At 36.4% G+C, this 282,500-nt stretch overlaps 2 protein-coding genes and 1 long non-coding RNA gene across 3 annotated transcripts in view; 1 reads left to right on the top strand and 2 right to left on the bottom strand.

The window, feature by feature from the left end:
• The window catches only part of rnf212 (ring finger protein 212), a 10,312-nt gene extending 4,587 nt beyond the window's left edge, over window positions 1-5,725 (top strand). The window contains exons 8-12 of the mRNA XM_030146117.1: window positions 1,562-1,622; window positions 2,704-2,751; window positions 2,909-2,979; window positions 3,747-3,816; window positions 5,587-5,725. Of these exons, the coding sequence (XP_030001977.1) occupies window positions 1,562-1,622; window positions 2,704-2,751; window positions 2,909-2,979; window positions 3,747-3,816; window positions 5,587-5,725 (389 nt within the window). The remainder of the gene's footprint in view (window positions 1-1,561; window positions 1,623-2,703; window positions 2,752-2,908; window positions 2,980-3,746; window positions 3,817-5,586) is intronic.
• Window positions 5,726-45,468: 39,743 nt separating this feature from the next.
• fgfrl1a (fibroblast growth factor receptor like 1a) lies at window positions 45,469-274,788 on the bottom strand. The gene is made up of 8 exons (XM_030146016.1): window positions 274,274-274,788; window positions 264,782-264,885; window positions 176,459-176,731; window positions 79,940-80,017; window positions 68,038-68,349; window positions 50,996-51,168; window positions 50,735-50,915; window positions 45,469-48,524 (listed from the first exon to the last, which is right to left on the bottom strand). Exons 1-8 carry the CDS (start codon window positions 274,306-274,308, stop codon window positions 48,097-48,099), a joined length of 1,584 nt encoding a protein of 527 aa, XP_030001876.1. The 5' UTR covers window positions 274,309-274,788; the 3' UTR covers window positions 45,469-48,096.
• Window positions 200,904-215,474, bottom strand: LOC115427458 (uncharacterized). Its single transcript, XR_003936495.1, has 3 exons — window positions 214,829-215,474; window positions 210,471-210,475; window positions 200,904-200,914 (listed from the first exon to the last, which is right to left on the bottom strand). It is a non-coding gene; the product is annotated as an uncharacterized LOC115427458 (long non-coding RNA).
• Window positions 274,789-282,500: the final 7,712 nt, after the last annotated feature.

Raw genomic sequence — 282,500 nt, 5'->3', positions numbered from 1 at the left:
CACGAATCTGTAAGTCTTTCTGTGATTACTCACCTGAATCTCTTGCATTATGGTGAACAATTTCAAAGTGCCATCCACCATAAACAGTCCATGTGTTTACAAACGAGCCGGGAGGTAACTCGGGCATCTTCGGAATTTTGTCGTGACATGGGCTCGTGCAGCCACCTTACAGCGGAAGCTGGAACAGACACGATCGGAAACGGCAGGAACTCCCTTCCTTCTATGCATATTCCTCCAGCCGTTTCCGTGTGTTTGTTTCATCCATATGATACCATATGGTCGCGCTGCCGCTGTCAGGTGGGTGTGCGAAACTCCGTTTCCCACAATGCACGTCGCGACAAAATTCCGAAGATACTCGAGTGACCTCCCAGGTCGGTTTGTAAATACACGGTTTGTTTATAGTGGATGGCACTTTGAAATTGTTCACCGTAATGCAAGAGATTCAGGTGAGTAATCACAGAAAGACGTACAGATTCGTGATACTGAGGATACAACTGAGGTTTTACAGATTTGATGAAAAATTGGTCATGAAAGTCTCCAGCACCTTTAAGGGATTTATCACCATTTATTACACTATTCGTCTTATTTTTGCGTTTTTCAGTGAAAATCAGGTATTTGCCTACATTTCATTTACTGATCATGTAGATGTTCATTAAAGCTCAGTTTAAAGTTGATTGTTATAATATCAGAATCAGTGAAAGCTGCAGAAAAAGACACTTTTTAAGCAAAATATTTCATTAACCAAGCACAAAACCTAGTGTTTCAATCTACTATCATTGATCCAACTCCATGGGTTTTACTGGTGAATCAATGTTGTAGAAGATGACAGTGTTTCTATGTTCATTACAGAGCCTCTGAATGTCCAAATGGGTCATATCTGATGACCATGAAAAGATGACGAACTGTATTTTACACCAATTATTTATATGTATTGGTAGGATTAATGGATCAACAGGTATTAAATCATTTACATCAGTAGATGCCTTTGGTTGCCAGTGGCTGTTTGGGTCTTTATGGGTTAAATATGATGCATGTTGTAGTTATTTTATTTAGCATAAATACCTGTCTAATATGTACTGCTACTAGATGTCTGTGGTGGTCCAAGTTATAAATTAGCCTCAATAACATTAATACAGAATTATTCCGTACTCTTCACTGCTGAAAGTCGGCCTGAGGTCAAGAGCGGATCCAGATGTCCACCAGACCACTGCAGGCAGATTACCTTAAGTCCAATAAACACCGACTACAGCTCTGCATTTGTATATATAATGATTCAACATCAGTTCTGTTGGATTTTAAAGTCTGGTCAATGTGTCTCCTAGTTGTTACATAACGTTTGTTCTACAAAATATTTAGTAATACCAACAGCAAAAAACCTAGTCAAGCAGGATAAACGAGTCTCAGAAAAGTAAAGAGGTTTATGTAGCAACTGATGTTTTTAGTGATCACATCTTGAAATCTGTATTTAATTACAGAATTACCTGAATGATCACTAGTGTGTCTTTATTACGGTATTATTGGTACACTGTGGTTGCTAATGTTTCTGTTTGATTCCTGTCAGTCCTGCAGATCGCCTATAACTCCCCCATGTCGCACTCTCGACACCCCTCATCTGCTAATGTGTGAGTATCTCTAATGTCATTAGCTCTGTTTTCTTCTCGGTTAATCTTTGATTTGCACTTTCACCCCGTCCCCATGCTTTGTTTCTTTACTCTGCCCTTCTTTACCCCTCATCATGCCTCAGACCTCATAAGGGGAGAGAGCATGTTGAAGGTATTGCACTGTGCAAACAAGCTTTATCCAGGGTTCAGCCTCGACGCCTTATGTTAGCTTTAGCTGCTGTATAGCTTTGCCCTGCCCTGCAGCTATCTGTACACACACCTGAAAAAGCTCAGCTTTGCTTGGGTTTAGTTAAGAATCCCTATTGGGTTTCCGAGACACCGTTGACACAGGATTGATTGGGTGACTGAGTTTAATACTGCAAATGTTGTTTTATCCTCAGTGACTTTAGATTCTTCCACAGAGTGAAGCAGGTTAGGCGGCGGGGAGCAGACATTAAGCACTTTTTCAGCATCGCCTGCAGGGTGAAGTTAAAAAAATAAAAAGATGATAATTCGATTACTCAATTTCCCAGAATACAAGTAATTAGTTTTATTGTATTACAGACAAATCCTACTTGTTGTTTATCAGAAATAAAAGAGTGGGAATTATTAAATGTTATTGTTACTGACGTGCTTTAAATTTGATTAATTCAATGCAAAATACAAACCTGCAGTAAAAGAACATTATTTTACAATTATAGTCCTAAAAGAAAACCTGAAAGTCTTTTCAAACTTAAACTCAATACAATACCTTCATTACTCTGTGTAGATTGACTGAAAACCACATGAAATATCTCATTATTGACTTGTTTCCTTGTACAGAATAAAGCACAGTTATGTCCAAGTCTTACTGAACTCACTAAGTAGTAAAATATTACAAACATGTCCTTCTTTAAACTTACTGTAGACTGTGTAGGAAAATGGCTTCAGCGTCTCCTTAAAAGGAAGTTTAGAGTCTTTTTACATTCTGGATATCTGGCTTTGGAATGAAGTAAATGTTTTTTGGCCTGTTTTTAAAAAAAAAACCCCAAAAACTTGCCATCGTGTTGCTCAGCCAACTAAACTCAACAAGACTAATGAAGTGTGCACTCCTGTCTGGCAGCACCAAGGACCTGGAGGTGGATGAAAGAAGTTTATTCAAGAAAGTAAGGGTCATTATTTCACCTACATTAAAAACCCATTTGTGTAATATGTTTAATGTAATGTATGAACCATCTTTCTGTTTATTTTATGACATAAGTACATGAAGACTAAGAGTAAGGACAGCACGGGCAAATAAACAGACATGACTTCTTCTGCTTTTCTTTTTCTGTGCCTGTCTTTCAGCCAAGTGTCCCCAGATTGTTATTAACCAGTCCTCCACAGGACGGACGAATGGGTATGTACTGTTCTTCGCCTGCCACAAAACACTTAACCAATTAGAGAACAGTATGTTTTGATTAGAGGAAAAGCTTCAGTTTGTGTAAAAAAAATTCCCCATAATCTGTTTCTGTTGCACACCCAAGAACACTCCCCCTGCTGAGCGTCTAGAATTGCACATTTATAAATTATGTTCCGCACTGACACAAACATAACTGCACTATATTTAAGCAACAAATCATCTTGCATCCCAGCTCTGTTTGGATGGTGCTTCAGTCGACCACCCATAGTGATTGAACCAGTTCAAATGAGTGTCTTACTGAGTTCCTCCACTTTAATTTGTTTTCTCAAGAAATTTCGCCTCTTCTGTGGGAGATGAACACCGTGACTGAATGTGTGAAGGCTCAATATTTCTGCGTGAGAAAGTCATTAGAGAAAATCATAATATTTAAACAGCAGCAGATTAATTGGGCTGTAAATGCTTCAATATGAGTAATGGTTCGTAGACGATACAGATAACAGGTGTCATTTATTATGGAGGAGCACAGAGTGAGTCACAGGTGTTAGTTAGCGAGCATTAAGTTTGAGATGAAAACTGTGAGTAGTAAATTACCCCAGATGATGAAGCATCCATCTGCTTTCCAAATGCAGAAACCTCATTAGATTCAAGAAGAAACACTTAAGTTCGTAATGGCTCTGAAATGTCTGCTGCGTTTTTAAAGTTGTTATGAACCATTGTGTTTATGTGATTTAGGATGATCACGGATTTATGTGGTGTTTGTTTAGGAACAGTTCCTCACAGACGGACCAATCAGAACCTGCTGGCCAGCCATTCAGCCTGCTCAGCCACAGTCAGGTGATTTTTTTTTTAAATTTATTTTACCACATTTCACTTAATTGTTAATGGTTTTCTGTCTGATTTTGTGTTGAGAAGCTTCAACAGCATCTGGAAAGTTTCAAGTACACCAAAGGAGATCGATAAGCATCAGGGTCAAAACAGAATAATGTCCCGTCAGAGACTGAACTTTAATTAATTTCCATTCCAACATTTATTTCAATATAAGTAGCTTCTTGTTTTGGATAATCCCTTATGGACCAACTAAAGCAAAACTGAATTTAAAAGTAAAAATGTGGGTCATTTAGCAACACTAATATGTCAAATTGTCTCCAAAATGTCCCGTCAGAGGGATTTCGAATACCATGTTTTGAGCCATCAGCATCATCTGAAATGTTTTTACTGTTTGAAGTAAAGGCTTCAGAAAAAGAATAAACATTTGTAGGCTTAAAGGCAAAACTGAAATATGGTCCATAATGTGAACTGACACTTACTTTTGTTGTTACTCACCAACAACATTATGATAAATAAAAACCAGTATGTGAATGTACTGACATTTTCATTAACAAATAACAGTAAAACAAAAATGTCAGGGAGGGATAATATGGAAGAAGATCCAATCAGAACGCATCTCTGAGTGGTAGGAGGTTAAATGCACACAATTCAACTAACATTCACAATAACAGGTTATTACCTCCGCCAAGGAGGTTATGTTTTTGTCAGCGTTGGTTTGTTTGTCTGTTTGTGTGCATAACTCAAAAAGTTCTGGACGGATTTGGATGAAAATTTCAGGAAATGTTGATACTGGCACAAGGAATAAATGATTAAATTTTGCTGGTGATCAGGGGTTAGGGGCACGGGGGCCCACTGATCAGCCTTGGCGGAGGTCTGCGCTCTACAAGTGCTTTTTTAGAAAAGACGGTGCAGGCCTTCGCCAAGGCCAATCGGTGGGCCCGCATGCCCCCCCACCCCCACCCCACCCCTGATCACCACCAAAATGTAATCATGTATTTGTTCCTTGTGCCGGTATCAACATTTCCTGAAATTTTCATCCAAATCAGGGGCACTGATCTGCCTTGGCGGAGGTCTGCGCTCTCCGAGTGCTTCGAGTTACCTCCGCCAAGGAGGTTATGTTTTTGCCAGGGTTTGTTTGTCTGTTTGTCTGTCTGTTAGTGTGCAACATAACTCAAAAAGTTATGGACAGATTTTGATGAAATTTTCAGGGTTTGTTGGAAATGGGATAAGGAAGAAATGATTAAATTTTGGTGGTGATCGGGGGTGGGGGGGCCCACGGGGGGGCCCACTGATCAGCCTTGGCGGAGGTCTGCGCTCTCCGAGTGCTTCTAGTTAATAGATGTTTTCCTCATGAGTGTACAGAGAGTTTGGAGTGAAATTCTTATTATTCTTTTAATAATGACGAGTACTTTAAAGGGGTTCTACAGTCGTGGGAAAAATTATTAGACCATCGAAAGTCATCAAAAACAATGGTTATGCAATCAAGTACTAACTCCTGTGTGACAGTGATTTAAGTTTAACACTTATTAAGTGTTCTACGGTGGTTTGAAAAGTGAGTGTAGTCCAACTACATGAAAACCCTCAGCCTTCAGTCCACGCCAAAGTTTTTGCACATACAGACGGACGGACGACAAACTGATGACAATACCCTGCGGAGAGGGTAATGACTAAAACAGTGGCTGACTCTAAGCTTCTACTTTGTCTGAACCGCTGCAGAAATTGGCTGAAATTTCATTAAATACTTGCGCGTTGTGATCTCTTCTCTACTTGTTTCAGTCGTTTCCAGGCAACACCAGCGACCCCTGACCTTTCATTCGGCCACAGTTCAGGATGGAAGTCTCCCATCTTCAAACCTCCGTCCTCCTTCAGGCACTCCTCTTCTATGTCCTCCCTGATCTGTCCGCCTCCTTCATAACTATGACTCAACCCTGTGCAGAATCAAATACATCAGCCTGTTTACACCACACTCCTGTAGTGGGTTAGTGGTGCTGACAATCAATAAAACTCAAACTAATCACACAGTGCTTGTTGTAATTGAATGATGTTGTACAAGATCTTTAAATAGTTGTTGCTGTTTCTTTTGGCAGTAGTTTGTAGTTTGATACGTAATGACATAACTATTTTATACAGGCAGTTGTCAGACATTATTATCATTCCAAATGGGATTACTGCTCTCTTTTACACTCCTCCTTCTAACACACAGATGTCAAACATGCGGCCCGGGGGCCAAATCCGGCCCGCCAAAGGATCCAGTCTGGCCCTTGGGATGAATTTGTGAAATGCAAAAATTACACTGAAGATATTAATCATTTTAGTTCAGGTTCCACATGCAGACCAATTCAATCTCCAGTGGGTCAGACCAGTAAAATTCTATCATAATAATCTATAAATACTCACAACTCCACATTTTTCTCTTTGTAAATGTAAATATTTTTTATGTATTTACACTTAAAGTATAATTTCACAAAAAAATGTGAATAACCTGTAATGTCTTAAGAAAAATAAGTGCAATTTTAACAACATTCTGCCTGATATTAAATGTGTGCATTTGTAGATTCCACTGTGATCTGTACGTTATAATGAACAAATGATAAACTGAGGCAGAATATTGTTAAAATTACACTTATTCTTTCAGTTTGTTCAAGTAATTCACATTGTTTGAAAGGACAGTTTGTAGATGTAAACATTTTCATTGTTTAATTTTACTTTTTTCACTGTCAAATATAGATAAAAGTTTGGAGTTGGTATTATTTATATATTATGTTACTATTTTACTGGTTCGGTCCACTTCAGATCAGATGTAGCTGAATGTGGCCCCTGAACTAAAATTAATTTGACACTCCTGTTCTAACACATTAACCCTTTAACAGACACATGAAGAAATACATTTGTAAAGAATTGCTGACAGCAGAATTGTGGGCCTTTCAGCTTTTTTTTTTTTTTTAGATTTTTATATCAAGTCAACCCAGAAGTTGATTTGCTCATTTAGGATAAATCAAGGCAAGACCTAGTTAACTGGTAAGATGAAAAGTATTTATATTAATGTAAACCAGTGTTCTTTAACTATGGGGTCACCTGTAATTTAAATGGGGTCGCCTGAAATTTCTAGTAATTGATAAAAAAAACAATATTAATAATTTTTTTCGTGATTCAATATATATTTCATTATGATTAACATACCACACACTTTTCCGAATAAAAATCGAGTTCAAATAAAATGAGAACCACTGGTGCAGCGTTATTTAACAAGCACTTTGTGTGAGGTATTCTTCAACTTTGGGGATGTTTAGTAAAAGTGTTTTGAGAGTACTTGGAGTAATCCACTTGTCTCAACCCATGTAGCCTTAGCAGTTCGTAGCCAAAGGCAAAACCTGACGTGACGCTCATTCTGCCGCAGCAGCAGTTGAGTTTAGGTGGATTATGCTTACAGAAAAATATGTCAGTTTTAACCCATAAAGACCCAGTGCTACTTTTGTGGCTGTTCCCAAATGAATTTTTCTTTATATCTAATGATTTTTAAGTAATTTATCACCGTTTATGATAATATAATCCTCTGTATTTTGCGTTTTTTAGTGTAAATCATATATTTTCCTATATTCAATTCACTGATCTCGTAGATGTTCGTAAAAGCTTTTGAGTAAATTCATAGGTTATTATATCAGAGACAGAAAAACTGAAGAATAAGTGACTTTTTCAGCGAAGACATCAATAACAATGTAAAACCAAGTGTTTCCATCCACTGTCATTTATCAGACTTTATGGGTTTTACTGGTGAATCAATGTTGTAGAAGATGACGGTGTTTCCATAGTAACTACGGAGCCTCTGACCGTCCAAATGGGTCATATCTGATGACGAGGAAAAGATGATAAACTGTATTTTTACACTAATTATTTACATGTATTGATAGGATTAGAGGATGTTGAGCCGCGTTATGTAATAAATTCCCATTATGTAATAAAAGTTCAAAATGTAATAAGAATGTCACGTCATCTTGTAATAAAATCGCATTATGTAATAAACTGACGCATTTTGTAATAAACTACCTCAATGCATTATGTAGTAAATTTTTTCGCATTATGTAGTAAGTTATTACAATTTGAGAAATTTATTACAAAATGCACTTGACACATTTTAATTTTCAGGAAAATGTAATAACATGGTTCATTTCCAAGATCATAAGATACTGTATCAGACACGACAATATAATAACAATGTGTTAAATTAATCTTTAAAGTGTGTGGTTAAAGTTCTGATTACATTACCTGTAGCTCCTGTGACTAATTTCTTCTAAACTGCTCTGAAATTATATTAATTAAAATTATTACATAATGAACCATGTTATTACTTTTTTTGTTTTTTATTTATAAAAATGTGTCAAGTGCATTTTGTAATAAATTTCTCAAATTGTAATAACTTCACACATAATGTGAAAAAATTTACTATATAATTGTTGATGTAGTTTATTACAAAATGCGTCAGTTTATTACATAATGCGGCTTTATTACAAGATGACAGTGACGTTCTTATTACATTTTGAACTTTTATTACATAATGGGAATTTATTACATAATGCGGCTCAACAAGGATCAACAGGTATTAACCCTTTATTGGGCAAGTGACTATTTTTGGTAATTTTCGCATGCATTGCAAGACAGTGGCAGCAATAGTAAGTGAGGACATAATTTTTTTGGTTGTTTGTCTGCCTGTTCGCAAGATAACTCAAAAAGTTATGGAAGGATTTTGATGAAATTTTCAGGAAATGTTGATACTGGCACAAGGAACAAATGATCATATTTTGGTGGCGATTGATGGGGGGGGGGGGAGTGATGACACTGATCTGCCTTGGCAGAGGTCTGTGCTCTCTGTAATTTCATTGACCTTCATTTTGTACAAAATAAGAATGTTGAAAAATTTCACAAAAGTCATAAAGTCTTGTTAGTTCCTTCAATAACACACTAAGGTTGAAATGTTGAATTTCAGAGTATTTCTATGAGTGAACTATGAAGGGTTAAACAGTGTAGCTCAGTAAATGCTTTTGGTTGCCGGTGGCTGTTCGGGTCTTTATGAGTTAAGGTTAGGGATACACCGATACCAGTATCAGGTATCGGGTCTGATACTCAGTGTGTGTTCTTGTACTCGTAAAAGTACTCCGATACAACCAGACCGATACCACTTACGGCACCGTGACATTCGAGTGTAGTGCAGCAGGTACGCAGCAGAGGAGTAATGTCAGCAGTGTGGAGATTTAACGAAATAAATGACGGTGACAAAAGTAACGCTGACTGGAAGTAACATTAAAGACACAGACGGATACAGAAGGAGCGTTCTGTCCATCTTCTGCATGTATTCCATCCATTTTCCAGGTGCTCACAGATGCGTACCCAGACGGAGAATACCACCGGGAACTGTGGAGGTAGAGGATCTGTTCAAAGAACGACTGTGTGAGTTGGAGAAAAACTACTGACAGATTTAGAACAACTACCCTCATCAATATTAACATTAGTATCCACATTAGTATCACCTCTGTCGTTTCCATGTTTATTATTAATGACTTTCTTCTACTCAAAAAACTTCACTTTTATTCACGGTATTTCTCCAGTATCCTCGTAAGAACCTTTTTTTTATTAAATAACCGCCTATATTGGAAACATCATGATGCAACAGTTCTTTCAGATGCAGTTTTTAGCTTACCGCCTGACAGGCCATAAGCTATTGTCGTCATGCGGCGTCCGTCATCTGTTGTCCGTTACAAAAATTTCAATCGTCTTCTTCTCCGAAACAACAATTCTGATTGACTTAAAACTTGGTATACAGCTTCTTTATGATGACGTCAACAAAAGTTAGTGAAATTATTTGGATCCAGATCTGATTCTGGATTTGGTGCGACTTTGAAAAATGTCCCCTTTATAAGAGATAGGAAGTGGAAGGATGCAATAACTCAGTAAATAATAAATGATATCAAGTTCAAATTTCTACAGTCCAGCCCTGATGGGGAAATGACCAAAACATAATGTCCACATGCTGATCAGGATCTTCTTCTGGATTCGGGAACTTACAGAAAATTTAACATGGGCTCTTAGGGGGAAAAAATTTCAATCGTCGTCTTCTCCGAAACTCCAGTTCTGATTGACTTCAAACTTGGTATACAGCTTCTGTATGATGATGTCAACACAAGGGATTGAAATTATTTGGATCCGGATCTGATTCTGGATTCGGTGCAACTTTAAAAAATATCCCCATTATAAGAGATAGGAAGTGGATTGATCCAATAAATCAGTATCAATGATATCAAGTTGGAATTTGAATTTTTTACAGATCTGATTGGAATATGACCAAAACATGGACTATTTCTGTAATAGAATAAACACACAGAACTGGGTGATAATAAATGGCATCTGGATACATTTCCCAAAGCTTTTAATTTGGCCGGTAAGCTACAGGGCCATTGGTCCTATTTTTAAAATTTTTATGGAATGTCTTTTGTGGTGGATAGTTTTCTTTTCTTTTCTTTTTTTTTTATATAAAGTTGTGAAACTCTTGTCCACAAATGTGGACAGTGGGTCTTAGGAGGGTATGGTTAATTAAGAGCAGCGTCCCCTGGTGGATTGATTGAGAAATGCTCATTCCAACACATTAAATGTCAGTAGCAGCCCTTTGTTCCAGTCAGACTAATGATAACGACAATAAAGCCCATTTTCAAAAGTAACTAAGAACTGTAATGGTATTATGAAGTACTCATATCGGTACTCGGTATCGGCAAATACTAAATGTATGTACTTGTACTCTGTCTGGAAAAAAGTGGTATCGGTGCATCCCTAGTTAATGTTGGCTTTTAGGTGATGCAGCAGTAACATAGAAAACGCCTTGAAAGTAGGGATATAGTCAACTAGCCTGAACAAAAGTCATACCCGCCTCACACTGGATGTAATGTGACATGAGATTTCACCTTCAGTCTTGTTACAAAACAGCTGCAAGTGAAGGCAAAGAAAAGTGTAACCATATAGAAACAAGATATCGCCTGAAGTCATCACAGTGAGGAGAGGCTGAGGCGGGTGGCGAGGACGGCCCGATGTGTTCAGACAGGTAGATTCTGCCTTTGTCGACTTGCGTTTTGCCTCTATTGTCCCTGGTTGTCAGCGTGGAGAATTGTGTCTATTGAAAAGGGCTCAGGTGTGACTGTGTGTGTGTGTGTGTGTGCACTTTACATTGAGGTGCTTCCGTGTGTGTGTGAAGGTCGGGGTATTGTACAGAGTCAGTAGGCCTGATCCTTCTCTGCGCTCCACTGGGATTTAAAGTCGTTTCCTGTTTTTTAAAGGTCCACTTAAACAGAAATGGCTCCCTGAGGCGGGCTGAGCTGTCATGGTGTCACCGCTGACAGAGAGACGACTAAATCAGAATAATCTCTCCCCTGTGCACATGCAGACAGATGCACATGTGCACACAGCGGTTGCATTTTTTTTTTTTTTTTAACCCTTTCATGCATGAATTATTAGAACCTTAATCAAGATTTTTTTCCTGAGTGTTTTTATTCCTCTTTAGGCATGAAAAAACATGCCTAAAGAAAATGTTCTTATGAACCTTTTTTTCATGGAGTTGCAAAAATGTCCACTCAGCTGGACACCATGCATTTAATTTTTGAAGCAAAGAAACATGTATTTACTGATATACTGTGTGAGAACTATGAAATAAAAACATTTTTAATGCATATTATAGGTCATTCATTTCTCAGACAGGGGTAGTTGTTTGTTTACCTGCTTTACTAGTTTGTCTGATAAATGAATTATCAACAAAAATTATATGTGGAAGACAGTGTGAACCTTTAGCAGACATTTTTAATGCTACTAATCTGAAGTTTTCTCACATTTGAACATGCTAATACCAGTTACTACTCACTTCGTGGAGATAATGTGCAAAAATAAGGTGGTTTTTGACTAATTTTTGGGTAATTTTTAGGTGGTTTTTAGGTAATTTTTAGGTGGTTTTGGGGTAATTTTTGGGTGATTTTAGGTGGTTTTTTACATGGTTTTTGGGTGGTTTTTTTGGGTGATTTTTAGGTGGTTTTTGGGTAACTTTTGGGTGGTTTTTAGGTGGTTTTTGGGTAATTTTTGGGTGATTTTTTTGGTGGTTTTTTTGCATGATTTTTAGGTGGTATTTATGTGGTTTTTAGGTGTTTTTTGGGTGATTTTTAGGTGGTTTTTGGGTAATTTTTGGGTGATTTTTTGGTGGTTTTTTGCATGATTTTTTGGTGGTGTTTATGTGGTTTTTAGGTCATTTTTGGGTAATTTCTGGGAGATTTTTAGGTGGTTTTTTGTATGATTTTTAGGTGGTATTTACGTGGTTTTTAGGTGTTTTTTTGGGTGATTTTTAGGTGGTTTTTGGGTAATTTTTGGGTGATTTTTTTGGTGGTTTTTTGCATGATTTTTTGGTGGTGTTTATGTGGTTTTTAGGTCATTTTTGGGTAATTTCTGGGAGATTTTTAGGTGGTTTTTTGTATGATTTTTAGGTGGTATTTACGTGGTTTTTAGGTGTTTTTTTGGGTGATTTTTAGGTGTTTTTTAAATCCTTTTTAGTCGGTTTGAAGGTAATTTTTGGGTGAATTTGGTGATTTTTGAGTAGTAACTTATTATTTCTACATGAAAACAAAAAAACCACAACTTTAAAAAAAAACAAACAAACTGTTAATTACAGACTTATAACAATAACAAGCACTTGATTTACACTTAAACATGTTACTCTTGATCAGGTTTATCTAGAACAGCGTAGTTACAGTAATAGTATGAATGTCAGTGTATTATGAGATGGTGCATAAGTGTCCACTGTGTTGGCTGATATGGAACTAAAATAACTAAACCCATGAATATACAAGAGAACAGCTGGAGAAGAACTGTCCACTGGAGTGACCACTATGCATGAAAGGGTTAATATCACACTAAAAACGCATGAACTCCAGTTCTTTTTAACGTCACATATCTGCTTCTTTCCTCCCAGTCAGACCTCCAGGAGCCTCTTTACCTCTCACTTTCTCTTGTGCACTTTCGAACACACCCATACATGCACCTCTGCATGGCTCCAGGCTGTACAAATGAGCCCTGCCACTTCAGAGAGCTAAAGAAAACTATTCTGATGTCAATGGTAATTATTCAGCAGCGTGTTCCCACAGCTTGTCCGACCCCTCCCCCTCTCTCTCAGCTTTTTCCTCTCCATCTTCATCTTCATCTCTCTCTCTCTCTATGTGTGAGAGAGAAGCTTCTTACTTAATCTGATCCAGATTTCACACTTTGTCACTCACTATTTTCTTTCTTGTACCTTTGGTGCTGTAAGTGTAATCCCCTTTGGGCAAGACACGACACGAACTAAATGATTTCACACTGGAGTTATTTGTCTTTCTGAAGTGTGTGGAGTTTCAGTGCAGGTCTACAGGGTATAATCCATGATCTCATCACCTTTAGTGTTTATTATTTACATTGAAATAACAAGAAGACTCATGATGATGTGCAGATAATGTGCTCGTATCTATTTTAAGAGTTTTTACCGGAAAAAAATCAAAATCTTACCAAGTGTGTTTTTCTCATTTCTAGTCTAGAGTCCTATCTCCTATCTCCTGTTTCTGGTTCTACGTACCATTCTGGTCTGCACTTATATTTTTAATATTTAGCCAACTTAGTTTGTGCAGTGCTATTCACCCGATGTCCCCTTTCCCCACTCCCCTCCGGGGGAGTGGCTACTTTTTCAGTTGTAACCACTTGGGAGCCAATGATGGCAGGATCTGCGCTGACCCATCTGTGTCCTGCCCTGTCCTGTGTCCTGACCCCCTCCCCCACCTGTCTGGATGGACGTCCTCGGCCTCACCACTGTGGATGGGCCTCCTCGCCCCTGCCTGTCTCATCCAGCGGGATGGACCCCCCATGTGTCCACCCTACTGCATCCTTGTAGACTAGAACTACATCTGCAAATGGACGTCCATCAGTCCTGGTGCATCTATAGCCTGTCCGTCCATGGGAGTGGATCTCTCCTTCACTGTGGTTCTCCCCGAGGTTTCTCCCTTTTCCCACTGGGTTTTGAGTTTTTCCTTGCCGAGAAGGAGGGTCTAAGGACGGGGGATGCCCTGGACACTACTCATTTTCTTGCTGTTCATTTGACTGTTGTTTACTCTAACTGACTCTGTAAAGCCCTTTGAGATAACCTTGTTGTGATATTGGGCTATACAAATAAAGTTGAATTGAATTGAATTGAATTGAATTGAATTGAATAGTCTAAATATCACACTTAAAATAAGACAGAATCACCCAAAGAGTAACTTTTCAGTGAGATATAAGAACTTATTTTTAGACAATAGATCTTGAAAATCTTACCAAGATAATTTTCACTTGTTCCATTGGCAGATTTTTTTGCTTAATTCAACTTTTTTTTTTTTTTTTTTTTTTTTAACTTAATTCATGCTTAATTCAACTTTTTTTTTTTTTTTTTTTTTTTTTTACTTAATTCAAGCTAAAAAATCTGCTAAAGTAACAAGCAAAAATTATCAAAAGATTTAGATTTCTGCAGTGTTTATTTTTGTATCTGGCACTTTGTCAGCTGTATAGACCCAATTATAAAAGAGAAATTTAGACATATTTCCCCCAGGATGTACCAAATAATGACCTCAGATAAATGCAAATAAATTATTTTACATAATTTTGCATGTAACCCATCGTGTCCACTGGCGTTACATACAGAACCTGCCCAGTTAAACACATAAATCACAAATTAATTTGCAACAGCGGCCATTTTTGTGAAACACTCTGTCTTGCATAATTAGTTTAATTCCCAAAATGTACCTGTGAGAGAATAAAGAGATTTTTTTTTTTTTTTTTTTTTTAAATAGTAGTGCATCATTTTTGTGTCCTTTTGACTGTGTTACATGCAGATTTTTGTATAAAACATAATGCAAAATAATATAAAAATGTGTTTTATCTGAAAAATAGTTCCTCTTTTATCTCAGTAAGTATTTATTTTTAAAATAGACCCAAAGTCCTTCCAAACTTGCTTCATAACATTCGTCTACATCTGGTCTGAATTTTTAGCCCCCATGTCCTGTTTTTAGGACCAGTTTCATAGAAGCATTCAAATATTTTAGGAGTTTTACCATCAGGATTCTCCTTTTGTAAAACCTACTGTAGATTATTAAACTTACTAGATTGATGCATTTGTTCTGGACTCTGTGTTCTGGTCATTTGTTGATGTTATGCACATTCATCATCAGCTGTAGTCCTGTAGAGGAGCAGAAGAGAAGCATTACAGGATGTACAGTCTGTTACAATCCGCTCACATATTGGAAATAAACAAGCAATTAGTACCTGCATACTCCATCACACATCATTAACTCAGCACACAGTTCAGATCCTTCCACTGAATAATTACTGCAGTCATTAATATGTTTCAGTTCTTTAACCTTTTAAGTGATGCAGTGAGGAGCTTCTCGTTTCTTAAACAACCATCAGTTTACAGAGAGAATAAAGATAAAACAATGGAAAAAGAGGCAACATGATGTATTTTAATTGGTGAATGTGTGTGTATGTGTGTTTTCCTTATGTATGTGTTTTTACGTGTTTGTTTTTAGATATTTTCACTAATTTTTATCCCATTTTTTATCTTACTGCTGGGACCTGAGTACACTATGGCACTGCATCGCTTACAGTATTAAACGGTACATGGAATAGCATAAACACACAAATAACACACAAGACAACCTACATTTACAACAAATAAGACTTTAAGAGAAGATATTTAACACTCTTGCCACTATGCAGGAGCAATACTGCAGAATTATAGAGCAAAGATGTGGATGTTTACTTGTAATAGTGGGGCAGCTTAACCAAAATATCCATAACAATTGTGCATTTTGTGATAAAAGCATGAAATTTGGCACACATGTAGACATTAACCCTTTCATGTATACTGGTCACTACAGTGGACAGTTATTCTACAGCTGTTCTCTTATATATTCATGGATTTGTTTGTTTGTTTGTTTTTGCACATATCTTTATTCAAGTTTTAAGAGACTACATATCTTTTCTGACATGAATTGGTAATATTGTGTAGGTCTCCCCTGAGCATATTCTCACCCCCAGAACTACAAGCCCCCCCCCCCGAGTTTTCACACAATTTATCTGTAAATACATGTTTCTTCGTTTTAAAAATTAAATGCAAGGTGTCCAGCTGAATGGACATTTTTGCACCTTCATGTAAAATAGGTTCATAAGATCATTTTTATTATTAGTAGTAGTAGTTGTATGTCTTTTTTTAACTTTATTTTTTGGTTTTTATATAGTTTTTGTTTAATTATTACCTCCGCCAAGGAGGTTATGTTTTTGCCAGGGTTTGTTTGTTTGTCTGTCCGTTAGTGTGCAACATAACTCAAAAAGTTATGGACAGATTTGGATGAAATTTTCAGGGTTTGTTGGAAATGGGATAAGGAAGAAATGATTAAATTTTGGTGGTGATCGGGGGTGGGGGGGCCCACGGGGGGGGCGCAGACCACAAAATTTCATCAAAATCTGTCCATAACTTTTTGAGTTATGTTGCACACTAACGGACAGACAAACAGACAGACAGACAGACAGACAAACAAACAAACCCTGGCAAAAACATAACCTCCTTGGCGTGGGGGGGCCCACGGGGGGGGCCACTGATCAGCCTTGGCAGAGGTGTGCGCTCTCCGAGTGCTTCTAGTTTATTTATTTTTCATAAGAAAATTTTCAATTGTGTTGTTTTTTTTCATGCCTAAAGAGAAATAAAAACACTCAGGAAAAAAATCTTGATTAAGGTTCTCATAATTCGTGCATGAAAGGGTTAATATTCTGAAGAGATCTGGATATTGAGCCATCTCAGATTTGACCCCTGATAGCCATGACGGCCATTTTCTTCAATGGCTGACTGCAGTTGTTGGTATTTGACTGACTTGCTCATCTACAGAGTACTGTAGGTTGACTTTGGGACTTGGTTCATCTGTAAATGGTCAGACCAGGGAAGAACCAGTACTTGAAATTGTGCACAACATGACATTCTTATTAGACTAATTTGCATAATTAGTCTAACCTGACCTTAAATGCACAGGTCTGTGTGTGTGAGGGAGACAGCTCACAGGAATGACTTCTGATCACTGGACAGAACCATGAGCCGCTGACAATTTCTTGATCATAAACTGTCAGAGAACAGTTACTGCTGCCATATTGGAAAACAACTGCCATGTAAAATTTTGTAATGGCCAAAAGTTTTCAATAAATACATAAATGTGACAGTAAGCATGCTAATGTTAATATCCTGTTCCACAGTCTGAACAGAAAAGTACTACATTATTGCAAAATGTCAATTTTTAGCAGATTTTGAGCGCCACCTTGAATCAAATCAAAATTTTGACCTCTGAGCAGACTGGAACCACAACAAATGACTTCAGCACATCCCAAACTATAGAAATAGACACCAAGAATATGAATATTTACCTCCGCCAAGGAGGTTATGTTTTTGCCAGGGTTTGTTTGTCTGTTTGTCTGTCCGTTAGTGTGCAACATAACTCAAAAAGTTATGGACAGATTTGGATGAAATTTTCAGGGTTTGTTGGAAATGGGATAAGGAAGAAATGATTAAATTTTGGTGGTGATTGGGGGTGGGGGGGCCCATTTCCAACAAACCCTGAAAATTTCATCCAAATCTGTCCATAACTTTTGAGTTATGTTGCACACTAACGGACAGACAAACAGACAGACAGACAAACAAACAAACCCTGGCAAAAACATAACCTCCTTGGCGTGGGGGTGCCCACGGGGGGGGGCCACTGATCAGCCTTGGCGGAGGTCTGCGCTCTCCGAGTACTTCTAGTTATCAACTGTGTCTAATTCTATGCTTAAATCAATTTTCACACAACGCGATTGGCAGCTATCTTGAAAAATGGTAGTTCAAGACAATTGTTTTTTTTTTTTAACAACTTTATTTATCATTTTTCCATTACAATTACATCTTTAAGCATATCTTATGCAATTCTTAAACTTGCCCCCCCCCATCCAGGTCGCATCCCCACAAATACATCCATATAAATACAGAGACAAACAAAACACCAAAAAAAAAAAAAAAGACTCAAACCAATTTATGTTGATCATTTTGGTCATATCACCAACATTCTGGACCTCTTGCATGAGGAAAAAAAAAAAAAAAAAAAGTCCCAGCAGTCAGACTGTGGGCACTGAGAAGACTAAGATGGCAGTAAAAGAGTGAAGAAGAAAGAAAAATGCATTAAGTAAAAACAAGGAATCAGGAAAAAGGCAAGTTCTTGATATGAATTATAAACTGTGACCAGGTTCTATCATATTTATCCTCCAACCCGCAGACTATGTAACTAATTTTTTCCAGGTCCAGTCCCAACATCACCTCTCTAATCCAGTGAACATAGGCAGGAGGGTTCTTCCCCTTCCAGTTCAGTAATATCAGACGGCAGGCATGTAACGATGCAAAAGCAATTGCATTTTTGTGGAGATGAGACAAGTTTAGATCATCCCTAACTACACTGAAAATGCCTATCACAGGGTCAGGCTGCAGTGTTTTGCCAGGTATCGCTGAAAGTGATTGGAAGATTGAGAACCAGAAACTATACAAAGATGGACATGACCAAAACATGTGTCCCAAAGAAACAGGAGAATATTGACATCTAGGACAGTTTGGTGCTACATTAGGATATAATTTAGACAGTCTGTCATTAGAATAGTGCAACCTGTAGACAACCTTAAACTGAATCAAACCATGTCTGATACAGAGAGAAGATATATGTATATGCTGTATGATATTTTCAAGACAAAATTTGAGGTGGCTCAGTATCTATATCTGCTCACAATCTATCAGTCTACATCTGTGCCAATTTTGGTGCTTTTAATAATAATAATAATAATAATAATAATAATAATAAACTTTATTTGTATAGCACCTTTCATACAGAAATTGTAGCCCAAAGTGCTTCACATTGATTGAAAAAAATACAATATTAAAATACATTAAGATTTGATTAGAAATACAATAAAATAAAAATAAATATAAAAACAGCGCACATTAAAATATTTGATTATGCATAGAATTTTTGAAGTGCAAGAAATAAGATGAAATTTGAGAGAAATACAATAAAATAAAAATAAAAGCAGCGCACATTATGCATAGAATTTTTGAAGTGCAAGAAATAAGATGAAATTTGAAATACAATAAAATAAAAAATAAAAACAGAAATACAATAAAATAAAATAAAAATAAAAAAACGCACATTCCTGGTTCCTGAATTGTGACCCCATTTTTATCTCCTTTCAAAGGCTAATGAGAATAAAAATGTTTTTAATTTGGTTTTAAATATATTCAGTGAACTGGCTTCTCTAATGTCTTTTGGAATTGTATTCCATAACTTTGGTGCATAGTTAGTAAAGGCTGCGTCCCCCATTTTCTTTGTAATATTTCTGGGAGTCGCTAGTAACCCTGCGTTTGATGACCTCAGTGTTCTAGTTTGTACATAATCGATCAGTGAGTTTGCAATGTAACTTGGTCCGGTTCCATTTAGAGCTTTATACGTGAGGAGTAGTATCTTAAAATCAATTCTGTAGGTTACCGGTAGCCAGTGCAGGGAAACCAACACTGGAGTAACGTGCTCTCTCTTCTTGGTTTTGGTTAATAACCTAGCTGCAGAGTTCTGAATCAGCTGAAGTCTGTCTGTGGTGCTTTTTGGGAGACCTGTAAGGAGTGCATTACAGTAGTCCAGTCTGCTGGAGATAAAAGCATGGACCAGTTTTTCAGCATCCTTTCGATTTATAACCGGCATTACTTTGGCTATGTTTCTGATGTTTCTTTTATCACAAAATGCACAATAGATTAGCTATGCTGCCCCACTATAAAGTGACCCAAGTCCTCTTCGTGGAAATCAGTGTATTCTGGATGCATGGTTGTAACCAACTGAGACAATACTGATAACATATAAACTCCCAACTAAAACTTCACATAAACTCACATGACTCTTCCACACTCAACATTTAAGAAAGTTTTCTGGTGAAATAGCAAAGATACTGACCTTTCAACAGTCTTTAAAATGACACAATGTCATGCATGATATAGTGGTGGGTCAAAGACAGAAGACAAATTTCAGTGTGTGGTGCATGTTTACGGGTGTGACAAAAACTACTACTGACAAAATAAAGAGTCTATTCTATTCAAAGAATGAGCAGGAATCTCCTATACCTGTCATGCAATCTGTGAAGAAACTAAAGAGTCTCCAGCTGGAACCAATTTGTCTCCTCCCACCTGCAACAAATGTGGATTAAGGTGCAGATAAGGAGCAGAATTACACTGGAAAAAATCTAAATCTTACCAAGTGTGTTTTTCTCATTTCTAGTCCAAATATCTCATCACACTTAAAATAAAACATAATCACCTCGAGAGGAACTTTCAGTGAGATATAAGAACTGATTTTTAGACAATAGATCTTGAAAATCTTATTTCAAGAAATCTTACCAAGATAATTTTCACTTGTTCCATTGGCAGATTTTTTTGCTTAATTCAACTTTTTTTTTTTTTTTTTTACTTAATTCAAGCTAAAAAAAAAAATCTGCCAAAGTAACAAGCAAAAATTATCAAAAGATTTAGATTTCTGCAGTGTTTATTTTTGTATCTGGCACTTTGCCAGCTTTATAGACCCAATTATAAAAGAGAAATTTAGACATATTTCCCCAGGATGTACCTAATAATGACCTCAGATAAATGCAAATAAATTATTTTATATCATTTTGTATGTAACTCATCGTGTCCACTGGCGTTACATACAGAACCTGCCCAGTTGACACTTCACATATAGAGTTGGTCAAAACCAGACTCTAAGCCAATTTACAGAAACCAAACAGAATCCTCCTGGAGCAAACACGTGTGACTGGTGACAGGGGCGAGGAAAAACTTCCCTTTAACAGGCAGAAATCCTGAATTCAGTGAAAATTATCTCGGTAAGATTTCTTGAAATAAGATTTTCAAGATCTAAAAGTTACTCTGTAGGTGATTATGTCTTATTTTAAGTGTGATGAGATATTTGGACTTGAAATGAGAAAAATACACTTGGTAAGATTTTTGATTTTTTTCCAGTGTACAAAAAAATGCTTTTCAAACTCCAGTAGAAACCAAATAGAACTAAGTTACAATAACACTGGTCAACAACAAATTTATTGTTTTGGGTTTTTTTTTTTTTTACCTGATTTAGGATAATTTTGGTGTGCTGAATCCAAAAATCACATTAATTTTGCTCAATCAGGTCAACTTTCTCAACTATGCTACATATTGGCTTTTTAACATTTTTGCTTACATTTATGGGCATTTTCACATCATATGATACAAAATTCTTTCATATTTCTTGCAATAAACGAGTTCTGAAGATTTTACTTTTGCCAATTTATGATTAATGTTTTTTTTTTAATATTACAGGTGAATGAAATGGCTTCGACTAGAAGATCTTGCAAAAATAAGCCTGACGTATTCTGCTACATCTGCGGTGAATACACCATTGTACCTAACAGGTACAATGGTGAAATGATTTTTTTTCTCTTAAAACCTATTTTGGGTGACAACTTTATAAAAAATCAACTGATAAAGTCACTAAAATGTAATCAATTTCGTGAGAAGATCAAATTTTTCAAAATTTAACCCAGTGTAATCATTACATGTTAACTTTAGATCTACAGTTTTTACAGAAAAAATGAAGAATTCTTGTTACACACCCTATTACTTTTACCAGGAATCAAGTCACAAGTTTCATAAAGTGTGCTTACTAATCTTATTTTGGTATTAATTATTATATTTTGTGAGAAGATCAAATTTTTCCAAATCAAATTCTCAAAAAAAACTGACCAGATTGAGAAAAACAGATGTCATTTTTGGATTTAGCGGTGCAAAATGGTCCTAATTCAGTTGAAAAAGCCTAGACAACTTGCAAAAAACATTTTTTTGTAACCCAGTGTAATCATTACAGGTTAACGTTACAGGGGTTGGACAAAATAATGGAAACACCTTCACCTCAAGATGATAATGCCCCAATCCATACAGCTAGAATTGTTAAAGAATGGCATGAGGAACATTCTAATGAAGTTGAGCATCTCGTATGGCCGCCACAGTCCCCAGACCTCAACATTATTGAGCATTTATGGTCAGTTTTAGAGATTCAAGTAAGAATTTCCACCGCCATCGTCTCTAAAAGAGTTGGAGGGTATTCTAACTGAAGAATGGCTTAAAATTCCTTTGGAAACAATTCACAAGTTGTATGAATCAATACCTCGGAGAATTGAGGCTGTAATTGCTGCAAAAGGCGGACCTACACCATATTAAATTATATTTTGTTGATTTTTTAAGGTGTTTCCATTATTTTGTCCAACCCCTGTAGATCTACAGTTTTTACAGAAAAAATGAAGAATTCTTGTTACACACCCTATTACTTACTGAACCATGTCAGTTTTAACCATCATTATCAACAACAGTGGAATATGATGGAAGTTTAAGAAATGCTGCTTTGAACTTGAATAATTCCTAAAATGTGCTGTTGAATACCATGTCCTGTAGATGTCCCTGTAGTCTGTCCAGGCCCGGTGTTCCTCCTGACAGCTCCGGTATGCATTCCTCTACTGTGTGTGAAGGCCTTTGCACCACAGCTGCCACTGATAGGAATCTACAGGATGAGGAAGGGACACTGAGGAGGTCATCCACACACACACACACACACATAGACAAACACACGCACACATATCACACTATTCACATCTGCTGCGTTTGAAGAGGCTGAAAAGGATGAGCTGGAGGATTTGTTGCACACACAAAAACACATGAACGCATGCAGGCGGCGTTAATGCATTTCAGAGGAAAAGAGATGAATAGGGGCGGCTTATGAGTCAAAGAGGAACAGGTGAGGATGTGTGACAGGAACCAGTGCTTGTGTTCGGTTAAATACACACAGCAACGCACACACACACACAAAAGCATCCCACATGTGAAGGCAGGCAGGCTGCGGCCTTTGAAGGGGCCCGGCCTCCTCCAACTGTCCCATGCATGCATGAGTGATGTCAGCCTGGCTGTGGAAAGATTCCTCCGCCGACACAAACACACACACACATGCACACACACACACACACACACACACACACACAGCTTCCTTAGTTATCACATACTACAGTTTATTCACACAAACACACGCTGGCGTTTTACCACCTCCCAAAAACAAACACACAAAGACTCACACTTGCACCGACTCTGACTTTCTTCCTCTCCTTTTCTTTTTGTCCACACACCAGACACAAAAGCGCACACACACACACACACACACACACACACACACACACACACACACACTTGGCAGGATGTGCAGGGAGAAAAAGAGGCCGAAAGACAACACCGAGATTAGGAGGCTTTTGTCACGGCTCTGTGGTAGACTTTAAAGGCCTTGGCTGCTTTCCCCTCTGCCAGATTTCTTTCTTTCTCACCCTGTCTGTCCACATCCCTCTCTTTTCACAGGGGGGAAGGTAAACATTTGGTACAGAGCGATGGAGAAAGGGAGGAAGGGAGGGCTCCTCGGCAGAAGGATGGAAGCCTCCTGTTGCCCCCTTTTAGCCTCTTTTTTGTGTTTTTGTTTTCCTAGTTTTAATGGCGGCTTTTGTGGCTGTGCGGAGGATGAGTGGAGAGGGAGAGGTATGCAAACACGACCGAGACTCAGTGCCAACCAGGTGTCTCTCTCAGTCTCTGCATCTTAGGTTTTGTGCCTATGCATGCGAGTGCAAACTTCTATGTGCACGTTGCATACGCACTGTACCAATTCAGCTTTATTTATACAGCACCTTTCATGCAGATTAGTGCAACTGAAAGTGTTTCACAGGTGACTGACAGGTGACAATAAAGAACAAACCTAGAATAAAACTTTGCCAACATGTTCTGCAAAAACAGCCCAAACAGAAAGAAACTAAATCCATTTAATAATAATGAAGATGTCTGTGGGCAAAACAATTTTTTTGATTTCTTAAAACTAGAATAAAAATCTAGCAATCGAACAAAAATATACCTAATTATGATAATGTATTAGATTTCTATAGTGCTTTTCAAGGCACCCGCTGGAAAAAAATCCAAATCTTACCAAGTGTTTTTTTCTCATTTCTAGTCAAAATATCTCATCACACTTAAAATAAGACATAATCACCCAAAGAGTAACTTTTCAGTGAAATATAAGAACTGATTTTTAGACAACAGATCTTGAAAATCTTATTTCAAGAAATCTTACCAAGAAAATTTCCACTTGTTCCATTGTTCAATCTTGAATTAAGCAAATAAAAAATCTTGAATTAAGCAAAAAAAAAAATCTTGAATTAAGCAAAAAAAAAAAATCTTGAATTGAGAAAAAAAAAAACCAACAACCTTGAATTAAGCAAAAAAAAATCTTGAATTAAGCAAAAAAAAAAATAAAAAAAAAAATCTTGAATTAAGCAAAAAAAAAGTCTTGAATTAAGCAAAAAAAAATAAAACAAAACAAAAAAACTTGAATTAAGCAAAAAAAAAAAAAAAATCTTGAATTAAGCAAAAAAATCTTGAATTAAGCAAGAAACATCTTGAATTAAGCAAAAAAAACAAAAACAAAACTTGAATTAAGCAAAAATAAAAAAAAATCTTGAATTAAGCAAAACTAAATAAATCTGCCAATGGAACAAGTAAAAATTATCTTGGTAAGATTTCTTGAAATAAGATTTTCCAGATCTATTGTCTAAAAATCAGTTCTTATATCTCACTGAAAAGTTACTCTTTAGGTGATTATGTCTTATTTTAAGTCTGATGAGATATTTGGACTAGAAATGAGGAAAAATACACTTGGTATGATTTTAATTTCTTCCAGTGCACCCAAAGCACTTTACCTTATTGATCCATTCCCTCTCTGGTGGTGGTAAACTCCATGTGTAGCCAGGCTGATGGAAGCATGGCTGCCAATTCGCGCCAAACGGCCAACCACCGAACATTCACACAGGCAAGGTGGGTGAAGTGCCTTGCCCAAGGACACGCATGACTAGGACAGAGCAGGATTTCAACCGCCAACCTTTCAGTTATTGGACGACCCGCTCTGCCTCCTGAGCCATGGCCGCCCCCATTTAATTATAATAAACAATAGAATAATATCAGCATAAAAGCAAGTTGTGCTGCATAAATCAGATTTGTTTGCTGATATAAAATGTTTGCATTTGTTCTTCAGTGTACGTCAGAAACACATGGGAACAAAACTGAAGCGCCAAAGTTTGCAAAAACAATATATCACTGCGGAAACTTTTGGCCACAGCTATACTATTTGTGAGCTTAGAAGCTGTGCAAGTCGTCTCAGTCATGCAATAAGAATATCACTCTTGTTCTTCTGCAGGGACATTTTGCAAATCAGTGTTTTGATTTCTTACTGTTAGAATTTAATCAAGTTTGATGCATTTTGTTAACACGAGAAGTCAAAAACATTTGCAATATTCTTATTTTTATGATATGAAACGTTACAATTTACTTTATTGTCCCCTCAGGGATATTTGTCTTGGATTCAACAGTTATTTTTCTTTAAAAGCAGGAAGAAAATTAGACCCATTCCCCAAAACATCTTTGCGACTTTCTATTTTTTATTTTTTTTTTAATTATTATTTTATTTTATTTTATTTTGTATTTTATTTCGAACATGCAAAGAAAATAAGACAAAACAAAGCAAATTAAGACATAAACAAAATAACATTTAAATGGACAGAATCCATCTTCGAGCACATACAAGTCTGAATTTTGCGTGGTCGAAAAGGAGTAGGAAGAAGTATAAACTTATTTAATCCTACCCCTCAGTGCTTTTACACCTTTATTATTAACTTTATACAACAATCAGCCTATACTATTTCCCTAATTTTAGCATCGAACCACAACAATCCATAATGCAGTTACTGAATTATCCACAACAGCATGTTCATGTCAGTACAGTCACACAAACAGACTCAAATCAAACATTCTCTTCGATAATTACAGCATTCCTTTCTGCAGGTAAAAACTAAAAAACACAAGATGAAATGGATAAAATGGTTCTTCAAATGTAACGTCTTTTGCAGGTATCCATCAGTCTGTGTCTCTTTTGCGTGGCAGTGTCTGTGTTTTTGTGTGTACTTGTGTGTACTTGTGTGGGTGTGAGCCCTTCATGGTCACTGACTCCATTCACCTGAGCAGCCTTTTTACACTGAGAAGCCAGTTCCCGGTAAAAAGCTCTTTGGACAGATTCTGTTCATTGCCAACCACAGCTGCTGTTGACTCACACACACAGGAATCTCCTCTTTGGGTTCACACCCTTTTAACCAGCCAACCGCACACAGCACAGGCACAAAGTCCTGCAACAATAATACACCATCCTCTGCGCTAAATATTTGCTCAGACAGACACTTTTACAAATTCAGCCTCTTCTGCAACGGAAAAGAGTCACCGGAAAAAAGTGTTTCACAGGAAGAACAATATGACAAAACGTGAAAATACTGCAGGTAAATATCCTGCTTTCAAAAATATGCAAGTATGACCTGAAAAATATACCATAAAACTGTTTATTTTACAGTAAAATGGCTGCATATTTAGTTTTTAATACAGTGTTATCCAGTTTAGTCTACTGCATTGCATCATATGTTTGGAGCATTATTATGTGATGATCGAGTATTATCAAGGTAATTTTTTCCGTGACTGTATACTGTTGTATAATTGGCTCCAGAAGAAACACCAACTCAAAATGTGGGTCCTCAGCTGAAAAAGTTTGGGCATCACTGTAAAGGTGCAAAACTGGCTAAAAATAGTACGAAACTATGAAGTTGTTTGAAATGTAGAAGTGTAACTTGACCTGAATACACTGTTGTCTGTAAAGTTGGAATCAAATATTTCTACTTTTCTCATGAAATGATTGCGACACAGTGATTCATTCTTGATAAAGTGTAACTAGGACTCAGTTAGACCTGGTCAGAGGTGATACTGATGCGTTTAAGTAGTAATAAAAAAGAGGAATGTGTCTCAAAACAAGATTATTCCAACTTTTTGGGCAACAGCGTAATTATTAAGCTAAATGTATAGATAATCAGCTGAATTTTTTTTTTTTGCTATTTTTTGTTGTTTTCATTATATTTGTCCAAAATAAATGTACCTTTAGTTGTATCAGGCATTAAAATGAACAACAAATTGAAGAAAACAAGGGTGGTCTAATATTTTTTTCCGTGACTGTATACTGTTGTATAATTGGCTCCAGAAGAAACATCAACTCAAAATGTGGGTCCTCAGCTGAAAAAGTTTGGGCATCACTGTAAAGGTGCAAAACTGGCTAAAAATAGTATGAAACTATGAAGTTGTTTGAAATGTAGAAGTGTAACGTGACCTGAATACACTGTTGTCTGTAAAGTTGGAATCAAATATTTCTACTTTTCTCATGAAATAACAACAACAATAACAACAATAATAATAATAATAATAATAATAATAATAATAATAATAATAATAATAATAACAATAATAATAATAATAGTACATTTTATTTATAAGTGCCTTTCAAGACACCTAAGGACACTGTACAACAAGATAAAACAAACAATCCATAAAATACAAAGAAATAAACAGATTAAAACAAATAATTACTATATATAGAAATAAAGTTGTAGAATGGAGAGTAGAGCTTATGGGGGGCAGGCAGTTCTGAAAAGGTGAGTTTTGAGTCTGGATTTGAATGTGGGGAGAGAACCACAGTTACGACACAGTGATTCATTCTTGATAAAGTGTAACTAGGACTCAGTATGTAATCATTAGACCTGGTCAGAGGTGATACTGATGTGTTTAAGTAGTCATAAAAAAGAGGAATGTGTCTCAAAACAAGATTATTCCAACTTTTTGGGCAACAGCGTAATTATTAAGCTAAATGTATAGATAATCAGCTGAATTTTTTTTTTTTTTTTTTGCTATTTTTTGTTGTTTTCATTATATTTGTCCAAAACAAATGTACCTTTAGTTGTATCAGGCATTAAAATGAACAACAAATTGAAGAAAACAAGGGTGGTCTAGTAATTTTTTCTGCGACTGTATGTTGTTACTTGCTATTCTTTCTAAAACTAGATCAGTTTGTCCTTAACCCTTTCATGCACAGTGGTCACTCCAGTGGACAGTTCTTCTCCAGCTGTTCTCTTGTATATTCATGGGTTTTGTTGTTTCAGTTCCATATCAACCAACACAGTGGACACTCATGCATCATCTCATAAACTGCAATTCATACCATTATTGTAACTTTGCTGTTCTTGATTGGTTCTTGAGTGGAAATCAATTGTTGATATTTATTTTTGCATATTATCTCCATGAAGTGAGTAATAACTAGAATTAGACTATGTTAAAATGTGAGAAAACATCAGATTAGCTGCATTAAACATGGTTTCATTTCACTGTTTTCATATCACTTTATGATATTGGGTTTTAACCCTTTCATGCATACTGGTCACTACAGTGGACAACTATTCTACAGCTGTTCTCTTATATAGTCATGGATTTTTTTGTTTGTTTGTTTGTTTTTGCACATATCTTTATTAAAGTTTTAAGACACTACATATCTTTTCTGACATGAATTGGTAACATTGTGTAGATCTCCCCTGAGCATACTCTCACCCCCAGAACTACAATCCCCCCTCAGTTTTCACACAATTTATCTGTAAATACATGTTTCTTCGTTTCAAAAATTAAATGCAAGGTGTCCAGCTGAATGGACATTTTTGCAACTTCATGTAAAATAGGTTCATAAGATCATTTTTATTATTATTATTATTATTATTATTATTATTATTATTATTATTATTATTATTATTATTATTATTATTATTATTTGTAGTTGTAGTATGTCTTTTTTAACTTTATTTTTTGTTTTTTACATATTTATTTATTTATTTTTCATAAGAAAATTTTCAATTGCATTGTTTTTTTCCATGTCTAAAGAGGAATAAAAACAGTCAGGAAAAAAATCTTGATTAAAGTTCTCATAATTCATGCATGAAAGGGTTAAATACATGTTTCTTTGCTTCAAGAATAAAATTCATGGTGTAGCTGAGTGGACATTTTTGTAACTCCATGAAAAACAGGTTGATTTTTAAAAAAATCAATCACATTGTTTTGTTTTTTTTCATGCCTAAAGAGGGATAAAAACACTCAGGGAAAAAAAAAATCTTGATTAAGGTTCTCATAACACTGGGTTACAAAAAAAATGTTTTTTGCAAGTTGTCTAGGTTTTTTCAACTGAATTAGGACCATTTTGCACCGCTAAATCCAAAAATGACATCTGTTTTTCTCAATCTGGTCAGTTTTTTTTGCGAATTTGATTTGGAAAAATTTGATCTTCTCACAAAATATAATAATTAATACCAAAATAAGATTAGTAAGCACACTTTATGAAACTTGTGACTTGATTCCTGGTAAAAGTAATAGGGTGTGTAACAAGAATTCTTCATTTTTTCTGTAAAAACTGTAGATCTAAAGTTAACATGTAATGATAACACTGGGTTACAAAAAAATCTTTTTTGCAAGTTGTCTAGGTTTTTTCAACTGAATTAGGACCATTTTGCACCGCTAAATCCAAAAATGACATCTGTTTTTCTCAATCAGGTCAGGTTTTTTTGCTCATTTGATTTTGAAAAATTTGATCTTCTCACAAAATTGATTACATTTTGTGGCTTTATCAGTTGATTTTTTATATAGTTCTCACCCAAAATAGGTTTTAAGAGAAAAAAAATCCTTTCACCATTGTACTGTGTATTCACCGCAGATGTAGCAGAATACGTCAGGCTTATTTTTGCAAGATCTTCTAGTCGAAGCCATTTCATTCACCTGTAATGTTAAATTAAAACATTAATCATAAATTGGCAAAAGTAAAATCTTCAGAACTCGTTTATTGCAAGAAATAGGAAAGAATTTTGTATCATATGATGTGAAAATGCCCATAAATGTAAGCAAAAATGTTAAAAAGCCAATATGTAGCATAGTTGAGAAAGTTGACCTGATTTAGCAAAATGAATGTGATTTTTGGATTCAGCACACCAAAATGATCCTAAATCAGCTCAAAAAACTTAAACAATAAATTTGCTGTTGACCAGTGTAATTCATGCATGGAAGAGTTAATCTGCTTGTTCATGTTGTTAAAGAAGAGGTTTTAATTCATTCTCCGTCAGTATTCGTCACTAAGTTGACCTTCGCTGATGTTTTCTCCTCCTTTCCTGTTCCACACATTTCTTTCCCTTCTCATTCGACACTTCACCCTTTTCGCTGATCTCCTCCGTTTGCTCATCTTGTCTCATCGGTGCAGAGCGACAGTGAGTTCAACGCATCCATCATCGGCTCGGCTCGGCTCTGTGTCATCCTCCTCCTCCTCCTCCTCCTTAGGTCAATCAAATTCACACAAGATAACACGTAACCCACAAACTAGAACCAGCCTTAATCTCTGAGATAAGACAAGAATGAGAGATGAATGTCAAGGATGAAACCCACACCAGGAAAGTTACATATTTGTCTTGTATCGTTTACCAGGTCAGGGTTTATTCCTTCTCTTATCTCACATTTGCAAAAAAATGTGAACCTTTCAAAGCTTTCCTTTAAAATATAATTAACTTTCTATTTGTTTATCACACGTGAAGCTGAACAGATGTGTGGAAATCCCAGCGATGAAGGGATTTGTAAATGCCTGACTTAGGTCACCTGGTCAAATGTTGACTTTGCAAGAATTTATAAACCACATTTCCAGGAAGGAATCCGCTCTGGTTTTTCCACCTTTGTTCCTGCTCAATGCCAAAATCCTGTCTCAATTTCCTATTTTATTACTTTTTTTTCTTTTTACTAATCTGTATTTAAGGGTGTATTTGTCATTTTTGGTCTTTATGCCTGTTTTTACACTATCCTAAAGAGCTCCCTGCATTAACCCTTTCATGCACAGTGGTCACTCCAGTGGACAGTTCTTCTCCAGCTGTTCTCTTGTATATTCATGGGTTTTGTTGTTTTAGTTCAATATCAACCAACACAGTGGACACTAATGCACCATCCTAAGCACTGACATTCCTGTAACTTTCCTGTTCTTTTATCTAAATCAATTACTAACTGTTATTAGACTGTAATTAACAGAGTTTTGTTTTTGTTTTTTTGCATATTATCTGAGGGAGTAATAACTAGTATTATAGTATGTACCACAAGGATCCATCCTTGGACCTTTGTTATTTTCTCTTTATATGCTCCCTTTAGGGTCCATCCTGAGGAAACATGGCATTGCGTTCCATTTTTATGCAGACGACAGTCAGATCTATTTACCTTTTAAGAAGGATGACCCGCAAGCTATAAAACACCTCTTGGACTGTATTGATGATATTAAATCCTGGATGTCATTGAATTTTCTGAATCTGAACCAGGACAAATCAGAAGTGATGGTTTTTGGCCCCAGTGTTTCAAATCACACAGCTCTTGTTGACCTGGGTTCCTTATCTCATTTGGTTAAACCGGTCATGTCAAACTTGGGTGTTAAAATGGACCCCAATCTTAAACTCGACCAACAAGTTAGTGGTGTGGTCAAGTCTAGTTTCTTTCATTTAAGACAGCTTGCAAAAGTAAAATCTGTTCTGCCCAAGGATCTGTTTGAAACCGTGATCCATGCTTTTGTAACCACTAGACTTGACTGTTGTAATGCACTTTATGCCGGGTTGAGTGAAAATGCTCTTTCCCGACTGCAGCTGGTCCAAAATGCTGCAGCTCGGCTTTTAACAGGGACACGCAAACATCAACATATTTCACCGGTTTTAGCTTCACTCCATTGGTTGCCAGTGCGTTTTAGAGTTGATTTTAAAATTCTTCTATTTGTTTTTAAATGTTTGAATGGCCTTGCCCCCTCCTACCTGTCTGACCTGATCCACCCCTACGCCCCCCCTCGTGCTCTCAGGTCAGCAGATCAGCTGCAGCTTGTGGTTCCAAAAACTAAAAAGAAGCTTCGTGGGGACCGTGCCTTTTCTGTTGTCGCCCCAAAGTTGTGGAACCAGTTGCCCTTAGATGTTAGACAGGCTCAGTCTGTACCTGTCTTTAAATCACATCTAAAAACACACTTTTTCTCATTAGCTTTTAATCAGTGAGTGACATGTCTGTTTTTTTGTTGTTTTTTTGTTGTTGTTTTTTTATGCTGTTTTTAACAGATTTTAACTTGTCTTTGTTTTTTATGATGTTTGTTTTGTGTTGTTCTTAGCCCACTTAACACCCTGTGTTATCACTAGTTTTATTTACTTATTTAATCCCTTGTTTTATGTTTGGTGTACGGCACTTTGGCCAGCTGTAAAGTTCTTAAAGTGCTTTATAAATAAAGTTGGTATGGTATGGTATGGTATGGTATGGTATGGTATGGTATGTTAAAATATGAGAAAACATCAGATTAGCAGCATTAACCTCCTGAGACCCAGGAAAATGAAAATTTTAGCTTTTTTCCTTTAAACAGTTGTCTTGATTGGAAACTGCAAAATGGAACAGGTTTTTTTGTTTGTTTGTTTTTCAGATACATTTTTTTTAAATTATTATTTTTATTTTTTTAATGGAATGTTCTTTGCAATTAAAAGCAAGTAAAACTGTCAAACTTTTGTCCCCTACAGAGGACAAAAATGCATTGCTGGGTCTCAGGAGGATAAAAAATGCTTTTATTTCATAGTTTTCACACAGTTTGTCAGTAAATGCATGTTTCTGAGCTTCAAAAATTAAAACATGGTTTCCAGCTGAGTGGACATTTTTGTAACTCCATGAAAAATAGGTTCATTAAAAAAAAATTAAAAAAAATTCATCGCATTGTTTTTTTCATGCCTCAAGAATAATAAAAACACTCAGGAAAAAAATCTTGATTATGGTCCTCATAATTCATGCATGAAAGGGTTAATATGTTTCAGCTAAACCTTATCAGTCTGTTTCACCAGTAATTTAGAGCTTTGTTGTTAAATGTGATTTCTATTTACTATGGAAAATTTTCAGTTGAAACTAAACTAAACTGAAGTGAACTAAAATGCTATTAGTGTTATTCCTGAAGAGCTTTACCAGAGATGCAAAGTGCAAATAAGCTACAAGTCCCACATACATTGCACTGGTGACATTTATTTTAACCCTCTGATATCCAGGTGCGCCTTTTACGCACACTTTGCACTTCTTTTTAAAAAACGTCATATTATTTTTCACAATTTAAATAAGGTCAGAATTCAAAAGTTGTTCATTTTTGCATGATCTTTAAAATTCTGGCCACCAACTAAAATTTGCACATTGTAAACAAAAGAAAATTACAAGACTAACATCTGTCTCCAGAGTGTGCCTAAAACGCACTATTTCTTCCATTTGATATGTATGATTAGGGCTGACCTTGATTTACAAAAATAAAATCAAATTAGAGCAGAAAAATAAATCAATACATAATATTTAATAGTTTGATTTATAGGTGTGCATTTTTTGCACACTTGGTGACAGATGCTACTAATTTTGAACATTTGACCTTGCACCAAAAATAATAATGCAAATCAACCAGTGTTGGAGTTAATCATTGACATCTGCCAGGATGAAAAAATCAAATAATATGTGATCCACTTTTTATGTAGTATATTGGAAAAAAAAAAAAAAAAAATTGTGTTTTTTCCATCCAAAAAAAAAGGTTTGTTTACATTACAAACACGGCATTTAAAGGGTTAAAAAATGTGACAATTATTGAGTATTTGATATTTTTATTTACGGCTCAAGTTGATGAAATAGAAAAAAGTGTAAAGAATTAAAAACAGACTGTATGAAAATTTTTTGACATTATTCCACAAGTGTTCCAAAAAGGGACACTTTGTGTTTAGTAAGGGCCTTGCTGGACGGGGTACCAGAGGGTTAATATAATGCTTTCTATATGTATGGACGCTGTCAAATAAATGAAAACATATACAGAACTCAAAAGCACCAACACTATGTGAACAATGTCAGATGACTGTTTTGGGATATAAAATCAAAAATTTTCAATGCAAATTCCAACGGTGATAAGAAGCTGCTAAAAAGTCCAATGTAAAACATGAAAAAACAAAAAAACAGAAAACAAAACACTAAAAACAAACAAACTAGTCACAAAATAAAATGTCTGAACATGTCTGAATCAAGAGTGTTTTAATGACTTTTACCATTACCAAACAGTTTAGTTTGTTTCCACATTATACTGAAATAAATGAGAAAAAGTTAGAATATGCAGTTGAAGTTGCAGACCCACATACACAAAAGTAAATATGCCAAGTCTTGATGATAGAATTTGACAAATATATTCAACTGGAATATATACTAGATACTAGAGGGTTTAAAAAAAAAAAAAAGAAAAATAATAATAATAAAACACTAACACTGACAATTTATACACAATTCTTTAAAATGGAATTAATTTACATTAACATTTATGCATTTGTCAGATGCTTTTTTCCAAAGCGACTTACAGGGGAAAACCAATCAAATGTTTTAGCACACAGGGTGACAGGTCTTTTAAAGCTGTAGCACCGTGTCTTTGGAATGACCTGTCTCTACACTTACGCTCCATGGACTCTGTAGAGAGTTTTAAAAAAACACCTCAAAACACTCCTGTTCAAGCAGGCTTTTGAATTTCCCAACTGACTCAGAGCTACTACAAACTGATTGCACTTTATGTATTTATCATATTTCAACTGTTTTTTTTAAATTGTATTTTATTGTGTTTTACTGGTATTTTAATTGTATTTTATTTGTACTGTTTATTTGTATTTTGCACTGTAAAACGCTTTGTGACTGTCTGTGAAAAGTGCTCTATAAATAAAATTTGCTTACTTACTTACTTACTTCAGTCAATCAGATTTTATTTATATAGAGCCAAATCATAACAAAAGTTATCTCATGATACTTTACATATAGAGTTGGTCAAAACCAGACTCTAAGCCAATTTACAGAAATCCAACAGAATCCTCCAGGAATTTACTCTAATTTTTATTTTTTATTTTTTTATCTTTATATTTGAAGTTATTATCATTATTTGTCTTTTCTTCTTTGTGTCTGTAAGCCTTTGTATTATCTTAATTTATTTGTTTGGATGATTTTTCTTCTTGACATCGTGATGTTTGTTCAAAATTTCCCTATGTTTTTTATACATATATATTTTCAATAGGGTTGGAAATAATAATTAAAAAGAAAAAAACATTTAGACTGATGTCACATTACAAGACATCAGATATTTATGCAATTTAGTACCAGATATTTAAGTGGCCTGAGTGTCATTTGTGCTGTTCAGACAGTCAAAAATAAAGAGATAAATAAATAATACAAATCAGACATGAGTCACATATCATCAGCCTCATAGCATAATTGCCTTAGACTTATTTTTGGCCAAATTGTGATATCTGCATAAAATGAAGCAGCAGTGGTAAAAGACTGAGGTTATGTAGATGTGCAACTATGCTATGAAGCGAACAATATATGCAAGAAGTAGGATTTGGGCCACTTTTACCAGCAGTGTGTAATAGTTGCTGTTCTAAGTTGTGAACCACAGAGTACAGTAGTAGTCATTATTCTGTTCTTCTCCCCTTGTGCCACCTCCGCCCTTCTGCTGTGCCCCGTCCTTTCAGCAGTGTTTTCTGTCATCGTCTTCCTCTTCTAAATGAGTCAGAGAACGAGACGCTGGGCCTTCACACCCTCCATCTGCACGCAACGCATGTCCATCTGTCAGCCCTCCAGACAGACACGTTGACAGATGAAATGCCGACTGCAGTTCTCACAATCTAAGGGCTACGACTATTTAGAGAAGGACGTTCACCTAAAGCAGTGGTTCCCAACCTTTTTTGGCTCGCGACCCCATTTTAACATCACAAATTTCTGGCGACCCCAGACATTCAAGACATTTTTTTCTGCTAAAATGAATTTGTTTTTGATCATGTAATAGTCTGCTATACTGTTGCAAATAAACATTTATTTTAGATTACATTTAGTCTATATAATGTATATTATTATGGACGGAGGCAGAAAAGCCAGGTGTAGATTACTGCACAAAGGGAGAATTTTATTTTCCTTGGTCAGGATATGTACAGTCAGTCCAGCTGTGATTTACAAGGCTGACAATTAATAGTGAACAAACAAGAACTCAGACTATGAATTATGAAAGAGCTGCAGCATCTGAAACCGACCACAATAAACATTTGACAGATAAACAGAACCACAGTCCTTCAGTTTCAGCTTCACAGTTTGTCGTGTCTGTTATGGATTGGGATTGTCTCTGTCAACTCACCATAGATTTTTTATTAGTAAGTTTATATTTTCATTTTTATTAGAAATGCACTGATACCGATACCAGTATCAGGTACACTGTATTGCCAAAAGTATTTGCTCACCCATCCAAATAGTCAGAATCAGGTGTTCCAATCACTTCCATGGCCACAGGTGTATAAAATCCAGCACCTAGGCATGCAGACTGCTTTTACAAACATTTGTGACAGAATGGGTCGCTCTCAGGAGCTCAGTGAATTCCAGCGTGGAACTGTGATAGGATGCCGCCTGTGCAACAAATCTAGTGGTGAAATTTCCTGACTCCTAAATATTCCACAGTCAACTGTCAACTGGATTATAAGAAAGTGGAAGTGTTTGGGAACGACAGCAACTCAGCCACGCAGTGGTAGGCCACGTAAACTGACGGAGCGGGGTCAGCGGATGCTGAGGCGCAGAGTGCGAAGAGGTCGCCAACTTTCTGCAGAGTCAATCGCTACAGACCTCCAAACTTCATGTGTCCTTCAGATTAGCTCCAGAACAGTGCGCAGAGAACTTCATGGAATGGGTTTCCGTGGCCGAGCAGCTGCATCCAAACCGTACATCACCGAGTGCAATGCAAAGCGGTGGATGCAGTGGTGTAAAGCACGCCGCCACTGGACTGTAGAGCAGTGGAGGCACCTTCTCTGGAGTGACCAATTGCGCTTCTCCATCTGGTGATCTGATGGACGGGTCTGGGTTTGGCGGTCGCCAGGAGAACGATACTTGTCGGACCGCATTGTGCCAAGTGTAAAGTTTGGTGGAGGGGGGATTATGGTGTGGGGTTGTTTTTCAGGAGCTGGGCTTGGCCCCTTAGTTCCAGTGAAAGGAACTGGGAATGCTTCAGCAGACCAAGATGTTTTGGACAATTCCATGCTCCCAACTTTGTGGGAACAGTTTGGAGCTGGCCCCTTCCTCTTCCAACATGACTGTGCACCAGTGCACAAAGCAAGATCCATGAAGACATGGATGACAGAGTCTGGTGTGGAAGAACTGGACTGGCCTGCACAGAGTCCTGACCTCAACCCCATAGAACACCTTTGGGATGAATTAGAGCGGAGACTGAGAGCCAGGCCTTCTGTCCAACATCAGTGTGTGACCTCACAAATGCACTTCTGGAAGAATGGTCCAAAATTCCCATGAACACACTCCTAAACCTTGTGGACAGCCTTCCCAGAAGAGTTGAAGCTGTTATAGCTGCAAAGGGTGGAGCCACGTCATATTGAACCCCATAGACTAGGAATGGGATGGCACTGAAATTCATATGTGAGTCAAGGCAGGTGAGTAAATACTTTTGGCAGTATAGTGTATCAGTCCGATACTGAGTGTGTGTAGAAATACTCACACTTGTAAAAGTGCTCCGATACAAACACACCAATACCACTTGACAGCAGTGTGATGTTTACCTCATAGTGCAGCAGGAACGCAGCGGAGGAGTAATGTCAGCAGTGTGGAGATTTTTTAAAAATAAACGACGATGACAAAAGTAACGATGACTGAAAGTTACGTTACAGACACAGACGAATACGGAAGGAGCGTATTGTCGGTCCTCTACACATTCCACATGTAATTCTGTCCGTTTTCCAGGAGCTAGCGGATGCATACCTAGAGCCATATAAAGATCATCAGATTATCTTATATATAAGGCTCTATGTGAACCTGGATGGAGAAGCAATACCACCAGGAACCGAGGAGGTCGAGGATCTGTTCAAAGAACAACTGTGTGAGTTAGTGAAAAACTACTGACAGATTTATGACAACTACCCTCATCAGTACCAACGTTAGTATCCACATTAGTATTATCCTCAGTGCCAATGAAAATGCAACACTTGAATGTGTTTTATTGTTCCTGAGCTACATCAGTATGTTTCAGTTTCACCTGTATAAGTGTCACACTTCGACCTGAAGTGAGGGTAGGTTGCCAAAAGGCTATCTAGAAAACAGTCTAATTTGGTCTGAAACTAAATCAAAAACAACAAGAGAAAGTCCATTTGATTTGAAAAAAAAGGTGAAGAGCTTTATTGCCCTTAAATGTATCACAAGAATTAAGCACAAAATGATAATAACAACAAAAAATAACACAGGTCTGCACAGCACCACAGCCCTTCTCTAACTGCCCAAGCAATGTCAGACCCCCTCCATTTAAAGGCTAGGCCCCTCCCACTGGACCATACCATTTGTAATTGGTACCAATTTAAACATTTCATCAAACTACATACGTTATTTCCCATAGTTAAATCACAGAACAGTTTATGTCTTTTAAACTCACATCAAAAGAGTCATCTTATAAGTTTAGCACTTACATACTCTCTTTAACACTCAGAAAACCTGGTATGGTGCAGTGTGACAAGCTGAGCCTAGTTTCCTCATTAAACTCAGGCATTATAAAAGGCAGCCTGATGCTCCCCTCGGGTCCTTTTCCACTGCCCAGAACCAGGAAGCACTATGTAAGTAAAGAAGAACATATAATTATGAACAAAATTTCACAATCTAGAACATAACATAATTAAAGACCTAATTCAAAACTTATTTGTGTTTGTGTGTGTTTTTGGATGATTTCATGGAAAAACCAGCACAGGAGACTAACTTAGGTGTTTAAATGTAACCCAGTGTGTGCACCCACCAAGCTATCAGTAATAATGCTACCTGGCTATTGTTTGCCATGTGGACATAGTGAGTGTGTGGTGTATGGTGTATAATTAGTGGCAGGGGTGACTGCCACAATAAGATAATCCCAGACAATTTCTTAACAACCTGAGACGGGTTGAGCTATTGTCACGCTTGAATGAACTTGTCTGCGTTCATAAGACTTGTTTTTCTCATTGCTCAGCAATGAACTGCTCAACTTAAGGAACTGTGGTCAGTTAAGGAGTGCTCATGTTCTGTATATAAAGACAAGCTGAAAAGCACCAAAACCATTTGCAATAACTCAGCGATGCCCAGACTGACACGTGACCACAGATGCCATGCTACGGGGCTCCTGGAGGCCAGAATCTCTGCTCGGCAGGTGGCGCGCCGTTTTGGATGCAATGTGTCCACCATAGTCAGGATGCAACAGAGGCATGAAGAAACTGGCTCAACTGCAGACAGACCTCGGCCTGGACGAGCACGTGTGACCACGCCACAGCAGGATCGCTACATTGAGCTGCAGCACCTCCAGGGACCGCTGTGTGACTTTTGGTTTTGGGGGTCCTTGAGTTTCTTTCTTTATCCTTATTTTTTGTCAACAAATTTGGATGTGATTTTTTATTTTTACTGTATAGAAATGGCCTATGATTAATTCCAAAGAGTTTATGGAATAAAAATCCTCATCGATTTAAAAAAAATATAACAATCTTCAAGTGTTGCGTTGTCATTGACACTGAGTATATAAGGCTCTGTGCAAACCTAGATGGAGAAGCAATACCACCAGGAACCGTGGAGGTCGAGGATCTGTTCAAAGAACAACTGTGTGAGTTAGTGAAAAACTACTGACAGATTTATGACAACTACCCTCATCAGTATCAACGTTAGTATCCACATTAGTATTACCTCCTCTGTCGTCACCATGTTTGTTATTACTGTCTTCTTCTTCTTCTCAAAAATCTTTACTTTTCTTTGTGGTATTCGGCAAGTATAGTTAATTAAGAGTGACGCCCCCTGGTGGATTGATTGAGAAACACTCATTCCAACACATTAAATGTCAGTAGCAGCACTTTGCTACAGTCAAACTAATGACAACGACAATAAAAAACATTTTCAAAAGTAACTAAGAACTGTAATGGTATTATTAAGTACTCATATCGGTACTTGGTATCGGCAAATACTCAAATGTAAGTGCTTGTACTCGGTCTTGAAAAAAGTGGTATCGGTGCATCCCTAATTTTCATCAATTACTAGAAATTCCAGGCAACCCCACGTGGGACCCCAACGTTGAACACCACTGACCTAAAGACGGCGCTGTGGCACTCTGAAGTATGTCAATGTAAAAGAAGTGGAGGATTCAAGAAGTGATGGAAAACAGCAACGAAATCACACACATTTAACTTTTTTTTTTAATGGCACCAATAACGTGATTACACTGGAAGAAAACCAAATTTTAACCTAAATGACGATAGACTGTACAAGATTGTCAATACAAAGATTAAATCGATAAAATTTTGTGTATTTGTATATTCAGCATGTATAAATACAGTATCTTACAAGGACATGAACATGGTATTTGCTACATAGCTTACATTACGACTATAACACAAAATTCCACACATGCAGTATAATGCCCAATTATTTGAAAAACAAACAAAATAAAATAAATTAGAAACACTTTTTTTTTTTTCAATTTCGAGGCGATTTAGGATTTGCGTAGAGGGCCGATGTATTGTTAGAGCTACAGTATGGTCGGAAGCGTTGGCACTAAATTCTTGAACAACAACTAAACACTAATTTCACTCCATGTACATACTAGTGGTTCTGTCGGTGCACATACCTGGGTGCACAGTCCGGCTAATGGCAGTCCTTCAGCTTTTACACCAGTGGGTTTTTTACACGAGAAATAAGAGAACATGGCTGAAAAACATGGCAACGGGCGGCTGTTTGGCGACATTTCAACACTAGAAGGAAACATAAATGTTAAAATAAAGCAACACACTCCAGCTGTTGTAGCTCTGTCAACAGATCTTCCCAAACAAAAATGATAGAGGAGGACAAGTAAAACAAAGGGAGTTCTGCTAATGCAATGTTTTGACTGCTATTTTCAGTGGATTCTGTTGCCATAAAAGCATAAAAATGTCTGTTTTAGTTCCTCTGGATCTGCACGACACGACGCCAGCATGTATGTGAGTGTTAAATGTGAAGATGGAGAATCCTGAATGTATGGAAACGTCTACAGCTGCACAGATGTGGCTTTGGTATCGACAGCACCGCTCAGCCTCGGGACCAAAATGTACAAAAATATAGTCACGGAAAAAATTATTAGACCATAAACAATGATATCTAGATATGAACATTCAAGATATTAACCCTTTCATGCATGAATTATGAGAATTTTTCCAGGGTGTTTTTATTTCTCTTTAGGCATTAAAAAAAAACAAAAAAACGTGTTGGATAAAAAATGTATGAACCTGTTTTTTATCAGCTGGACACCATGTGTTTAATATTTCAAGCAAAGAAACATACATTTACTGATATACTGTGTGAAATCTATGAAATAAAAACATTTTTAATGCTGCTAATGCTGATGTTTTCTCACATTTTATCATACTCTAATACTAGTCATTACTCACTTCATGAAGATAACATTAAAAAAAACAAATTTTGTTAAAAAAAAAAATTACATTAATTACAGTCTAATAACAAGCTTTTGATTTCCAATCAAATACGTTACTGCAGATCAGGTTTATCAAGAACGGCAAAGTTACAGTAATGATATGAATTGCAGTGTACAGGATGATGCAAGAGTGTCCAATATGTTGACTGATATGGAACTAACACAACAAAATCCATGAATAAACAAGAGAACTTCTGTAGAATAGCTGTCCACTGTAGTGACCAGTATGCATGAAAGGGTTAATATCGAAAAAGCAACGATATAAACGATATAGATTTCTGCAGTAAAAAAACATTTTCTGCAGTAAAATGTTTGATTTGTAATTTATTTATTCGTACTTTATGTTAATGTTGATGACTGGCAGTGAGTTCTTATAAATAAAACTGCACTTTCCACATTCTTTTGTATTATGATGTTTGTATTTTTCTGATAGATGCTTGGTTTTCATCGAACCCGTGGTCATATCGTTTCGTATCGATATCGAGATATCTGGCATGAATATAGAGATATGAAATTTTGTCCATATGGTTCAGCCCTAATCCAGTCCTAACTCCTGTGTGTGTCATGTGACTAAAACAGACAGAAAAGAAAACATGGAATGCCTGAAAGCACTGTTTTTGTCAGTACAATGCCATAGATATTGATGTAAGAACTGAAGTGATTTTGGTTATTATCATGAAAACATGGAAAATGGATAGATATCAGCTCTGAAATTATTTTTGTTGTTATCATTATATTTGTCCAAACAAATGTACCTTTAGTTGTACCAGGCATTAAAATGAACAAGAAACTGAAGAAAACAAAGGTGGTCTAATCAATTTTTCCATGACTGAGTGTTTTTTTTTATGTCGCAGACTGATCTCATCAAATCACGGTGTATGTCACGCCAATTCTTACGGCATTTGGTGTGCTACACGTACGCATTTTCATCCTTTTCGTGAGTTATTCAACGCCATTTGATCGCGTGTCAATGTACGCCAAGATTACATATCCATATCTGCTAACCCTAACCCTAACCCAGTGGTTCCCACCCTTTTTTGGCTCGTGATCCCATTTTAACATCACAAATTTCTGGCAACCCCAGATATTCAAAACTGAGACATTTTTCTCTTGGAGATGTCTTAGTGGGGCCAGGCGGGTGAAAAAATCTTTCCATTCTCTGTTCGGTCCGGTTTCGACTGTGTCCGGGCAAGTTGAAGCGTAGTAACGCATGCGGTCACATGATCAGGTCAATCAACATATGCCCTCTCAGATATTATATCCTGCATTTTATTTGAATGTGATTTTTATTAGGAAAAGTGTGTGGTGTTTTAATTATAATGAAATATATATTGAATCATTAAAAAATATTTTTTATTAGTAATTAATTTACATTTTTTTATAGTCAATTACTAGAAATTTCAAAATACTGCCCTAACCGCTAATTGCTTGGTATTTTACATGGCATGAACATACACGTGGAAAGCTTATAATGCATATAGGTAACACGTCGATTAAAAGTGGCGTCTTATCCGTACGCAATTCATGATATCATATTAAATGTCGACACACTGCTCACAACATCTGACGTGATTCGACTAAAGCAGCATCAGGAAATACCACAGGGTACAAATACTGTGAAATCCTGAAATGTTAAGAAGTATAGTTAAAGTAGAAGTATTACACTGGTCAACAACAAATTTATTGTTTAATTTTTTTGAGCTGATTTAGGATAATTTTGGTGTGCTGAATCCAAAAATCACATTCATTTCGCTCAATCAGGTCAACTTTCTCAACTATGTATTACTACATATTGGCTTTTTAACATTTTTGCTTACATTTATGGGCATTTTCACATCATATGATACAAAATTCTTTCCTATTTCTTGCAATAAATGAGTTCTGAAGATTTTACTTTTGCCAATTTATGATTAATGTTTTTATTTAATATTACAGGTGAATGAAATGGCTTCGACTAGAAGATCTTGCAAAAATAAGCCTGACGTATTCTGCTACATCTGCAGTGAACACATAATAAATAATAAATACATCCTGTTAGAAAATGATTTTTTTTCTCTTAAAACCTATTTTGGGTGAGAACTATATAAAAAATCAACTGATAAAGTCACAAAAATGTAATCAATTTTGTGAGAAGATGAAATTTGTCAAAATCAAATTAGCAAAAAAACCTGACCTGATTGAGAAAACATGTCATTTTTGGATTTAGCGGTGCAAAATGGTCCGAATTCAGTTGAAAAAACCTAGACAACTGGCAAAAAACATTTTTTTTTGTAACCCAGTGTTATCAGACAAATGTAAGCACTTGAAAGTATCAATCATCTGCAGAAGGGCTGTTTTCAACATGTGCCCAAAGGTATTATATATTATATTATAGCCTATACATAAACTTTGCATCGGCTACTGGAGGAAAATCATCTGATCTTGACTTAATCAGGCTGATTCTAAATCTAAAAACAGATTTTCTCCAGTACATCAAAATTTTGACTGATATGAACAAATAAAAATCCCCACAAATTATCCACTCCCTTATTAATTATATATTCCCCATATGGAGATACAGTGAGCCAAGTTGGTAAAATGTACTTATAATGAAATGAGGGATAAAATTAAGTATCAGAGTCCATCATCTTGGATCAGAACTGTTATTAAATATTGCTCTTGTTTTTGTAATTGTTAAATTTCCTGCTATAGGAATCAATAGTAATGTCCATCATATTTGGGTTGAAGCCTATTGGTATCTGCTTTCTATTTCAGAAATATCTGGATGAAATCATCACTTAAATCACCCAAATTCGGTGGAAAAAAAGGTGTGAGTGGAGGAAATTCATTGAGAGCAACATTCTGCAGCATGTGTTTGTATGTTTTTATCATCTAGTTGGTCATATTTTGTTTCTCTTTGGTTAAAAATGCTGCATAAATGAATCCCAGTCTGTTAATTCAAGAGCTGAGCTTTAAGAGGAATACAGGTTCCCCATGATTTCTCCAATTCAGCTTCAGTTTTGCATCAGTTAGGCCTGAACCAAACTGTTCTTTCAGGTGTTGAAAGCATCTGAATTTTGATTATTTAGGATTTACTGAACAAAAACACTGCTGTGATAATGTTAATGGATTGTGCTTAACCCAAAATCGTGATGTACTGGAGAAAAGTACCTGATTTTATGTAACCAGATTAAAAATATCAATGTTGTATTTTCTTTTCACCAAATCCTGATGGGGTATTTAGAAACATTAATTTAGTATTATAAAAGAAGGTTCTATAATGAGTTTTGTTAATGATTATACCTGTACTGTTCATACCTGTACTGTCACTTTAAATCTGAACTGCCGACGCAAGTTAATGATGTCATCGCGCGGTCTTTTTCCTCAGTTTGCGCTAGATGCGCTGAGGAAAGGTAGGCTCGTTTACTCTCTGCTGCAATTTCAGTAACTGTTTTGGTTTTATTGAATACTGTGTAGCAGTGTGCATTTATATGTGACGGTTTTATGTTGCAGACGTGTTGTGTGTCTAAATGTAAAGTGTTAAGTCTATTTTTTAAAACTTAAGACAGACACATGTTCCAATGCTGCAGGGGTCTGTGTATGGCTGTACCAGGAGGACAATGTTTAATAATTCACTCTATTGTACAGGTATGTCATTCGTTTTGTTTATTTTACATTTTATTCATATTTAAGGTTGGTTGTGTTATGCCGAAACTATTATATGTGCGTACACATGGTTAATTTAAAATTACGCAGTTCGCGCTAGATGCGCTGAGGAAAGGGGTCTGTGTATGGCTGTACCAGAAGGAAAAGCCGCGGACAATGTTTAATAATTCACTCTATTGTACAGATGTGATGTACCGACTGAAAGTAAACTGCTGAGTCTACAACTACTGTGGTCTGAGTCGTCCTTCATCTCTATGAACTACAACGCAGAGTACTAACGGGTTAACGGATGTGTCGCTGATTCAAAGCAAGCTGAAGCTAAGAGACTAACACACCCGTTACATTTACATAAATCAAGAATTGTTTGCAAAATTATGGTGGACCAGTATATTTTTTTTAGCACTAACAAATCCATGTAGGAGCATTTTAATGTTGTAGTTTGTTAATACTGAATCAATTGTACATCATTTTTGTACAGGGTTGATAAGTTTTATAATATTACATCCAATCGCCTAATTATATCATTTTACAACTAAAAAGGTTAAATAAATATACTGGTATAAAAATTGTTTCCTCTGAAATTTAAGAACAGAACGTTCTTGGTGCAGATGGCATTTAAATCTTAATACGAAGGGACTTAATCCATTTAAAAAGACAGAGGCTGGAGGTTTGATCAGTGGTTTTCCACGTTCTTAACACACCAAAATCTAAAATCGAAAAAGAGGAGCTAAAATTACTTGGACATTCTTCGTTTTTTCCCATTCATGTGCAAAATAAATGTCCACATCTGCAGCTGAATTTCACAGGTGATTCCAATATATCACTTTCTGTCACACGCTTGTTTAAACAGAACCTCGTAAAGTTCTCGCTGTGGTATATTGTATATGTTGAACCAGGTCTGCGACAGGAAACACGGACTAAACACAAATACAATGTACGAGTCTCAAACTTTCTTTTTTTTTTTCATGTTTATACATTTCTGGCCCGACCGCGTTTGTTTTACTGCTGACTTAACGCAAAACAGCTGAAAAGTAAATGTTATCACGGTAAAATCTTTTCACACACTTATTATATAGTGGTCGAAGATGGACACCTGAGGGGAAAACCGAAATGTCTCATAAACTGAAGCCACGTTGGCGCGATGGAAGCGACAGAGAGAAGAAACAAACATTAAAACACATCAACAATCAAACCAAATAAGAAGGAAAGACGGGAATCTGGCGAACATAATCCGACAAGCTACTGTATTATATAAAAATAACGCTTTACTGCTAATACTTCTATATTGGTTTTTTTTATTTTGAAGCTGTTGTAGCAGCATTTTAAAAGCAATTTTCATTTTAGTTCATTTGAATCCCTGTTGTGTAATGAGATGGAGCTGAAATTAGCAGATAAAACATACAGAATAAAATATCCAAGATATATCCTTGAAAATATGAGGACATTATTATGTTTAATTGCCACTGTACAGCATTATGAGCGGTTTATATACTGGATATTGCCAAAGTAACCAGAATATATGGCTCTAAATTGAATTATAACAATACTGATACTCAGTTTGGTTACGAGCTACAGTACATACAGCTGTTATTTTACCTTTTAAGCATCCGGAAGGTGTTGATTGCTTTTCTATGTGAGTGATAAACAGCGTTGCAGCTTGAGCATGCAGCCCTTTTTCTAAAACCGTTCGACTTTAGGTCAGAACTAACAAACAAATAAACAAACAGTACTGTGCGGGACAGAGCACATGCAAACCCTTTTACACTTATAGTTCCGACAGTTTTGTGCAGCGTGGAGGGCTTTAAGTGTCATCTTTAGGTTACAGAGTTTAAGATGAAGTCTCCCTTTTCTAGCCCTTTAAATCTCATAAGAGACGAACAAGAATCTGTGACATATCCAATGATCCGAAAACAATCCACGAAATCTGGAAGCAATTGTTTCGTTCTTTTTTTTTTTTTTTTTTTTTTTTAAACTGCTGCACTGTTGACAGTCCCTTTACGCCAAAGGCTAAAAAGGTTGAACGTCTGACGCGAGATGAGAGCTGATATTCTTCATCCTTTCCAGCTTCCTCTCTTCTTAAGCCAGCAAGTTCCAGAACGATGATGTGAAAGAGGAAATGCCACCTTTAAGTGCCGCTCAGCACCTTTACAAATCAGAGCGGCGAGGAGTTCTCGTCGAAGCTTTTCTGGACTCTCGTTCGGAGCACAAATTACAGTGTAGCTGCTGCTGACATGAATCTGCAGAGGGAGATCCAGACCTTCTCGATGCAGTAACTCAGTCTGACAGGAAGTCTCTTTTCACCACAGCATCCAGATACGAAGCTGGACGTTTATCAGAACGGCTCTGGTCTGTGCACGGATTGTGGATCTACTGAAGTTTGTCTTGATTTGTGGTTTTTATGGCTCAGTTGGGCCGACGCCTGAGATGCACTCTGAAATTAAGCTATTGCATTACACGTGTTATATTGTTCTTTATAAATGACCCCGGATGAAACCTTGTGCTAAATGCCATATAATCATATTCCACTATATACACGAGTAGCTATATTTGGAACATTGTAGTGTAAGTGAGCTGTTTTTCTACTGTTACGGTAGGAGCTGTGGTTGTGTCCAGTGTATGAAAAGAGCAGAGGCAGATAAACTGTTGGGTTGTTGAAAAGTTACCTTGAAGAGTTCATTGTTACTTCAACTGGAGCCTTTAAGCAAAACAGAAAAAGGCATGTGATGAGCTTTCGGGTAGTAAAAGGCTTGAATAAAACATCTTTTGTGATTCGTCTCTCATATATTTTAAAGGATCGACTCCGAAATCGGTTAAAAATAAGGATCTTTTTTACATTCTTCATTGCTGGGTCTTGATTAAGTCCATGTAGAGACAACAATGTGGCTGAGGAAGAGCTGTGTGATCCCATATTCCTCTATATACTGTAAATCCTCGTGTGGTTTTCCTTTTTATGTACGCACAGGAACATGTTCATGTAAATTCAAGAGCCTCGCTGCTAACACTGGTAGTGAATGTGCTGGTGCTGGTGCACTTTGCCGTCCACGTGCGAATGCGTGTGCGTATGTATATCCGTGTAGATCTTCGGGTAGACTTTGGGAGCCAATCCTGCGCCTCCCTGCGCCAAGAGCAGCTGCTGATGGGCGATGTAGTCCTCGTAAGACAGACATTCTTTATCCCCGTTGGCCTGTTGAGGAGCGGGAAGAGTCGGACACGCTCTGTCGTGACCAGCCACGGGCAGACGCTGAGCCGGAGGAAGAGGAGACGAGGGAGACGACGAAGACGAGCAGGTGCGTTTTGATTGGCAAAACCACAAAAGGGCGGTGCCTAAGATGAAGGCGACGCCTGCTGGAATCCCGATGATGACGGGCCAGGGGAGGCTCGGGGAGGTGGCGGTGGGGACGGGGTTGATGTGCGGTTTCAGATCTGACAAAGAGAGAGAATATTCAGAAAATGAATAAATACACTGGGGTATAAATGATAATAATAATGATAAAGTTGATTTTGAACAAATGTAGGAATAAAATATAAAGATGAACAAAAGGCAAAAAGATAAAAATAAATACACTGGGCTTTGTATGCACCTTATTTAACTGTAAAAGAGAAAACCCACAACAAAAGACCAATGGATCACAATTATTGAAGGAATATACAGGGGTTGGACAAAATAATGGAAACACCTTAAAAAATCAACAAAATATAATTTAATATGGTGTAGGTCCGCCTTTTGCGGCAATTACAGCCTCAATTCTCCGAGGTATTGATTCATACAACTTGTGAATTGTTTCCAAAGGAATTTTAAGCCATTCTTCAGTTAGAATACCCTCCAACTCTTTTAGAGACGATGGCGGTGGAAATTGACGTCTTACTTGAATCTCTAAAACTGACCATAAATGCTCAATAATGTTGAGGTCTGGGGACTGTGCCGGCCATACGAGATGCTCAACTTCATTAGAATGTTCCTCATGCCATTCTTTAACAATTCTAGCTGCATGGATTGGGGCATTATCATCTTGAGGTGAAGGTGTTTCCATTATTTTGTCCAACCCCTGTATACACATACAGCACTGTGTAAAAAAATATTTTCCACCTTTGTTGTTTTTCAGGGTCAAAATGAGCATATGTATGTATTTCTCATTCTCTTTTTCTTCAGATACAACAAGAAAATACAGGAAATATGTGCATAGCCTTAAAAGACAAAAAAACCCTGAACTAAATGTGTTGTAAAGGTTAAAGTCATTATATATTGTGACCTCTGACCCCATGACAAGAAGCAGCACAATTAAAAACATCTGACGTGTTGAATGAAACCTGGAATAAAACATCAGAAAATTAATGCAATAAATCTCAAATTGTCTGAACAAAAGGGTTAAAAATATGTTAAATCCAAAGGGAGGTCACGCTGAATTTGACCACTTTGGTTTATAGAAGCTGTTTTTACCCTAAAACTTTAGTTTTCCTGCTGAACATACTTCACATATATCAGATTGGATCTACACTGGAAGAAATCCAAATCTTAACAAGTGTATTTTTCTCATTTCTAGTCCAAATATTTCATCGCACTTAAAATAAGACAGAATCACCTAAAGAGTAAATAAAGAACTTATTTTTAGACAATAGATCTGGAAAATTTTATTGCAAGAAATCTTACCAAGATAATTTTCACTTGTTCCATTGGCAGATTTTTTTGAATTAAGCAAAAAAAGCAAAAAAAATCTTGAATTAAGCAAAAAAAAATCGGCCAATGAAGTGAAAATTATCTTGGTATGATTTCTTGATATAAGATTTTCCAGATCTATTGTCTAAAAATCAGTTCTTATATCTCACTGAAAAGTTACTCTTTAGATGATTATGTTTTATTTTAAGTGTGATGAGATATTTGGACTAGAAATGAGAAAAATTGACTTAGTAAGATTTGGATTGTTTCCAATGTAAATACAGGGAGTGAGAAATTCATGTGTGCGGTCATTAGAACTTTACTAAACCAACAAATATAATGTTGGACTAGGACGTTTGCACAGTGCTGTATATACAGGGTGGGGAAGCAAAATTTACAATATTTTGAGGCAGGGATTGAAAGACAGTGTATGACCAATTAGTTTATTGAAAGTCATGAGAATTTATTTGCCACAAGAAAATGTCCATAATAGAAAATGTTTTTATTCTATGTGTCCTCCTTCTTTCTCAATAACTGCCTTCACACGCTTCCTGAAACTTGCGCAAGTGTTCCTCAAATATTGGGGTGACAACTTCTCCCATTCTTCTTTAATAGTATCTTCCAGACTTTCTCATAATAGTTTTGCTCATAGTCATTCTCTTCTTTCCATTATAAACAGTCTTTATGGACACTCCAACTATTTTTGAAATCTCCTTTGGTGTGACGAGTGCATTCAGCAAATCACACACTCTTTGACGTTTGCTTTCCTGATTACTCATATGGGCAAAAGTTTCTGAAAAGGTATGGATAATAGTGTTAGGTATGATTATGACATCAGTATATGTTTGGTTTCAAAACAATTGACGTAGTGCCTGCTGAGAAAAAACAACTAAATGTTCATTGTAAATTTTGCTTCCCCACCCTGTATGTTTCTTTGTGTTTTTGTGCATTTTCAAACTTTTGTTCTTGTTCGTCTGACCTGGTAGAACTGTCAGGTAGGCGCTCCTGAAGCTGTAACCCATGGTGTTGGCTCCCAGACAGATGTACATCCCAGCATCCTCTTCTTTGGCTCTGGTTATGAGCAGTTTGTTCAAGTAGGAACCGTCCGGACGTGACCACACCTCCCCCGTGGGCAGAACCACAAAGCGGTGGTCTCCAACCTGGAAACACAACCCAGAGGTCACAGGTTAGAGGTGGATGGTTTCATGAGCTGGTGGTTGGAACAGTGTGTGGTTCGTACCTCTATAGTGGAGTTGAATTTGTTCTCGTCGCCGGGTTCGACTCTCTTCAGCCACTGGATGACCGGTTTGACGTCACTACGCACTTTACACTGGAAAGACGTGGTTCCGCCGTAGTCCACAGTGGTGTTGACGGGATGAGTACCGGTGAGGATAGGTTTACAGTTGGTACGCTCTGCAGACGGCAACACACGACAACAGACACATGTTTAACTCAAATATATTTCTAAAGCACTTTAACCCTTTGTTAAACCCTCGGTACTGCCGTGATTCAGCTCTCCGTCTAGATAGGGTCCTGACCTCTCGTAGCTGAACTGGGGTCTTACCCTCCCGCACTAACCCGAAGAGGTACTACTTAGCTGAATAAACTTTGAAACACTCGCCTGTCTTCTAACTACCTTTAATTCCAACCTCTGTCCCACTAACTCTGGTACCAGAACTGCCAGGAGAAACCCACTCAATGGTCAGTAATAATACCAGCCCAGTTGGTTGTGGCAGCTGTTTCACATGGATTTAGTGCACTTGTTACATGACAGGTAATAATTTGAAGGTCAGGAATAGAAGACCCTCAGGACACATAAATGATAATAGGTGGATTTAGGGCTAAGATATCTTCAAGACTTTTGATGTTATACACACAATAGCCTAACCTTTTACATTCACCAACATAATGCACCGCATTGGGAATAAATCAAGGAGAATTTAGAACGTACTTTTTATAAATTTATTGTAGGCAATCTTAGCAAAGCAAAGCATATACATAAATCGTCAATCGGTTAATCAATAATAGAATCATTAAACTGAACCTCTAAAAATATAGTCTATAATTGTAATCATTAAACTTAGTCGACTTCTACTTTCCTTACTTCAACTCAATCCCTGTTGTAATCCCTCAACCCACAGTTCAGTCCTTTGAGTCCTTTTTGAAGTTGTCCCAAGCGGTTGCCTTGTACAAAAATGTCCACTTAGCAGGACACCATTTAATTATTTTAATTTTTGAAGCAAAGAAAAATGTATTTACTGATATTCTGTGTGAAAACTATGAAATAAAAAACATTTTTAATGTCGCTGATCTGATGTTTTCTCACATTTATGCTAACTATTATTCACTCAAATAATATAAAAAAAAAAACAAACTTTTTGTTTAAAAAAAAAACCAAACAAACAGTTAATTACAGTCTAATAACAATTAGCAATTGAGTTACATTCCAAATATGATCAGGTTTAGTCAAGATTTTTTTCCCCTGAGTGTTTTGAGTCAACTTTAAGCATGAAAAAAACAATGTGACTGAAATTTTTTTAATGAACCTATTTTTCAGGGAGTTACAAAAATGTCCACTTAGCAGGACACCATTTAATTATTTCATTTTTGAAGCAAAGAAAAATGTATTTACTGATATTCTGTGTGAAAACTATGAAATAAAAAACATTTTTAATGTCGCTGATCTGATGTTTTCTCACATTTATGCTAACTATTATTCAGTCAAATAATATGAAAAAAAAAAAACCTTTTTGTTTAAAAAAAAACCAAAACTGTTAATTACAGTCTAATAACAATTAGCAATTGAGTTACACCCAAATATGATCAGGTTTATCAAGGTTTTTTTTCCCCTGAGTAGTTTTTAGTCAACTTTAGGCATAAAAAAAAACCAATGTGACTGAAATTTTTTTAATGAACCTATTTTTCAGGGAGTTACAAAAATGTCCACTTAGCAGGACACCATTTAATTATTCTAATTTTTGAAGCAAAGAAAAATGTATTTACTGATATTCTGTGTGAAAACTATGAAATAAAAAACATTTTTAATGTCGCTGATCTGATGTTTTCTCACATTTATGCTAACTATTATTCACTCAAATAATATAAAAAAAAACAAAAAAACCTTTTTGTTTAAAAAAAACCCAACAAACTGTTAATTACAGTCTAATAACAATTAGCAATTGAGTTACATCCAAATATGATCAGGTTTTAGTCAAGATTTTTTTCCCCTGAGTGTTTTGAGTCAACTTTAAGCATGAAAAAAACAATGTGACTGAAATTTTTTTATGAACCTATTTTTCAGGGAGTTACAAAAATGTCCACTTAGCAGGACACCATTTAATTATTTCATTTTTGAAGCAAAGAAAAATGTATTTACTGATATTCTGTGTGAAAACTATGAAATAAAAAACATTTTTAATGTCGCTGATCTGATGTTTTCTCACATTTTATGCTAACTATTATTCACTCAAATAATATAAAAAAAAAAACAAACTTTTTGTTTAAAAAAAAAACCAAACAAACAGTTAATTACAGTCTAATAACAATTAGCAATTGATTTACATTCAAATATGATCAGGTTTGTCAAGATTTTTTTCCCCTGAGTGTTTTGAGTCAACTTTAAGCATGAAAAAAACAATGTGACTGAAATTTTTTTAATGAACCTATTTTTCAGGGAGTTACAAAAATGTCCACTTAGCAGGACACCATTTAATTATTTTCATTTTTGAAGCAAAGAAAAATGTATTTACTGATATTCTGTGTGAAAACTATGAAATAAAAAACATTTTTAATGTCGCTGATCTGATGTTTTCTCACATTTTATGCTAACTATTATTCACTCAAATAATATAAAAAAAAAAAAAAACTTTTTGTTTAAAAAAAAACCAAACAAACAGTTAATTACAGTCTAATAACAATTAGCAATTGATTTACATTCAAATATGATCAGGTTTGTCAAGTTATTGATCAGGTTTATCAAGGTTTTTTTTCCCTGAGTATTTTTAGTCAACTTTAGGCATAAAAAAACAATGTGACTGAAATTTTTTTAATGAACCTATTTTTCAGGGAGTTACAAAAATGTCCACTTAGCAGGACACCATTTAATTATTCTCATTTTTGAAGCAAAGAAAAATGTATTTACTGATATTCTGTGTGAAAACTATGAAATAAAAAACATTTTTAATGTCGCTGATCTGATGTTTTCTCACATTTATGCTAACTATTATTCACTCAAATAATATGAAAAAAAAAAACCTTTTTGTTTAAAAAAAACCCAAAACTGTTAATTACAGTCTAATAACAATTAGCAATTGAGTTACACCCAAATATGATCAGGTTTATCAAGATTTTTTTTCCCCTGAGTGTTTTTAGTCAACTTTAAGCATGAAAAAAACAATGTGACTGAAATTTTTTTAATGAACCTATTTTTCAGGGAGTTACAAAAATGTCCACTTAGCAGGACACCATTTAATTATTTTCATTTTTGAAGCAAAGAAAAATGTATTTACTGATATTCTGTGTGAAAACTATGAAATAAAAAAACATTTTTAATGTCGCTGATCTGATGTTTTCTCACATTTATGCTAGCTATTATTCACTCAAATAATATGGAAAAAAAACCTTTTTGTTTAAAAAAAAAACCCCAAAACTGTTAATTACAGTCTAATAACAATTAGCAATTGAGTTACACCCAAATATGATCAGGTTTATCAAGGTTTTTTTTTCCCTGAGTATTTTTAGTCAACTTTAGGCATAAAAAAACAATGTGACTGAAATTTTTTTAATGAACCTATTTTTCAGGGAGTTACAAAAATGTCCACTTAGCAGGACACCATTTAATTATTCTCATTTTTGAAGCAAAGAAACATGTATTTACTGATATTCTGTGTGAAAACTATGAAATAAAAAACATTTTTAATGTCGCTGATCTGATGTTTTCTCACATTTTATGCTAACTATTATTCACTCAAATAATATAAAAAAAAAAACAAAAAAAAACTTTTTGTTTAAAAAAACCCCCAAACAAACAGTTAATTACAGTCTAATAACAACTAGCAATTGATTTACATTCAAATATGATCAGGTTTTTGTCAAGATTTTTTTCCCCTGAGTGTTTTTAGTCAACTTTAAGCATGAAAAAAACAATGTGACTGAAATTTTTTTATGAACCTATTTTTCAGGGAGTTACAAAAATGTCCACTTAGCAGGACACCATTTAATTATTCTCATTTTTGAAGCAAAGAAAAATGTATTTACTGATATTCTGTGTGAAAACTATGAAATAAAAAACATTTTTAATGTCGCTGATCTGATGTTTTCTCACATTTTATGCTAACTATTATTCACTCAAATAATATAAAAAAAAAACAAAAAAAAACTTTTTGTTTAAAAAAAACCCCAAACAAACAGTTAATTACAGTCTAATAACAATTAGCAATTGATTTACATTCAAATATGATCAGGTTTTTGTCAAGATTTTTTTCCCCTGAGTGTTTTGAGTCAACTTTAAGCATGAAAAAAACAATGTGACTGAAATTTTTTTATGAACCTATTTTTCAGGGAGTTACAAAAATGTCCACTTAGCAGGACACCATTTAATTATTTTCATTTTTGAAGCAAAGAAAAATGTATTTACTGATATTCTGTGTGAAAACTATGAAATAAAAAACATTTTTAATGTCGCTGATCTGATGTTTTCTCACATTTATGCTAGCTATTATTCACTCAAATAATATGGAAAAAAAACCTTTTTGTTTAAAAAAAAACCCCAAAACTGTTAATTACAGTCTAATAACAATTAGCAATTGAGTTACACCCAAATATGATCAGGTTTATCAAGATTTTTTTTCCCCTGAGTGTTTTTAGTCAACTTTAAGCATGAAAAAAACAATGTGACTGAAATTTTTTTAATGAACCTATTTTTCAGGGAGTTACAAAAATGTCCACTTAGCAGGACACCATTTAATTATTTTAATTTTTGAAGCAAAGAAAAATGTATTTACTGATATTCTGTGTGAAAACTATGAAATAAAAAAACATTTTTAATGTCGCTGATCTGATGTTTTCTCACATTTTATGCTAACTATTATTCACTCAAATAATATAAAAAAAAAAACAAAAAAAAACTTTTTGTTTAAAAAAAACCCCAAACAAACAGTTAATTACAGTCTAATAACAATTAGCAATTGATTTACATTCAAATATGATCAGGTTTTTGTCAAGATTTTTTTCCCCTGAGTGTTTTGAGTCAACTTTAAGCATGAAAAAAACAATGTGACTGAAATTTTTTTATGAACCTATTTTTCAGGGAGTTACAAAAATGTCCACTTAGCAGGACACCATTTAATTATTTTCATTTTTGAAGCAAAGAAACATGTATTTACTGATATTCTGTGTGAAAACTATGAAATAAAAAACATTTTTAATGTCGCTGATCTGATGTTTTCTCACATTTATGCTAGCTATTATTCACTCAAATAATATGGAAAAAAAAACCTTTTTGTTTAAAAAAAAAACCCCAAAACTGTTAATTACAGTCTAATAACAATTAGCAATTGAGTTACACCCAAATATGATCAGGTTTATCAAGATTTTTTTTCCCTGAGTGTTTTTAGTCAACTTTAGGCATAAAAAAAACAATGTGACTGAAATTTTTTTATGAACCTATTTTTCAGGGAGTTACAAAAATGTTCACTTAGCAGGACACCATTTAATTATTTTCATTTTTGAAGCAAAGAAACATGTATTTACTGATATTCTATGTGAAAACTATGAAATAATAAACATTTTTAATGTCACTGATCTGATGCTTTCTCACATTTTATGCTAGCTCACAGCAACATTGCATGGATAATCAGTGGAACAGTTCAATTAAATACTTCAAAGGAGTGAAATCTCAAAACATGATGAGACAGATGACATGAACTGAAGCGTATTGTAACGTTTTTCTGTCTTTTAACAGCTGTAAATAGTGAATAGGAACTCTTGACATCAGAACAGGGGAATAATGTCAGGAAATCTGAGTAAAAAAACAGACTTTCCATATCACACAGACATGGGGGGTTAATTTCCAAACCACTGGTGGTCCATGAGTTACAGTTGTGTGTAATAAGGTTTAATAATAACTATCGGAGCTTACTTCAACTTCAACCCCTGGAACAGAACACAGTTATGGGGGTTAATTTCCATATCACCACAGGATGATGGGGGGGTAGTGCTACTTCTGTGCAAATAGGGCTTTTGACTCAGTATGCAGGTAAAAAGTCATGCTGCTTTTACTAAAGTGGAAGTCAATTTCAGACATACATAATGCATTTTTAATGTGCAAATTTTGGGGCATGCAATGGCTGATTATTCTGTATTTTCTGGTGAAAACTTTCTTCCTTTAAAAACCTGTATATCGACTTGCAGTAGTGATGCTTTAGAATACAGGTGTCAAACATGTGGCCCGGGGGCCAAATCCGGCCCGCCAAAGGGTCCAATCCGGCCTGCGGGACAAATTTGTGAAAAATTGCAAAAATTACACTGAAGCCATTTACAATCAGTGGTGTCAAAATCATTTTAATTCAGGTTCCACATACAGACACATACAGTCCAATTAGATTTCAAGTGGGTCAGAACCAGTAAAATATTATCATAATAACCTATAAATAATGACAACCCCAAATTTTCTCTTTGTTTTTTGGTGTAAAAAAAGTAAAATTACATGAAAATGTTGACATTACCAAACTATACATTTACAAAAAAATGTGAATAACCTGAACAAATATGAACAAACGGAAATGTCTTAAGAAAAGTAAATGCAATTTTACCAATATTCTGCCTGTCACTAATGTTTTGTGCGATTGTAATGCACATGTGAAAATGATAAACTGATAAACTGAGGCAGAATATTGTTAAAATTGCACTTGTTTTTCTAAAGACAATTCAAGTTGTTCATGTTATTCAGATTTTTAAGGAAACTTTGTAGACTTAAACCTGATCATAATCGAATTTTACTTTTTTTTACTGTGATTATTTTACTGGTCCGGCCCACTTGAGATCAAATCGGGCTGAATGTGGCCCCCAGCTAAAATGAGTTTGACACCCCTGCTTTAGAAGGTGAGTTCACTGTTCATTTTAATGTACATACTAGGAATGCATATTATCAATTAATCCATTAATCATTAGTTGATTGACCTTATCGACAGATTAACTGATAAGCGGCGATTTTCCTGTGAACCTGAATTTCTCTCTCGATACACTCTATAAAAAAAAAAAGTTAAATATTGTTTATATACTTCATGAAAAAAAAAAAAACATGTCATATTCCTTAATGATTGATTTATAGTACAATTAGGGATACAGTACAGGCAATGACATTTATAGAGCAGAACTAAAGAAATTCTGGAGAAAAATTCAATAAAATAAATGGATCTGAAGAGGGGCAGTTTAGAGGAAATGGGCATTTCTGACTTTGCATCACTGACATGACGGAGCGAGATTTCAGCGGAGATGCCTGGTTGGAGCAGTGGCGCCCCCTACTGTTGACACCGCAAATCCTGCCGTGGAAAAGGGCAATTAACCGACAATCAATAATTTAATCGAGCAAATTCTTGTCAACAATTAACTGACAGTCGATTAATTGTTTACATCCTTAGTAAATACATATTTAAAGGAGTGATATTTAGCTTTTTTAAATGGAATTTAAATTTTCAAACATTTCCCTGTGGTCTACATAAACTGTAAATGCTCTGCTTGGGTCTGAATTCTTCATTAATTCAACTCCACACGTCCATCTTTAACCCTATTTCTGAGTAATGACAAAAGAAAGATTGTTTTGAGCGCTGGCCCTTTAACCCTTTCATGCACAAATTATGAGAACCTAAATCAAAATTTTTTCCTGAGTGTTTTTATTCCTCTTCAGGCATGAAAACAACAATGCAATTGAAAATTTTCTTCTGAAAAATAAATGAAAAACTAAAGTAAAATAAAAAATAATTAAAAAAAAATTAAAATACATTAAAAAAAATGGAAAAAAAAAAAAAAAAAAATTCTTGTGAACCTATTTTTCATGAAGTTGCAAAAATGTCCACTCAGCTGGACAACACACATTTAATTTTTGACGGACAGAAACATGTATTTACTGATAAATTGTGTCAAAACTATGGAGAGGGCTTGTGATTCTGGGGGTTTATGCTCAGGAGAGATCTACATAATTTTACCAATTCATGTCAGAAAAGATATGTAGTGTCTTAAAACTTTAATAAAAGATATGTGTAAAAAAAAACAAAACAGAAAAGAACAACAAAATCCATGACAATACAAGAGAACAGCTGTAGAATAGCTGTCCACTGTAGTGACCAGTATACATGAAAGGGTTAAATGCACATGACCCCGCCCCCTCCAGGTTGTTGACTGTGCTTTCTGTCCTGTTCAGCCACTCGAGTTCATTAATGCAACCAACAACTGAACATTTTAGGTAATCAGCTCCAAGGTTGGACATATTTTCAGTTTTTACTACAACCGCTGCTGCTGATAAACAATTATGTCGTACTCGGAGAAATGTTCGTCGGAAGTCTTGACCTTATATGTGCAAATGTTGTGACGTAACTAGTTATAAAATGTAACAAATTAAGAAGAAATTGAAACAGGTTGTAGAAATCCACTCGACTTTTGCCGGAATTAATATAAAGATAGCTTTGCAGCACCTGGAGGGTTCAAATTCAAACTATATGAACTATTAGGGTCCAAATATACAAATAAATGAACCAAAGACTAATAAAAGTGGGTTTAGCAGGATGTGACCCCTTTAAATGCACATATTGAACATGATTTTAATCCAAGGTCTACTAGTAAGTGTAGTTATCAGACAAACATTCCTGTCGTCCTGTATTACGGATTCATTATTCATTAATAAAACCGTTTTGGAAGAGCTTTGGTGGATTTGTGCGCTGGTTTTGTCCAGTTTCCGACCGATGAATGACTGACAGCCGAGTGAATGTCTACTGATAGAGACTCGCTTCCTTTCTGTCTTTGTTAGTGAGGGAACGCAAGCGTCTTTCAGGAAAATCTACAGCTGTAGTTGAATGTAGAACAGATGTCAGCGCGTAAAGTAAAAGGAGCTGAGTCCGAGCCTCTCAACACGGCGATCACGCTCTGACAGCCGAAGTTCAAGAAACGCACACTTTGAGCGCCAACGCTCTACCAGCAGCTCAGCAATAAATCACACTACGTCAAAACAGATTTTGCAGCCTTCCAATACGACCTAGTAAATCAGAAAGACACTCACAACTCATCATGACGCACGTTCTGCTGCGAACGGTGAAACTACACCTTTTCTAAAGTAAAACCACAACGGGTTCGACAACAAAAGGCTCAAACATTCCTCTGTCGTTTGACTGATGTTCTACTGGCAGACTGGTGGTGATCAATAAATGCCCAGGACTTTAACAGCTATATTTAGACTAACAGTTCATCTTTAGTGGATCTCTTTATCCAGAGAACTTCAACACAGAGGTCGACTACAGTGGATTGTAACAGACTGATGTAATGAAAACGCAGATTAATCAGCAGATGTTAAAGACTCCTGGACCACATACAAACAATTACAAAGTCAGCGTACTATCACCTCAAGAACATTTCTAGGATTAAAGGAGTGATGTCGCAGCAGTCGAGTTGACTACTATAGCAGTATCTTCTCTGGTCTGCCTAAAAAGTCCATCAGATGACTGCAGATGATCCAGAATGCTGCAGCTCCAGTCCTCACTAAGACCAAGAGAGTGGACCACATCAGTCCAGTTCTGAGGTCTCTACACTGGCTCCCTGTCTCTCAGAGAATAGACTTTAAAATTCTCTTGCTAGCATATAAAGCACTGAATGGTTTAGGCCCAAAATACAGGGTGTCCCATAAGTCTCCATACATAGGAGACATAATACATTCCATACATATATGGTTCTAACATGTATTTCTTTATATTTCTTCTTTATAGTTCTTCACAGTGGAAGACATGCATTGAAATGTGTTCCCGACAAAATGGCAGTCATATAGAGCATATTATATAAATAAAAATGGCTTATGTCAAGAAACGTTTATTTTTCCTATGTATGGAGACTTATGGGACACCCTGTACATCAGAGACCTTCTAGTCCAGTATGAACCATCCAGACCACTCAGGTCGTCTGGTGCAGGTCTGCTCTGTGTTCCCAAAGTCAGAACTAAACATGGAGAATCAGCGTTCAGTTTCTATGCACCGTATATCTGGAACAAACTACCAGAAAATATCAGGTCTGCTGAGAGTCTGAGTTCTTTTAAGTCCAGGTTAAAGACTCACCTGTTCACTGCTGCCGCTGACCAAAAGGATTTGGACTTTTTACATTTTATATTCTCTTTCGAAACTCTGCACTGCAACACTTACTTTAATATGTGTGTTTTTATTTTTTTTGGAATTTATGTGTTGTTTTCTTACTTGCTGTTTTTAATCACCTTTTACAAGTTTCTTTTATAATGTTTTAAATGTGTTTCTTTCTCCCTGTCGTTGTATTTCAATGTCCTGTGTGAAGCACCTTGAATTGCCTTGTTGCTGAAATGTGCTATACAAATAAACTTGCCTTGCCTTGGACAAAACCCTGACTCTACTGTCAAACTGGAACTGTTTCAAGTATAGCTATACTGGCCATGCATGTCACTAAAGTAATGCATTACAGTAAGGGATTACTTTTTGCTGTAAGGCAGTAGCCGAACTTCAGTCTGTCAGTATTCTCTGAAATATCGTGGACCAAATCTGTGGAATAATCTAAGACCTGAACTTCAATCAACATCTGCTTTATCATTGTTTAAAAAGCATCTGAAAAGGACTTTAATTCATGAAAAAATGTAAGGTTGTGTATCACTTGATTTCTATTTGATGATTTGTAATGTGGATTACATTTTATTGCTTTTACTTTAGTTTATTATTTCAGTTATATTGTATTTTTTAATTCTTTTTTTTTTTTGTTTTTGTTTTTGTGTATTGTTCATTTCGGGGGAGGTATTCATATAAGCCTTCTTTTTGGCTTCTAACCTCTCCTGCACAATTTTGTTACTTGTTTGAATGTTGTTGTTTTTTCTATTGCTGTTTTTATTTTGTGCAAATAAATTAAAAAATTAAAAAAAAAAAATTAGTGTAAGGCATTAGTAATCAATTTCCAGTAATATTTTACTCGGTACATGTTCAATAGTGCTTGCGTTACAACACACTTTTCACCCATAATTTAATTGCTCAAAAAAAAAACAAAAAAAACAGCAAGACCGCGTGACATTAAGGAATCAAAAACGCAACAAGAAAGTTCTATTTCCTGTTGGTGTTCAGCCAGTGGGTGAAGACAGCAGAAGACAGTCCATTGTCCACATGGACGTATGCTCGTTACTAACCCTAACCCTGCTTTATAGAAGCTAGTTAGCATGATCCCTGTGATCAGCAATGACAAGGTAAGCTAACATTTCTGTGACTAGTTAGAACTTTTTATCGATGGCGGATTTATCTTCTGGCATCCTCAGTGCCACGCCCCCTGTTTGAACATGTAAAATGTTGAAAAAAATGCACACGTTCCTGCTGGGATTCGAACATCGTAGACTGTAGCATTACTTATTGAGCTGTCCGTCCACATGTACTTTAAGGTGCAGAATTCTAGTGTCCCAAGGCTCTCCTACCTCTTGTAAAGGGGGGGGGGGGGGGTGTTCAACTGCACACGTGCCAATTATGACAAGAGTCTTTATGTAACTCCAAAGTAATACAGGACTCATGTACATTACAATTCTGAGACAGTAATATTGTAAGGTAAGGTGTTACCTCCTGTAATGCATTACAGTTTGGAAGTAACTTGCACAAAACTGCTTATAAGCAAGAGAGGTGCAAATTCAGTTAAAAAAAAACAAAAAAACCCCCCAAAACATCACCATAAATGCACCACACTGGACCTTTTAATTACATGAATTACAGGCGGCGGCAGAACTTATGGTGAGCAGCCATTGCCAACAGCAAGTGATGGACTATTGTTTCGGGATGATTGACTGTGAGTAAACGAGCAGCCAGCAGTGAGACAGATTGAGTGGAAAGCACATGTTGGTGCTTGTTTTTTGTGCAGCCAAAAGCTTTGTACTCCTAGATACGTGACCCAGCACTAGCTGATAATGTGTCGTCTTAGATGAGGTCAGTGACCGGTCTATCACAGCCCAGGTTATCAGACAATACCATATTACTGCATCACTACCAGTGCTGGAACAGCCATGAAGGAGGCAGCATGTCTCTGACCATGACTGACTGACGGAACAGCGACTTAGTACTCGCACATACTTGACAACAAAAGTTACCAGATGGAACTGCTACTATTATACGAAATTATACAAAATAGCTAGCAATGAAAATTCACTCCAGGTACCCTTTAAGTCAAAATAATAAACATTAATAAGGAATAAATCAATAACTAGAAAAGCATTTTTGTTCCTTGTGCCAGCATCAGCATTTCCTGAAAATTTCATGAAAATCCATCCATAACTTTTTGAGTTATCTTGCTAACAAACAAACACGCAAACACACAAATCAAAGCGATCATAATACCTCCAGGCAGAGGTAATGAATTTAGAACTAAACATCTAACTAACCGTGAAAAAATTCAGGCAATTCTAGGTGTGATTTTTGTTTTTTTGGGCTTTTATTTTTCGGTAATGCCTCACAGCAAGAAGGTTGTGGGTTTGATTCCGACACCGACCAGAGCAGGCCTTTCTGTGTGCAGTTTGAATGTTCTCCGTGTGTGTAGAGATGCAATAATACAGTATGTATCAGAATATAAGATGTCATTTCACTGATGGCAGTGGCAGATATTTATCTATTGTGCTATATTAAGTTTTTTCTTTGTTTTTTTTTTCATAAATTTGTATGGTTGAATTTGCGCTCATTCATAGATATATAATGATGGGCTGTAGGTCATACAGAATGTACCTTCATGCTGCATTTATCAGCATCTATTTATCAACATTTTCTTCATAATAATAAAAAACTGAAATAAAACTCAAAAACCAAACTGTAAAAACTCTATTAAGTATTTACAAATGAACATTTTTTAAGCAATGGATGAATATAGTTAAAGGTATATTTGAGGTGAAAAAGACTTAAATATAAAGAGGCAGAATTGATCAAAAAAGGAGTTGCGCACATTTCAGAGACAGATGACTCCACCTTCATGAGACTTTCTTAAAAGGACATGTGACGTATTTTACTGTTGCTTTCTAAGTTTATGTGGCACCCTACTATTTTTGGTTGTAAAAATGTTAAAGTCTAAATAAAAAGGGTTAAAAACAGTAAATCTGTGTGACAAATAAATAAATGTCATGTTCAATTTACTGGATATTTAACTGTGATGTAAACTAAAGGAAACAAACCTCATGTATACCTGCTAATGAAAGCTGACAATTTCTGAGTAATATTATTATAGGAGAGAAGGCTTTCACTGTTATTACCTCCGCCAAGGAGGTTATGTTTTTGCCAGGGTTTGTTTGTTTGTTTGTTTGTTTGTCTGTTTGTTTGTCTGTCCGTTAGTGTGCAACATAACTCAAAAAGTTATGGACAGATTTGGATGAAATTTTCAGGGTTTGTTGGAAATGGGATAAGGAAGAAATGATTAAATTTTGGTGGTGATCGGGGGTGGGGGGGCCCACGGGGGGGGCCACTGATCAGCCTTGGCGGAGGTCTGCGCTCTCCGAGTGCTTCTAGTTGTATTTGGGATTATTGATTTTGCTGTTTATTTTAAAAATTTTTTTATTTATTTATTTATTTTGAATTAATTAATTAATTAATATTTTTTTTGTATGTATGTATGTATGTATGTATTTATTTTCTTTTCCCCCTAAGCTTCTTTCTATACTATTATTTAAAACCCTTTTCTGATTTCTCGCCTCTGTATACTCATATCCTTTAATCCTTTTACTTGTTCTCATTCTCCCTTCTGTTTCCACCTGGATATGCAAAACCCGCACAAAAGACAAAAATAAATAAATAACCACACACACACATATATACAGGGTGTCCAATAAGTCTCCATACATAGGAGACATAATACATTCCATACATATATGGTTCTAACATGTATTTCTTTATATTTCTTCTTTCTAGTTCTTCAGCAGTGGAGGACACGCATTGAAATGTGTTCCCGACAAAATGGCAGTCATATAGAGCATATTATATAAATAAAAATGGTTTATGTCAAGAAACATTTATTTTTCCTATGTATGGAGACTTATGGGACACCCTGTATACACACACACACACACACACACACACACACACACACACACACACACACACACACACACACACCTGTAAACAGCCCTTTGTTTGCACCCGTCTTTGTTTTGCTTAATGTCTATGTCTTATGAATTCTCTTTTGTTTGTTTGTTTATTTGTCCTTGTTACCCTGGTCACAATATTTTGTCGAGCACTAAATGAAATTTAAAAAAAAATAAAAAATTACAGGAGATTCATACTTCACAAAAGAAACCTCCGGCAGACAAAACATCATCTTTATATTCAGGAAAACTCCTTTCTGGACTGAAATCAAAGACTGATTGCTGGCAGCTGACCGTAACAGCAAATCATTAAAATGGATGAAAAGCAAAGTGTGGTGTTTTTGGTCATATGATCTTAAAGGATCTGAATAATCACGCTATTGTGAGTCACAATGGAATAAAAAAAACACATGCAAACCTACTATTTAGTCCGATGGGCCTTTGAGTGGAACACTACAGAACACAGTGTAACGTATGTTATTGTTTGGCTCCAAGGCATTTTTATTGGGATATGATATACCACTAGGAATGCTCTGAAATTCACACACGGCAATTAAAAGAATGTGAATTCACATGTGTCATGACGTGAACTGACCACATGCATCCATATTTTACATACATTAAAGTCTTTATGACAATGGTTTTACGATACCACTTAAAAGTCGAGCGGAAAAGAGCAGAAAACATTTAATACACAGCTATTCTTTCATTTATAAAATAGTTTTTGTTTGAGCTCACACAGAATTTTCTTGGTGTGTGGAAAAACGGAAAAGACGTGTTTTAATTCTGACATTTAAAACGGTATAGGAACCATTCATTAAGTGTAAAATAACTTAAGAGGGGCAGCTATTGCAAGGATCTACCTTCAACGTGTGCATCGGATAACTTAAGGTGTTTCTATTTAACATGTTCCAACTTTCTGTCTGTAAAATTATCTTTTAAACTCTCAAACATATGAGTAAATGAAGGATGAGATCAAAAAAAGGACTTGTCTCTTTCCATTAACATGTGCAATGTTTTTTTGTGAAATAAGGTCCTTAGGGGCAGGACTTGAACTCTCTATAGTTCGTTCTTGCCACACCTGCAATGCATTATGGGATATTCATACTGTCAAAGTGTCCAGAGCTTTTACACTGTAGTAGAGACAGTCTGCAATTCACATGCAGTTAAGTTCATAAGATTTAAAGGGGTCAAATTTTGCTCAGCCCACTTTTATTAGTCTTTGATACATTTATTTGTGTATTTGGACCCTAGTAGTACAAAAAGTTTGAATTTGAACCCTCCAGGTGCTGCAAAGCTATCTTTATATTCATTTAGGCAAAAATCTAGTGGATTTCTACAACCCGTTTCAGTTCCTTCTTAATTTATGTTTTATAACTAGTTACGTCACGACATTTGCACATATAAGGTCAAGAGCTCCGAGGAACACTTCTCAGAGTACGACATAATGTAATGACATAACTGGAAAAGGTAGGTACTTGCCGTGACCAGGATCTGGATGCTGATTGGATGGTCTTTTTGACAGGAAGAGGGAAAGTGCTTCTGTCAAATCAGCATCCAGATCCTAGTCACGGCAGGTACCTACCTTTTCCGGTAGGTAAGTGACCATTTTTGGTAATTTCCACACACAGTACAAGACAGTGACGGCAGCAGCTTATTGTTTGTTAGTTTGTTACCATGACAACTCAAAAAGTTATGGAAGGATTTTGATGAAATTTTCAGGAAATGTTGATACTTGTACAAGGAACAAATGATTACATTTTGGTGGTGATTCGGGGGGGGGGGGCTGATCTGCCTTGGCGAAGGTCTGCGCTCTTGGGGTGCTTTTTACTTTCATCAAAAACAGTGGTGTCAAACTCATTTTCTTCCGGGGGCCACATTCAGCCCAATTTAATCTGGAGTGGGCCGGACCAGTACAATAATAGCATGATAACCAATAAATAATGACAACTCCAAATTGTTTTAGTGCAAAAAATAACATTCAGTTATGCCAATATTTACGTTTAAAAACTATCCAAACAAAAAGGATGTGAAAGACCTGAAAAAATGGAATTTGTTAAGAAATATAAGTACAAATTTTATCAATATTATGCCTCGACTTATCATTTATACATACGCATTATAGATCAGATCTACAAAGGCACAAAACATTTAGTAACAGGCAGAAAATTGTTAAAATTGCACTTAATTTTCTTCAGAAATTTCAGGTTGTTCATATTTGTTCAGGTTATTCACATTTTATTGTTAAAGGATAGTTTCTTAATGTAAACATTTTCATAATTTAATGTTTTTTGCACTAAATCAAGAGAAAAAATTGGTTTTGTCATTATTTATAGGTTATTATGATATTTTTAAGTTTGATGCCCTAACTTGCACTTTGCAAATTAATCCAGCGGGCCGGATTGGAACCTTTGGCGGGCCGGTTTTGGCCCCCGGGCCGCATGTTTGACACCTGTGATCAAAAACAATGGTTATGCAATGTATTATGCAAAGTACTAACTCCTGTGTGTATCATGTGACTGAAACAGACAGAAAAGAAAACATGGAATGCCTAAAAGCACTGTTTTTGTCAGTACAATGCCACAGATATTGATGTAAGAACTGAAGTGATTTTATTTGTTATTATCAAGAAAACCATGAAAAATGGCTAAATATCAGCTCTGAAATTAAACTACTATGAGCTATTTTTGTTGTTATCATTGTATTTGTCCAAACAAATGTACCTTGAGTTGTACCAGGCATTAAAATGAACAAGAAATAAAAGAAAACAAGGGTGGTCTAATAATTTTTTCCGCGACTGTATACTTCTTGGATTATAGGTAAGGTACCAAATATGGTAACTTTATTGACCTTGATTTTTTACACAAGAAAATTTTTTGAAAAATTTCACAAAAGTATTATGAGTGCCCTATAAAGGGTTAAACGGTGGATTAAGTCAGGTAGAACACCACTGAAGGCCTGGACAGGACACGTTAACTCACGTATGACTTCGACTTTGTAGGTGGCGTTGATCTCTCCTGCTCGGTTGGAGACATGACAGGTGTACTTCCCGCTGTGTTCTGGCGTCAGGTTCTTCAGACTCAGAGTCCACTTCTTCTTCTTGGCCCCTCCATCTCCTCCTCCTCCTCCTGCTGCTCCTCCGTCCTCGTCCACCAACGGTCTGCTGTCTTTCAACCAGACGATGTCGGGTTGAGGGTTACCGCTCGCCGTGCACTTCAGGCGGACGGAGCTGCCCTCGGGCCGAGCGATGACACGCTTCCTCATCTTCGCCGGTTGAGTAAAACGTGGACGCACTGAGAGAAGAAACAGAACATAAAACATTGTCAAGACAGGATCTGTACTGGGATGTGATTCATGTATGGAAGCAGGATCCATTTTGGTACATTTTACATGGTGACTGAGAAAATTCAACAAAAGACTCAAAGGAACCAATAACATCATCTTTGTCTCTTTCCCCTTTGCTGTAGATGGAAATAAAAGGCCAGAAAAAAAGAGAACAGAAGAAGTTATTGGTGGAGATAAACGGTTTGCAGGGCAGTTTTATATTTACAAGCAGTGTTCTGTGCTTCGGAGCTGCCGAGGGAGAACAGACTGCAAAAGATGGAGGAATTCATCACAAATTCTTATGTGACACTTTTATTAGACGTAAAGAGCGATCAAAGCCATGTTATCTGAAAAGCCTGTGACACAGAAGGAGGCTTCAGAAATATCTCAAGCCTCCTGGGTTTCATGTTTTATTATTTATTTATTTCCAGAAAAGTAAGCATTCAGAAGACGTGAACACAGCTGGCATTTGTACAAACAGTCCGCTTTAATTCTGAAAGTTTGTGTTTTGTGTTTCACTTGGATGCAGTTCTTAAACCCTGTGGTTGACCTCACATATAGAAAATAAACTAATACAGTATAAACCATTTTATTTTACAGCTAAACTTGTTGAAACAGAAACTTATGTGATAGATGCAATCAATTCATTTCCTGTTTCCTAACTTCGTAAAAAAAAAAAACAAAAAACAAGTCCTACAAAAAGTACCACTGACTTTATAGCCTGAAGTTGTCTTTGTACATGCAGACATGTGAAGCGTCTAATGTGGTTATAAATTAATTTTCTGCCCCACAGAGTTTCAGCGCAGGCATGAAACCCTCCATTACACACCATGAAATCGATTCTTTTGAAGTTAATTATAATCTTCGTGTACAGTAGTTTCATGCCTCACGTAGAAAAGGCTCCTGTTTTCCAGCCTGGCACGTGTCTGCATGGATCTTTGGGAAACAAGTGAATAAACAGTCATATTTTACTGATTTTAAAGCATAATATGTTAAAAGCAGAAGCAGTGATTTTAGGTCTGTTTCTGTGTTTTTAACTCATACATTCACATTACTGCACCTCAGTGGCGGCTGCTCGTCTTTCAGACGGGGAAGCTCATTGTCGGCTTACATAAAAAAAAAAAAAAAAATTGTCAAGTTATTTAAACATACATTTGGCCTTCTGTTCCTTTTTAAGAAAATGGTCAATGACCTTATCGTACCAAGTAGGCGTCTTTTCCAGGGACTGGACCAGTGTCCTCTGAATGTCCAGCAGAGCTGGGCTGCTTAGATTGCCTTTGCCCAGTGTGTTGTGGGTGGAAGACTTCAGCCTTTTTAAACAAGAGATGCTCCTTTCACTCTGACCTAGCCGACAGTTTGATTGATTTAACTATCTACAAAACGATATTCAACTCGAACAACAAATGATTAAATTATGGAACTGAAACAAGAAAACGCTGAAATTATGTTAAATTGAAACAAGGAAGTCCAATGAGTGGGTTTTATTTACAGTGCAAGAAATGAACGAGTAATTTCGTAGTGGTTTCTTTCTTGATTTCACAGCAGAATGTGCGACGGTATTAAACTGAACTGTGTCAGTGAAGGAGGAGATCTGAAAACAGCTGTCAATCAAACGGGATTCAGCCTTTTGACTGATCCTCCAATCAGCACGTGGGATTCTGGCGTCCAGCCCGGCTGAGCTCCGCCCACAGCTCCATTCACCCCTAGAGACGCCCGGCGTCCGGGGGCGGGACAACATCGTGGCATTTATCCAATTACCGTCCAGTTTTGAGGCAATGAATAAAACTGTTCCACTCAGTCCCATTGAAGCCCAGAGACGGACACAGTCTACGGACAAATGCACTGAGCAGAGATGGAGGAGAAAACACAGACACGGGAATGGAGGAGAAGTGAACAACATGGAGTCTGTTGATTTGTGATGAAGCTGATTCTGAACAAACTCATCTGTGAGATGAACGTGTTCTAACACATTTGTAGTCAATAAAATGTCAACACAACCGAACATATTTAACCATTTAATTTTCGTAATTTTAGGGGAAGCCGGGCTTCCACTGCAGTCTGTGAGAAATCACCTTAGTTTTTATATAGTGTATTTTTACTTCCATTTCCTGTAGATTTGTACATACGCATGTATTTTTTTTTGCTTTATTAGTGTATTCTGTTTATATTATTTATTGCTTTTATCTCTTCACACTTTGCTTTTTTTTCGCTTTTTTACTAGTGTTTTTTCAAGAGTGTTTTTGTATGCAGCTGAGCCATTGTGACTAAGTAATTTCCCTTAAGGATCAATAAAGTTTGTCTAAGTTGAAGCCTTTTTGTGCAAAATTACTGATCTCCTGGTCTCGGGCTCTTATTTATTACCCCACCCCCCAAAAGGGAGGCAAGGGGTATTTGGTTCAGTTTGTTTGTTTGTTAACACTAGCAGCAAAACTACTGGTTGAATTCATACCAAATTTGGTTTGTAGCTTGCCAGTGACCCACAACAGATCTGATTACATTTTGGGAAAAACAGGTCAAAGATTCAACTTTTTATGAATTTTATGAAACACCTTTAGTCACAGATCAAGTCTCCATATATTGTCTCTTTCATGTTACAATGTTGCTATGTTGGTCATAGGACTCTTTTCTTTGTCTTATTATCCCATCACTGTGAGATGAAATCAGTCTTGATGCTAATAATACATGCAACGATGCAAAATAAAAAAATATATATATCATGATAGTCCTCTTTGAATGGATTAAAGCTGCAGCGTCTCTCAATTTTTTTAGCATTACTGGGCAGAAATCCCATAATAAGTCCTCAGTATATTGTAACTGAAAGCTGAAAACTGAAATTTTGATGGAAATGTGGTTGATTATGTGTGTTTCTGTTGCATATGTTTGGGGTTCCTATATTTACATTTAAAGGCATTTCTATTTACATTTATTTTACTTTTATAGCCATTTTTTCTTATCTATCTTATCTTACTCATGTGGTGTGAAATGACACAAGACTTTGACGTCTACCTCTTTTACTCCATAATGCAGATTTTGTCCAATCACAGGTGTTTTCGGACAGGTAGGAGGGTTAACTACATGATTAACAGCAATAATGACCATTCATTTTACTGCTCTAGTTTGTGGCTTGACATCATAGCTGGCAAAAGTGTCAGTTCATCTATATTTATATTTAGTTTTTTATTTGGACTGAGAGGAGAGCTGCAGAAATAATATTTTTTTCAAAAGTAAAGCGACAAGCCTTTTTTGTTTTGACAATATAGGGGGTAGAAAGTGCACATATTTTTGTTAAAATTTCATTTCATTTCATTTATTTTTCATTTTATTCATTCATTCCAATCTAAATGATTGGAAAGGAGCAGGATGAAGAAAACTTATAATAATGAAACATCTGCTTCCATCAGATAGGTTGCCGTTACAGCTATTACAGTAAAAATAGGACCAATGGCCCTGTAGCTTAGCGGCCAAATTAAAAGCTTTGGGAAATGTATCCAGATGCCATTTATTATCACCCAGTTATGTGTATTTATTATATGACAGAAATAGCCCATGTTTTGGTCATGTTCCAATCAGGTCTGTAAAAAATTCTAATTCCAACTTGATATCATTGACACTGATTTATTGGATCAATCCACTTCCTATCAGTTATAAAGGGAAAATTTGTCAAAGTCGCACCAAATCCAGAATCAGATCCAGATCGAAATAATTCCAATACCTTGTGTTGACATCATCATACAGAAGCTGTATACCAAGTTTGAAGTCAATCAGAACTGGAGTTTGGGAGAAAAAGACGATTGAATTTTTTTCCACATAAGAGCCCATGTTAAATTTTCCGTAAGTGCCAGATCCAGAAGAAGATCCTGATCAGCATGTGGACATTATATTTTGGTCATCTCCCCATCAGGGCTGGACTGTAGAAATTTACCCTGGATATCCTTTATATTTACTGAGTTATTGCATCGATCCACTTCCTATCGCTTATAATGGGGACATTTTTCAAAGTGGCACCAAATCCAGAATCAGATCCAGATGGAAATAATTTCACTAACTTTTGTTGACATCATCATAAAGAAGCTGTATACCAAGTTTGAAGTCAATCGGAATTGTAGTTTCGGAGAAGAAGACGATTGAAAGTTTTGTAACAGACGACAGACGCTGCCAGACGCCGCATGACGACAATAGCTTACGGCCTATCAGCTAGTAAGCTAAAAAAAACAGTTTACATGATAGTCAATGCAAATAATACAAATCCAACATCCATAAGTTAAATTATTTCATGAAAATGAAGGAAATAAAGGACTAAATATGAAGTAAAGTACAGATACCTGACATTATTAGACTAGATTACATATTTTATTCATCCCAGTAAGAAATTCACAGATAAATCTACTTAAGTAGATATTTAACCATTCAATACTATGGACACTGCAGGTGTGTGTAATGTAACATTTTGCCACTCTGTTTTACTTTCCACCACACAGTGACGGTGTGACTGAACAAACCACCTGTTCAATGACTGTTTTCCAGTTGACTGCAGACTAATCCGTTATCCAGGTATATGATTATGTGTTTATAAAGCAGGGAGGGGGCACATGATGGGTCTGTGCATGTGATCAGACTTATATTTTATGTGCTACTGATGCGCTTGAAGGGAAATGTCAGTCTGTCGAGTAATTGTCGTCTTATTATCTAATGCCGGTACATATTGCTGTTGTTTTATGACTCTGATATTAAGATGAAGTGACTTGTCCGGACATCTTTTGCAGTGTTTAACTGTCAGATGGGCTGAGATCATCGCTGCAGGCAGAGCCAATAATTTCATGTTTCTGTGTAACATATGGCAGAGTGCCTCTTAGTGTACACAACATAATTTGCAGCAATAAAACTAATTCTTTTGTTTGGGGGGAAAAAAAAAAAAAAAATGCATGAATCACTTCCTCTTCCCACTGACACAAAAGACTCTCATGCATATCAATACAGACGGCTAACCAGATTATTTTCCACTGATCCAGCCCTTTTTAGCCCCAGGTTTGCAAAGCGCCGGGTCTTAAAAACACGCTATGTTTGATTTTCACTTGCGCATCAATTTATTGACAGAGATCCCACAGTGAAACCTGTTACACAGCAATACGACTTCAAGGTAAACATCCTGCCATGAATGCATCTCTGCACAAGTCATAAAAAGCCAGATGGTGACAACGCACCACACAACTATTCACAAACTGAAATCCTTTCTTACAAAACATAAAATAGCCCGTTAACCCCGTACACCTATTCAAACATCCACATCCCTTCGTGCCGTTACATTTTCCTCTGAATAAATAAATAAACCAAGTGATCCCAACCCCATGCATCTATTCACACACATATAAGCCTCCTTAAAAGAATACAACAATCAGGGAGCAGTAAAACACATCAAAGAGGCAAGAAAAAAAAAAAAAAAAAAAGGCCAGTAGGGAGGGAGGAGAGGAAATCATTCACAGGAGCGCTTGATTTTACAGCCCTCATGTTCTCGCCATCAACCGAGGCGATAAATCAGACTCAAACTACTGCAGTTGCATCTCTGTCTCTGGACATGGTTATTATTCTAAGTTTGAGTAAACAAACAGGGAGGAGAGTTATGGGACGGGTCTGCACGCTCAAATCCGGAGATTTCACTACGGTCGCATTATTCAGCGTAATATAGCTCTCCTCCAACTGACCCGAGGCCGGGCAGGATGACAAAACAAACACACCCCGAAGGCTTTTAAGTCTCGCCTTTGTCCACTCAGTCTGAGGAAAACTGTTGGACTGTAGCTGAACTGTGACCAGGCTGATCCACGAGAGCGAGGAGGGAACATTGGGGTGACTTGGATTTCTTATGTATAGATGTACAGCTGTGGAAAAAATTACACTGGTCAACAACAAATTTATTGTTTAAGTTTTTTGAGCTGATTTAGGATCATTTTGGTGTGCTGAATCCAAAAATCACATTAATTTTGCTCAATCAGGTCACCTTTCTGAACTATGCTACATATTGGCTTTTTAACATTTTTGCTTACGTTTATGGGCATTTTCACATCATATGATACAAAATTCTTTCCTATTTCTTGCAACAAACAAGTTCTGAAGATTTTACTTTTGCCAATTTATGATTAATGTTTTTTTTAATATTACAGGTGAATGAAATGACTTCGACTAGAAGATCTTGCAAAAATAAGCCTGACGTATTCTGCTACATCTGCGGTGAATACACCATTGTACCTAACAGGAATCCTGTTAGAAAATGATTTTTTTTCTCTTAAAACCTATTTTGGGTGAGAACTATATAAAAAATCAACTGATAAAGTCACAAAAATGTAATCAATTTTGTGAGAAGATCAAATTTTTCCAAATCAAATTAGCAAAAAAAACTGACCTGATTGAAAAAAACAGATGTCATTTTTGGATTTAGCGGTGCAAAATGGTCCTAATTCAGTTGAAAAAACCTAGACAACTTGCAAAAAACATTTTTTTGTAACCCAGTGTTATTAGACCACCCTCGTTTTCTTCAGTTTCTTGTTCATTTTAACGCCTGGTACAACTAAAGGTCACCTGCAATTATTTGACAATGAAGCCTATTCTATTCTAGTCTAGTCTAGTCTAGTCTAGTCTATTCTACGATGAAAATTACTATATCTAGTAATTGTTTGCAAATATGTACAAATTACTGCCGTTTATTGGTGATACGATATCATCATGATACAGGGATTGGGATTTTTTTTTTTTTTGTATTCTTATACAGTCGTGGAAAAAATTATTAGACCACCCTTGTTTTCTTGAATTTCTTGTTCATTTTAATGCCTGTTACAACTAAAGGTCACCTGCAATTATCTGACAATGAAGCCTATTCTATTCTATTCTATTCTATTCTATTCTATTCTATTCTATTCTATTCTATTCTATTCTACGATGAAAATTACTATATCTAGTAATTGTTTGCAAATACGTACAAATTACTGCCTTCTATTGCTGATACGGTATCATCATAATACTGGGATTGTGATTTTTTTATACTCTTATACAGTCTCAGAAAAAATGATTAGGCCATCCTTGTTTTCTTCAATTTCTTGTTCATTTTAACGCCTGGTACAACTAAAGGTCACCTGCAATTATTTGACAATGAAGCCTATTCTATTCTATTCTATTCTATTCTATTCTATTCTATTCTATTCTATTCTATGATGAAAATTACTATATCTAGTAATTGTTTAAAAATATGTACAAATTACAGACGTTTATTGGTGACATGATATCATCATGATACAGGGATTGTGATTTTTTTTTTATACTCTTACACAGCCATGGAAAAAATTATTAGACCACCCTTGTTTTCTTGAATTTCTTGTTCATTTTAATGCCTGGTACAACTAAAGGTACATTTGTTTGGACAAATATAATGATAACAACAAAAATAGCTCATAGTACTTTAATTTCAGAGCTGATATCTATCCATTTTCCATGTTTTCTTGATAATAACCAGAATCACTTTAGTTCTTCCATCAATATCTATGGCACTGTACTGACAAAAACAGTGCTTTTCTTTTGTCTGTTTTAGTCACATGATAAACACAGGGGTTAGTACTTGATTGCATTACCATTGTTTTTGATGACTTTTGATGGTCTAATAATTTTTTACGTGACTGTGTATATATTTTATTATTTAATCTCACCTTATTTTGCACATTGTCTGGTTGTAGAATTTGTTTGTATAGTACATTTTTGCATTTTTTTTATTTCTTAAGTTCCAATGAACAGATTTTGGAGAAAAAAAGTCACTGACAACAAATCACCTGCAACAAACTCAGAGGATTGGTTTCACTAAAGGGAAGATAAAATTAATTAATATTATATGTTTAATTTCACCATATTTTACTTACTCTTCTTGTTTTAGCTGATTCAGTATATTTCATTTTTTATTTAAAGATTTTATCTATATTTTACACATTTAAAAAAAAAAAATTTTGCTGAACTTTACTCTGTTGATATTGATCATTATGATTAGAAATAAACTTTTACTTTTTGAAGTAATTAAAGGAAACGATTATTTTAAAGCTGCATTTGGGGGTAAAAATTATAACTTTCCAGCACAACAAATATAATCATTGCAATAAACATGGCGTTTGTGTTTATATTATAATTATTATTACAAATTTTGCTGTTCCATATTTTAAAGTCAAACACATATTATTACTACTATTTTTTTTTTTTTTTTTTACAGATTTAAGTGTACTTTTATAACATTTTTTGCTGTTGAAGCATTTGTCATGTTTCAACTTTTAAAAAAACCTTAAACCCACAAAATAACCATGCAATTTATTTAATTTTGAGGTCTAGTAAGAAAAAATCTCTAGTTTGATTGTTTAAATTCACTCTTATCATCAGTGTTTTCAGTTTTATTGCAATATATTCTGAGATTAAATAAAGGACAAATGAAAAGCTGAACTCACTTGGGCACAGATAAATAAAACAAGGTGCAACAAAAGTGAGCTGAATGGATTTATAGCGTCTCGTCTGAACAAAAATCAAACAAAATTTAAGATACTAAAGAGCGAGAACAGATGGAAGGAGAAAGAGACAGGTTCATATTAAGGTTAGAACGTACATAAGACTGACAGGCAGCTTGAAACAGATGAATAAAAAAACAAAGAACAAAGAAAGAGAGGGATGGAGTCAAAACAATAAAAAAGCAAAGGTAACGGAGAGGGCATGCGAAGAGGTAGAAAGAAAGAAAAACAGAGAGGAGAGGGTGAAGGGAGAAAGCAGTGAAGGAAAAGGGAGAAGGTGAGTGTTGGAGTGGGCAGAGGCCAGGCTTGTTCAGGGTCTCAGGGGCCACTTCAACGCCACACTTCACGGTGTAAAAATACCACCGAGCCCCCGACCGACCGGCTTTGATCAGCCAACACACACACACACACACACACACGGATCTCCAACATGGTTTCTAGGTTCTCAGAGGGAGGAGATCTTTACAAAGTGAGGTCATCTTGGCGGATTTTTGCTTTCGCTGTTAAAGGAATAGTTTGACATTTTGGGGAATATGCTTATTCCTTTTCTTGACAAGAGTGAAATGAAAACCACCAGAAGCTTAGATATCCGCTTTCTGTAGACTGGAGGCAGCTGGTTCATATTTTATGTACAGATAAACTGTGAAATCTTCTCGTCTAACGCTCAGCAGGAAAACGTTAGGAAAACAAAAAATGTCTTACGGTTGGAGTTAAAATCAGAGCTGAAACTGTAGTTTTGTCAATCAAATAGATGGACGGTGTTATTTTAAAGTGGTTCTGTGTAGTACTGATGTTCAAAACTCTCCACAGTAGGGCAAAATCATGTACTACAACACACTTCAAAACCACCAATGAATCCGTTTTATACATCAACAGACTGTATCGCTCACGGAAACTTATAAATAATCTTCACCTGCTGCATCAGCTGATAGTTGACATTATAGCTCTGTTAGCTTAGCTCTGTTAGCTTAGCTCTGGTTTTACAAAGAAAACAGCCACAGTAAAACCACAAATCACGTCTGTTTTCTGTTCGGTTTGTGTTGTCAATAGGGTTGTGTATTGGCAAGAATCTGGCGATACGATACAAATCACAATACCAGGATCATGATACGATATATCATGATATATCATGATACCGTTAAAAAAAAGAGCAATTTTTTGTTTGTTTCTTTTTTTTAAATCAAGATTATTTCCTGGAAAAACTTTAAAGGAGGTATAATGGAACTGATTTGGCCATCAGATGAAATCAGTTCAACTTTGAACTTATTGCCCTTTAGAATTTTTGCGCATTTTAATACATATATTTTTTTTTATAATATTGTTATTTATTCTATTTTTGCTGACTTAGTATACAGTGCTAGTCCTGGGTACATTTTTCAATTCATGTGTAACATGCAAAAGACAATAAAGTGAACTTTGAGCCTTGAAATCAACCACAAAATTTAACAAAATTATAGGTTTCTTTAAATGTGAGCATCACTAAAAACATTACATAACAGTGTAAAAAACTGAAAAAAAATATGTAACATGAATGCATGAATGGTTTATTTTTGGTTTGCACAGTAATTACTACACACAGTACAACTACCACAATAAACACAAAAAACAAAAAAAGGAAAATGCTAGAGGCAAAAGCTTATTTTTTGCCTATCCTTTTCAACTGACACACCGCTTACATTAAATTAAAAGTGCACATCATTGAGGATTCACATTATAACAAAACATATTTGCTTTCAGTGTAGAAATCTTACACATTTTACCTTTAAAAGGGGTCATATTTCCCCACTTTTATTAGTCTTTGGTTCATTTATTTGTGTATTTGGGGATGCTAATAATTGAAAAAGTTTGAATTTGAACCCTCCAGGTGCTATAAAACTATGTTTATATTCATTCCGGCAAAAATTGAGTGGATTTCTACAACCCGTTTTAATTCCATCTTAATTGGTTACGTTTTATAACTAGTTACGTCACAAAATTTGCACATATAAGGTCAAGACTTCTGACGAACATTTCTCCGAGTACAACATAATTGTTTATCAGCAGCAGCAGTTGTAGTAAAAACAGAAAATACGTCCAAACTTCAAGCTGATTACCTAAAATGTTCAGTTGTTGGTTGTATTAATGAACACAAGTGGCTGAACGGGACAGAAAGCACAGTCAACAACCTGGAGGGGGCGGGGTCATGTGCATTTAAAGGGCCAGCGCTCCAAACCACCTTTCTAGTGTCATTACTCAGAAATAGGGTTGAAGATGGAGCTGTGGAGTTGAATTAATGAAGAATTCAGACCCAAGAATTGCATTTACATTTTATGCAGACCACAGGGAAATGTTTGAAAATGCCTAATTCCATTTTAAAAAGCAAAAAATCACTTCTTTCAGTCATTATTTAGCTCTAACTTTGCACCAGGCATGTTCATTATTCACTCCAACACTGATCACGAACAATATTCTGCACATGAATCTATATCTTTAGCTGCAGCTGGAGTTGAGACTAAAAGCAGTGATAACACATGGAGTGGGTTAAGATGACATTTATCAGTACGAGTTAAAAAGGACGTCCATATAAGGAGCGAGCGGTGAATGTGTCCAATATGTGTGTGAAACATAAAGTGTGTGCATTGATGTCCAGAAAAAGAGTGAGTAAAATAAGAGATAACAACAGGCAAAGACTGAAAGGTTAAGTTACATGATGAAGGGAGTGGTGGGGGTGGGGGTGGGGGTGGGGGGGCCGCAGAGACTGGGACGGGGAAAGGACGGAATGTGTCCCACCAAATCACACCTCACACAAATAGACTGCACTCCACTCTGTCAGAGCCAATTATCTAAGCAAACAACCAGCCTGACGTGTGTCTGTGTGACACCCCCTCCCACCCCACCCCCCCTCCCGGTGACTGTGGAGGTGTTTACTGTTACTACTGCTACTGTGTATTTTAAAATGTTACACAATCTCAGGTATCTAAAGGACGGCAGCTTGGATTCTCTCTCATTTCGTGCGTTGGGAGGTTGTGAGATCAGAGACGTTGTTGAAGGATCTTACCCAGTTTTCCAGCCAGTTCTGGGGTGTTTTCAGAGCCTCCGTTGGCAGCTCCTGCTCCGCCTCTTGAACTGGAGTCATCTGACGGGGGAAAGACAAAAATATATCATCACATATTCAGTCAAAAATACTGTATAATAGGCCTGTAACGGTACACCAAATTTTCGGTTCGGTACGTTTTCAGTTTTCAAAGCCACGGTTTGTTTTTTTTTTCGGTTCGGTACAGGAAGAAAGAAAACCCCTCAAAATGTCTTTAATACATTTATGAATTTTTAAAAACATTTTTCCCCCAATTTTTGGACACAATAAAATATAGAAAAATAGGAATATAATTCTGCTGCTATAAATCAAATAGAAAATAAAATAAATTATTCATTCATTCATTTTCTGAACCCATTTTATCCTCACTAGGGTCACGGGGGTCGCTTGGAGCCTATCCCAGCTACATAGGGGCAAACACTGTGGACAAGTCACCAGTTCACCATTCATCTCAGGGCTGAACATATAGAGACAAACAATCACTCTCACATTCACACCTATGGGCAATTTAGATTAACCAATTAACCTATTAGTGCATGTGTTTGGATGGTGGGAGGAAGCCGGAGTACCCGGAGAGAACCCACGCAGACACGGGGAGAACATGCAAACTCCACACAGAAAGGTCCCACCCCCCGTCGACTGGTGTTGGAATCGAACCCAGGACCTTCTTGTTGTGAGGCACAAGTGCTAACCACTGCACCACCATGTCGCCGAAAATAAAATAAAATAAATTATTAATATTACTAAATGTATTTTAAACATTAGTATTGCACTTTTCTCTGACAGGTTGTTCTGAACAAACAACAGAAATCCAATCACAGTTCTGTCAGTTCACATTCTGCATTAAAAATACCAAAAAAATTCCACATGAAGTGCAACATTAACAAGAGGATAAACTGGTATTCTGTTTAAACAAACTGAAGAGCAACAATGACGACAAAAAATTAACCCAATTACTTATTTTAGGACAGAGAACAAACCGTTTAGGACACTTTGTGTACGTGCGCGCCTGTGTGCAGGGTGTGATTTGTCTTTTTTTTTTTTTTTTTGGTCGGAGCCAGGGTGGGGTGGGGTCCATAACTAACGTAACTAACGCTGGCGTGAAACGAAAGTGAAATTTTATATACTTTCAACGTCCTACTCCTGGGTTCTATTCCTCTGTTACACAGCGTACGGGAGAGAGAGACAGACAAAGCTAGAGTAAGTGTTTTAGAACTACCGTAGTTCATAGGCAGTAAACAACGTCCGTCTTATCTCCGTCTCTTTCCTCGTTGTTGTCTTTCACCTGAACCTGAACTGATCCCAAACTGGACTGTAATAATGGCGGAGGGTCTTCAGTCTCTTCCTTCCAGGTTCACATCATATTTGTTTTTTTTTGTTGTTTTTTTTTACCTCATATCAGCTGCTATTTTGTATTTTGGGTCAATGTGCGCGTCCTTCAATATGTCCGTGTGGAACTTGCGCGGATCTAAAGTTCCGCATCAAACAACATCTTTTCGTTCCTTTTTCTTTTTCTCTACATACTGTGCCGTTTCGGTACAGCTGTGTACCGAACCGAACAGGTGTGTACCGAAACGGTTCGGTTCGGTACGTGTACCGTTACAGGCCTACTGTATAATATACACAAGTACAGACTTTATCACAAAGATCTGAACAGGAGACAGAAGTAACTTTAATGATGTTATCTACCTCTAATTTGCACATATTTCTATTGCACACTTTTGTAATTTTATTTATTTTTGTCTGTATTTTATTGTGTTGTATTTAGTTGTACAGTGCACTGTCACTAGCAGAGACCACCTACAATTATTTGACAATGAAGCTTGTTCTATTCTATTCTATTCTATTCTATTCTGTTCTGTTCTGTTCTGTTCTATTCTATTCTATTCTATTCTATGATGAAATGAAAATTACTGTATCGAGTAGTTGTTTGCATATACGTACAAATTACTGCTGTCTATTGGTGATATGGTATCATGATACAGGGATTGTGATTTTTTTATACTCTTACAGTCACAGACAAAATTATTAGACCGTCAAAAGTCATCAGTAACAATGGTTATGTAGTCAATATATGTTTAATCTTATGAAAACCGTCATCGAATCAAGGGTATAACGTCACATGCATTTATTAGTTTTAAACACCGTGTGTTTGGAATATGACATAAATAAGATTTAGTCAGAGATCAATGTATTTGGAATAAATTTAGTTTGTTTATGAGAGTTTATAAAATGAACCCAGAATGACAGCACAAAATGTTGTCACTTTCCAAACACTCACACTCATAAAACTCCTCACAAATTTCTTCTCATTTCAAAACACACTTTCCTCAAAATCCAAGCAATTATCTACCCAAAAATATAAGTTTGGTGTAGACTTTTGTAATTAAATTTTTTTGACTTCACCCCATACTCTTCCTGTGTGCTTCCATCTGAAAAGTCTCAAATAGGATTGGCATTTTCTGACGACTGAATCAGATGACGCAGCCACTTCAACATCACTTTAACTTCAAAAAACGTTCAATAAATGTCTCCGAAGCCACAAATCAGAGTCAGATTGTTGCAGGTTACGTGAAGGTGAACAGCAGGGGACGCTGATAGGACTCGACACTTACAGTTTTTTGGATATAAATGCTTCGGCGATTGTAGAAAGCCGTACACAGACGGTGGGTTTAGAAGCGTGTATTTTTCTTCTGCTTTACCACTCTACAGTATCATATTTCCTTGTGCTCTCACAGTGGTGTATCAGATTCCACAGCTCAGCATGTCCTCTCACACCGATTATCAAAAAGATACAAACATCTGTGTGGATATTCACGCTAGGGACCCCTGTAAGATGGAACTGATGTATCTGAGGGGCCCTTAAATGGGGAGATGGGGGGGGCTGATCAAGCGTAGTATCAGGTCTGCAAAAAAAATACACTGGGGAGTCGAGGACGGGGTGTGGGGGGGGGTTAACTTGGACTGAACCTGAAACTTCAACCAAAACCTGATGGTAGTTAAAGAAGGAACGAAAAAAGGAACCAAACAGCCTTCGACCACCTGCAAGAAATCCATGCGAGTGTGTGCATTTAATTGTGAATGGATATGATTACAGATGCATGTTGGTACATATGAGTGTGTGTGTGTGTGTGTGTGTGTGTGTAGTTTCAAAGACCACCTGAAAGCTTAGAGTGTTTAATGCAGTGCCAAATGTCTTTAAAGCATCACTATTTGGATGATGGAATAAAAGACACATTTGAAATGCAAATACAAGGCATGACCTGCATCCTCGGGGCTGGTATTAATAGCGTACTGGCAGGACCCGTGTGCGTTACGTGTGCGCACCTATGTGTGTGTGTGCATGATCGACATTCCTGCATGGGTGTGTCAGCGCATGTATGTTCTGGAGTTACTTAATTAACTGGTAACTTGAGGTGGCGGTACTCCTGTTGCACCTCCGTCCTCCGTCCCTCCCTCTCGCCACATGGACGGCCTTTTCTAAGAAACGGCGCAGCGTTTGAAGCCGAGCGGCGTGGGGGTCTGATGTGAAGTGGTGGGGGCTCGGTTTTGCGGTCTCACAGCTACAAACCCTCCCTCAGGCCTGACGTGAGCCAGTAAATGTTGCTTGGCAGACCTCCTATAGTCACTAACAGAGGGGGGTTGGCCAGCGTCCACTGTACATACAGAGCAATATGTACACTATTCCCCAAATTCAACAAATACGTATCCCCAAAAATATACAGCGCACAAGCCCCCAAGAAGATATTTTCTAGTAGTAGTAGTAGTAGTTTATTTCGAGCACATAGAATCATCAGATAACAAAGAATCATACAACATGGTCAAAACAAATAAATAAATACAATTTTTTTTTTGTGCTCGAAAAGGAGTGGGAAGAAGTACAACTTATTGACTCCCACCCCCTTTTTACAAACTAATTATCAAACCAGATCCGCCTCCTTTGCTTTGTTAACACACATTTTCCTATGTATATTTTTAACAATAACACAAAACATCCATAAAAACCCTTCATATGCACTTTTTTTTAGTCACCTCATACACAATCAATTTTGCAATAATCAACTGTTTTCAATATAAACTATAATATACAGGGTGGGGAAGCAACATTTACAATATTTTGAGGCAGGGATTGAAAGACAGTGTATGACCAATTAGTTTAGTGAAAGTCATGAGAATTTATTTGCCACAAGAAAATGTACATAATAGAAAATGTTTTTATTCTATGTGTCCTCCTTCTTTCTCAATAACTGCCTTCACACGCTTCCTGAAACTTGCGCAAGTGTTCCTCAAATATTCGGGTGACAACTTCTCCCATTCTTCTTTAATAGTATCTTCCAGACTTTCTGGTAATAGTTTTGCTCATAGTCATTCTCTTCTTTCCATTATAAACAGTCTTTATGGACACTCCAACTATTTTTGAAATCTCCTTTGGTGTGACGAGTGCATTCAGCAAATCACACACTCTTTAACATTTGCTTTCCTGATTACTCATATGGGCAAAAATTTCTGAAAAGGTATGGATAATAGTGTTAGGTATGATTATGACATCAATATATGTTTGGTTTCAAAACAATTGACGTAGTGCCTGCTGAGAAAAAAACTAAATGTTCATTGTAAATTTTGCTTCCCCACCCTGTACATATCCACCCCAAATATTTACTCCAAATACAATGATCAATAAATATGATAGTATCTTCCGATCATGATAACCAATTAACTATAATATCTTATTTTATGCGTACTTCTAATGTTCTCTATTTTGTTATTATAGTGGATTTATACATCCTTTTAAATGCACTGGACGATACTCTCAATATGAGTTATCGTCCAGAGGGAAATGTTTCAGAGCAAGCACATGTAAAACTAACCACTACAAGCGCTCTTTCCTCCTAACATCCACAGCAACATTAACCCATAAAGACCCACTGCTACTTTGGTGTCAGCTCCCAAATTATTTTCACTTATCAACATTTATTACAATATTATCTCCCGTAATTTGCATTGTTTCAGTAAACATCAGGTACTTCCCTAATTTTAATTTACTGATCGTGTAGATGTTCACGAAAGCTCCGATTAAAGTTGAGGGTATTTATATTTTTGTATGTATGTGTGTTGTATGTGTATGGTATGACCATTTTGAATGATGTATACTAGAGCCCAACCAATATGGGAGTTTTGGGGCCGATGCCGATACTGATATTGGGGGATAAAAAAAGCCGATATCCAATATATTGGCCGATATCCGACATTGGCCAATAACCGATAAATTGGCTGATATATGCAATAAGAACACTGATCTACATAAGATATAATAATCTTATATTAGATAATTGTGGACAGGTGGATAAACAGTTGCATAAATCTTTGTTTATCTCACAAATATAATTGGCACAACTTTCAAATGCAAACTATGCAATCACAAAAATAATTAGAGCAAAAAATATGACTGACCACACAATTATGTTTTCACTCACAAATTTGGATGTGTCTGCCTCATGGCACTACAACTTCTTATGTGGGCTAAGGACTAAACTGAGCATGTGCAGAGTGAATTAGGTGAGTCCTAAGTTGTTCCTGATTGGAGCAACTGCAAGAGTTACAACTGACCTGTGTTACAACTGTCCCCAGTCTCCCCTACACTATAAACACCCAGGCCTGCTGGCAGAATGAAACTGTGAGGTAGACAGGAAGTGCATGGACATGGGTGTGGGTGAGGGGGTCCGTGATTTTCGGAGTTGGGGGGGGGGGGTTAGCGGTCTATCCTCGTCAGAGCGCGTGGTAGCGGTCCGTGATTTTCGCCGGGGGGGGTTAGCTCCGTGATTGTGTGTTGGGGGGTGATAGCGTCATTGTCCGAGCAGGAGTGAAAGTGAAACTAACTCGCTTTAAAGTTCCTCTTATTCTCCGGGCAGCACACACACACACACACACACACACACACACACACACACACAGGAGCAGCGAGCGACAGAATCTCCACACAGCAAAAAAAGTTAATATATCGGCTACATCGGCTACATATTGGCCGATGTTGATTAATTGGTGAAACGCTATAATCGGCCCTAGGGCTCTAATGTATACGTTATTTATATTACATTTTTATGTATGGTACGATCATTTTAAATGGTGTATATTTTATATTGTACTGTAATGTTGTGGAAGAGCCAAACCGGGGACTGGAGTAGAGAATTAGCACTAGCTATAAACTCTATATGCATCACATCAGCTGCAAACTTGTAACTATGTTTGACTGCATTGTCCCTGTCAAATAAATAAATAAGTATCAGAAACAGAGAAAACTCAAGAAAAAATGACTTTTTCAGTAAAAATCTATCATTAACTGAACATAAACCCAGTGTGTCCATCCACTGTCATTGATCCAACTCCATGGGTTTTACTGGTGAATCAATGTTATAGAAGATGACGGTGTTTCCATGGTAACTATGGAGCCTCTGAATGTCCAAATGACCATGAAAAGATGATAGAAACTGCATTTTACACTAATTATTTACACATATTGATATGATTAGTGGCTCAACAGGTATTAAACAGTTTAAATCAGTAGATGGTTCTGGTCACCAGTGGCTGTTTCTTTATTGGTTAAAATAAGATACAAGCTTTCTTTAACCCCATTCTTGAGGTGGAAATATTTAAACTTTTTATTAATTTTTTTATAGTAATTTTTATCTCTGTTTACTTCTTGTATTTATTACCTGTGTTTTCATTATTAATGCACTAAAACAATGGACTGTGATGGTGTGTTTATGTGTGTATTTGTCATTGTTGATTGTGTGCAGCAAAGTGTAGCAATGTCATCTAAGACAAACTTCCAGTTTTGTTTTGAATGACAGAAATTTCCTATTCTATTCTATTCTATTCTATTCTATTCTATTCTATTCTATTCTATTCTATTCTATTCTATTCTATTCTATTCTATTCAGCAACAATGGGCATACTGTATGTGAATTTGGCTGTAAATTATTTGTATTTTAAGTATTTGTTATTAATTTGACTTAAAGGGACCATATTTTGCTAAATCCACTTTTGGTCCATTTATTTCCATTTTAAAAAGTAAAATATCACCCCTTTAAACTACTTCATTTATCAATTTAAAGCCATTTTCATGTGGATTAGAGGCTTATATGTAAAGAATATTCTGTATTATTGCAGACCAGACGTAAGTGTCAAACAGTTTGCGCATCAAATTCAATGAAATGAGAAGTTCGTCACACTACTATGTTAATAATGAGGAGTTTCATCAAGATTTTTGGGTAAACCTGCTTTGACGGGAAATCTAACATAAGTAGAACACAGCAAGAGTTTCAATATTCCAGCACCGTATTTACTTTTGGCCTCATTTCTTTGCCGTCAAAGAGGGCAAATCCCTAAATCTGACATAAAAATTCACCCAACAGTAGAGAATAGGCCAACGATGTCAAGACCGATTTAATATTAGACTATAAAAGCATAATGCTGCACAGCTGACTGCGACATTATCACTTCATTTATGACTCGAAGCTTTAAGGCCAGAAAGTGCAAACTGTGTGTGGTCCGACTAATTATTCGTACACGTCTGAATCTCCTAAAAGTCCTACTGTAAAAGTCAGAATGTACAGTATGTTTGACTTTATGTCACGTATGATGTCACATTCTTAAACTTTATAGTCTCCTAATAAGTGGAGCCTGAAACCTGCAGATCAAAAGGTCTCACATGCTTTAAATCCAGTCTTCAGAAACTGCAGAGTCTGTTTTGCACCTTTCTTTCGCTCTGCTTCACTAAAAGTGCGAGGTTGGGGGTAGAGTTAATGTCTCAGTGTTTGTTTCAAGTTGAACACACACGGAGGAGAAAACATATTCCCTGCCTGCTTCAGCTGTTTTTAATAAACAACATGTTTTCGTCTGATCCTGTTCCACCTTCTAATGTTGTTCCAGATACTTTGGCTGGTGCCTCCTACGACTAACACACACCAACACACACACACATACAGGTTAATACAGATCCATACAGTCCTATGTAATCATTTCCATTGGACTTAAAGGTTCTGGTCGCTGTCAGTGCTGATCTCAGAAGCTATTTGTGTACTTTTTTACTCCGCTACATTTGTCTGAACTTTAGCTTTAGTTACTTTACAGGTTAATTTTGACAGTCTATGATAAACTAGGGTGTCAAACATATGGCCCGTGGGCTAAAACCGGCCTGCCAAAGGGTCCAATCTGGCCCATAGGACGAATCTGTGAAATGCAAAAATTTCACTGAAGATATTAACAATCAAGAATGTTGGTGTGAATTTATCCGAAATCTTAAAAAAACAACTTAAACCAGATCCAGTTTTTGCTTTGTTTGGTGTGAAGCCGGCTGCTGTAGAACTTTCCAACAACCAAAACAATATGATATGTTTTGTGGTGTTGCTAGCGCGAAGATTAATCCTATTAAATTGGAAACAAACCCGCCCCTCCCCCCCCACCGCCCATTCAGCCTTAATGAGGGAAGTAATGAAACACTTACAATTGGAAAAAATTAGATTTTCATTAAAAGGGAAATTAAATGCATTCCACTCAACATGGCAACCTTTCACTGATTATTTTAATTATGCAAATGTGTAAACAACTTAGGATGGACGAAATATGATGTCCTCAGTTTGGTTTTTTTGATGTTCAGTGTTTGCTGTTGTTTGTGTGCTTTTTGTTTTACTGCGTGTTCTCATTTTTGTTGCATTGAGCACAATGAGGGTACATGAACACATTTTTGTTACTATGTGAAAAAACTCAATAAAGAGAATTAAAAAAAAAAAAAGAATGTCGGTGCGGTGGTGCAGTGGTTAGCTCACAGCAAGGTTCTGAGTTCGATTCCATCACTGATAGGTTAATTGGTTAATCTAAATTGCCCATAGGTGTGAAAGTCTATCCTTGGCATGTATAGCATTTTTGTGTTTTGTGCATAGTCAGAATATAGTCTGATATGTGTAGGATTTTGAGTTACTTACGGAATCTGACAGAGGAATTTAGGGTAGGTAGAAGGATGGAGTAAGGGGGCGGGAGATTATAAATTAAACTTCATCCCACTCATTTTCGAATGTTTTCCTTTCTTTTTACGTAAATCTTTTTGTGGTTTGGTTTCAATGTTAAACAAACAAACAATGTGAGAGTAATTTGTTGTTCATCTCTGTATGTCCAGGTCTTTATTGGAAAAAAAAACAAAAAAAAAACAACAACAATCAAGAATGCCAAAATTATTTTAGTTCACTTTCCATATTCAGACCAATATGATCTCAAGTGGGTCAGACGAGTAAAATACCATCAGAAAAACCTATAAATGATGACAACTACACATCCACCCTCACCTACCGTCTCTCGTGTGTTTTCTTTTTCCGTATTCGTCTCTGTATTTGTTCTTTGATTGCCATTTAGTATTAACTCCATACCTGTTTGATGTGTGTTTGTCCCTTGGCTGCTTATTGTAAAGAGTCTTTGAGTACAGGAGGTCCCTGGGTTACGCGGTACTCGACCTACGCTGTTTCGACTTTATGACGCCTGAGTCTTGTCCGCCGTTTTATCCCCAGCCCCATAGTGTAGAGTGTCTGTGTTTGTGCTCCGTAATTTTCTCGGTATCCTCGCCTTTTTCACCCTCCTTTTTCACATCATGGCCCCAAAAAAGAAAGCAGGATCTTCTAGCGATGCTGGTCCAGCCAAGAGGAAAGCCATTACGATGGAAACAAAGCTGGATATCATCAAAACGTCGGAGAAAGGCGAGACGCCGATGAACATCGGTAAAGCCTTAGGCCTCAGTCGGTCAACCTTGGCGACCATTATTAAGGACAGGGGGTATTAAAGGGTTAATTCCGACTTCAAAATTCCGAAATTTGGGTTACGTCGCCAGCGTAGGAACGGAACTCGTTTGTAACCTGAGGACCTCCTGTACTTAGAAAAGCGCCATATAAAACCGATGTATTATTTATTATTATTTATTATCTTTCTCTTTTTTTAGTGTAAAAAAAGTAAAATTACATGGAAATGTTCACATTTACACGCTATAATTTCACAAAAAATGTGAATAATCTGAAATATCTTAAGTGAGGTGCAATATTAATCAATATTCTGCCTTTTACTAAATATTTTGTGTATTTGTAGATCCACTGTGGACTGTAAGTTGTAGTTGCACACATGTAAATGAGAAACTGAGGTATAATATTGGTAAAATTGCATTTATTTTCCTTAAGAAATTTAAGGTTGTTCATGTTATTTACATGTTTTAATAGATACTTTGGAGATGTTAACATTTTCGTAATGTAATTTTACTTTTTTCACAGTTATCATTTTACTGGTCCGACCACTTGGGATCATATTGGACTGAATGTGGCCCCTGAACTAAAACGAGTTTGACATCTTAGAACCTGATGTTGTGTTCTAATGAATTCTCATCCGTCTTAAGCCAAATAACCTCTTTAAAATCCCTCTTGGATTAGACGGAAGTTGTATCATCACAGGACTGTTTTTTGAACTCATGAAAAGTTGCCTGTTCTCCAAGGACAGCGATGCCACAAACACATGATGATGCATCGCAGCCTCAAACATCTACAGGAATCCAACAAACACACGACTGCAGCAGTGATGTGAAACCAAAAAGCATCACAGATCAATGACAGAAACTGCTTCACTGCATAGAAACTATGTCTGTTTCTCAGCCTTCGAGGAAAGTTCCCTCAAGGATTCATTTACATAAAGTTACATCATCAGATTTCAGATCCCAATGTCCAGGATCCTTCCACGCAAATTACTTCTTTTGGAGAGCGTTCAAGGATACATCTGTGGATCCTCGGCGCTGTTTCACTACCCACAATCCTAATCCTCTAAATGAAAAAAAGCTGACCACAACTGCAAAGAAATCCTCAAAGAAGAATAAAGAGCCGGTCGCTTTGCTGATGCAAAATGCATTTAAGTCTAATTATCAGATCAACTTATTAGAAAAGATGAGTCAGTTTTATTCACTTTATATAGAGAAAATTACACAAATGCTCAATATTCTAATGCAGAAATGGAATATCCACAAGAAAATAAAATCATAAAAAGTTTGAAATATTGGGAAAAGCAAGCACAGAAGAGATCAAATCCAACTGAAGAGTGTAATATAATTAAAGGAGTGATACTCAGCTTTTTAAAATGGAATTATACATTTTCACACATTTCCCTGTGGTCTACAGAAACTGTAAATGCTCTGCTTGGGTCTGAATTCTTCATTCATTCAACTCCACAGGTCCATCTTCAACCCTATTGCTGAGTAATGACACCAGAAAGGTGGTTTTGAGCGCTGGCCCTTTAAATGCACATGAGCCACTTCACACCCCACCCTCTCCGTGCTTCTCTGTTCTGTTCAGCCAAGACCATCAGCTCGAACTTTGGACATATTTTCAGTTTTTACTACAACCACTGCTGCTGACAAACAATTATGTCGTACTTGGAGAAATGTTCGTCAGAAGTCTTGACCTTATAAATTTCATGACGCAACTAGTTATAAAACGTAACAAATTAAGAAGGAATTAAAACAGGTTGTAGAAATCCACTAGATTTTTGCCAAAATGAATCTAAAGATAGCTTTGCAGCACCTGGAGGGTTCAAATTCAAACTTTATAAACTATTAGGGTCCAAATACACAAATAAATGAACCAAAGACTAATAAAAGTAGGTTTAGATAAATATGACCCCCTTAACCTGTTTAACCCTGACCATATTTTCAGGGGAAAAACACCTAAAAAGACATACCCAAAGTAAATGAAGAATTACTTCACAATAATAAGGTTCATATGGATGTTCTTGGTGTCTGTGGACATTTACAGACCTCACAGAATCTATTCCCGTTGTCTAAAATATTGTCTATATTACTATGCCTGAGTAAACTGTAACAAACTAAAAGAGAAATTTGAGTTTTTTTATCCTCGCCTGTTTTTTTTCGGCTGGATTGACGATGATATGCATAAATTAATTGTTCATGTTGGAGATTTTTAATAGCGTATATTTCACCCCACAAAGATTAAAAATCATGTTTGAACATTAAAGTTTGCACTAAAATACACTTTTGATGTACTTTTATTAACATTAGGGTCTAAACTTTGAGCAAAAGTTGAAAAAAACATCCATTGTCCTGATTTATTATATTTTTATAGTCGATGAATATTAACCCTTTCATGCACAAATTATGAGAACCTTAATCAAAATTTTTTCCTGAGTGTTTTTATTCCTCTTTAGGCATGAAAAAAACAATGCGATTGAAAATTTTCTTCTGAAAATAAATAAATAAATAAATAAATAAATAAAATATTTCAAATAAAAAAAAAAATACATACAAAAAATAATCATGAAAAAAAAAAAATTCTTATGAACCTATTTTTCATGAAGTTCCAAAAATGTCCACTCAGCTGGACACCACACGTTTAATTTTTGACGCACAGAAACATGTATTTACTGATAAATTGTGTGAAAACTATGGAGAGGGCCTGTGATTCTGGGGGTTTATGCTCGGGAGAGATCTACATAATGTTACCAATTCATGTCAGAAAAGATATGTAGTGTCTTAAAACTTTAATAAAGATATGTGTAAAAAAACAAACAAACAAACAAAAAAAACAATGAAAAGAACAACCAAACCCATGAATATACAAGAGAACAGCTGTAGAAGAGCTGTCCACTGGAGTGACCACTGTGCATGAAAGGGTTAATATAATTTTTTCGGCCAGCGGGCAGGCTGATAGGGCTGAAGAAGAATGTATAAAGTAATGAATAGAAGGAATAGTTGTCCCGAATTTATTACCAGAAAATCATTCAGTGAAATAAGAATGAAGAGTTCAATCAGAGACACATGTGAAGAGAAATGTTTTTCTAAATTCTATATTCCAGTTTCTTATTTTACTTTTAAGGGTTTTTTTTTGTAATTTTATATTCACTCCATTCTTATTTTCTGACATATTGTTTCGTTTTATTCATATTATTTGCACTGACTGGAGTAACGCTCCTAATTTTATTGCACACACGAAGACAATAAAGGCTATTCTGGTTCTGATTCTGATTATTTCCTTTGAAATAAACAATATTACGACGTGATATCATGAAATCGCGTAAATATACACACCACTTTTAATAGGCATGTTATCTGTATTATAAGTTTTCTGGATGAATGTTCATGCCGCGTCAGTTACCACGCACTGAGGGTTAGGGTTAGGGTTATGTGAACCGGAGATCTTGGCGTGAATTAACCCGCGATCAAATGGCGTTGAATATCACGTGAAAGGATTATAGCACACCAAATGCCATAAGAACTGACGTGACATACAACGCGATTTCATGAGATCAGTCTCCAATATTAAAACTTCTACTACTGTTGCATGACTCCACAGTACTGACAGAGAAAAAATAGGACCAATGGCCCTGTAGCTTACCGGCCAAATTAAAAGCTTTGGGAAATGTATCCAGGTGTCATTTATTATCACCCAGTTCTGTGTATTTATTATATAACAGAAATAACTCATGTTTTGGTCATATTCCAATCAGATCTGTCAAAAATTCTAATTCCAACTTGATATCATTGATATTTACTGATTTATTGGATCAATCCACTTCCTATCTGTTACAATGGGAAAATTTTTCAAAGTGGCACCAAATCCAGAATCAGATCCGGATTAAAATAATTTCAATACCTTGTGTTGACATCATCATACAGAAGCTGTATACCAAGTTTGAAGCTAATCAGAATTATAGTTTTGGAGGAAAAGATGATTGAAATTTTTTTCCCCATAAGGGCCCATGTTAAATTTTCCATAAGTTCCCAGATCCAGAAGAAGATCCTGATCAGCATGTGGACATTATGTTTTGGTCGTCTCTTCATCAGGGCTGGACTGTAGAAATTTACTCTGGATATCATTTATATTTACTGAGTTATTGCATCGATCCACCTCCTATCTCTTATAATGGGGAAATTTTTCAAAGTGGCACCAAATCCAGAATCAGATCCGGATCCAAATAATTTCACTAACTTTTGTTGACATCATCATAAAGAAGCTGTATACCAAGTTTGAAGTCAATCGGCATTTCTCGTGTTTGAAGAGTGTTTTAATATTTTGGTGCATTGGAGTGTATTCAGCCTCCATTCTGCTGGATTTGGGGTCTGAATAATAATCCTGTTTTGTATGATTTTTTTTTTCTATTGTTTTTAAAATTGTACAGCTTTTTATGTTTTTTAATCTATTCTTGTATTTTATTCTTTTATTTGGGTTTTAATTATTCTTTTGTACAGCACTGTTTTCTTTTTTGTACAGCTCTGTGTTTTTTAATCTATTCTTGTATTTTATTCTTTTATTTGGGTTTTAATTATTCTTTTGTATGGCACTGTTTTCTTTTTTGTACAGCTCTGTGTTTTTTAATCTATTCTTGTATTTTATTCTTTTATTTGGGTTTTATTTTTCTGTACAGCACTGTTATGTTTTGGTCATCTCCCCATCAGGGCTGGACTGTAGAAATTTACACTGGATATCATTTATATTTACTGAGTTATTGCATCCATCCACTTCCTATCTCTTATAATGGGGACATTTTTCAAAGTGGCACCAAATCCAGAATCAGATCCAGATCCAAATAATTTCACTAACTTGTGTTGATATCATCATAAAGAAGCTATCAAGTTAGAAGTCAATTGAAATTGTAGTTTCGGAGAGGAAGATGATTGAAATTTTTGTAACGGACGACAGATGACGACGACGGACGCTGCATGACGACAATAGCTTACAGCCTGTTAGCCGGTAAGCTAAAAAATCACGTCCTTGTGCAGTGCAGTCGAACTAAAACTGACATGACATCTTTTGCAACACGGCGCTGTCTCTGGTGCATATGTTTCTGATAGATTTTAACACCATACTCCTTCTCGTCTCAGCTGTATCATTTTAACATAATGCACTTCTTGCACAAGATGGTAGGGGGATATTTTTATGTGACCAAACAGACACTGGCTATAAAAACGCCAAACGCTGCCTCACACAGATACTCTACACTCTACAACTTGTACATCTGCCATGCGGTGTGTAACGTCATTACAGTGAACACACATTTTTCTGCAGGGTTTTGTGTTTTAACGTTGCCCAACTTCTTCCATTTTTCGAAGTTACATAGAACATAAATAAAATGTAATGACTTTTCAGTTTTCTTTTAATCTACAGGAGGGAAACGGCTCAATAGTGTGTTATATTTCACACATTCGCTGGTTTTGTGCCCCTGTGTGAAAAGGGGAGAGTGTATTTGTATAACCCTCTTATATTTACCTTCAGGTCTGTTAAAAAAAACAGTAACTGGACATAATCCCACTCAGAAATATGGGTCCCGACAGTCCCGTGTGTGTGTGTCCAGGGGCCGGTGTTTTCCTAAAAGGTCATGTCCTTCTAGGTTTTAATATAGAGACACTGGATATGTGGACAGAACCTCGGTGTGTTCATGTGGGACGGAGACAGGCATGTTTCTGAGTCAGCTCCTACCGGCTGCTGCTTGTTGCAGCGTCGAGGCCAAAACCAGCAAACCCGAAGTGAGTTTGTGTATCCGACGAAACCAGTAAACCACTGTTAGTCCTCGAAAATTCACCAAAGTCACAGCCGTCGGCTTCACACAGACACGACCGGCCACACTCATCATCTACACGTCATGTTCCACATCATAAATCACACAGAAGCTACCACAAGCGAACATGTTTTACGCAACGCTCAAAGAAGAGGCATTGTTCGGTTCAACCAGGTTCTCCGGAGGTTTATTGTAGCTTTAACAATAACAGATTGCTTTGCAGGGGGGCGGCAGTTATGAAGATATGTAAACCGACTCCACGCTGTGATGATGAACCGAAATCCAGAAACCAGACCTTTACATGAAAAGTGTGTCACAACTATGGCTGTGAACAGAACTATTCAGACTTGGCCTCCGGAACGGGGGGGGGGGGGGGGGGACATGGCCTAGCAAGACAAAAAGCACTGAAATATAAGAAATAAAACTTTATATCCTAATACTGTCACAGCTGTTAGGTTCTAAAAACATAAATACATCAACATGTTGGAAAAAGTCTACAGGAGCATTCAAGAGCCAAATCCCAAACTTCACCAACAGGTTTGATACAGTTTTTTTTTTTTTTTTTTTTTAATATTTTATTGGTGATAGTTAACAAGACAATGTGGACAGAAAAACAACAACACATAAACAAAAGGAAACTCAAACAAATAAACAAACAAAAAACAACAACAATGACAGTATTGACAAACAACGTCATATTACAATGAAAAACATCAGAAATGTAAATAGCAATATGATAATAATAATGATAACATGATGATAATGATAACAATAAAAATATTACTTTCTAATCCAAAAAAAAGAAAAGGAAAAAAAAAAAAAAGCAAGGGGGGGGGGGGCTTGGTTGAAGAGAGAAAGAGGGGAGGGGAGAGAAAGAAGTGTAGGTGGGAATGAAGGGGAGCAGGGATCCTGGTTTGTCTCTATGTGGAGGTAGAGAGAATGAATGAAGTTAATGTGGATGATGTAAATTAAAAAATGTTTGTTATGGGTTGGATGTGGTCTGATATGTGATCCTGTACGTGGCTGTGGTTTTGGTTACTGCTTTGGTACGAGTTCTGGGTGGACTTTAGATAGTTTGTGAAAGGGTTCCATGTTTCCTCAAAGGCTGATATATTGTTTGTTTTGTAGGCTGTTGTTTTTTCTATTGATATGTGTTCTGAGAGTAAATTTGTCCAGTGGGTGATATGGCAGGAGTGTTTGGATTTCCAGTTTTGAAAAATGATTTTCTTGGCGATGGTCAGAGAAATTAGTAATGAGTTATTGTGTTTAGTTGGAATTGTAATGTGTGTCAAGTCCCCCAGCAAACAGAGCGTTGGGGATGCTGGGATTCTGCAGCCCCGGATACACGAGAGTGTTTCTGTGACTGTTATCCAAAATGAAAGAACTGGCTTGATACAGTTGATAGGTGTAAATGTCTACGTCAGGGGTGGGCAATTAATTTTCCTGTGGGGCCACATGAGAAACTTTAACAGTTATTAAGGGCCGGATCAGTTCACTTGCAGCTCTGCTCAATATATATCTCTATAAAAACAGTAAATGAAACAGTACAATGATACAATGAAAATGTGGAGCACAAAATACAACTATCTAATGAATATTCACAAAAACATTTTCAAAAATGTGCAAAACCAGCTCCATGTTAATTTTACAGGGTGGGGAAGCAAAATTTACAATGAACATTTAGTTGTTTTTTCTCAGCAGGCACTACGTCAATTGTTTTGAAACCAAACATATATTGATGTCATAATCATACCTAACACTATTATTCATACCTTTTCAGAAACTTTTGCCCATATGAGTAATCAGGAAAGCAAACGTCAAAGAGTGTGTGATTTGCTGAATGCACTCGTCACACCAAAGGAGATTTCAAAAATAGTTGGAGTGTCCATAAAGACTGTTTATAATGGAAAGAAGAGAATGACTATGAGCAAAACTATTACCAGAAAGTCTGGAAGATACTATTAAAGAAGAATGGGAGAAGTTGTCACCCCAATATTTGAGGAACACTTGCGCAAGTTTCAGGAAGCGTGTGAAGGCAGTTATTGAGAAAGAAGGAGGACACATAGAATAAAAACATTTTCTATTATGTCAATTTTCTTGTGGCAAATAAATTCTCATGACTTTCAATAAACTATTTGGTCATACACTGTCTTTCAACCCCTGCCTCAAAATATTGTAAATTTTGCTTCCCCACCCTGTAAATAAAGTAAAAAAAACAAACAAACAAACAAAAAAACCCCCCAGTAAATTCAATGTTATTATATCAAAACAGAGAAAACTGAAGACAAAGTGACTTTTTCATTGAAGACATCTATTACTGAGCATAAAACAAGCATCTCCATCCACTGTCAATGATCAAACTCCATGGGTTTTACTGCTGAATCAATATTGTAGAAGATGACGGTGTTTCCATGGTAACAACAGAGCCTCTGAACGTCCAAATGGGTCATATCTGATGACCACAACAAAATAGCAAACTGTATTTTACACCAGTTATTTACATGGATTGATAGGATAAGTGGATGAACAGGTATTAGATAGTTCAGATTAGTAGATGGTTTTGGTAGCCAGTGGCTCTTTGGGTCTTTATGGGTTAAAATTTCTGTTATTTTTTTCTTCTCTTATGTTATTCTGCTCTGTACTGTCCAATGCAAATTGATAATCAACAAATGCTTAGTAATTTTTAAATGCAATAATGACTAATTGTCCTTACATCAAGCATCATAAAGGCAGATTTAATGCCTTTCTATCATTATTTATAGTAACTTTAAGCCTCTAAATATTTGGATGACTCTGGTAACAGATCATTAAATAATTGGTGGAATAATATATAATGCAAATTGGAGCTGGGTGATATAGATAAAATATGTTGTGATTATATGCATTTTCAGTCGATGTGATAATTACTGTAATAAATGCAGAGGGTTTATACCTTTCAAATTAAAAAGACGATGTTTGATATAAAAGAAAGTTGAAGAAATCAAGTAAAGCTGCAAATATATAACATTGTTAGAAACATAGAGCTTGAAAGTTCAAAACAATTACGGAATATGAGAAAATTAAGCAAAAAATATTGAGTTGATTTTGATTGCTGCAGCTTTTAACCCTTTCATGCACAGTGGTCACTCCAGTGGACAGTTCTGCTCCAGCTGTTCTCTTATATATTCATGGGTTTTGTTGTTTTAGTTCCATATCAGCCGACACAGTGGACGCTTATGCATATGTCACTTTGCTGTTCTTAATAAACCTGATCTGCAGTAACATGTGTGAGTGTAAATCAGTTGTTATTAGACTGTAATTATCATTGTTTCTTTAACAAAATGGGTTTTTTTGTATATTATCTCCATGAAGTGAGCAATAACTAGTATTAGAGTACATATAAATATGAGAAAACATCAGATTAGCAGCATTAAAAGTGTTTATATTTCATAGTTTTCACTGTATATCAGTAAATACAAGTTTCTTTGCTTCAAAAATTAAACACATCGTATCCATTTGAGTGGACATTTTTGCAGCTCCATGAAAAATAGGTTTATAAAAAGCTGTCAACTGCATTTTTTTTTTTTTTTTTTATGCCTAAGGAGGGATAAAAACAGGGGGGAAAAAAATCATGATTAAGGTTCTCATAATTAATGCATGAAAGGGTTAAACAAAAACATAAAAAAGAACAAAAAACACATATTAAACAAGAAGTTAGAGTTGCATAATGATAAAACGACAATAATATGGATCATATTATGTGTCTGACAGGATGTTGTAAATATTTTTGCATCATCGTCCATTGGATCCGATGAGTCTTTGTTGCTAAAAATGCTCAAACCAAACAGAAAAGACAGACTATATATCTCCAAACCCAGAGAGGATAAAATTTACAACATCTCTAAATGTCTTTAATAAGCGGTGTCTAATGGGGAATCACAGGAATTTGTAGATTATCATTATAGAACAGTTTGGATCGGACATTAAGGGGCTATTAAAGTTCCATTTGGGTGTCAGACAGATGAACTTTAAAACCCATTCTTCAACATGACTCCCTTGGAATCATTCGTCCAAAGCCCTGGACTGTAAGAGCCAGCAGAATAAACACCATCCGTCGGTCGACCCGTCAGTGCACCAACCCCCTACCAAAACACACACTGTCATTATAACTCCATCAGCTCAATGATACTCTGGAAACAATGAAACCGCACGCTGCGTAGTTCGCTCCGGTTTAGGCCCATTATCGCTGGTGATGGAATAATAGAAGAGCCTTTACTGTTCTGACAAAGACAGACCTCCAACATATGCATCTCTCCCCATGTTTGCAACTTTCTTTTTGTTTCGTCTTCACATTCCAGACATATTTGTCTCTCCGGCCAAAGTCATTTTAGGGAATTTATCGGATTCTGTTGCACAAAGTTGCAACATTAAACGCAGCACTAATACATTTAAGCGGTTAGTTTTATATGTTTTCAAGGCTGTCAAGGTCAGAAAACGAAACAGCAGACACTGGGTTTTATGCATGAACGGTTCTGAACTTTTCTTGCGTTTTTTTTTTTTTTGTTTGAAGAGATTGAATGACCCACTTCAGATTCAGCAAATACACAGAAAACGATGCCAATTATCCAATTAAAGACGTGGGTCAGTGGATCTTTTGGTGGGTTTGTACGAAATCTGGACATCATAGACATGCTCCCTCCACGAATGTCTACAAACTCCAGATCTGGTACAAACTAGAAGGTTCATACAAACCCATCGTAAGAATCTTTAGCGCTCTTTCCTTGAAAATGACAACATTCGGTCTGAGAAAATGAAAAAAAAAAAAAAAGGTGTTTTTGGTCCATTTATCCATTTCTGTCAGGTAGTAACTTTCTTTTTTGTTATTAGAAAGAGAAAATGAAAATGAATCCGATTTTTAAATTTGTTTTTTCTGTTTTGACACTGAAAAAGAAAAACACCTTGAAATTCAATTTTAATTCTTCTATTTTAAAACAAAAATCAAATTAACCACTAGTTTTTCTTTTGTTTCGGAAAAGAAAATCCAATTACCAAAAGATACACTGACTGATGTTGAATGGCCGCTCAAACACAATGCAAATACATTATAAAGATTACTAAAAAGTAATGAAACAATCGCATACACTACAAAAAGTGATTTTCAAGAAAGGGAAATTTACTTATTTTGGGGATATTAATCTATTTTTTTTCCTAGTTTAAAGTACTGATAGAAAAAATATCTTGGCAGTGCAAGAATGTCAACCTTTTCTAGGTCAGGATTTGCAGCTTTTTTTTTTTAATCAATTTTTTAAATTTATTTTCATTGTGCATCTCCAAAAGCACAATACAAAAAAAAAAAAAAAAAAAGAATGAAATTCACATTTTACAACACAAGATTTTGTGACACACAAAGTATATATTTTTACTAACTCACACAGTTGCTCTTTGAAAAGTTCCGCTATTTATGGAAATAATTCTCTTCAAATCTTAACACTGCCTCCATGGTTCCCAGTGGTACTGCTTCATGTTCTCCATCTGGGTACACATCCCGGAAAATGGACAGAATGATGTACAGAATGTACGCAGAGGACGGACAGAAGGCTCCGTCTGCGTCTTTAACGTAGAGCATAAATGAGCCTTTATACCAGTGTTTTTCAACCTTGGGGTCAGGACCCCACACGGGGTCACCTGGAATTCAAATGGGGTCGCCTGAAATTTCTAGTAATTGATAAAAAAAAAAAAAAAAATCCGTCAATAATAAGCAATAGATGGTGAGTTGAGAGAGACAATAAATCCATAACAGACATGACAAACTGTGAAGCTGAAACTGCAACACTGTGGTTCTGTTTATCTGTCAAATGTTCATTGTGGTCAGTTTCAGATGCTGCAGCTCTTTCATAATTCATAGTTTGAGTTCTTTGTTCAGTATTAATTGTCAGCCTTGTAAATCACAGCTGGACTGACTGTACATATCCTGACCAAGGAAAATAAGATTCTCCCTTTGTGCAGTAATCTACACCTGGATTTACTGCCTCCGTCCACAATAATATACATTATATAGACTAAATGTCATCAGAAATTAACATTTATTTGCAACATAGTATAGCAAACTATTACATGATCAAAAACAAATTCATTTTAGCTAGCAAAAATTTTTTGAATGTCTGGGGTTTCCAGAAATTTGTGACGTTAAAATGGGGTCACGAGCCGAAAAGGCTTGGGAACCACTGCCTTTGACTGATTTGAATACTTTTTCCACAACTTTGAGGTGGAAACGCAAACCACACTGATTACCAGGTATTCTTTTACCTAGGTAAATAAATTCCTGGAAATAACAGCACCTGGAAATGCAAAAATACTCCCACTTTTCCTGCTAGACTGAAAACTTTGCTAATTGCCAGATCAGAGCATCATGCAATGAATTTTTCTGACAGCAGAATCATAAAAAATACATCTTTAACATGGTCGAGATTAGAAAAAAATCTACAGTTCAGAATGTTAAGTTGTCATATTCTCTGGAGAAAACAGCGAAAAGCGTGAGACTGTGCATATTTGACATCCGTGGACTGCAAACCTCTTGTCCAAACACAAACTCGCGTACATGAACACACACACACATGCACACACACACGTCACTGTGATTTACGCTCTCTCCCGTGGCGAGACCGTGTAGCCTTATGGAAATCATTATATCTGGTGTTGCTACACAGTCCTCCATTAACAGCATGAGAGAGAGACACTGAAAGTATTTGAGACGGAGAAGGAGAGGGAACACGACGCGATGTGACTGACTTTTAGAGAGGTCAAGAGGCAGCAGGAGAGAGATGAAAGGCCGAGTTCAAGACGGAGAGACAGATGCTAAGAGGGAAAAAGGCGACAAAGCGGAGATTTATTAAGTGTAGCTGCAGAACAGACAACTATACACTACACTTAACGGCTACACAGTCTGAATGACAACACCGGCTTAGAACACAGATTAACAGCTTGTATGTGTGTGTGTCTGTAAATTCTCCAGTGTTCAGTGGGCAGTAGTGTAGTAAAATTAATTAACCCATAAAAACCCAAACATCCACCGTCGACCACAAGCATCTACTGATCTAAACTGTTGATCCACTAATCCTATCAATCATGTAAATAACACTGGTCAACAACAAATTTATTGTTGAAGTTTTTTGAGCTGATTTAGGATCATTTTGGTGTGCTGAATCCAAAAATCACATTAATTTTGCTCAATCGGGTCAACTTTCTGAACTATGCTACATATTGGCTTTTTAACATTTTTGCTTACATTTATGGGCATTTTCACATCATATGATACAAAATTCTTTCATATTTCTTGCAATAAACGAGTTCTGAAGATTTGACGTTTGCCAATTTATGATTAATGTTTTTTTTAATATTACAGGTGAATGAAATGGCTTCGACTAGAAGATCTTGCAAAAATAAGCCTGACGTATTCTGCTACATCTGCGGTGAATACACCATTGTACCTAACAGGAATCAAGTCACAAGTTTCATAAAGTGTGCTTACCAGTCTTATTTTGGTATTAATTATTATATTTTGTGACAAGATCAAATTTTTCAAAATCAAATTAGCAAAAAAAAACCCTGACCTGATTGAGAAAAACAGATGTCATTTTTGGATTTAGCGGTGCAAAATGGTCCTAATTCAGTTGAAAAAAACTAGACAACTTGCAAAAAACACTTTTTTGTAACCCAGTGTAATTGGTGTAAAATGCAGTTGTGTATGTGCATATGTATATGTGTGTATATGCATATATATAATTTTATCTATTTAATTTCTGACCACTCCCAGCCTGTTTTGTTTTATTATTTTGTTTTACATCTATTTAAAAAAGAAAAAAATAATAAACACTTTTTTTTTTTTAAATAAAGTGTTGTGTTAACCCATAAAAACCCAAACATCCACCACTGACCAAAAGCATCTACTGATCTAAACTGCTGATCCATTAATTCTATCAGTACATGTAAATAATTGGTGTAAAATGTAGTTTGTCATCTTTTCATGGTCATCAGATATGACCCATTTGGACGTTCAGAGGCTCCGTAGTGAACGTGAAAACATTGTCATCTTCTACAACATTGATTCACCAGTAAAACCCATGGAGGTGGATCAATGACAGTGGATGGAGACACTGGGTTTATGTCCAGTTAACCCTGTAAAGCCTGGACCATTAAATCATTGACAGAAAATTCCAGTTCTTTGAAACTGGAGCCTTTATTGGTCCTTCTGAACAACCCAAAAATATTTTTTTCAAATATCATTTTCCATGGATGAGTTTCAATTTTGTATCATAATTGATACATTGGGTCTCAATGCTCAAATATTATTTTTGAACAAACAAAAACATAATATAACAGAAACATGTCTAACAAATTGGTAATTCCTTTTCAAAACTGGCAAAGTTCTTCCTCCTTCCTCATTAATGACAGTCTTATAGTGTCACTGGAAAGGCCTCTGGTGGATGAATTCCTCCCCCTGGTGGATTATCTGTGTATTGCAAGTATCTAATTGTATACATCAGGTTTTTCATGAAAAAAAAATCACACTGATCATGTAGAGGGCTTCAAAACTCATGAATCAAATATAATACATTTGGTATTATAGGGTTAATGCTATATTTTACAGAAAAAGTCACCTTTTCTTCAGTTTTTTTCTGTTTTGATATAATAACCTTTGAATTTACCCCAAGCTTTAATGAACGTCTTCATAATCAGTCAATTAAACATAGGAAAATAGAGGATGTTCACTGGAAAAAAGTGCAAAATTTAGAGGATAACATTATAACAAATGGTCATAAATCACTTAGGAAAGGTTAAACAGAGGGAGAAATTCATTTGGGAACAGTTACTAAAGTCACACTGGGTCCTTAAGGGTTAAAAACAGGCAAAACGCTAAATGAAAAACTTGGTAAAGTCAGCTAATGATGCTCAGTGCTGACTAGAGCTGCGATTAAAAGTCACTGTGCAAAGACTCCCCCAGTTGCCTTTCACTATGTTGTATTCCACAGGTCTGAGAAGACTGATTTTGTCCAATCAGGTGTTTTCAGACGGGTATGTGATGTGTGTCAGATGCGACCTGGATGTGACTCTGCTGCTCTGCTTTGTTTCTCAGTATAGAAGCTCGGAGAAGTGCCTTCAGTATGAAATTATGTCTGATTCATCCATATTTAGTCTGTTAATTTGGACTGGTTCTGGTTTCTAGTAATTCTACTAACACCAGCTGATCTACTTTTGACAGTTCTAGTTCAGTTATCTGTGCATCAACTGCATCCACGTGTCTCCTCCTACTTCCCCCTTCTCGCCCAGTCTCTCTCGATCGCTTTCTCTTTTGTCTCTCTCTTTAACCCCAACCGCTCCTGTCAGTCGTCCATCCTCCTCAGTCTGGGTCTGCTCCAGGTTTCTGCTGTTAAAGGGAAGTTTTTCCTTCCACTGTCACTAGTGTTTGCTCCTGGAGGATTCTGTTTGGTTTCTGTAAATTGGCTTCAGTCTGGTCTCGACCAACTAGATATGTAAAGTGTCATGAGAAAACTTTTGTTATGATTTAGCGCTATATATACAGGGTGGGGAAGCAAAATTTACAATATTTCGAGGCAGGGATTGAAAGACAGTATATGACCAATTAGTTTATTGAAAGTCATGAGAATTTATTTGCCACAAGAAAATTTCTATAATAGAAAATGTTTTTATTCTGTGTGTCCTCCTTCTTTCTCAATAACTGCCTTCACACGCTTCCTGAATCTTGCGCAAGTGTTCCTCAAATATTCGGGTGACAACTTCTCCCATTCTTCTTTAATAGTATCTTCCAGACTTTCTGGTAATAGTTTTGCTCATAGTCATTCTCTTCTTTCCATTATAAACAGTCTTTATGGACACTCCAACTATTTTTGAAATCTCCTTTGGTGTGACGAGTGCATTCAGCAAATCACACACTCTTTGACGTTTGCTTTCCTGATTACTCATATGGGCAAAAGTTTCTGAAAAGGTATGGATAATAGTGTTAGGTATGATTATGACATCAATATATGTTTGGTTTCAAAACAATTGACGTAGTGCCTGCTGAGAAAAAACAACTAAATGCTCATTGTAAATTTTGCTTCCCCACCCTGTATATATAATAAAATTTGATTGATTGATTTGATTGATTGACTGAGAGGAGAGAGCTGCAGAAGAAAAGTGTGTTTTTCTCATTTTGACATTTCCCCTCTGAATTTGGCATTTTAATTGTCGTTTAATTGGAGTTAAGTTTTTCTCAAAACCCAAGATTAAGCCCCCAAATGTCCTGTTTCATCACAACCCAAATAACTGAAGTTTACTGACACAGAGGAGGAAACAAACCACAGCTTATTTCAATTTTAAAAAGCTGGAATTTAATCTGATGTGACGTTTCTGTAAAACTCATGTCTGAGTCCAAACAGTAAATAAATAACAGCAGAGCCTGTATGATCACTTCCTATAACGTCTATCTTCAATATGGCACCAATAAGAGTTCAGAGAAGACTTTATTAATCTAAAACTGCAGTTATTTGAGCAATTTTCCAAAGTCAGTATCTTACCTGCAGAATTATATGACTATAACTGTCTTAAATATTGTTTTATTTCTGTGTCTTTTTAGCGCAAAAGTGCAGTGCAGTGCATTGCTGTGCAGTGCATGTGTGTTTGCATTACTTGTTGCTTTATGTACCTTAAGTATGAGGATGTAAAACACCACAGAAAGGCCATATTCTATTTCAGGGGGATCCGTAAAGACCTGGTTTGACAGATGCGGCGGAAGTTAGCAAAAAACTGCAATTGCACATTGGAAAGTTATTGTAAAAACACGTAGCAAAGAAGTAAAAAATGTAATAAAAAGTAGCTTATTGTGTTAAAATATTATCCAATATGTTTGAAGAACCCAGAAGTATTGTAATGCTATGATTGTATTTTTTTTTTTTTATATATGAGAAATACTGAAACCGTAAGCCCCCATTTATATTTTTGGGGGTTTTTTGTTTATTTGTTTTGGGGGTCTTTTTTGTTTCTGTTTTTTTTTTTTTTTTGTACTTTTGTATGTATTACGAAAAAAAAATTGCATGGCAGCTAAATGTCCACATAGTGGAGAACTACACATTGCTTCTTAAATGTTTTGATAAACTGCTTTGCTGCTGATGTATACAATAAAAAAAAGTTAAAAAAAAAAAAATATATATATATATATATATTATCCAGTATTATTATAGTATGCACAATATGTAATAATCGCAGTATAATAATCACAGTTCTTCAGTTATTTCACATTTTCTACATGTTGATACAGTATCCACAGGGCTGTTATCAAACATCGTTAGGACTTGTTGTGTGCCTCACTTTTGTCTGTCATCAACTGTTAAATTCTCAATGAAGCCAAATTCTGTGCACTGCTGCCATCATTAACATGTGTGTATGTTTATTTTGTCAGACAACATCACGCTTATGAAATAAAGATTTTAATCACACAGCTGCTGCGCTTTATTCACACGGCAGCTTGAGGAACAGCTGGATAACATGCAGCTTATAAACACGTCGTCTATGTTCCATGATTGAGTTACCAGCTCATACTGGTTCCATTGTGTGACGACAGAAACAGAGAACTGTGGAAATGAGAACGCCTTCATGTGAAATCATCTGTATGAATAATCCTGACTAGTCCCACTCCTATCAGGTTGTTGATTCAATAGGTAAGTGATCTTAAGTTTAATATTTGTCCAGTTACGTCTCTTTTCCTGTCACTGGATTGGTCAGGAAAAATTCTAATGGTTTCCATAAAAGAACAAATGCAACAGCGTAGCCAGCTGTCTGGAGCTCATGTAGTACTGATGATGGAGAATAACACTGGTCAACAACAAATTTATTGCTGAAGTTTTTTGAGCTGATTTAGGATCATTTTGGTGTGCTGAATCCAAAAATCACATTAATTTTGCTCAATCAGGTCAACTTTCTGAACTATGCTACATATTGGCTTTTTAACATTTTTGCTTACATTTATGGGCATTTTCACATCATATGATACAAAATTCTTTCATATTTCTTGCAATAAACGAGTTCTGAAGATTTAACTTTTGCCAATTTATGATGAATGTTTTTTTTAATATTACAGGTGAATGAAATGGCTTCGACTAGAAGATCTTGCAAAAATAAGCCTGACGTATTCTGCTACATCTGCGGTGAATACACCATTGTACCTAACAGGAATCAAGTCACAAGTTTCATAAAGTGTGCTTGTGAAAATGATTTTTTCTCTCTTAAAACCTATTTTGGGTGAGAACTATATAAAAAAATCAACTGATAAAGTCACAAAAATGTCATCAATTTTGTGAGAAGATCAAATTAGCAAAAAAACCTGACCTGATTGAGAAAAACAGATGTCATTTTTGGATTTAGTGGTGCAAAATGGTCCTAATTCAGTTGAAAAAACCTAGACAACTTGCAAAAAACATTTTTTTGGAACCTAGTGTAATAGTTCTGATTAAACAGTTTCATTGTCATTTGTCATATACAGTTGCAGAAAAAATGATTCCACCACCCTTGTTTTCTTCAATTTCTTGTTCATTTTAATGCCTTGTGCAACTAAAGGTCCACTTATTTGGACAAATATAATGATAACAACTGAAATTTGGCCCCTGAATGAAAATGAGTTTGAGACCCCTGCTTTAGATTCATTTTCTGGAAACCAAACCCTAATGTTTTTGCTTTTTAACTTTATTTTTAGCTTACTGGCCGACAGACCGTAAGCTACTGTCGTCATGCAGCGTCTGTCGTCGTTGTCTGTCATCCGTTACAAAAATTTCAATCGTCTTCTTCTCCAAAACTACAATTCCGATAGACTTCAAACTTGGTATACAGCTTCTTTATGATGATGTCAACACAAGTTAGTGAAATTATTTGGATCCGGATCTGATTCTGGATTTGGTGCCACTTTGAAAAATTTCCCCATTATAACAGATAGGAAGTGGATCGATGCAATAACTCAGTAAATATAAATGATATCCAGTGTAAATTTCTACAGTCCAGCCCTGATGGGGAGATGACCAAAACATAATGTCCACATGCTGATCAGGATCTTCTTCTGGATCCGGGAACTTACGCAAAATTTCACATGGGCTCTTATGGGGAAAAAATTTCAATCGTCTTCTTCTCCCGAACTCCAGTTCTGATTGACTTCAAACTTGGTATACAGCTTCTGTATGATGATGTCAACACAAGGTATTGAAATTATTTCGATCTGGATCTGATTCTGGATTTGGTGCGACTTTGACAAATTTTCCCATTATAACAGATAGGAAGTGGATTGATCTAATAAATCAGTATCAATGATATCAAGTTGGAATTTGAATTTTTGACAGATCTGATTGGAATATGACCAAAACATGGGCTATTTCTGTAATAGAATAAATACACAGAACTGGGTGATAATAAATGGCATCTGGATACATTTCCCAAAGCTTTTAATTTGGCCGGTAAGCTACAGGGCCATTGGTCCTATTTTTCTTATTTAACAACAAGCATGGTTAAACATACATAACAAACAGCAGGGTCAGAGAGTCACAACTTACATCAGAAAAATAATAAATGACTACATAGATAAATATGCATTCTCACACAGTGTAAATGTGTAAGTTACACCCACTTAGGCAGGTTGAAGCAGGTAGCATTTTTGAAGTTACTGAGCTAAGAAGAGGGTCCTTATTATTGTGCCTTTTGACAGGCTTTGAAGAAAAGCATGGAGAAAATTTTCAAAGTCCAATTTCCATTCACATTTGAATCTATATACTTGGAAAAAGAGAACCAGGGGATAACACATTCACAGGATAAATATCTATTGGGAATATTGTCGGTAGCCAGGAAATAAGCCATCACTAGGAAGTGGCTAAAAAAGGATGCACCAAAAATGAAGGACTGGATAGAGGTTATACATGACATCTATAGGGTGGAGAAGTTGACTTTCTCTGTCAGACTAGATTCAGACAAATTCACCAAATATTGGACAAACTGGGTTGATTTTATAACACTATTAAGAGCGGATTTTACTTGATGAGAGTAATGTGCATATAGATCCACGTAAATTTTACTTTTTTCACTCAAAAGTTCTTATCCTATTATTTAGATTATTTTACTGGTCCGGCCCACTTTAGATCATATTAGGCTGTATGTGGCCCCTGAACTAAAATGAGAACCCCTGTCCTGAACCCTAATGCTTTGAACAATTCATCACCCTCATTTACATTACATGATCCCTGCACTGTGTCCCTAAAAACAATAAAAGCAGATTTATGTTACATTTTCAACACATAAAACCAATTTTCTCACTTCTCTCATCATTAAACCCCTAAAAGACACGACAAACACCTAGACCTGACAACATTTTTATTTTATCGTCCAAATACTCATCCCCTGATCCAACCATCACAACAAACGAGTTTACAAGTACAACTTTACGATGTTATTGTAGATTGCAATCATGCCAAACTGGGCTCAGGCTGAAATATGATGAGCACACGTCAACGATCGACTGGGAATTACTTCCAGCTTTTCTGTTGCAGTCAGAGACACAGCAGTTTAGACTCACAAATGCAGACACTCATGTACACACTAAAACTACTAAAGAAGTTCTGGAGATTCCAAGAGCTGAGACATCAGTAGGACGTATAATAGTTACCACTGTTGATTTGTTGCTTTTGACATTTTAAACCTTCAAGTTATTTTATCAGAGGTTACGTAAAGTATAAGAAAATCCTCTGAATGGGTCTATTTTGTAGAAAAACGACTGAACGTGCTCTCATTTTGATCTGGACTGAAGCTGACATCAAGTTTTGGAAACTCAGAGTCACTCCTTCTCAGTTTTTCCAAACCTGACTCGATCCAAAAAACTTCTCTTCATTGATTCATATCAGTTCTAAAACATTTCAAGTGGAACAAAATATGAAATGTTTAACACACTGTAATAGAGTCTGAGCTGAAGTAGAGCTGAATAAGGGTTTGACATCATAGTTTAACAGCAAAAATGTTCTGGATTTTTACATCAAAACGCATCAGCAGATTAAATCATATTCAGACTGAGTAGTGTTACTCACTTCAAGGAGCTAAATGTAGTATTTGTACTTTCAACTACTAAAAAAAAAAAGACAAAAAATTGCCATTACAGCATTTAAAATAAAGAGCTGCAAAGTTCTGCCAAAGTTGACACTATCTTTGACTGTAGAGGTAAAAACTAGGGCTGCATGATACTGGATAAAAACTGACATTGCATTTTTTTTTTTTAACCCTGCGATATATATTGCTAACCCTAACCCTAATGATTGTAATTGGTGGATCGCTGTGCGTAGGGTTGAAATTAGATGAGAACACGTTCAGTTCATTTGCTCCCTACATTGCAGGACCAGTTGTGACAGTTTGAGTTTGAAGCTTTAATTTATTTTATATTATTTTATTATATTGATTTTTTTTTAGGGGTGCCAGCCAGGTCTCTCTCCTGACATTTAAGATGTTACGTCAGTCGTTTAATTTCAGTCAGTTATTTAGTTTTTTGTCTGTACACTCAAACACCACAAAGGAAGTGAGTCTTAATTAAATTCACACCCTACACATTAAATGACAAAAAAAGAAAGCACACCTTTAAACCATTTAAAATTCAAAATCATGTATTAAACAATGATTATATAGAAAAAACACAAATCCAAGCCCACAGTTGCCCCCCACCCCCCAAAGTCCAAACTCAACAAAATCCACCAACCAAGCAAAAATTCCACAGTTCATTTAAACAAAAAATTCCATTCCGGGTTTTCAGTTTTTCCAAAAGAGAAAAAAAAAAAATCAGTTCATTCAGTTCATTAGTAAAAAAAAAAAAAAAACAAGAGCACAGTTCCATTCAAGGCCTTAAAAAAAGACAAGACAGCAGGAAAAAAAATTTAATTACACCGCTCCAATGTCCTATCGCAGTCTGTCAGTCTGTCATTCAGTCCAGTCCAGTCAGTCGGTCCAGGTTATTGCCGCTGGTTTGCTGGGATGAGTGGGTGACTGTCTTTTGCTGCAGTGGGATGGATGGTTGTGATGAGCCAGAGGGAGAAACGGACGGAGATGAATAGAGCTGGTAACGGGATTAACTGCCGTACTTTTTCTCTGTTCTAATGAGCTGTTGCTCCGACGCTTCCGTGCCGTGCCGACTTGAACACGAATGCACCACCGAATGCGGATATGGGGGGGTATTTAAAAACTGCCGCCAACTCCGAGCGGATGTGATGACGACATCGTGGCGACGATTTCCGGGGTGGATCCGGAGGCTAACAGGCATGTTATGGGGGGGGGGGGTGTTTGGGGCAACTTCCAGGTTGTCACACTGTGATGTGACTAGTGCACACACGTACATTACGATGACGATGCTCAAACGATATACTGTGCAGCTCTAATAAGAACTGGATTTATTTCCACCGATGGGCCGAGGGATTTCTGTGACCACTAGAGGGAGTAGTGAGTCACTCTGCTGGTCTCCCATGGTGACAAAAACTAACACCACAGAGCCTTTGACCAAGGCATTAGAAAGTGACCAGATGGGATGAGAACCATTAAGAAACAACTTTTAGAGTCAAAGAAAAGAAATGATAAAAATAGAAGCTGTTGTTTTCTCCTCTGGACTCAGCTGGAAATGAAAAGAATGGAGTTTGATGATAAAATGGCAGCATTTCTTCTAAAGGGGTAAGTTTGATTATGAGACTTATGAAGGTATAAAATTATTATGGGATGTTTTAGGATAATTAGCAGAAGGTTGGGCATTCAAATTGTCAGTCTGCCCAAATGTTTTCAAACATTTTAGCTGCACTAGCAAGCATCTTAAAGAAAACACAGATCGATTCATTTCTTCTTCTTTTTTTTTTTTTTTAAGATATTAATAATTTTATGTTTTAGAAAATCAACACTTGTAACAGTCTTGGACACATGAATATTTTTCCATACATTTGTCTCAATTTTCCATACTTCACTGGAAATTTATAAAATCAAATTCCATACTTTCCATACTTACATAAGAACCCTGTAAAAAAAAAAAACAAAAAAAAAAGCACAACTTACAGGCAAAGAAAGTGACAAAGTCATAAAAAGTAGAAGCGCTGTTGTTGTTTTCACCCCTGGACACAGCTCTAAATGAAAAGAATGGATTATGTGATGTTATTATCTTTGCTAAGTTGCTGTTGGTTGATCCACAGTTCAGACTAAACTGTGACAGATCTTTAGTTCAGCTACTGATAACACAAACCGTACAGAAAACGGAGGTGATTTGCGGTTTTACTGTGGCTGTTTTCCATCTAAAGACAGAGCGAAGCTAACAGAGCTATAATCTAAGACAAGTGTAATTTTGACTGAAGTCTAGGAATTTTAGTTTGAAGAAGAAAACTTGACAATGCTATAATACAGATGTGTAGAAACTAGGGATGTAACGATATGAAAATGTCATATCACGGTTACTATGACCAAAATTATCACAGTTACCATTATTATTGCGGTATTATTGAAATTGCGCTCAAAATGTTCAAAAAGTACTAATACACACACTGAAAGAATTTAACTAAGCTGTATTTTAAAAAATAAACTAAAATAAAATAATTGGCACAATGTACCTTCTGTTGCAGAAACATTCAAATATTAACCCTTAGTGGTCTGAGCCTGTTTTGTCCATTTTTCAGTACTTTTGATTTTGCCTTTATATACTATATAAACAAATGTTTACTATACCCATGTTTGGTATCTGTTTTTTCAGCACAACTTCATCTATATCATCTGTCTATTATTTTTTTCACTTTAACCTACTATAAAAACATAAAAGGACAAAAAACACAAAAAATATATAAAATCCAATTTGCAAAATGTAGATAATTTATTGCATAAATAACACACAGATGCTTAATGAACCTTTTCAAAGACTTTAAAAGTGAATATTGGTTCCAAATATTAGGTATATACAATTAAAATTGTAATACATTATAATAAAATAAAATATACAGGGTGGGGAAGCAAAATTTACAATATTTTGAGGCAGGGATTGAAAGACAGTGTATGACCAATTAGTTTATTGAAAGTCATGAGAATGTATTTGCCACAAGAAAATTGACATAATAGAAAATGTTTTTATTCTATGTGTCCTCCTTCTTTCTCAATAACTGCCTTCACACGCTTCCTGAAACTTGCGTAAGTGTTCCTCAAATATTGGGGTGACAACTTCTCCCATTCTTCTTTAATAGTATCTTCCAGACTTTCTGGTAATAGTTTTGCTCATAGTCATTCTCTTCTTTCCATTCTAAACAGTCTTTATGGACACTCCAACTATTTTTGAAATCTCCTTTGGTGTGACGAGTGCATTCAGCAAATCACACACTCTGACGTTTGCTTTCCTGATTACTCATATGGGCAAAAGTTTCTGAAAAGGTATGGATAATAGTGTTAGGTATGATTATGACATCAATATATGTTTGGTTTCAAAACAACTGACGTTGTGCCTGCTGAGAAAAAACAACTAAATGTTCATTGTAAATTTTGCTTCCTCACCCTGTACTCAAATATTTGACATAAAAGCAGATCTTTACATAGGCATTTTTTCCAGAAAAATGCGATAATCAAACACGGTTATCATGATAATTAGAATTTAAACGGTAATACTAAACGTCTGCAATTTTATTGTTGTACCGGTAGTCATTACATCCCTAGCAGAAACAATGAGGTTCACACTTTATTCCAGTGACGTATACAGTCTGTGGATACATAGCATTGATTCATTGGCGGTTCAGATTTTTTTAGTGTGTTCTGGTACCAGATTGCCGACTACTATTGGGGCTTTAGAACGTCAATACTACTTAGATCCCTTTAAACATTTTATAACAATCTTCTGAGTTTGCAGTTATATCCAAAGTGACGTGAAAAAGGAAAACACGCCTGATCATCAATATGAGGAACTGACTGCTCAGAGCTGCAGGTTTTCATCCAGCAGCTTTATTTTTTGCTTATATAACCTTGTGTCCGGCTGGTCGGGCAGAGCGGTTCTGCTTACAGCTGCAGCATGAACCCACTATGTGTATTCCCAAGTAAAACTGGAGCTGTTGAACGTTTCAGTCGTATCTAACCCATAATCCCAGCTCTCCACCTTCTGCTGCCCTGGACAAGTTAAACACATCGGTGAAATCAAACAGAGCTGCTTCACTCCCAGACTAAACACAAACAATTTGAGAGGAAACCCTTTGTATGTCAGCATCACGTATAAGAAAGAGCAAGAGAAATAAAGGGAGTTAAGGTGTATGCATCTACGAGCATATGTGTGTTTCTAACTTTAAACAGAGCTCTGTATTTCCTGAATCGGAGCCGACCGCAGTTTGATCTGTTGCCATGAATGGGCTCAACACACTAATTACAGCCACCTGTGTGTGTGTGTGTTTTTGTGTATATGTGACTGTACGAAGGGGGAAGAATGACTGTATAGTAACGCACATACTTACACTGATACTCATTTTAAGAAAGAACTAATGTAATGTCATACTTTGAGGAGGCAGAGTGGTGTTTTCCACTCATACATTAACCTTCGGTGTGAGTCTGCATGTGTGTTTTTGTGGGTCTGGTATGTGTCAGGACTATTATACGAACTCCGTCCTTGGCCGTGTCTCGCAACCAAGCGGTGGCATGTCCACGTCTGTCTATTCAGCTGTCAGTCAATCAGTCAGACCATGAACACATTATGACACGTTCAGTCCAAATAGGCATGAAAACTTAGAATTATTAATAAAAAAAAATCATTTATTTGCAATACTGGAAGTAATACCTGAAGGTCTGGATAGAAGGGCAGATAAGTACCTCCTAAATATATTGTTCACCGCTGCTTTAACCCTTTCATGCACAAATTATGAGAACCTTAATCAAGATTTTTTCCTGAGTGTTTTTATTCCCCTTTAGGCATGAAAAAAAAATGCGATTGAAATTTTTCTTATGGGAAAAAAAAAAAAAAAAAAGGAAAAAAAAATACATAAAAAAAATAGTAATAATAATAAAAAAAATTCTTATGAACCTATTTTTCATGAAGTTGCAAAAATGTCCACTCAGCTGGACACCATGTGTTTAATTTTTGAAGCAAAGAAACATGTATTTACTGAAAAAAATTGCGTGAAAACTATAACTATTACACTCAGGAGAGATCTACACAATGTTACCAATTCATGTCAGAAAACATATCTAATGTGTTAAAACAAAATGTGCGAAAAAACAAAGCAACAAAATCCATGAATTTACAAGAGAACAGCTGTAGAGTAGTTGTCTACTATAGTGACCACTGTGCATGAAAGGGTTAATCAAGATTTTTTTCCTGAGTGTTTTTATTCCTCTTTAGGCATGAAAAAAACAATGTGATTGAATTTATTTATTTATTTATTTTTTTTATGAACCTATTTTTCATGGAGTTACAAAAATGTCCACTCAGCTGGACACCGTGCGTTTAATTTTTTGAAGCAAAGAAACATGTATTTACTGTCATACTGTGTGAAAACGATGAAATACATGTTTTTTTAATGTTGCTAATCTGATGTTTTCTCACATTTTAACATACTATAATAGTAGTTATTACTCACTCAAATAATATGTAAAAAACAACAAAACACAACAACTTAAAAAAAAAACAACAAACTGTTAATCACAGTCTAATAACTAACAATTGATTTACACTCAAATATGTTTCTGTGGATCAGGTTTATCAAGAACAGGAATGTTACAGTAACGGTATGAATTGCAGTGTATTGTGGGATGGTGCATAAATATCCACTGTGTTGGTTGATATGCAAGTAAAACAACAAAATCCATGAATATACAAGAGAACAGCTGCAGAATAACTGTCCACTGGAGTGACCACTGTGCATGAAAGGGTTAAAGTCCATAACCATCAGCTGGATGAAGCCAGAGTCTCCCTCATATAATATATGGATTCCAAAAGTTTGGGATATTTACCAAATGGAGCAGATCACATTGTTACTAAGGCTTCAGAAAGACACCTTTACTAAAAGATGGGAACCTATGTTATGTTTGTTGCCGCAATAATATTTATTGGTGATGTAAAACCCCATGTTGTCAATCAAGGTGATGTCATCCTGCTTCTGAGATTTATATTAACAGCCTTATTTTTGGAAGTGGACATTATTTGTTTGCTGTGATTGTTATTGTTTTCTTTAATTTCCATCCTATATTGCTTATGGAGGTTTGTAGGAATACACATACAGCTGAAAAGAAAGGAAAAGAAACAAATTGAGCAGTATTTAAATGTATATATTGTATTGTACTGATAAAAAAAAGAGAAAATCTAATAAAAACCAAGTAAAAAAAAAAAATCATTTGTTGATCAAACCATTGACATTCCATCCATCAGAAATCCTCTCCAACAGCCATTTTTATGCAATTAATTCATACATAATTAATTCAAAATTTTTTGCTGTTTATATCTCCTCCCTCCGTTCAAAGACTTGCACCTTAATTGGTCAATCACAGGTATGAATGTGAGACTGAATGGTTATTTGTCTGTATGTGTCAGCTGTTGACTGTTGGTTTCTGGGATACAAAGGGGCTCAGAAGAAGAATAAATGAAAAACCAGCATACAAGGGGGATTTTTACAAGTTCTGGCACTGAACAGACATCATGTGACAACAACAAATGATGGATCTGTTCATTTGTAGTCGCACTGTTTTGTATGAAACACAAAAATGATAATAAATAAATGTAAGTCAAATGACTGAGAACTTTGTCAACAGCAGCAGCCATCAAATAACCCAGAGGAATAAAAGCTCTTATATTTTACCCATAGTATTAGCATTAGCATTAGCACATTAGAAGCAGTGAGCTGTCATTGGAGGGGCTTAACCCTTTCACGCACAGTGGTCACTCCAGTGGACAGTTATTCTACAGCTGTTCTCTTGTATTTTCATGGGTTTTGTTGTTTTAGTTGCATATCAGCCAACACAGTGGACACTAAATGCATCATCCCATACAGTGCAATTCATACTGTTACTGTAACTATGTTGTTCTTGATAAACCTGATCTGCAGTAACATGTTTTAGTGCAAATCAACAAACAAAACAGTTTTGTTTTGGTTTTTTTTGTGCATATTATCTCCATGAAGTGAATAATAACTAGTGTTAGGAGTATCGTAAAATGTGGGAAATTATCTGATAAGCAGCATAAAAATGTGTTTATTGCATAGTTTTCCATATCACTTTCTGATATTAACTTTTAAATACATGTTTCTTTGCTTAAAAAATTACAAGCATGGTGTCTGACTGAGTGGACATTTTTGTAACTCCTTCAGAAAAAAAAAACAAAAACAAAAAAAAACTGCATCGTAATTTCTTTTTCATGCCTAATAATAAAAGGCATAAAAACACTCAGGAAAAATATCTTGAGTAAGGTTCTCATAATTCGTGCATGAAGGGGTTAAGGAATCCATTGTTATGTCTGTCCCACATCATCTCCCAAATATATTCAAACCTTTCATTGAAGTGCTGCAGTTGGTGCAAACTTGCACCGCTGCTGGTGGACATACAGTCAGAGAAAAAAATTATTAGACCATCAAAAGTCATCAAAAACAACGGTTATGCAATCAAGTACTAACTCCTGAGTGCATCATGTGACTAAAACAGGCAGAAAAGAAAACATGGAATGCCTAAAAGCGCTGTTTTTGTCAGTACAATGCCGTAGATATTGATGTAAGAGCTGAAGTGATTTTGGATATTATCAAGAAAACATGGAAAATGGATAGATATCAGCTCTGAAATTAACCCTTTCATGTATGAATTATGAGAACCTTGATCAAGATTTTTTTCCTGAGATTTTTTTTCACTCCTCTTTAGGTATGAAAAAAACAATGCCATTGAAAATTTTTTACGAACCTATTTTTCATGGAGTTGCAAAAATGTCCACTCAGCTGGGCACAATGAGGTTAATTTTTAAAGCAAAGAAAAATTTGTATTTTATTTTATTTTTCCTTTAACATGTATTTACTGATATATTGGATGAAAACTATGAAATAACATTTTTAATGCTGCTAATCTGATGTTTTCTCACATTTTAACATACTCTAATACTAGTCACTACTCACTTCATGGAGATAATAGGCAAAAAAAAAAAAAAAAAAAAAACTTCTTGTCTAAGAAAAACTGTAAATTACAGTCTAAGAACAATAACAACCAATAATTTACACTCAAACATGTTAGTGCAGATCAGGTTTATGAAGAACAGCATAGTTACAGTACTGGTATAAATTGCAGTCTATGGGGATGATACATAAGGGTCCACAGTGTTGGCTGATATGGAACTAAAACAACAAAATTCATGAATATATAAGAGAACAGCTGTAGAATAACTGTCCACTGTAGTGACCACTATGCATGAAAGGGTTAAACTACTATGAACTATTTTTGTTGTCATCATTATATTAGTCCAAACAAATGTACCTTTAGTTGTAGCAGGCATTAAAATGAACAAGAAACTGAAGAAAACAAGGGTGGTGTAATATTTTTTTTCCGTGACTGTAGTTATGATGTGAAATTGTTTGCTTCACTTTGGTTCATCCATCACATCCCCTCTGTGTAAAGACCTTTACTGTTGAAGGACATTTCTCTGGAGCCACGTTTGGACAAGTAACAGTAATGTGAGTTTTTAAAAGCAATTGCGTGATAATATAAAGGTACAACTTACTAATGTATTACCTTCCTGAAGGCATATGATTTTACTAAAGACTATTGTACCATCTAACTCAGACCTGGGCATTGTAAGGCCCGGGGGCCACATGCCTGGCCCACATGATAGCTGACCCTGACTGGCCCACATGAGGTCAATGGCAAATTAAAAGTCAATGCAAATACAGGGTGAGTCAGAAAAAAACGCTCTTTCCATTTAAAGAAATTGTACTGCTAAAACGGAAACACTGATTTTTCTTTTGACCATACAGTCATATTGATGTGGTTATTGAGCATGTCTGGTGATGTAGTCATAGATTTATTGCATTGCACAAGAGAGAGAAGGTCCATTGTTTATTGGGCACTGAAATACCTGCCAACACAATGTATGCCACAGTGAACAAACTTGAAATTGACAACAATTACAGGAGTCGGGGCTTTGCTTTCACACTCAGGACATAGACCTACATGACAGTGCCCAGGGAGTTTTCATCATGGCAAGACCACAGTTTACGGATGTGCAGAGAGCTTTCATGGTGACAAAATTCTGCGAAACTGGTAGCGTCCAAGAAACCATCCGGCAGTTTCAAGACCGCTTCCCTGATGTCCGTGCCCCAGCTGCCTCATCAATGAGGAGAAATGTGATCAAGTATCGCCTAACTGGTACCAGCAGAAACCTTAATAAAGAAAGGTCAGGGACGACGAACACGAATGGTGAGAAGAGCTGTGTTAGAGATGCGACAACGAGCACAGATTTGCATCAATCTGAATGGTAGCCAGGTTGAAGGTCGTGCCGGACGACTTCGTTGAGACAAAACATTTTGATGGCGAGTAAACATGCTGTAATGGTTGACAATTTCAATTTCATTCACGGTGGCATAAACTGTGTTGGCAGATATTTTGGTGCACAATAAACAATGGACATTCCCTCTGTTATGCTATGCCATAAATCAATGATTCAATCGCCAGACATGCTCAATAACCACATCAATATGACTGTATGATCAAAAGAAAAATAAGCATTTCCATTTCAGTGGTACAATTTCTTTAAATGAAAAGAGCGTTTTTTCTGACTCACCCTGTATATATCATCATAATAGATGTAACCAATACAACACCACTGCTTTTATTTTGAAGGATCTACTAATTTACCGTTTTTTTCACACATACTTCCTGTACTTGCATAAGGTTTATGCACTGATTGGTTCGTTGGTCAGTTTCAGCCCATGAGGATGTCAGCTAACACCAAAAAAAGAAAGACTGAATCTGAATGCAGAGTTTTTAAACAAGACAGGGACTTGTAAGTATTTCTTTACTGAAGTCAGAGGTAAAAAAAAAAAGAAAAGGAACTGTGATATGCAAACAAACAAAGCTGGATGCATTTATAGTTTTTCATGTAAAGTTAATGTGGAGCTGGTTTTGCACATTTTCAAAAGTCTTTTTGTGAATATTCATTAAATAGTTGTATTCTGTGCTCCACATTTTCATTTTATTATTGTATTGTTGCATTTACTGTTTTTGTATTATAATAAAGTATATACAGGGGTTGGACAAAATAATGGAAACACCTTAAAAAATCAACAAAATATAATTTAATATGGTGTAGGTCCGCCTTTTGTGGCAATTACAGCCTCAATTCTCTGAGGTATTGATTCATACAACTTGTGAATTGTTTCCAAAGGAATTTTAAGCCATTCTTCAGTTAGAATACCCTCCAACTCTTTTACAGACGATGGCGGTGGAAATCGACGTCTTACTTGAATCTCTAAAACTGACCATAAATGCTCAATAATGTTGAGGTCTGGGGACTGTGCCGGCCATACGAGATGCTCAACTTCATTAGAATGTTCCTCATGCCATTCTTTAACAATTCTAGCTGTATGGATTGGGGCATTATCATCTTGAGGTGAAGGTGTTTCCATTATTTTGTCCAACCTCTGTATGTATAGAGAGAGCGATAGTAAGGAGAGCTGCAAGCGTATTGATTCGGCCCTTAACAACTGTCAAAGTTTCTCATGTGGCCCCATAGGAAACTTAATTGCCCACCCCTGATCTAACTTATACACCAATAACCTCTCAATGATCACTTTTCAGTTCATTTAATTTATTTTAATTTCCTGAAATTTTTCCAGAATTAATGCAAACAGCACTGAATTCCATAGAAAAACAAAACAATATTGACTGAGAAGGTGGAGGCTGAAGCTACAGGTTATTACACCAACCCCTTGTACGTATTAAAGCAAATAGTCCTTACATTAAACCCTGAAACAAAAACATTTTTACTTTTCTTTCTCCCTTAAATTTGATAAATATTTAGCCAGTCATCTATAGAAAATGAAAAATCTAGAACCCAAATTTCCATTGTGATCACGCATCGCTTTTCTATTTGTTAATCACCACTTTTTATAAATGTGTAAAATGAATCACATATCCTTTAACCCTTTAAGAGATAAACATCTACAATATATAAATATATATGTATATTTCATCATTCCTGTTCCGCTCAGTTTACTTGGAGGTAAATTATTCTGTGTTTTATAATAAAATTAATGTGGTCATGAAATTTGAATGCATGTAATTAAAAAAAAAATATTGTATTAGCTGATGCAGAATAATCTGATTTTCATCTATTAGAAAGGCATGGTGGTTTATGTTAAAAGGCAGGACTGACTTTTTTGGTCTGTCAGGGATTGATTTACCTTCACAGACTCTTCCTTATGTTGCATTTTCAAATTTCTCCTGTATTTTTTTCAGCTTCATTCCCTCAGAACTTCCCCGTGTGAAGATGTGGCCATGTTTAATTGTCTTTAGAACATGCCCACTGTGAAACAATCAAAAAACAACATTTTCTATGTTTCATGACAGAGATCTTGACAACATTTCTTGCTCTTTATTTTATCTTTATGACTTAAAATATCTTTAAATACTCCCGAAGAATATGACTACAGCTAGTATTTTCACTGCCCATGGACCAAAAAGTTTATTTTTAGAACAAACTCTAAAAATAAACCAACAACAACAATATCTACATGATATAATTAAATAGCCTCTATTAATATTGGTTTATAAGTGCACTAACAATTTGTATAAAAATGGTTTAAACTCATCCTAAGTCTTATTTTATAAATCTTTTTGTTATGTTTTTGTGTCATTAATGTATTAGCGCAGCTGAAGAGTATGTGACTGTTTAATAAAAGAAAACCAATCACTTGTGTGTTTGATCAGGAAGCTATAAACTACTTAAATACACTGTCCTTGCAGCTATAAATGAGATTTAATGGCAAAAGTAGTGAAATTTTTATAATCACAGCTCAACACATCTGGTCTTCTAGTGTTTCACTGCTCAACAATGTTACTGTTAAACATCCAGAGAATATATTTGGCTTTGGATGAAGGTCAGGCAGTAGTCTGAGTGTGAGAGGGAATAACAAAAAATGCCATTGAGAACTGTAAAGCCCCATGAGTTCGCAGTTCCTGCAGACAAAATACTCAAAAGTCAAACGCTTCCAGGTAACTAATTTAATCCAGGGAGCAGAGTTTTGGCAAAAACTGCTCAGCAATAAAATTTTGTTCCAGGAAGTAAAATCTGCCACCCCTGTTAGCTGAAAATAGTTCCAGACCCTTTAGCGCTGCAGGTTTTATAGCTCCACACTGCAGATGGAGTCTATTGTACGCTATTCATGTCCTTTTCTGAGTAAGGATGAGCGGCAGATTAACATTTACAGAATATCCATCATCATCAGAACAAGAGACAAAACCACAACCAAAGCAACAAGTGATGAACAGATTAGATCTACACCTGAATAATGTGCCTTTGTGGTCATGTAATTTAACTCAAAATGAAATATATATGACACAGACGTGAAACAAACTACAATCATATGACAACCTGAGCTTTACACTTTTATTAAAAAATGAAATATGACTCAAATGAAATCATGTTGATCGCTATCACTAGGGATGGGAATCGAGAACCGGTTCTTTTTGAGAACCAGTTCCCAGTAGCTCGATTCCTTGGATCGTTTGCCTGCCTGCTTAACGATTCTGCTTATCGATTCCGCCTTCGTTGTGCATGCGCAATGACGTCACACGTACGCTGCATTGTTTTGGTCAGAACGTGGCCAACATGGCGTTGAGGCAGAAACGGTCTAAACAGACGACACCAGGTCCACTTACTTGGAACACTGTCAAAGCTTCCATGTCTTCAAAAGGGTGGAATCCCTCCAATATCCTCAAACATTTGTCCACAGCATGTGATTCATTTACAGGAATGTCACATATTTGATACTCTACTCAGTGGCGCTTGTGAATGTAGCGGCAGAGTGAACGCTGGGCCGGTTCTGGTGTGGGCAACAAACATCGTAACTCCTCAAATACAAGTTTCCGCAGGTAAGAAAGGAAAGCAAATGAGGTGCACGACAACGGGAGATGAGCCGAGTCGAACTAGTTCCACGTAGTAGAAATGCGGCAATAGAGGAATTAGTAAAGAGCCTTTAGTTTCACTTTCACTATAGCCCCCACCCCCCACCCCCACCCCCGAACTGGGCCCGGCCTCATCTGTTATTATTATTTGTCCATACTGTATATGTTATATTTTCTGTGCAGAGATGGAAATATAAAAGACAGTTACTGCAAACACACCCGTCTGTACTCTTTTATTCCCTCACCCAATGAGAATCGCTAAGAGAATCGATAAGGAATCGGATCGATAAGCAATATTGATAATGGAATCAGAATCGTTAAATTCTTAACAATTCCCATCCTTAGCTATCACCCCCGTAGGGAAACTCAGTGGGTAACACATAAGATTACAGCAAAGTAACTGACGTACAGGTGTTACCGGACAGAAGCAGCAGTCTCAGAGCTGATTCATACATCGTGGAGGTCTGAGTAAACACATCACATGTTTAGACATATCAGCACAAAGTCTGCACAGCTTTAATGGATGACTCTACCAGCAGGTATACGGATGAAGATAACAATCTGTGCAAAAAATGTTCAGTCCACGAGCATGTATATAAACAGATAAACTTCTGACAGTAAATGTTTGGCTAATGCAGAGATTCCACTGGGCCTCATACGACGTTATTTTGGAAAAAGTTTGAACATTCAGTGGCAAGAAACTAGGGATGTACTGATACCACTTTTTTCCAGACCGAGTACAAGTACAAGTACTTACATTTGATTACTTGCTGATACCGAGTACCAATATGAGTACTTAATAATACCATTACAGTTCTTAGTTCCTTTTGAGAATGTGCTTCATTGTCGTTGTCATTAGTCTGACTGGAACAAAGTGCTGCTACTGACATTTAATGTGTTGGAATGAGCGTTTCTCAATCAATCCACCAGGGGGCGCCGTTCTTAATTAACTATACTGGACAAATTTCGTTTGAAATTTGTAGAATAAAACAATTTCTGTGCAAAATAAATCGTATTAAGTATCCTTTCTTCTGACCCTGTAGTCACTCCAATATGGACATCTCAAATGATGTAAATTTTTTAGGACAGCCTGTATTTTTATCAAACTAGACATTGCCTCGACACATTAACTCTTTCATGCATAGTGGTCACTACAGTGGACAGTTATTCTACAGCTGTTCTCTTATCATATTTTAAAGGATTTTATTATTTTAGTTCCATATCAGCCAACACGGTGGACACTTAAGCATCATCCCATACACTGGCATTCATACAATTACTGTAACTTTGCTTTTGATAAACCTGATCTACAGTGACATGTTTGAGTGTAAATCAGGTACTTGTTATTGTTGTTAGACTGCCATTAACATTAAGGTTTTGTTTTTTGTTTTTTTTGCATATAATCTCCATAAAGTGAGTAATAACTAGCATTAGAGTTTGTTAAAATGTGACAAAACATCAGATTAACAATATTTTTTAAAATTATTTCATAGTTTTCACACAGTGTATCAGTATATACATGTTTCTTTGCTTCAAAAATTAAGCACATGGTGTCCAACTGAGTAGACATTTTTGCAACTCCATGAAAAATAGGTTCATAAAAAACAATTTCAATCGAATTTTTTTTTCATGCCTAAAGAGGAATAAAAACACTCAGGAAAAAAAAATCTCAATTAAGTTTCTCATAATTCATGCATGAAAGGGTTAAACACCAGTGTTTGAAGGTGAAAAGGTTTTAAAAGAGGCAAAAATCACTACAGGTCTGGTCGTGTTGAAGCTGTAGCGACTCCTTCAGTAACTCTGAACAGAACGCAGAGTGACCGTTAGTTTCAAAAAGTTGCAAATGACAAATGCCAATTATGCATTTTCATAAACTGGTTTGGAGCAAATTATCTACATTGTGTTGTTACCAGCAGGTGACGCTGTAGACAATGTTACGCAAGGCTCTAGTAAACAGCAGAAGTAAGTGTGTTGTTGAAATATTCCATCTAAAGTGGCTGTGATGTCGTTTTCGTCGATGAAACTGAGAAATAATTTAATTTCCTCATCATGAGCTGTTGGATCAATCAGCTGATCAGTCATGTGACTTAAACCTTCACTTCAGTAGATTTATTCAAAAAGGGGTTTCAGCTTCCTCTATGCAATTTCCTGTACATATGCATTGTTTTTCTTTCTTTTTTTTTTTTTTTTGGGGGGGGGGGGGGGGGCGTACATTTTCTTTTGTTGTTTAAAACCTGTTTAACCCTGACCATATTTTCAGGGGAAAAACACCTAAAAAGACATACCCAAAGTAAATGAAGAATTACTTCACAATAATAAGGTTCATATGGATGTTGTTGGTGTCTGTGGACATTTACAGACCTCACAGAATCTATTCCCATTGTCTAAAATATTGTATCTATTACTCTGCCTGAGTAAACTGTAACAAACTAAAAGAGAAATTAGAATTTTTTATCCTCGCCTGTTTTTTTTGGCTGGATTGACGATGATATGCATAAATTAATTGTTCGTGTCGGAGATTTTTTAATAGCGTGTATTTCACCCCACAAAGATTAAAAATCATGTTTGAACATTAAAGTTTGCACTAAAATACACTTTTGAATGAATGAATGAATGAATGTTTATTTCAGTTAGATACAAAATACAAAACACATACATATTAAAAAAAACAACAAAACAAAACACCTACATATTAAAAAAACAAACATAAAATTAACACATTTTGTAACTGAAAAAGGAAGAAGCTGAAGCTGGAGGCTTATTTCTGCTTCTCCTATTCACATCCTTAGTCCAAGTCCACACCTTAAGTTGCAGCAGATAAATACTTAAACTTAAATTATACTACATTCAGTGTAATAAGTTATTTTGTAATCATATTACTTTCATAGCCCTTCATAATTTGACAAATTAAATTCTTTTTGAAACTCAACAGTGAGCTACACAATTTCACTTCATCCTTCAGTTCGTTCCATAGTTTGACACCAATAACTGAAACACTGTGATATTTAACGTTTGTTCTTACTTTACATTTTTCAAACACAAACATCCCTCTTAAATTATAATGTCCTTCTCTTAACTTAAACATTTTCTGAATACAAAAAGGAAGGTTTTTACTTTTAACGTGAAACATAAATTCCATTGTTTTTAAATATACAATATCAAAAAATTTTAGTAAACCAGATTCTACAAAAAGTGGATTACTTGATTGGAGATAACCAGCTTTGTTTATGACTCTAATAGCTTTTTTTTTGGAGTTTAATTATCGGGTCTAAATTAGTTTTATACACATTGTACATTTGATGTACTTTTATTAACATTAGGGTCGAAACTTTGAGCAAAAGTTGAAAAAAACATCCATTGTCCTGATTTACTATATTTTTATAGTAGATGAATATTAATATAATTTTTTAGGCCTGCCGGCGGGCCGATTGGGCTAAAGCAGTTTTAAACATTTTCCAATGTGAAATATCAAAATTTGCATTAAATACATTAGAAATGCACCTGATGATAGAATTACCACTACTTTCAGGTGTGCACTCTTTATATTCACATAATCTCACATTCTGATTCAACAGTTTTACACCAAGCTGCTACTTTCTTACCTTTTAAACCCGTCTTTGAAACTAACAAACATATGTGTAAATGATGGAGTAACTCAATAGGATCAAAACCTACGTGTCGCTCACCACTAAACCATCTGTTAAGTCTGGTGTCAGTGTTTAATTTTACGTCCATTTGGAAACTAAATCCCCACCTTCTTTCCCTCTGCTGACCCTGGCCCCTGACCTTCCTGGAAGGAGGAAATTTTTCCACTGGGGATCAATAAAGTACCATATTATGCACTGATTCTGGCTTAAGGAGTTCCAGCAGATCTTTGAGAAAACTCTGCTTAAGTGAAATAATTACAGAAAGGAGTTCAAGTGCATCACTTCAAGCTGACGGAGCACAAATCCAGCCCCTTCAATGTCCATCTGATATTATCCAAATACACAATATGTGATTAGCGTGCCACTTTTTTATGGGGCATTAATAAGGCCAGATCTATTTTCCAGAGTTCCTCGTAGCTTCGGCCTCAGTATATTTTCAGATACTGCATCCAGGCACGGGCCATTTACCGTCGGCGGTCAGGTTTAGGTTAACAATAAGGCCTGGGTTTGGTTATGACACGAAAAATGTTGAGAAAAGCAACAGTGAGAAAATTCTCCTCGTGCAACGCCGAACATGGACTGTGTCAAAGCGTAAAATATCAACAGAGCGATGAAATAACATACAGGCACGAGGCAAGTGGATACACACACCGGCTCATAAACGTCACACAGTGATGGAGTTTATGAGTTCTGAAAACATACAGTTAGGGATCATTTTTCTGCGTGTGTTTGTAAAACAAAAGCATCTGGCTTAGTTCCTTTGGTTGTTTTAAGCCTCAAATCTAAAGTAGCCTCCTTGTCATCTTTTTTTCCTTGTTTCTTTTCTTATTTTTCCTTCTTTTCTCCACATGTTCACGCGCCTGTGACACTGCATTAATCTTCACATGTGCAGCTTGTGCTTATTCATGTCGCTGTTTTACATCAATGTTCACACTTCATCGATGGAGAAGCGAGGTCAAGCACAGAGCAGACTCACATTTACCTAAAATGGAGACAATATGGCAAACAGACCCAAGTACAGTTTCTACCCACAAGCACTTAAATGTACACCCCCACCCCCAATGACTGAATAACCACCACCCTCAGTTTAATGAACATTATAACACCCACCCTACCTCAGTGCAATAATCACAAATCACACTCCTTGTTTTCATTTCACCACATATCCTATATTACCTGTACATATCCATTATATATTGTACATATTTATTCCATCTATATTATATCAACATTTATCCCTCCGGTATCCAGTCCAGCAAGGCCCTTACTAAGCACCAAGTGTGCCTTTTTCGCACACTTGTGGAGTAATGTCAAAAAATTTTTCATACAGTTTAATTCTTTTACACTTTTTTCTATTTCATCAACATGAACCGCAAATAAAAATACCAAATACTCAATAATTGTCACATTTTCAAACCCTTTAAATGCCGTGTTTGTAATGTAAACAAACCATTTTTTTCGGACGCAAAAAACACACAAAAATATTTTTTTTCAATATACTACATAAAAAGTGGATCATATATTATTTGATTTTTGCAGCCTGGCATATGTCAGTGATTAACTCCAACATTGGTTAATTTGCATTATTATTTTTGGCGCTAGGTCAAATGTTCAAAAATACTAGCATCTGTCACCAAGTGTGCGTAAAATGCACACCTATAAATCAAACTATTAAATATTAAATATTGATTAATTTTTCTGATCTAATTTGATTTTATTTTTGTAAATCAAGGTCATCTAAGTCTAAGTCTAATCATACATATCAAATGGAAGAAACAGTGCATTTTAGGCACACTTGAGAGACAGATGCTAGTCTTGTAATTATCTTTTGTTTACAATGTGCACATTTTAGTTGGTGGCCAGAATTTTAAAGATCATGCAAAAATGAACTTTTGAATTCTAACCTTATTTAAATTTTGAAAAATAATATAAAGTTTTTTAAAAAGGAAGTGCAAAATGTGGCTAAAAGGCGCACCTGGATACCAGAGGGTTAAAAGCAATTCAACAAGAGACATAACATGCACACACTTGAAAACCCTCAGCCTGACTTATCAGGTGCACTACTGCCCCCAGTGGCCCGACTTATCAGTGCATGGCAAAGTTTTTGGACAGACGGACGGACAGATGACCAACTGATGACAATAACCTGCAGCCAGTGTGGCCGAGGGTAAAAATCAATATAAAAAAGAAAAAATATTCAAAAATGAGTGGGAGAAAGTTCACCTTATATACTGTTATGTACTCCTGCCCCCTTACCCTGTCTTTTACGGACCATAAATTCCCATGTCAGCTGCCATAAGTAAGTCTAACAAATCTTACACATATCAAAATAAATTCTGACTAAGCCTGCACAAAACACAAAAATGTTATACATAAGTAAACTGTCCATTTCATGACATTGTTACATTACTATCTATCTATCTATCTATCTATCTATCTATCTATCTATCTATCTATCTATCTATCTATCTATCTATCTATCTATCTATCTATCTATCTATCTATCTACATTATATTCATATATTTTAGTATATCTTGTAGTTTTGTATATTGTCAATATTTTTTGGTACAATTTGTGTGATATTCTATACAGTCTTTTTTTGCTCATTAAATGTTTGCTGCTAAAGACACAGAGCTTCTATTCTATTATATTCTATTCTATTCTATTCTATTCTATTCATGCAGCTGCTGCCTAAAGTCCTGCGTGTCTACAAATTAACATGATGAGGGTGATACAGTCAAGGATAGAGGTGAATCAGTGGAATTTGTGAAGTAGTCAGTAGCGTTTATTATCCTTCAGAATCATATGAAGGAGAGTCAGAATCACTGGTTTCCACACTACTTCTCTGTAAACTGAAAACATCAAACCACATAATCCATAATTCTGTGTGTTAACTACATGTCCAAATGAAACTGTTATGATGTAAAAGAAGCATCACTCTGTAACACAGTGTTTCAGTTATATTCAAGAAGGAGAGCTGTGGTATTCGTATTAGATATCCAAAATTATATCTACTGATGGATTAATGTGTCTTTAAGGGCTTTAATATCATTCTGAGACATGCATGACTGGCTACAAGATGAAAAACATACAGCGAATATCAGTGTTCAGAAGAAAAAAAATCCTAAATCCTGTCTTCATTGGTGTAAAATGCAGGTTTTGATATATTCTGAATACACACGTACTCCACACCAGGTCAGATATATTTAGTCGTTTGCTCCGACCTCAAACCATCCTGATATATAAAAACTACTGTCATATCCCCAAAATAGACGACGTCCCCATCAGCAGAACGGAGCCCCTCTGCCATCTGAAGGTCTGATGCTAACCAGGAGAAACAAACCATATGTTCGTGTACATCTGCATTAGAGGATGATTACACTGGGTTACAAAAAAATGTTTTTTGCAAGTTGTCTAGGTTTTTTCAACTGAATTAGGACCATTTTGCACCGCTAAATCCAAAAATGACATCTGCTTTTCTCAATCAGGTCAGGTTTTTTTGCTAATTTGATTTTGAAAAATTTGATCTTCTCACAAAATATAATAATTAATACCAAAATAAGATTGGTAAGCACACTTTATGAAACTTGTGACTTGATTCCTGTTAGGTACAATGGTGTATTCACCGCAGATGGAGCAGAATACATCAGGCTTATTTTTGCAAGATCTTCTAGTCGAAGCCATTTCATTCACCTGTAATATTAAAAAAAACAATCATAAATTGGCAAAAGTAAATCTTCAGAACTCGTTTATTGCAAGAAATAGGAAAGAATTTTGTATCATATGATGTGAAAATGCCCATAAATGTAAGCAAAAATGTTAAAAAACCAGTATGTAGCATAGTTCATAAAGTTGACCTGATTGAGCAAAATGAATGTGATTTTTGGATTCAGCACACCAAAGTTATCCTAAATCAGCTCAAAAAACTTCAACAATAAATTTGTCGTTGACCAGTGTTATTAATGCAATGATGACTGAACAAGTAAGGATCGATGGGTGAATAGAGAGATTTTCAGTGTCATAGAGGAGGAAAAAAACTGAAATATGCTGACATTTAGGTGGGATTTACTGTTTTATGAATTGTAGGTTTATGTGTTTGTGTGATTTCTGTTGTAATGTCATTAAAGAGCAAAACAAACAAAGACACAACGAGAGAAAAACAAAAAGAAAGAAAGAAACGTCAAGTAGTTATAGAAAAAATAGGAAAACAACAGAAAAATAGAGAGAAAACAGAATATAGTCTATTTACATATTCCAGTGAATCTAAACACTAGAAGGTGTTTTTGGCAGGTAAACCAAATTATATGATTTAATAGTAATGAAAGACATCAAGGTGGTTCAGGAAATCTTAGCAAGCTAATTTTCACTTGTTCCATTGGCTGATTCTTTGCTTGAAATAAGCAAAATAATCTTGAATTAAGCAAAATAAGTGAATTAAGCAAAAAATCTGCCAATGGAACAAGTGAAAATTAGCTTGGTAAGATTTCTTGAAATAAGATTTTCAAGATCTACTGTTGAAAAATAAGTTCTTATATCTCACTGTAAAGTTACTCTTTAGATCACAGGTGTCAAACATGTGGCCCGGGGGCCAAATCTGGCCCGCTAAAGGGTCCAGTCCGGCCCTTGGGGTGAATTTGTGAAATGCAAAAATTACATTAAGTTATTAACAATCCTTTTAGTTCAGGTTCCACATTCAGAACAATTCAATCGCAAGTGGGCAGGATTCAGTAAAATATCATCATAATAACATATAAATGACAACTCTAAATTTTTCTCTTTGTAAATGTAAATATGGTCATGATTTTACACTAAAACGAAGTAAAATTTCATAAAAAATGTGAATAACCTGAACAAATATGAACAACCTAAAATGTCTTATGAGAAGTAAGTACAATTTTACCAATATTCTGCCTGTTTCTAAATGTTTTGTGTGTTTGTAGATCCACTGTGATTTATAAGTTATAATGTACATGTGTAAATGGTAAACTGAGGCAGAATATTGATAAAATTATACTTATTTTTTTCAGTTTATTCATGTTATTCACATCTTTTGAAAGGATAGTTTGTAGAAGTAAACCTTCTCATAATGTAAATTTACTTTTTTGACTAAAACATACAGAAAAGTTTGGAGTTGACATTATTTCTATATTATTATTGTTATTATTTTACTGGTTCGGCTTACTTCAGATCAAATTCAGCTGAATGTGGCCCCTGAACTAAAATGAGTTTGACACCCCTGCTATAAGTGATTGTCTTATTTTAAGTGTGATGAGATATTTTGACTAGAAATGAGAAAAATACAGGGTGGGGAAGCAAAATTTACAATATTTTGAGGCAGGGATTGAAAGACAGTGTATGACCAATTAGTTTAGTGAAAGTCATGAGAATTTATTTGCCACAAGAAAATTGACATAATAGAAAATGTTTTTATTCTCTGTGTCCTCCTTCTTTCTCAATAACTGCCTTCACACACTTCCTGAAACTTGCGCAAGTGTTCCTCAAATATTGGGGTGACAGCTTCTCCCATTCTTCTTTAATAGTATCTTCCAGACTTTCTCGTAATAGTTTTGCTCATAGTCATTCTCTTCTTTCCATTATAAACAGTCTTTATGGACACTCCAACTATTTTTGAAATCTCCTTTGGTGTGACGAGTGCATTCAGCAAATCACACACTCTTTGACGTTTGCTTTCCTGATTACTCATATGGGCAAAAGTTTCTGAAAAGGTATGGATAATAGTGTTAGGTATGATTATGACATCAATATATGTTTGGTTTCAAAACAATTGACGTAGTGCCTGCTGAGAAAAAACAACTAAATGTTCATTGTAAATTTTGCTTCCCCACCCTGTACACTTGGTAAGATTTAGATTTTTGCAGTGCAGAAGATTTGGAAATGAACTTGTTTGGTTCGAATCAGAAGTTGCAGTTTACAGAGTTTATATTTACACCAAAAAAAAAAAAAGTTTCTGGGGAAAAAAACCCACTGGTTTTCAACGGACCAGGGTCTGAAAACACCCTGAGAGTTAAATGACATTTTTTTGAGACCCTCATGTATCCTCTGATTCCATTTCCCTCATTTACTCCTGTCGGACACAAATCCACACCTCCATTTCAGCCCCTCCCCCACACCACCTCCCACCTCCCACCCTCCACCAGCTTCAGGCAAACTTTTTAACACTTTTCAGAATCACACAGTGGGTGGAGTTAGACCCAGAGTGGGGTGAAGTTACACGTTCAGTGTGTGTGAGCGTTTGCCAATAGCTGTGGGTACGTCAATGAGCATGTGTCTGCATGCATGTGAACATGTGAACGCAATGTGTGGAAGTACGTTTGAGTTCCAACACAAGCGCACTGTCGACTGCATCCTGGTCTACGTAGCGCATGTACTGTAACTGTGCATGTGCATGTGTTTATGCGTGTGTGTGTAAGTGTGTGCGCTCCTCCAGCTGCACCATGTGTAACTCTAGTAAACATCAAGGCAGCGCGATGCTTTGCTGAATTAACGAATCTCTCACATCCATCGCCACGCGCCGCCTTTGAAACGCACACCGCCGGCTTCGCCTCAGCACTTTGAACTCTCAATCATTCTCCCCCTCGCCCACCCGGCTCTTCCCTGTATCAAATTATTCTCCGGTTAAACATCTCCTCATTAGTACTTTAGTAGTTTTCTCCCCATTTGACCTCTGACTCATCTTACATTCCTGGAGTTTCACCGTTCGGACAGGAGATGCAATCACAGCTGGGATTATACAGAATCTAAACTTAACTGATGAACGCAACAACAGAAAAACACTGCATGCAAAAAAGCTAAAAAATGCTTAAAGAGTGCAATCCTCTATATGGAGAACGCGGCTTTAAATGCCAAAAAATCATTACAGCCGGCGTAGTTAAAAATATAACTTTAAATTACAAATAATTGTGAACATGCATGCAAACACAATAATCATTCACGCATTACTTTGGAGTCATTACAACTTTATGTTAAACGTTCATGCCAAAAGTGGATGCAGTTTTACCCAAAGATGGAAAATGCTCTGGTATGTTGACTTTATAGCACTGGTGGAATCAATTAAGCCTAATGGTTCTTAGACACTTAATGCAATATGCACCAGTATCGCATCGTTACTTCAGAAATGAACACTGGTTGCCGATAGAGGGAAGTGATATCAATGAGTAAAAATCCAAAACAGAAAATTGTAATAATCAGATCTGACACATTTACATGCACTTCAGAAATATGATAATTGAAAAACCCTGGTTTAGACGTTTCAGTCCATTACTGAACAGGGTGTTTGCTCTTTGTCCAAATACAAATTCCAGACTTTTACAAAACTGCCATTTTTTTCCCCCAGGACCTTGACTTTATGTACTTTTAACCCTAGTACGGTGTTTGGGTCTGTGGGACCTGTTTTCATTTTTTATTAAAAGAAAAATTATGAGCAATTTTTTTTTAAATGAATTTTTTCCTCTTATATCTTGATTACACTGGGTTACAAAAAAATGTTTTTTGCAAGTTGTCTATGTTTACCTCCGCCAAAGAGGTTATGTTTTGCCAGGGTTTGTTTGTTTGTTTGTCTGTTTGTTTGTTTGTCTGTCCGTTAGTGTGCAACATAACTCAAAAAGTTATGGACAGATTTGGATGAAATTTTCAGGGTTTGTTGGAAATGGGATAAGGAAGAAATGATTAAATTTTGGTGGTGATCGGGGGTGGGGGGGCCCACGGGGGGGGGGGGGGGGGGGGGGGGGGGGGGGCGCAGACCAGAAAATTTCATCAAAATCTGTCCATAACTTTTTGAGTTATGTTGCACACTAACGGACAGACAAACAGACAGACAGACAAACAAACAAACAAACAAACCCTGGCAAAAACATAACCTCCTTGGCATGGGGGAGCCCACGGGGGGGGGGCCACTGATCAGCCTTGGCGGAGGTCTGTGCTCTCCGAGTGCTTCTAGTTTTTCAACTGAATTAGGACCATTTTGCACCGCTAAATCCAAAAATGACATCTGTTTTTCTCAATCAGGTCAGGTTTTTTTTGCTAATTTGATTTTGAAAAATTTGATCTTCTCACAAAATATAATAATTAATACCAAAATAAGATTGGTAAGCACACTTTATGAAACTTGTGACTTGATTCCTGTTAGGTACAATGGTGTATTCACCGCAGATGTAGAAGAATACATCAGGCTTATTTTTGCAAGATCTTCTAATCAAAGTCATTTCATTCACCTGTAATATTAAAAAAACCATTAATCATAAATTAGCAAAAGCAAAATCTTCAGAACTCATTTATTGCAAGAAATATGAAAGAATTTTGTATCATAGGATGTGAAAATGTTAAAAAGCCAAAATGTAGCATAGTTCAGAAAGTTGACCTGATTGAGCAAAATTAATGTGATTTTTGGATTCAGCACACTAAAATTATCCTAAATCAGCTCAAAAACCTTAAACAATAAATTTGTTGTTGACCAGTGTTATATTACATTTTATTACAAAAAAACAACTAAACATGAGTAGCACTTTAATTCATAAATGTGATCTAGCAAAGGCAAAAGGCAAATACTAAACATATCTGCTTTTTATGTTGCTTGTAATTGGGATGAAGAAAACATCTGTTGAGTATTTTAACATAAAATTAATTGATTATATTGAATTAAAAACCCACAGATGCAACAGGCCCACCACACCCACGAACACTGGCTGAATAACAAAAATATGAACACCACACTAGAGTTAAACTTTTTGGTTGCAATTCTACCTGCTGTGTGTAGTAGAAAAGTTCATTTTAATAAATGTATGAATGAATGTATAATTGGCAGTAAATTATGTTTTACTGACAGAAACGTTTTCAAAACATACAGTCGTGGAAAAAATTATTAGACAATCAAAAGCCATAAAAAAAAAAATGGTTATGCAATCAAGTATTAACTCCTGTTTGTATCATGTAACTAAAACAGACAGAAAAGAAAAAAGAGAGACCTCCATTCTGTCTGTCTGTCTATCCATCTATTTATCCATCCATCCACCTCTCTCTCTCTTTCTCTCTCTCTCTCTGAAAAAGAAACTAAAACAACTCAAACTTGATATGAAAAATGGTCAAACAATGGCCATAAGGTGCCACATTTGTATGTTTGATGTTTACATATTAATATTTGGATGTTTCTGCCAAAAGACAGTACACTGTGCCTATTATTATTATTATTATTATTATTATTATTACCTCCGCCAAGGACGTTATGTTTTTGCCAGGGTTTGTTTGTTTGTTTGCTTGTTTGTCTGTCCGTTAGTGTGCAACATAACTCAAAAAGTTATGGACAGATTTGGATGAAATTTTCAGGGTTTGTTGGAAATGGGATAAGGAAGAAATGATTAAATTTTGGTGGTGATCGGGGGTGGGGGGGCCCATTTCCAACAAACCCTGAAAATTTCATCCAAATCTGTCCATAACTTTTTGAGTTATGTTGCACACTAACGGACAGACAGACAAACAAACAAACAAACAAACAAACAAATAGACAAACAAACCCTGGCAAAAACATAACCTCCTTGGTGAAGGTAACAATACCACCATAATAATGATAACCGTGATAATTTTGGTCACAATAACCATGATATGAAACTTTCATGGCGTTCTATCCCTACTATGTACTTTCAGATTTTGACACAGCAGTGCATCTGTCAGCATCAGGTGGTTTTCACATTAAAACTGACCGTATTTTAAGAATCTTCTGAAACTCTTAGGCTTTACAGACTCATTTGCATGTATGTTTATTGTATGTTTTCTTTCCATGTGTGATTTTCGCCTACAGTCGACATGTGTTTGCATGCCCTTATGTTTGTGTCGAAGTGCGTGTGAGTTTGTTGCAGCTCCACGGTCCTGGTTAACTTCAAAGATGCTGGCACGCTCTGCAGTGTGAGGCTACATGCTGACAGCCCGTCTTTGATGAACAACTATTTACAACAATGTAAAACTACCCTGCTCATCACGATGTGCCGCTGGGCCACGTTTCAGCATGACTCACACTGATACTTTCTTTGTTGGAAATTTATTTGCGTTACTAAGAGTTATTTGTGGATTAAGAATAATGGAACTTTATAAGTTTACCCAGAGGAATGCTCTCTTACTAATTGCTCACGTCTGATAAAGACTGTTTTATTGCAGGCAGTGTATTTATTTGTGGCAGATGATGATTAAATAACAGCAGTTTAGTCTTGTTTTCAGCAGGTGTACTGTATGTGTCCATGCACGCTTCCAGGTAAGTCTTAAAAATGAAGCCAAAAACCAAAAAACACCTCTGTGAAATGGTTGTGTCTTGCATGCCGAGTATTAGATAACACTGATGATTAGGCACCGCTTTGTTACAACCTGCCCAGAGATTACAGTTGAAAATTAGCAACTAAAGCACATTTACACTGAAGCGTAATTTGAAATTAGGGCAGGTCCAAATGACATTTTTTGGGCTCTGGAGCGTCGCCAGTAGTCAACAACAAATATCTGGAGCCTCCCCTGGTGTTGTATGTGCCAAAGAAACACAACAACGCATTGTTAAGCCAGTGTTAGCCCAGGCGTCTAACTCTCCAGGTTGACAGACTCGTGTAGCTCTAAACCAGGGGTGTCAAACATGCGGCCTGGGGGCCAAAACCGGCCCACCAGAAGCTCCAATCTGGCCCTTAAGCGCAAAAATTACACTGAAGATATTAACAATCAAGGGTGTCAAATAGGGCTGGGTATCATGGCCAATTTCCTTAATCGATTAGATTTTGATTCATAAGGTTCTGAATCGATTAATCCCGATATCGATTCGATTCAGTATTATTTGATTGATTCAGATTCATTTAGTGATACCAAAGCACAATTTTGAGCTGTAACCTGATTATTTGACAACAGCAGCCATGCAACACATCAATACTGGTATCAGTTAGAAAGGAAATAAATATGACATTTCAGCATTAAATAGCTGAATCTGCTCTTAAATAATTGCCATGATTCTATAGTGGCTCAGAATGGACTTTGTCGTCATCTTTATTCTGTTTTTGCTGGTGGCTTCTAGTGTTAAGGTGCACTACTATCACCCTGGGGCACCGCTGCCAATTTTGGCCCCCCTTGTTGAGCCGCATTATGTAATAAATTCCCATTATGTAATAAAAGTTCAAAATGTAATAAGAATGTCACGTCATCTTGTAATAAAGCCGCATTATGTAATAAACTGACACATTTTGTAATAAACTGCCTCAGTGCATTATGTAGTAAATTTTTTCACATTATGTAGTAAGTTATTACCTCCGCCAAGGAGGTTATGTTTTTGCCAGGGTTTGTTTGTTTGTTTGTCTGTCCGTTAGTGTGCAACATAACTCAAAAAGTTATGGACAGATTTGGATGAAATTTTCAGGGTTTGTTGAAAATGGGATAAGGAAGAAATGATTAAATTTTGGTGGTGATCGGGGGTGGGGGGGCCCACGGGGGGCGCCACTGATCAGCCTTGGCGGAGGTCTGCGCTCTCCGAGTGCTTCTAGTTACAATTTGAGAAATTTATTACAAAATACACTTGACACATTTTTATTTACAGGAAAATGTAATAACATGGTTCATTACGTAATAACGACACTCAAGTAGATTTTTTTCTCCTCTTTAATTGAAGTAGCCCTGCAGATTAGTAGTTGTAGTAGTGGTAATGATAGCCTACCTATTAGCATTACATTCACAATTAGTCCACACACTCCAACATGCACACACAAAGCAGAAAATGCTGATGTTGAACAACAAATGGATTTATTTCTAAACAGAAACTTTTTAAGGCAAATTAAAATATTTTGATCAATATAAGGTGTCTATGGCAGCTGAAAAAAAAAAAAAACTCAGGAAAGTGTCTTTAACAATGTAAACAACATTTCTGGATATAAAAAAAGAGCTAAACCGTCACACACCTTTGGTGGCTAACTTGTAACTAAAATGTATTTTGCTGATAAACACACACTAATCAGTGCCAAACACGTGTCTAAATGACTAAATGTGTCAAGTGCATTTTGTAATAAATTTCTCAAATTGTAATAACTTACTACATAATGTGAAAAAATTTACTACATAATGCACTGAGGTAGTTTATTACAAAATATGTCAGTTTATTACATAATGCGGCTTTATTGCAAGATGACGTGACATTCTTATTACATTTTGAACTTTTATTACATAACGCTGCTTTTATTTTTATTTTATTGTATTTCTCTCACATTTCATCTTATTTCTTGCACTTCAAAAATTCTATGCATAATCAAATATCTTAATGTGCGCTGTTTTTATATTTATTTTTATTTTATTGTATTTCTAATCAAATCTAAATGTATTTTAATATTGTATTTTTTTCAATCAATATGAAGCACTTTGGGCTACAATTTCTGTTAGAAAGGTGCAATATAAATAAAGTTTATTATTATTATTATTATAATGGGAATTTATTACATAATGCAGCTCAACACCCCTGAAACATACTCATGTTGGGCCCTTGGTACAAGAAAGTCATTGGATGGGGCGGTTGCACTCCATGGCTGTTGGTCAGAGCAGGCGGAGGGGTAGTTTTCCGTCATTGTCGCTTTATATTCCTCTAAGTCCACACTCAGATACTATCACCTATGGCTGAGTATGGATCCAAGTTCATATTCCCAGAACGCCCGGCTTCCGCGACTTGCCTCGGAGAACCATCTGGTGGCCAGTTCCTTCACACTGTGGGTTCGAGTTTGAGGATGGGAAGACCTCTCGCAGAGGTGTCTTCCCCACCCTTCCTCCACGTCCCTCCCATGCCAGAACCGTCACGAGCGAGATCGAGACGCCCCGTCTTCCCCAGGGGCTCGCGAGACAGAGCCGTTGGCAATACCCGGGTCAGGTACTCGCAGTCCTGCTCTGAAAAATTGATTTTATCCACTATTAATCGATTACACAAAATTAAAACGAAATCGGTCTAAAATCGATCAAATCAATTTTTTTTTACCCAGCCCTAGTGTCAAACTCACTGTAGCTCAGGTTCCACATACACATCAATATGATCTAAAGTAAAATAATAGCATAAAAACCTATAAATAGTGACAATGCCATTTTTCTAGGTTCGAGGTTCAACTGGAGTAGAAGTTGCTCTTTCGAAGCAACACTAGTCCCATTGAACCTCGAAGAACTATCAAGAAGAACAATGACCTGGGCAAATGACAAATTGAATGAGAAACTGTTCTTATTTTAGTTCCAAACTCCAAATTTTTAACAATATTATGGTTGTTGCCAAATCAAATCAAATCAATTTTTTTTTTACCCAGCCCTAGTGTCAAACTCATTGTAGTTCAGGTTCCACATACACACCAATAGGATCTAAAGTAAAATAATAGCATAATAACCTATAAATAGTGACAACGCCATTTTTCTAGGTTCGAGGTTCAACTGGAGTAGAAGTTGCTCTTTCGAAGCAACACTAGTCCCATTGAACCTCGAAGAACTATCAAGAAGAACAATGACCTGGGCAAATGACAAATTGAATGAGAAACTGTTCTTATTTTAGTTCCAAACTCCAAATTTTTAACAATATTATACTTGTTGCCAAATCAAATCAAATCAATTTTTTTTTACCCAGCCCTAGTGTCAAACTCATTGTAGTTCAGGTTCCACATACATATCAATATGATCTAAAGTAAAATAATAGCATAATAACCTATCAATAGTGACAACTCCATTTTTCTAGGTTCGAGGTTCAACTGGAGTAGAAGTTGCTCTTTCGAAGCAACACTAGTCCCATTGAACCTCGAAGAACTATCAAGAAGAACAATGACCTGGGCAAATGACAAATTGAATGAGAAACTGTTCTTATTTTAGTTCCAAACTCCAAATTTTTAACAATATTATACTTGTTGCCAAATAATATAACAATATAATAAGTAATTTAATGTTTTTTATTGCACTAAAACAAAGAGATAAAGCTGTCATTATTTAAAGGTTATGATGCTGTTACTTTACTGGTCCAGCCCATGTGAGATCCAGTTGGGCTGAATGCGGTCCCTGGATAAATGAGTTTGACACCTCTGCTCTAAACTCTCCATTCTTATCGTGTCAAGTCGGATCATACATTTTCTACATCGTGTTTGTAAAAAAAATTAGTACTGCTGTTGAGATGTCAGGCAGTCAGATTGATCGTCTACTGCCAAGTCCTGAGGGCCTGTTTTTGTGTTAACAGGCTTAGGTTTTGTTATATTATGTACTTCACGTCATCAATTCAATGATATTCTGATTAAGCGTAAAAGACGTCAATCTCCAGGTGTGTTCAAAGGGTTCAAACGGGGTCGTACGGGAGAAGTGGCTCAAACAGCTATTTAGTGAAAACTGTTGGTTCCGCAACAATTAGACGACCTCTGTGATGATCTGTAACGTCTTATTTCATACATTAGAGAATTACAACACCATCTGCTGAGGTCTAACAAGAACTAAATGACTATTTTAAGAAACAAGTGACAGTTTGAGGTTTGACAGTTTATAACGGCTTTACAGTCTGTCATGAAGACGTATACGTTAACTGATCAGTTGAGTCGTGTAAAACTGGGGTAGAACAATATAAGCTCAGTTTCTTCCTACGCCATTTTGGATTTAAAGTGTTGTAAAAGAACCAAAATGAAACAGTTGCACAATGTGTGACATTTCTTTTTTGGTTGTGGTTTTTTTTTTTTTTTAGTGACATATTCGTTGAATTTCTTTGTTTTTGCCTTTGGTTTTAATGATACACAGTTGAAGAAAAAATGATTAGACCTTCAAAAGTCATCGAAAACAATGGTTATGCAATCACGCACTAACTCCTGTGTGTATCGTGTGACTAAAACAGACAGGAAAGAAAACATGGAATGCCTAAAAGCACTGTTTTTGTCAGTACAATGCCACAGATATTGATGGAAGAACTGAAGTGATTTTGGTTATTATCAAGAAAACATGGAAAATGGATAGATATCAGCTCTGAAATTAAACTACTATGAGCTATTTTTGTTGTTATCGTTATATTTGTCCAAACAAATGTACCTTTAGTTGGACCAGAAGAAAACAAGGGTGGTCTAATAATTTTTCCATGACTTTTTATTGTCATGAAAGTATAGAGGGTTTGTTTTTTTGTTTTGTTTTTGTTTTCTTTGTGTTTGTATTTACCTGTTTGCTTTTTAATGTGGACCATGAGTCTGTAATAAAGCTTATCTAAAAAAATGAATCACATTTTCTTTTGTATTGTCCTCTCTATGATGAACTGAGAGCCCCTTTGTTTGATGATATGTGTATCCGAAGTCCTGATATGTTCTGGAGCACTGACGATGACAAGATGAAATGGTTGTTTAGTTCTAATGTATATAAATTAGCATTATTTGTTTGTAAAGCCTGGAAAAAGCGGCAGATGTGTTTGTTTAAATAGGTCAGTATTTTGTTTTGTTCATGTCTATTGTGCCTATTGTCTGGTGTTTGATTTTTGGTGTGTATTTTTGGTGTCTTATAAGCCCATGTAAGGGCTGGGCATGTTTTTTATGCAAGACACAATAATAAAAACATTCATTCATATTTATCTATCTATTGTAACAAGTACAATGGAATTAAAATCCTGCCATCCTGATGTGTGGATCATATAAAACCTACTGTAACCCCCCACCCCCACCCCGATCACCACCAAAGTTTAATCATTTGTTCCTTGTGCCAGTATCAACATCTCCTGAAAATTTCATCAAAATCCGTCCATAACTTTTTGAGCTATCTTGCTAACAGACAAACAAACAAACAAGAAGACAAACCCCGATGAAAACATTACGTCCTTGGCGGAGGTATACTCAGTGCCAATGAAAACGCAACACTTGAATGTGTTTTATTGTTCCTGAGCTACATCAATATGTTTCAGTTTCACCTGTATAAGATAATCCCAGACAATTTCTTAACAACCTGAGACGGGTTGAGCTATTGTCACACTTGAATGAACTTGTCTGCATTCATAAGACTTGTTTTTCTCATTGCTCAGCAATGAACTGCTCAATTTAAGGAACTGTGGTCAGTTAAGGAGTGCTCATGTTCTGTATATAAAGCCAAGCTGAAAAGCACCAAAACCATTTGCAATAACTCAGCGATGCCCAGACTGACACGTGACCACAGATGCCATGCTATGGGGCTCCTGGAGGCCGGAATCTCTGCTCGGCAGGTGGCGCGCCGTTTTGGATGCAATGTGTCCACCATAGTCAGGATGCAACAGAGGCATGAAGAAACTGGCTCAACTGCAGACAGACTTCGCCCTGGACGAGCACGTGTGACCACGCCACAGCAGGATCGCTACATTGAGCTGCAGCGCCTCCGGGACCGCTTTGTGACTTTTGGTTTTGGGGGTCCTTGAGTTTCTTTCTTTATCCTTATTTTTTGTCAACAAATTTGGAAGTGATTTTTTATTTTTACTGTATAGAAATGACCTATGATTAATTCCAAAGAGTTTATGGAATAAAAATCCTCATCGATTTAAAAAAATATAAGAATCTTCAAGTGTTGCGTTTTTATTGGCACTGAGTATATAAATACATTCAAAATGGAATCTTTGAAAGTGCTTGGACAGGAGGTACTCTCTGAAGAGCTGGATCTTCAAGAGCTTCTTGAAGATAGGCAGGGACGCCCCTGTTCTGGTAGTGCTCGGTAGATCGTTCCATGTTAAGAGCCTGGATTGTTTTACCTAATGCTTAATGACCACTGTGCCTGGGAAATTAACAAATGGAATAAGAACTAATACACCCAGTAGCAGCTCAGTTAAAATCGAAGGGCATGACTGATCTGACGGGGGCTTAAACCTGCTACTTGTCATTGTTTTCCCTTCATTCAGCAGCTTGTCTGAAATAATCCACACATCCACCACTCTCCCTTCTTTTATTCAGACTTATGTTCCTGCTTGTTGGTTTTGTAGCTTGTCACGGCAACTTAAATCTGAGCAGAGAAATTGTCTGTGGACGTTATCTTTGAATGGACAGAGCAGTAATAGTCGAAAACCCTCTGGATCTGGAAGGAACACAAGTTTGCGCGCGCAGACAAATAAACATTTGGAAATTTAGACATTTCGGGACAAAAACTAGACGGGCGAATATCTTACAGTGTACACAAACAAAAACGGAGTCAGTGGAGAGGAATGTAGAGACAAGATTATGGTCACGGCCACAGAGTGAAGTGTGTTTGTGCGAGTGTGAATGCGTATCAGTTTTCAACATGCTGTCACTGGGATCAAACTTTAGACAGAGGCGCCGCAGAAACATCCCAGTGTTTGTCTAAGAACCATGGGGAAAACTACACACATACACACACACACACACATCCAGCAAACATATTGTGCATGCATTTATGTGAAATACAATGCGTTGGAATGCTACACTTTGCAAGTACACACACGCAGACACACACCTGAACAAAACCAGTCTGCACAAACCTCATCTGTTCTTTTACATTATGTGACATTGTCTGTTTCAAGTTACATATAATATCAGGAGGATATTTTAATTACCTGTCATTTGTTGTAATTACATTTTGCAGTTTCCACCTCAGTTATGTTAATGTTTGAAAAGACAAGAGATAAAGCGTGTTATCAAACTTCCTGGAGCGGCGATACGGCACAGTAGCAGCTTTAATCACCGGTTTAGTCTACCCGCCTCCACCCCCACATGACAAAAACACACTGAATAGGCAACAATGCAGTATCAAAGTCTGATAAAACACAGGCTTTAGGGACTCAGAGCTGCAATGGTGATAAGGCGTTTGGATAAGAGGGACAAGTTTTTCCATGTCTGCCGCTGTTCTGCCTTTTATCGGCTCTCGCTCGTTATCGGTTTAGCGTTTTCCGACGCATCCCGCCTGCTCGTTGTCAGCGAGGTGAGTTTGTACAAGCCAGATGTAACCGGTGGAATCTGGAGCGCGACAAAAGGAAGGTTGAAGGGGAATCTGTGAGCGTAATTCCCTCTTCACGTCGTCATTAAGACATCAAAGCTCCTGCGGAAGATACAGGGCTTTTCAAATGCATTCTCTGGGAGAGGAGTAACGAAAGAGAGAAAAACAGGAGGGGGAAAAAAGAAAAAGGGGAGAGAGGGGAAGGAGGTGGAGGGATGTTGCGTGTTAAAGAACCAGTCTTTGGCTTTGATGACGGAGCAAGAGTGAAGCAGCAAAGAGCAGACAAAAGTTTCTAAAACTTCAAAAGAAGCCTTTTTGTAACGCAGGTCCGCTCTCTCTTTCTCCTCGACTCTCCCTTTCTTTTCTCTCCCTCCTCTCTTCAAACATGTCTTTGCTAATTGCCAGACCCTGCTCTGCCCTTCACAGACTCTCCACTGCTCTCAGGTCTATTCAGCAGGGGGGGGTTGTTGCAGTGGGGAGGCCTAATAACCCGCTCTGAGTGGGACAATGGTGCCTGCAGGGCCGGCGACAAAATCCCAGCCCTAATGAGAAAAGACTCCTTCGGCGAACAAGCAGGTCTGTCAATAGAACGGCCTTTTATGGAGTCACCGGGTGGGGAGAGGAGCATGTGTGTGTTTTCCTCTGAAGCCGCGGGTGCATCGGTGCATGTACGCCACATAGACGTACAGTGATGAAACAAAACCAGAGCATGAGATCAAAAAATTCCGAGCAGAAGGGCGTGTGTTTTGTGTGCGTGCATGTGAATGTGTGTCGGTACCTCCTGAGGGGAACAATAGTGAACAGCTCTAATCCTCCAGACCATATAATGGCCACTAAGCTGTCTATTGAAAAGGTACACCGCTCCCCCGCTTACTCCTCTGATCGGACACCAACGCCCACGCTCACCCATTCATGCTCCGTTCCTTCCGTCCTTCTTACAAATTGTCTTGTTTTAGAATTTTCTAAACCCTCATCCTTCTCTTCTTACTTGCTCTTCCTGTTTCTCTGCATTTTTTCTTACTGTCGATCCATCACGATCATGGAAATAGTCACGGAAAAAATGATTAGACCATCAAAAGTCATCAAAAACAATGGTTATGCAATCCAGTACTAACTCCTGTGTGTATCATGTGACTAAAACAGACAGAAAAGAAAACACGGAATGCCTAAAAGCACTGTTTTTGTCAGTACAATGCCATAGATATTGATGGAAGAACTTTTTCTGTTTGTTTTTGTTTCTTGGGTTTTATTTTATTTATTAATTATTTTTTTTAGTTGTTGGTGCTATTACTGCTATTGCAATTGTTTTGGATTGTGTGCTTGCTGTTGAATTTTGGTTTTCGTGTTGTGTTGAGTGTGTGCACAACTTGTTTGGGGAGCGAGTTGTGGGAAATTGTTGTGCTTTGTTTTTATTTTGTTAATGACCCCTGCTGTGGTGCGCAGCAGCTAATGGGGATCGAAACTCATAAATAAATAATGATAAACTTAAGTGATTTTGTTTAGTATCAAGAAAACCATGGAAAATGGCTAGATTTGGACTAATTATGCCAAAAACACACTAATACAGTCTCAGAAAAAATGATTAGACCATCAAAAGTCCTCAAAAACAATGGTTATGCAATCCAGTACTAACTCCTGTGTGTATCATGTGACTAAAACAGACAGAAAAGAAAACATGGAATGTCTAAAACCACTGTTTTTGTCAGTACAATGCCATAGATATTGATGGAAGAACTGAAGTGATTTTGGTTATTATCAAGAAAACATGGAAAATGGATAGATATCAGCTCTGAAATTAACCCTCCGGTATCCCGTCCAGCAAGGCCCTTACTAAGCGGAATAATAATGTGGAATAATGTCAAAAAAATTTCTTACAGTTTTTAATTCTTCTACACTTCTTTCTATTTCATCAACTTGAGCCATAAATAAAAATACCAAGTACTCAATAAATGTCACATTTTTTAACCCTTTAAATGCTGTGTTTGTATTGTAAACAAACCATTTTTTTGGATGCAAAAAACGCAAAAAAATAATTTTTTTTTCAATATACTACATAAAAAGTGGATCACATATTTGATTTTTGCAGCCTGGCATATGTCAGTGATTAACTCCAACATTGGTTAATTTGCATTATTATTTTTGGTGCTAGGTTGAATGTTCAAAAATACTAGCATCTGTCACCAAGTGTGCGTAAAATGCACACCTATGAATCAAACTATCAAATATTACATATTGATTTATTTTGCTGCTCTAATTTGATTTTATTTTTGTAAATCAAGGTCAGCCCTAACCATACATATCAAATGGAAGAAATAGTGTGTTTTTGGCACACTTGGGAGACAGATGTTAGTCTTGTAATTTTCTTTTGTTTACAATGTGCACATTTTAGTTGTGGCCAGAATTTTAAAGATCATGCAAAAATGAACAACTTTTGAATTCTAACCTTATTTAAATTGTGAAAAATAATATGAAGTTTTTTAACATGAAGTACAAAGTGTGCGTAAAAGGCGCACCCGGATACCGGGTGCGCCTTCTGTATGACACATACAGAAAATGCAAAATGTGTTCAGAAAAATATTCATAGTAGTCTGGATGTGGCTTAAAACTAGTCAAAATCACTTGAAATACGGCTGTATTGTTATTAATTTTCTGGGTTAATCAGTTAGTTGTTTGTTTGGTGAAATATGTCAGTGAAAAAGTTTTAGTTGATGTCCTCAAATGTTCCGTTTAATTCACAACCCAAAGAATACAAAGCATACATGATTACTAACTCAGAGGAATAAAGAAAGGAGAAAATATTCACTTGAAGAAGCTGGAATCTGACACTTCTGACTTGTTTAAAGATTATTCCAAATGATTAATCATCTTCTAGAACAGCTGATGTCAGTGGTTGACAACTAATCATGTAATGTTATATGATCATCTGTGTGTTTTCTATTGTAATCTTTGAATGTGTGACTGTTTTGGACTGTTTTCCTCCATCTGTCGTGCTCCCTGCCAGCTCCTACTCCTCTACTAATTACTTTTCTCCTCTCGTCTTGTTAGATCTGTTCCTCCTCTTTCATCCCTTTCCCACATCCACCAACCCAGCTATTTTAGCCGTATGCGTGTTAACATTGATGAGGTTTTGGAGAGGAAGAGGAGGAGGTGGAGGAGGAGAAGGAGGAGGGTCATTGTTGTTGCCTGTATGGGACTGGGAGTTATGCAGCTGAAGATGCTGAAGCACTTCGTTTGCTTTCAGTGGGATTGTGGGTAGTGAGGAGGTCAGGACATGTCAGTCATAAGAACCACTTCAACGGCACCAAGTGTCTCCTTGAGGGATTTGGTGAAGCCGTTCACGTTTCTCCTGCCTCGCTCTACTTTGTCAGATACTCAGAGGTTTACTAAGTTGCCTGTCTGATAGTTGTTAGAAAAATGTATTTAGTAGAATTAGAGTAAGATGTACATTTTTCTATCATATGAATGTTTTCAGTCCTGTATCTTGAGGTTTTGTAAGTAGTCAAATGTTAACAAATTGTGACACACACTGTTGGTTAGCTACTATATGACTGTCATTTGTATTATTATTCTTATGAATGTTTTGTTGTTTAAATAAAAAAAAAAAAAAAATAGGACCAATGGCCCTGTAGCTTACCGGCCAAATTAAAAGCTTTGGGAAATGTATCCAGATGCCATTTATTATCACCCAGTTATGTGTATTTATTATATTACAGAAATAGCCCATATTTTGGTCATATTCCAATCAGATCTATAAAAAATTCAAATTCCAACTTGATATCATTGATACTGATTTATTGGATCAATCCACTTCCTATCTCTTACAATGGGAAAATTTTTCAAAGTCGCACCAAATCCAGAATCAGATCCAGATCGAAATAATGTCAATCCCTTTTGTTGACATCATCATACAGAAGCTGTATACCAAGTCTGAAGTCAATCAGAACTGGAGTTTCAGAGAAGAAGACGATTAAAATTTTTTCTCCATAAGAGCCCATGTGAAATTTTCCATAAGTTTCCGGATCCAGAAGAAGATCCTGATCAGCATGTGGACATTATGTTTTGGTCATCTCCCCATCAGGGCTGGACTGTAGAAATTTACACTGGATATCATTTATATTTACTGAGTTATTGCATCCATCCACTTCCTATCTCTTATAATGGGGACATTTGTCAAAGTTGCACCAAATCCAGAATCAGATTCGGATCCAAATAATTTCACTAACTTTTGTTGACATCATCATAAAGAAGCTGCATACCAAGTTTGAAGTCAATCAGAATTGTAGTTTCAGAAAAGACGATTGAAATTTTTGTAACGGACGACAGATGACAGATGACAACAATAGCTTACAGCCTGTCAGCCGGTAAGCTAAAAAAGGAAAAGAAATCAAGAAGTGAAAACACTGGAGATATACACAGAAAAACAACTGTAAAAATAGATTGTTTGGTTCTTTACTGAAAAGAAAAGAAATATACAAAAACAACACTGTAAAATGTTATATGTGCGTGTGAATGCAAAACATGTAAATTCTCCATGACAAAATCAAATAAAAACTTGAATTATAAGGAAGTAGTCAAATGTTGAATAATATCCATGTAAATAAATGTTTCCGAAATAAACTGGCAGAAGTTATCAATAACTGTCTAATTTCCAAATTAACCCTTTAGGTGTTAAAATAAAATGAAAAAAATAATTTTGATATCAAGATTTCCAAAAGCTATATCTTAGAAGTGGTTAAAGATAAAATTACACTGTAAATGAAAAAAATATTGGGTATGACCAAGAGTTTATGATGGGGGTAAATGTACTCATCTAATTAGCATATTGTGATGTCACCGGTGGTGGCCATATTGGATCACATAACTTTTAGTGAAACTGAACTTTGAGTGTATCTACATGGAAGTTTTCTTTGTGTTTTAGTTTTTTGTCATTTTATCCTTAATATAAATTAACTTAAACATTATTAGAAAGTAAACTGTAGTAACTTTTAGTAGCTTTTTAGCCAATCGATTAGCCAAACTGTCCTTATCCATCCAAACTAAAACTAAATAAACTTTACTTACTTAAATAAATAAACTTTATTTCCGTACTTACTAAACCATCTCGGAACCACGACTTTAAAACTTGATTTTCTTCTTCACTTTGAACAGAAACATGCCCTTTAACAGTGTTAGGATTGAAGGGGCACATGTCCGCCATCTATTGGTGGGAGGTGGTAACAATCTATCTGGAGCTATGGTCTGTTTTATTCAGTTACGTTGCTCAACACAATATTGCAACTTCAGTTCTTAAAGGGTTAATAAACAAAAATACTATACAAATTAGTCCCGATCAAATAAGTTTGTTTACTTTTTTATTGAATGTCATTATCATATCTCGGTAAAAACTTTTGATACTCACACATAATTTCAACACGTGGCCATTTTAGTCCATTAATAACTACTGAGATTATAAAATTGTTAAATATTAAACAAACCGTCATTTATATCAGTCACCCGCTCACCCTCCGCTGCTCTGTTTTCCTTCATTTTCTTCTTCTGTGGTGTTCCAGATTAAACATTCCCTTATTACGGCCCATAATTCTCCCTGCTGTTCTCATTCCTTCTCGTCTTTTATTACCTCTGGTCTCACACTGCGGAGCTTCGTTCTAATTACATTAAACAAACTGAGCAGCCGAGATACTTTAAGCAGCCCACATCCTCAAATATTCAGTTTCATGGCATTTTATTCAGATGCAGGGACAAAGCGTACTTCACGGTTTGAGCAACAGTGCACCAAATGACCCGTGTTGAACGCTGCTACATTTGTTACTTATTACACTTAAAGGATGCCCACGTCGCCAAAACACACACCGAGAAGTAAAGCTACACCTCATATTAGCTAGGGGAGAGTTGCTGTGGAAACCCAGAGGAAAAACAATGCTTCCTTTAGACTCTGTGAACAGCTGGCAGACGACAGTAAAGGGAAATTCCACCCTGAAACGCAATTTCAATCAGACTCAGACTCAGCTTTATTGTCATTCAATCAATAGACGCACTGTAAGCCTGGATATGTTGAGTTTACTTTAAAAAACTGAGAAAAGTGGTTGCCTTAAAAACATTTAGTAATGATTAATGAACTTTTTAACCCATACAGACCCAGTGCTACTTTTGTGGCAGTTTCCAAATGAATTTTACTCTATTTCTACCTTTCTTAACAACACCACATAAAAAAATAAAAATACTCAATAATTGTCACATTTTTTAACCCTTTAAATGCCGTGTTTGTAATGTAAACAAACCTTTTTTTTCAGATGCAAAAAACATAAAAAAATTATTTTTTTTTCAATATACAGTCTACTCTCGTTATACCGCCAACTTCCGTTCACGGCCAAATTGGCGGTATAGCGAAAATGGCGTAACAATGGGTTGCGTCCATAATGTGCGTGTCTTTACTATATGATGTCTATGCTGCCTCCGTTAACCCGTTCTAATTGCGTTTCTAAATAAATCTTGATTCTGTTATGTTGTAAGGGATCATTTAAAGTGGGGAAACATTTTAAGCATTATTATACCGTGTCGGGAAATGACACCCCATCATCTTGAGGCTTTGGCTTAATCCCACGTCCTCTTCCCGACATCCTGACCTACTGAGTGTTCTGCGATAAATGAACGGTGGCCGTTCCGTAGACCTACTCGTAGCTTGTCGCGATCAGCGTCTGGCGCGTTTGTTTCAGTGCATTGTTAAAATTTATGTGTACTCGATGGCAATCGCACTGGCGGTATAACGGTCGGGAAATCAATGGTATAAGTGTTGTTTGTGCATGGAACTGGGCTGGCGGATGGCGATAGGCGGAAATGGCGGTAGCTAATGGAATAATGCATTGGGGATTTTTGTGCAATGGTTTTGGTCGGCGGTGAGCGAAAATGGCGGTATAACGGCGGGCGGTTTAACAAGAGTAGACTGTACCACATAAAAAGTGGATTATATATTATTAGATTTTTTCATCCTGGCATATGTCAATGATTAACTCCAACACTGGTTAATTTGCATTATTATTTTTGGCGCTAGGTCAAATGTTCAAAAATACTAGCATCTGTCACCAAGTGTGCGTAAAATGCACACCTATAAATCAAACTATTAAATATTAGACATTTATTTATTTTTCTGCTCTAATTTGATTTTATTTTTTTAAATCAAGGTCAGCCCTAATCATTCACATCAAATGGAAGAAACAGTGCATTTTAGGCACACTTGGGAGACAGATGCTAGTCTTGTAATTATCTTTTGTTTACAATGTGCACATTTTAGTTGGTGGCCAGAATTTTAAAGATCATGCAAAAATGAACAACTTTTGAATTCTAACCTTATTTAAATTTTGAAAAATAATATAAAGTTTTTTTAAAAGGAAGTGCAAAATGTGGCTAAAAGGCGCACCTGGATACCAGAGGGTTAAAAGCAATTCAACAAGAGACATAACATGCACACACTTGAAAACCCTCAGCCTGACTTATCAGGTGCACTACTGCCCCCAGTGGCCCGACTTATCAGTGCATGGCAAAGTTTTTGGACAGACGGACGGACAGACGACCAACTGATGACAATAAACTGCAGCCAGTGTGGTCGAGGGTAAATATCAATATAAAAAAGAAAAAATATTCGAAAATGAGCAAGATGAAGTTCACCTTATATACTGTTATGTACTCCTGCCCCCTTACCCTGTCTTTTACGGACCATAAATTCCCATGTCAGCTGCCATAAGTAAGTCTAACAAATCTTACACATATCAAAATAAATTCTGACTAAGCCTGCACAAAACACAAAAATGTTATACATATCAAAAGTAAACTGTCCATTTCATGACATTGTTACATTACTATCTATCTATCTATCTATCTATCTATCTATCTATCTATCTATCTATCTATCTATCTATCTATCTATCTATCTATCTATCTATCTATCTATCTATCTATCTATCTATCTATCTATCTATCTATCTATAATATTATCCTCTGCAAAAGAAGCATGACAAGAAGGAAACATAAAAGATAGAACAAGACAGGATGAAAACAATGAAAACAGTACAAGTAAAACAGTATAAATATGAAAAAAGACCAAAAAAAACTACACAAAAAATTAAGTAACCACTCCACTACACAACTCGCTGAATTAGGATCGGGTGAATTCACAATGTTTGACCAGGATTGATCAATCATGAGTCAATAAAACAGTAAAAACATTATTAAAAAAACTTTTCTAATCAGTTACTTTTATTCAGAGTTACAGCATTTTACAGGGAGTTTGTAGAAACACAGGTCGTAGGTTAATGAGTTTATTTCAGTGCCTTTGTATTGATATTCTAGCATCTTTCTGCATTAGGTTTAATTACATTAATTTGCAGAGTTTGTGTAAAAGTGTCGTTTTGTTGAATAAGTGAATGAAGAAATAATGATGAAGAATCACCATAAGTTCGTCAGCTGCAAGTCTGGCTTCTGGATTTTGTTGTGTAAAGAGTCTGACTTTCATGGATGATTTAGAGTTATATTAATGTGAAACATCAACTATTTTTCATTCATGTTGATGCTCAACTCCAGGTAGTTAATGAAAACACTGCAACTGTAGTTGAAAGGAAAATGTAGACTCATATTATTGTGTATAATAATAATGCTAGCCAATTAGACTATTGATGTTATTATTATTATTATATCATTTTGTGTTATTATCATTATCATTATTACAACTCTTATTTTCCCCCTCACTTCCTCCTCTCTTTCTCACTTTTATTCTCACTCCCCTCTTCCCCTTTTCCCTACCGCCCCTAATCAATCTATATTGTTTAGTTGCTCTTTACATTTATTATCTTTTTCATTGTAATATAATGTTGTCATTGTTGTTGTTTGTCATTACTCTGTCATTGTTGTTGTTTTTGGTTTGTTTAACTGTTTGATTTTCTCTTTATGTGTTGTTGTTTTTCTGTTCACAATGTTTTGTTAACTATCACTAATAAAAGAAAAAAAAAAAGTGTAGACTCGTGTTTACTTCATCTACATATCATCAATATTTGTAATTTTGGTCTAAAATGGGTCAGTTACACCAACAGTAAGCATCACAAACAGCCCAAATCAGAGAAAACTACTGGAAAACTAGTTTTCACAGGCCTGTATTTTCTGAGATTGTGTTATCCATGATTCTTCCTCAAGAGACCCTGATAATCTTTTTTTTCCAAATCAGGCATCCTGAGACTAAACAAAAGCAAATGTTCCTTAAAAAATGTAACCAAATTGTCTTGTATTAAGCAAAAATTGTCCTAATGGGGTTCTTTTGCTTGGCTACACATCTTAAAACAGAAATGGAAATGGATCAAAAATACCAAAATTTAACCAAACTGTGCTTATTCTGCTACGATATTAATAAAAATATTGTTCTTAGCTTGTTATTGGTTAAATCTAAGTCTGTATCAGCTGAAATGTCTTCTTAAGACAAGGTCAGATATATTTTCCTAAAATTAAACAATTTTTGTAATTAAAGCAATTCTTGAAAATATTATTATTCTTTTTCTCATTTCCCAGAAATAACGACCTTTACTTTCTTGACATTCCTTTTTTGTGATGGTAGGTTTTCAGATATAACAACCGGCAGTTAATTTCAGGGCAATTTTCACCTTAAAATAAAATAAGCACAGACAAAATGTGAGTGTGTGGGATCATGGATGAATAGGTGTGTTCAGTGTAGGGTGTATAGTCTACAAAGGGAACAGGAAGGTCAACGTAAACCAAACGAACTGTAGGTACATACATATGTGTGTGTGTGTGTGTGTGTGTGTGTCGGCAAAGTGAAACCTGATGTAAAAGAGTTATTACAGAGTTTCCACACTAATGTTGGATAAACATTCTTTCTCCTGCAATTTAGTCAAGACAGTTTTACCTTTTCAACTTTTCTTGTGTTTCTTTCCTGTTTCTGCAACATTACTGTCACATACTGTTAATACTGTATATATGTTATGGATAATCATAATCTTATGTCTGAGGACTAGAAACGGGGGGTAGGACTAGATAAGCAGTGGCTTCTTCTTACTCCCTTTCAGGCACAACAGATGTTCCATTTTCTGTTTTTTTTTTTTGGTTTTATTTAGTTTTTTTTCCCTATGTTTTGTATTATGTTTGTGTCTGAACTAAACTAAACTATTGTGTTTCATAGATATGCATGTGTTTTTATGGGTAATATGTACTGTTCATATTGTTCATACATATACATACTGTCACATACTGTTAATATTGTATTCTGTTCACTTTTATTTTTTGTTCTACTTAGCTCTATTCTTATGTTACTGTGTAAAATTGTAAAATTTACATTGTATTTTCTTTTCTTATTTTTAGCTTTTGTAATTTTACATTTGCTCTGTTCTTATTTCTGTAGCACTGGTGTTTTGTTATTAATATTAATATTGTTGCACTGACTGGAGTAGCACTCCTCATTTCATTGTACACACAATGACAAAGACTATTCTATTCTATTCTATTCTATTCTATTCTATTCTATCCTATCCTATTCATATGCTATGTCTATTTCTTTATTTTTATTTCTATTCTTACTCTTCCTCTGTTTAATTCTTACTTTTGTAAAATTTTATATTTTATTTTCTTATTTTATTTTTTGTTTTTGTAATTTTATATTTGCTCTGTTCTTGCTTTGTGAAGTATTGCTGTTTTATTAATATTGTTTCACTGATTGGAGTAGCTTTCACTAATTTTATTGTCATTTTATATAACATGTATTCCGTCATTTGATTAATGTTAGCAGACCTAACAGGGTCTTTTAGCCTGCATCAGTATTTAATCTTGACTATTTGATGTATCTATTTGTCGTCGTCTTCCAATGACCTATCTTGTATTTGTACACTGATTCATGTTTGACGTATTGCACTTGCTGCAGATGAATTACCTGTATGGGATAAATCAAATTTTCTGAACCTGAATCTGAATCTTTTGTCAATTTCTGGGTCAGCTGCTAATATTAAAAATACATATGTGAGAGTGAACACAGATAACCGGTTCTAAGGACTTAAAACTAGTATAAAAAGTACACATGGTGGTTTTATCAGCCCAGTGTAAACACACACTGAGCCTGATCAGTCATCGTGTTCATAATCCAGCTGACAGTCATTACATCTGTACCTGAGCGTAAGATCCCATGGATTTAAGCTGCTGATGTTTCCGTATTTAATCTTTATTAGTTAACACTGGTTTTGCCAAATGGAAAAAATCTGCAGCGGTTTCTGAATATGTTGAATGGGAAACGGTACCGATAAAACCCTGGATGATTGGATCTCCTTCTGGTTTTGGGTGGATTTACTCCTCGGAGTGAGTCAGAGTCGCTGACTGACAGATGGCATCGACTTTGGAGAATTGAAGTCAAAGCTAGCAGAAGGTCTTTAAGACCCATTAGGGGTCTACGAGAGCTTGACTTGGCATTGACTAGGCCATATTCTCTTACTCACCCACATGCATGCACATACACAAATGTCAATGGAGCATGAAGGCAAGTAGGAGAAAGAACAGGGAAGTAAAAGACATTTGAGAAGAAAGAAACATCTTCATTAGACTGGAGGAGACGGAGGAATCAAACTGTAACAAACCTGAGACAAAGGAAGATGAGTTAGATGGTAGAAAAGACCAAGAGTAAGAGAGAGGAGTGATAAGAAATAAAGAAAAAGGAATGATGGAGGCAGCAGGAGAGGAAACAGAGACGGATAATGGAGCCTTTTTTAATACAATCAGTCTGAAGTTTCACTTTATTATTCAACTGGTTAAGTAGAACATCTGTGAATGAAACAGCAGAGTAGTCCTATTGATTTTATAGTCATGAAATCATTCCCTCAGCTGTGGATTTGTCTGTTTTTTCCAAACATGAATTTGTTACGTTTATGATTCATTTTAGTTCCATTACTTCTGACGGATAGTCTGTCACAGAAACTCACAACAGACTAAAATATACACAATACAGCTACAAAAAAAAAAAAAAAAGGATTCAACTGTGCAAATAAATCAGATCCTTTCCATGGATAACACTGGATTACAAAAAAATGTTTTTTTGCAAGTTATCTAGGTTTTTTCAACTGAATTAGGACCATTTTGCACTGCTAAATCCAAAATGACATCTGTTTTTCTCAATCAGGTCAGGTTTTTTTGCTCATTTGATTTGGAAAAATTTGATCTTCTCACAAAATTGATTACATTTTTGTGACTTTATCAGTTGATTTTTTATATAGTTCTCACCCAAAATAGGTTTTAAGGGAAAAAAAATAATTTTTTAACAGGATGTATTTATTATTTATTATGTATTCACCGCAGATGTAGCAGAATACGTCAGGCTTATTTTTGCAAGATCTTCTAGTCGAAGCCATTTCATTCACCTGTAATATTAAAAAACATTAATCATAAATTGGCAAAAGTAAAATCTTCAGAACTTATTTATTGCAAGAAATAGGAAAGAATTTTGTATCATATGATGTGAAAATGCCCATAAATGTAAGCAAAAATGTTAAAAAGCCAATATGTAGCATAGTTCAGAAAGTTGACCTGATTGAGCAAAATTAATGTGATTTTTGGATTCAGCACACCAAAATGATCCTAAATCAGCTCAAAAAACGTCAACAATAAATTTGTTGTTGACCAGTGTAATTACTGCAGTGATGAATGTGTTTCAGTTCTTTAACCCATTTAACTGATGCAGCGAAGAGCTTCTCAGAGAATAAAGATCACGTGTAGACCTGTGTAGTGTTCTTCCTTTTTGTTATCTACTTCTATCATTTCAAACACCAGTGTGCACGGACAACTTTGAAGCAGACGTGTGTATCAGTGGTTGGTGTTAAACTCTGGAATTCTCTTTATAATGAGCTGAAGGACTGTAAAAAAAAAAACATATTCCAACTGAAAAAAAAGTGTATAAAGAAAGAACAATGAGATTATATGAACAGTTATAAGTTTTACATTTGGCTTCGTATTTGTTTTGTATTTTGTGACATATTTATTTACTTACTTTGGACTGGTAAAATGTTTTTGCATCATTTCATCAGGTTTATATTTACCTATGTTTTGTACTTTCTGGACATGTAGTTTTGCACTTGGTTTTGTATTCATTTGGTGCTATCTTTGGATTTATTTAGTTGGTTTGTCTGACTTTATACAGTATGATTTTATAGCTAGTTGTGTATGGCTAACCATTAAGGTTATTATTATTTAGAAGGGGGCAGGAAATATTGGAAAGATTTTCTTCATCCTGCTCCTTTTTGAGCATGGGTGTGTACATGTTTGTTTACTTGATGATTATTGAATGTTTACTGATGAAATGCACAACCATGAACTAACTAACTAACTAACTAAATAAATAAAATCGATCTATCTATCTATCTATCTATCTATCTATCTATCTATCTATCTATCTATCTATCTATCTATCTATCTATCTATCTATCTATCTATCTATCTATCTATCTATAATTTAATTTAATTTATTTGCACAAAATAAAAACAGCAATAGAAAAAACAACAAAATTCAAACAAGAAACAAAATACAAACAAGTTACAAAAATGTGCAGGAGAGGTTAGAAGCCAAAAAGAAGGCTTATATGAATACCTCTCCCGAAATGAACAATACACAAAAAAAAAAAGAATTAAAAAATACAATATAACTGAAACAATAAACTAAAGTAAAAACAATAAAAATGTAATCCACATTACAAATCATCAAATACAAATCAAGTGATACACAGCCTTACATTTTTTCATGAATTAAAGTCCTTTTCAGATGCTTTTTAAAACAATGATAAAGTAGATGTTGATTGAAGTTGAGCTATCTATCTATCTATCTATCTATCTATCTATGAATCCCTTTTCCAAAGAGCTCCTCAAACACTTTTTTTTTTTTAGTCCTAGGGGCATTCCTTCCCATGGTTTTTTGAAAGACCAGACGGTGTTTCAATAGAAAAAGGTCATGTGGTCTGATGAGTCCAGATTGACCCTGTTCCAGAGTGATGATGAGAGGTGGATGGAGGGATTACCCATCATGCCTAGTGCTTACAGTACAAGCCTATGGGGGCAGTGTTATGATCAGCTGGTCAGGTTTAAGTTCAACAATGGTATGTGTCAATAAAATGGTGGAAATATATGTAACATTGTACATGCTGGAACCAAAACGAAAGGCTAAATAAGGCTAAAGGTGAATATTACAGGTGTATTGTTATTCTCTGTACAAATGCAGGTGATCCACATGTCTTTACTCCTGCAGCGTTTTGGATTGAGGTGTAATATCTCAACTAGGGATGTCCTGATCCGATGGAAAGATCAGTATCGGCTGCCGATCTGGCATTTTTTAAAAGATCGGATTGGATTTAGTCACAAGATCAGGCCAATCCGGGCCCGGTTCTGGGGATTAAATAAATGTCCTGCCCCCTCAAATTAAAGTGCACAACAGCGGGAGGCTTAGAGGAATTAGTAAAGCACCTGTAAGTTTCACTTTCACTTTATAGTCTGCGCGTTCTCATTGTTTGGTACCAAGGTTATTATCGTTAACGAAAACTAACGAAATGACGAAAACTAGAATTGTAAAAACATTTTTGTTAACTGAAATAAATAAAAAGTATAATTAAAAGAAAAAAACGATAACTAACTGAAACTGTATTGTGTGTTTACAAAACTAACTAAAACGTATAAAAATTATGGATGAAATTCCCTTCGTTTTCGTCTTTGTCAATGTCGGATTGATAGGAAATCGATTTATTTCCCTTAAGCAATTTTAGCTGGAGGCACCATATGATATTTAACGGTCCGTCACTTCTTGTCACTTGTCGTTTGGTCATCTTCTCATCCCCACTCTACCTGGAAACATGGAGACTAAAGTTGGGAGAAAGCAGCAGAGTCCTGTCTGGGATTTATTTGAATACGACGGAGAAGAAGATAAAGATATGAAAAAAACTAAAACTAAGCATTTAGAAAATAACGAAAACTAACAAAAACTAGTAAACCTGCTCTAAAAACAAATTAAAACTAACTGAATTAGAGAAAAAAAGCCAAAACTAAATAAAACTAAACTATAATGAAAAATCAAAAACTATTATAACCTTGTTTGGTATGTACGGTAGTGATGCACGAGTCGGGTTTTTTCAACCCGTGGGCAATTGTGGAATTATTTGACCCGACCCAACCCAAATAAACTGACATTCTTTGACACACACCAACCCGACCCGCCAGTAACCTACTGATCCAAGCATCACTAACGTACGGCACAGAACGCACCCACATATAATCCCTGGATGGTTCTGTCCATAGACGCACTACGGCAGTGGCAAACATACAGCCTGTGGGCCAAAAGCGGCCTGCCAAAGGTTCTAATTTGTCCCACAGTATGATGAAATTCTTTATTCAGTCATCACACAATAACCAGTGTCAACAACAGCACTTCAAACATTACAAACATTACCAACAGGTTATGACTGAAAATGCACAGGCAGAAGCAAAATGCTTATATTAATGCCTGTCCTACAGAACAAATTCAGCTACCCAGCATCCAATATAGGAAAAAGAAAAAGAAAAGAAAAAATAATGTATCCAAGCCAACAAACAAGCGAAACCTAAAAAGGTGAAAATATACCAGACAAATAGAAAACTTAACCACCAAATTAATGGTAATTTAATGTAGACTCCAAAATAAATAATTTACCTATTACTTGTTAGAGCTTAACAATTGCATCCTTCAAAAATTGCCTTATGTACCATTTTTTAAAATATCAAAAATGGGCTACACATTCTTAAATCCATGCTGGCCTCATTCCATAGTTTAACTCCAACAACAGATATACATCTTCTTTTTGTCTCTTTTTTAGCTTTTTGTTCAACAAATTTACAAACATCTCGCAAATCATATTTAGACTCATGTGTTGAGAAGAACCTTTGTACACAGACGGGGAGTCACTTTAATTTGGCTTTATACATTATTTGCATTATTTTATAGTAAACGAAATCATTAAATTTCATAATATGGGATTTCATATGATTTCATATTTCAGTATGAATTTGGAAAGTGCAAAAATTATACAAAAGTTACTACGAGTCAAAGGTGTCATAGTTGTTTTAGTTCAGGTTCCACATTCATCCCAAATGGTACCACTGGCTCCCTGTTTTATATCGTTTTCATTTCAAAATTCTGGTGCTAACCTTCCGGGCTCTACAGGGTGGCGAAGCAAAATTTACAATGAACATTTAGTTGTTTTTTCTCAGCAGGCACTACGTCAATTGTTTTGAAACCAAACATATACTGATGTCATAATCATACCTAACACTATTATCCATACCTTTTCAGAAACTTTTGCCCATATGAGTAATCAGGAAAGCAAACGTCAAAGAGTGTGTGATTCGCTGAATGCACTCGTCACACCAAAGGAGATTTCAAAAATAGTTGGAGTGTCCATAAAGACTGTTTATAATGGAAAGAAGAGAATGACTATGAGCAAAACTATTACCAGAAAGTCTGGAAGATACTATTAAAGAAGAATGGGAGAAGTTGTCACCCCAATATTTGAGGAACACTTGCGCAAGTTTCAGGAAGCGTGTGAAGGCAGTTATTGAGAAAGAAGGAGGACACATAGAATAAAAACATTTTCTATTACGTCAATTTTCTTGTGGCAAATAAATTCTCATGACTTTCACTAAACTAATTGGTCATACACTGTCTTTCAATCCTTGCCTCAAAATATTGTACATTTTGCTTCCCCACCCTGTACATGGCCAGGCCCCTGCATACATTGCTTCCCTGATCCAGCCCTACAGCTCGACTCGTAGCTTGAGGTCTTCAGGACAGCACCTGCTGATGGTTCCACGCACCTGTTTTAGCACACGCGGTGACAGGTCTTTTAAAGCTGTGGCACCACGTCTACAGAATGACCTGCCTCTACACCTACGGTCCATGGACTCTGTAGAGAGCTTTAAGAAACACCTCAAAACCCTCCTGTTCAAAAAGGCTTTTTAGTCTCCCACCTGACCCAGGACCACCACAGACTGATTATACCTTATGTATTCATCATAAAGTACACCATGTGTCCCCCCCCCAATCCCCCAGTCTCTCTATATCTCTATCGCTCTCTCTTTTCTCCTCCTTTACTCTCTCTCTTTAACCCCAACTGGTCCAGGCAGACGGCCATCCTCCAGGAGTCTGGGTCTGCTCCAGGTTTCTGCTGTTAAAGGGAAGTTTTTCCTCGCCACTGTCACCAGTCATAAGTGTTTGCTCCTGGAGGATTCTGTTGGGTCTCTGTAAACTTGATTTGATTCTACTTTGACTTGATAAAGCACTTTGTGACTTTGTCTGTGAACAGTGCTCTATAAATAAAATTTACTTACTTACTTACTTACTAGTTTAGGAGACAATTGTATGTTGTAACTAGAAAAGCACTCGGAGAGCGCAGACCTCTGCCAAGCGCAAAAATTCCCCACATAATCGGTGATACAAATCCTACATTTATTTTTTAAAATAAAATCCGCCTTCTGGATCAGATCCGGATCAGCCTTTGAAATGTGATAGAGGACCCCATTGTCAATTCCTGAGTTAAATTTCATGAGTTTTGGTCAATAATTAAGCGAGATACTGGGAAACGAAAATTTTGACCCCATTTACCACAATGTTAACGAAAATTTCAAAGTGATCCAGAAATTCAGGATTTCTTCCGGATCACCCCCCAAAAGTTAATCATTTCTTCCTTATCCCATTTCCAACAAACCCTGAAAATTTCATCAAAATCTGTCCATAACTTTTTGAGTTATGTTGCACACTAACGGACAGACAAACAAACAGACAGACAAACAAACCCTGGCAAAAACATAACCTCCTTGGCGGAGGTAACTATGTGTTGTGTTTCATGCTGTCTCTTGGCCAGGACTCCCTTGAAAAAGAGGTTTTAAATCTCAATGGGATCCTTTTCCTGGTTAAATAAAGGTTAAATTAAAAAAAAAAAAAAAAAAAAAAAACTAGAAGCACTCAGAGAGCGCAGACCTCCGCCAAGGCTGATCAGTGCCCCCCCCCCCCCCCCCGTGGGTCCCCCCCACACCAAGGAGGTTATGTTTTTGCCAGGGTGTGTTTGTTTGTTTGTCTGTCTGTTTGTCTGTCCGTTAGTGTGCAACATAACTCAAAAAGTTATGGACAGATTTTGATGAAATTTTCTGGTCTGCGCCCCCCCCCGTGGGCCCCCCCACCTCCGATCACCACCAAAATTTAATCATTTCTTCCTTATCCCATTTCCTACAAACCCTGAAAATTTCATCCAAATCTGTCCATAACTTTTTGAGTTATGTTGCACACTAACGGACAGACAAACAGACAGACAAACAAACCCTGGCAAAAACATAACCTCCTTGGCGGAGGTAAAAAAAAAAAAATCGAATCGGAAGCAAAAAAAATCCAGATCGGGACATCACTAATCCCAACATGACAGGACGCCGATTTCTAAACCTCTGTACTGGTTGTTGACATTTTCAGACTGAAGTCAGGAAAAAACAGAAGCTTTATTCTTCTCCATCTCTTCATCTGCTCCACCTCCTTTATGCTGAAAGTGAAACAGGGCAGAACGAGAGGATGTGGGACAGACAGCCATGAAATGGAGGCTCCGGGCCCCCGAGGACCGGGTCTATTTGTGTGTGTGCATCTTTATTTTGTTCACCTGTGCATGTGTGTGACCGCACAAACACTTTCCTGTATGATTTGGCAGATACTGACATATGTGTTGTATCTTTGTGCATCTGAGGGTGTTTTTCTCTCCTGGACTCAACAACAAGGTGGAAAACAGCTTTGGAAACTTGACTCCAGTTTTTCTCTCCTCGTCTGTAACTGTTCAGTCACTACACACCAGCATGTTTACATCTGTTTTCAACAGTGCCACCCCGATTTCCTGATTGAGGAAAAGTTTTGTCTAAGAAGAACTAAAGAGACAGATTTGATGCAGATCAACAGGAAACGGCAGTAAAAGAAGAAAAACAGAAGAACTTGTGTTATGTAATATTATATTATACACAACACAATGACAGAAACATAAGCATGAGACTGTAAATAATAATAAATACGGTTTATACGTTACCATCAGGGCTGGAAATAAGGGACTTGAGACTTCAATTTCTTTCATGAACCTTCTATGATCCAGCTGCTTCTTAAGGTAACACTGGTCAACAACAAATTTATTGTTTAAGTTTTTTGAGCTGATTTAGGATAATTTTGGTGTCAATACAAAACTTCAAATCACTACTTAAAACTCACCTGTTCAAACTTGCATTTTCTTCAGCCTCTTTTTTTTCTCTCTGTTCTTTTTGTTTTGTTTGTTTGTGAAGCGTCTCTGAGTGTCCAAAAAAGTGCTACATAAGTGTGATGTATTATTATTATTATCATTATTGTTATTATTATTATTATCTTTATTATTATATTGGCCAATACATCGGATATTGGCTTTTTAATAAAACAAAACAAAGCAAAATAAGACAAAAACAAACAAAATAACATTTAAATGTACAGAATCTATCTTCAAGTACATGTCTGAATGTGCATGGTCGAAAAGGAGTAGGAAGCATAAAATTATAACTTTACTTTTTGCACCTGTTAACAAATCATTTGTTATGTTTATCATTCTCTGTCCAGAACTAGTTTTTAATTTTACGACACATATCATATAACAACTTGTAAGATTAACTCCTAGCTGAAGTCAGTGCCCTCACTTTCCATATTTTTTTATTTTCCAGAAGAATGAAATATGCAGTTAGTTTCTTTTCTCTGGAGCTGCTACCCCTATAATCACTGATTAGTGCTAATTCTAAAAAATGTTAGGATAAAATAAAGATTAAGAGGCTTTGAGTAATGTGTGCAGTACAAAAGAAGAAAAGAGGGTAAAACAGAAAAGGAGAGTTTAATCTTAATGGACTGAGAGCCAAAAAAAGTCAACAATATAGGTCAAGATGAAAGGGGTTAAACCACCAGATGATTTCTGGGCTCCACATCTTTTCTATGTTCTGTAAATTATGACTGCGACCCCCCCCCCCCCCTTGCCGCCACCACCACCACCTCCTCTGTGAGGCCTCAGACCTTCAACTGAACACCAACCAAGCAGTGCCTCCAAACCAGCACTGGCCAACTGCAGCGCTGCGCTCCCAATGTGCATTTTTTTACCATTAGTGCAAAAATACTGTGTAATCTGAGTAGAAGCGTCCACGATACAGACACCCAGCATTCAGGAAAAAAATATATATACAGGGTGACACAAAAAAACAGGAACTTTTTAACAATCCAATAAAACCAAGAGTGATGGAAGAAAAATATTTTATTCATAGTAATTGAAACCTTAAAACATGCCATTTAAGAAACAATGATGGAATTTTCATTTTTTAAAAATTACTTCCTGTAGATGGCGTCCTCCTGTACGAATGCATTCTTGAAATCTGCTGTTGAGATTCCTCATTGACCGCTGCAACATCTCAGCTGAGATACTGTGAATTTCATCCTGAATTCTCTGTTTTAACTCATCCAGAGTTCTTGGTCCAGTCGTCTTTACTCTTGAGATAGCCCCACAAGAAAAAATCACAAACGGACAAATCTGGCGATCTAGGGGACCAGGGAACGTTACCGAATCTTGAGATCACATGGTTACCGAACAATTCTCGCACAGCCGCCAACGGTTACTAAAATGGGGGTGTGTTTACTTGCTCAAGGTCACTGTCTCACAGTGCTGCCACTTGCTCATGTCTGCCAATACGCACTTCAAAAATTCCTGTTTTTAGTAACCATTGGCGGCTGTGCGAGAATTGTTCGGTAACTGTGTGATCTCAAGATTCGGTAACGTTCCCTGGCCCCCTAGATCGCCAGATTTGTCCGTTTGTGATTTTTTCTTGTGGGGCTATCTGAAGAGTAAAGTGTACACGACTCGACCAAGAACTCTGGATGAGTTAAAACAGAGAATTCAGGATGAAATTCACAGTATCCCAGCTGAGATGTTGCAGCGGTCAATGAGGAATCTCAACAGCAGATTTCAAGAATGCATTCGTACAGGAGGACGCCATCTACAGGAAGTAATTTTTTAAAAATGAAAATTCCATCATTGTTTCTTAAATGGCATGGTTTAAGGTTTCAATTACTATGAATAAAATATTTTTCTTCCATCACTCTTGGTTTTATTGGATTGTTAAAAAGTTCCTGTTTTTTTGTGTCACCCTGTACATGACACACAGCACCGGGCCGACATGTTTGTGAAAAGGTGGGTGAGGGTATGCATGTGCATGAGAAAGAGATTGGGATATTTGAGATTGTTGGACAAATCGCACACACTCGTACATGTCTGTGCATATGAGTCATACCAATTAGGCTGGAAATCTTGGCCACCTTTACATCCTCTCCAGACGAGGCACCAGATAGCTCAATTAAAAAATTCCGAAATCTGAGAACGCAAACACAGAGGAGGTATCGGGACGGGGGGAACAGAGGGATCGAGGGATGATGTTGGTCTGCAACCTGATCCGGTGTGTTTTTGGCCGGAAGACAGCTGCAGTCACACACATGCAGACGGAATAAACCTGAATGAAGGAGCCTCGGCATTCACTGCAAAACTAATCACACTGAAATTGTTTTGCCTGCATGCGACTTCACATGGAATCATCCGGAATATGACTTAGCCGGGCCCGCGTGACGTCAACGTGTCAGTCGGCGTGCAGAAATAAGTCATCATAATTGCGTTTAGCAGTGGAAGTAGAATAATCCTGGCATAAAACCACAGTTTTATTTGAGAAAATGTACAACAGAGTCATTTTTCAAGTCCAGGGCCAGTTGAAGGTGTATTTTCCTTTTTGTCATGTTTCATCTTGCGCTGCCATTTTTCTTATTTCAACATTTATTACGCATCTGCCAATTGACGAACATAAATCACGTACATGCTCATTTATTCAAACATACACTGCGTCTAGGTTTGATCTCCGTCTCGGCCCCTCTTTCCTCTTTGTTCTCCAATTATGAACAGATGTCAGCTGCTATGACTGAGCTCTTAAATCACCGCAAATCAACACAGCAGTCACTTATGAGCGGACCCGCATGCGCACGCACGTAAAAGTCACCGATGTGCGTATTGATGAAAACAAGATTTCTGCAAAACACGCGCCACAAAAGTGCAGGCGCAGACACACACTCTTTGATATACAAAAACACATACACATGACTCCGAACCGCTTCCTTCCTTCTTTCTTACACATGGCTTCCCAACTTCCAATTCCAGACGCACTCCTATTGTCATCACATCTGGTTTGGGCTATAAATTTTCTATCATTCGCTTTGCTTTGAGGAGGGAAACAATTTTCAGAATCTCACACAAGCATCTAGGAAATTCAGCTCAAAGACAGACTGACTAAGAGAAGAAAGAAAAAAAAAAAAAAGAGGGGGAGGAAGAAACGTGAGCTCTCCTGGCGTTGGGTTTTCGAAGGACGCTGAGGTTTGTTCAGAATGGCTTTACTGGTGGTCCCATAAATCTGCGCAAACCAACGCATGCATAGACGCAGACACAAAGATAAACCAGCGCGTATGTATCCACACACACTGATGATTTACTCACACAAACATCTGCCAACCTACACACAATATAAGAAGAAACACTTGAAGGAATCCTTGAGTGTCCCCCCGCCAACAAAAACCTGCCCACCTTCACATGCGAGGCCCGGGCAGAAGTACAGTGGAGGTTTTAAAGCAATCAAATGCTATTACGTCCAGGAGAAAGAAAAAAAAAAAAAAAAAAAAAGAGGAGAAACTGTGAAAATATTGATACAAATTAAAACGTGGTCAGGGAAAAATGAGCCAGCAGAGCGAGGAAGGAGGGATGAGGAATGAGGAATGAGGCCGAGATTGGGTGCTAATAGGAAAAAGGTGCTAAAGATACTTTGGGTTCGAAATTGAGAGCGAAAGACAATAAGACCCAGCTGTGGGTTCATTACTGTGAAACGGAGCGGTCAAAAGAATAATTACGGGACCACACAAGAGAAGGGACGACATGAAAGCGAAGGAAGGAGGAAGAGGTAAGAAGAAGAGAGCGTCATCACGGTGGAAAATGGGACCGGAGCAGAAGTAGAGGTGAATCCACTGATAATAAACACAGTCCGTTCGTTTCCATTCCCACGTCAGAGACAACTGGACCCGTGCAGTCAGCCATTCCCTCCATACTCTGGACATCATTATCTATGCAGATTGTTCCAGCTATGAAAACACTGCTTTCCACGCTAACTGCCACTCCAAGGAGATGCCGGGGCGTGATTCCAGACTGGAATTACACACAGAGGTCATGTCTGAAGGTTAACCTGGTGGAGCGGTGGTACCTCTGTGGTCCAGTCACATCAACTTCTGTTTTAGAGCTGCAACCGATTAATCGATTAGGTGCTTGAAGCCAATGCAAAAATTCCCAATTCGATTAATCGACTCGAATTGATTGAAGGGAAATATTCTGTTGCAGTTTTCCTGATTTGATTTCAACCTGGGTACCTGACACACACTGTGCGCAGCGATCCACCAATCACAATCCTTCTTAATCAGTTTGCCGAAGCAGACCACGCCCCTGCACACGGAGTGAGTCACTGGTAACAACACTGAAAAATAGGACCAATGGCCCTGTAGCTTACCGGCCAAATGAAAAGCTTTGGGAAATGTATCCAGATGCCATTTATTATCACCCAGTTCTGTGTATTTATTCTATTACAGAAATAGCCCATGTTTTGGTCATATTCCAACCAGATCTGTCAAAAATTCAACTTCCAACTTGATATTATTGATACTGATTTACTGCATCGATCCACTTCCTATCTGTTATAATGGGAAAAATGTTCAAAGTGGCACCAAATCCAGAATCAGATCCAGATCGAAATAATTTCAATACCTTGTGCTGACATCATCATACAGAAGCTGTATACTAAGTTTGAAGTCAATCAGAACTGTACATTTTTTCCCCATAAGAGCCCATGTTAAATTTTCTGTAAGTTCCCGGATCCAGAAGAAGATCCTGATCAGCATGTGGACATTATGTTTTGGTCATCTCCCCATCAGGGCTGGACAGTAGAAATTTACACTGGATATCATTTATATTTACTGAGTTATTGCATCCATCCACTTCCTATCTCTTATAATGGGGAAATTTTTCAAAGTCGCACCAAATCCAAATAATTTCACTAACTTTTGCTGACATCATCATAAAGAAGCTGTATACCAAGTTTGAAGTCAATGGGAATTGTAGTTTCGGAGAAGAAGATGATTGAAATTTTTGTAACGGACGACAGACGCCGCCGCCACCGGATGCCGCATGATGACAATAGCTTACAGCCTGTCAGCCAGTAAGCTAAAAATGAGCAACGAACAAGAGAAAATCACTCTTTGAAAACAAAACACTTGATGCCAAAAAGAAAAGCAACATCAGTTATCTGGAATTATTTCGGCTACAAGAAGGATGAAACTGAAACACGTGTTCTGTGTCCACAGTGCCGTACACCTGTTGGCACAACGAGGGGAAACAACTAATTTGTTTGACCTTTTACGTCAGCACCACACAGCTATTATACACTCCTGAGTATTTTTTCATATCGCAAAATATATCGCAGAGTTAAAAAAAAAAAAAAAAAAAAAAAAAAAAAATCGCAATTTCAGTTTTTGTCAGTATCGTGCAGCCCTAAATCCACACAGTCTTTGTGCAGCTCATCTATGATTAGATGACCCTGATGTCATTTCAGCTGAAGGCATTTTTCTAGTCCTTCATGTTAAGACAGAGTAGAGCAGGAGAGTCAAGTCCAGATCTCATTAATAGAATCAGTGACTGGTAAATACAGCTGTCAATCACATAAGCGAACCCTCCTACCTGTTTGAAAACGCCTGTCATTGGACAAAGTCAGGACATCACGAGGTAGATGTCATACAGCCGAAAAACAATAAATAGCCTCTGATGTCTCGTGTCAGTCAGAGCAGTTGAATTATAACACACTGAAAAGCTTTAATTACCAACATTTAATCTTTACTAATGAACATAATCCTGTCTGCATTATTGGAAAACGTATCTGCAGTTGTGTTTAGCTACATTTGAGCATCAGGCCTGAGACAGTGTTGGCAGTTGATGATTAACATGGTGGTAAAATGGTGAGTCAAACGGTCCAGTGAGTCTAAATTAACTGACAAACTCCTACTTTGCTCATGTGGGTTTCCCCCGATCCTTTGTTTTTACAGCATGTGTGTGTGCACATGTAGCCGAGTGTGAATGAAAGACCGAGACAGAGTAAGAGTACGAGGGAGTGTGAGCGAGGGCCAGCAGCTGTCCGCCTGGATGACCTCAGCGGCAGCTGTTGCCCCCACCACCACCACCACCACACCCCCCCTTTAGCCCCCCCCCACCCCTCCACCCGCTGCCCTCTGTGCCAACCCGCCTTTGAAGCTCAGGTCAAGACCGATGCCGTTTTGGATCGCATACCGATAATGATTACTGCCGAGTGGAACAACTGTCCTTTTCATAACCCAAACGCCTGATTGTTTCATCACATGAATTAAAAATATTCATGGAATTAAACTTGAACGTGAAGCAGAGGGTTAGAGAAAGGAAAGCACGGGTCAGCTTCAAACTAATTACCTCCGCCAAGGAGGTTATGTTTTTGCCAGGGTTTGTTTGTTTGTTTGTTTGTTTGTCTGTTTGTTTGTTTGTCTGTCTGTTAGTGTGCAACATAACTCAAAAAGTTATGGACAGATTTGGATGAAATTTTCAGGGTTTGTTGGAAATGGGATAAGGAAGAAATGATTAAATTTTGGTGGTGATCGGGGGTGGGGGGGCCCACAGGGGGGGCCACTGATCAGCCTTGGCGGAGGTCTGCGCTCTCCGAGTGCTTCTAGTTCCACTAATGAAACCTCCATTTGCACAGTTTATACCAACATGGACTTAACATCTTTACAATTTTACAGCTGCTCTTTACTGTTTATATCAGAGGTGTCAAACATGCGGCCCGGGGGCCAAATCCAGCCCGCCAAAGGGTCCAATCTGGCCCGCGGGATGAATTTGTGAAATGCAAAAATTACACTGAAGATATCAATCATTTTAGTTCAGGTTCCACATACAGACCAGTTTAATCTGAAGTGGGTCAGATCAGTAAAATACTACCATAATAACCTATAAATACAACTCCAAATTTTTCTCTTTGTAACTGTCAACATTTTCACGTAATTTACACTAAAACAAACTATTATTTCACAAAATGCAAATAACCTGAACAAATTTGAACATTTTGAAATGTCTGAAGTGCAAGTTCACCAATATTCTGCCTGTTATTAAATGTTTTGTGTATTTGTAGATCCAATGTGATCTGTAAATTATAATTTACATATGTAAATGATAAACTGAGACATAATATTGTCAAAATTGCACTTCATTTTCTTAAGAAATTTCAGTTTGTTCAGGTTATTCACATTGTTTTAAAGGAATAGCTGGTAGATGTGAACATTTTCATCGCATAAGTTTACTTTTTTTTGCTTTAAAACATAGAGAAAAGTTTGGAGTTGACATTATTTACATATTATTATGTTATTATTTGACTGGTCCGGCCCACTTCAGATCAAATTTGGCTGAATGTGGAACTGAACTAGAATGAGTTTGACACCCCTGGTTTATATGTTACTATGACCTTCACTTTACTGTTATACTCCTCAACTTACAGACACAGTTACTGCCACCGGTTTAATGTTTAATCTGCTATTCTGTGCAAATGTTCCATTATATGTTTTTTTTTTAATATATATATGTTCAAAGCTTAACCTGGTGGAGCACTGGTATCCTTCACATTACTTCATTTCTTCTACCGTAATTTCCGGTCTATAAGCCACTACTTTTTTCCCCACACGCTGTGAAGCCATGGCTCAAAAATGAAGCAGCTAATTTCTGTTTTCCTGGTTAAGGACTGGTCTGGTTGTCAAAGAAGGAAGTAGAGCTGCTGCACATAAGCTTGGCATCAATGAATCCATGGTGAGACATTGGAGACGGGGTGGGTGTGGCTTCAAGTCAGGTACGGCCAATAGTCTGGAAAGTACAGTAATGTCGTATCTACGTTATCTATCTATAGTATTTAATGTAGTTCTGAACTTAACCCTTTCATGCACGAATTATGAGAACCTTAATCAAGATTTTTTTCCTGAGTGTTTTTATTCCTCTTTAGGCATGAAAAAAAAAACAATGCATTTGAAAATTTTCTCATGAATAAATAAATAAATAAACAAACAAACAAAAAATATGTAAAAAAACAAAACAAAAAAAAAACAAAAAATAAAGTTAAAAAAAGACATACTACTACTACTTATAATAAAAATGATCTTATGAACCTATTTTACATGAAGTTGCAAAAATGTCCACTCAGCTGGATACCTTGCATTTAATTTTTGAAATGAAGAAACATGTATTTACAGATAAATTGTGTGAAAACTGGGGGGGGGGGTAGTTCTGGGGGTGAGAGTATGCTCTGGGGAGATCTACACAATGTTACCAATTCATGTCAGAAAAGATATGTAGTGTCTTAAAACTTTAATAAAGATATGTGCAAAAACAAACAAACAAAAAAAAGAAATCCATGAATGTATAAGAGAACAGCTGTAGAATAGCTGTCCATTGTAGTGACCAGTATACATGAAAGGGTTAAACACTGAAAGTGTTTTATCAATAGAACAAATGACATGAACCCAATTTCACTAATGCATCTGCAACCAAAACTCACAGAAATTACGTTCCTATGCAAGTGAAATGCAAATTAAATTAGTTGAGTGAAGGCCTTGATCCATTACTTTAATATTTCTATGCAGTCTGGAGCTGGAAGGGATGGATGACAGATGCACAAAATCCAGGACCAGAGATCTCAATAAACCCAGTATTGTTTCACTGTTTCAATATCAAGTACTTTTATTTAGGTCAAAGATGAAAATAAAGACGTGGAGCAAAGAAGAATAAAAAGTCTGTTTATTTTAAGTAACTTTGTAAAATGGTGAATAATGACAAATGGATGCCACGCAACAACTGTTTGCTTCTCTAGCTTCAGAAATATTTGACTAGTGAATGTTCGTTCATTCATTCATTCATTCATTCATTATCTGAACCCGCTTTATCCTCACTAGGGTCACGGGGGTCGCTTGGAGCCTATCCCAGCTACATAGGGGCGAAGGTGGGGTACACCCTGGACAAGTCACCAGTTCATCACAGGGCTGAACATATAGAGACAAACAATCACTCTCACATTCACATATGGGCAACCTTAGATTAACCAATTCACCTATCAGTGCATGTCTTTGGATGGTGGGAGGAAGATGGAGTACCCGGAGAGAACCCACGCAGACACGGGGAGAACATGCAAACTCCACACAGAAAGGTCCCACCCCCCATCGATTACTGTTGGAATCGAACCCAGGACCTTCTTGCTGTGAGGCACGAGTGCTAACCACTGCACTGTCGCCCGACTAGTGAATGTTACTTAAGGGAAGCCTGTCAGGGGATGCAGACTTTTTATTCTTTGCTCCACGTCTTTATTTTCATCTTTGACCTAAAAAAAAGTACTTGATATTGAAACAGTGAAACAATACTGGGTTTATTGAGATCTCTGGTCCTGGATTTTGTGCATCTGTCATCCATCCCTTCCAGCTCCAGACTATACAGGGTGGGGAAGCAAAATTTACAATATTTTGAGGCAGGGATTGAAAGACAGTGTATGACCAATTAGTTTAGTGAAAGTCATGAGAATTTATTTGCCACAAGAAAATTTCCATAATAGAAAATGTTTTTATTCTATGTGTCCTCCTTCTTTCTCAATAACTGCCTTCACATGCTTCCTGAAACTTGTGCAAGTGTTCCTCAAATATTGGGGTGACAACTTCTCCCATTCTTCTTTAATAGTATCTTCCAGACTTTCTGGTAATAGTTTTGCTCATAGTCATTCTCTTCTTTCCATTATAAACAGTCTTTATGGACACTCCAACTATTTTTGAAATCTCCTTTGGTGTGACGAGTGCATTCAGCAAATCACACACTCTTTGACATTTGCTTTCCTGATTACTCATATGGGCAAAAGTTTCTGAAAAGGTATGGATAATAGTGTTAGGTATGATTATGACATCAATATATGTTTGGTTTCAAAACAATTGACGTAGTGCCTGCTGAGAAAAAACAACTAAATGTTCATTGTACATTTTGCTTCCCCACCCTGTATAGAAATATTAAAGTAATGGATCAAAGCCTTCACTTAACTAATTTAATTTGCATTTCAGTTGCATAGGAATGTAATTTCTGCGAGTTTTTCATGAATAAACGAAACTAAAAGAGCCCCAACTTTGATCATATCCAATCCAATCCACTTTATATAGCACATTTAAACAACAAGAATGTTTCCCAAGTGCTGCACATCATACAAACAATAAAACAATTAAGAGAAATACTAAAAGCAGTAATTAAGTACAAAAGAGTATGCAAGGACTGTTAACATGAACCTGACATGTCATCAACAATTACCAAAAAAAGCCAGTATCGGCTGTTGATATCTGTATTGAAGCATTTTACTCAGGCTCGTCTTTGAAGAGCCGACTGTGGGCAGGGGGAGATGCTTTAGTCAGATTCTCTGGAACGCAGCGCAGCCTTAATCTGTCTTTTGGCATTCACTCTCCCGACTGAAATCTGACACACACACACACATACACATACACACACACTGAGGGGTGTGGAGCTGCTCTGGCACAAACAGAGGTATGAACATGTGTGCACTGACACACTGTCCTCCCTCCAGGTATTTTGTTTACATGGACAAGAGCTAAGGAAAGCAGTTATTTCAGTCCCAGGATCGAAAGAACGCACACCTGTATATGAGCAGCAAGGTTGTGGAGGGTCCACCGGGTCACACACTGCAACGCCACAACTGACGCACAACATCTAATACACTAAACCAGACCTGTACACATCATACTGCGTCCTGGATGCAGAGACGGAAACGTTTATGTAGAGAAAAAAAAAAACAAAAGAAAAACCCTGGAATAATGTGTCTTTGAGAGACATGAGACATCAAAATTGAGATGCACAAAGAGACTCAGACACAAAAGCACATCCCCTGACAGGCTTCCCTTTCATAATCAGACACAAACACACAACCACAACAATTGTGGTCACAGACACACACATCGGCATAAAAACGCAGACAAAAGCAGCCCTTATTTTCTGAGAGATCTACACGGGTTCGATTACAGCAGATTGACAGCAGCCTCCTCTGAACTAAGACACACACAACGCTATGACATAAAGGAAACATCAGACTTTTACTGACTTACCAATTGGCTCACTTGGATATTTTTTAATAAAATGCTTCTAAGTTGAAAGACTTAAAAGGTATCATGCACGACTGGCCTAAATAGATGAAGTATTGTATCATAGCACTATAACTTACTATAGACTGTACCTGAAAATGCACTTATTCATCTGTAAAAGATTACTTACAAGGACTTAAAGTATAATATTAATGGAAAACTGTGTTTAATTTATAGGTCTGTACATGCACAAACAAATGTTTTACTTTTATAAATCATCCACAGCACCATTTTATCAGGTCTGTGACACACAGTTGGATTTATACTTAAATCCATTCACTTTTATTTTCAGCTTTCTCAGTCATAGAGTGTAACTTGAAGGTGCAATGATTCAGTTAATTTGTCAGGAAAAGGTCACTTTTTTTCATCTACATTCTTAAAATTTCATATACTCTGATTTTGTTTCTGCCTTATAATCAAACTGAAAATTGAGATATTTACGGACATCATTTTGGACTATGAAACACTGATCCACAATTTTTTTTTCACATTTTATAAACCAAACATCTAATTGACTAATAAAGGAATAAACGGAGACATTCTTTTTTCTCTGCACATCTTGTACAGTTTATTTATCATTACCAACCTCCTGTCAATGACCCATTTTGCACTTTTGTGACATATGAAACCTATACTTGTATTGTTTAATCAATTATTCTTAATTACAATCCTGTTCAGTTGTTTTATATCGTATATGCTACATAATCTTCTTTCTACTTGGATTAATAAACTGCTACAAGTCAATTTCATAGTTTGGATTAAATAAAGTACGTGCTTGACAATAAAATGTTTAGAGCATGTTTCATCAATCACAAACTGACATATCGATTCTTAGACAGGTGATTCTGTGTTGAACTTACCGATGACGATGAGCGTGTAGTTGATGTTGACGCTGCCGAACCCGTTGGTGGCTTTACAGACGTACGTCCCAGCGTCGTCCGTCTCCACCTCTTTAATGCGTAGCGCCTGCTGTAACACTCTGAAGCGCGTCCAGCCGCTGTGGATGTTCCGGCCGTCTTTGGTCCACATAATGAGCGGCGGCGGGTCGCCTTCCACAGGACACGGCAGCTTCATGGTTCGACCCAGACGGATGCTCTGCCGGTGGGCGACTCGCTCTGACACTCTGGGAGGACCTGAGGACACAGGAAGGGTTTGGAACAACAGTCATTTACTTCAGTCTTTGATGAGAATGTTGAGGTTAAATCGCTTTATTATCCCTGTAGAGAAATTTGTAGGGATGCACCGATACCACTTTTTTACAGACCGAGTACGAGTACTTACATTTGAGTACTTGCCGATACTGAGTACTGATACGAGTACTTAATAATCCCATTCCAGTTCTTAGTTCCTTTTGTAAATGTGCTTTATTGTCGTTGTCATTAGTCTGACTGGAACAAAGTGCTGCTACTGACATTTAATGTGTTGGAATGAGCGTTTCTCAATTAATCCACCAGGGGGCGCCGGTCTGAATTAACCATACTGGACAAATACCACGAAAAGAGGAAAGTTTTTTGAGAGGAAGAAGAAGAAAGTCAGGAATAACAAACATGGAGACAACAGAGGAAACACTAATATGATACTAATATTGCAGTGTTTTTGCTACAAAGGTTTAAAAGCTTAGCTTCAGCAGGAAGAGAAAAGAGAAATGAGTGATAAGTTTTGTTTTCACTTCTGTTGGCGGCGGTCTGCATCGCTCCGTACACCTGCTGGTATTCTCATTCTGTTTACACATCCGCAAGCACCTGGTAAACTGATGGAATGTACTCACAGGACGGACAGAACACTGTGTCTGTATCTGTCTGTGTCTGTAACGTTACTTGCAGTCGGCGTTACTTTAATCACCGTCATTTATTTTGAAAAATCTCCACACTCTTCACACTCCCCACACATTATTCCACCTCCTCGTACCTGCTGCACTGAACTGTGAATGTCACACGGCTGTAAGTGGTATCGGAGCATTTGTATCGGATTACTTTTACGAGTACGAGTACACACACTGAGTATCGGAGCCGATGCCGATACTCATATCGGTATCGGTGCATCCCTAGAAATTTGGTCTTCACATTTTACCCATTGTAAAACAAACATAGTACCTAGTATTAGTATTAGCAGTTAGCACATTAGGAGCAGTTAGCTGCCATTGAAGACACTCAAGGACCAGGTCTTCATCAGGACCATGGTCAATGACACTGAGCCTGTTTACATGACCATAAAAATCCATTAACGGGTAATAATCAGATAATTGTAATAATATAATGATAATAATAGAATGTTGGCACTTTACTTGTTACCCAGGGACACCAGTTGAAAAATAGCTTTTTTTGCTAATACTGGCACATAAACATAAACATAATGTGTACTGTCCCTGCTAAATAAACAAATAAATAAATTGTAAAAATCAGATCTGACACATTTACATGCATTTGAGAAGTGCGATAATCGAAAACCCCAGTTTAGACGCTGTCAGAACTTTAGTCACGGATAGGTAAGACAAAATAAAAATCACCTCATCAAACATACAACAGTTTGTGGTCCTTTGCAACATTTTTATCTCATGTCTTTACATTATTGTTACGTCTTTTACATCATTTTTTTGTCTTGAATAACTGATGCTTCTCTTCTGTATTTCACATAGTTTTGGTGAAGTTAACATTCATAAACTCTACATAACATGTTTTTATTCCAGTTAAAAACAGCTCTAGTGACCCATTTCGGGAGCTGATCCAAAAGGAAGTTTTACATAATCATGATAATCATCTCCATTCACCCGTAGAAAAACAGCTGGAATAAACACTGGAAATGTCATATTTCATCATAATTTCCACTTCATTTCCAGCTCCTTCAACACAAGGCTCTTAACATATCATTAACTTCTCTGTATTGGTTTTGATCCTTAATTAGTGTCAGATATGACTGTGTGGTCTATGTTTTCAAAGTCTAAAGTACACACAAATATTTATTTTTGGGTAAATCTCTTCATTAAGTGCATTGTATGTGTACACAGTTCAGAGTCAAGCTAGTTCAACCTAGATAGAGTATTTATAACTCTATGGAGAGTAAACTGGTGCTAACAGTAGAGTTAAAAGTCAGTGTAAAGTTCTGCACAGATGCAGAGTAAAATTCAACTCTACAGAGTGATATTAGTGCCAGTCTGCCGCACTGCATTGTGGGTTCTGGACATTTTACTCACTGTGTTCTATTTTATGTGCAGGGGTTCAAGGAGGGGTTTGTGTTAATGCTTATTTAGGTTAATGTATCTGTTTTACAATGTTTGTTGGCCTTTTTATGTTTATTTTTATTAATGTGACACCATTAGTCAAACCTGTAGGCAGAACAATGACGAACCTGATTGTCGCGTGTGGGGAGGACTTTGCTCTTTCAAAGTAAAAGCATGTCCTGGGGTGACTGGAACCTGTAGAGCAGGGATGTCAAACTCATTATAGTTCAGGGGCCACATTCAGCCCAATTGGATCTCAAGTGGGCCAAACCAGTAAAATGATAACAATGAAAAAAGTAAAATTACATTATGATCAGGTTTACATCTACAAAGTTTCCTTAAAAATCTGAATAACATGAACAACTTGAAATGTCTTAAGAAAAACAAGTGCAATTTTAACAATATTATGCCTCGGTTTATCAGTTTATCATTTACACAAGTGCGTTACAATCGCACAAAACATTTAGTAACAGGCAGAATATTGGTAAAATTCCATTTACTTTTCTTAAGACGTTTCTGTTTGTTCATATTTGTTCAGTTTATTCACATTTTTTGTAAAAGTATAGTTTGGTAATGTAAACATTTTCATGTAATTTTACTTTTTTACACCAAAAAAACAAAGAGAAAATTTGGGGTTGTCATTATTTATATTATATATTTTACTGGTTCTGACCCACTTGAAATCTAATTGGACTGTATGTGTCTGTATGTGGAACCTGAATTAAAATGATTTCGACACCATTGATTGTTAATATCTTCAGTGTAATTTTTTGCAATTTTTCTCAAATTCATCCCGCGGGCCGAGTTGGAAACATTGGCGGGCTGGATTTGGCCCCCGGGCCACATGTTTGACACCTGTGCTGTAGAGCAAACTTAGACCCTTAACAGCCCCCATCCTTGGAGACCCCTGCAATTCTACATTGTTTCAATATTAGCGCAGGGTGCAAACTGATGAAGAAAATAACACTGCAGAGAAATAAATATTAAAACATTACAGTCATTTTTAAACTAAATCTGGAGTAAAAATAACTCTATAAAGTGTAATCATATTACTCTTAACAGTCTGAAAACACCACAGTGTTAAATATTTTTACACAACTTTTTGTTAATTTTGACACTGAACTGAGTAGAATTAACTCTGAAAATTTGAAACTAAAGTCTTGGACTTTGGATTGTTGCATGCCAGGAGAGCTATCACTTTAAACTGGAAGAACATCGAAACTCCTATAAAGTAATGGATAAAAGAACTATCAGAGTGCATCGGACAGGAAAGACTGACTTACAATACCAAAGAAAAACTGGAGTAATTTGTACCATTATGGGAATCTGAAATGAACATTATAGTATCAGGAAGATAGGAACATGTCATCCAAATTATCACTGTTTTATTTTTTATTGTCATGACTGCTGTATTTTAATTTCATTTCTACATATACGTATCCATGTTCATATATATATATATATATATATATATATATATAATTTGGTGCAAGTTTACTTGGTGTGAATGGGTGTGTGTATGAGTGTTTGTGTTGTTTTGATTGTTCTTTATGTATATTATTATTTACTTTGTTTACCTTTCATTATAAATCTTAAATACCAATAAAAACATTGTGGAAAAAAAAAAATTGACACTGGCCATAGAATAAATTTTACTCTAATTTTGACCAAAAAATTTGACCAAATGTAAATTCAACTCTCTAAGAGTTAAATGGACACTGTGTTTTTTACTGTGTACAGATAAACTAACTATTGTTCAGCAGAAAATGAACCGTAGAAGGCAGTTGTTATAGTTTACATGACAATTAATCATCATCTAAGGGTCCATTATTGGGACAGACTGCATCTCTTATTAATCACTGCTGCTGGGGAAACTAGTCAAGCTGCACTAAGAGGGAAAAACTCTGCCTTAAAAGCTCCTAAAACAGGCCTTAAATCAGATTAATGCACTGAGAAACAGCGCAGTTTCACAAAGTGTTAGTCACCTCATCTCATGATAACAGGCGTGTTGAGAGATGGAGGCGTTTCAGAGGAAGTCAGGATCAAAGTTGAGTTGACCTCTTGTAAAACCTACCCTCCTGACATCTTCAGCTTTTCAGTAACACGTCTTACTTGGACCGACGTCCTCGCACCAAATGTGAAAAATCATACAGGGATTATTAGCTCAGATAAAGTCCATTATGGCTGATCTAAACGAATGACATCGACTGAGGCGTCATGTCGAGATGTAAAATCAGGCGTGACCTCAGCCGCTCGGTAGCCGGTCTACTGTGAAACCTCACACTAGAAAAACAGATGGAGGGAAAGCCGCCTGATTGACTGGGAAAGGTGGGAGGAAACTGGAGAGTGATGTGGAGAAGGGGGTGTGAAGGAGAGAAGAAATGGAGATGAAGACGAAGAGGAGAAGGATAGGACGCAAGGATGGAGGAGGAAGGAGAGGACAGGGTGTTCACGCTTTATCCAGATAAAAATTCCAGACTTTTTTGAGACTTTTTCTCAAAACCACTATTTTTTTTACCTAAGACCTTGACTTTATGTACTTTTATACTTGTGTTCCTACTTTTTTAGTTGATGTTGTACTTGATGTGTGTAGTAGAAAAGTTCATTTTAATCCATAAAGACCCAAACATCCACTGGCGACCAAAAACAACTACTGATGTGAAATCTTTAATACCTGTTGATCCACTAATCCTATCAATACATGTAAATAATTGGTGTAAAATGCAGTTATTCATCTGTTCATGGTCATCAGATATGACCCATTTGGACGTTCAGGGGCTCCGTAGTTACCATGGAAACACCGTCATCTTCTACAACATTGATTCACCAGTAAAACCCATGGAGTTGGATCAGATAGATTTTGCTAAAAGAGTCACTTTTTTCTTCAGTTTTCTCTGTTTCTGATATAATAACCCTCAACTTTAATGCGAGCTTTAATGAACTTCTATGTGATTATTATATTAAATATAGGAAAATACCTGATTTTCGCTTTTAAAAAAAAGCCAAATAATGAAGATAATATTATAATATTACAATAAATGGCGATAAATCACTTGGGAACGGTTAAATATGGAGAAAATCCATTTGGGAAGTGCCATAAAACTAGCACTGGGTCTTTATGGGTTAATAAATGTATGAATGAAAAAATGCATTATTTGTAGTACATGTTTTACTGACAAATATTTTCAAAACATATAAAAATCACAAAAGTCTATGAATATCACACAAACAAGTTTCACTAGAATCATTCCAGTAACGACCATTTAGTGAAATTAAATCAAGTTTTTTTATATACTACTTTCCTCATGTATTTCATATATTACAAGATTATGTGCCTTCTGGGGCGCCGCAACCAATTGTGGGCCCCGTGAAAGCTAAACGATGTGGGCCCTTTATAAAATTCAATATCTTGTTGATTTTTTGGAGCGGGGTGGGGTGGGTGATGTGTATGCAGGGTAAGAGCAGCAGTTTTATACGTGGGGGTGCCGTCCATGACATAACTAACGCTGATGTGAAGTGAAAGTGAAACTTAACATACTTTCAACATCCAACTCCCGGCTTCTATGCCTCTATTATACGGTGGATCTTACATGAAATTTTCACAACTTGCATCCACTGGACCCCCCCCCCACTCTATATGGGCCCCATGAATTTGTCACGTTTACTCCCCCGTATGGTGCCCCAGTGCACCTTTAACCTAAAATTCAACTATGAGAGTGAGTTTTTTCTATACTTTTTTTTTTTTTTTATAATTTTATTTTTATCAGGGAGGTCTTACATAGTCCAGCATTTTACAAGATCTCTGTGATACACATTAGAAAAAAAAAAACACAAGACATGTTTCAACAGTGATGATCTTCCATCCTCTGCTCTCCCTTACATTTTCCACCATATTTTAAACAGGTTTATATACTACTGAACAGTTGAACAATGGCTGTCATTTCCACTCATCCATCCTTAAAGATCCATACACAATACAATCCACAGGATATTTCACTAAGTTATAGCAAATCTGGTCTCCTGGGTCTAATGCAGGGGTGTCAAACTCATTTTAGTTCAGGGGCCAAATTCACCCCAATATGATCTGGAGAGGGCCAGAACAGTAAAATAAGAACAATGAAAAAAGTAAAATTACATTATGATAATGTTTACATCTACAACGTTTCCTTAAAAATCTGAATAACATGAACAACAAGTGCAATTTGAACAATATTCTGCCTCAGTTTATCAGTTTATCATTTACACAAATGCATTAGAACTTACATGACAATTACAAATAAACAAAACATTTAGTAAAAGGCAGAATATTGGTAAAATTGCATTTATTTCACTTAAGACAGGGGTGTCAAACTCATTTTAGTTCAGTTCCACATTCAGCCCTATATGATCTCAAGTTAGCCGGACCAGTAAAATAACAACAGTGAAAAGTAAAATTACACTATGATAATGTTTACATCTACAACGTTTCCTTAAAAATCTGAATAACATGAACAACCTGAAATGTCTTAAAGAAAACAAGTGCAATTTGAACAATATTCTGCCTCAGTTTATCAGTTTATCATTTACACATGTACATTACAACTTACATTACAATTACAAATACACAAAACATTTAATAACTGGCAAAATATTGGTAAAATTGCATGTACTTCTCTGAAGACATTTCAGGTTATTCATATTTTTTGTAAGATAGTTTGTTAATATAAACATTTTCATGTAATTATGTAATGTGATTATACTTTTTTACACTACAGTTTACATCATTTATAAGTTATTATGATAATATTTTAGTGGTCTGACCCAATTAAGATCAGTTGTTCTGTATGTGGAACCTGAATTAAAATCTTCAGTGTAATCCATCCTTGCGGGCCGGATTGGACCCTTTGGCGGGCCAGATTTGGCCCCCGGGCCTTATGTTTGACACCTGTGGTCAAATGTATCTAATCCATTTAGCCCACAGTCTCAAAAACTTTTCCATTTGCATTTTTAATAAGAATGCTAGTCTTTCCATAAAATAAACATCATATATAATTTTATACCACTCATCCAATGTTCCCTCCGACCAGTAATATTCTCATTAGGTATTTGTCTACTTCAGTTTGAACATTCATTCCCACCCCCAAGTACATTGTCAAAAATTCAAATGATACATTGGCATGAAAAATAGTTTCTAAACTCTTATACTTTTTTCTATACTTTATTAAGACTTTCACACAAAATTCCAGATTTTTCAAGGTCGGGAAAATAGTGTTTCAAAATTCCATACTTTTTAAGACTTTCAAGACCTGCACAAGCACCAGGAGAGGAGGGGATGAGGGATTGAAAGGAGTAAGGAGGGGTAGGCTTTAACCCTTAACAGGTAACCATCTAAAAATGTTATTTTTTAATCAGTTAGAATACTTTATTGCTTATAGTATGAAAGGACAGCAATGAAACGAAAAAAATATAACAAAATTGTGCTTTATTTTCCAAATAAATTCTCCTTTACTGCGTGAAGTACAATTCTCCTTTACTGCGTGAAAAAATTAAAAATTAAAAATGTGGGGTCTGCTGGGACCCCAGGTTACCTATTAAGGGTTAAGGGAGTAAATCTAAGGGGATGAAAGATGGAAAGCAGGAGAGGTTCAGTTCAGACGATAGTGTACGACTGTCTGGTTTCTCATTCCTCCTTTTTTGGGATAAAACACCTTCCTCATACACCGCTGGCAAAATACTTCTCATCCCACCATGAGGGGAACAAAACGTCCTCATCAGGGGTTCATTAGACTAAGGTCATGGACAGATAAAACACACACGAAGCAGACGATACACTTCAGCAGCGAAAGAAGACGAAAAACATCACAGATATTGAGTCTAAACAGATAAATATAGTTGTGAAAAAAAATGATTAGACCATTCTTGTTTTCTCCAGTTTCTTGTTCATTTTAATGCCTGGTACAACTAAAGGTCCATTTGTTGGGACAAATATAATGATAACAACAAAAATAGCTCATAGTAGTTGAATGTCAGAGCTGATATCTATCCATTTTCCATGTTTTCTTGATAATAACCAAAATCACTTCAGTTCTTACATCAATATCTATGGCATTGTACTGACAAAAACAGTGCTTTTAGACATTTCATGTTTTCTTGTCTGTCGGTTTTAGTCACATGATACACACAGGAGTTAGTACTTGATTGCATAACCATTGTTTTTGACGATGTTTGATGGTCTAATAATTTTTTCCGCGACTGTATGATCAATTCACCTTCTGACATGTTTCAAAGCCTCTACTCCGGGGGTGTCAAACTCATTTTCTTTCAGGGGCCACATTCAACTCAATTTGATCTCCAGTGGGCCAGACCAGTGAAATAATAACATAATAACCTATAAATAATGACAACTGCAAATTTTTTATATGCAAAAAATAACATAAAATTATGAAAACATTTACATTTTACAAACTATCCAAACAAAAAAGATATCAATAACCTGAAAAAACTGAAATTTTTGAAGAAATAATAAGAAAAATCTGATCAATATTATGCCTCAACTTATGATTAATACATGTGCATGACAGATCAGATCTACCGAGACACAAAACAGGCAGAATATTGTTAAAATTGCACTTATTTTTCTTTAGACATTTCAGGTTGTTCATATTTGTTCAGGTTATTGATGTTTTATTATTAAAGGATATCAAAATTTAATGTTCTTTTCAGTAAATCAAAGAGAAAACATTGGTGTTGCCGTTATTTATAGGCCTGATGTCATATTTTTTTCTCATGAAACCAAGAAGACAATTTGGAGTTGTTATTTCTAGGTTATTATGGTATTATTTTCCAGTTCGACACCCTTGACTGTTAATATCTTCTCACTTTGCAAATTCATCCCGCGGGCCAGATTGGAACCTTTGGCGGGCCGGTTTTGTTTATGTTTATGTTTATGTTTACGCATTTGGCAGACGCTTTTTTCCAAAGCGACTTACAGGGGAAAACCAATTAAATCACTCAATCAATCAAATTTTATTTATATAGCGCCAGATCACAAGAAAGTTATCTCTTGACATTTTATATATCGAGTTGGTCAAAACCAGACTCTAAGTCAATTCTACAGAAACCCAACAGAATCCTCCAGGAGCAAACACTTGTGACTGGTGACAGTGGCGAGGAAAAACTTCCCTTTAACAGGCAGAAACCTCGAGCAGACCCAGACTCCTGGAGGATGGCCGTCTGCCTTGACCAGTTGGGGTTAAAGAGAGAGGGTAGAGAAGGGGAAAAAGAGAGAGCGATAGAGATAGGGACTGGGGGAGAGGGGGAGAAGGGGGGAGTAGGGGGAGACTCATGGAGGCGGTTGAGGATAAGTGAGTGGTGATGATGAGGGCAGGGAAGAGGCCGGTTTTGGCCCCCGGGCCGCATGTTTGACACCTATGCTCTCCTCTATAGGTCATGTGATACTGAAGCATGTGTTATTGAGAAGTATCGCAATATAATGGTGCAAATAAATCACAACATAAATGTCATGCTATTAAATCACAGTCCAAATGTGGCTTTCTTTGTTTTCACGGTGAAGAAAGGGGGAAAAAAAGCGGTCTTCTTGGTGAATCGTGCTGAGATGACCATATATCTTTTGTGGTAGAATCATAATCCACGATCTAAATCACAAATGTCTCACCTCCTATAAAATATATGCATGGGAAAAGTATCGATGTGAGCTTTATTCGACGAAGGTTTTATATGGAGTTAGTATGGAGCTGGTTTAATGTGGACACCCCAAAACCAGATCAGAGGCTGAAAAGTGTTTGTTTTGTACTTTTGTTGCAAAAAAGTTGACTTGTATGTTGAGAACCAAAGATACTTTCAACAAAAACTGAGAAAAGCAGGATATTTATGACTGTTGACATAAGTCGCTTTTCCATTGGACATCTGTGCAAAACTTTACTGATATTTACTAGACGTAAAAAAAAAAAACAGAAGTGCGTAATGTTGGTTTTTCCATTAAATTTTTTGGTTTTTTGATTTATTTATTATCACAAGATGACACGAGAAGTCATTCCATAAATATGGCAACGAACGTAAATATCATGTTGATATACAGATATATTCATTATTATTATATATTACCCCTCTATCCCGTACAAAATTTTAAAAATTATTCAGTTTCCTGGTGTGTCCACACATACTGCAACATGTTTCTTTTAAAACCCTTCTTCTTCGCTTCAGTTTCTATGCTCCGTATATCTGGAACAAACTACCAAAAAATATCAGGTCTGCTGAGAGTCTGAGTTCTTTTAAGTCCAGGTTAAAGACTCACCTGTTCACTGCTGCCTTTGACTAAAAGGCTTTTGACTTTTTAAATTTTATATTCTCTTTTGAAACTCTGCACTGCAACTCTTACTTTAAAGTGTGTTCTTTTTTTGTTTGTTTTTTTGGATTTTATGTGTTGTTTTCTTACTTGCTGTTTAATCACCTTTTACATGTTTCTTTTATAATGTTTTAAATGTGTTTCTTTTTTATTTCAATGTCCTGTGTGAAGCACCTTGAATTGCCTTGTTGCTGAAATGTGCTATACAAATAAACTTGCCTTGCCTTCGCTTGTTGTAACGTCCGTCAACATCTGTTTTTGTGGTTATTTACGTGGCTCTAGTTGCGGAAAAAGGTCTTTCCATTGAAGTTTTGCGTGATATATCAATTGTGCTACACCTGAAAAACCACCTCTTGCCAGCACAAAAATGAGACTTTGGGCAAAATTGCTGTTTTTCCATTAAGTAAATTTTTATGCGCAAGTTATATTTGCGCAATTTGAGGTTCAATGGAAAAGTGTCTAGTGACTGTTTAATTGGAAATATATACAACACCAAAATGTATTACCTGAATTCCAGACAAATGGTTATATTGTTGTATTTGTCTGCTCCAAGATGTTTTGTGAAAATTTAATAAAACTTTAAGCGAGAAAAAGCGTAGGGATGCAATAAATGCAAGAGAAGAAGAAGAAGAAAAGTAAATTAAGCAAGTAACGAGTAAAAATAAGTCAAAATAATCTTTCAGGACAGGATGTTGAGATGGAGGGATGCTCCCCCCCACTCATGCACAGTGGTTAGAAGACATTATGTTCTGCTTAAAACTGGAGAAAATTAGATATTCACTCCAGCAATCAAATGGGAAATTCCAGAAAGTGTGGGGTCCCTTCCTAAAAACATTCCAGACCCTGTAAATGCTTGACTTTTAAGTGCAGTTTAATAAAGCTGCTTACTCCATACTCGCTCCTAGCGTAGGTTCTTGTCATGATAGTGGCCCCTTATTATTATTTCTAGTGCACTGGCAATGACTGAGGAGGGATTATTTTATGTAGTTTGTTGTTTGCTCTGCTTTGCTTTTTTTTTTTTTTTTTTTTTGTTTTTTGTTTTTCTATGGTGCTAGTTGCATTTAATTTACAGGGTGGGGAAGCAAAATTTACAATATTTTGAGGCATATTTTTTTGTTTTTTTGTTTGTTTGTGTGTTGTTGTTTTTTTTAAAATTGTTTTTCTATGGTGCTAGTTGCGTTTAATTTACACCTATGCTTTCTTGGGATTTCTTTGATGACCATTCAGCACTGCACTTGTATTATTCTGAGAAAACTTTAATAAAAAGATCTTGATTGAAAATAATCTTTCAAAGTACTTATTCAGCACTGAACACAAAAGGCCATTGTATGTAAATGTATAAAAAAAAAACAACCCCTTTCAGGTCACGTCCTAAGAAAAATGAAAACAAGGACAAACGGTGGTTGTTATCTCACTACATTTAAACAACTGGATAAAGATAAAGAAAGCAAAGGGAACAAATGCAAACACCACTTCATATATAAACGTTTGTGTTGAAATTACGGCCCCTTTTTGTCGGATGCTTATCAGTGACATTCAGCTCCGCCTGGTTCCAGATCCTACTGCTTTAACATGGAGGAGATTTTCTGCAAAGGAGTTTTTCTGATCTGAAAAGCTGCACATTTGGCAGGATTTTCAGAGTTTAGGGGCTATTTTAGCTCTAGAACAGAGGGGGGCAATTAACTATTCAATAATATATAAAGCAAAGAACAATTTACTACCGGGCAATATTCAAGAAATGTTTTGTGAAAGAGAGGGAGGCTATGATTTACGGGGAAAATTAAATTTAAAGATTCATAAAGTATGCACTACATTAAAAAGTTTCTGTATCACCATTTGTGGAGTAAAACTGTGGAACAAATTGTGTGTGGAGATAAAAACAAATATCAAACATAATACAGTTTTAAAAAAGATATAAAGAATTGATTCTTGAGAGGTACAGTATTTAATAATGAGAATGAGGCTTGTTTGTTTATGAATGATGTTGTACGGATAAATCTGCTGTAATTATTGAAGAGAATGTTTGATTTGTTGAGTCTGTTTGTATGACTGTACTGACAGGAACATACTGTTGTGGATAATTCAGTTACTGCATTATGGATTGTTGTGGTTCGATGCTAAAATTAGGGAAATAGTATAGGCTGACTGTTGTATAAAGTTAATGATAAAGGTGTAAAAACACCGAGAGGTAGGATTAAATAAGTTTATACTTCGTCCTACTCCTTTTCGACCATGCAAAATTCAGACTTGTATGTGCTTGAAGATAGATTCTGCCCATTTAAATGTTATTTTGTTTGTGTCTTAATTTGCTTTGTTTTGTCTTATTTTCTTTGCATGTTCGAAATAAAACAAAAAATAAATAAATAAAAATAACTTTCTTATGGGCCACATGAGAAACTCTGACAGTTAAGGGCCGGTTCAATACACCTGCAGCTCTGCTCCATATACATCTGTATAAAAACAGTAAATTAAATAATACAGTGAAGATGTGGAGCACAGAATACAACTATTTAATGAATATTCACAAAAAAAAAAAAAAAAAAAAAAAAATTTTGAAAATGTGCAAAACCTGCTCCACATTAGCTTTAGATAAAAAAAAAAAAAAATGAATGCATCCAGCTTGGGTTTTTTTTATATTTCAGTTCTTTTTTTTTCTTCTTTACCTCCAACTTCAGTGAAGAAATACTTAGAAGTCTGTCTTGTTAAAAACTCTGAATCAATTTATTTATTTATTTCGAACACGCAAAGAAACTAAATTAAAAAAAAAAAGCAAAATAAGTCAAAAACAAAATAACATTTAAATGAGCAGAATCTTCAAGAACGTGCAAGTCTGAATTTTGCACGGTCTTTCGTTTTTTTGTGTTAGCTGACCAACAAACCAATCGGTGCATAAACCTCAAGCTAAGTACAGAAAGTAGGTGCAAAAAAACCCATTAATTTAGCAGGTCCTTCAAAATAAAAGCAGTAACGTTGAATTAGTTCCGTCTGTTAGAATGATATAAAGTACAAGAAAAAATTATTAGACCATCAAAAGTCATCAAAAACATTGGTTATGCAATCCAGTACTAACTCCTGTGTGTATCATGTGACTAAAACAGAAAAGAAAACATGGAATGTCTAAAAGCACTGTTTTTGTCAGTACAATGCCATAGATACTGATGTAAGAACTGAAGTGATTTTGGTTATTATCAAGAAAACATGGAAAATGGAGAGAGATCAGCTCTGAAATTAAACCACTATGAGTTATTATTATATTTGTCCAAACAAATGTACCTTCAGTTGTACCAGGCATTAAAATTAACAAGAAATTGATGAAAACAAAGGGTGGTCTAATAACACTGGGTTACAAAAAAATGTTTTTTGCAAGTTGTCTAGGTTTTTTCAACTGAATTAGGACCATTTTGCACCACTAAATCCAAAAATGACATCTGTTTTTCTCAATCAGGTCAGGTTTTTTTTGCTAATTTGATTTGGAAAAATTTGATCTTCTCACAAAATATAATAATTAATCCCAAAATAAGATTGGTAAGCACACTTTATGAAACTTGTGACTTGATTCCTGTTAGGTACAATGGTGTATTCACCGCAGATGGAGCAGAATACGTCAGGCTTATTTTTGCAAGATCTTCTAGTCGAAGCCATTTCATTCACCTGTAATATTAAAAAAAAACATTAATCCTAAATTGGCAAAAGTACAATCTTCAGAACTCGTTTATTGCAAGAAATATGAAAGAATTTTGTATCATATGATGTGAAAATGCCCATAAATGTAAGCAAATATGTTAAAAAGCCAATATGTAGCATAGTTCAGAAAGTTGACCTGATTGAGCAAAATTAATGTGATTTTTGGATTCAGCACACCAAAATTATCCTAAATCAGCTCAAAAAACTGAAATAATAAATTTGTTGTTGACCAGTGTAATTTTTTTCCACCACTGTATGTTCAAAGCTTAACTGGCTTGCTGGAGTATTCGTATCCTTCATATTACTTCATTCTAATGTCGTGTCTCCATTATCTATCTGTAGTATCTCATGTAGTTTTGAACTTAAACACTGAAAATGTGCTTTATCAACAGAATAAATTCAATGAACCCAATTTCATTCATGCATTGCAACCAAAACGCACAGAAATTACATTCCTATGCAACTAAAATGCAAATCCAACAAGAAATTGAAGAAAACAAGGGTGGTCTAATCATTTTTTCCGTATATTTGCATTAACTTTTAATTTGCCAGTGACCTCAGGCAGGCCAGTCAGGGTCTGCTTGGTGCACGGGTGAGGTGACCAACTTTTACGGTTTTCAATCAAATCTTCGTTTTTTTACATAATTTTGGATTTTATCTATGTGCAAAAAGTGGTAAAGCTACAGGAGATAACAATAAACACCCCAAAAAACTTCCAACCCAGGGCCTTAACTGACCTTAACCCTTCTACGATCCCAGACTAATAATAAAAAACATGTCACATTAGCGTCCGACACTGTCCAGCTGCAAACGTTCACCACAATAAAAGACATCAGTTATTACTCCTCCTGCAGCTGTAATCAGGGAGATGAATGGGCTGAAGGAGTGCAGTATAAACACAGCTTAAGAGGTTACAACGCAATATAAAAAAAAAAACCGAACAGTTACAGTAGCTTCGGACTATTTGCTATCACGACGGGCTTTTGTTTTAACAAGAAAGCAGGAGGTGGATGCAATGATGGATGGACGGAGGGGAAATGTGTGAAAAAGACATTAGTCACACAGAGGTATTCACGGGAGCCTCCTCCTCCTCCTCCCTCCTCCTCCCTCCTCCTCCCTCCTCCTCCCTCCTCCCATCAGAGGGAATGTGTTCATTCAGCTGCATGGCTTTCTCATCAGGGCTCCGACAGCTCAGTCTTACTCATTTTTCTTGGTCTCTGCTACCATTTCCTCCTTTTTTTTCCAGGTCATATCCTTCTACTGTATAAGTATTAAAGCATTCTCACTTTCCTCTCATTCCTGTCTCATTTTCTCATCCACTTTCCCACTTTTCTTCCTTGCATTCCTTTGCTACAAATCCCTTCTTGTGTCTCTATTTTCTTCTTTTTTCCCCCTCATTGAATAGAAAGAAATCTCCCACTTGAACTTTCCTTGTTTTCCTCTTTCTACCACCTCCTGAACGGCAAAAATCGCCTTAAGAGAAAGAAGCTACAGGTTTATCAGTTTAAGAAGAGATAACAAAATCAGATACTTTTTTATCATAACCCATTAACGTCTCCATTTCCACCAGGTGACCAACACTCCAGTCACCATTTAGTATTAACCCTTTCATGCATGAATTATGAGAACATTTATCAAGATTTTTTTCTTTATTCCTCTTTGGGCATTAAAAAAACAATGCGATTAATTTTTTTTTTTTTTTTTTTTTTTTTTTTTTATGAAGCTATTTTTCATGGAGTTGCAAAAATGTCCACCATGCTGAACACCATGTGTTTAATTTTTTTAAGCAAAGAAACATGTACAGGGTGGGGAAGCAAAATTTACAATGAACATTTAGTTGTTTTTTCTCAGCAGACACTACGTCAATTGTTTTGACACCAAACATATATTGATGTCATAATCATACCTAACACTATTATCCATACCTTTTCAGAAACTTTTGCCCATATGAGTAATCAGGAAAGCAAACGTCAAAGAGTGTATGATTTGCTGAATGCACTCGTCACACCAAAGGAGATTTCAAAAATAGTTGGAGTGTCCATAAAGACTGTTTATAATGGAAAGAAGAGAATGACTATGAGCAAAACTATTACCAGAAAGTCTGGAAGATACTATTAAAGAAGAATGGGAGAAGTTGTCACCCCAATATTTGAGGAACACGCGCAAGTTTCAGGAAGCGTGTGAAGGCAGTTATTGAGAAAGAAGGAGGACACATAGAATACAAACATTTTCTATTATGTACATGTTCTTGTGGCAAATAAATTCTCATGACTTTCAATAAACTAATTGGTCATACACTGTCTTTCAATCCCTGCCTCAAAATATTGTAAATTTTGCTTCCCCACCCTGTATTTACTGACATACTGTTTGAAAACTATGAAATAAAAACATTAAATGCTGCAAATTTGATGTTTTCTCACATTCTAACATACACTACAAACAAAAAGTTATGGATATTTAAAATTTTTGGCCAATTTTTTTCAGTTGGGATTCTTGCACAACGCTTTTTACTTTTTTGTGTGTGAACTGAATTGAAACACTTTTTTTTTTTTTTAATGACCAGACATAGTTTTATTTACAAATGGCAAAAATGACAAAAAAAAAAAAGACAAAAAAGAAAAGAAATATACTTAACTTTTTGTTTGTAGTGTGCTCTAATACTAGTCATTACTCACTTCATGGACATAATATGCCAAAAAAAAAACAAAAAAACTTTTGTTGTTAATTACAGTCTAATAACAATAACAGGAACTGATTTTGAACACGAACATGCTAGATCAGGTTTATCAAGAACAGCAAAGTTACAGTAATGTTTTCAATGTCAGTGTATGGGATGGTGCATAAGTGTCCGCTGTGTTGGCTGATGTGAAACTAAAACAACAAAATCCATGACTGTACAAGAGAACAGCTGGAGAATAAATGTCCACTGTAGTGAAAGGGTTAAATACATTAATTAAATACATTAGTTTTGTCATTATAGACAGGATATGCCTTGTTGGAAACCTTAAATTCTCTGAAATTGAGTTGCTTAGTTTATTTTACAGTATTCCTGAGCACAAAACTATAAATAGTGGAAGAATCGCATGAATGATAATCAAAGTTAATGGGACTAGTCTATGTATTTCAGGTACAAAGGGAGATTAATTAGAGGTTATTACCTTTTAAATGAGGTGTTATTGATTCATTTTGGTCTTGTGGTTCGTCAGTTCTAAGCTTTAAAACGTCACAGATGCAGTTCAGTGACAAGTATCTGATGTGTATCAAGATGAAAACAGTTGATATAGGCTAACTAGTGATCTGTCTCATCCACTGAATTCCCAGTTTGAATTCTCAGTTTCCTTCAGGAAGGTGTTTTCGACTCCAAGGAGCCACAAAAATACTTACAATGAAATCCAAGTGCAATGGAGGTGTTCAATTGTTGAACTAAATTAATTACCTGTAGCTGAACCCAAGGCCTCAATCTTTTTTTTTTTTTTTTTTTTAACCTTTTTTATTGTCGATTATGATTTTTTTGTAAATTATTTTTCGTCTCCTCTAAGCACCCTGTGTCTCAATTTTCCAACGAAGACATAATGAAGTCACATGACCTTACTACAAAACTAGAATGTAATAACTTTTTTTTTTCAAATTTAAGTAAGTAAGTTTTATTTATAGAGCACTTTTCACAGACAGGGAGTCACAAAGTGCTTTACAATGTAAGATACAATTAAAAAGCAATTAAAAATACAAATAAAATACAATTTTAAAATGCAATTAAAATACAATTACAATTAAAAAAACAGATGAAAACTAGCCTTCTGGCTAATTCTGGCTTTTTTTAACCATGTGTAACCATGTGTTCGATGAAATTGCATTGTCCCCTTTCAAATAAACTAAACTAAACAATTAAAGTGCGATAAATACATTAAGTGCAGTCAGTATTTATCTATTTAGCGTATAACAGAGAGAACATGAAACCTTTAAGTGCCGAAGTCACAACATTGCGACAAGCAACATAACTGAATAAATACGTTTTTGAAATCTTGATATTAAAATTTATTTAAAAAAAGCCAAAAACTCTAATGCCTAAAACATATCTTTTTAAGGAGGAAAACCATCTAGTTCATCTTCTGAGATATTATACGCGCCAGTGTCTCAGGTTGTTACCAGCTAAGTAGTAGATGGAATATCTTATTATAACCAAAGACAGATATATATGTAGAAAAATAACCCATTTCCCAGAATCATTTCCCTCCGTTTGGTTGCATCCTCCGTTCCCTGTCATCACTATTTCCTCTGCTTCGCTCTGTTTTACTTCATCTCCCCTGTTCCTCTTCTCTACTCGGTCTTTTCCCCTGAGGTTTCACCTCAGAGCAGGACCTCCAACTGAACCTCTTCACATTCAGCAGTTAACCTCTCCTGCTCTTCCTCCTCCTCCTCTCACTATGATGAAGACAGCCTCCTCCTCCTCCTCCTCCTCAGTCCGTGACCGTAGAAATGTCTTTTTAAATCTGTCTCTTGGGGATGAAACTGAAGCGAACAAAAAAACTCTTCTCCTTCATGATGTATTCAGTCAATGTGTTTTTGCTCAAGCGAAGCCATTATGAACAGTTTGTGTAGAAAACGTGCATTTATAATAATAATAATAATAATAATAATAATAATATCCTGTGTTTAACCAGGTGAAAGTCACATTAACAAATATATTTTCAAGATAGAAATGTAAACACATGGCAGGTTTGCATCCTAATTTTATCCAAGTTTTCAGAAACTTAGCAAAGTAACAGGTAAACCTATGGATATGGATAGCAATATTAAAAGTAAGGACTAAAATAAGAAATATAAAAAGTATAAGAAAAAAACTAATCAAAAAATATATGAAGTAGCACTTGGTGGAAGCAGTTATAATAAATAACTAAAGAAAATATATGCAAAAGACCAAAGTATCGCAACAAATCTTGCACTTTGGTCCACACATTATTACGCAAATCCATTTGCATTGCACTCATTCGGATTTCATTTTTATTTGTATCCATATTTTTTAGCTCTCCAAAGCACAATTTGTGAGTGAAAACATAATTGCGTGGTCAGTCATATTTTTTTACTCCAATTTTTGAAAGTTGTGTAAATTATATTTGTGAGATAAACACAGATTTATGCAACTGTTTATCCACCTGTCCACAATGATCTAATATAAGATTATTATATCCTGTGTAGATCAATGTTCTTATTTCATGTATCGGCCAATATATCTGTTATCGGCCAATATCGGATATCGGCCGATATATTGGATTTCGGCTTTTGTTAGCCCCCAGTATCAGTATCGGCATCGGCCCCAAAACTCCCATATCGATCGGGCTCTAATCACCATTCAATCATTTTGATGGGTCGGTTAAAACGATTGGATGGTGTTTTTTCAGTCCAGTTCCTTCCACAGGTGACTAAAATTTTTTATTTTTGTGCTAGACCATTTAATTAATTGGTTGCAGTCAAGGTGTGAAGGGGATTTTAAGCAATATAGTAAAAAATGCTCCAGGAAAACATCTCCTACCCTACCTTTAATGCAGCAACAATTCTGGATCCACAAATCTGTGATGTGTATGATTACACTGGGTTACAAAAAATGTTTTTTGCAAGTTGTCTAAGTTTTTTCTACTGAATTACGACCAATTTGCACCACTAAATCCAAAAATGACATCTGTTTTTCTCAATCAGGTCAGGTTTTTTGCCAATTTGATTTTGAAAAATTTGATCTTCTCACAAAATATAATAATAATAATTAATAATAATAATTAAACCCAAAATAAGATTGGTAAGCACACTTTATGAAACTTGTGACTTGATTCCTGTTAGGTACAATGGTGTATTCACCGCAGATGGAGCAGAATACGTCAGGCTTATTTTTGCAAGATCTTCTAGTCGAAGCCATTTCATTCACCTGTAATATTAAAAAAAACATTAATCCTAAATTGGCAAAAGTCAAATCTTCAGAACTCGTTTATTGCAAGAATTATGAAAGAATTTTGTATCATATGATGTGAAAATGCCCATAAATGTAAGCAAAAATGTTAAAAAGCCAATATGTAGCATAGTTCAGAAAGTTGACCTGATTGAGCAAAATTAATGTGATTTTTGGATTCAGTTCACCAAAATTATCCTAAATCAGCTCAAAAAACTTAATAAATTTGTTGCTGACCAGTGTTATGCATCATATTTAGTTTTACTTATGCTTAACTGGAAAAAAGGAAGGAAATATGAAATGAATGAATAGAAACAACTGCTCTAAACGACATTAAAACTACATACAAACTAAAAAAAAAGTTGCAGTCGGGGTGTGAAGGGGATTTTAAGAAATAAAGTGAAAAAAAAAAAAAAAAAGCTCCAAGAAAACATCTCCTACCCTACCTTTAAGAAGCTGGAATCATAGAATCTAGATTTATTCTCTAAAAGGTAACCAGCTCCCTGTGTAAATTACACCTGGAGACAAAGTGGGAGCTTGTTTATTGAGTTGCAACTCTGTGGACCATCATTTATAGAATATTTTCAGTACATATAGTTAATTTATGCTCTGTGTGTTTGAGCATCTGTCTGTTTAGTTGCTGCTTTTGTTCGTCTGAGCTCAGAGTTGCAGGACTTTAAAACTTCAGTCTGTTTTGTCCATTTAGGGTTTATGTTGCTCCCTTGCCTGTAATTGGCTCCACACAGCAATCTAAAGCACCTTGAAGGTTGTTTGTGTGTCTCTGGACGCACACGAGCACGACACACACACACACACATATATACACACAACGCGCACATCCTCCCTCACTTTCCAAGTCAACAGCGGGGAGTGTGTGGGTCGTTTATACGTGCACGTCTGGTATTTCTGCAGCCTAATGACAGGAAAATACAGCCCACGTCAGACACACACACACGCACACACACACATATGCACATGCGCACACACACACACATACACACTACTCCCACAGTGACTGAAGCTTCCAGCTCAGAAGTGCACATCCTCTACATGGACGGTAGCAGAAGGATGGAGTCTGAAAGCCAAGTAAAGCAGAGCACACATCAGTTCATACAGTCTGTTCTTTTAACAGCTACTCCCATAACATCTGCACACACAGCAAAGGCAGGGTTTTGCTGATATTTGCTGAATTGTATCCACGATTAAAATGTCATTAGCTAGGAAAAAAAAAAAAAAATCATTCAGCAATGGACGAATAATTCAGATCCTTTCAAAACCTTACATAAGAAAAAGTAGAAAAGCACATTTTGCAGATAAAACTTCAAAATGGTCCATGTTTGTGTTTTTTTAATTACATCGGGTTACAAAAAATGTTTTTTGCAAAGTTGTCTAGGTTTTTTCAACTGAATTAGGACCATTTTGCACCGCTAAATCCAAAAATGACATGTTTTTCTCAATCAGGTCAGGTTTTTTTTGCTAATTTGATTTTGAAAAAATTGATCTTCTCACAAAATTGATGACATTTTTGTGACTTTATCAGTTGATTTTTTATATAGTTCTCACCCAAAATAGGTTTTAAGAGAAAAAAAATCATTTTCTAGTTAGGTAGTTGTTAGGTACAATGGTGTATTCATCGCAGATGTAACAGAATACGTCAGGCTTATTTTTGCAAGATCTTCTAGTCAAAGCCATTTCATTCACTTGTAATGTTAAAAAAACCATTAATCATAAATTGGCAAAAGTAAAATCTTCAGAACTCGTTTATTGCAAGAAATATGAAAGAATTTTGTATCATATGATGTGAAAATGCCCATAAATGTAAGCAAAAATGTTAAAAAGCCAATATGTAGCATAGTTGAGAAAGTTGACCTGATTGAGCAAAATTAATGTGATTTTTGGATTCAGCACACCAAAATGATCCTAAATCAGCTCAAAAAACTTAAACAATAAGTTTGTTGTTGACCAGTGTTATACATATATGATGTTTTACAGTCATTTTGCTGGTGTATTTGAACCATTTCACATACTTTTAGTGGTTTAATCTAAAACGGTGCATCCTTTTCTAGAAAATTATGACACATTTGTACCATCGTTGTCCTGTGATATCCATGTACATCGAAAGAAAACAGACATTTCTCCAGCTTTACAATGCACTTTTCAGTAAATCCAACTGAAGAGGTTAATTATCTTAAAAAGGAGAACCAACTAAACTTCATATCACAGGGATTAGTAGGTTTTTGCCATCCTTTCTACTATAACACTGGGTTACAAAAAAAATGTTTTTTGCAACTTGTCTAGGTTTTTTCAACTGAATTAGGACCATTTTGCACCGCTAAATCCAAAAATGACATCTGTTTTTCTCAGTCAGGTCAAGTTTTTTTGCTCATTTGATTTTGAAAAATTTGACCTTCTCACAAAATTGATGACATTTTTGTGACTTTATCAGTTGATTTTTTATATAGTTCTCACCCAAAATAGGTTTTAACAGAAAAAAAATCATTTTCTAAAAAGATGTATTTATTATTTATTATGTATTCACCGCAGATGTAGCAGAATACATCAGGCTTATTTTTGCAAGATCTTCTAGTCAAAGCCATTTCATTCACCTGTAATATTAAAAAAAAACATTAATCAGAAATTGGCAAAAGTAAAATCTTCAGAACTCGTTTATTGCAAGAAATATGAAAGAATTTTGTATCATGTGATGTGAAAATGCCCATAAATGTCAGCAAAAATGTTAAAAAGCCAATATGTAGCATAGTTCAGAAAGTTGACCCGATTGAGCAAAATTAATGTGATTTTTGGATTCAGCACACCAGAAATGATCCTAAATCAGCTCAAAAAACTGAAATAATAAATTTGTTGTTGACCAATGTTATCAAAAAGCTGCAGCATCTGAAACCGACCACAATGAACATTTGACAGATAAACAGTACCACAGTGCTTCAGTTTCAGCTTCACAGTTTGTCATGTCTTTAATGTATTGGGATTGTCTCTGTCAACTCACCATATACTTTTTTATAAATAAGTTATTATTATTATTTTTTTTTTAGCAATTACTAGAAATTTCAGGCGACCCCCTTTGAATTCCAGATGACCCCATGTGGGGTCCCGACCCCAAAGTTGAAAAACACAGCTTTAATCTGTCATGAAGGTGTAGTTCAGTTGTAAACTTGTTTCCTTAAGTGTAAGTTGTGGACGTGTATTCTTTACATGTTGTGGATTTGTATGTAACGCTGGTCCGGTCCAGTCCAGTCCAGTCCGTCTCCCAAAGGCATCAGTTCTGACCTCCATCTACTGCAGGTCATACACTGATTTATACGCCTGGGTTTGATGTGTCAGGTGCAGCTTCATCACACAAAGACATAACAGACATGAGTAAAATGGGGTGAGACGCCGTCATTTTACAATCTCTACTTTTTCCCTGAACACAGATGCACACATCCAGGCCACTGACCTCTCCATCATAACTATATCTAGAAAATAACTGATCCATTGTTGCTGTGATAAAGTATGAGGCAGCAGCCATCTCTTAGCCATCTCATCGCAGCCATTTTTCCTCGCCACTGTCACCAGTCACAAGTGTTTGCTCCTGGAGGATTCTGTTGGGTTTCTGTAAATTGGCTTAGAGTCTGGTTTTGACCAACTCTATATATAAAGTGTCATGAGATAACTTTTTTGTTGCGATCTGGCGCTATATAAATAAAATTTGACTGATTGAGTGAAAGACATGCACTAATAGGTTAACTGGTTAATCTAAATTGCCCATAGGTGTGAATGTGAGAGTGATTGTTTGTCTCTATATGTTCAGCCCTGTGACGAACTGGTGACTTGTCCAGGGTGTACCCCGCCTTCGCCCCTATGTAGCTGGGATAGGCTCCAAGCGACCCCCGTGACCCTAGTGAGGATAAAGCGGGTTCAGAAAATGAATGAATGAATGATTGAGTGATTTTTCCCCTGATTTTTCAGTGGTTTTCCCCTGTAAGTCACTTTGGATAAAAGCGTCTGCCAAATGCATAAACATAAACATCTCTATGCCAGCATTTTCGCGCAAAGATATTTTGACTTGTGGACAGTTGGAGCCAGGATTCGAACCGCCGACCCTTCAGTCATTAGACGACCCGCTCGACCAACTGAGCCATAGCCACCCATATAACGATAAAAAAATTTGAAAAAAAAAACCTCACAAAAGTAATACAGTCTTGTTATGTCCTCCAATAACACACTAAAGTTGAAATTCTGAATTCGTGTTTATTCTTTATTGAGGATCCCCAAACGCCCGACTAGTCTTCCTGGGGTTCTCTAAAAAATACAGGGGTTGGACAAAATAATGGAAACACCTGAAAACATCAACAAAATATAATTTAATATGGTGTAGGTCCGCCTTTTGCGGCAATTACAGCCTCAATTCTCCGAGGTATTGATTCATTCAACTTGTGAATTGTTTCCAAAGGAATTTTAAGCCATTCTTCAGTTAGAATACCCTCCAACTCTTTTAGAGACGATGGCGGTGGAAATCGACGTCTTACTTGAATCTCTAAAACTGACCATAAATGCTCAATAATGTTGAGCTCTGGGGACTGTGGCGGCCATACGAGATGCTCAACTTCATTAGAATGTTCCTCATGCCATTCTTTAACAGTTCTAGCTGCATGGATTGGGGCATTATCATCTTGAGGTGAAGGTGTTTCCATTATTTTGTCCAACCCCTGTAAAAAGGTTCAGGATGCACAATCACAATACACAGATCCAGTTACAATACATACAAAGATCCAGTTACAGTAAAAAGAAAGGAAAGGGCAGTTTCAGGGTATTTCTATGAGTGCCCTATAAAGGCTTAAAGCAGCTGAAAAACATTCATACCAACCATAGGCATCAGACTGCATTAATATCATCGAGTGCTGAAAAATAACCTGCTAATTTAGCCTTTTTTGCTGCATATTTTGGCAGCGTGTGACAGCTGGGACTGCCCTTTATGTTTCTGGATCGGATCAAGACGTTGGTCTTTTAATGCCCTTAACGTTCCACTGGTCTTAGAGTCAGATGGGTCTCCGAAGTCCAACCCAGCGTTGTTGTTGGCAGGGAAGTGAGTCTGGAGCGAGAGGGGAGAGCTGAGGAATGCTTTTGATGGAGAACACTTAACAGCGGGACACAGCGTTGATGTAGTGCGTTAGGTGGAGGTGTATGCGTGTGCATGCTGTGCAATGCATCACACTGTGTGTTTCCACAAAGACTCAAAGACAACGGAGTCGATCATTAGGAACGCTTACGACCACCTCTCTGTTTCTGCTCCACACTCACAACTATGTACTTGGTAAAACTGGCACAAACTTTATTCATGCGTAATGTGCTTGAATAAGAATTTGTGTGTGCGTTTCTCAAATTACCCCAATGCCCGTAAGTCTGCTATTTACGTAACGCTCTTGGTGAAACTCTATAATCCCCTGCTGTTATGTTTTTATATCTGAACTCACTTTATAGGCTTAAATCCTGTTATCACATCCATTCTCTCTAAATTGATTATGACGAGTGGGATTGCTTGTTGCTCAACCCCACAGAAAACAAACTTTTTTTTTTTTTTTGGTCCAAATATTTTTTACTGAGCAATGATTATACATACAGGATCAGTTAAATACGCAGGGCTCATTTTTTTGCATACAGTGTTGGACATATTTAACCTCCTAAGACCCAAGAAATGTCAGCAAAGTACAAGCGTTTTTGATCTTTATTAAATAAGTGCCTATACTGGAAACGTCAAGATGCAACAGTTTTTTCAGATGCAGTTTTTAAAATTTTTATGGAATGTCCTTTGTTTTCTCTTCTTTTTTTGTATAAAGTTGTGAAACTCTTGTTCACAAATGTGGACAGTGGGTCTTAGGAGGTTAAGTCTAAATATAGTTTTGAGCACACCAATTATGTTTCTTTGAAAAATAAAAAACAAAATGCCACAACATAGGTAGAACAGCAATAGACTAATACAAATCAGAACTCTTGAACAGTTGGTTGGGGACCTCTTGCTCTTCAGCCTATATTTTATGTTTTTAGGTATGTAATAATAATAATAATAATAATAATAATAATAATAATAATAATAATAATAATGATGGATTAGATTTATATAGCGCTTTTCTATGAATGCATACTCAAAGCGCACACAGTGGATCCATTATTCATTCACTCTCACATCCTCCCTCTGGTGGTGGTAAACTACATATGTACTACTACTATGTATTACTATATCTGATTTATAGTTGCAAGATATGATATAAAAGGGTTCCAGGTCTTATTACACAGTGAAAACTTATCTTTCAGAGGATATCTTATCCGTTCTTGGTAAAGTGTGTTAGTTAACTCTTTTTAGCCCCTCTTCAAGCTGGGGATAGTTGCATTTTTCCAGACCAAAAGGATCAGTTTCTTTGTCGTTATTAAACTGTAGGAGAGGAAGTGTTGCTTAGTCACATTTAGACCCAATCCCAATTCACCCCTTACCCCTACCCTTTGGCCCTTGCACTTGCTTGGCACTGTTTATTTTCAACCTCTACCACTTGCAACTCTGTTTCAAGGGTTAGGGGTTGAAACGTTCGCCTATGAAATGCGACAACCCTTTGAGACCTGTTACATCATCGTCATGAGTCTTCATAATGATTAAACTGACTTGCGTAATTTTTCGATCGGCTGCTTACACTCACAGACTTAAAGGTGGGGTAGGAGATCTCAGAAAAACAGTTCGAGCAAGCTACATTTTGAAAATACTCAAAAAAAACCCCGTCCAAACCCCTTTCTTCAGACGTCCCCCAGAAGCCACACCTCCTGAGTACTGGCACGAGCAATGCTTGTTCTTGAGGGTTCACGAGCGCTGCACAGCAACAATTTGCCTGGCTTATGCTGCTCCAGCTCTGATCCATGAATACCTCATTCAGTCTCCTCCAACACCCCTGTGTTGGAGGAGGTGTTGGAGTTAACGTTACATTTTCTCGTCATTTGTGTTAGTAACAAAATAGTTTGCCGTTGAACTTTCCATCCTAATATAGTTAATAGGGGTGTGTATTGGCAAGAATCTGGCAATACAATACAAATCACAATACTTGGATCACAATACGATATATCTCGATTAGAGCCCTACTGATATGGGATTTTTGGGGCCAATGCCGATACTGATTTTGGGGGCTAAAAAAAGCCGATAGCCAATACATCGGCCGATATCTGATATTGGCCGATAACCGATATATTGGCCGATATATGAAATAAGAACACTGATCTACACAGGATATAATCTTATATTAGATCATTGTGGACAGGTGGATAAACAGTTGCATAAATCTTTGTTTATCTCACAAAGATAATTTACACAACTTTCAAATGCAAACTAAGCAATCACAAAAATAATTAGAGCAAAAAATATGACTGAGCAAAAAATAATGTTATCACTCACAAATTTTAATGTGTCTGCCTCACGGCACTACAACTTCCCATGTGGACTAAGGACTAAACTGAGCATGTGCAGAGTGAATTAGGTGAGTCCTAGGTTGTTCCTGATTGGAGCAACAGCAAGAGTTACAACTGACCTGTGTTACAACTGTCCCCAGTCTCCCCTACACTATTAACACCCAGGCCTGTCTGCAGAATGAAACTGTGAGGTAGACAGGAAGTGCACGGACATGGGTGTGTGTGGGGGGGTGAATACTTCATAAGACAGGGGGTCCGTGATTTTCGGGGGGGGGGGGGGGGGAGGGGATTTAGCGGTCCATCCATGTCAGAGCATGTGGTAGCACTCCGCGATTTTTGCCGGTGGTGGGGGGGAGTGATAGCGTCATTGTCCAAGCAGGAGTGAAAGTGAAACTAACTCGCTTTACTGTTCGTCTGACTCTCCGTGTCGCACACACACACACACACACACACACACACACAGGAGCAGCGAGCGAAGAATCTCAGCACAGCAAAAAAGTTAATTTATTGGCTACATCGGTTACATATTGGCCGATGTTGATTAATTGGTGAAATGCTATAATCGGTCAGGCTCTAATCTCGATATATCATGATACTGTTAAAAAGGCATATTTTTTTTCTTTTTTTAAAAATTATTATTTCCTGGAAGAATTGAATTACACCAGAAATATGCACAAACAGTAAACACATTTGTATTTGATCACAACAGGATCTAATTCTATATCACAAAATGTTCCTGTGTTAAAACTTAAATTATGCTTTACAGACATTACAGATTAAGATCCTGCTCAAATGTTCATATTCTATTAGTTCATAACTAACATCATAACATCATTTTTGTGTGATCCCAACAAAGGAACAAACATCTGCCTCTCAGTAAAAAGTGCTTTCAGGATGCTTCAAATAACCATTATTTAATAAAACAGTGTTAAATAATATTAAATAAGACATAAACAATAAAGAAAAACAAAAATGAACCTCCGCCATATCTGCATTTGAATAAATACCTAAAAATATCGATACAGTACTTTTTAATATCGATACAGTATTGTGAAATGAAATACCGCGATATATTGCAGAACTGATATTTTCTAACACCCCTAATAGCTAATAAAGCCAAGCTCTGGCTTCATTTCCTGTGCAAGTGTTCCAAGCCTTTGAGAGTGCGCGATTCATGCACGAAGAGGGGTACGCACAGAGGGGGGAGGGACAAATGGCAGTTGAGCTTGATAGACATGTCACCGTTCAATCATTTCGACTGGGCACTCAAAATGATTGGATGGTGTTTATTCAGCCCTGTCCGTTCCACAGGTGACTAAATTTTTTATTTTTGTGTTAGAGCATTTAATTAATTGGTTGTAATCGGGTTGTGAAGGGGATTTTAAGCAATATAGTAAAAAAATGCTTTAGGAAAACATCTCGCACCCCACCTTTAACTCGAACTCCGCTCTGAAATCTGACGTCTCCTCTTACTTTCCTTGTTCGTTTACAGACAAATACACACTAAACGGCCTCTTGTCGGCCTGAGGCAACACACAGACTGATGGGTACACATTAAGTTGTCTACCTCAGATACACTTTCTTGTTGTAACGCCGCCACTTCCACCCCGTCATCAGGTCAACTGCAGCTTGTTACTCCGCTCTGACAGTTAACACAAGGCCTGAGGCTGCGGAGAATAAACCTAAAACACCGATGCACGCACACACTGGTAACGCTACTCTAACATACACACAAAAACACACACACACACAGTGGCCAGAAAAACTTCGCAGAATCTGCTGAGTGGCTTTTGGAGGAACACGATCCCCTCGGTGACTCATACCGTCGGCTTTTACAGACGCACAAACACACACCGACACATTCATAAAGACAAGTAAATGCCTATTGTGAACCCGTTTTCATTAGTTTTATGAGATATTCACACTTTATTCCAACTCCTATTCTCTCCATATTTACCTCTCTTCTCCTTTCATTACAACTTCTGTAATTGCTGGTTATATTGTTCCACCTTCCTTCTGTTCTGGTGGCTGCACCTGTCTGCCTGCACTGGAGGGAAAACTCTGCACAATCAGGATTAAGAATAGGATGTTGTTTAGAGAAAAAAAAAAAAAAAAACCTACCAAACTGGTTGCAGTAAAACATACCCATGCTATGAATTCCCCCAGTCTTTATTATAGACACATATAGAAAAACACCTATAGGTAAAAGGAAGAAAAATTCACACTATTCACACTATAATTGCTATACTATTAATATAATTAGTATAATTAGTATAGTTCTGTCAGCGGGGTGAGACTGTGGAACAGATTTAATATAGAGTTAAAGCAATGTCCAAGCATGAAAGAATTTAAAAAGAGGTACAAAGACACAATTTTTCAGAGGTACACGGATGAGGGAGGTGTTGGGGATCACTGGGTGTTCTAAAGATGTACAAGTATGTGGTAAGTGTGTGTAAATGTATGTATAGGTGTGTATGTGTGTGTGTATAGATCTGTGTATGAATATGTATTTACATATATGTGTTATTTTATTATGTGTTAATGTAAATCATATTATATTTGTTCATAATAATATAAAGCCAGAAACCTAATTATTTACTAGTAAGTATCAGTCATATTATGGCATAGTGTATAGATATGATTAGACGAGGAAGGTTATTATTGTTATTAATTATATAAGGAGAAGGGGTGGAGTTTATAAGTTGTACTTCTTCTCACTCCTTTTCGAATATGTATTATATGTCTTATGTTTAAGTGTTTTGTTTATTTATTTTCTTCTGTTTGACATTCATGTTCGAAATGAATACATCAATCAATCAATCAATCAATCAATCAATAGTATAGATTTTATGTTAATGAGCTCAGAAGTCAGCAGGTTAAGGTGCAAAATATAACACAGACCTTATAATTGACAAGAGCAATAAATCAGCTGAAAGAATGGTAACAAAAGTACAAAGTGGGAACATTGTGCTTCATTTTACAGAACACACACCAACACCTGTACTATTTCTTCAGTCTAGGACATAAACGTAGTTCTTTAGAGGATGTAAAAGTGTTTTATCAGGACAAATCTGATTCATCATATCCTCTTGAGACCCAGGAAAGTAAAAGTTTCTTCTTTTTTTTTTTTTTTAATATATTAATTAAGTGCATTCATTGGAAACAGCATGATGCAACAGTTTTTTCAGATAGATGTTTTATGGTTTTGTGGAATTTTATTTATTTATTTATTTTTTTAAAGCTGTGAAACTTTTGTCTCCTACAGAAAGAAGATGCATTGCTGGGTCTCAGGAGGTTATGTGACGTTTCTCGTTACAGCATCAGCTCAACTTGCCTCAACTCTATTAGAATTTGTTCAGTTTTGACAAAGGTATGTAGCTTTTCCACTGCAGACACAACTACGCCCTCTTTATGGCTGTGACTGCAACTACGAGGACGAAACTTAATCATTTCAATTGTAATTTTAGGTGAAAATGTGCTTGAGTTGGTTGATTTATTAACCCTGTAAAGCCTGAACCATTAAATCATTGACAGAAAATTCCAGTTCTTTGAAACCTTTATTGGTCCTACTGAACAACCCAAAAAATATTTTCAAACATCAATTTTCATGTATGAGTTTCAATTTCATATCATATTTGATACATTGGGTCTCAATGCTCAAATATTATTACTTTTGAACAAAAAAAAAAACATAACACAAACATGTCTAACAAATTGGTAATTCCTTTTCAAAATTGTCAAAATTTCTTCCTCCTTCCTCATTAAAAACAGTCTTGTAGTGTCACTGGAAAGGCCTCTGGTGAATGACTTCCTCCCCCCGATGAATTATCCATGTATTGAATGTATCTAATTGTATACAATTGGTTTTTCAACAAAAAAAAATATCACATCACATCATGATCATGTAGTAGAGGACTTCAAAACTCATGTATCAAATATGATACGTTTGGCGTTATAGGGTTAAGATAGACCAGCTTGATAATTAGCTCCAGTTTTTTTTTTTTAATTTACTGCTAGCTTGGCTCAGTGTCGCAACATGATGACTCACAAATGTATGAATGCAGCAATGATTCTGGATCCACAAAACTGTGATGTGTATGATTATGCATCACATTTAGTTTTACTTAAGCTGAACTGGAAAAAAGGAAGGAAAAATGAAGTGAAAGAATAGAAACAACTGCTCTAAATGGCATTAAAACTACATACAAACTAAAAAAAAGTTCAATAAAAATAATGCTAACCTTCTGTTTATTTTGCAAAGAGTGAGGTACCCTCTAAAACCTGCAGTGATCGAAGGTTAAAACTACAGCCAAAGTTCTCATGGAAAGTACGAATGAGCCTTTTAAAGTAAACCAGGTCAGAAGACATAGTGTTCTACAAAACCACCAAAACCTAGGAGTGGTTTGAGAACATTCAGAGCTTATAAAGGGCTTTACGTAAAACCCCGTTCTGCACAGTTCTGCACATGTGAGTCTGTCTGTAGAAGAACTTGAGCCTATTACATAAATACAGATTAATAGAGGTGGAGAAAGTGCAGAAGGCGAAGAGCAAAGACACACAGGGACACGATCCAGAGAGTTGGTTCTGGATGGAGATGGAGTCAGACAAGGATAAGGAGAGGAATTAATCCACTCAAATAACTACCTGTTAACATGTGAAAGTGCAGACGGCACGAAAAAGTGACACTTTAATCACTACCTTAAATAATAATGTGACAGAACGTACTTTTCTTTACCCTAACAGTGTGTTGTGTTCAAGGCTCCTCATACTTTTAGACACAATAGATAAAAAAAAGGACTGATAAACCTTCATCGTGAACGTTCCATGAGTCAGTCAGTGCAGTTCCCACTTGTTAAAAACCGATCTCACAGATGTAAAAAATGTTTTCTCTGTTAATTTTATCTTGTTGCTGAAATAAACGAAGCAGAAATTAGATTTTACAGTTTGACAGTGAGGGTTTTAAACGCCACATGTCTGCTGTGATGAGTGAACGGTCATGTGACCTGACCTGACTCACTTCACCCCATGTTTCAACAGTTTTATCTCAACTCTTAGGTGTAGATCTGCAGGAATTATAGGGTTGATCGATTAGACATTACCTATTAAATTAATTGACAGCTATTTAGGAATCAAATGTGAAAATTGGAGTTTTTCTCTTACTAAATGACAGTAAACTGACCATGTGAACATCCTCTTGGGTAGAAAATAACGAGGCTTACGCTGCTGGGGGCGACAGCAAGGGTATATACCTGAAGTCCCCCCAACCCTCTGCTATTTATAAATCTATCCGCAAAAATTCTTAGACAGTCAATTTGAACTCAAGTTGAGCTACATCCAAATGACAGTGGCAGAATAATGGTCAAAGAACCAATTTTTCCCCACAAAGAATGAAAATGACACCATATGAACTTTGGATGGTAGCGAGAAAATGCACACTGGTAAGTCAGTCAATATGAACCAAATATTATCTCAATCTGCCTATTATTGCTTGATTTTTATCCAAAAAATAGGACCAATGGCCCTGTAGCTTACCGGCTAAATTAAAAACTTTGGGAAATGTATCCAGATGCCATTTATTATCACCTAGTTCTGTGTATTTATTATATTACAGAAATAACTCATGTTTTGGTCATATTCCAATCAGATCTGTAAAAAATTCAAATTCCAACTTGATATCATTGATATTGATTTATTGGATCAATCCACTTCCTATCTATTATAATGGGAACATTTTTCAAAGTCGCACCAAATCCAGAATCAGATCCGGATCGAAATAATTTCAATACCTTGTGCTGACATCATCATACAGAAGCTGTATACCAAGTTTGAAGTCAATCAGAACTGGAGTTTCGGAGAAAAAGACGATTGAATTTTTTTCCCCATAAGAGCCCATGTTAAATTTTGCGTAAGTTCCCGGATCCAGAAGAAGATCCTGATCAGCATGTGGACATTATGTTTTGGTCATCTCCCCATCAGGGCTGGACTGTAGAAATTTACACTGGATATCATTTATATTTACTGAGTTATTGCAGAGATCCACTTCTATCTCTTATAATGGGGACATTTTTCAAAGTGGCACCAAATCCAAAATCAGATCCAAATAATTTCACTAACTTTTGTTGACATCATCATAGAAGCTGTATACCAAGTGTGAAGTCAATGGGAATTGTAGTTTCGGAGAAGAAGACGATTGAAAATTTTGTAACGGACGACAGACAACGACAATGGACGCCGCATGACGACAATAGCTTACGGCTTGTCGGCCGGTAAGCTAAAAACTGATTTTCAACTGAAGTGCCCCCATTTGGATGACTTATAATACTCATAGAAAAGCTGAAATTGATAGGGTTCTTCCACTAGGGGTGGCGGGGTGGTAGCAGGTCTGGCAGCAGTTGAAGTAAAACCATTATACCCCCAAAACTCGATTTTGGGGGTGTAATTAACAAATGAACTGACAATGAAAACAACATATATATGACAGTGTTTTTTTTGCTTATTCACTTATTAAATGAAAAGGGAATCTGCAGTAACATAGTTTTCAGTGTGTGTTTTTTACCGTTTTTATCATTTACTCTAGCTATATTTTGTATTTTACATTTATACATACATTTTGCATTTGTTTTTACTAAGCACCGTCTCAATAAAGTGCATCTAAATTTCGTTGTGTATGCTCTGTGACAAAAAAGGAATCTTGACCTTGATTTGATAAAAACAGGTGTGACATTGTAAGACGTCACCAAACCAATGGGACAGAGTAAAGGCAGCCATACACTGTGCGATTATTTCGATCGTTGCACGCAGCTTCATCTCAAACTGTGCGAATCATTCGTAAGGTTGGACTCACGATTCATGTTCTCACACTGTACGGACCGATGCTTGTATGCGACCTGACTGCTCACACTGTAGGACCATACATCAGAGGACGCACCACACGTTCCAGTGTTGTATCCAGAAATACAACGTTAAAATACCAAGGAATCCGAAAGTGCATAGACGATTGTGTATTGGTGTGAGTCACGAAATGGTAGTGCTAAACAAAAACCAACGAGCTGCTTTGGCAATATGTGCCATTATCTGTGAGGAATCAAAAAAGAAGAAAAGACGGTGACGTGTTTGGTGCAGGAATTGGTTGTCCAGACGTGGACAGTATGGGCAGCGGGAACTAGAGGTAAGCTGCAACAGCTAAATTGCACTAGGCCAATAGCCAGCTACTGTTAGCTTAGAATTAGCTTACAGTAGCTGGCTATTATTGTATTTGCGCATGCACAGTGTGAGAATTTGAGGCCCATCGGCTCGTGGCACTGCTTTGACAGTGCGATACACTCACGAGGAGCGAGCAGGATTTCAAACAGCTCCGTTTTCCTTGCGAACACACGATTGCTGGTCGTGAGGTGGTTGTGAGGTGCTAATCGCTTCTCTTTACCCCATGTACACTGCACGAAGCACGACACACAATTAGAGGCACATCGGGCCCGATCCCAGAAATAGTTGCACGAGTGAGAAATTGTCTCTAAACTCACACAGTGTAAGGCCGCCTTAAAGCAGTGTTTCTCAAACTGTGGGGCGGGCCCTCCAGGGGAGGCGTGAAGACTTGCCGGGGGGGGCATGGGATCCCTCCTGAGTGTTTTTTTTTTTTTCTTCAGGTTAGCACATGTAGTAGGTGGAACTAATGTTTTAGTGTTGGAGCACCCTGGGCTCATTTTAGGGACGTACGACAAACAAATCTAGTGCCATGGTGATCTGTCACTGAAAAAAGAGTTTAGTTTTGGAGAATGCACAAGGATTTGACTGCAGTGTTTCTGTTTTAGAATAGTTTACACAGTTTGCACTTTAATGTTCTGAGATGTGTGTGTGTGTGTAAACGGGCTCATTGCAGCCACTGATATTGTTAAAATCTTTGTTACCAAAATGTGTTTGTTGTTCTAAAAAAAGGAACTTTATTGTCATAGTTGTAAGAAAATTGCGCATTTCCTATTTTTATTTGGAAAAATATTGCCTCAGGGGGCAGTCTGGTTAAGTTTACAGGGTGGGGAAGCAAAATTTACAATGAACATTTAGTTGTTTTTTCTCAGCAGGCACTACGTCAGTTGTTTTGAAACCAAACATATATTGATGTCATAATCATACCTAACACTATTATCCATACCTTTTCAGAAACTTTTGCCCATATGAGTAATCAGGAAAGCAAACATCAGAGTGTGTGATTTGCTGAATGCACTCGTCACACCAAAGGAGATTTCAAAAATAGTTGGAGTGTCCATAAAGACTGTTTATAATGGAAAGAAGAGAATGACTATGAGCAAAACTATTATGAGAAAGTCTGGAAGTGGAGGAAGCAACAAAAAACGTACCAAAGCTTTTATTAAAGCTCTCAAATCCAAAATCCTAAAGGATCCAACCAAATCCATGAGAAAAATGGCAATTGAACTTGAGGTAGACAACAAGAGCGTTAGAAATGCAGTAAAATATGATTTGAAGTTAAAATCTTACACAAGAACACCAAAACACTTGTTGACAACAGCAACAAATCCAACTTTAGCAATTTTTGGGAATCATGTTTATGGCCGCCTTCTAGCCCAGATCTAAACCCTCTGGATTCTGCTGTTCGGGGCGTTTTAGAACATGCTACCAATAGAACATCACACAGCAATGTCGACTTTCTTAAAGATACTATTCAAGAAGAATGGGAGAAGTTGTCACCCGAATATTTGAGGAACACTTGCGCAAGTTTCAGGAAGCGTGTGAAGGCAGTTATTGAGAAAGAAGGAGGACACATAGAATAAAAACATTTTTACCTCCGCCAAGGAGGTTATGTTTTTGCCAGGGTTTGTCTGTTTGTCTGTCTGTCTGTCTCTGTTTGTCTGTCCGTTAGTGTGCAACATAACTCAAAAAGTTATGGACCGATTTTGATGAAATTTTCAGGGTTTGTTGGAAATGGGATAAGGAAGAAATGATTAAATTTTGGTGGTGATCGGGGGTGGGGGGGCCCACGGGGGGGGGGGGGGCGCAGACCAGAAAATTTAATCAAAATCTGTCCATAACTTTTTGAGTTATGTTACACACTAACGGACAGACAAACAAACAAACAGACAGACAGACAAACAAACCCTGGCAAAAACATAACCTCCTTGGTGTGGGAGGGCCCACGGGGGGGGCCACTGATCAGCCTTGGCGGAGGTCTGCGCTCTCCAAGTGCTTCTAGTGTGTTTTTGAATGTGTTTTCAGGTATGTATTTCAGTGTAATTTAGGTCTGTATTTAAATGTTTTTTAGGTGTGTATTTATGTGTATTTGAATGTATTTTTAGGTGTGTATTTCAGTGTATTTTAGGTGAGTATTTAAATGTATTTTTAGTTGTGTATGTGTTTTTGAATGTATTTTTACCTCCGCCAAGGAGGTTATGTTTTTGCCAGGGTTTGTCTGTTTGTTTGTCTGTCCGTTAGTGTGCAACATAACTCAAAAAGTTATGGACAGATTTTGATGAAATTTTCAGGGTTTGTTGGAAATGGGATAAGGAAGAAATGATTAAATTTTGGTGGTGATCGGGGGTGGGGGGGGCCACGGGGGGGGCCACTGATCAGCCTTGGCGGAGGTTTGCGCTCTCTGAGTGCTTCTAGTCTATTACGTAAATTTTCTTGTGGCAAATAAATTCTCATGACTTTCAATAAACTAATTGGTCATACACTGTCTTTCAATCCCTGCCTCAAAATATTGGAAATTTTGCTTCCCCACCCTGTATTTGTATTAATCAAGCAAAAATCTAAGTTATTTTTAATTTGAACAATAAATTATTCAAGGAAACGCACAAAGTATTTTTACAATATTGATGTTTCTTTCAATAAAAGTTATAATTGCACCACTGTTGCAATGTTGTTGGGATTGAGGGGGGCCTGGAGATTTTTCATCTTCCAAAGGGGGGGGCCTGAGAGAAATAGACTGAGAACCACTGGAGTAAAGGAAAAATAAGCGTCTGAAAAACTTAAGGAGGCCAGTGAGAGCTGAAAGTAGGTCAAAGGCCACGAGTAGAGCTCCAGTTCAGAGTATGGAAGTATCTTAGCTGGTCAGGGTATGGAGGACGGGGACTGGGTTACATTTTAGGGTGAAATAAGAGCTGAGACGAGCGGCCACGCTGTGAACCAGAGCCAGTTACCGACAAGTATCACACATGAAGGTTTACCTGCACACACATCAACAGTACAGCTATGTAGCAAGTCAAACATTCATAAGTAGCAATCAATATGTCAATCAATGTGTTGAACTGTAAATGTAGAGGTTGTATATGTCAGAACCAGGCTGACTGCTCATACTATAGTGACATATAATGTAGAACAGGTTCATACTTTGACTTTTTTCTTTGAACTTACTGTAATTAAGGGGTTTATTTAAGGAGCTACAGGCAATAAAATAACAAAGCAGATTATAGAAAAATAACTTTACGCTTTATAAACCTTTAATTTACGACATTGATCTTTAATTGTGTGAATGGTGTGAACGGTCTTATACCACAAATAAAAGGGGCTTCAAAAAGTTTGTGGAAAAAGAACATAGCTTTGACATGTTTTAAAACACATGGGCCTTAGTTTTTTTTGTTTGTTTTTTTTACCTCCAATGTCGTTTATTTTCAGAACACATTAAAAATATTTACATAACAATACAAACATTTGCCCAAAACAGCAGAGACGTACATTAAAGTCAAATAAAAAAAAAAAAGAAGAAAGAATAATCTTGTATATGAAAAAAATAAATGAATTTTCTGAATAAGGCCATAGATAGAGTTCTGTTCGCCAATAACAGTGTGTCGTTCAAAATAGGAACAAATATGGTCTTAAATTAGATCCAGGAAATACACAGTGACGGTTAAAACTGGAAACAGAAAGGGGACACCTGAATGCACCTTTAGCACACGGATCACAGTGACTGGTTGGTTTAAACGTTCTGATTAAGGGTCACTTTAATAAAAAACCAACGCCTTAAAACAGATGATCCACAAGGCGTTAACTCTGCGTGAGGCGACTGTGACTCCCAGGAATTAGACACATGCAAATGGACTCTTAAAAAAACGTGCCTGCGTTCGATTCGACAAAAATTCTCTGATTTCAGCTTCTTGTAGGTGAATATTTGCTCGTTTCTTTCCTTTTCTGTGACAGGAACTGAGCGTATTTAGGTAAAAAAATAAAAATAAATAAATAACTCGTCACTTTTACAGCAATTTCTGACATTTTCTAATCAAAACAAATCCAGAAAATAATACGATGTTGTTGATTAATGTGATTTTAAAGCGTTAAAAATGTTAATACAGGATATAAATCACACGGACGAGGTGATTATTTGATTGCGACGTCAGAAAACAGTAAAAAAAAAAAATAAATAAATAAATAAATAATGTCACGTTTGGTCTGAAATCCAAAGTTCACCTTAATAGTCACATGGGCCTTAGTTTAACACAGATGGACTTAAAGGCTGGTATCAACACCAAGTGTATGGACCTAAATAGAGCATATGTAGTTAGCCTCATAGCACAAAAAAGTAATATTTTTGGCCAAATTGTGATATCTGTGTAAAATTAAGTAGTGTTTTCAATAATGTAGCACAAATATCACAATATGGCCAAAAACATGACTTAGGTCATTATGCAATGAGGCTAACGAATATTGAAAAATAAACATCATAACTTAAACCGATTTTTCCAACTGTCCGCTTTTGAAACCCCTTCATATTTAGTCAAACACAACAGTAAAGGAGGTGACAGTGGAGACCAGTGCAAACCAGCAAAACATTTATTCAGTCCGAACCAACAAAAATAAGTAGCAAATTGGGAATGGGAATATCTGAACTGTCTTAAGAGAAGTTTGTGGAATTTTAATAATATTCTGCCTGTTATTTAATATTTGGTGTATTTGTAGATCCACTGTGATCTCTAAGTTGTGATTCACGTGTATAAATGATAAACTAAGGCGTAGTATTGTTAACATTGCACTTATGTTACTAAAGCATTTTCAGGTTGCTCATATTTGTTCATGTTTAGTTCAAGTACAATTCGTAGATGTAAACATTTTAATTACAGAATTTTAAGTGTATTTTTGTGTGTATTGTAGGATATTTAAGCATATTTAAGTGTACTTTTGTGTGTATTGTAGGATTTTTGAGCATAATTAAGTGTATTTTTGTGTGTATTGTAGGATATTTAAGCATATTTAAGTGTATTTTTGTGTATTGCAGGATATTTGAGCATATTTAAGTGTATTTTTGTGTGTATTGTATGATATTTAGGCATATTTAAGTGTATTTTTGTGTGTATTGTAGGATATTTAGGCATATTTAAGTGTATTTTTGTGTGTATTGTAAGATACTTAAGCATATTTAAGTGTATTTTTGCGTGTATTGTAGGATTTTTGAACATAATTAAGTGTATTTTTACGTGTATTGTAGAATATTTAAGCATATTTAAGTGTACTTTTGTGTGTATTGTAGGATATTTAGGCATATTTAAGTGTATTTTTGCGTGTATTGTAGGATTTTTGAGGATAATTAAGTGTATTTTTGTGTATTGTAAAATATTTAAGCATATTTAAGTGTATTTTTGTGTGTATTGTAGGATTTTTGAGCATAATTAAGTGTATTTTTGTGTGTATTGTAGGATATTTAAGCATATTTAAGTGTATTTTTGTGTGTATTGTAGAATATTGAAGCATATTTAAGTGTATTTTTGCGTGTATTGTAGGATTTTTGAGCATAATTAAGTGTATTTTTGTGTGTATTGTAGGATTTTTGAGCATAATTAAGTGTATTTTTGTGTGTATTGTAGGATATTTAGGCATATTTGAGTGTATTTTTGCATGTATTGTAGAATATTTAAGCATATTTAAGTGTATTTTTGCGTGTATTGTAGGATTTTTGAGCATAATTAAGTGTATTTTTGTGTGTATTGTAGGATATTTAGGCATATTTAAGTGTATTTTTGTGTGTATTGTAGGATATTGAAGCATATTTAAGTGTATTTTTGCGTGTATTGTAGGATTTTTGAGCATAATTAAGTGTATTTTTGTGTGTATTGTAGGATATTTAGGCATATTTAAGTGTATTTTTGTGTGTATTGTAGGATACTGAAGCATATTTAAGTGTATTTTTGCGTGTATTGTAGGATTTTTGAGCATAATTAAATGTATTTTGTGTGTATTGTAGGATTTTTTAGCATAATTAAGTGTATTTTTGTGTGTATTGTAGGATATTTAGGCATATTTGAGTGTATTTTTGCATGTATTGTAGAATATTTAAGTGTATTTTTGCGTGTATTGTAGGATTTTTGAGCATAATTAAGTGTATTTTTACGTGTATTGTAGGATATTTAGGCATATTTAAGTGTATTTTTCCGTGTATTGTAGGATATTTAGTCATATTTAAGTGTATTTTTGAGTGTATTGTAGAATATTAAAGCATATTTAAGTGTATTTTTGTGTGTATTGTAGGATTTTTGAGCATAATGAAGTGTATTTTTGCATGTATTGTAGGATATTTAGTCATATTTAAGTGTATTTTTGCGTGTATTGTAGGATATTTAGTCATATTTAAGTGTATTTTTGCGTGTATTGTAAAATATTTAAGCATATTTAAGTGTATTTTTGCATGTATTGTAGGATTTTTGAGCATAATTAAGTGTATTTTTGCGTGTATTGTAGGATATTTAAGCGTATTTTTTATTTTATGGAATTTACTTTTTTCACTCAAAAGTTCTTATCCTATTGTTTATATTCCTTTACTGGTCCGGCCCACTTTAGATCATGTTAGGCTGGATGTGGCCCCTGAACTTAAATGAGTTTGACACCCCTGGGTTAAGTTTTGTGTCATTTTCATCTTGTTTGCATCTTTTCTGAAGAATTAAAGCAACTAATAATTATATGACTTCTTCAACTTCCACTCAGGATCATAATCAGCCTCTAAACTTTGAAGAATTAATCATTTGACATGTATTTATCACAGATATCCAACATTCTTATCATGAAAACTTCATCCGATCCGTTCCTGTTTTCTGCTCCGAAGGCGTTCGGTTACTAAGTGGTTTATTTTCGGACTTGGAGGCCGTACTTAACTGTAAAGTAAGAATGAATTTTTACACATGCGGACACGTAAATAGCTCCAGTATTCCACTCAACCTTCACCAGTGACCTCCAACAAACGCTTGTAAAGCTGAAAAGCGTCTCTCCGAAACTGCAGCTGTGGCAGGTGTCGTCGTATGAGCGGAATCCGGGGTCGGGGTCAATTTACTTATTCAGTCACTGTCAGGTTACGAGTTAGCAAGCGAACATCTGATCGAACATATTCTCCCTGTGTGTGTCCTATATCTGTACGTACGTCTTTGTGTTTAGCCTCGTGCCTTCCAGACATATTTGGCATAAGATCAGAAATAGTTAACACTCTTGACTTTGTGTTTGTGGGTTTGTGCGAAACAAACCGGCGTCCTCGACCTGACTTTTATCAGCATTCTGGAGGCAGACACTGTTACTCATTAACAACAGCGATAACACACCCAAATACACACACACACACACACACACACACACACAACTCCACCTGTTGGGTCCACTTTGGCGATAAAGAGGTGAGCATTTGCAGTGAAGGAGTGTTTCATTTAGACGTAAAAATGGTCAAGGAGTAAATTAACAAATAAACACAAGTGACTTCATCAACAGTTCAGTGTAAAGATTGAGTTGTGTTATTGTCGTTGACCTTTTCCTTTTTCTATTTTTACTTTTATTTGACTAGAAGAGCAGCTTCAGTTTGAGGCAGCTGTCATACTTTTACAGTTAGTTGTTCAGTATCATGAGGAAAATTTTGATTTATAGAAGCAGAACAAACTGAGATGAATTCATTGTCATCGTTGACCCTTACTGGTGAAATATTCAGTTTTATTTATGTCATGGCAAAGTTTACATTAGGTTTATAGTGAATATGAGTTTATTGGCAGTGTTTAAGTACTTTCAGTGTTAGTTTTTTTTCCAGTATTATGATGCAGACTGTGGTGTATTAAGGCTATTGCATTTTGCGTTTTGGTTGACCCTACAGGGTGGGGAAGCAAAATTTATAATATTTTGAGGCAGGGATTGAAAGACAGTGTATGACCAATTAGTTTAGTGAAAGTCATGAGAATTTATTTGCCACAAGAAAATTGACATAATAGAAAATGTTTTTATTCTATGTGTCCTCCTTCTTTCTCAATAACTGCCTTCACACGCTTCCTGAAACTTACGCAAGTGTTCCTCAAATATTGGGGTGACAACTTCTCCCATTCTTCTTTAATAGTATCTTCCAGACTTTCTCGTAATAGTTTTGCTCATAGTCATTCTCTTCTTTCCATTCTAAACAGTCTTTATGGACACTCCAACTATTTTTGAAATCTCCTTTGGTGTGACGAGTGCATTCAGCAAATCACACACTCTGACGTTTGCTTTCCTGATTACTCATATGGGCAAAAGTTTCTGAAAAGGTATGGATAATAGTGTTAGGTATGATTATGACATCAATATGTTTGGTTTCAAAACAATTGACGTAGTGCCCGCTGAGAAAAAACAACTAAATGTTCATTGTAAATTTTGCTTCCCCACCCTGTATATATAAGTGTGTCCATCCACTGTCATTGATCCAACTCCATGGGTTTTACTGGTGAATCTAAGTTGTAGAAGATGACAGTGTTTCCATGGTAACTGCGAAGCCTCTGAACGTCCAAACGGGTCATATCTGATGACCATGAAAAGACGACAAATCTGTATTTTACGCCAAATATTTACATGTATTGATAGGATTAATGGATCAACAGGTATGAGTAAACATTTTAGATCAGCAGATGCTTTTAGTGATGACTGTTAATAATAAGCTGATATGTGATAAATTCTATGCAAACGCTATTAATAATTGTCTTCGGATCCTAAAATGACTTATTTCATTGAATCCAAAAACAAAATCTCAGATTCTATCTTCACGGTTTAGTATCCGGTTACTTCTTCCTGTATTTCCTCCTCCTTTCCCTCATATTTCCTCCACCTGTGTGTGTTTTCTGGTTCAATGGGTGGGTAGTCTGACATTCCAAGCATGCACATAACACATAACACATAACGCACACACACACACACACACACACTCATGCCCCCCTCCTACATTCCACACCAATCCTCAGCCGTGACTAAGTCCATTTGTTCAGCGCAGGTCACTGTCTCATCTCAGCTCACGGTGTGTGTGAGAAACACCAGGATTAAGTGTGCGAGTGACTTCATGAGCTTCAGTGATACGTCTTTTTTTTTTTCATCCTCTAATGTTGACTGACGTCTAAATGTCTCACAAAGCCTAAAACATGCGAAAACAGCTACATAAAGAGGGGAAATTCCCAGATGAAGACACAAAAATCCTATTGGCATTTGACACAGAATATGTAATGTTTAACTTAGAACAGAAGCAGCTAAACTGACTACTACTAGGACTGCAGTCAGTTTGACCTGTACTTTACACACTCTAAAACCAGTTATGCAACTACAGAGTTAGTGTATCTTTTTTTTTTTTTTTTTTTAATTTTATTTTTATTGAGTCCTTCAAAGGTTCACAAATCACATTTTTTTAAAAAAATAAATAAATCAAGGACATCACAATTAGTCCACAGCCCTAGCACAGAGCCGAACACATTGCATCTTGCACTAAATTGGAAAGAACACACATTAGTAAGATGTCCATGTTGAAGGAACAACTCTTCCTTTTCCTTTTTCTCCCACAATCCCCCCTCTCCCCCAGCCAGTCAGTCACAAACAAACAAACAAAAACAAAACAAAACAAAAAAAAGGGGGGGCACATTGGATCTTCCAGCATGAGCTAAGTTCAATCAGCATCCCTCAATATGAGCCGATCTGTGTTAAGAAGGGTTCCCACACACTTCTAAGAGTTAGTGTATCTTAAAAAAAATAAAACACTAACCAGAATCTACATTTTAACAGTATTCATGCATATGGTATTAGGTTAATTTCTGGTGTCAAGTTATGGAACAATCTAAGTGAGGAACTCAAGCAAAGTCCAAATATTAACCAGTTTAAGAAAATGTACAAAATATTTGGTTTAGCAGTTACAAATGATACAGTTACAACTGAAATAATTATTGAATTTAAGGAAATAAAGTGAGGCTTATTGCAATAATTACACTGGTCAACAACAAATCTATTGTTTAAGTTTTTTGAGCTGATTTAGGATAATTTTGGTGTGCTGAATCCAAAAATCACATTAATTTTGCTCAATCAGGTCAACTGTCTGAACTATGCTACATATTGGCTTTTTAACATTTTTGCTTACATTTATGGGCATTTTCACATCATATGATACAAAATTCTTTCCTATTTCTTGCAATAAACGAGTTCTGAAGATTTTACTTTTGCCAATTTATGATTAATGGTTTTTTCAATATTACAGGTGAATGAAATGGCTTCGACTAGAAGATCTGTCAGAAATGTCATGTACGGTGGCTTATTGGGGCTTAGACTGAATTTGGATCATAGCGCTCATGTTTTATTCACCAAATAAGGCACGTGAATCAAACCCTGGACTGGAATCACTGAAGTAAACCTGTGTGTGAGTGTTCCGGCACATACAGCTTTTGCCATGACGCACAGACTGAGCCAGGAACAGAGACTGAGACGTGTTGATTGAGAAAGGACATTCCACAAACACAGGCCGTTGTGGAAAAGCGCCTGAAATGAATCAGTCATCGTGTCACTTGTACCTGTCAGTACGCACTAATCTCTGCGTCTCCGTCTCTCTCTCATGTTTTTTTCCTTCACGTTTGGTTCTTGTTTTGTCTCATCATCCTGAATACGTGAATGAGTGTTTGTGTCTGCCTTGATTACAGGGAACAACTGGAAAACAGAGAAGCCACTACATTACAGCCCTCTGTTCTTCATCTGTACTCGAGTAGTAAACTGAAGGAGACCCAGTGATTAAGTTAAGGAGCGAGAAAGTTCGACAAATACCACCTTTTAGTAGTGCATAAATGACAAACAAATGCTCTTAAATTCTATTTAAACCCATGAATGCAAGTAAAATGACACTGTTCTCAGCAATAAATACTCATTATGTATAGGATTTATTACTGTGAGATTGATATGAGTTCTTTTTAAGGGTCTGTGCTGATTACACTGGTCAACAGCAAATTTATTGTTGAAGTTTTTTGAGCTGATTTAGGATAATTTTGGTGTGCTGAATCCAAAAATCACATTCATTTTGCTCAATCAGGTCAACTATCAGGTCTGAACTATGCTACATATTGGCTTTTTAACATTTTTGCTTACATTTATGGGCATTTTCACATCATATGATACAAAATTCTTTCATATTTCTTGCAATAAACGAGTTCTGAAGATTTTACTTTTGCCAATTTATGATTAATGGGTTTTTTTAATATTACAGGTGAATGAAATGGCTTCGACTAGAAGATCTTGCAAAAATAAGCCTGACGTATTCTGCTACATCTGCGGTGAATACACCATTGTACCTAACAGGAATCAAGTCACAAGTTTCATAAAGTGTGCTTACCAATCTTATTTTGGTATTAATTATTATATTTTGTGAGAAGATCAAATTTTTCAAAATCAAATTAGCAAAAAAAACCTGACCTGATTGAGAAAAACAGATGTCATTTTTGGATTTAGCGGTACAAAATGGTCCTAATTCAGTTGAAAAAACCTAGACAACTTGCAAAAATCATTTTTTTGTAACCCAGTGTAATCAATTATTTTCTGGCTACAAGAACCAAAGACAACTTGATTAACTCTTAGGGGTCCATTTTTGAGTACTTTTGATTTTGCCATTATATACTATATAAAGAAATGTTTACTGCACCCATGTTTGGTATCTTTTTTTTCAGCACAACTTCATCTATCTCATCTGCCTATTATTTTTTCACTTTAACCTACTATATCCACATAAAAGGCCAAAAAACACAAAAATTTAAAATCCGTTTTGAAAAATGTATATAATTTATTGCATAAATAACACAAAGATGCTTAACGAACCTTTTCAAAGACTTTAAAGGTGAATATTAGTTCCAAATATTAGGTAAATAAAATTAAAATTGTAATAAACTAAAACTATACTTAAATATTTGACATAAAAGCATATCTTTACATAGGCGTTTTCTTCAGTTTTCCTCTTAAATCCATGTATCATTCATTCTTGACGCCTGACGTATTCTGCTACATCTGCGGTGAATACATAACAAATAATAAATACATCCTGTTAGAAAATGATTTTTTTTTTTCTCTTAAAACCTATTTTGGGTGAGAACTATATAAAAAAATCAACTGATAAAGTCACAAAAATGTAATCAATTTTGTGAGAAGATCAGATTTTTCAAAATCAAATTAGCAAAAAAACCTGACCTGATTGAGAAAAACAGATGTCATTTTTGGATTTAGCGGTGCAAAATGGTCCTAATTCAGTTGAAAAAACCTAGACAACTTGCAAAAAACATTTTTTTGTAACCCAGTGTTATTTAAGACAGGGGTGTCAAACTCATTTTAGTTCAGGGGCCATATTCAGCTAAATTTGATCTGCAGTGGGCCGAACCAGAGAAATAATAAAAGAATAACCTATAAATAATGACAATTCCAAATTTTAGTCTTTGTTTTAGTGTAGAAAAAAAAAAAACCCATTAAATTATGAAAATACTTACTTTTATAAACTATCCAAAATTAAAAAAAAAAAAAAAAAAAAAAAAAATGAAAAAACTGAAATTTAAATTAAAAAAAGTAAGAAAATTTAGTGCAATTTTAACAATATTCTGCCTCCACTTCTCATTTGTCCATGTGAATTATGGATCAGATCTACAAAGACACTAAACACTGAGGAACAGGCAGAAAAATTGTTAAAATTGTGCTGAACTTTCTTTAGACATTTCAGGTTCTTCATATTTGTTCCGGTTATTCACATTTTAGTGTTACAGGATAGTTTGGAAAGGTAAATATTTTCATAATTTGTTATTTTTTGCACTAAAACAAAGGAAAAAATTTAAGTGGTTAATTCTTGATTTTTTTCGCTTAATTCAAGATTTTCTTACTTAATTAAAGATTTTTTTTTGGGCTTAATTCAAGAATTTTTTTTTTACTTAATTGAAGATTTTTTTTTTTGCTTAATTGAAGATTTTTTTTACTTAATTGAAGATTTTTTTTTTTTGCTTAATTGAAGTTTTTTTTTTTACTTAATTGAATTTTTTTTTTTTTTTTTGCTTAATTCAAGATTTTTTTTTACTTAATTGAATTTTTTTTTTTTTTTTTTGCTTAATTCAAGATTTTTTTTTACTTAACTCAAGATTTTTTTGGCTTAATTCAAGATTTTTTTTTACTTAATTGAAGATTTTTTTTTTTTGGCTTAATTCAAGATTTTTTCCTTAATTCATGCTACATTTTTTTTTTTTGTTTTTTTTTTTTTGCTTAATTCAATTCAAGACTGTGGAATTTTTGCACTTGGCAAAAACATCCCAGGGGCCAAACTGGACCCTTTGGCGGGCCGCATTTTGCCCCCGGGTCGCATGTTTGACACCCCTGATTTAAGAAGAAAGACGACGATATGCAGCCAATTTATAATGTCAATATCATATTGTTGTTTTTTAAAGAATTTGATAAAATACAAGCGAAATTTTCCATATGGTCTCAACCAATGATGTCCCAATCTGGATTTTTTTCTTCCGATCCAATACTTTTTTTTTTAGGAGTAGTTATGCCGACACCGATCTGATATCAACTTTTTACAATGAAATTTTTATTTAAATTTGAAGTCACTGTTTATAGGTTATTATGCTATTATTTTACTTGAGATCACAATTCAGCTGAACGTGGAACCTGAACTAAAACAAGTATGACACCTTTGACTCGAAATAACTTTAGTATAATTTTTGCACTTTCCAAATTCATACTGTGGGCCAAATTACAACCTTTGGCAGGCTGGTTTTGGCCCACTGCTGTAGCATGTCTATGGACAGGTCCGTCCAGATATTATATGGGGATGCCTGTAAAATGTCACCAATAACAGCTTTTAAATAACCAAGAGAGGCTCATGAAATGGACTAGAGGAGTTATCTCCATAATAGTCTTACTTTGAGCAACAAAAGCTCTATAGCGAGATGCTACGTAATATTAGCTCGTTTAGCATGCAGCTGCTAGCAAACAAAGACAGATGAGCAGCAAGTTATTTCTGTTAAAATTAAATTCGTCATTTACGTATCATTGAAAGCTACAATAAATACTGTAACAAAGTAAAAGAAACAATAGCAAGACTCATGTCAGAGACGTTTTCATCGTTTGCTATCAAGTGTGTGCTAAGCTAGCATTGAAATAACATTAGCTAAAGTACAGTTACAGTATAATCAAGTGTTGTAGCCTATATATAACCTCAAAATTCATAATTCGTTTACGAGATTCTACAGCCTTAAATCTGAAATACAATAAAGGAGCATAAAAGTTACGTCTGGGTGATACAACGATAATAATATACATCGCGAGATAACTTTTCCTCAATAGAAATATGAGACATGCCCGATAAAATTTCGACAGAAAACCAGCGAAAATGCCTATGTATATGTCAAATATTTGAGTATAGTTTGAATTTATAGCAATTTTTATTTTATATACCTAATATTTGGAACCAATATTCACTTTTAAAGTCTTTGAAAAGGTTTGTTAAGCATCTTTGTGTTATTTATGCAATAAATTATATAAATGTTCCAAATGGGATTTTATATTTTTTATGTATTTTTTGGCCTTTTGTGTTGATATAGTAGATTAAAGTGAAAAAATAATAAGTATAATACAAATGCAAATCATTATCATCTCTTCTGGAATTGTTCAGTTATCGAAAATTACTGGAAGGAAATACATAAGGAAGCACAAGAAATTATCGGGAGCCACTTATCCTTTGAATGTAAATCTTTATTTTTTGGACTTATACCAGAAGGATGGCCAAAGAGAGACAAATATTTATTTAATATCCTGCTAATAGCAGCCAAAAAAGCCATCACAAGAAAATGGCTTTCATCAGAAAGCCCAACGCTGAGCATGTGGATGGACATTACAGTGGACATATATAAGATGGAGAGACTTACTGCAGAGGTGAACTAGAAGAAGGACTTGTTTGTTACACGCTGGACGAAATGGATGGAATACATCATGCCATGCAGACCGGACTTTGATGCTTTTGTTTTTGTATAGAAGATTAGATATAGTAAATGCAATAACTGCAATTCACTCCCTACTTGTTAATGTTCTTTTTGTTTGTTTCACTGTTAAAAAAAAATGGGACATTCAGACTAATATACTGTTGATGACATTTAAAATGAATATCTTTGTCAAAATTGATGCAGAATGTCAATAAAACAGTGAATTAAAAAATAAATAAATAAATAAATAATAAGTAGATGAGATCGATGAAGTTGTGCTGAAAAAAAAAGATACCAAACATGGGTATAGTAAACATTTCTTTATATAGTATAAAAAAGCAAAATCAAAAGTACTCAAAACGGCTAATTTAGGCTCAGACCCCTAAGGGTTAAGCTAGACAAAAATAGTGATTTGATTTATATCGTGATACATATCAATATCGTCTGATATATAAAATAATATATATCGTGATATGATTTTTTTTTCTATATCGCCCAGCTCTAATAAAAGTTATTATTCAAAAAAGAGCAATTTGGATCATTCATAATGTTGGCTACCAGGAACACACAAACTCATTATTCTTACAGTCAAAATTACTCAAGGTCACAGACATTGTGGACTATCAAACAGTTCAAATAATGTACAAAGCTAAAAATAATCTTTTACCAACAAATATACAGAAATTATTCAGTATTCATGAGGGGGGGTTATAATTTAAGGGGGAACATTAACTTTAAAATTCCCTTAATACGCACGACTAGGAAGGGTTTTTGTGTTTCTGTCAGCGGGGTGAGACTGTGGAACAGATTTAATATAGAGATAAAGCAAATGTCCAAGCATGAAAGAATTTAAAAAGAGGGACAAAGACACAATTTTTCAGAGGTACAGGGATGAGGGAGGGCTTGGGGATCACTGTGTGATATGAAGATGTACAAGTATGTGGTAAGTGTGTGTATATGTATGTATAGGTGTGTATGTGTGTGTGTGTGTATATATGTAGGTGTATATGTGTGTGTATAGATCTGTGTATGAATATGTATTTACATATGGGTTATTGTATTATATGTTTATGTAAATCATATTATATTTGTTCATAATAATATAAAGCCAGAAACCTAATTATTTACTAGTAAGTATCAGTCATATTATGGCATAGTGTATAGATATGATTAGACCAGGAAGGTTATTATTGTTATTAATTATACTGTATAAGGAGAAGGGGTGGGAGTTTATAAGTTGTACTTCTTCTCACTCCTTTTCGAATATCTATTATATGTCTTATGTTTAAGTGTTTTGTTTATTTATTTTCTTGTGTTTGACATTGATGTTTGAAATAAATACATCAATCAATCAATCAATCAATCAAAAAAAGTAAACTATCTTTAAAAGTACAGTATAGTGCTTATACAGGGGTTGGACAAAATAATGGAAACACCTTAAAAAAATCAACAAAACATAATTTAATATGGTGTAGGTCCGCCTTTTGCGGCAATTACAGCCTCAATTCTCCGAGGTATTGATTCATACAACTTGTGAATTGTTTCCAAAGGAATTTTAAGCCATTCTTCAGTTAGAATACCCTCCAACTCTTTTACAGACGATGGCGGTGGAAATCTTACTTGAATCTCTAAAACTGACCATAAATGCTCAATAATGTTGAGGTCTGGGGACTGTGCCGGCCATACGAGATGCTCAACTTCATTAGAATGTTCCTCATGCCATTCTTTAACAATTCTAGCTGTATGGATTGGGGCGTTATCATCTTGAGGTGAAGGTGTTTCCATTATTTTGTCCAACCCCTGTATATGCGTAGGTAGTATTCACAGTGGCTAACCCTTTGGCTAACCCCAAACACATGTAATCCAGTGTGGCTACAGTGACACACCTCAACTCAAACTGTGCTGATTTAAGGGCTTTACTCCCTCCCCCCCGTCTCCATTCTCCACTCTGTCCCACTGCCTTCCTTAAAGCTCCAACAATACAACAGTTCAATCCCAGAAAGCAGCACATAAGTACTTTTGTTAATTACGTGTGGAAGAATAGGCCTGTTGTGTCCCGGTGTCATAATGGTGCCAGCACAACAGAAGGATTACGGCTGGATAATATGTGTGCTGAGCTGACCGGTGTGATGAAGGGCCGTGGAGTGGGAAATAATTAACACAGCTAACTGGTTTGCAGGCCTTTCAGCTACACTTCAGCTCAGTGGGGTTACTGGCAGCGGATTATTGTCTTGAGTTATTTCACGGCGGGTGTATCTGATCCAGTGTGTTTTTTAACAGATCGGGTCAATATTTTTCCCCACACTGAGAAAAATTCCAAAAATGTATGCCATGCCAACCTCTGCCAATTTAGAAATTATTAACAATAATCAACACAGTCTGCAGTGTCTATTTTGGCTGCAGAGAAGTCCTGAAATACTTGTTCCACATTGTCCAAGTCTCTAGGTTATGAACTTTTGTCTCCTGGCAGCTGTTTACAGAGGAGCTTTAGACATTTTATGCAACATTAAATCAATTTTAAAACACAATTCATCAATTTTTTTTTGCAGGATTTCCACGTCAGTTAGACAAGCTTTGAGTTTAAAATGAAAAATGTGCTGCGTTTATGGACCATTTCAACAGGTGGAAAAGCAGTTGTATTAGGATTTTAAGCAAAGATGGACTCAACATGAGGCCAATTCTGCAGCCAGACAATCAATTCAGAATGTAATACAGTATAAGTAAGTACATACCTGCTTTTAACCCATAAACACCCAAACAACCACCAGCAACCAAAGGCATATACAGATAGAAACTGTTTAATAACTGTTGATCTACTAATCCTATCAACACATGTAAATAATTGCAGTAAAATGCAATTCCTCAGCTTTAAATCTTAATCAGATATGACCCATGTGGATGTTCAGAGGCTCCTTAATAAAAGTAGAAACACCGTCATCTTCTACAACTTTGATTCACCAGTAAAACCCATGGAGTCGGATCAATGACAGTGGATGGAGACGGTTGAAAAAAAGAAAAGTCGCTTTTTATTCTGTTTGTTTTTTTTTTCGGTTTCTGACATAATAACCTTGGAATTTATTCTGAGTTTTTATGAAAATCTGCATGATTTTGAATTAAATATGGGAAAATACATGATTTACACTGAAAAATGCAAAATACAGAGGATAAAATTACCATAAATGATGATAAATCACTTAAAAATGGTTAAATATAAAGAAAAAAATCATTTAGGAATTAAAAGTAGCACTGGGTCTTTATGGGTTAATGATAAATAAAGTAGAAATACTTGAAATAATGACATTTAAAGATGTTGATTTCCATGATTCCAACTGAAAAGTGCTTCAAAATGCACAAAAAAGAAGCCAAATTTAAATGCTGCACTGCAAAAATCTAAATCTGACCAAGTGTATTCTTCCCATTTCTAGTTCAAATATCTCATCACACTTAAAATAAGACAGAATCACCTAAAGCGTAACTTTTCAGCGAGATATAAGAACTTATTTTTAGACAACAGATCTGGAAAATCTTATTTCAAAAAAATCTTATCAAGATAATTTTCACTTGTTCTATTGGCAGAGTTGTTTCGCTTAATTCAAGAATTTTTTTGCTCAATTCAAGCTAAAAATCTGCCAATGGAACCAGTGAAAATTATCTTGGAATTCAAATAAAGAAACCTGAAATTTCTAAAAATTGATAAAAATAAAAACCTACAAATAAAAAACATATGGCGAGTTGAGAGAGACAATCCCATTCCATAAAAGACATGACAAACTGAAGCTGAAACTGAAGCACTGTGGTTCTGTTTATTTTTCAAATGTTCATTGTGGTCAGTTTCAGATGCTGCAGCTCTTTCATAATTCATAGTTTGAGTTCTTGTTTGTTCAGTATTAATTGTCAGCCTTGTAAATCCAAGCTGGACTGACTGTACATATCCTGACTCGGGATGCACCGATACCACTTTTTTCCAGACTGAGTACGAGTACTTACATTTGAGTACTTGCTGATACCGAGTACCGATACGAGTACTTAATAATCCCATTCCAGTTCTTAGTTCCTTTTATAAATGTGCTTTATTGTCGTTGTCATTAGTCTGACTGGAACAAAGTGCTGCTACTGACATTTAATGTGTTGGAATGAGCGTTTCTCAATTAATCCACCAGGGGGCGCCGCTCTGAATTAACCATACTGGACAAATACCACGAAGAAGAGTAAAGTTTTTTGAGAAGAAGAAGAAGAAAGTCAGTAATAACAAACATGGAGACGACAGAGGTAACACTAATGTGATACTAATATTGCAGCATTTTCTCTGGTAAGGTTTAAAAGTTTAGCTTCAGCAGGAAGAGAAAAGAGAAATGAGTGATAAGTTTTGTTTTCACTTCTGTTGGCGGCAGTCCGCACCGCTCCGTACACCCGCTGGTATTCTCATTCTGTTTACGCATCCACCAGCACCTGGAAAACAGATGGAATGTACGCAGAGGACGGACAGAACGCTGCGTCTGTATCTGTCTGTGTCTGTAACGTTACTTGCAGTCAGCGTTACTTTTATCACCGTCATTTATTTTGAAAAATCTCTGCACTCTTCACACTCCACACACATTATTCCACCACCGCGTACCTGCTGCACTGAACTGGGTATGTCAAACGGCCGTAAGTGGTATCAGTGCATTTGTATCGGATGTCTTTTACGAGTATGAGTACGAGTACACACACTGAGTATTGGAGCTGATGCCGATACTCGTATCGGTATCGGTGTATCCCTAATCCTGACCAAGGAAAATAAAATTCTCACTTTGTGCAGTAATCTACACCTGGATTTACTGCTTCTGTCCATAATAATATACATTATATAGACTAAATATCTAAAATTAACATTTATTTGTAACATAGTATCGCAAACTATTACATGATCAAAAACAAATTAATTTTAGCTAAATAAAAAAAATGTCTGGGGTCGCCAGAAAGTTGTGACGTTAAAATGGGGTCACGAGCCAAAAAAGGTTGGGAACCATTGGGTTAATGGTAAATAAAGTAGAAATATGTGAAACAATGGCATTTAAAGATGTTAATTTCTCTGATTCCAACTGAAAAGTGCTTTAAAATGCACCAAAAAGAAGCCAGATTTAACTGCTGGCCTATAAATATAACTTTGCTTGGCCACACAACAGTCATTAGTGTGTGTCCCCTCCACAGTTCCTGTCACTGTGAACCCACCCCCACATCTCTCACACTCCTCTCACATTCCCCTTCAGTATAGATTCCACATCGACAGCTGGCACTGGGGAAAAGACCAGGGCATCTGTCTGAGTCCACTCACTTCTGAACAGTTTCAACTCTGCGTTTCACTGTTTTGGTTCTTTAACCCTTTCATGTATGGATTATGAGAACCTTAATTAAGATTTTTTTCCTAAGTGTTTTTATTCATCTTCAGGCATGGAAAAAAAAAAACAAAAAACAATTTGATTAATTTTTTTTTTATGAACCTATTTTTCATCAAGTTACAAAAATGTCCCCTCAGCTGGACACCACGCATTTCATTTTAGAAGCAAAGAAACATACATTTACTGATATACAGTGGGAAAACTATGAAATAAAAACACTTTTAATGCTGCTAATCTGACGTTTTCTCACATTTTCACATACCTGCATGGAGATAATATGCAAAAAAACCCTTTTTGTTTAAAAAAAAAAACGAAAAAACAGAAAACAAATCTGTTAATTACAGTCTAATAACAATTGCCAATTTTTTATACACTCAAACATGTTAGTGCAGATCAGGTTTATCAAGAACAGCAAAGTTACAGAAATGATATGAATTGCAGAGTGTATGGGATGATGCATAAGCGTCCACTGTGTTGGCTGATATGGAACTAACACCACAAAATCCATGAATATACAAGAGAACAGCTGGAGAAGAACTGTCCACTGGAGTGACCACTACACATGAAAGGGTTAAGCTGCTCGTACTACAGTCTACTCTCGTTAAACCACCCGCCGTTATACCGCCATTTTCACTCACCGCCGACCAAAACCATTGCACAAAAATCCCCAATGCATTATTCCATTAGCTACCGCCATTTCCGCCTATCGCCATCCGCCAGCCCAGTTCCATGCACAAACAACACTTATACCATTGATTTCCCGACCGTTATACCGCCAGCGTGATTGCCATCGAGTACACATAAATTTTAACAATGCACTGAAACAAACGCGCCAGACGCTGATCGCGACAAGCTACGAGTAGGTCTACGGAACGGCCACCGTTCATTTATCGCAGAACACTCAGTAGGTCAGGATGTCGGGAAGAGGACGTGGGATTAAGCCAAAGCCTCAAGATGATGGGGTGTCATTTCCCGACACGGTATAATAATGCTTAAAATGTTTCCCCACTTTAAATGATCCCTTACAACATAACAGAATCAAGATTTATTTAGAAACGCAATTAGAACGGGTTAACGGAGGCAGCATAGACATCATATAGTAAAGACATGCACATTATGGACGCAACCCGTTTAACGCCATTTTCGCTATACCGCCAATTTGGCCGTGAACGGAAGTTGGCGGTATAACGAGAGTAGACTGTATGACGAAAAATACAACTGGTACCGACAGTTTTCCTTCATAGTCACAAATACAGTTTTACACTCTTTAGCGTGGGAATCAACACAGTTTTATTTGTTGATCTGTCACAGGTTTGTATATCAGTATATTCGACTAATATTAGAGCTCAGGAGTGCTGCAGCATAGATAAATTACCACAAATAAATCTTCGATCACTTAGCGAAAGCACAGATTCATAATTAAAAAAGAACTGACTGGTTAAAAACTGACAAATAATACATAAATCCACCAAGAACTTTTATATAAAGTGGAGTTCTGGGTTCAGTACAACTATGTCAAACTCATTTTATGGTAAATCACCAAATTTCTGAAAATGATCCTAACTCATCATCTCTGATTTGCTTCATACTTTCAGAAAATTATGTTATTAGTCCTCGTCTTATATTTTAGTTAAACACTTCAACTTCATTTTTGTGCATATGTTAATGCAGACATGCACTTTTCCAGTGATATTCTTTTTTTTGTGTGGTTTTTTTTTTTTTTTTTTTTGGTAGACTTCGTCATATATGAGCAACATACGTGTGAAATGATTTTTTCCCCCAATTTTTAATACACATAAATCGCACTTTTTAATTTTTTTTTTTTTAGAAATACTGTCACCACAACATTACTAGATGGGAAATAAACACCCTTTTTCCAGTTTTCAGCAAGCTATAATATAATAATAAGAAGCTATAACTATAATTTGAGATATATTATATTATATTATATTATATTATAATTAGAATTTAAGCTATAATTTAGAAAAAAAAAATGAAACTGTGAATTTTCTTTTTACAGAATTTAAAGACAACCTTTGTGGAGCAACCTCTGAAGAGTTCATGCATCTGTCGTGAACAGTTCAAAAGTAATGACATATTTTTAGAGTAAAATTACCATCACGCCCCGTTTTCTCCAACACAGATAAAGATGTACAGTGTTAACTCGGACTAGTAACATTATTACATGAAAGTAATTGGACACGGTCAGTGAGGACGTCTCTGTGGACTGACCCTGTGGGTACAACGTTCTGCACCGTTTCCTCTGTTTCCGTTAATAAGAGGAGCAGCGCCACAAAAAGGAAATCACCACAATTGTATGTTTAAAGTAGAGATTTAGCAATTAATCAGTCCTGATAGGATGTTTTACAAACTGAGTATTGGCAAAACTTGGTTCCAGTAGTGGCTGATAAATGATACTGTGCGTCTCTACTGGAATTATTGACTATGAAGGAATTTAATAGAAAAAATAGACGTCAGTTCCACCTGGTCGAGTCCATATTTATTGTTTATTTACTTTGAGCCTAATGTTGACTAATGGAGTCAAACATTGGTAATTTCCAGCACTTGGGTTTTTTTCTGAGGAGGGATGATCTACTTTTTCCTGTTCCAAAATATTATTACTATATCCAGTAGGTCAGTGTATCTTTTGGATTTGCTTTTCAGAAACAAAAGAAAAACTAGTGGTTAACTGATTTTTATTTCAAAATAGAAGAATTAAAAAATGAATTTCAAGGCTTTTTTCTTTTTCAGTGTCAAAACAGATAAACCAAAATTTAAAAAAAAAAAAAAACGACTGATTTTCGTTTTCTCTTTCTAATAACAAAAAAAAAGTGACTACCTGACAGAAATGGAAAAACGGTCCAAAAACAGCTGTTTTTTTTTTTTTTTTCATTTTCTGAGACCAGATGTCATTTTCAAGGAAAGAGCGCTAATGCCTCAGTCACAAAGATTCTTACGAATGTTGGATTTGTACGAAATCTGGACATCATAAACGTGTTCCCTCCACGAATGTCTACGAACTCCAGATTTCATACGAACTGGACGATTTCTACAAACCCATCATTCGTAAGAAATATGAGAAATAAAACTTTACTGCTTAAAAGCCCGTTGTGATTCTGAAATTATAGAAGAAACGCTGCATTGTTTAACTAAAAAATATCCTGCCTTCATTGCACATTCCATTGCACATCTAATACAGGGTGACCCAAAAAAACGGGAATTTTTGAAGTGCGTATTGGCAGACATGAGCAAGTAGCAGCACTGCGAGACAGTGACCTTGAGCAAGTAAACACACCCCCATTTTAGTAACCATTGGCGGCTGTGCGAGAATTGTTCGGTAACTATGTGATCTCAAGATTCGGTAACGTTCCCTGGCCCCCTAGATCGCCAGATTTGTCCGTTTGTGATTTTTTCTTGTGGGGCTATCTCAAGAGTAAAGTGTACACGACTCGACCAAGAACTCTGGATGAGTTAAAACAGAGAATTCAGGATGAAATTCACAGTATCCCAGCTGAGATGTTGCATCGGTCAATGAGGAATCTCAACAGCAGATTTCAAGAATGCATTCGTACAGGAGGACGCCATCTACAGGAAGTAATTTTTAAAAAATGAAAATTCCATTATTGTTTCTTAAATGGCATGTTTTAAGGTTTCAATTACTATGAATAAAATATTTTTCTTCCATCACTCTTGGCTTTATTGGATTGTTAAAAAGTTCCCGTTTTTTTGTGTCACCCTGTATATGAATATCTTTTATTTATTCTCCATTATCACTACTATAATCAGACCCAAAACTCTTAGATGAGATGCAACGGTAACGCAAAAATGTCATAAATCCTTCAATTTCACTAAAATGAAGAGTTCAAAAATATGAGCATACAGTGACACGGATAGAAGCTTTAAAAAAAACAAAAAAAAAAAACTTTCCTAAAGCTGGTTGCCTTAACATCCTGCCCCTGATCAGCCTCCACTTCCTGGGGTCAAAGGTCATCTGTATGTCTCATAAACAACACAGGAGAAAGAATGTGACTGATTGTCCATGACATGTCAATCACATTCGACACTGGGCTTTTTTTTTTTTTTTTTTTTTTTTTGGCAGAGGCTGTTTTGTGTTTGGGATATGCACAAAAACACACAAATATTAAGAGACACACAGCTGCTCGGGGGGGTGGGAGGGGTGAGGGGGTTGTGTATCACCCCACCCCACACACACACACACACACACACCAAACCCAATCTGACAGACCGAAGCCAAAAGAAAACAAGGCTCTGTGTCTCCTGTCCCAGCGCTCACCTTTCAACATCTCATTTGTAACGCCATCAGGAATAACAGCTGGAGACTGTGTGTGTGTGACGGGGGTAAAAGGGGTTAGAAAGGGTCTGCTTGAAGGGTAGACAACGGAGAGAAAAACCAGCCCAGACAAAGAAAGTGGCAGAGGAATTAAACTGTCAGAGAGCGAGATAGACAGTGACAGGGAGAACAGACAGGAGATGTAGAGGCAGTGAAGTGAAGACAATGAGGCGCGTAACCATCACACACCCCTCCAGACCTCCCCCCGGATCGGATTTTACAGATTTACACCTAAATACTGAAGCACGCAATGCAAGTCACCAACAGCAAAGGTTGGAGATCATCCAGTGGGTACGATCAGGCATTTTTCTGCATTTTAAGCTGCTTTTCAACTCTGAGTTAAAGAATCAAATACAGAGACACACCTGACAGTAGGGCTGCACGATTTTGCCAAAAAAATTTAATCCAGATTTTTTCCTCTAAAAACTCGATTTTCGATTAAAGCTACAAAAGACAACAGAAGTCAGCATGTTGTTTTCGTGAGCAGCCCACAATGCAAGGTACTGCTCCATACCTCAAATCTGTGATGGTATCACATGATGGGCCCACAGAGGTGATACTGATGTAAGTCACTAGTCACTTTTCTATTGGATATCTGCGCAAAATTTTACCGATATTTACTAAATGTCGAAAAAACAGAAGAGCGTAATGTCGGTTTTTCCAATAAATCACTAATGCGATGATTTGTTTATTATTGGCGAGATGGCACGAGAAGTCATTCCATAAACATGGTTGACGAACGTAAATATGGTGTTGATTTACAGATGTATTCATTATTATTATTATTATTATTATTATTATTATTATTATTAATATTATTATTATATATTACCCCTCTATCTCATACTAAATTAAAAAAATGATTGGGTTTCCTGGTGTGTCCACAAATACCGCGACATGTTTCTTCTTCTTCTTCTTCTTTGCTTGTTGTAACGTATGTCAACATCCGTTTTTTTAATTCAGCTGACTAATGGTGAAAAAAGGTCTTTCCATTGCAGTTTTGTGTGATATACCATTTGTGCTACGCCTGAAAAACCATCTCTTGCCAGCGCAAAAACTTTTAATTGAAAAATTTGACTTTTGAAATTGTCGTTTTTCCATTAGGTAAATTTTTATACGCAAGTTATACAGGGTGGGGAAGCAAAATTTACAATGAACATTTAGTTGTTTTTTCTCAGCAGGCACTACGTCAATTGTTTTGAAACCAAACATATATTGATGTCATAATCATACCTAACACTATTATCCATACCTTTTCAGAAACTTTTGCCCATATGAGTAATCAGGAAAGCAAACGTCAAAGAGTGTGTGATTTGCTGAATGCACTCGTCACACCAAAGGAGATTTCAAAAATAGTTGGAGTGTCCATAAAGACTGTTTATAATGGAAAGAAGAGAATGACTATGAGCAAAACTATTACCAGAAAGTCTGGAAGATACTATTAAAGAAGAATGGGAGAAGTTGTCACCTGAATATTTGAGGAACACTTGCGCAAGTTTCAGGAAGTGTGTGAAGGCAGTTATTGAGAAAGAAGGAGGACACATAGAATAAAAACATTTTCTATTATGTCAATTTTCTTGTGGCAAATAAATTCTCATGACTTTCAATAAACTAATTGGTCATACACTGTCTTTCAATCCCTGCCTCAAAATATTGTAAATTTTGCTTCCCCACCCTGTATTTGCGCAATTTGAGGGTCAATGGAAAAGCGACTAGTGACAGGCATCAGTTGTGTGCATGGACCATCTAATATGAGTGATCCCCATGCGGTTATATTCAAATTGGGGGATCCGTGCATGGCAGAGACCGACCCAGGACACACTGGAGGGATTACATCCCTCCAGCTGGGAGAGGGCTGTCTGGGCTACCCTGCTGAGTCTGCTGCCCCCGCAACCCGGACCCAGATCAGAAGAAGGGCTCGACCGGTTTCCATCCTACTTATAATACTATGGGGATACGGAGCGGTGCGGATCGTGGCACTCGCAGAAGTAAAAAGGAAACTTCTCACTCATTATAGGGAAGTTAAAGGGAAGTTTTTCCTCGCCACTGTCACCAGTCACAAGTGTTTGCTCCTGGTGGATTCTGTTGGGTTTCTGTAAATTGGCTTAGAGTCTGGTTTTGACCAACTCTGTATATAAAGTGTCATGAGATAACTTTTTGTGATCTGGCGCTATATAAATAAAATTTGATTGATTGAGTGATTTGATTGGTTTTCCCCTGTACGTCACTTTGGAAAAAAGCGTCTGCCAAATGCATAAACATAAACATTCATCTTTTCCCTACTTCCTGAAGCTTCGCAAACTTTCATTTGAGGGGGCGGGACGTTTGAGATTGTTTTGTATGAAATGTATGGTGTGGCGGCAAGGGCTTACCAGCGGAAATGCTGCAAAGAGAGATGGAGTTCATTGAGTTGTTTCATGCAAAACTAAATATTTCTTTACTATTTTTGCCACAAACTGCCACTTTCACAGTATTTAAAGTTAGCTTTAATGTGTAAATGATGGCACATTTCAGGCAAGATAAAAAACTTATCTGTTGCTGTCCACTGACCACTGTTCATATTGACTATATTCGAGTCTATTAAGACTAATGGCGTAAATAATGCACTAGATTTAATTTTTATGACAGACGACCATTGATATTTGTGGAAAATGTGATGATCTAAAATGTATTCAAAAAATCCTCATAAAATAAAAAAGTTGAAGAGTTTAGTTGGGGCGGCCATGGCTCAGGTGGCTCGAATCCTACCCTTTCCTAGTCAGTCCGTTGTGTCCTTGGGCAAGACACTTCACCCTCCTTGCCTCCAGTGCCACTCACACTGGTGTATGAATGCGTATGAATGTTTGGTGGTGGTCGGAGGGGCCGTAGGCGCGAATTGGCAGCCACGCTTCTGTCAGTCTGCCCCAGGGCAACTGTGGATACAGATGTAGTTTACCACCACCAGAGGGAGAATGTGAGAGTGAATGAATAATGGATCAATAATGTAAAGCGCTTTGGGTGTCTAGAGAAGCGCTATATAAATCCAATCCATTATTATTATTATTATTAGGTGTTCTATTTACTTATATTTTTAACATATCTGCATTGTTTTATCTGTTCTAACTTTGTGATCTTCTTAAGGAACATACTAAATAAATCCATTCTCCTTCCTCTTCTTATCATCACCCTGTTTGGAACATACATGTGAGTGAAGGTTCAGAGTAAAACCCACAGGAGATAACAGAGTGAAAGCAGAATGTGTGTTGTCCTGTGGGGATCCTGGTGTGTTATTACAGTCTCCTCTGGTGCAGGCATGTGCTTTCTCTGACCCTACCTACACACACACACAGCATGCACAAACCCGCACACACACTCCCTCTGACCCCTCCCTGGTCCGCTGGCTGCCCTTTGACCCCCGGTGCTGCAGCGCTGACCAAACATACCCCAACCCCACTGAGACCACAATACAGCACTGTGGCGCCACGACCCACACAATAATGCACTATGGAGGAGAAGACGGAGACGGTGGAGGGGTTTCTGACGGAGGGGGACGAACGGAGAACCAGCACAGAAACATGGAATATCAAAACAAACCATCACTGTCAATTTGAGTCGATCTTCAAACCTTATGAAACACAGAATATTAAATACATACAGTTTCATGAGGTTTCTACATGTACAGTTTCTAGCCCACCCCCTACCCCTCAAGGAGCCATTACTCTTTGATCAGGCTGCATTTGTAAATAGGAATCTGTTCTTAATTGCTTGCCTGTGTAAATAAAGTTTAAAAAAATTTAAAAAACAAGGTAAAAAATATATATATACAGGTCTTATATTGCTGGTACAAACTTCATTATTCATTACACTGGGTTACAAAAAAATGTTTTTTGCAAGTTGTCTAGGTTTTTTCAACTGAATTAGGACCATTTTGCACCGCTGAATCCAAAAATGACATCTGCTTTTCTCAATCAGGTCAGGTTTTTTTGCTAATTTGATTTGGAAAAATTTGATCTTCTCACAAAATGGATTACATTTTTGTGACTTAATCAGTTGATTTTTTTTATATAGTTCTCACCCAAAATAGGTTTTAAGAGAAAAAAAATCATTTCACCATTGTACCCGTTAGGTAGAATGGTGTATTCACCGCAGATGTAGCAGAACACGTCAGGCTTATTTTTGCAAGATCTTCTAGTCGAAGCCATTTCATTCACCTGTAATATTAAAAAAAAATTAATCATAAATTGGCAAAAGTCAAATCTTCAGAACTCGTTGATTGCAAGAAATATGAAAGAATTTTGTATCATATGATGTGAAAATGCCCATAAACGTAAGCAAAAATGTTAAAAAGCCAATATGTAGCATAGTTCAGACCTGATAGTTGACCTGATTGAGCAAAATTAATGTGATTTTTGAATTCAGCACACCAAAATTATCCTAAATCAGCTCAAAAAACTTAAACAAGAAATTTGTTGTTAACCAGTGTTATAATTCATCATTCATTATAATGTGACTCCCGTATATTGTACGAGGGGGGGCTGAAAAGTTCATAGCCTGACTAAGAAGCAGTTCTTCCACAGCAATGAAACTTGGCATCCATTAAATTCAACCTTTCCTGATACTAACTGCATGGTTTCCTTCCAGATAAACCCACACTGGATAAATAATTCAGGACTTTGAAAAGTAGTACAACAGACATTTCATGAAAATACTTGCTTTTCACCCCTCCCTCGTTCTCCCTACCCCTCTTGAATTCCTCTTCCCAGTTTTGCACAGTTGATAAAGCTGGAGCATCATCCCCTATAGCAACCATGTCAGCATGAATGTCCTTGGGGGCTAACCACTTTTTCTGCAGACATTTGATCAGACCACGGTGCCACGGATGGTTCACCAAATGTCTCTGGTGCTACTTCTCAAAGTCAGAAATTATTTATCCATTGTGGGTTTATCTGGAAGGAAACCATGCAATTAATATCAGGAGAGGTTGAATTTAACCCTTTCATGCACAAATTATGAAAACCTTAATCAAGATTTTTTTCCTGAGTATTTTTGTTCCTCTTCAGGCATGAAAAAAACAACGCGATTCAAAATTTTCTTATGAAAAATAAATAAATTTTAAAAAGTAAAAAAAAAAACAAAAAAAAAAACAAAAACAAAAAAAAAAACATTAAAAAATAGTAATAATAATAATAATAAAAAATTCTTAGGAACCTATTTTTCATGAAGCTGCAAAAATGTCCACTCAGCTGGACACCATGCATTTAATTTTTGAAGCGAACAAACATGCATTTACTGATAATTGCGTGAAAACTATACCTATTACACTCAGGGGAGATCTATACAATGTTACCAATTCATGTCAGAAATGATATGTAATGTCTTAAAACTTTAATAAAGATATGTGTAAAAAAAAACAAAACAACAAAATTCATGGATATACAAGAGAACAGCTGTAGAATAAGTGTCCACTGAAGTGACCAGTATACATGAAAGGGTTAATGTATGCCAAGTTTCATTGCTGTGGAATAACTCCTCCTTAGTCAGGCTATGAACTTTTCAGCCCGCCCCCCCCCCCCCCCCCCCTTGTAAGTCTGACCTACTACCTTCTGTATTAAGCTATGTTTTTGTGTTTTTTTTAAAAATTAATTTCTCATGTAAGAGCTGTCGTGTATGTATTGTTTTGTGTCTAGTTTTTTGAAGACAGTTTTGTTGAATGAAAAACAAAAAATTGCAATAAAAATAATGAAGAAAAAAAAAAAAGAATATAATTTACGAGGCAGAATAGGCCGAATCTGAATCAGTTCCAGTCTACTTCCCTCCTATTTAGCATTCTCTTCCTTCAGACTTGGGCACTATCAGACCATCTCTCCATAAAACCCTCTTTAACTCTACTGCGTCCTTAGATTATCTCTTCTCCCAGTTGCAACCCCCCCCCTTTTTTTTTTTTTTTTTTTTTTTTTTTCACAACCATCACAATTTCACATCAGTGTGACACATCATCAACCCCCACGGCCAACGTCCAGACAGGTCCATTACTACCCCACCATTAGTGAAGTCAAAGCAAACATTGGCTTTATCTAAATGTGGCCTAATAGCCTTTAACATTAACGGGCCTTGTAAAAGTCTGAGCTGGAAAAGTGGGTCTGGACCTGCTTCCCTGTCAGACCTGGGTAATGTGGTCGCAAAACACCAGCAATGGAGCCACATGGAAACAGAATTAAACACAGAATCCTAGGGTGTTGTACCCACAGTCTGGAAATAATGCACGAAAACAAGACAAATAATAACTTCGACCTTTTGTTGTGACGTTCTGACAGATCTAATGCATGTTTTTAGGAAGCCACGGCTCGACTAATCCAAACAGCAGGACGACATTTGGCCCTGACATTAGGATTTAACAAGAGGAACTAAGAGAGTCATTTGTTCTTTTGAAGCCTCCCTTTGTCTTTTAATCACAGTGAAATCCAAAAACACACGTGTGTACCCAACAGTACTGCGCTCCAGGACGAAAGCATCACTGTGAATGAATAAAAACTACACTGGTCTACAAGGAAAATGCTTCCAGAATAAAAGTAATGAAATTTTACCACATGAGAGACACTGATAAAGAAAAATCAAGTCAAAAATGCTGGTTTCCAAGACACAACCTTGGGTCAAAATGTGAAATTCAAGAATTAACGAGAGACTGGGTTTGACTCTAAAGGAATATTTGTCTCAGAGCTACAAGATCTACTTCAAAACACTGTCTGCACATTAGAATACATTCACTTTACAGGTTCTATCTAGTGGAAGATTTATAAAACTATTATATAAATGTACATAAACCAGTATATATGTGTAATAACACTTAATCATATACCTTGAAAACATCAGCAAACCGGCACTTTTGTCATTTATTTTTCAATTAATCTTACTAAAATACGAAACATTTAGCACATTTAATGTCTGAAGCAAATCATTTCTAAAAAATTGTAGACCAGTGTTATTAAATAAAGTATCTGAGTCAAATTATGAAGAAATATTTGAGTTTGCTTACTTACAAAGAAATAAAATATGAAGAAATGATAAATAAAGTAAATAAAAATGAAGCAGATAATAAAGACACCCTAAAAAACTAAAGAATCTGGTTCAGACCAGCTCTAAATGTAAACTGTCATGAGATAACTTTTTTATTTTTGTTTTTTACTTTGGCGTATAACAGTACAGAGATTCACAGTCGGAGACATTCATTGTTGCTTAAAACACATGTATAATAACTGGTATAACAAAACAAATAATGTAATGAAAATAAAGTAAAATACAATACATTAACCCTTTCACGCATAGTGTTCACTCCAGTGGACAGTTCTTCTACAGTTGTTCTCTTGTATATTCACAGGTTTTGTTGTTTTAGTTGCATAATCAGCCAACACATTGGACACTTATGGACCATCCAACACACTGACATTTATACCATTACTGTAACTTTGCTGTTTTTAATAAACCTGATCTGCAGTGATATGTTTGAGTGTAAATCAATTGTTAATTGTTAGATTGTAATTTTTTTTAAAAAACAAAAAGTTTTTTTTTTTTTGCATATTATCTCCATGGATTAGGAAGATTATTACTATTACTTTTTTTTTTTTTCCTACTTGTCTTGTCCAGCGTTCTAACAGCAGAGTGGTAGTCTGGTTCCTTTTGGTGCTGAACAAATTTGCTTTGCCAAGGGTAACTTCATAAAGTATATGAAGCGCCCTTTGATATTCTACTGTGTTTATTATGAGTTTTGTTGAACCACATTTCGATGCCGGACCTGACATGGGGGGTGGGGGTAGGGGGGTAGAAGAAGGGGAGAGAACAAGAGAGAAGAAGGTGGCGAAGACCCTCACAAGAAAGTATCAACAAACAGCAACAACCATGGAGACAATTATAATGGTGACAATAACTACAACCAGAACTGTGTAAACTGGGCAGAAGAGAGAGAAAAAAACAAAACAAAACAAACAAAACTACAAAAAAAAAACCCAAAAAAAACACAACAATGAGATACATAAGACCTATGAAATGAAGAATATAAGAAAGCATGAACAAAATGTCGTATACCACATTCGCACAAATAATACCTATAACAAATAATACCAGAAACAAATCCACACAACATCAGTTGTTCACATTCATCTGCTGTGACAGATTATTATTGTTACTAATTATATAAGGAGAAGGGGTGGGATTTTAAAAGTTATGCTTCTCCTCACTCCTTTTCGAATACGTATTATATGTCTTATTTTAAATGTTTTGTTTATTTATTTTTTTCTGTTTTGATATTCATATCACTGGGTTACACAAAAATGTTTTTGCAAGTTGTCTAGGTGTTTTCAACTGAATTTGTCAGGATCTGTGCTTGTGACTCTTTGCTCCTCCCTTTTGGTTATGGACCTGTGCCTGTGCGACCCTCAGCTCCACCTTTTCATTTTCATCATCAGATTCACCTGCTGGCGCTGCATGGCTGCAGCCAATTACCTTCAGCCTATTTAAGGCTTTGGTTTGCAGCCATGCAGCGCTGGTCCATTACTCCTCTCTCCTTTCCATAGCCCGGACATTTGATCATATTCATCCACGGACTCTGACTCAGGTTTTGTATGTTTTTTTTCCTATGGACTCTACTTTAGTTTTTGTATTAGGTTTTTCGTTGTCTGGTTTTCATTTTTTGTTAAATAAACTTGTTATTTTTTCCCCTTCAGTACTGTGCATTTGAGTCCTCTCATTTTCCCTTTCGTGACAGAATGGACCAGCCATACCTGGACTCAGCCGGTACTGAAGGGACCCGTTTTTTCGTTTTTCCGTGTTTTTAGTTTTTTCATCCCTGGTTTCGTTCGCCTTTCCATAGCTCTCCTCTATACCGTCGTTCTGCGCTTCCCTGCCCTATATCCGGCTTTTCTGAGACTTACCTTTGTCCTCACCCTTGTCCTCAGCGACGGCGGCTCGGTCTCCTCCGTGCCGGTTGGTTCGGGAGGTCCCGGAGCCGTCGGGTGCATACCCCGGTTTTTCTCCCAGTGTGTCTCTGTTCCCTGTTTGTTTCCTGCCTTGTTTTACCGGCGTTCCCATGTTGTGTGGGGCCACGGACCACGCTGAGTCCGGGCTCTCCTCCCGTGTTGTTTTTTCCGGTGAGTTTCTGTCTCGTCTGTTTCCGCCTCGTGTTCCAGTATCCTATTCCTTGTGGGGACCTGGGCCTTCGTGGGGTCCGGGTTCTTCTCTTGTGTCTTTTCCTTCGTGTGTCTAATGGTTTGAGTGAGTTTATTAGCTCTGATCTGCCTGTTCATGTTAGTTTGTTTGTTCTGCTTGTTTTATTCGTTCCTCCCTGTCTCTCTCTGTCCGTGTGTGCCGTTTTCTGAGTGTATTTCTCCGTGTGTATTTCTCCGTGTGTATTTCTCCGTGTGTATTTCTCCGTGTGTATTTCTCCGTGTGTATTTCTCCGTGTATTTGTCTTTCTGTGTATTTTTCAGTACTACCTGGAGGCTAGTACGCCGTCTGGTAGTATCCCCTCCTTGAAGTCCGGTTCCGGCCGCGCAGCGTTTTCTGAAGCCTGATTCAGTTTGTCCGTGCAGCGTTCCTGCAATCTGTTTCTGTCTGTTCGCGCAGCGTTTTTTAAAGCCTGTTCCTGTCTGTTCCTGAAGTCCGGTTCCGTCCGGCAGCGTTCCTGAAGTCCGGTTCCGTCCGGCAGCGTTCCTGAAGTCCGGTTCCGTCCGCGCAGCGTTCCTGTTTCCCCGTCTTGGCCTCGCTCTTTGTGTCTCCCTCTCCGTGCCCCTGTCTGTCCAGTCTCAGAGTCCCTGTCTGTCCAGTCTCAGAGTCAGTCCCTGTCTGTCCAGTCTCAGAGTCAGTCCCTGTCTGTCCAGTCTCAGAGTCAGTCCCTGTCTGTCCAGTCTCAGAGTCAGTCCCTGTCTGTCCAGTCTCAGAGTCAGTCCCTGTCTGTCCAGTCTCAGAGTCAGTCCCTGTCTGTCCAGTCTCAGAGTCAGTCCCTGTCTGTCCAGTCTCAGAGTCAGTCCCTGTCTGTCCAGTCTCAGAGTCAGTCCCTGTCTGTCCAGTCTCAGAGTCAGTCCCTGTCTGTCCAGTCTCAGAGTCCGTTCCCCTGTCTGTTCAGTCTCAGTCAGCCAGAGTCATGGGTCCAGCCATAGTCCAATTCCAGTCGATGTCTGTAGTCCAGTCTTTGTCCGGTCAGTCTTGTCTCAGTTAGAGTCACTAGTCCAGTCATATTCAGTTCCAGTCAATGTCCTAAATCCAGCTAGAGTCCTGTCTGCCACAGCCCTGGAGATCCACGAACCAGGGGGTTTTCTGACCTGTTTCGGAGGGTTTCTCACGTCCTGGTCTGGAGGTTTTCCACGTCCTGGTCCGGAAGTCTGCCCTGAGGTGCTTCAGCAGTCTTCCCGGAGGCGCTTCATGCCGCTTCACCGGGAGGTGCTTCAGCCTGTTCACCCTGAGGTTCTGCAGCCAGTCCGCCCAGAGGCTCTTCACGCCGTTTCACTGGGAGGTGCTTCACCCTCTTCGCCCTGAGGTTCTGCAGCCAGTCCGCCCAGAGGCTCTTCACGCCGTTTCACTGGGAGGTGCTTCACCCTCTTTGCCCGGAGGCTCTTCACGCCGTTTCACCGGGAGGTGCGTCAGCCTGTTCACCCTGAGGTTCTTCAGCCAGTCTGCCCAGAGGCTCTTCACGCCATCCCACCGGGAGGTGCTTCAGCCCGTCTGCCCTGTGGTTCTTCGTGCCCCTTTGCCAGGATCCCTTCTATATTCCAGGATGCCCTGGTCTTCGTGGGGGCTTTTTCGCTTCTCTGGGGACGTCAGGATGCCGTCCCTTGAGGGGGGGGTCCTGTCAGGATCTGTGCTTGTGACTCTTTGCTCCTCCCTTTTGGTTATGGACCTGTGCCTGTGCGACCCTCAGCTCCACCTTTTCATTTTCATCATCAGATTCACCTGCTGGCGCTGCATGGCTGCAGCCAATTACCTTCAGCCTATTTAAGGCTTTGGTTTGCAGCCATGCAGCGCTGGTCCATTACTCCTCTCTCCTTTCCATAGCCCGGACATTTGATCATATTCATCCACGGACTCTGACTCAGGTTTTGTATGTTTTTTTTCCTATGGACTCTACTTTAGTTTTTGTATTAGGTTTTTCGTTGTCTGGTTTTCATTTTTTGTTAAATAAACTTGTTGTTTTTTCCCTTCAGTACTGTGCATTTGAGTCCTCTCATTTTCCCTTTCGTGACAGAATTAGGACCATTTTGCACCGCTATATTCAAAAATGACATCCGTTTTTCTCAATCAGGTCAGGTTTTTTTGCTAATTTGATTTGGAAAAATTTGATCTTCTCACAAAATTGATTACATTTTTGTGACTTTATCAGTTGATTTTTTATATAGTTCTCACCCAAAATAGGTTTTAACAGAAAAAAAAAATTTTTCTAACAGGATTCCTGTTAGGTACAATGGTGTATTCACCGCAGATGTAGCAGAATACGTCAGGCTTATTTTTGCAAGATCTTCTAGTCGAAGCCATTTCATTCACCTGTAATATTAAAAAAAACATTAATCATAAATTGGCAAAAGTCAAATCTTCAGAACTCGTTTATTGCAAGAAATATGAAAGAATTTTGTATCATGATGTGAAAATGCCCATAAATGTAAGCAAAAATGTTAAAAAGCCAATATGTAGCATAGTTCAGAAAGTTGACCTGATTGAGTAAAATTAATGTGATTTTTGGATTCAGCACACCAAAATTATCCTAAATCAGCTCAAAAAAACTGAAACAATAAATTTGTTGTTGACCAGTGTTATATACATTTTTCAAAACGGATTTTATATTTTTTGTGTTTTTTGGCTTTTTATGTGGATATAGTAGGTTAAAGTAAAAAAATAACAGGCAGATGAGATAGATGAAGTTGTGCTGAAAAAAAAAAGATACCAAACATGGGTGCAGTAAACATTCCTTCATATAGTATATAAAGGCAAACTCAAAAGTACTCAAAAATGGACCACTAAGAGTTAATCAAGTTGTCTTTGGTTCATGTAGCCAGAAAATAAATGATTATAATAGTGAATCATTGATTATCAAGTTTGTTTTTTCGTCCATAATAGCCCAGTCCTACCTTAAGTATTTCCTAAAATCAGATTAGGTGATAAAATATCCTTGAGATCTTTATCCTGATGATGATGTACAAGGGTTGGACAAAATAATGGAAACACCTTAAAAAATCAACAAAATATAATTTAATATGGTGTAGGTCCGCCTTTTGCGGCAATTACAGCCTCAATTCTCTGAGGTATTGATTCATACAACTTGTGAATTGTTTCCAAAGGAATTTTAAGCCATTCTTCAGTTAGAATACCCTCCAACTCTTTTACAGACGATGGCGGTGGAAATCGACGTCTTACTTGAATCTCTAAAACTGACCATAAATGCTCAATAGTGTTGAGGTCTGGGGACTGTGCCGGCCATACGAGATGCTCAACTTCATTAGAATGTTCCTCATGCCATTCTTTAACAGTTCTAGCTGTATGGATTGGGGCATTATCATCTTGAGGTGAAGGTGTTTCCATTATTTTGTCCAACCCCTGTAGATCTACCTCCTGCCTTTGACTGAAAACAGAGTCTTAAAAAGGTGACGCCGACCCCCACCAGGCCGTATAACGCTTATCAGCCCGTCAAATGGTATTTACGACACTTAGCTGTGACTTGGGACACGTTTCACGGTTGGACGGCCGAGGCAGGTCGGAGGGGATTTACTGATACGAGTCTGTGTGTGTGTGTGTTTACAAAGAGGTAAAGTTGTGTGTTTGCAGCATCTGTCTGTGGTATGCAGCCGTTTACTCTAACACCACTCAAGACGCTCTATTCCTCCTCCTCCTCCAGATTCGGTCTTCACGTGAGGAGGCGGCTGCTGCCTGCCACAATCACCACAATGTTTTGGATTTTCAGATGTAATAACATGGTTAATCAGTGGCTGTTGAGTCAGATTTCAGCTGGAACTCAGTGTGTGGGCAAATAGAAGAACCAGCAGGAGCACATTCAAGGATTTACCCATTTATTTGTACGATGATAATGTGCTCAAACACACACAATTTACCATCCTAATATTAACTTAACCCATAAAGACCCAGTGGTACTTTTGTGACAATTCCCAAATTAATTTTTCTCTGCATTTCACCTTTCTTAAATGACGTATCACCTTTTATTACAATACTATCCTCTGTGTTTTGTGTGTTTTTCATGAAAACCATGTATTCTCCTGTATTTAATCTACTCATCATGCAGATGTTCTTAGAAGCTTAGATTAAAGTTGAGGGTTATTCTATTAGAAACAGAAAAAAAATGAAGAAAAACTGACTTTTCCACAAAGATATCATTAACTGAACATAAACCAAGTGTGTCCATCCACTGTCATTGATCCAACTCCATGGGTTTTACTGGTGAATCAATGTTAAAGCAGATAATGGTGTTTCCACGTTCACTGCGGAGCCTCTGAACGTCCAAATGGGTCATATGTGATGACCGTGAAAAGATGACAAACTGTATTTTACACCAATTATTTACATGTGTTGATAAGATTAGTGGGTGAGAAGTTGTTAAATATTTTAGATCAGTTTGGTTTGTTTTCGTTTTGGTCATTAGTTGCTGTTTGGGTCTTTATGGGTTAAACTGCGTTCACATTGTAAACCAGTGTAGGCGCCGCTTTCCTGTTTTTGTTTGACAGAACATATTTACGGCCGTTTATTGGGGAGCTGACCCCCCGGGTAAATCACGCTCGATTCTGTCAAGTATGTTTCGTCTCAAAAGTGGCAAGGTCACGTAAAAAACATCCCCCTTGTCTGGTCAACGTTTATGGATGACTTCCACCGCATTCCTAAGGAGAAGTCTGATCTAGGGCTGGTAGTAAAGGCTGGACGGTCCAGACCAGGAGATCATTTGTCAAGTTTTGGGGCATTTTTCTCACCTGTTGCAGTGTTTCCTGTGGAACTGATCTGTTGGTGTGGCGGTGTGGAATTGGGAGGTGCATGCCTGTGCGTTTCAGTCGGTAACCGCGGGCGTGCGTTGGTTTCTGTCCTACTTTAACCCTTAATAGGTAACCATCTAAAAATGTTATTTTTTAGTCAGTTACAATACTTTATTGCTTATAGTATGAAAGGATAGGAATGAAATGAAAAAAAAAAAACAAAATTGTGCTTTATTTTCCAAATAAATGCTCCTTTACTGCGTGAAGTACAATTCTCCTTTACTGCGTGAAAACATAAAAAATTAAAAACGTGGGGTCTGCTGGGACCCCAGGTTACCTATTAAGGGTTAAATACTATGGGGGTACGGGGCGGTGCGTCTGTGCCTCCTGCAGAACTGAAAGTGAAATTTTACCCTCATTTATCTTTTCTCTACCTCCTGAAGCGTCGCAAACTTTCATTTGAGGGGGAAGAATGTTTGCCCTGGTCTATTAAATATTATACATATCTATAATAAGTCTAATGCTGGGGGCGGCCATGGCTCAGATGGTAGAGCAAGTCGTCCAATAACCAAAGGGTTGGCAGTTCGAATCCCGCTCTGTCCATGTGCTGTTGCGTCCTGGGGCAAGACACTTCACCCTCATTGCCTCCAGTGCTGCTACTCACATGGGTGTATGAATGGTGGTCAGAGGGGCTGTAGGCGCTAACTGGCAGCCATGCTTCTGTCAGTCTGCCCCAGGACAACTGTGGCTACAGATGTAGTTTACCACCACCAGAGGGAGAATGTGAGAGCGAATGATCCACTGTCTGTGCGCTTTGAGTATGCATTCATAGAAATGCGCTACATAAATCTAATCCATTATTATTATTATTATTATTATTATTATTATTATTATTATTATTATTATTATTATTATTATTAATGCAATGGTGATGATTTTTTTGTATGAAGTGTTCGGTGTGGTGGCATGGATTGTGTCATCACGCTGCGTATGGCAAAACCTATACCAGCGGTGACACTGTGTTGTAAAATGTACACTTGTTAGGATCAAACTATGGCTGATTTCTGATGGTGAGTTGGCTTTTTAACCCAAACTAACTACAAACTATTAACTTTTGTATCATTTTGGACTGAGATTTCTCTACATAAAGCTGTTTACACATCAGAGACTGAGCACAACCACTGCTATTTACAGTTACGGATAAAATTATTAGACCATCAAAAGTCATCAAAAACAATGGTTATGCAATCCAGTACTAACTCCTGTGTGTATCATGTGACTAAAACAGACAGAAAAGAAAACATGGAATGTCTAAAAGCACTGTTTTTGTGAGTACAATGCCATAGATATTGATGTAAGAACTGAAGTGACTTTGGTTATTATCAAGAAAACCATGAAAAACAGCCATTTTCCAGCTCTTAAATTAACCCCTTTAGTCCTATCAGCCTGCCCACGGGCCGAAAAAATTATATTAATATTCATCTATTATAAAAATATAATAAATCCGGACAATGGATGTTTTTTTCAACTTTTGCTCTAAGTTTAGACCCTAATGTTAATAAAAGTACATCAAAAGTGTATTTTAGTGCAAACTTTAATGTTCAAACATGATTTTTAATCTTTGTGGGGTGAAATACACGCTATTAAAAATCTCCGACACAAACAATTAATTTATGCATATCATCGTCAATCCAGCCGGAAAAAAAACAGGCGAGGATAAAAAATTCTAATTTCCCTTTTAGTTTGTTACAGTTTACTCAGGCATAGTAATAGATACAATATTTTAGACAATGGGAATAGATTCTGTGAGGTCTGTAAATGTCCATAGACACCAAGAACATCCATATGAACCTTATTATTATAAGTATTAGAAGTAATTCTTCATTTACTTTGGGTATGTCTTTTTAGGCGTTTTTCCCCTGAAAATATGGTCAGGGTTTAACAGGTTAAACGCTTATGAGCTATTTTTGTTGTTATCATTATGTTTGTCCAAACAAATGTACAAGAATGAACAATGAACAAGAAATTGAAGAAAACAAGGGTGGTCTAATCATTTTTTCACCAACTATATATACCTCAGTAAAGACATCTATACACTCTAATATAGAATACACAAAAAAAAAAACCTCTCCTGTGAGCATAAAGGTTTTCCCTAAGCTTCATTATCGTAAGAAACCCAAAATAAATCTACTACATGACTACATTACATCTACAGTTTCCAAACTGTACATACATTTGACCCATTAATTACCACATTAATTACTTTAATCCACCAGTTTCATGATGAACTGTAGATTTTTTTATCCTTTACAAATGAAAATAGCAGAAAATTCTTCTTCATCTTCTTCTTCCTACCTATCATTGTTAGTGTTAGCTTGCTAATTACATTCCTCAGTAATGTGTGTGTGGGACAGGAGGTTGTTAAGTGGCTGTGGTTTGTGTGTCTGTGTGTGTGTGCTTACATGTGTAAAGTCATATTTATGGGTAGCGTCCTCTTGTTGTATACGTTCCCAGCATCTGGGTATGCGTCTGTTTACACTCCCGCTGTCTGTGTCTTCTTCTACAGTGACGACGCTCTGCTCTTGAACCGGATCTCTGGCAGAATGGACGTACTGAAGATGCTTTTTTAATGCGATTGTGGGTCCGTACGCTCAGTGTAACTACAAATGGACTCATCGCGCTGTCACTGTTTTGTTCCCGCCCTCTGGATATTGGGTGGTCTATACAGCGCAATCACCTGGAAAACATTAAACTGTTTAGGAAGAACAGCATCATGAGCCCACAAACACAGACCTGCACTCATCATCTTAATTCTGAGTAAACATTTTTTTTCCTCAGTGGAAGACGCACTAAATACAGGATGTAACAGCGCAGGTATCCAGGGGAGATAAGTGAAGAAACATGCAAAATGAGCAACAATAATCGCATTTTAGATTTCTACCGTATGTCCCAAAAAAAAATTACAATCAGACTTTCTGCAGCGATAACTTTAAAAATAGTCAATCAATCAAAATGCAATTTCAGGGCATGAAACTATAACTTGTTACCTACATCTTGTAGAAAACCCCATTTGATTTGCTTCAGTGGTCATGGAGAAATGAAGATCTTTGTAAAGCATGTCAGAAGTCCCTTCCCTCCAAGTTTTGTAAGGAGATGCGTAGTACACTGTGTTCACGCCTTACAAATATGAAGTCGTGCATTGTGTTCTCGCACAAAAATATCTCTTGAAAAAGTGACTGCTCGTCTCTTTTCCTGATCTTTTTTTTTTTACTTTATTTATATTGTTTATTTTATGTACATTACGAAACAAGACAAACAGAGGGGACATTTGGGATACACTGACTACAATAAGCCTTGTGACTAACAATTGTTTTTAGTAGTGTGACGTTGAAATGAAAACAGTGCTTTTGCATTTTGCACACAAGGAACTGTATCATGGTATTAAAATAAACCACGATGTGTGTCTTTGTCAAAACTTTCCTTTTTCGCTCTATTTGGTGTAATGGAAGGTGAAGTTAAGCTACCTACAGAAAAACAACGCACTTTATCCTTTGCTGCCCTTCTAGCTCGACGAGCAATCCTGTTTAGATGGAGGGATGCTCCCCCCCCACTCATGCACAGTGGTTAGAAGACATTATGTTCTGCTTAAAACTGGAGAAAATTAGATATTCACTCCAACAATCAAATGGGAAATTCCAGAAAGTGTGGGGTCCCTTCCTAAAAACATTCCAGACCCTGTAAATGTTTGACTTTTAAGTGCAGTTTAATAAAGCTGCTTACTCCATACTCACTCCTAGCGTAGGTTCTTATCATGATAGTGACCCCTTATTATTATTTCTAGTGCACTGGCAATGACTGAGGAGGGATTATTTTATGTAGTTTGTTGTTTGCTCTGCTTTGCTTTGCTTTTTTTGGGGGGTTTTTTTCTGTTTTTTTGTTTTTCTATGGTGCTAGTTGCGTTTAATTTACAGGGTGGGGAAGCAAAATTTACAATATTTTGAGGCAGGGATTGAAAGACAGTGTATGACCAATTAGTTTATTGAAAGTCATGAGAACTGATTTGCCACAAGAAAATGTACATAATAGAAAATGTTTTTATTCTATGTGTCCTCCTTCTTTCTCAATAACTGCCTTCACACGCTTCCTGAAACTTGCGCAAGTGTTCCTCAAATATTCAGGTGACAACTTCTCCCATTCTTCTTTAATAGTATCTTCCAGACTTTCTGGTAATAGTTTTGCTCATAGTCATTCTCTTCTTTCCATTATAAACAGTCTTTATGGACACTCCAACTATTTTTGAAATCTCCTTTGGTGTGACGAGTGCATTCAGCAAATCACACACTCTTTGACGTTTGCTTTCCTGATTACTCATATGGGCAAAAGTTTCTGAAAAGGTATGGATAACAGTGTTAGGTATGATTATGACATCAATATATGTTTGGTTTCAAAACAATTGACGTAGTGCCTGCTGAGAAAAAACAACTAAATGTTCATTGTAAATTTTGCTTCCCCACCCTGTACACCTATGCTTACTTAAGATTTCTTTAATAACCATTCAGCATTGCACTTGTATTATTCTGAGAAAACTTTAATAAAAAGATCTTGATCAAAAAAAACTTTCCATTTTCAGGGTGTAGTTGTAGTGTGGAGGTTGTTCATTTGCCGTGTGGTGAGGGGGACTTTCAAAGCTGTGACACACAGATGTAAGAAGGCAAGGCAGATTTATTTGTATAGCACAATTCATACACAGGGCAATTCACAGTGCTTTACAAAAATGGGAAAAGAAACAGGTTAAAACACACAATTACAATTAAAACATAATCAGTAAAACATAAATAATAATCAATTAAAACAAAGTAAAAGAGAAGAGTGCAGACAGAACCCTTTCAGTTCTATGCACAGTTGAAGAGCTGTTTTCAGCCTGGACTTAAACATTGTCACAGTACAGGTCTGTCCGACATCATCAGGAAGGCTGTTCCAGAGTTTAGCTGCATAGAACTGAAACACAGCTTCACCCTGTTTAGTCCTGACTCTGGGCACCAGCAGGAGACCAGTCCCTGAGGTTCTCAAGGTCCGAGATGGTTCATATGGGACCAACATGTCACAGATGTACTTTGGTGCTAGACCATGGACAGACGTATAAAGAAGGATGGAGAATGACGGGTCTGCCACTGAGAGACCAAAATATTCACCTGTATTCTGGTCGATGTCACAGTGAACCACATGAGCTACGATGTCCAGATTTTGTATGAACTGGAAGATTAAGCGGTCTTTCCTTAAAAATGACAACACCCGGTCTCAGAAAATGAAGACAAAAAAAGCCGTTTTTGGTCCGTTTTTCCATTTCTGTCAGGTAGTAACCTTTTATTTTTATTAAAGAAAACAAAAATCAATTTGTTTTTTAAAATTTGGTTCATCTGTTTTGACACAGAAAAAGAAAAACACTTTGAAATTCAATTTTAATTCTATGGATGCCCCGTAGGAGGCAGATGCCGGAGACTGGGGTTCAGGTCCTGTGAATAGCATTGATCTTCTTCTTCTTGTCTATGGGTCAAAGTCTCATTTCGTTTTCAACTAACGAAATTAATTACATCAAAAAGGAAGCAGATTTCTGAGTTTTGCAAACGTTGGTAAGGGTTAGCCTAACTCTAACCCTAACACAATGAATGCTCTCCAAGCAGGAGGTAGTTGCTGACCAACCACACTGAACTAGCAGTTTGAGAATTGCATAGCTAAGAACCAAACCCGGATTAACCATATGGGCAACTGGGCAATTGCCCAGGGGCCCGCGACCCCTGAAGGGCCCTGGGTAGCTCGGGCATAACGAAAATATCTGGTTATCTTTTGCTTATAAATGAAACTGTCCGCAAAAAGTGTTCTTAAATAAATACTGGATACTTTGGAAATGGTTTCTTATTTATTTTTTGTGAAAATGGAGGACACTTCCCTCTCTTTCTAATGTAGTGGATCAATTTTAGATTATACTGATGCTAATGTGTTTTGTTTTCATATCATCATATGCAAGTGAGTGGCCTTGACAAGAGGCTATAGTGGTGCACTTGTACTTCTACGAGTATTTACACATTTGTACATCAAAATGCATTTGATGATAGTTAGATATTCAAGTATGGGGTATATTTACATATATTCCTGGAATTTATTCTGTATTTTGCCAGATTATAGGGATCCTGGGGTTGCGATGATGGGGCCCTTGAATATTGTTGCCCAGGGTACAATGAAGTGTTAATCTGGCCCTGCTAAGAACCAAAGTGAAATGCTTGTCAACAGATGTTAGCTTCTTAGGGAACAAATGCAAAATGGTAATTGAGAGATCAATGCATCTTTCAACGACAAAACCTCACACAAGTACACACCACTGACACAGCGTTATGCACAGAATTTTAATTCATTTGTTCGTTGCCCTGTCAGTTGGGAGCAAAATATTTTCCTTCATATGGACGCCAAGAGCATCCAAGTGCCAAACTTGGAAGAAACGAACCCATGACATGCTTTACAAAGATCCACTGAACCAAATTAAATGGGGTTTTCTGCAAGATGTAGGTAACAAGTTATAGTTTCATACCCTGAAATAGCATTTAGATTGTGTAATTATTCTGAAAGTTATCAATGCGGATGGTCCGATTGTCTTTTTTTTTGGGGGGGAACATATGGTATTGTTAACCTTTCTGTCCTTTTCCACTTGTTTGACAATGAAATATTCAAACAGCTGGTCTCTGTAAATACCATCTGACACACACGAGGCTGTTCACATCACATGTTAGATTAATGTATGTGTCTGTGTGTGAGGCCTAGTCCTACACTGTAATAGTAAACACAAGAATATAGTTAACACAGCCACAGTAAGACAGCACGTTGTTTTACTCAAACTAGTATTATTGTTTTATTTTATTTCCTTTGTTTAATCAGAACTAGGGATGTAAATTATCGATTAATCCATTAATCATTAGTTGGTTGACCTTATAGATCGAATAATGATTAATTGATAAGTGGAACATGAATTTCTCTTTCGATAGGGTCTATAAGAATACAAGCTAAATATTGTTCATATACTTAGCTCCGTGATTGTGTGTGTGGGGGGGTGATGGCGTCATTGTCCGAGCAGGAGTGAAAGTGAAACTAGCTCACTTTAAAGTTCCTCTTATTCTCCGGGCAGCACACACACACACACACACACACACACACAGGAGCAGCGGGCGACAGAATCTCCGCACAGCAAAAAAAGTTAATATATCGGCTACATATTGGCCGATGTTGATTAATTGGTGAAACGCTATAATCGGCCCGATTAATCGGTCGGGCTCTACTTTGTAAATATGTTTCACCTTCGGGTTGTAACAGTGCGGAAAAAACGTTAATTTATCAGATCTTTCAAAATAAAAGCAGTGCTGTTGTATTGGTTGCATCTAGTACAATGATAAATATTTGCATTGACTTTTAATTTGTCAATGACCTCATGCAGACCAGCCAGGGTCAGGGTCAGCTATCGCAGGCTGTGCAATGCCCATGTCTGCACTAGAATATAGATTAAAAAAAAAAAAAAAAAAGCTCTCCAGTTAACTATACACTTTATTATCAGTTGAAGAAACCCCAAAATACCTCATTTCAACGCTTGTTTCAGTCGCATATGAGTCAAAGCTCCAACATCCCGACCAAACCGACTTAAGCTCACCTCCATGAAACCAACAGTGGAGAATGCTAATCTATCAGCTGCTCGGTCTCATGCTCCAGTAGACGTCCGGGCGCACACAGGAGCCAGACACTAACTCAAACAGTGGGATTGTGTAAGCATCTGCAGCCCACTTTATGGGACTCTACAGTTGTTCCAACAAAGCTATGAATGCTTTCTCTTTATCTGCTGCCGTCTCCTTCTCTGGACTTATCTGTCTGTCTTCGTGTTTTTTCAGCCTCAGACTCTCTGTGCACTTGCTCTGTCTTGTTTATCTGCCTGCATCTGCTAATATTTTTAGCTTCAGTGTCACCTGATGCTCAGCTGAGTGGAAAATAAACACTTAGTAATGATATGGAAAACTTTTTTGGCATCTCTAGTGTCCAATAACTCATCAATAATTAGTCTCCGTTGTAATAACTTCATTTTCTTCTCTGTTCTCTGTCGTTTTTATTCCATAAATCAATGCATCTCTGTATGTTATGTTTATTTAAAGCATCTACAATGTTGCTATTGTACAAAATTCCCTGCATTTACACAATACCGCCCTTAAATTAACTGTAAAAGGACGCCGTTTACAGACAGTGTGTTTTCAGTGTTTACCGTCTCGATGTGTCATTTAACTTTGGACTGTTCATTGTTTATTCAGTTGCCGTGGCGACCCCTCCCAGTACGGATATTTCTCTGGGATATATAACGCAGTATTTACCATGTTACTAATAAAAATCTTTCTCTGTGCCAGTTCTTAAGAGTGCAGTGGAAAATAAAACAAAGCCGCCACTTAAAAAAAAAAAAAAAAATCCTACGAGCTTTGTCAACTGTTCAATATCATTTTGTATTTAATGATCAGAAACTATAAACATGGATTTGACTGAATTGCTCATTTAATCTAATATTAACATAGTAGGAGCTGCCAAACATAAATGAGGTAAGTGATTCAGTTATTTCCTAAAATGTCAGCTTTGAAGTTACAATGTGATTTGGCTCTATTTTTTCTGTGCAGTCTGTTTGAGATTGACGTTTCCTAAATGTATTAGCAACAGGAAAACTGCTTTTTATTACTTCTGAAAAACTACAATCCATCAGGGTCTAAATGCATCGAGTGAGGGGTAAAGGTGCAGATCACGGCGTTTGCATTTAACACTTTCACTTTGCACTATCACAGCAGTTTCTTGGTATGAACATTTGAAGAAAATATAAATAAATTGAATATTTGCTTCAAGTATCTATAAAAAGTTGCATGTTTAAAGACAGATGACTTACTGCTTCACTAAAACCACAAATTCACAGTGTTCAGCTCTACGCATACATCCAGATGACTTCCAGCTGCGTAACAACAACATGAGTAAAAACACAATGACAAGTCTTTTCTGTCAAAACTCCAGACCAGACTCTCTCATTCATCTGCTCCACTTCACAGGGACTCAGATTTCTTTAAAGGCTCATTCATGCTCTACATTAAAAGACTCGTACATATACAGACGATGTGCGAAATTCTGTCTGTTACCTGGGTGCTTGCAGATGCAAATGGAGAATACAGTGGCTTTTCCATTGGACATCTGCGCAAAACTTTACTGATATTTACTAAATGTTGAAAAACCAGAAGTGTGTAATGTCAGTTTTTTCATTAAATCACAAATGCGATGATTTGTTTATTTATTATTGCGAGATGACACAAGAAGTCATTCCATAAACATGGCAACGAATGTACATATTGTGTTGATTTACAGATATATTCGTTATTATTATATATATACAGGGTGGGGAAGCAAAATTTACAATATTTTGAGGCAGGGATTGAAAGACAGTGTATGACCACTTAGTTTATTGAAAGTCATGAGAATTTATTTGCCACAAGAAAATTGACATAACAGAACATGTTTTTAATCTATGTGTCCTCCTTCTTTCTCAATAACTGCCTTCACACGCTTCCTGAAACTTGTGCAAGTGTTCCTCAAATATTGGGGTGACAACTTCTCCCATTCTTCTTTAATAGTATCTTCCAGACTTTCTCGTAATAGTTTTGCTCATAGTCATTCTCTTCTTTCCATTATAAACAGTCTTTATGGACACTCCAACTATTTTTGAAATCTCCTTTGGTGTGACGAGTGAATTCAGCAAATCACACACTCTTTGACGTTTGCTTTCCTGATTACTCATATGGGCAAAAGTTTCTGAAAAGGTATGGATAATAGTGTTAGGTATGATTATGACATCAATATATGTTTGGTTTCAAAACAATTGACGTAGTGCCTGCTGAGAAAAAACAACTAAATGTTCATTGTAAATTTTGCTTCCCCACCCTGTATTACCCCTCTACCCCATACTAAATAAAAAAAATGATTCGGTTTCCTGGTGTGCACCATATTTCTTTTAAAACTCTTCTCCTTCGTTTGTTGTAACATCTGTCAACATCTGATTTTTTTTTTTATTCATGTGACTCTAGTTGCGGACAAAGGTCTTTCCATTGCAGTTTTTCGTGATATACCAACTGTGCTATGCCCGAAAAACCACCTCTTGCCAGCGCAAAAACTTGTAATCAAAAATAAGAGTTTTGGCAAAACTGTTTTTCCATTGGGTACATTTTTATGCGCAAGTTACATTTGAGCAATTTGAGGGTCAATGGTAAAGTGACTTATCATGCAGTACCACCGGGAACCATAGGGGGCAGTGTTGAGATTTGAAGAGAATAATTTCCAGAAATCTTCAGCTTTTCAAAGATCGACTCCTATCGACATATTTACGACAACTACCCTTCTCAATACTAACAGTAGTCTGTCCCAGGGCAGCTGTGGCTACAAATGTAGTTTACCACCACCAGAGGGAGAATGTGAGAGTGAATGAATAATGGGTCAATAATGTAAAGCGCTTTGGGTGTCTAGAAAAGCGCTATATAAATCTAATCCATTATTATTATTATTATTATTATTATTATTATTATTATTATTATTATTATTATTATTATATTAATACCTCCTCTGTTGTTGCCATGTTCGTTATTAGTGACTTTCTTCTTCTCTCATAAAACTTTATTTTTCTTTGTGGTATTTGGCTAGTATGTTAACCTATAAACACTCAAACAGCCGCTGGTGACCATAAACATCTACTGATCTAAACTGTTTAATACCTGTTGATCCACTAATCTGATCAATCCATGTAAATAATTGGTGTAAAATACAGTTTGTCATCTTTTCATGGTCATCAGATATGACCCATTTGGACGTTCAGAGGCTCTGTAGTTACCATGGAAACACCGTCATCTTCTATAACATTGATTCACCAGTAAAACCCATGGTGTTGGATCAATGACAGTGGATGGACACACTGGGTTTATGTTCAGTTAATGATAGATTTTGCTGATTTTTCAGTTTTCTCTTTTTCTGACATAATAACCCTTAAATTTTTCTGAGCTTTTATGAACATCTACATGATCAGTGAATTAAATATAAGAAAACACATGATTTTTCACTTTAAAAATGCAAAATTCAGAAGACAATATTATAATAAATGGGGATACAACATTTAAAGGTGGGCTGCCAGATGTTTTCCTGGAGCATTTTTTACAATATTGCTTAAAATCCCCTTCACACCCGGATTACAACCAAGTAATTAAATGCTCCAACACAAAAATTTAAAAAAATTAATCACCTGTGGAACGGACAGGACTGAAATAACACCATCCAATGATTTTGAGCGTCCAGTCGAAATGATTGAACGTTGATATGTCTATCAAACTTAACTGCCATTTGTCCCTCCCCCCTCCCCCCTCTGCATGTACCCCTCTTCGTGCATGAATCGTGCGTTCTCAAAGGCTTGGAGGACTTGTACATGAAACAAAACCAAAACCAAAATAAAGCTAGGTCTTTATGGGTTAATTCAGAGCAACGTCCTTTCATTGACAAACACTCATTCCAACATAATGCATGCAGAAGTAGTACAGGGTGACCCAAAAAAACGGGAATTTTTGAAGTGCGTATTGGCAGACATGAGCAAGTGGCAGCACTGCGAGACAGTGACCTTGAGCAAGTAAACACACCCCCATTTTAGTAACCATTGGCGGCTGTGCGAGAATTGTTCGGTAACCGTGTGATCTCAAGATTCGGTAACGTTCCCTGGCCCCCTAGATCGCCAGATTTGTCCGTTTGTGATTTTTTTCTTGTGGGGCTATCTCAAGAGTAAAGTGTACACGACTCGACCAAGAACTCTGGATGAGTTAAAACAGAGAATTCAGGATGAAATTCACAGTATCCCAGCTGAGATGTTGCAGCGGTCAATGAGGAATCTCAACAGCAGATTTCAAGAATGCATTCGTACAGGAAGTAATTTTTAAAAAATGAAAATTCCATCATTGTTTCTTAAATGGCATGGTTTAAGGTTTCAATTACTATGAATAAAATATTTTTCTTCCATCACTCTTGGTTTTATTGGATTGTTAAAAAGTTCCCGTTTTTTTGTGTCACCCTGTATAAAGGCTTGACAACGTTTGAAACAGACATAAAACGAGCATGAATGGGCTTTAACTGAACTTGTACTAACTTTACACATCTGTCCGCAGGCTACAGCCCAGTCCATCACAAGATAAGGAAGAGGCTCAGTGTGTAATTGGTGTAATATAATGACATTTAGCTCCATCTGTCCTCCTCATGCTCTCCTGCCCTCACTCTCACACTCTAAGCGGTTTCCTTCCCTTGTCTATTTCTTCATCTGCCCCCCCCCCCCCCCTCACTTTTTCATTCCCCCATTTCTTCCTCATCCGTCCGTCCTCCATTGACACGGCTCTGACTGCAATCCGTGGAAGCGGGGGGAGGAAACGCTGTGGCATTGCACGGCAAACATCCCTAATAGGCTAATCTAATCTCATCTCTTTGCGGTCTATGGCCTTGTGTTTACTTTCTGCCCCGTGTCTGCACGCCGGCTCGGCCTCGCTTCGCTGAATGCAGCTTTGTTCCCGCTGAAAACTCATCATTGGTGTGATCTCAGGAACGGGCGCCAACTCTGCAGCCGTCTGCCTGTACCGCCTGCAGGCTGGGAATCAGTCCCATCTATGAGCAGCACCATCCATAGTTTCGTGTTATGGGAGGAAACATGTGGCGTTTTGTTTGTCGCAGCCTTTGCTCTGGAGCTGACTCCGACCACCAGGTTCTGAGTGGGGCTGTGGATTTGTATTTAACCCCAACGATTAACCCATAAAGACCCAAACAACCACAGATGACCAAAACTATCTACTGATCTAAACTGTTTAATAACTTCTGATCCACTAATCCTATCAATACGTGTAAATAACTGGTGTAAAAGACAGTCTGTCGTCTTTTCATGGTCATCAGATTTGACCCATTTGGACGTTCAGAGGCTCCACAGTGAACGTGAAACACCGTCATCTTCTACAACATTAATTCACCAGTAAAACCCATACAGTTGGATCAATGACAGTGGATGGAGACACTGGGCTTATGTTCAGTTAATGATAGATTTGACTAAAAAAAGTCAACTTTTTTCAGTTTTCTCCATTTCTGATATAATAACCCACAACTTTAATCTGCGTTTCATGAAAATCTACGAGATTAGTGAATTAAATATCGGAAAATACATGATTTTCACTGAAAAAATGCAAAATACACAGGCTAATACTATGAAAAAAATGGTGATAAATCATTTAAGAAAGGTTGAATAGAGAGAAAAGTACATTTGAGAACTGCCATGCAAGTAGCACTGGGTCTTTACGGGTTAAGAGGCTCTGTAGTTACCGTGGAAACACCGTCATCTTCTACAACATTAATTCACCAGTAAAACCCATGGAGTTGGATCAATGACAGTGGATGGAGACACTGGGCTTATGTTCAGTTAATGATAGATTTTGCTGAAAAAAATTCCTTTTTTTCAGTTTTCTCTGTTTTCGATATAATAACCCTCAACTTTAATCTGAGCTTCTATGAACTTCCACATCTGGGGCACCATAAAGGGGGGGGTGTAAACATGACAAATTCATGGGGCCCAGCATTTCTGGGGGGCCCATAGAGCAATGGAGGGGGCCCAGTGGATACAAGTTAGAAGTTGTGAAAATTTTGTGTAAGGTCTGTGGTATAATAGAGGAATAGAACCCAGGAGTCGGACATTGAAAGCATGTTTAGTTTCACTTCTGCTTCACACCAGCATTAGTTATGGACCGCATCTCGACATAGATAACTGCTGCCCTTACCCCACGCCCCCCCCTTGGTCCAACAACTCAATAAGATACTGAATTTTATAAAGGGCCCATATCGTTTAGCTTTCATAGGGCCAAAGATCCACATTATCAGTAAATTAAATATAGGAAAATACATGATTTTCACAGAAAAAATGCAAAATACAGACGATTATATCATAATAAATTGTGATAAATCCCTTAAGAAAAGTTAAATATAGAGAAAAAAAAACAATTTGGAACTGCCACAAAAGTAACACTGGGTTTTTATGGGTTTGAGAAGCATCGAAATGAGGATCATAGAACAGAAAATTTGTCAGTAAGAGTCCAATTCACACAAGTGAATGAGGACGTCAAAGCAATTGGATAGCAAGAACCTGCATTTATGTACAAGCCAAACTAAGACCCACAGTGCAACAATGAACATAGTAGGAAATAGAAAATACAGAAAAATAGAATAGAATAGAATAGAATAGAATAGAATAGAATAGAATAGAATAGCTCAACCAAGGTCACAAATCAAGTAAAAAAAGAATGAAAATAAACTGCAAAAGTGGGATATTTTCCAAGGTACATAGATTATATGTTCTACATGTTACTGTTCTTGTAGCTTTATCAATATCATCCATGTTTTCTGCAGAAAACAGTCTCACACATTTGTTTTATAACCATCACATTTCACAGATTCTCACGGTGAAAGCAGCACAGCAAAACCAAAAACACGTCCTTTCACTCGTCAGGATCTGCTTTTACTGTTAGATTTTTTTTTTTTTTTGCTGCTACTGCTCAACAGTAACATCTACTTGCATTCTTGTCATTGAGACATTCTAGATCATATTATTGGTCGATCTTACCTCTGGCGGCGCTGGACATCAGGACCATCTCCAACACCAGGAGACAAACCCAGAGAAGCTCCATTCTGACCAACTGAGACTCGACAACGTTCAGCCTCTTCAACCTGAAACATTAATAATCACCGTCAACATCTGCAGCAGCTCGAGCGAAAAAAAAAAAAACATATTGATGGACAAAAAGCGGGAGGATTAAATACTAGAGTTTGTTTTGTTAACTTGTCTGCTGTCAGAGTCTCATTTATTCCAAAAAACCCACCAACCACATTAATTATTTCACCATCTGACAGGTTTTTTTTGGGTTTTTTTAACTCAGTTCCTGCCAAAAAAAGGCTGCTAGCGCAATGGAATAAAAGCATAATTTACTACCAAATGGATGACATCTGCTTAGCATCTACGTAAAAACCTGCAATGAATTTTAGAAAAGACGAGAGCCAGAATAAATAAAAACAAAGTAGTCCTGCATCTTGTGTCCAACCTTCAAAGTAAAGTGGTTTATTTGTTGCTGGGCTGACTCTTCTGTTTCTTCTCTAAACCAAACACGTCTGTATAATCATTTCACACAGAACACTTCCAAAATACTTCATTTTTATTACTTGTATGTAGCGTATTCTGCAGTATTTACCCATAAAGATCCAAACATCCACCATCGAACAAAATCACCTACTAATATAAATTGTTTAATACCTGTTGATCTGCTAATCCAATCAATGCATGTAAATAATTGGTGTAAAATACAGTTTGTCATCTTTTCATGGTCATCAGATATGACCCATTTGGACGTTCAGAGGCTCCATAGTTACCATGGAGACACCATCATCTTCTACAACATTGATTCACCAGTAAAACCCACTGATGGAGATGATTGTTTTTATGTTCAGTTAATGATATTTTTGCGGAAAAAAAAAAAAAAGTCACTTTTTCTTCACTTTTCTCTGTTTTACAGTACTAACTTTTGAATCTTCAGAGTTCTCATCATCTACAGGATCAGTGAATTAAATATAGGGAAAAACACATGACTTTCACTGAAAAAAATGCAAAATACAGAGGATAATATTATAGTTGATGGTCATAAATCACTTAAAGGGCTGATATTTTGTTGGGTTTTTTGTTGAGTTGGGTGTTTTCATGGTTAGTCAATGATATTTTTGCTGAAAAAGTCACTTATTCCCTTTTTTTTTTTTCTGATTTGATATATTAACCTTTGAATTTACTGAGCTTTTATGAACATCTACATAATCAGTGAATTAAATATGGGAAAATACATGATTTATACTGAAAAAAACTTACAGTAAAGAGGATAATATTACAATAAATGGGGAAAAATTTTTATGAAAGGTTAAATCGAGAAAAATCCATTTAGAAGCTGCCACAAAAGTAGCACTGGGTCTTCATGAGTCAATACTGCTGTGGAAACGTGGAAACACCGTCATCTTCTACAACATTGATTCACCAGTAAAACCCATAGAGTTGGATCAATGACAGTGGATGGAGACACTGGGTTTATGTTCAGTTAATGATAGATTTGACTAAAAAAAAAAAAAATCTACTTTTTTTCAGTTTTCTCCATTTCTGATATAATATATAATAGTAATATATAATAAGTCACAACTTTAATCTGAGTTTTTATGAACATGTACAAGATAAGTGAATTAAATATAGCAAAATACATGACTTTCACTGAAAAAATGCAAAATACAGAGGATAATATTATAGTTGATGGTCATAAATCATTTAAAGGGCTGATATTTTGGTTTTTTTAAATGGAATTATGCATTTTCAAACATTTCCCTGTGCTCTACATAAACTGTAAATGCTATGGTTGCGTTCTTCATTCATTCAACTCCACATGTCCATTTTCAACCCTATTTCTGAGCAATGACACCAGAAAGGTGGTTTTGATTCACCAGTAAAACCCATGGAGTTGGGTGTTTTCATGGTTAGTCAATGATATTTTTGCTGAAAAAGTCACTTATTCCCTTTTTTTTTTCTGATTTGATATATTAACCTTTGAATTTACTGAGCTTTTACGAACATCTACATGATCAGTGAATTAAATATGGGAAAATACATGATTTATACTGAAAAAAACTTACAGTAAAGAGGATAATATTACAATAAATGGGGAAAAAAAATCACTTATGAAAGGTTAAATCGAGAAAAATCCATTTAGAAGCTGCCACAAAAGTAGCACTGGGTCTTTATGAGTTAATACTGCTGTGGAAACGTGGAAACACCGTCATCTTCTACAGCATTGATTCACCAGTAAAATCCATACGGTGTGATCAATGACAGTGGATGGAAACACTGGGTTTATGTTCAGTTAATGATAGATTTGACTAAAAAAAGTCAACTTTTTTTCAGTTTTCTCCATTTCTGATATAATAACCCACAACTTTAATCTGTGTTTTACGAAAATCTATGAGATTAGTGAATTAAATATAGGAAAATACATGATTTTCACTGAAAAAATGCAAAATACACAGGCTAATATTACAAAAAAAATGGTGATAAATCATTTAAGAAAGGTTGAATAAAGAGAAAAAGACATTTGAGAACTGCCATACAAGTAGAACTGGGTCTTTATGGGCTAAGAGGCTCCATAGTTACCGTGGAAACACTGTCATCTTCTACAACATTGATTGAACATTGAAACACTTGGTTTATGCTCAGTTAATGACAGATTTGGCTAAAAAAAAAAAGTCACCTTTTTTCAGTTTTCTCCATTTCTGATATAATATATAATAATAACATATAATAACCCACAACTTTAATCTGAGTTTTTACGAACATGTACAAGATAAGTGAATTAAATATAGGAAAATACATGACTTTCACTGAAAAAATGCAAAATACAGAGGATAATATTACAAAAAATAGTAATAAATCATTTAAGAAAGGTTGAATAGATAAAAAAATAAAAATAAAAAATTCATGCGAGAGCTGGGTCTTTATGGGTTAAACATCATTCAGGTCAGGTTAGACCAGAGTTTCTCAAACTGTGGGGTGTGCCCCCCAGGGGAGGCGCGAAGACTTGCCAGGGGGGTCATGGGATCAGTCCTGGGTGTTTTTTTTTTTCTTCAGGTTAGCACATGCAGGGTGGGGAAGCAAAATTTACAATATTTTGAGGCAGGGATTGAAAGACAGTGTATGACCAATTAGTTTATTGAAAGTCAAGAGAATTTTTTTGCCACAAGAAAACTGACATAATAGAAAATGTTTTTATTCTATGTGTCCTCCTTCTTTCTCAATAACTGCCTTCACACGCTTCCTGAAACTTGTGCAAGTGTTCCTCAAATATTGGGGTGACAACTTCTCCCATTCTTCTTTAATAGTATCTTCCAGACTTTCTCGTAATAGTTTTGCTCATAGTCATTCTCTTCTTTCCATTATAAACAGTCTTTATGGACACTCCAACTATTTTTGAAATCTCCTTTGGTGTGACGAGTGCATTCAGCAAATCACACACTCTTTGACGTTTGCTTTCCTGATTACTCATATGGGCAAAAGTTTGTGAAAAGGTATGGATAATAGTGTTAGGTATGATTATGACATCAATATATGTTTGGTTTCAAAACAATTGACGTAGTGCCTGCTGAGAAAAAACAACTAAATGTCATTTTAAATTTTGCTTCCCCACCCTGTATAGCAGGTAGAACTAATGTTTTAGCGTTGGAGCACCCTGGGCTCATTTAAGGGATGCACAATAAACAAATCTACTGCCATGGTGATCTGTCACTAGACTAGACAAAGAGTTTAGGTTTGGACAATGGACAAGGATTGAACTACAATGTTTCTGTTTTTGCATAGTTTATACAGTTTGCACTTTAATGTTCTGAGATGTGCAATGTAAATGGACTCATTGCAGCCACTGATATTATTACCAAAATTAGTTTGTTGTTCTAAAAAAAAGTTGCTTTATTGCCATAGTTGTAAGATAATTGCACATTTCCTCTTTTTATTTGGAAAAATATTGCCTCAGGGAGCAGTCTGGTTGAGTTTACAGGGTGGGGAAGCAAAATTACAATGAACATTTAGTTGTTTTTTCTCAGCAGGCACTACGTCAATTGTTTTGAAACCAAACATATATTGATGTCATAATCATACCTAACACTATTATCCATACCTTTTCAGAAACTTTTGCCCATATGAGTAATCAGGAAAGCAAACGTCAAAGAGTGTGTGATTTGCTGAATGCACTCGTCACACCAAAGGACATTTCAAAAATAGTTGGAGTGTCCATAAAGACTGTTTATAATGGAAAGAAGAGAATGATTATGAGCAAAACTATTACGAGAAAGTCTGGAAGATACTATTAAAGAAGAATGGGAGAAGGTGTCACCCCAATATTTGAGGAACACTTGCGCAAGTTTCAGGAAGCGTGTGAAGGCAGTTATTGAGAAAGAAGGAGGACACATAGAATAAAAACATTTTCTATTATGTCAATTTTCTTGTGGCAAAAACAAATTCTCATGACTTTCAATAAAATAATTGGTCATACACTGTCTTTCAATCCCTGCCTCAAAATATTGTAAATTTTGCTTCCCCACCCTGTATGTGTATTGTTCAAGCAAACATCTAAGTTATTTTTAATTTGCACAACAAATTATTCAAGGAAAAGCAAAAAGCATTTTTATGATATTGATGTTTCTTTCAATAAAAGTTGTAACTGCACCACTGTTGCAATGTTGCTGGGGTTGAGGGGGACCTGGAGATTTTTCGTCCTCCAAAGGGGGGCCCCGACAGAAAAAGATTGAGAACCACTGGGTTAGACCAAACTAAAGACCTCATCTCTGTGTGGATCTATACAAACTCACACAGGAGCACATTTTCTTCAAGTGAAGCCATTTTTCTTTCAGATTTATTCCGTCCACCTGTCCATATGTCTCTCCTTACAGAGGTTTTAATCTTTCCACCACATCAATTCTCCTCTGAACCGTATGATATCTTATTTCAGCGCTTCACAGACTCCATCTTTGATCAACATCAGCTTCACCTGAAACCGCTGCAGACGTTCAGCATCGTTTTAAGGATTTGGAAAGTTTAACCTGGAAAAAGTCTGATGTTACTGAGGTAATGGAACAAATCTTTAATCCCTAAATAACCAATAAACATGCCGTGGGGTTGTATATTTAGTGGTTTTTCAGAATAAACAGGTCAAAATGAGTGCGGCTGATTGTTACTGTGCAAAAGTGTGTGCATTTGTGGAATATTTAACCAAAAAAATGTGGATTATTAGTCTGTTTTTTTGGCTTCTGTGTTACTTAAACTATGCTGTAACTGTCAGTTAATAGAGTCACCAATTCACACATTTAGTAGCATGTTTAAATCTGACATTTTCGGTCAGATTTTGTACTTTTCTATGCAAGATGTGCAGATGTTCTTAAGAATAAACAAGTCCTAAGCAGTGGATCTGATTAAACTGGGTAAAAGTGAGCTCCAAGTGTCTGTATTTGTGGTTTACTTAACAAAAAAAACATGAATTATGAGTGTAGTTTCAGATTGTACCTTAAACAGTGTCTGTATTTGTGATTTATAGGAATATGAGTCTGTTACTTTGGATTCTACCTTAATCAAACCACATTGTACTGCCTATTAATAGAGTCACAGCAATTCACACCTTTAGTAACATGTTCATATTTGACATTTGGTGTCAGATTTTGTTCTTTTCTATGCAAGACGTGTGAAGGTTCTTAAAATAAACAGGTCAGAAATAGTGAATCTGATTGTAATTAAGCAAAAGTGAGCTCCAAGTGTCTGCATTTGTGATTTATAGGATTATGAGTCTGTTATTTTTGATTCTATCTTAAATCAAACCACATTATACTGTCTGTTAATAGTCACAGCAATTCACAACTTTAGTAACATGTTAAAATGTGACATTTTCTGTCAGATCTTGTTCTTTTCTATGCAAGATGTGCAGAGGTTCTTAAAAAAAAAATAGGTCAGAAGTAGTGAATCTGATTGTAATTGAGCAAAAGTGAGCACCAAGTGTCTGTATTTGTGATTTATTACACAAAAAAAACATGAATTATGAATGTAGTTTTGGATTCTACCTTAATCAAACTACATTGTACTGTCTGTTAATAGAATTACAGGAATTCACACCTTTAGTAATACGCTAAAATTTGACATTTTCTGTCAGATTTTGTACTTTTTTTATGCGAGATGTGCAGATGTTCTCAAAAATAAACGGGTCAGAAGGAGGGAATCTCATTGTAATTTAGCAAAAGTGAGATCCAAGTGTCTGCATTTGTGGTTTTACTAACAAACCATTTGGAATATGAGTCTGTTACTTTGGATTCAATCTGAATCAAACCACATTGAACTGTCTGTTAATAGAGTCACAGCAATTCACAACTTTAATATGTTCAAATTTGACATTTTCGGTCAGATTTTGTACTTTGCTATGCAGGATATGCAGATGTGCTTAAAAATAAACATGTCAGAAGTAGTGAATCTCATTTTAATGAAGAAAAAGTGAGATCCAAGTGTCTGCATTTGTGATTCATAGGATTAGGAGTCTGTTATTTTGGATTCTACCTTTATCAAACCACATTGTGCTGTCCATTACGATGTGCAGAGGTTCTTCAAAATAAACAGGTCAGAAGTAGTGAGTCTCATTGTAATTAAGCAAATATGAGATCTAAGTGTCTGCATTTGTGGTTTATTCAACAAAAAAGCATGAATTATGAGTGTAGTTTTGGACTCTACCTTATACAAACCACATTGTACGGTCTGTTAATAGAGTCAAAGCAATTCACACTTTTAGTAACATGTTCAAATTTGACCATTTTTGTCAGATTTTGTACATTTTATTCAAGATGTGCTTAAAAATAAACATGTCAGAAGTAGTGAATCTCATTTTAATTAAGAAAAAGTGAGATCCAAATGTCTGCATTTGTGATTTATAGGACTATGAGTCTGTTATTTTGGATTCTACCTTAATCAAACCACATTGTGCTGTCTTTTAATAGAGTCACAGCAATTCACACATTTAATAACGTGTTAAAATTTGACATTTTCTGTCAGAATTTGTACTTTTTTTATGCAAGAAGCGTAAATGTTCTTTATGCAGTAGATCTGATTGTAACTGGATATAAAAAGTGAGCTCCAAGTGTCTGCATTTGTGACTTATTTAACAAAAACACATGAATTATGAGTATAGTTTTGGATTCTACCTTAAGCAAACCACATTGTACTGTCTGTTAATAGAGTCTCAGCAATTCACACCTTTAGTAACATGTAAAAATTTGACGTTTTCTGTCAGATTTTGTACTTTTCTATGCAAGACGTGCAGATGTGCTTAAAAATAAACATGTCAGAAGTAGTGAATCTCATTTTAATTAAGGAAAAGTGAGATCCAAATGTCTGCATTTGTGATTTATAGGATGATGAGTCTGTTATTTTGGCGTCTACCTTAATCAAACCACATTGTGCTGTCTTTTAATAAAGTCAAAGCAATTCACAACTTTTCTGTCAGAATTTGCACTTTTTTTTTTAATGCAAGAAGCGTAAATGTTCTTTATGCAGTAGATCTGATTGTAACTGGATATAAAAAGTGAGCTCCAAGTGTCTGCATTTGTGACTTATTTAACAAAACACATGAATTATGAGTGTAGTTTTGGCTTCTACCTTAAGCAAACCACATTGTACGGTCTGTTAATAGAGTCACAGCAATTCACACTTTTAGTAACATGTTCAAATTTGACGTTTTCTGTCGGATTTTGTACTTTTCTATGCAGGATATGCAGATGTGCTTAAAAATAAACATGTCAGAAGTAGTGAATCTCATTTTAATTAAGAAAAAGTGAGATCCAAGTGTCTGCATTTGTGATTCATAGGATTAGGAGTCTGTTATTTTGGATTCTACCTTTATCAAACCACATTGTGCTGTCCATTACGATGTGCCGAGGTTCTTCAAAATAAACAGGTCAGAAGTAGTGAGTCTCATTGTAATTAAGCAAATATAAGATCTAAGTGTCTGCATTTGTGGTTTATTCAACAAAAAAGCATGAATTATGAGTGTAGTTTTGGACTCTACCTTATACAAACCACATTGTACGGTCTGTTAATAGAGTCAAAGCAATTCACACTTTTAGTAAAATGTTCAAATTTGACATTTTCTGTCAGATTTTGTACTTTCCTACGCAAGATGTGCAGAGGTTCTTCAAAATAAACAGATCAGACGTAGTGAATCTCACTGTAATTTAGCAAAAGTGAGATCCAAATGTCTGTATTTGTGGTTTTATTAACAAACCATTGGAATATGAGTCTGTTATTGTGGATTCTACCTGAATTAAACCACATTGTACGGTCTGTTAATAGAGTCATAGCAATTCACAACTTTAATAACATGTTCAAATTTGACATTTTCGGTCAGATTTTGGACTTTTCTATGCAAGATGTCCAGATGTGCTTAAAAGTAAACATGTCAGAAGTAGTGAATCTCATTTTAATGAAGAAAAAGTGAGATCCAAATGTCTGCATTTGTGATTTATAGGGTTATGAGTCTGTTATTTTGGATTCTACCTTAATCAAACCACATTGTACGGTCTATTAATAGAGTCACAGCAATTCACAACTTTAGCAACATGTAAAAATTTGACATTTTCTGTCCGAATTTGTACTTTTTTTATGCAAGAAGCATAAAGGTTCTTTACGCAGTAGATCTGATTGTAACTGGATATAAAAAGTGAGCTCCAAGTGTCTGTATTTGTGACTTACTTAACAAAAACACAAGAATTATGAGTGTAGTTTTGGATTCTACCTTTGGCAAACACATTGTACTGTCTGTTAATAGCGTCACAGCAATTCACACTTTTAGTAACATGTTCAAATTTGACGTTTTCTGTTGGATTTTGTACTTTTCTATGCAGGATATGCAGATGTGCTTAAAAATAAACATGTCAGAAGTAGTGAATCTCATTTTAATTAAGGAAAAGTGAGATCCAAGTGTCTGCATTTGTGATTCATAGGATTAGGAGTCTGTTATTTTGGCTTCTACCTTAATCAAACCACATTGTGCTGTCTTTTAATAGAATCACAGGAATTCACGCCTTTAGAAACATGCTAAAATTTGACATTTTCTGTCAGATTATCTACTTTTTTTATGCGAGATGTGCAGATGTTCTCAAAAATCAACAGGTCAGAAGGAGGGAATCTCACTGCAATTGAGCAAAAGTGAGATCCAAATGTCTGTATTTGTGATTTATAGGATGATGAGTCTGTTATTTTGGATTCTACCTTAATCAAACCACATTGTGCTGTCTGTTAATACAAATTCACATGTTAAAATCTGACGTTTTCTATAGAAACTGCAGAATTCTGCACAAAAAGAGACTAAGAATACAGGAAAAAGTACCTCATTGAAATCAACATGTGGGTAAACAGCTCATGCAATACGTTCCAAATGAAACTAAAGGTGAAAAAAATAACATGAGGTCAGACTTCATTCCAATATAAAGTTAAAGTTGTTGCTAAAGTTGTACTTACTGTTGTGATGAGTGTGTGTTCCCAGCCGGACACATGCACCTAAAGCATGCCTTACGGATCCACAGAGAAGCCTTCACTTCTGCTCCAATGACTTGATTTCAATAACTAGATCCTTGAATCCAAATCTGGAATAAATCACAACTCGGATGAGACGCGTGTGTCAAACAAATCCAGTCTGAGGAGAAAAAGAAAGAAAGGAAGAAAAAAAACACAGAGGGCTGGAAAAGACGTCTGGAAGTCTGGAAAAGTAGAATAAATCTGGGTAGAAAATAAAAATACAGCGTCTACGTCCAACACGTGAGCGCACGGACGCAGGCTGTAGTGTTAGTGAATGACAGGCGGATGGACGCAGACCGACGGCACCGGGAAAACCACCGAACCGGGACAACAAACGCGCATCTACATTTTACGCAACTCCTCGGACGTTGTAGTATTAAATTAAATCCTGCTCATGCCAGGTCCACATTGCCTCCAGCTGCGGGTCTCCGTCCACTTTCAGCCGCAGGCGACGGAGCGAACTGCGCCGACCGACTGGCTCCGCACCAAACTTTCAGCCAATCAGAGCGCAGGCCAATCAGCGCGTCAGCCAATCAGAGCGAGGCAGCCGACTGGACAAATTTGGAGCGGTTTGGGTGGAGGAGAGGCAGAGGAGAGGAGAGGGAATAAAGACATGAATGTGACATATACACTGAACATGGAGATGGGTTAGTGCTGTTTTCACATACATTCCCCTTTTTTTTAAATTCAGATTTATACACACTTTGACCACGTGTAATAATTACACTTTATCTATGAAGAATAAATGACAGTGTCACAATCATTTCATGAAAAGAAAAACTAGTTTATTTATTATTATTTATTCCAACTTTGAGCAACAGTATAGTCAGCATCAACGGTTCAATGAAACTCATTTAGAAGGTATTTTGTAAGTTTATTATTATTATTATTATTATTATTATTATTATTATTATTATTATTATCATTATCATTATTATTATTATTATTATTATTATTATTATTATTATTGTTATTATTATCACCATTATTACCATTATCATTATCGTTATTATCATTATTATTATTATTATTAGTAGTAGTAGTATGATAGCCATCAGTACAATAACTTTTTGGTTCTATTCTATTCTATTCTATTCTATTCTGTATTGATGCACGAAGGCTATATATTATCACTATGAGACAACACTTCCATCATCTTGCAAACAAAATAAAATGTCCACACACCATATATATATGGTGTCTGATTTTATTTATTTATTTATTTATTTACTATGATTATTAGGATTTTTTTGCTGAATTATCTACATGTACATAGAACATGCAGTACTACAATATACCTATGCAGTTTTCAATTTAACTTCACCCATTCTATTTTATTCTATTCTATTCTATTCTATTCTGAAGCATTAAGGTTATAGATTGTCGCTAACAAACATCACTTCCATCATCTTGCAAAATAAAATGTTCATACACCACATATATTTGGAGTGTGAATATGTTTTTTCCACAATTAACAATGTAGAACATATAACAAAAAATAAACCTATTCTATTCTATTCTATTCTATTCTATTCTATTCTATTCTATTCTATTTCTGGGGGCTGAAGGACACAGTCTGTATCATTGTGAGTCAACACCACCATCTCTTTGTGTTCTGGTGTTACTACAGTGAGGTACAACAAATAAGACCTCATGGTATATTAGTTTTATTAGAAAAGAAATGTCCAACAGCATTAATAATGTAGAATAAGTTTGGTTTTTTTTAGCCTTTTATTCCGGTATGAATCTCAGTGATTGAACATATTTAATAAACTAATTTCTGAGTCTGTTACATTCATAGGTTCAGTCTGACTCAGTCAGTTCTGTGGTTTTATTTTAGCCTATTTCACCTTCATTCAGATACACTTTTCATCCAACATTACTTATTCTATCCTCTGATCTGGACTAATTCTTTTACCTTTAAAATCATACTCGTCTTACAACTCAAACTGTTTTTTTTATTCATTAATTTTTACGTTTTGTCCGACTTTTGTTGAATCTTATTGCACTTTTATTCAGTTATCTCCATTTTTTTTAACTCTAATCTATTCTATGAAGGATTCAGACTCTGTTTCACTAATGGATACTCATGTTGGAACCTATTTTTTCTTCTGTACCTTGATTATTTTTAATCTATCTGTACATATTCTAGTCTATCATGAGTTTAACAGTTAAGCTACAGCACCATCTTCTGGTGAAAAGGCGCCACAGTGTTTTTAAAAGTGATGAAACTCATGGAGATACTGAGCTAAAGTAGAAGCAAAAGTATTCAGATCATTTAGTTACTGTAAGTAAAACAGAAATACAGTGTACAAATACTGCAGTATATGTAAAAATACAGACGCAAGGATGTAACACCAAAAAGAAAAGACTGACAAACACTCTTTGTTTTTTGTTTTTTTTGTTTTTTTTTTTTTTTTCATATTTTGGTCCAAGACTGCATCTGAAAAACGACAGCCAACCAACACTTTCGATTTAATTTTTCTTTATTAGTGACTCAAATTTGGCAAAGTTTAACTACTTTTATTCTGGAGGCATGTTGAGCCGCATTATGTAATAAATTCCCATTAAGTAATAAAAGTTCAAAATGTAATAAGAACGTCACGTCATCTTGTAATAAAGCCGCATTATGTAATAAACTGACACATTTTGTAATAAACTACATCAATGTATTATATAGTTAATTTTTTCACATTGTGTAGTAAGTTATTACAATTTCAGAAATTTATTACAAAATGCACTTGACACATTTTTATTAAAAAAAAAATGTAATAACATGGTTCATTATGTTATAACAATCCAAATTAAAATAATTTCAGAGCAATTTAGAAGAAATTAGTGACAGGAGCTACAGGTAATGTAATCAGAACTTTAGCCTAACTTAAAGATTAATTTAGCACATTACATTTTCCTGAAAATAAAAATGTGTCAAGTGCATTTTGTAATAAATTTCTCAAATTGTAATAATAATAATAATAACTTACTACATAATGCGAAAAAATGTACTACATAATGCATTGAAGTAGTTTATTACAAAATGTGGCTTTATTACGAGATAATGTGACATTCTTATTACATTTTGAACTTTTATTACATAATGGGAATTTATTACATAATACGGCTCAACAAGGCATTTTACTGATGTGAGTTAAATGTCTGTAAACCAGTGGGAAAAGCACAAAGTTATCATAAAATATCATGAGAGTTAAAGTGTATAAATAAGTTTAACTGATGGAATCCACCAGAGGGTTGAATAATAAATGTGAGACAAACCCTCGTCTTTCACCAAATGCAGCCCCAAAGGGTGGACGATTCCGTATAAATAGAATCTGTTTTCAACATAATGCATGAGAAGTTTTTCTGCTCCCATGATCAATAATCAGTGGTGGAAGTTTTCACATCTTTTACTTGATACAAACTTTACATGAGCTGAAAAACAGGCCTTTTTCCAGTTTGATGATGATGCTTTCTCCAGTGAATCAATGGGGTTTTAGAGGGGTTTATAGATAAAGAAGAAGAGAAAAAAGAAAAAAGAAAGAGAATAAGAGGGGTTTTTTCATGTATAAGGGAAAGTCTTTAACTATCAGTTTATCACAAACAATGGAGACGAAGGGAATGAATAATGTGGAAAAATATTACAGTCGGCTCAAATTTTGGCAATGACACTGATTTTGTCTTTGTAAATTTGGATGGATGGATGGACGGACGGAGGGAGGGAGGGAGGGAGGGATGGATGGACGGACGGAGGGAGGGAGGGACGGACGGATGGATGGAGGGATGTGTGGACGGGCAGATGGATGGATGGATGGATGGACGGACGGATGGGCAGTTGGATGGATGGATGGACGGACAGATGGATGAACGGATGGATGGACGGACGGATGGACGGAGGGAGGGAGGGACGGATGGATGGATGGATGGATGGATGGATGGATGGATGGATGGATGGACGGATGGACGGACGGACGGATGGATGGATGGGCAGTTGGATGGATGGATGGATGGATGGATGGACGGATGGATGGATGGACAGGCAGACGGACGGATGGATGGATGGACAGACGGATGGATGGATGGATGGATGGATGGATGGATGGATGGATGGATGGATGGATGGATGGACGGATGGATGGATGGACAGGCAGACGGACGGATGGATGGATGGACAGACGGATGGATGGATGGATGGATGGATGGATGGACGGGCAGATGGATGGATGGATGGATGGATGGACAGATGGGCAGTTGGATGGATGGATGGACAGGCAGATGGGCGGATGGGCAGGCAGATGGACGGATGGATGGATGGGCAGACGGATGGATGGATGGATGGATGGATGGATGGACTGGCAGATGGATGGATGGATGGATGTTTGGGTCTTTATAGGTTAAATACAGATGAATTTAATCTGCATTTTGAAGTAAGAAGTAATTGCTTATTTATTTTACTAATTGTTACCATCAAAATAAAAAAAATCTTGAATTAACCAAAAAAATCTGCCAATGGAACAAGTGAAAATTATCTTGGTAAGATTTCTTAAAATAAGATTTTCCAGAACTTTTGTTTAAAAATTAGTTCTTATATCTCACTGAAAAGTTCCTCTTTAGGTGATTCTGTCTTATTTTAAGTGTGATGAGAGATTTGGACCAGAAATTTGTAAAAATACACTTGGTAAGATTTAGATTTTTTGCAGTGTAGTCATGGAAAAATGATTAGACCATCAACAGTCATCAAAAACAATGGTTATGCAATCCAGTCCTAACTCCTGTGTGTATCATGTGACTAAAACAGACAGTAAAGAAAACATGGAATGTCTAAAAGCACTGTTTTTGTCAGTACAATGCCACAGATATTGATGTAAGAGCAGAAGTGATTTTGGTTATTATCAAGAAAACATGTTAAATGAATAGATATCAGCTCTGAAATTCAACTACTATGAGCTATTTTTGTTGTTATCATTATATTTGTCCAAACAAATGTACCTTTAGTTGTACCAGGCATTAAAATGAACAAGAAATTGAAGAAAACAACGATGGTCTAATAATTTTTTCTGCAACTGTATCTCCTGTTGATGCAGATTGATTAACCCTTTCATGCATACTGGTCACTACAGTGGACAGTTATTCTACAGCTGTTTTCTTGTATATTCATGGATTTTGTTGTTCTTTTCATTGTTTGTTTGTTTTTGTTTTTTTTACACATATGTTTATCAAAGTTTTAAGACACTACATATCTTTTCTGACATGAATTGGTAACATTATGTAGATCTCTCTTGAGCATAAACCCCCAGAATCACAAGCGTTACCCATAGTTTTCACACAATTTATCAGTAAATACATGTTTCTGTGCGTCAAAAATTAAACACATGGTGTCCAGTTGAGTGGACATTTTTGCAACTTCATGAAAAATAGGTTCATAAGAATTTTTTTTTTTCATTATTATTTTTTTTTATGTATTTTTAAATTTTAAAAAAATATATTTTTATTTCATTATTATTTTTACCTCCGCCAAGGAGGTTATGTTTTTGCCAGAGTTTGTTTGTCTGTTTGTTTGTTTGTCTGTCCACTAGTGTCCAACATAACTCAAAAAGTTATGGACAGATTTTGATGAAATTTTCAGGGTTTGTTGGAAATGGGATAAGGAAGAAATGATTAACTTTTGGGGGTGATCCGGAAGAAATCCTGGATTCTGGATCACTTTGAAATTTTCGTTAACATTGTGGTAAATGGGGCCAAAATTTTCGTTTCCCAATATCTCGCTTAATTATTGACCAAAACTCATGAAATTGAACTCAGGAATTGACAATGGGGTCCTCTATCACATTTCAAAGGCTGATCCGGATCTGATCCAGAAGGCGGATTTTATTTTAAAAAATAAATGTAGGATTTGTATCACCGATTATGTGGGGAATTTTTGCGCTTGGCAGAGGTCTGCGCTCTCCGAGTGCTTTTCTAGTTTAAATTTCTTTTTCAGAAGAAAGTCTTCAGTCACATTGTTTTTTTCATGCCTAAAGAGGGATAAAAACACTCAGGAAAAATTTTTGATTAAGGTTCTCATAATTCGTGCATGAAAGGGTTAAACATGTGCAAAGGTTGCTGATAAAACCAGATGAGTATTTTTCTAACTGCAGAAACAACGTCTTTCAATGATACTCATGTCTTAAATGTGAATCTGCACTTGTAATAATTCATTTAAAGCTTCAAGAACAAACTTAAGTGGCTCCTTCACTGTTTGTTTGGGCTCAAAACAAGCTGAAGGACATTTGAGGACATCCACCCTTTATTCAATGCAGCCATTTAACAGAGTTTAGTTTAGTTTAACTGTGAAGAACAGCAGAGTATTGTCTATGGCCGTGCTCCAGTTCCATGGCTTTAACCACTGTGTTTTATTTCAGTCCTCCATCCTCCATCCTCCATCCTCCTACCTCCGTCTGAGCAGCTGGGAAACACTCGATCTGCTCATTTCAGACCTGAGAGTCCTGAAGACCTTTTAATGCTACCTGGAAATGAATGTGAGACGGATCTAAAAACCAGAGTGACAGGACTCATCAGGCTCCATTCAGGGCTTGAATACACTGGTACTGCTCTGAAATGTTTAATATCTTCTGAAAGGTTAAGCTTCTCCACATGCTGTTAAAGTCAGTAAAGTGGACTTTCTCAGCTTCTCTTTGTCCTGTTTGGACATTTGGAGGCTCGGTTGGTGAATACATTTTGTGCAGTTTCCTGTATTTGCTGTCACTCTTGCTTCGATATCTACCAGGATTTAACTTTTACATTTATTCTCCCACTTTGGACAAATTAACATGATGAGTAAATGTTGCACCAGACCTGGATAAACACTGGAGTTACTGATGGTTGGTCTTCACATGGACTTGGTCTCATCAGAAGTTCTTTCTCACTCGGTTTGGTCTCAGGATCAGACACAGAGGAATAGAATAGAATAGAATAGAATAGAATAGAATAGAATAGAATAGAATAGAATAGAATAGAATAGAACAGATCTTTATTGTCACTATCATAGGAACAATGAAAATCATTGCTGCCATATTTCTCTGTTTCACTACAGAAAAACTGCTACTACTTCTTCACAGAAAAAAGTGTGCGTATGTGTAGACGTGTATTTGTATACAGAATGATAGCTAGAACGATAGATAGAACAATAGAACAATAGATAGATAGAAGGATAGATAGAACGATAGATAGAACGATAGATAGAACGATAGAACGATAGATAGAACGATAGATAGAACGATAGATAGATAGAACGATAGAACGATAGATAGAACGATAGAACGATAGAACGATAGAACAATAGATAGATAGATAGATAGATAGATAGATAGATAGAACGATAGAACGATAGAACGATAGAACGATAGATAGAACGATAGATAGAACGATAGATAGATAGATAGATAGATAGATAGATAGATAGATAGATAGATAGATAGATAGATAGATAGAACGATAGAACGATAGAACGATAGATAGAACGATAGATAGAACGATAGAACGATAGAACGATAGATAGATAGATAGATAGATAGATAGAATGACAGAACGATAGATAGAACGATAGATAGAACGATAGATAGATAGATAGAACGATAGAACGATAGAACGATAGATAGAACGATAGAACGATAGAACGATAGAACGATAGAACGATAGAACGATAGAACGATAGATAGAACGATAGATAGATAGATAGATAGATAGATAGATAGATAGATAGATAGATAGATAGATAGAACGATAGATAGAACGATAGATAGAACGATAGAACGATAGAACGATAGATAGATAGATAGATAGATAGATAGATAGATAGATAGAACGATAGAACGATAGAACGATAGATAGAACGATAGAACGATAGAACGATAGATAGAACGATAGATAGAACGATAGATAGAACGATAGATAGATAGATAGATAGATAGATAGATAGATAGATAGATAGATAGATAGATAGATAGATAGATAGATAGATAGATAGATAGATAGATAGATAATATGTATATGTTGTAATTGTTTTTATCTGAAATAAGTTTTGTTTTGTTTTGTACCATTCTGATGGTGAGCTTTCTGCATCAAAATTTCATTCATAATGTAAATCACTGAGTGTATGTTCTGTTTGACAATAAAGTGGCTATTCTATTCTATTCTA

Source organism: Sphaeramia orbicularis, chromosome 10, assembly GCF_902148855.1.
Source record: "Sphaeramia orbicularis chromosome 10, fSphaOr1.1, whole genome shotgun sequence".
Classification (NCBI taxonomy): Eukaryota; Metazoa; Chordata; class Actinopteri; order Kurtiformes; family Apogonidae; genus Sphaeramia; species Sphaeramia orbicularis.
The sequence above is the reverse complement of the archived record's forward strand: the minus strand, read 5'-3'. Positions and strand labels throughout refer to the sequence as shown.

What these genes read in the sequence shown, in the direction of transcription:
- fgfrl1a (XM_030146016.1), bottom strand. Translation starts at nt 274,308, where the DNA reads ATGTGTCCGGCTGGGAACACACACTCATCACAACA. An exon ending in CTACACGCTCATCGTCATCG is followed by an intron (nt 80,018 to 176,458) that starts GTAAGTTCAACA and finishes TTCCCCCGTCAG; the next exon opens with ATGACTCCAGTTCAAGAGGC. An exon ending in AATTCAACTCCACTATAGAG is followed by an intron (nt 50,916 to 50,995) that starts GTACGAACCACA and finishes TTGTGTTTCCAG; the next exon opens with GTTGGAGACCACCGCTTTGT.